At 40.5% G+C, this 288,358-nt stretch overlaps 4 protein-coding genes and 1 long non-coding RNA gene across 15 annotated transcripts; 1 reads left to right on the top strand and 4 right to left on the bottom strand.

Moving 5' to 3' along the window:
- Positions 1–459: 459 nt before the first annotated feature.
- arhgap12b (Rho GTPase activating protein 12b) lies at positions 460–72,215 on the bottom strand. Of its 5 annotated transcripts, XM_084938786.1 has the most exons (19): positions 72,027–72,215; positions 65,721–66,470; positions 15,476–15,748; positions 13,193–13,333; positions 12,990–13,070; positions 12,369–12,491; positions 10,891–10,965; positions 10,459–10,520; positions 9,245–9,326; positions 8,942–9,064; positions 6,473–6,577; positions 6,257–6,355; positions 5,938–6,040; positions 5,729–5,848; positions 5,527–5,625; positions 3,412–3,489; positions 3,177–3,311; positions 2,952–3,057; positions 460–1,856 (listed from the first exon to the last, which is right to left on the bottom strand). In XM_084938786.1, exons 2-19 carry the CDS (start codon positions 66,393–66,395, stop codon positions 1,682–1,684), a joined length of 2,655 nt encoding a protein of 884 aa, XP_084794912.1. In that variant the 5' UTR covers positions 66,396–66,470; positions 72,027–72,215; the 3' UTR covers positions 460–1,681. The 5 variants fall into 5 exon arrangements, with proteins under 5 accessions (XP_084794912.1, XP_084794915.1, XP_084794913.1 ...); XM_084938789.1 differs by lacking the exon at positions 8,942–9,064 and having other exon boundaries at positions 6,473–6,574; XM_084938787.1 differs by lacking the exon at positions 10,891–10,965.
- A 4,549-nt stretch (positions 72,216–76,764) lies between these two features.
- On the bottom strand, positions 76,765–92,964 carry LOC146379903 (kinesin-1 heavy chain-like). Its single transcript, XM_084940405.1, has 26 exons — positions 92,678–92,964; positions 91,637–91,724; positions 91,487–91,560; positions 91,269–91,373; positions 91,145–91,193; positions 91,011–91,066; positions 90,490–90,577; positions 88,516–88,640; positions 87,923–88,027; positions 85,863–86,008; positions 85,418–85,566; positions 84,766–84,965; positions 83,706–83,774; positions 83,180–83,386; positions 82,941–83,084; positions 82,008–82,196; positions 81,703–81,820; positions 80,295–80,350; positions 80,102–80,211; positions 79,917–80,018; positions 79,763–79,823; positions 78,878–78,949; positions 78,137–78,241; positions 77,822–78,035; positions 77,177–77,294; positions 76,765–76,771 (listed from the first exon to the last, which is right to left on the bottom strand). Exons 1-26 carry the CDS (start codon positions 92,801–92,803, stop codon positions 76,765–76,767), a joined length of 2,883 nt encoding a protein of 960 aa, XP_084796531.1. The 5' UTR covers positions 92,804–92,964.
- A 25,701-nt stretch (positions 92,965–118,665) lies between these two features.
- Positions 118,666–153,558, bottom strand: gfod1 (glucose-fructose oxidoreductase domain containing 1). The gene is made up of 3 exons (XM_084938784.1): positions 152,836–153,558; positions 126,183–126,376; positions 118,666–125,905 (listed from the first exon to the last, which is right to left on the bottom strand). Exons 1-3 carry the CDS (start codon positions 153,086–153,088, stop codon positions 125,165–125,167), a joined length of 1,188 nt encoding a protein of 395 aa, XP_084794910.1. The 5' UTR covers positions 153,089–153,558; the 3' UTR covers positions 118,666–125,164.
- Positions 153,505–158,393, top strand: LOC146379901 (uncharacterized). The gene is made up of 2 exons (XR_014801252.1): positions 153,505–153,590; positions 156,252–158,393. It is a non-coding gene; the product is annotated as an uncharacterized LOC146379901 (long non-coding RNA).
- Positions 158,394–158,471: 78 nt separating this feature from the next.
- Positions 158,472–225,709, bottom strand: slc12a7b (solute carrier family 12 member 7b). Of its 7 annotated transcripts, none has more exons than XM_084938777.1 (26): positions 225,367–225,709; positions 182,859–182,950; positions 181,678–181,809; positions 180,439–180,585; positions 174,910–174,964; positions 174,639–174,769; positions 174,005–174,246; positions 173,711–173,922; positions 171,773–171,940; positions 171,536–171,634; positions 171,181–171,238; positions 169,996–170,170; positions 169,784–169,902; positions 169,517–169,615; positions 168,997–169,116; positions 168,651–168,755; positions 167,966–168,134; positions 167,184–167,379; positions 166,812–166,981; positions 166,483–166,614; positions 166,165–166,272; positions 165,684–165,800; positions 162,662–162,837; positions 161,862–161,876; positions 161,025–161,158; positions 158,472–160,259 (listed from the first exon to the last, which is right to left on the bottom strand). In XM_084938777.1, exons 1-26 carry the CDS (start codon positions 225,596–225,598, stop codon positions 160,168–160,170), a joined length of 3,495 nt encoding a protein of 1,164 aa, XP_084794903.1. In that variant the 5' UTR covers positions 225,599–225,709; the 3' UTR covers positions 158,472–160,167. The 7 variants fall into 7 exon arrangements, with proteins under 7 accessions (XP_084794903.1, XP_084794906.1, XP_084794908.1 ...); XM_084938780.1 differs by lacking the exon at positions 225,367–225,709 and adding an exon at positions 206,118–206,524; XM_084938782.1 differs by lacking the exon at positions 225,367–225,709 and adding an exon at positions 190,506–192,990.
- Positions 225,710–288,358: the final 62,649 nt, after the last annotated feature.

The following is a 288,358-nucleotide window of genomic DNA, read 5'->3' as shown; positions in this document are numbered from 1 at the left end:
TACACACAGGCTCTGTGTGGCTTTCAGCAAAGCAGAGTTTGCTCCACTTCGTGCTTCTTAATCAGAACTGACACTGTGGCAATTACCTAATTAGACATCAATTAATCCACACCCTTCAGGTCTGCAGCCACGTTTGACCTGAGACGTAACGACAAAAACGGCGTTTGAAGAACGGAGAAATCAGATTAATGGAAGTGGAGCGGCAGAGGTTGGGCCGCGTTCAAGAAATCTCCAGAAATACACCGACGTTTCATTTCATAATTAACAGGTAGGAAAATAATTGATTGAGACATGAAAGCTTAATCACTCAATTCAATAAGCAGGATATCAGTGCTGAGTAGATTAATTCAATTATGTAATTAAAGACGAGGGAAAGGGGGGAAGCTTTAGAGCTGATTGAAGGTTAAACAGCCTGCTAACCTTTTCTTCACTTCACAGCCACCACAGCACACACCGACGTGGGTTTGTCTTGTTTTTTTATTAGACATAGCAATTTCACAAACAGCAGTTAGCCTGAAAAGTACATTCAAATGTATGCCTGACCATGCGCAAACACTCCAGATACACCTGCAAACAAAAGTAACAGTCGGTCACGTTTTTTTTTCTTTTTCACAATCTGTCTATTTTTCACGTTTTTGATTCAAACTTCAACAAAGTCAGACTCTTTCACTGGTTCGCCATCAAAAGCACACATACCTCAGTCACTACGACAGTTTAACAGCTACTTTCTTCCCCTGTACATACGCTCCGAAAGGGTTTAAAGGCTCTTCTTTGCGTTCGAACAGCCGGGCGCCATGTTCCCCTGTCTGAACACTTTGTAATATTAGCTTACGTGAGAAGGGTCAGCAAATTCACGTGAAATGGTAACACTGAAGTTCCCAGAAGTCTGCTTTGTTGGTTTCCAGTAACACCAGGACTGAGGTTGGCGACCTTTCTCGCCACTGAAGTTTTAATGAAGTTCACGAAGGATCGCGGCCGGCTTAACGCAAATGTTACCAAAGCACGTTAGACTACACGACACACAGTTTGTTACAAAGTGGCAACACAGGGATGCTTCTGCTCCGATTTGATGCCATTTACCTCACTCGGCACACTCGTGTGTCAAAGGGTTAATGGCCAACACTGGTTGAAAGTGGGGGCGGGGGTGTCACTAATAAGTGGGATAAGTGTAATTCCAGTTCATCCAAGAGCCAAAAGACAGTCTGTTAGCTTAACACTGATTATTTTTCCACCTCATCCAAATACTCAAAGGGCTCACACGTCACAAACGAAGCTTCACGACACAGAAACCAGAACCACTGCCTGGTCGGATTCCACCAAGAGGTGCGAGCAGCTCCACTTTCATTTACTGGCCACAGGGAATCCAGTGTATGTGAAAAACACCTGAATACTCAAATCCACCACATCGTCCACACGTCATCGCAGCACCACTCTGAAAAAAACTCATCTGGCCCCACTACTCGCAGCAGGAATGGCAACTGAACAAGTGGGTGAGATTTATACACTTTGTTTTTTTCTTTTAAATCATCTCCAAAACTTCTTTAAGTGCAACACTTTAGGAATTTTTTTATGCTTGGTCCACAGCAATGTTCAGTTCAGTCCAGAAACAAAAGAGAGGAGGGGAAATGGAAAACAAGTCCATGTTTGAAAAGTGTGGCATCCTCTTCCTAAGTAGGAACCTCTACCTACCAAAAATACTTTCGTACTCGAGCAGTATAAGCTCTACTATCTGGTTCTGGTAAACCATGTGGACCGCGATGTTGCCCGTCTCGGTCTCGGGCCTCAGCAGCGTGGGTCCGAACACGATGGCCACGCTCTGCGTGGTCATGCGGTTGGCCTCTCCGTGGTCCACCACCCTGGACAGAAGAGGAGAATGGGGAGAAGAGGAGATTTAGAGATTGCACGTTTTATAAACAGCTTCAGATGTTTGCCGGCGTTCCGGTTTCATCTGGAGAAAAGTGCATTACATACATCTTTAAGACTCGAGCCGGAGCGCAGAAGCAAACTCGGTAACACGACAGAACGCTCCAGGCAAGAGCATAATAGCTTTTTTAAATAGAATCTACATCCTTGCATGCAGATGCACAAAACAATAACATATTCATGGAGCAAAGGAAAAAAGAAGGCAGATTAAATCCCCCTGCTGATATATGTAGACCTCCATATACAGAATGTCACGCTATAAATTTCCTCATGAAACACCACTTCACAGGTACTGAATTACAGCAAACACGGCACCATATAAATGCAAATTGGAAAGCTAGGCAAATGTCATTGTGAACATATGATATTGCCACTGGCTGCAGTGAGCCAAGAATACACAGCTGGCTCAAGTTTGTGTTTGCATATAGGCTGATCGGAACGAGGGAGAGTAAACAGCTGAACGGGTCCGTTTGAGCCACGCGTGTGAAACTCGTTCAAGTAAAACGTGACCAAATAAATCAAAGAGGACGGGCATTAGAGAATACACACTTGAAGGCGTTTACTTTCTCCGTGTCGGATGTTCCTCATAAATGTTTATCACCAGTTATATTTTTCAAAGTGACTGCTGATGAGTTGGCCAACTAGTTATTATCCTGGGCTTCACACTGGGATGGGCTGGTTACAGTTGTCAGGCTGTACTTTTCCCATGTGTTGATACAGACACAGGTCCGAATATTTGTTTTTATTTGATGGATCTTCAGGGTAAAATGATTTATATCTGGGCTGAAACAATGTTTTGTCATTATACCTTAGTGTATAACAAAATACACAGTAATAAATAACTAACATACAACACAGTGGCTTTAATTCAGAGAATATCCGACTTTAATTGGGAAACCTAGAAGTGAACAAGTCTGACTGATGACTTTCTTACTTCTGAAGACAGTGATGAAATTTCACAGGTTTCAGGATCTGAAGAAGTTATTTATTAAATGGATGAATGGAAAGTGTCCCAGCGCACTGCTTACCTCCTCAGGTGTTTGAAGAGGATTTGCATTGTGTCATGGTTGGGCTTTGGCAACTTCTTGATTAAATCTTTGATTGAATTCACTCGCTGCTTGTAGTCGGAGCACTCTGAAGAGGAGAAGCAGAATCAGTGAAAACACATGGATGCAGTGCCACCTTGTGGTCACACCAGGCAAAGGATTTAACCTAAAGATTGAGAGCGGCACTATTTTAACCGTATAACTCACTGATGGCATTCACAAAGTCATTGAAGGATCCGTATGAGAACAGAGGCTCTGGAAGCTCCCTGAAAAACATCTTGAGAGCTCCGGTGGTGACGTGGATGTCCTCCCACTTGCTATCATTGAGATCCACCTTCTCATCTGACAGATGACGAGGAGGTAAGGCAGAACACAACTATTACCAGAAAACTGACCCTTTACATCACATCACATATAGAGATACAGTGTAACTAGATCTTACCATGATTCACAGCAAAGCGAAGCTTCTGGATCACTGCCAGGTTCCCGCTCACTCGATATAAGCCGTCAATATTAAGACCTGTGGGTGTAGTTGAGAGGAAGGGAACACAGACAGGAGCAGGGAGTGTAAACGACAAGGCCGCGTTTATGTTTCCTGACTTTAAAGCAGCAGCACCAACAAAGAGAGACTGATCAAATGCTTTTCTCTTCACTGCCTCACTTTGTGTTGCTCTGGAACAAACTGCAGGTAGTCTGAATGAAAACAGTTGAGTTGATGCTTGAAAGAGACTAAAATTATGCCTGATACAGAAAGTCGCAGCATCAGAAGCAAAAACAATTTAAAAACAATTGAAATTCCACACAGATGTTTAATATTCTGAACTGGCTGAAGTGGCAGAAAACCTGAGTTTACTTCTGAAAGACTCTGCCTCTCTCCGCCATGACCTGGACACAGGTCATGTTACTGGCCTGTGTCTATGTAACCTCATCGGCTGGAAGATCTATTTATTTTTGTATTTACTGATTTTCAAACATTTTTTCATTTAAATACTTTTACACAGCCTCTTCCAGTTTACAACTCAGGTAATTGGCTCGTGTACTTTTAACCTCTGGAACTCTATGGGCTCAAAATGTGGTCATAAATATTTTGTACTTGTAAAAAAGATTTGTATGTGTAAAAAAGATTTGTATGTGTAAGAAGAATTTGTGTGTGGACTTAGAAAAAAAACCCTGCAAGTTACAAGTACGAATTTTGACCCTATTTTTCTTCCTTTCATCTGATTGGTCAATGTCATGTCAATCACAAATGTAACAATCCAATCAGAGAACAGATGGGTTTGGCTGTCGGAGGGGCGCTTTTTTGAACTGCAGGTCCTTGAAGGGTGATACAGTTTAAAGCTGGAGGATCTCTATATAAATATCCGATAGCAGCTAGGTCCCCTAACTTTCAGTAGCTGTTGAAAGGAAAAAGTTGTGGTATATCAGTGGTTAGAAATACCATTATTACTTTAGGATTAGTTTAACACAAAGTCAGGGCTGACCCAGGACCATTGCTGTGAGTCACAGTGCGCAGCATAAAAGTCCTTTCACATCAGACGCAGGATGTGCTAAAAGCAAAGGATCCAGAATTTGTTGCGCTGCCTGCTGGGCTCTGTGGGTTTTTGCAGCAGCTCTACCTGTACTAGATGCACCTGCTCCTTGTCTTTTCTATCTCTGACTTTATGTCCTCTGCAAGAGTTTCTGTTTTTTTTGCTGGTTCTTCAAATGTTCAATAAAAACATGTATGCTAATTCATAACGAAGAAAGCTTTGTAATGAAGACTGTCATTTCCAAAACACTGCCCGCCCCCGCCCCGCGGTCCGCAGCGCTGTTGAAAAGGCTGTGGAAGTCCCTGTATTAAACACGTAGACCTGTGACACAAAAATCACCAAACTCGGACGACCACAGACTGTTTTCCTTCGTGGTGATGAAGGAAAACGCTGGGTTGGCATGTAAAAGGGCATTTATTCCCTTCAAAGACCTGCAGTTCAAAAAAAGCGCCCCTCCGACAGCCAAACCCATCTGTTCTCTGATTGGATTGTTACATTTGTGATTGACATGACATTGACCAATCAGATGAAAAGAAGAAAAATAGGGTCAAAATTCGTACTTGTAACTTGCAGGGTTTTTTTTTTCTAAGTCCACACACAAATCTTTTTTACGCACACACAAATCCTTTTTACACATACAAATCTTTTTTACGCACACACAAATCCTTTTTACACATACAAATCTTTTTTACGCACACACAAATTCTTTTTACACATACAAATCTTTTTTACGCACACACAAATCTTTTTTACAAGTACAAAATATTTATGACCACATTTTGAGCCCATAGAACTCTGTTGTTTAATGTGTGTGAAAAAATAATGCAACTGTAACAAACGACTGGCTGAACATGAAATAAAACTGAGCCGAAACCATCGCCAAGGTGATGGATGATTTATAGCAACATATTCTGGATTCTTTAGATTAGAATGGGAGAGCTTAATGTCTGCATTTGTGAAGTTGTATAAAAAAAATCTATAAAAATAATAAGCAGTGTGACATATGCGTATGTATGGAGGGCTCGTACCTGTGTTCTCCACATGGTCGATGCACATTTTGACAAAGTTGGGCACTGATGTGTTCTCCCGCTGACACAGACTGGTCAGACTGCAGCCGAACACCTGATCTGTGAGCACACACAAACATTTATTTCCATCTTTCACCCGTCTGGTGGAACATCACAGAGGACTCTCGCTGGAGTCACGTGCATAGAGCTGCTGTCCGCTTACCTTTAATGTATCCTTTGTCTCGGACAGCCTGGTATGTGGGTCGACGAGTCAGGAACTTCTTGAGCTTCATCCTGGTTTTCTTCTGGTCTGATGAATCCATGCTCACAGAGTTCTTCATTGCTGTAGGAAGACAGGCTCCATGTGAGTGCATCTCTTTTGCAAACACACTGAATGTCCATTCTGTAGCGCAGGGACACTCGCAGACTTACCTCGGCTCTTCTTAGAGTCCCGGTGCTCCTTCTCCTTGTCCTGTTTCTCAGCTCCCGGAGACTCTGGCAAGTCCTCCTCAATGGCTTCATCCGACTCCCACGCCTGGACGGGGAAGACACATACGTGCTGTTAGCTTAAGCTGGCTCAGAATGAATTTGCTCTCAGTTTCTATTTATTCTGTCCACTCCTGAATATTTAACCTTTCACTGCAGTTTGTTTAAACAGGTGTAAACTGGGATTTCAGCTCTGGCTGGGCTTGCACTGAATTGTGGGAAAAGTATCTAAATTAAAGGTAAAGCTTCTGTGTCCTCCACTCACATGTGTGTTGATGGTCTCTGTAAGGGCGCGGTACCAGTCACTGATGACACTGTCGATCTCAGACTGTATCAGGAGCTCTGTTCCCTGACGGGTCTTCAGCTAGAGGAGGAAAGGATAAAAAGCCAAAACAGCTCAGCTCGTTCTGACATGTTTGAACCAAAAATGACTGAAAAAACAAGAGCTGAGAGTTGGGAGCAGGTCCAATGGGTCCAGCACCTCGATGACGTGCTTCTTGCTTGATTTGTCCTTGGAGGCCCACTCCACTGTCCCCCCGCGCAGATCCACAGTGAACTCAGGCTTAGACTGATTGCTGCCAAACTTCTGGAACAGTGAGACGAGACACAGTATGAGAGACAAAGTCTGACACACACATAATATAACAGGGATGTCATGCTGTGTCTGTACAAGGATGAAACCAGATATGCAACAAAGGGGTAAAGACTTAACACTGGACTCAGTAAATAACACAACAGTTAATAAAATAGTCGTTAAATCATCTAAGAACCTCAGTTATGTTCATTAATATTGCATTGATGTCAGAGGAATCACTGGTGGAGCAGGAGGTACATATTGGATATCTTCACACACAAAGATCTTTAGTTTTGTGTTACGAAAAAGCAAAAAGGCTATTAGTTATTTATATTAATGTCATGCATATTAATAAACACCATGTTTGGAGGTTTTAAATCTAACAGCGTTGTAATTCAGTCAGAGCTATTCCTGGAAATATCACCGGAAAGTGATGAACACCGTGAGCCTCCTAAATCTCTCTTCTTGTCAGACATGCGGTCCATATGTCAAATGCCTGAAACTGTGCGAACGGACTCCTGACATCAACGCCTGGTCAGACACCCCAGCAGAAAGCTGCACGTTGGAGCAGTTCATCAACTCCAGCACTGTCCCCAAAGTCTGGCTCTTCATGTGTGGATAACTTTCTGGAAGGGGATGCCAGGACACGACCCAGCACTATTATTAATCACTGGAGCTGTGGTGTGACCCATCATAAAACAAGGTCAATTATAAGTATCTCCACTTGTTGTAAATGACCAAGACAAGATTTTAAATTTGGCACTGGATTGTAGAGTGACTTGCTTTATTTTATTGTGCCTCACTCTGGACAATGAAATATATTTTTGGAATAAGACCAGGGAACCCCTCTGACTCCTTGGGTCCCGGACCTATGCTTGGTAGGCCCTGTTAGCATTCTGTATTTACTCCCTGTGTCTTTATATGCTGCCATGATATCAACTCTTGCCTCCTCTCTCTCCCAGTATGCACTTTGTGCTTGTCTCTCCGTGCTCTCCTTCTTTTCTCTTACTCTTTACTCCACACACAACTACCAGCCAGAGGTTTCTTCCAGCTAAACGAAATATCAGTACTGCTTAAAAAAATCACATCACAGAGAAACTGTATGAAACACACTGATGCAGCTGTTGGGTGTGAACTTTTCATGAAGGTTTGATTACACTTTGTTCTTCCTCTCTTTAAATCACTTTTCTATAGTTACTGGAATGCTGATTTTCTTTAAACTCTTTGCATTTTTTCTTTCTTTTCTGCATATTTTTACTCACTTAATATTTAAAGAGCATTCCATTTATCAATAAAGTATTAAACACACTTGCCCTAAGTAAAATATAAGTGCATGTCCTCTGAGGAGAGACACACTGCATACACTTTTATCCAACAGAATAATTTAAGTCCTCTTTATTAACTATTTTCTGTTTGTATGAGTGACTTGCATGGGCTCCACTGCTGCTCATTAGTGTATCTATGGCTACGTCCACACTAGCCCGGATAGATTTGAAAACGGCGTTTTCGTCTGAAAACACTCCGCATCCACACACTATCGTTTTCAGTCATTTTCACAGAGTTGCGCGTCCACATTGAAACGGGCGAAAACGATTACGTTCCAGTACTGTGCATGCATGAAACGCAAGACGATTCGACCTGCCTCATTTCTGCCTGCCGTTTATTTACTTTCCGACTCTTTGAAACGTCGTGGCAAAATGTTGAGAAAAAGCACCGAGTTTTTTTAAGTGGACTAACAATGAGGTGGAGTTGTTGGAATTTGAAGAAAAGCTATCTGGGGGATGTACAAACTGATATTAATCTTTAATAGGGCTGTCAAAATTGAGAGCAAACAAAACAACTGCTGTGTAATGCCCACCGCTGTTTAATTGGCCACTTGATTGCATCACATGACTAAAATGTGTCATTGTTTTCAAAAAGTCTCAGTTTTCGCTGTCAACACTGCGACGCAAAAGCACCATTTTCAAGTGTATGCGTTTTCCTTCACAGAAAACGCTGTCTGAGTGTGGACGGGAGGCCAAAATGGAGAGAAAACTATGCGTTTTCAAACGAAAACGCATTAGTGTGGACGTAGCCTAAATCCTGGCTGCTCTCCAAGCACCAGGTAAAATGTGCAAGTTTAATGCCACAAAGTGCAACAAAGATCAAAAATGTACGGTAGCTGCTTTCTTGTAAATTTAAGATAAAAGTATAAATATCACACAACCTTTAAAAGAATCCTTTGATCTCTCTCTAAACCGCTGTTTCTCTAAAGTGAAGTTAAGGTGAGTCATGCTTGACAAACACACGTCAGTCAGTCTCCTGGTCAGTCACAGCAGGGGTGAATGAACAAATGGGAGAGAGGTGGGAGCGCATGCAGAGAGAGAGGGAACATACAGCGGCAGCCTGACCGGGCCTACAGTTCACATAGGAGACAGCGGGACGGGGCTTGACTGAGTGCTTCCAGCTGCTAAGAAGAGTGAGGAGCAGCTCTGGGATAGAGTCGCTGCGGTAGTAAGACTTCAGAGAGAAGAGGAGAAAACTAATGAACAGAAGTTGACAGACGTCACAACACAGATGGCATGAAGGCCGGTGAATACGCAGGAATATGGAAAAGGAAAATATCAGAGAAACAAATGGAATGATTTAAAAAAAAAAAAAAAAAGCAAAAGAAGAAGTCAGAGGTCACAGGATACATACCCAGCTGGTGCTGCCCCCCTGACCCTTTGCAAAGAGCAGGGATGAGCCCTGCAGCACAGTCCATGAGGAGGTCCAGTTCTTCCTGTTAGTCAGAACAAATGTGTTAATGAGATTCTGTGGATGCAGAGAACACTTTTAGAGAGTACCGTATTTCCCGGACTACAAAGCGCACCTGAATATTAGCCGCACAAGCTAAAATCAGGGGAAAATCCTGTTTTGTACATACATTAGCCGCACCTGACTAAAAGCCGCAGGTGTTTCAATGTTGACTTATCATATGTAAGAGAATATGCACAAAGGGAATTGTCAGGAAAGAGATGGCTGTTTGGACACACACCCCTTTTATTAATATTTTGAAAAACAAGTTATGGGTACATATTTGCATAACTTTTTAGGTATATGTACAAGTAGCGGTAATTACAAGTACGAAACATGTACTGTGCTTCATAAACGAGTAACAAATGTAGTACATAACAATAACCTACAGCACACCAGAAAAATAGATTCGGACTACCTTTTAGGCTCAGGTGCAGTGACACGGCTTTAACAAGAAGAAAAGTCAGTCATTCACCACTATCTTTCTCTTCTTCCTGCGCACTAATACCACCAAAGTCCTCTTCTCCAGTGTCGGAAACGAACAGGCTCAGGATGGCTATGTCATCCACTCTCAGCTCCTTTCCTTCGTTGTCACTTTCAAAACCAAACAAATCCTCGTTGTCAGAGTCAAACACCCTCAGAAGGGCCGTGGCGGTGTCCTCCTCTCCATCATGCAGCAGTCCAGCCCTTCGAAATCCGTTGGTGATCATGGATGTTTTCACACTTTTCCACGCTGTCAGAATCCACCGGTCTAGTTGAGCATAACTTGCTTTTCACAAGTTTATCGCCCTTCGTCATCCACGCCTCCCGCTGAACGCGTAGCGCTACTTTGAAGTTTGTTTTTCGTGCTACTTGTACGGCACTATGTTTCCTGGCGGATGGACATGTGACCAACATACCACTCTTGAACCCCGATACTGTGTGTCTGATCACATGCCCTTCCGCCAGGCAACGTAGTGCCGTACAACAGCGGAACAAACAAAACAAATGGTCTTACGATATGGCAAAAATCATGGACAATCCATAGAAAAGCCGCACCTGACTAAAAGCCGCAGGGTTCAAAGCTTGTGCAAAAAGTAGCGGCTCATAGCCCGACAATTACGGTAATCACTTCTTACCTGACTTTCTTTCCATTCTCTGTGATTTTGGTGACATTGAGAACTCCACACTTCTCTGAAGGCTGAAGAGAGAGACACACAGTGGCAGATAAAAACCTGCTGGAACACATGAATGAAAATACACGCACACACACACACACACACACACCGATCCTCAACAAGCAAATGGAGCGGAGCAAACTGAGTCTTAAAGCTGCTGTGTTGCCTTGTGTCATAGCTAAACACCACCAGCAGATGGCACCCTAATGCTGCAGTGTTGAAATAGTAGTTTAGTAGGTAGGTGATAGGTTTGATGCAGGTAAATATGGCATGCAGCAGACGATTGTAAACCAACTGGGTTGTTGAAAAGATTAAAGATGAGAAGTGTTGTCTTTACATGCAGAGACAGCAGGATGATGATATGCAGTGTGCAGTGCAAGCTGGGATACTAACGGTCAAGGGGTGCTTAGGAGATGAGGGGCAGGAGTCAGAGTCTGGAGAGCTCTGCTTGGGCACCGAAGCACACTCCTACCAACAAGAGGCACAGTGTGAGAAGTCACTAATAACTATACATGACTATACATAAAGACAGTAGGTCTGAGGTTAGTGAGTGATGGAGAAGAAACCTGGGATGGAATCACAAGAATGAGTTATTGTTAATAGAAGTCATTAAAAGAGAAAGATGAAAAAGACAAGTTAGGGTTTAAACTGCAAACATCTTGGATTTCGGCTTCAGAGATGTTCAATAAATAGTCCAATAAGCTTCTTCTTTTCCTGATCTGCATCAACAACAATGTACACTGAAGAAACTAACAAAACACCAACATATAGGGTGTTGTTTTTAAATCTAGCCACTCTTTAGTCAGTTCTTTTAACTCATGTATATTGTTAGATCCCATATTAGAACCATTTCTTTAATGTGACTTGCTAAACTCTGCATCAGGGAGGGTTAAAAAAAAAGAAAAGAAAAAAATAAGTGCCTAGTTGCATAATAAAAAGTGCAGGGACTAGTTTTTGGAGCTTTGCCCAAACTGAAGGCTAAAGTTGAGGATGTCTAAATCTCTGCAGCGTCTCCTTTCTTTTATCAGTTTGTATTCTGTGAGCTTTCCTTTCAGAAGCCCTGAGCGGAAAGTGAGAAAAGCTTGTGGTGATTCATTTTCCAATCTCTAACACGTTTATTTTCCTCCTGACTTAAAAAGGTAAAAATCAATTTCAGACCATTTTACAATGTTTTACTTTTTCTACCTGTGAAATGAGAAGAAAAAAGTTCTCCAGTTGAAACAGGTGAAAAGAAAATTAGCCAAGTTTGTAAAAAAGTTTCTTAGGTAAAAAAACAAAACAAAAATGTATTTTCAACCTGTGAAAAAAAGTTCTTCAGAGAAGCTTAGACAGGGGGGAAAAGCCCCCCACCCAAAAAACCATTACAGAAACAAACATTTTTGTTCTCACAAGAGACAAAAACAAAAAAGCACTCTCACAAACAAAGACACAAGCGAGACTGATAACTGACCCAGATGGTAACAGATGTTGCATTGTTAAAAGGAATTCAGGGACATTCAAGTGTCAGCGTGTGGGTTTGTGAGCTGTACTTTGTGGCTCTGGCCCGTTTTACATGTCACAAGATTGTATCACACACAACATGACGAGCAGGTGTCCACTGTCCTCACAGAGATATGCTGGCTACACACACCATGAAGTCTTCCCCAGAAAAAGCAAACTTGTTAATCCATTTTTTTGGCCATCATTAATTTTCACAACAACCTGCTCTCTTCTTTTCACACACAGAATAATTCACCACCTTTCCATATGCTGAACTCAAACTGTCATTAGTGTTAAAGTGCACACAAAACACAGCATGAACAACACAGGAGAGCCTTTTTCCATCAGCCTAACACTGTTTAACTCCACATTAGTGGTGGTCTCTGTCCTACCTTGTCATTGAGGTCTAAGACATAAGTGCTGTGCCTCCACTTAGTGAGGACAATGGGCTCCGGCTGCTTTCTCTCCAGGCTGCGACTCTTAGGAACCTCGCCGGGCTGAGGGGAGATGTTGTACTGCAACGACAGAGACAAGTGGTGATGTTTACAGTCCAGATGTTTTTCTAACAGACTTCAGATTCCCTTTCCCTACCTCTCCTTTTACTGTCCAAAGGATCATTGGACAGAGGAACTTTCCTTACACAGCAGGCATTGTTTACAGTAAAGTCCACTGACTGTACCTGCGTGTGCACTGGACCACTGTTTACTCACTCTGCAAACGAAGCAGTCTATTCTGATCGCCTCTAAAGCCTCCAGATTAGGTGGTAAAGTGCCACTAATAGCCAGTCACTTAGAGTTCAACGTAAACTTGGCTCTTCCGTGAGCTCTCAGAACTTCATCCACTTACAACAACAGGACTGGTCTCAACACTGCTAGGATGAGGCAAAGTGTGTTACAGTGCAGTGGTGCCAGGTGATGTAATACGATAAGACTTGTCATTGTCACAGGAAGGAACCTGCATTAAGTGGTGGATGACAAAGCACATGGACAGCCAAGTTCATCATGTAATCTTACCTTAGGCAATTCCCACTCTGACCTGGAGCCATCAGCGCTGTAGTAGTAGGGTCGGCCTTGTTCGTCCACATGTTTTATCCACTGTAAACATAAACACTGGTCAGCTGCAAATAAAGAAAAAGCATCTGATGGAAGTGCAGTCGCTAAGGGTGACAGGTGAGGTCACCCAAACTCTTTTAAGCACAATCAAAATCAGATTCCACCTTCTCCTGTGTGTATTCAGACACATAGAGGGTGTGTCCATGTTCATCCAGCTCTTCAGACCAGCCTCTAGGGGGTGACCCATACTGGCTGTCAGACTGACTGGAGTGGGTGCTGTGGCAGTTTTCCTCTGAGGACAGTGGCTGTGGAGAAAGAAGGACAGCAATGAAGACCTTAAAGCAAAGAATTGGCTGAACCAAGGGTCACACGTATGACCACATGGCAAGTTTGTTCTAACAGGACACAAAGTTATAGTCAACCAAAGTAAAAACTGGCTGCTGAGTATAAAATTCCAACATGTGAGTTACAGTGGATGTTATGCACTTCAGCAGCATCTCCATGGCTTCATTTTGATATCACTGTAAGGTACAACACCAACATTTAAAAGGTTCTCAAGTAGTTTTCAGCATCAATCATCTTGCCCAACTGTAGGCAAGAATGTGAACACAAAAATATATATTTAAAAAAAAAAAAAAGAGTAAAACTGTAAACATCATGTAAACATTTTGATGCAAAATGCTGCAGCTACACTACTTATGAGGACTACAAAGAAAGAGCATATTTCGCCAGTATCAGCTTCTCTTCATTAGGTTCCTGTTGAATCCCCCTCCTCACATATAAGGTCTTAAAAAAAATCAGGCCCCCTCATAGTACTGTATCACCCCGATACAACCACTTTGACTGCAGGCTTACTTTTGGTTTCTAAAATATTTAAAAGTAGAATGGGAGGCGGAGCCGTCAGTTTTCAGGCCCCTCTTCTCTGGAACCAGCTTCCAGTTTGGATTCAAGAGACAGACACTATCTCTGCTTTTAAGATTAGAAGTAAAACTTTCCTTTTTGATAAAGCATATAGACAGGGCTGGATCAGGTGACCCTGAACCCTCGCTTAGTTACATTTCAATAGGCCTGACATACTGGGGGCTTCCCACAATGCACTGACTGTCTCTTTTTCACTCACCTTTTTTCCACTCTTTGTGTTTAATTCAATTCAATTCAATTTTATTTATACATCGCCAAATCACAACAACGGTCTCCTTAAGGCGCTTTATATTGTAAGGTAGACCCTACAATAATACATACAGAGAAAAACACAACAATCATATGATCCCCTATGAGCAACCACTTTGGCGACAGTGGGATGGAAAAACTCCCTTTTTAAAGAGGAAGAAACCTCCGGCAGAACCAGGCTCAGGGAGGGGCGGGGCCATCTGCTGTGACGGTTGGGGAGAGAGAAGGAAGACATTTAATCATTAGTTATTAATCTCTGTCTTTTGTCCTGTCTTCCTCTCCTCACCCCCAACCGATCGCAGCAGATGGCAGCCCCTCCCTGAGCCTGGTTCTGCTGCAGGTTTCTTCCTGTTTAAAGAGGGAGTTTTTCCTTCCCACTGTCACCAAAGTGGTTGCTCATACAGGGGTCACCTGATTGTTGGGTTCTCTCTGTATGTATTTACCTTAAAATATAAAAGGCCTTGAGGCTGCTGGTGCCAGAAGAGAAAAAAGAGTAGAGAAGCGTTCAACCAACTATATTTAGTGAATATAAAAGCTGAACAACCCAAGCATCAAATAACATTTGACGTGTTTCTTTTACTTTATTTATTTATTGTTCTTACTTTATAGCTGACTAATGCTTTTATTTGTGTAAAAATAGTTAACAGTCACAGCTGGAAAATAACATATTGAACAACTTCACACTAGTAGCTGATGGTATTTGCAAATGTCAGTGGCAGATTTATCTGTCGTGTATCGCCACGTTTTTCCTCAGGCTGGTTTGAATTTCATGTTTTAAGTCTTTCAGCCAAGCAGCACAATCAACAACAATAAAACAAAGGTCCTGTGACAAGCTGGAATCAACATGTTTGTTTTTTAGGCAATAATAAGCCACTCCAGTGCTCTATCAGTTATACATCAGTACATTAATGCTTCACAAGGGGGCAGTGTTGGATAGTTAGGATGAAATGACAACCTACTAAGAAACCGAAAACATGGTTTCTCTATATCAAAGGCGCACTTGTCTTCCCACCTTCGTCTAACCACAACATCTTTTAAAAGTGAGGTTGACCACAACTTCAACAGAGCCTGTTTATTTAACGTGAACTGCCAGAGACGCCATTTACAGACCATCATGACCCGATTCCTGTTTCCACATCCACTCACACCTAACTAAACCCTTTGGCCCAAACAAAGGATTATTTGTTTGAATGCTTGTTCATGTTTCACATTTATGACTACTTACAGAAACAGATCATTTTTAGCATCTCTCTCCAAATACTTCAGGCACCCCTCACCTCACTCTCCGCTGTGCACTGACTGTCTCCTCGGGTACTGCTGGTGCTGCTGCTAGTATCCCTGGTGCGTGGTGGCTTCCAGGTCCGCTCCCCAGTGGCCCGGTTGTAGTAGAAGTGCCTGCCACTCAGATCTTTGTGGGTCTCCCAGTCACCCAGGATGTGGATTGGGGAGCCTGAGGGCACAGGAGGCAGGCTGGACTGAGAGATCTTCAGCTCCTGGAGGTTGGTATAGACAGGCGAGTCGGACCGGCCCTGACCTGTCGGTGACGTTGTCTGGAGGACACAGATGGAGGAAAAGAAGGGGAAAGATCAGGATTTGTGGTGCATTCATTCACAGGTGGCTGATCATCTTTTTTTCATTTATATTCACTGAGTTGTCCTGGGAATTTACGACTGTCCTCACTTTATTCTGAAAATTCAATGAGATTCCAGGAATTCCATGACCACAAGACGCCAGTGTCTGCTGACATCCAAGTATGTGTTGGAAACGCTCGGCCCAGCTACAAACAGCAGCAGCTGTCACAGCGTGGACCCAACGGTGGAACGTGATCAGCTGAGCTGTTTGCTGCAGCACAGTTAGCATTACAAACATAAACATGGAATTTAGCTGCAAAGAAATATAACTGTTGCACAATAATCGAATTTCTCCATTTAGAAGAAGGAAAGTGAGTGAGTGAGGAGGCAGACAAAGGCTTTGAGCAAGTCTGGCAGTCTGCACGGCAGGATGGAGGCGGCACATGTGGCTTGCAGTCACAGAGGTTGAAATCGCACCATATCAGTGAGATTTGAACCACATGCACTCAACAGAGTTATGTAATCATTTATCTGTCAAATCAGAGGCAAATGCTCTGAGGACAAATGGCTGCTGGTATTTTAATGCAAGAAATACCCATGTAGGATAAAAGATATGAAATGCAAAAGAAATTAAATGGTGAATTTCAGAGATTTTACTTCACAGTTTATGCATGAGGCTGTTTAATAGTTATATTAAACAATATGTAGATTGTTTTGGTATGAGCTGCCCAGTTTTTCAGACAACTTCTGCAGCAAGGCTCCTTGAATGTATTGGAACTGTTTCTACTCCTGTTCACAAAGTTATCTATTATCATACAAGCCTAAATCTTAACCTAAAACTAATGATACCATGCTGTCACACTGGCATTAGCACTGCCAGAGGTGCAGGTGTAGTTTCAACTGTTCACTAAAAGGATTGCAGATTTTTCTGAGTAACTGGGTCTTAATTCCTGGAAAGAAATATGGATTTTTGATGCTTTGAGCACAATTTACTTCATCAAGAGAAGACAGACATACAGCAAATTTCCCCCTAGCACACAAAAAGAACACTACAGGTCAGAGGAAAATACAGAATTTTAAACAGAAAGTTTTCACAGGACTCTGTGCAGGCTTGTGAAGAGCTGTCACTTTAAATGTGGCTTTTTGCCATAACAGACAGCACTGTCACGGCACGGGGACCTAACAGCTAAACATCTCCTTAGCAACCATAAATATTGCTTCAAATTGTGCAACAGCAGGTTATAAAGATTGAAACATTTGGGGAAACAAGTGTTAGAGAGAAAAAAAGCACGTTGCACAGCAAAGGCAAGAGGAAGTAGAAGAGATAAGTTACGTGTCTTTTGTGCAAATGGCTGGTATAAAGTGCCGATGCGGTAGAGAGATAAAAAGGTTTCTATTAACTAAACAGTTTGTCTTCCATTTAGATCTTTACTTTTACATAATCTAAGAGATACCGTCTGAATATATTTTCCTGGATTTGGACCTGGCCCTGCAGTGTCAGAGCAGATAAACATCAAAGACAGTTTTTGAGATGGTCTTTTAAAACTTGGCAGCATCCGAAGGTCACTCCACAAAAGGGAAAAAGCTAAGTTACCATGGCTACGGCTCAGAGCGTTTCTGTACGCTCTGAAAAAAAAAAATTGGGGCTTTTGGAGCTGAGCTGAGTCTGACCGGTGCCAGCTTTGGGTGTCTCTAGCGAGCAGGAAAGCATTAGATACAGAACGCTGTGCCAGCACTGCCTCTGTTTGTTACAGGTGAGGAATGTAGGGGTGGAAACACACTTCAGTTACAAGCTTTTGGGCATCTTTCAGGATGCAGATGGAACTTCCTGCCGGTTTTGGAATAACAGGAATATTTTTCACATGAATTATTATTTAATATCCTGCACACGTGCTGGACTGGAGCAAAGGCCTCGTGGCACCCTGCTGGCTTCAGTTAGTTTTACCCGCTGCTTCTCAGTTTCAAGTCCAACACAGAGCGAGCAGCTGAACGAGGCAAAGCGAAGAGACATGACAGTTTGGCTGAACTCGAGTTCAGACTCGTCCGTCACCACCAGAATGGATCCAGTGTGCTGCAACTTTAACTGCTCATTTTTTTAAAGGAAGTAATACAGCAATGATGGAGTCTCACGGCTGTGGAGAGCACGGCTGGGGTCAAATCCATTTAGATTCCACTCAGCCCAAACAAACCTGAATGCATCTGGTGGAGAAGTAATTTATATGCTTTAATGTCTGTTTTGACAGAAGGGAAACCAAAACATTTTTTTGGTTTCTGCATTCAGAGTCACTGAGTGGAGTGTGCACACGCTTTATTACTGGGTAAAGGAACACAGTTCAACTGCTGACCACACATATCAAAATCATTTTATATCATATTCTGCTGCCTGCATAGAGAGTGTTTGTCTTCTTTAGCTGCACTGGTCATTTTGCACCACCCTAACATGTAAGGTTTAAAAGGACGCTCAGCTCTTCGTTGTTGTTATTAGTGTTATTACCAAAGACTGGAGGAAGCTCCCTCTGTGTGTCCACAGGCTCAGTAGTGCTCCCCTCAGCCTGATTAAGTGCTGTTAATGTGGAACATAATGAGTAACAAGAAGAGCACAACCAACAGAGTTTATTACCAAACACCCGACTAATGACTACTGCACACTCAAACTTAAGGCAGTGAGCAAATGCAGATCACAGTCACTGCGTGTTAGCATGACAACGTAACCACAAAGCTATAGTGATAAACTCACTATAACCTTCACCAAATTCTGTGTCGTAATTCCCAATGACATGTAGATGTTTTGTCACATGAACGCTCACTTTCTGTGTGAAATCAAGCGCACACCTTAAGGTTTCCAGTACATCAAACTTTATATATTATTTGCTTCCAGAGAAGGTACCATGATGGTGCACACACATGCACAGAGACTAAATCACAGGATGAAAACAAAACTAGCTTTGCTGGTTAAAAACAAAACAGACAACAAAAAATACAGCCTCTAACACCATGATTCACAGCTCTTTCATCCTCATCAAGCCATTCAGTGAAAGCTCATTACAAATGATGATCCACTGCTTTCCAGGAAGAGACCACTACCATCAAGATAGATATGTTTCATCGCAGCATACAGGTGACGACTCAGGACCATTTCTAGTGTACACACAGAACTGAGATATCACCATCAGATTCCCTCCTTACTACAAATGGTAAATGGACTGGTTCTAACACTTAAAGCACTTTAGCACTTTGCCTCATTTAACAGCTGCACTGCAAGCTGGATGCATCAGAAAGCATGGGGTTAGCATCTTGCCCAAGGATATTTGGCTGCAGACTGGAGCAGCCAGGGTTCAAACTACCAACCTTTTGATTAGTGCTCTGACTTCTGACTTGCTCTACCTCCTGAGCTACAGCGACCCCATGCAGGGGTTCAAAGTCTAGCTTTTCCCTTTTTTTTTTAAGTTTGTTGCTAATCTGTATGACATCTAAACTTGAAAGAGGGAAAAAAGTGGCAACTCCCTCGAAACTAGACAGAAATGAAAATAGCAACATGAAGAGAGGCTGTTCTGTATGAGAAAGAAAAGCTTCATGCAATGTTCACCATACGCTAAAACACAACACATATCTGGTATTGCGGGAGACAACAGAGGAACTTTTTTTTTACTTCAAAATTAAACTTGACATGAAGAGAAACATCACTGGCAGTCACCATCTGTTCCCTAAATCCAGACTGGCAAACTTTCACTATGCTGTTATTAATAATACCTGGAATCCAATGCAACAGTTTCAGGAGAACAAAGCTGCTGCTTGCTGCCAGTGCTGATGGAAAGGTCTCAAACTATAAATGAACAGTTTGAGGAAGAGCACAGAGGAACTAATTGTTATGGGACATCAAAATCCATCTGTGCTGGCAACGCAGAGGCACTGTGCTATATTAATGCAGAGGGCAGAGATCTAAGCAAGCTGACATGGTGAAAATATCTAGCAGTCTCATTTGTGTCACCTTGTGTCCAGAGCTGCACACAAAGACGTCGTCGTCATCCTCCCCGGCTCTCCTGTAGCCTCTGAACACACTGAATGCTCGTCGCATGGTGATGCACGGCGGCCATCAAGTGCAACGGGGCACGCGCTGTGGTTTCAAAGCACCCCTCACCAACACAGACACAAAGAAATACACCGCTTTCTCTCAGTCCTTCTGACTTGTAATGTTCCAGCTGAAGGTAAGAGGAAATCTGAGACCTCACTTTGTGTGTGTGTGTGTGTGTGAGTGAGAGGTGGAAGGATTCTGTTCCCCTTTGCACTTGTCAAACACACACACAGTGCGGCAGTGTACACAAACGCAACTGACACAACAGGAAACTGCTGAAATAGTGTGAGCTTCCCCTACGAAGAATGACTTTCTGTGGGTTTTGCTCAGACCAGCCGCCGACAAAACTGCTTCACCAAAGGCCAGACTCTATTTTTACCACAGGACAAATGAGTGCCATATGACAGATTAGGCAAAGTATATTTAAAGGAGGTTTGACAGGCAATAAAAGTGATTAGGAGAAGAGGAAGGTGTTATTTAAGTTTTATCATCAACGGCAACAATTCTCTAAAGATTTTTGCAATTCCATGTGGCAACATGCTGAAGCTCTTTCACCATTACAACACTTCGTTTTGATCACCGATTTCACTTTGTATTGTTTCTAGATGATACCTGGCACACGACAGGGTGTTAAAAATTATGATAAGATATGAGAATTTTGTCTTTTCATGACTTTAGTTCAGCGGTCCCCAACCCCCGGGCCTCGGACCGGTACCGGTCCGTGAGTCGTTTGGTACCGGGCCGCGAGAGTAGAGGCTCAGGTGTGAAATGTATAGTTTTCAGGGTTTTTATTGGTTTTCAGCGTTATTTTGTTATCGTTTTGATCGTTAACTCTGTTTTCCTGGGTCTTTTCACATGTGTTATGAATAAATCTTCTTTTTTTCGGTACCGGTACTAGTTTTATTTTGTTGTATTTATCCGCGACACCTTAAAGGCCGGTCCGTGAAAATATTGTCGGGCATAAACCGGTCCGTGGCGCAAAAAAGGTTGGGGACCGCTGCTTTAGTTGACCGCTACCTGCAAATAAATTCTTTCAATGAATTTGTATAAACACAAAATAAAGGTTTACGCTGGTAATCTTTTAACATGTTTTAGGTGCCGTATTTAATGTACTTGAGAAACAGTTGAAAAATACATCTGAGAACGTTACACTACAGCAGGAAAAGCCATAGTTAATCTTCAGGTATGACAAGCTGCAGCCGACTAAATTTAAAGCACACAAACATGGCATCAATTACATATGTGTATCATGTGAAAGGGGTCACATGTCATGATGCATGTGCAGGAAATTATTCCCAGTACTGTCATATCTCACAAGAGCTGCAGGGACCAAATCACAAGAGTGGATGTAATGACTGCACCCCCTCTGATAGCAATTACCCAAGGTAGGCTATTAATGCTATATTAAATATGACTTGAACCTATCAATGAACGCCAAAAAGTAATCAGTAAAATGGTAAATTAGGTCATAAATCAAGTGAGAAGTGGGGCAATTTCCTCATTAACTTCAAAAGCACAAGCTTTAGTTGACAGTCACCTCTTTTTGCAAACACTTTATTTCAACTCACTATATTTATTTAATGCTAAATCACAAGGTAAAGACCTAATCGGACGAACCTCTGTGTACAAGCACTTGGTGACAGTAGGAAGGAAAAACTATCTTTGATTAAGGAGAAAACTTCAGCAGAACCAGTTCAGGGATGGGCATCTATCTGAGGGTGAGGGGAGGGAAACTTGACAAAACACAACGATCAATAACAACCGGGAGGCTTCCCCTGCTGGTCAACAGGAAGACTGCAAGTATAAGGCACTTCCTTACCTGTAAGGCAGGGGTGGGCAGCTCCAGGCCTCGAGGGCCGGTGTCCCTGCAGGTTTTAGATGTGTCCTTGAACCAACACAGCTGATTTAAATGGCTAAATTAGCTCCTGCAGTTCTCCAGAGGCCTGGTAACGAACTAATCATGTGATTCAGGTGTGTTGACCCAAGGTGAGATCTAAAACCTGCAGGACACCGGCCCTCGGGGCCTGGAATTGCCCACCCCTGCTGTAAGGTAAGTAAGATACGATTGTGTCAACGACATGACAACCTTAATCTTATGGTCTATGACAGCTACTGCTTTAAGAGAATGCGTGCTTATGATGATGATGATTATTTTGATGATAATGTGCCAATTTTAAAGATAATAAGCACTATTTAACCAAAACGTATGACACATTAATTTAAATAATTCACTCAATTAAATAACACACTTTTTAAAACACTCTTTTCCAACAGTACCAGAAAATACAGGCACACCTGCTAAAATCTTCCCCGTGGTATTACACAGTAAAATATAGCAGGCAGCAAGTAAGAAGAACTTCAGCATGACGTCCTCCCACAGTATACTCCCAGTACCCTCACAGTAAATCGCTGCCCAGTGTTTATACTGTATTCTCAACAGGCAGATTCCTGGCTGAAGTGAATGAGATGTGGCAGAGAGCGGGGAAGGAGGGATCAGGACCCAGGGTCTCTGACAGGTAATTAAAAATAGAGAGGACCTAGGGGATGGGTGGAGGGAGCGAGAGAAAGAGAGCAGGTGATGAGGAGAGAGGGAGAGAGGTGCTGTTGAATACAGAACAGTCTTCTTCACAGCAGAGCAGCAGCAGCCTGTCTGTTGGCAGAGCCGTGATAAATGAGTTTCAGACTACAGGCCAGTACAGTATAGGATCTCCACAAACTGCATTAAGAATGCATTACGCAGGCTGAGTGTGTAGGCCCGTGTGGTTTCGTGTCGTTAATTCAACTCAGAGGTCTAATGGAGAAATTGAAGGAAGCTGGGAACGGACGTGCACAGCAGAAAACAAAACAACTGATTAGAGAGAGGTCTGCTAATAGATCCCGATGAGCTTAGGCTCTGTTGCAGTTTGCTATCGCCCTTGTATTTATTGCCATATTGAGAAAAGCACACTATAAATCGCCTCCCTTCAGTCAGCCTCCTGTCCCACAGAGCTTGTACGATCGTTGGAGAAGGACTGCACCCAGCAGTGCGCTGTAAATTAAACCATAAATAATTCTCTGTGTAAAGAAGTACAGGTCAGGGTGAGGGCAGCAGGGACGCACAGGCTGCAGTTAAACTGCAGGTCCAGTAGGTGTCTCCCTTGGGTTACGACAGTAGGCACAGGGGTGGGAGGGGGGGAGAGTTTCCATCACAAATATCTGGCCATGAGGAGAGTACCGTGAGGGGGAGGGGTTTCTAGCACATGGCAACCCACTCTGCAGCATCTCCATCAATGGTAGCTGTGCAGCAGTTTGCAGTCCAAACAGCACACAAAGGCAGATCAAACACTGCATTTTCTCATTTCAATCACCGATTCACGATGATGCTGCTACTGCTGTCAGGATCCTGACAGACTAAAAAAGCCAAACACATTACATAATGTTTACAGATCTCACTTCCCTCCTTTGTGATACAGAATCTACGTTTCTGAATAGACACAGATATTTAAAAATGAACAGAAACAAAATGTCTTTTATGTCTTTTAAATGTCTTTAAATTGTGGGTCTGAAATGACACAGCCCCTTAAAGACATCCATGCTGTTGCACTTGGTTTTGCAAATGAAAAGAAAGGGAAGTAGTTCCGTCAAGATGAAAGCACACGGCATGAAACAGAAGTTCAAACTTCCTTAACACGGCTCCACCTGTACTGCAGGCCAGAGACTGGATAATACAGACCTACTGTGCAGTGTTTTGGGTCTGATCACTAATAGTGAACACCAGCACATAACTCCTTACTGGTAAATGTGATGTTATTTATTTGCTGGTAGGCAAATATTCTTTCCCACAGAGTCAATCTTAGGAGGTCTGCATTGAAAATTAAAGGCAGTAGAGAGATTCAACAACAAGCTCCACTCTCTGTAATAACTGTTGTTAAAATAATAATTCTGTATTCCTCCCTCTCATCACCGACAGCACACGGGTCAATCTCACCTCTGAGCGTGGCTCTATTCCCCCGGTAACCGCCTTACATAATGCGACTGAGTAATTGAATTAGATGAAAGCAGGTTAAAGGAAGTGCGGTGTGGTGGTGAGAATAGACGGCATGGTGACTGAGAGAGCTGCGTCTGTGGCCATGGAGACATCCAGTCAATAAGGTGGTCACCACGAGAACCGTTTGAAGCTAGGTCATGAGGGTTGGAGAGAGGGAGGGCAGGGGAGAGCATGCAGCATCGCTGAAACGCTGCCTCAATCTGCTCCCATTCCCTCTGTTCTTTTGTCCTCAGCTCTCTCATCTTTCTCTGCTGACCTCTTCCCACCACCGCCTTCCTCTCTCGCTTCTGTTTCCCCTCTCAAGCCACGGTTCTCTGCAGACACACACACACCAAACAACCCTTTCATCTGCTGCATCTTTTGATAATCATGCACCAAAACCTCTTTGGCCATTCTTTCCTTCTTTATCCTGTGCCACCTTTCAGTCAGCCAACGCCCTGCTGCTACCCCTCCTGACATTCATCATACTTTCTCTCCCTTTGCTCCAGGAGATATGATGCTGATGACGATGGCCACATCCATATGATCAGATTAACCTACATTTCCGCATTGCTAGTCATCGCTCCGAACACATTCGCCCTCCCTGTCTATTTTCCATGAACATGAGAAAAGACGCATGCACACACGCGCACCACTCCTCACCTCCCTTAGCAACCAGTTTAAGAAAAAGAGAAAAAAAAACATCTGAATAGTTTGTGCAGGAAAAAAAAAGTTTAAGAAACATATATATGCAACCTGCACAGGTAGACAGGTCAGCACTTGACAACCAGGGTTAGGCACAAAAAAACAAACAAAAAGAAGGAAAAAAAAAAGCAAAAACCAAAAGATTAAAATTGAGTCAGCATCTTTTCAGCGTTCGGCATGACGACAGCTCCTTTCATTTCACGGATCAGAAGGTTCGGTGAGGCTCATGCGCTGATAGAGATGCGAACAATTAACCTTTCGGTGTGGAGCTGATAAGGCTCAGCTAAAATGTCAGTTTGTTGTGATAAACCTCCAGATAGCTTGTTGGAGAATAACAAGTCTAACAGACACAAACTGTTGCTGCCTGGATACTGCAGACAAAAGAAGGCTCCAAGGCTCCAAGTGCTAAAACAAGCTGCAGTGGACAAATGAATTTTTTGAGTTTTTGTTCCAAAATCATCTGTTTTACATGATTTAAGGCTTCTTCTTTTTTTTTTTTTTGTTCAAACAACATCTCTGCAAAGAACAGAGGGAGTTTCACTGCCACACACTGCCTCTCCAATCAGGTTTCCTTCTTGAAATATTAATTGAGTGAGGGGTGGATTTTGAGGACAGGGGAAGCCTGCAGCCATGTTCAGTCTCCTGTGCATAAAGGGGAGACTGTCGTAGAGCCAAGAATGAGTGTGCGGCACTGTGTTCTGCCTATCTGCAACAGCGCAACTGAGAATAACTAGAACGAGCCAATCAAAAGCTTCATTTGTAAAGGACCCAAGGACCTGGTTACTTTACAGGTAAACATCAGATCACAGGGGTTGGATTCTATTTGGGCCTCAACACGAATCAAAGTGTGAATGTGAACACAGACGCAGAGAGAAACTCTTTTTTTAGTTTTGATCTTTTCTTTAAAGCACATGGAGACATTCCCAGACTATTTAAGAATGTGTGTGTATGTGTATGTGTGCCTCTCAAATATCACCAGGTCAGTGCATGCAGCTGCTCACACTAGCAGGAGAGACGGATCAGAAACATGTTTGTTGCATGTGCTGCTACTGTCAGTGTATGATGTGATTTGTGTAACAAGCCGTTTCAGGTGGGTACCACATGTACCTTTGCTTCACATGGCTGTGCTCAGTCTCAGTGGTCAGTGCCTCACTGCAAACTGTGTAGTTCTTCTAGAACAGGGGTGTCAAACTCCAGGCCTCGAGGGCGGGTGTCCTGCAGGTCTTAGATCTCACCCTGGGTCAACACACCTTAATCAAATGATTAGTTCATTACCAGCCCTCTGGAGAACTTCAAGACATGTTGAGGGGGCAGTTTAGCCATTGGAATCAGCTGTGTTGGATCAAGGACACATCTAAAACCTGCAGGACACCCGCCCTCGAGGCCTGGAGTTCGACACCCCTTTTCTAGAAGCTCCATGCAGTCTCTATACTCACAAGCGTAAATGATTAAGTGCATACTTGACAGATCTGTGGACCTATTACACTCCAGTCTTACGTCTTGACTCCAACAGACTTCCATTGAATAGATTATTCATATTTCATTAACCAATTACGACAGAGAAACATATCTGCCTGTAGCAATCAATTCCACAGCAGTGCATGCAACATAATGATTTTTGCTGGAATTTTTTCTAGAGTGGAGCAAAGTTGCTACTGTTATCATGCACAGTGCTATACAAATGAGCTGATGCAACAGAGTGGATGAATTCGAAGATCTGGACCTAGGCATATTAACTGCTCCTGTAGCTGAAAGCCAACCATAATGTTGGACTAGTCACAGCATACATCAGCACTTCAGTTTTCTCTCCACTCCATCTTTACTTGAGCATTAGTACCTACTAAATGCAGCATCAGTTCAATCAGCATGTATGTAACCACCTAACATGTACTCACTGGTTCTTTTGGATGCCCAGAGGTTAGTTTATGGTAGTTATGGACACCCCTGGCGCTCCATTGGCTAATAAAGTTAGAGTCATTTAATGTTGTTTTAAATTAACAAACTTCTGTGGGTTTAATTCACTGCAAAGTTTCACTGTTTAAAGTGCTGGTATAACTATGCCTTTTCTCTAAGAAATACTCAGTGCAAAGGATTGTCTAACAGAGTAACAGATTGCAACAAAGAATCTGAACACGCATGCTGGGGGAAGTTAAAGGCCACCGATCTGCACAGGAGGACAGACTCCCAGACCCCCAGCAATGTGTCCAGTCTGGGTCATACCCCCCCTACTGTTCAACTCCTTTTGCTTTTCATTTTCTGCCAAACTTGGAGTCAAACTTTCACTAAAAGCTGCGAGCCAGCGTGTGTGCTCTCCGATTAAAGTGTGAGACACACAGCCAGACTTGTGGGAAAGGATGACAGAGCCGTGCTGCAATCTGTTACCCACACAGCCGTCCAATAAAAAAGGAAGAACAGGATGTGATGGATTTTGCGTACGCTCCTGAGAGAGAACCGGAAGGGGTCTGATAAATGAATTCAGGCTGCACAAGTCAAACGACCTGCCAGCACCCTGACAGCATCAATTTGTTCTGTTTAGTTGCAGTGGGGTTATGGGGGTGGGGGGGGGGGGGGGGGTATCGATGACGCGCTGAAGGAAAATTCAATTTCTTTAATGGAACTGGCGTTGCCAAATCTCACTCTTATTTCTCATTTCAAGTGGCCCTCACAGTACAAAGAGTCTCTGTGTTCAAACTCGCTGCCATCAGGTTTTCTCTGACTGCAGAGCCAAAGCTAACAGAGGGGCTGTTCTGTGGTGACACCACTAAACATTACACATTACATTCTGACACTTCAGACTATGAAAACTTGCTTAATTAACACAGACAGTGTGCCTGTTTTCAGGTCCTCCTGTATCCAGGCTCACAGACTGCATTACTGCACCAACATCTGTTGGACATTAAAAGAGCAGCACCGGGCTACATATGCAACGGAGATATTTACAGCTGGTGTCTGATCCATCCACCCGTGGCTATGGCTATTAACAGAGCAGAGCGGCAGACAGCGCCACTGTATTTTAAGAACTATTTCGCAGGCGTAATTTTTGTTTTCTTGCCATGTCTTGGTGGCACGGGGCTGAAGCAGAGGCTTAGCAGCATTCCACTGTGGCTGACAGCTGACAGCTAAGCCCCCAGTTAATGACTAATCCTGCCCTAATGCCTTCAGTGTGATTGGTTCAAGCTAATTACACCGACTCCCTTCCCTGGGTGCGGAATGGCTGGTCGGGTGGGATGGAGAAGAGGTCAAAAGGTGTGTGGACTTGTGCAGCAGAGATTTTGGTGAAAGATGAACAGTCAGAAAACTAACAAGGACTGATTCTAATCAGCTGATTAAGTTGATTGATTTAAGCAAAGCTTTAAAGCAGATTTGTCAAAGTTTTGATAGTTCTAGCTTTTCAAATCTCAAAGCAGCTTCTTTTCACTTGTTGCAACTAAAAGCAGCCACTCCAAAAGTCAAGAGTGCTGAGGCCCACGTAGAAAGCAGAAAACCCCACAGGTCTCCCTCAGTTTTAATCTTCACTCTAATCAAAATACAAGACAAGGTATTGTATTTCTTTGAAATATTTGATTTAAAAAACATAAACAACACAGCCTGTTATGTAAAAACTGCTACTGCTTGTTGCAGTTAAGGGCGATATGTGACAAGCCTTCCACTAGGACACAAACTCCAATGCAGAGCAGTATCTATCTATCTATCTATATATCTATATATCTATATATCTATATATCTATATATATATATATATATATATATATATATATATATATATATATATATATATATATATATATAGCTATATAGCTATATAGCTATATAGCTATATATATATAGCTATATAGCTATATATATATAGCTATATATATATATCTATCTATATATATCTATCTATATATATATATATAGATATCTATATATATCTATCTATATATATATATATAGATATCTATATATATCTATCTATATATATATATATAGATATCTATATATATCTATCTATATATATATATAGATATCTATATATATCTATCTATATATATATATAGATATCTATATATATCTATCTATATATATCTATCTATATATATCTATCTATATATATATATCTATATATATATCTATATATATATCTATATATATATATATATATCTATATATATATCTATATATATATCTATATATCTATATATCTATATATCTATATATATATCTATATATATATATATATATATATATATATATAGATATATATATATATATATCTATATATCTATATATATCTATATATATCTATCTATCTATCTATCTATCTATCTATCTATCTATCTATCTATATATATATATATATATATATATATATATATATATATATATATATATATAAACACCCAGCTCGCCATTGAGTTCCTGATGAAGGCTCTTAGGGTCCTGTTGATCTTGTACAATTCTAGGCATTCCAGTATCCAGCTGTGGGGCATTGATTCATAAGCCTTCTTGTCATCAGTCCAGGCAGTGCACAGGTTGGTCAGTCTGGTCCTGCAGTCTCGGCTGACTGTTCTGTCTACCAGTAGCTGGTGTTTTATGCCTCAGGTATTCTTGCCAATCCCTTTCTGTGCCCCGCTCATGTATTGACCCATGTGCCTGTTCATCTTAGCCAATATGATGCCTGACAGGAGCTTCCATGTAGTACTGAGGCAGGTTATTGGTCGGTAGTTGGATGGGACCGGTCCCTTCTTGGGGTCCTTGGGGATCAGGACCGTCCGACCTTCGGTTAGCCATACCGGGTGTCTCTCGTCAACTAGCAGCTGGTTCATTTGTGCTGCCAGACGCTTGTGGAGTGCAGTCAGCTTCTTTAGCCAGTAGGCGTGAACCATGTCGGGCCCTGGTGGTCCAACTCTTCATACTGGAGACCTTTGCTTGGATGTCTGCCACCGTGATGGTTACTGGTCCCTGTTCAGGGAGGTTGCTATGGTCTGCCCTCAGATCCACTAGCCACTGAGCATTGCCGTTATGGGTTGCATCCTTCTCCCATATGCTCTTCCAGTATTGTGCCGTCTCCAGCCTTGGTGGTGCTGTTCTCTTATTGTTCCCTTGCCACAGAGTACACCTTTGCTGGTTCTGTGGAGAACAGCTGGTTTATTCTCCTGCCTTCTATCTCTCTGGTGTACCTCCTCAAGCAGCTGGCCAAGGCTGTGAGTCTTTGCTTGGCAGTTTCCAAGGCCTCAGTTATGGACAGCTTGCTGTATTTTTTATGCACCTTCTTTGTCGCACCTTTCTGCAACTCCATTAGTTGGCTAACCTCCCTCCGTGCTACTTTGATCTTGCCCTCTAGCCTCCTTCTCCATGGAGGGTACTGCTCCTTGTGGCTGTTCAACTTATAGCCAAGCATCTCACTGATCACTGCTGCCGTATTGTAGATCAGCTTGTTAGTCTCGGTAAGCGTGGCTGTAGGTATCGTCCGTAGTGCTGCATTAACATCATCTAGCAGACCTTCTGAGGGTACTTCACGTAATATTTTTTATGTTGTACCTCGTCAATCTCTAGCTGTGAGAGCAGTCCCTTCTTTCAAATGTTGGAACACTGAGCTACTAGTTGTTTCGCCGTCATTGTGGATGTTGGGTATTGAAGAATCCATAGGTCCCTCATCCTATTCATGTAGCCCCTTCCGCCAGGGTTGCTTGCGTAGTAGCATTCCAACAACGCCCTGTTTTTGTGTCTTGCCCACCGATGCCTGTCTCGCTCATGTCTGCGGTAACATCATGACCCACCAGGGGGCCCCACTCCCATTTTGGCCATTTTGGATTTAGCTTTAAAGGTTTCCTTGGCCCCGCCTCTCGCCATGTGGTAGCTGGGATAGCCTGATAGTTTTCAGCGTTGCTTCTAACCTGCTTAAATCACCACAAACACTTCTGCAGAACACACTACCTGCTAGAAAGATGGTTATGATCAGCTTCGAATGGATGAAAATGAGTTTTGAATATGCAATCTGTTGAGCCGTACATTGGTAAGACCACTGTTACCATGGGAACCTGCAAGCATTCAGATAATCCAGAAGAGGCATGAGTGTGTTTTTTGACGTTATTACTATTTTTTTATGCCCGGACTTTATCTGCCGACAAACACTGCAGCACTGCTGATGCTGCAGCTAACAGAACACAGAAAAGAGAACTGATTGGTTTGTTGTACTAATTATGTTCATGTACATAATAATTTTTTTTTTTTTTTAAGTCTTAATTTTGGTAAACAAAGCTTTTATCAATTAGACCTCAATTACACTCTTATACTTCTTGGAAGTCCACCACCTGGGACACACACATAGTTGGTGCTTTATAATTAAAATTCTCAGCAGACGAGTCTGTTACGTCACAAAAACCATTCAGATACACGTCCACACAGACCTGTGTCACATTGATCCGGGAGGACCCCAAATAGTTGCCTTTCCTTTCTGTTATTTATTGACCGGGCTAACTCAAAGAAAACTTGACTTGATCCACTATCTTTGTAGTGCATTCCTCCGCAAATGCAGCAGCATTGGATCTGTGTTAACCTAGCTACTTAAACAAAGCCATTATCCTTCCACTTGATGGTCTCATACTGAGCATAGCAGGCAGGAAAACCTCGGCTTTCATCACACACAGAGCAGAGCTGTTATTGGAGAAGTCTATCCAAATGCGGCATTCTGACCGACCCGTGTTTGTTTCTGGTGAAATACAGATCTATTTTTATTGTACAACATTGCTTTACAGTAGATACAACACACTTTACTAAAGCACAAACTACATCATAAAAACACATATTCAATCTGTAACAGCTCATTAGACAGAAAAACAAGGTCAGTGGAGAGCTGAAGGATTTCATTACAGAAACCAGGCTGTTATAGCATTAATCTACTGCCACACCAGCCTTTACTTTTATGATTTTAGGATTTTTAAGAAATGCTGGAACCAGGCTGCAGGGATCTGCTCCCATTTAGCCCCAGGCATATTTGTGAGTTCGGCCACTGATGCTACCTGATAAGGCCAGGCTTCTACCACAACACTGATTGATTACAATGTTTTAAAATTTGTGTCTGAAAAAAGGTAACTGCATTACCCACGGTGCACCTTGTTAGCTGACAGTTGTGTTCAGGTGGTAGTTGAATAACAGGTACATACTGGTACTGGTAAGTATAAAATCCAATCTTGACTTAAAAAGCTGGAACGGGTATCATGACAGTTTATGGGGTTTGATTTATTCAGCTCAGCTCTGTGTAGTTTGATTTTCAAAGTTTTCCCATGGTCACATCACCCGACTTCATACAAGGTTTTAGACGGAGCTAATGTCTCTGGGGTTTGTTCTTCAGGAGCAAGCGGGGGAAAATATTTTCCTCATGAACATCAAACGTCAAGGCGTTTCCTTGGTTGGCACAAAAGCTCTATCCCAAATCATAACAACCCCCAGTCCCATTATGACAGCATGTGATGGTACTGTGCCCACTAAATCAGCCAATACAACATGGCAACCAACACAAGCAGAATGTATCATTAACATGCACGTTTCAGACTGCATTTCATTTTGCCAATAAGAGTATGTTTAACTGCGCAGGTCTTCATGTGCGTCAGCACCTGGTTTTTATTTTAATGAATCTGACTGGAGCCTGAACCAGAGGTCACTTCCACTCTGCAGCAGAACAAAGCTGGAACATTGGCTCCACACATCAGAAAGATGGAACGAGGCTTTGTTGTTGTGAGAGACGAGGAGAATGTGTGCACGTGCACATATCCTTTTAATACACGTGCAAGGGCTCATACGCGCGCACACACACACACACACACACACACACACAGAGGACGTTTCAACTGTTTATAAAAGAAGCGTTTTACACACAAAGGCTTCAACATATAAAGAAAAATGTGTCAGTCTGCAGAAAGCACTCCCTCAGTGCTTCCTGTTTTAGTAGATTAGGTTTCAGAAATCACAAACTGTATGCAGCAGTGGAGGTACATAATGACCTCATTGATGAGTTCTGGAAACATGTTGCTGTATATTAACATCTGTTTCCTTGGTTTGTCAGCATTTGCAGGCACTTGGCTCAAATTAATCAAATCCTGATGAGTCCTGAGCAGGTGAGAAGAAAACAGCAGGATGTGTCATGCAGCGAAGGCGTGATTAGACCGTTTCTCAGCTGAACTAAAACCAGTGATTCATTTCACGCCGATAACACCGAAACAGTTACATAAATAATGATGAAATAAATCCTAGCCGACTCCTGGAAGAGAAGGAATGGTGCACTCCCGTCCTTCACTGTCATCTCAGCATCCAAAAAATGTTCCTGCTGCAGACAGATGAGCACTTGAAGCAGGGACTGGGACAAAAACAGATCGAGTTATTGTCTTCATGGTACAGACGCCAAATATATTGCGAGTCAGCTGCCATCAGAGCTGAGATATCAACCTGTTAGATAATTGGGACTTTTTTAGTGATGACAGCTTTTACAGATTACTAAAATCTACACATTTGCTGATAACACGCTGATGACGTGTTCATTTTGCAAACTTAAACAAACAGTAGAGGATTAGGATAATCTTATTGATCTATGCTGCAGAAAAATTTCTTGTCACCCTCTTCAGGGATTCCAGAGGTCAGGGGTGGCTACTAAATGCTGGAACAAGCTAGCATGCTTTAGTTAAAGCCTTTCATACAAAGAACTGCTTCTCCCAAGTCAATCATCAGCTGTTTTCACACATCAGGATGTTCATTAGAGTTAGGTCACTTGTCATAGCTTAATTCAGATATTCCCACACTGGTGGAACAAGTCACAGCACCCAGATATTATTACTATTAAACTGTATGAACAGAAGTGAAGTATTATTTTTACGCTAGCTGACAAACTGCCTCATTGTCTGGAATAATTTATCTTAAGACATTAATAAAGTAATGATTGCAGCTGATCGGTGTAGCTACTGTAAGTTGGCATAAGCACAGAATGACACAGTTTTTGCTATTTTGGTTCTGAAAGCCAAAGAAAATAGTGCAGGTTTTTTTTTGTTTGTTTTTTTGTGGAGCCTTCCAAGGATCATCATCAAAATAACAGGATTTTAGTTCAAGTGCATGTCGGTGCTAGTCCATCCAATCCTCACCGAACTTGGAAAAAAAACGACTCAACTGCTTCAACCTTTTACACAACTGGAAAAAGAATTTTGTGTCCACTTGCGTCCTTTGTGTTACTTTTAACTGTGTATCTTTTACTATTAGTATAATTTTAAATACTCTACATCATTGTCAACAACAGCTAGCCTTCAATAACATGTAATATGTTTGACATTATAGGTGACCCAGTGCTGTTCTGGGATATTTAGACTTTTGTCTTATATTAATTTTTTAACATCTGTGATTTCCCACAAGGTAGTGTAGATTATTCCCGTGCATGAAGAACAAACTGGTCAGATGCCAACAGATTAGTCAAAACGAGTGCATGTCTAAAAAAAGTTATACTGCTGCAAGAAAAACTGACAACCTTAGGTTCAAGATGTCACATTTTATAAACACCAGCCCTGTGTTTGCATCCTGTGAAGCTGATTATGTAATACCTACAGTAGCCTGCTAAAAAAGGTCAGCCTCGATTTAAGTCACTGGACTGTAGTAAGTCCTGCTACAGAGGCAGCAGTGGAAGAACACTAGTTTTAGACACAGAGGGGTGTGTGTGTGTGTGTGTGTGTGTGTGTGTACAAGTTTAGAAATCTTTGTCTAAACAAATTGGCATTAGGTCAATTAGATTTGTCCTCACTAAGATATGAAAACGAATGTGTGTCTGTTTTTATTGAAGAAGATTCACCTGCAATAACAGAAATATGTCAGAATAAGTCTCCCTGCTTTATGTTTTGTATGTGACAAAAACATTTTTTAAGGTCTTTTACCTAAAATTATATTTAAAACAGCCCTCTTATCTAGACAACTCACTGGGGCTGCTGCTAACTGAGGTCTAATTAATTCACCGTAATTACAAACATTAACTTCAGTGATTGATTGTTGTCAATATGCACAAGCCCTAAGGGGCAAATGAAAACCGAAGAGAACGGGGGTGCGTTACGGCTGCAAGCCTTCCAAGCAGACCGCAGGTTTGAAGGTGTCTGACACCTTTTCATGGCAGCAAATAAACCCGAGTGCAACCAATGACATTTCCAACATAAAGGCTCTATTATAGTTATGTGTTCCAGTTCCAGGTGCTATAATCCTATATCTAATTAACATCCCATGCATGAAAAAGGTTTATGGTTAAAGCAGACATTTGGAATTGTCACAATACAAAGAGCACTAATAACATTAATTACAGCGTTGCTCCATCCAGGTAACTGCAACAACGTCGTTGTTATATGAGCCGACACAATGAAAAGAACTGCAGGAATTAGTGATTCACCGTTATGCAACAGTCAGACAGGGTACGGGTCTTTCTGATCGATACTGGCCTACGGACTGAGATGAGAACTTTATGCATGGCTGTGGCCGTTTATCTATTATGTCACATCAGTTTTGTGAGCCATTTGAAAGCTAATCATTTTAAAATATTTGTGGTGCACATACAAAGGTGTCAATGAATAATAAAAAAAGCATAAATTAAACACAAAAAAGTACAGATATTGGAGAATTTGTTGATTGAAAAACTGATTGCTGAAACTTGAAATAGTTCTTTAAGGAAAAACACCTTATGAAAAAGTGCTTGCCCTACTGTATCAAGTCAACATGCTTCATGATAACTAATGCTAGAAGAAACAGTCATCACTGCTTTATACCAGCGTTCACTGAACAGTCAACCAATGCTGCAGTATTAAATGATTATGTATCATATGAGAGGGCTGGATTAAATGTGACAACTCTTCGTTGTCCAAGCTTACATCTGCATGCTCCTTGTTTACTGGCTGCCGTCTTCCATAAAACAGTTAACGGTTTCACAGTTCACATAAGAAGAATTTTTAAATTGTTCTGGGACATGTGAGGTATTCCGCTATCCTCCTCTTCACTGTCCTGTACATTGTGAGGAGGGCTGATGGAAAATACAGGCCCTGAGAGCCTGGTAGCAGTAGGTCTGAGGTCTATTGATGCTGTGAGCGATGAAGTGCAGAGACGGCACACAATACAAGGGTTCTTGGTACAGAGGATAACAATGACCAGTCAGCCTTCAGTCACTACAGCTGAGCAGCTGACTACGACGGGGGCTGAAGGTGGAGGGGAATTGGAAGAAATGGGGGTGGGGGGTTGTGAAGTGTCACAAGGGTTACTTGGCAGACACTAACAATAGAAAACAACAGAGCCACAGTAGGTACTACTGTGGTTGCTGTGGAGAGGTGGTGGGTGGAAGGGGTTAAGCCAACCTGCCAGTTATTATTAGAGAATAAAAGAACTGTCTGTACATCGTGTATTTCAGTCTTTTCTTCCTTCACACTGGAAGGCAGGTGTGTGGGTAACAGAGAGGAGGCGGGGGGGTGCTTCAACTCATCAACCCATGTTGAGGAAAAACTTCAATCACCTCAGAGCACGCAGGCGAGGCACTGTCACATCTCACAATATCAGCTCTGTTCACTGACACAGTCTGTTCTCGTTACAGGCCCATTCAGGCTGAACTGCATTTGCCCCGTGGTTAAGTGAAGGTCAGATCCTCTTCATACTCACTCGCTCCGACTCCCTTTTGATGCTGGAGGAAGAATGTGAAAACAAGCATCAACCTCTTCTCTCTCATGTAACCCGAAACAGACAGACAGCCAAGGTTTAGAAATACTCCTGAGGATGCTTTAGTCTTACCAGGGCTGCCCCCTTCAAAGTCGCTGTTTCAAAGCAACAGTTAAGGATCCCCGATTCGACTCAAAAGATTAATTTATCAAGATGATAACATGCGTTGTGCTCGTGGCTATCAGAAGAGAGAAGGCGAAACCTTAGGTAAAGTAATTCCCTGCTAGCTGAGCCCCTCTCTAAAAAACGCGGTCATGTGGGTGACCTCCTGTGGGTGATGCAGGCCCGGTGTTGATCTCTCTCTGTTGGTGTTTTTCCTGGATCATCATAATTGATGTTGGTCCAAGTACCACATCGCAAGTCAACAATCACATTACTGTGACGTCATGGTTTCCTGCAATCCTACACACATAACCTTAGCCACTGTAACTTTATCACTAATCACGATAACGCTCCCAGCCCTGACCCTAGCTTCCCATTTTGTGAGTTTTTTTGTCCTGAGTGGACATCAGCAGGTTTTTTTTTCTGCATTGTAAAACTATGACATCATAACAATGTGATTGGTTACTTGTAGTGCTAAACCTTAACCAATATTCATTATGAAGATCCAGGAACAACACCAATGCAGAGATATCAGTACACACTGAGATGTAACCCTTAACAACACATAGCTGCTGTAGTTATTCAACCAACCAAGAAATGCCTTTGAGTTGAAATAGTGTTTTCCGCCTCCAATAGCATGTTATTATGTCAAAATAAAGGAATTGGTATTTGAATCACTGTAGTGAACTGCAGAGTCAGAGTCAACTGAACGGGGAGGTCCTAATTCTCAACCTTCTATAAGTAAGGCCCAGTTGAACTTGCCATTCGTGTGTTAAATGTTACTTTGACACATAACGCCCAGCTAAAGGTTGTTGAAGATGCATGTTCCCCATGGCAACCGGTTGCCTAATTCAGCAGGATAATGCACTCCACCGAACTTGTCGTCCAAATTTCCCAGATCCCAATCCCAGACTGAACATTTATGGGACATTTCAGTAAATCCCCATGAGACAACACACAAGACCCACAGGAGCAGCTACCAATGACATGCCTCGTCTTTTCTGTTTTTATGTCACGGGGTTGAACAGTGTTAACCAGGTGGTTTTAATGATTGCGTATATCCTTTGGATGTTAGGTCTAACGTTTCCACAGAAGTGGATCTTGAGTGCTCATTTTGTAGAAACCTACCGATCAACAGTTAAACCACCCTAAAGAACGCCTTGCTAAACTATATGGACAAAGGTATTGGGCCAGACCTCCTAATGTGATTTCAGCCCCATTGTCACCAGTGTATAAAATAAAATACATTGTTGAAAAAATAGGTCATTCTAAAGAGCTCACTGAATTTAACATGGTGATGTAAGAATTCAGTCAGTTCGTGAATTTTCTCCTCTCCTCGATATTTTACAGTCGACTGCTGGAGTGTGTGTATAAGGCATTTCTGCATTGGCTTCCATTGTTTAAACTTATGAGCTGTGGAATGTTTTACTGTTATGGCCTGGCATGGTAAATGGCCTGTATTTGTATAGCGCTTTTCTAGTCCCTAAGTACCCCAAAGCGCTTTACACACTGAGTCATCCACCCATTCACACACACATTCACACACTGGTGATGGCAAGCTACGTTGTAGCCACAGCTGCCCTGGGGCGCACTGACAGAGGCGAGGCTGCCGGACACTGGCGCCACCGGGCCCTCTGACCACCACCACAGGTGAAGTGTCTTGCCCAAGGACACAACGACAGAGACTGTCCAAGCCGGGGCTCGAACTGGCAACCTTCCGATTACAAGGCGAACTCCCAACTCGTGAGCCACTGTTTTGGTGACTGTCTGGTAAACAGACATAGCTCCAGTTCTATGATGGATGCTTTGATTATATATAGATTATATAGATTGCTACATTGCTATTTACCAGTGTAGTTTGGATTACTGTCATCTTTTTTAGTTTTAATTCTCTGGAACTTCACTCGTCATGGTGACTACCGGGAGCCAACAGGTACAGCATGAGGTACAAAAGCAGTTTTACTACGAAGCTGCTCTGCTGCTATTCTAATTAAATGATCAACTCGCACATTCAATTTTTAACGAGAAATGTAAAGTAGCACCTCTAGCTCTATATTTAGTATGCACTTAGGTGAAACAAGTATGCTATAGCATAGAGGTACTTGTTTATTCCTATTATTTTAAAACTAAATATACAGAAGTCGGATATCTAATAGATTAATTCCATACAAAAGACTAATACTATCAATAACACATGCTTTTTACACAAGGAAATTACAACAGCAGCAGGGCTTGCAAAATCGCTAGCCCGCCGTCCCGGGGCTAGCGATTTTTCTGGTCGGGCTACCAAAATCCATCTCAGCCCTGCCCGTCAGGCTGTCATAGGAAGAAAAAATATGTCAATGCTTTTGCATTCTTTGGCAAATGTAGCTGTCAGTATGTGACATATTGAAATCGCGTTTGAATTTCCGCTTGTTTTTTGCTTCACTTTCACTTTGCGATTGCGCAAACTGTGAATAGAGAGCGGCAGCTACTGACTGGTGAGTGACAGATTAATTGCGCACCAATTCCTCTGACATCGTCTTATCACTCATTAGCTTTCTATTCAAACGTGACAAGTGAAATCTCCCGCAGCAAACTTAAATATGTGATACAGGTTGATTGCGCAGAGAATCGCTGATCATTATGCAAGTGCCTGTGTCACGGCGAGTGAAAAGAGCCGTGTGGAAAAGGAAAAGGAGGATCCAAACGCAGGCAGTCGTGAAGGTGTAAGGGTGATTTATTGAACACAAAATAAATATGGACAAACAGCAAATGGAGCACGAACTAAACTAGACTGGAAACAACTAAACTACAGAGCACAAACCTGGACAAGAAGGAGAACGAGCAGAGGAGATTGACGATGGACAGCAGGGAGAACACACGGGTGACACATGATGGATACACAGACGGACCAGCAACTACAATGACAGAGGACACGACTTAAATACACAGAGAAACACAGGGGAATTACACACAGGTGGTGGACACAGCTGGGAATAATCAACAAGACGAGACAGAGGTAAAACTGAACACACCCACATGAGACGCAGACCTTCACAATAAAACAGGAAACGAGAACGCTACACCAAGACGCAGACCTGACACTGAGACAGACAGAATGACACATGGAACCTGAACTAAACCTGCAAAAACATGACAACTCAAAATACTGGGTCAACCTGACCCAGAACCGTGACAGCCTATGTAAAAGCAGATGGATTTACGCAGGTATTTTAGTTCTGCAGAGCCAAATAAGACAGGTCAGGGTGAAGAAGGGACAGCCAAAGAAAAGCCGATCACAAAACGGAAAAGATATGACAAATCAGGCTATGAGGCAAAAACAAAAGCGCAGCTTTTTTTGGTTTCATGGAAAAAAGAATTTCTGTGGCTGGAATATGACGAGCAAAATAACATAATGTTCTGCCGGGTGTGTCTTGAGTTTCCCTCGATTTCTGAGTCGACAAGCACCTTTGTTACTGGGACCAGTAATTTTAAGAAAGACCCCATTAGAACCCATGAGAAATGCAAGAAATGCATTATTGCTCAGTCTGCAGTATCTTTCCCAGAACAAACACCAATTGCAAAAAAACTACTAAAAATAAACCAAGCACAACAAGAAGTCCAGAAGAAACGCAGAAGAAAAAGCTGTTTAGAACAGCGTGATGTTGCAAAGAGTGAACTACCTTTGGCAAAATTTAGTAGTCTTTGCAAACAAAGCAAATGGCCTAGATCTTGATTCCACTTACCTCTTACCCGTGACTTCAGTGGAACTGTCAGATTCAGGATCTGACACAGACTGATCCATGTCCTACACAGTTCTTACAAGTTCATAGAAATTTCTGTTCAATTAGAACCAAATATTTGAGTTGATGATTGTATTTTTTTTTTTACAGTTGTTGTAATTTGTGTTTTAACAATTTTTTAAGTCAATCAAAAAATTGTCCTCTTTTTTTTTTTTTTCAGGCTACTTAAATTTATTTTGGGCTACCAAAAACTGAAGAGTGTCTGCCCGAAGGGCTACCAGAGATTTTGAAATTTTGCGAGCCCTGAGCAGTCTGCTGGTACAGCATGGTAGTGATTATCAGAGAACATGACAAGATCCCAGACTCACCAACACCTGCTCCACTTTTCCCCTCAGCCAAGTAGCCTAAGCCTTGACACATCCAGTCCCATTCACTAAGCCTTCTCTTACACAGTGCACAATGGCAGCTACTCACAATGTAATGAGGGGTCCTCAGGTATGAAAACATGGTCCGAAAGAAGAGACACGAATCCGGTCAGGGCTGGGGTGGGGTGGTCCTGAGCAGGTATGTCGATGTGGCAAGTAGTAGCTACTGTAACAACCTGACTACATCCACACAGTCGTCACGGAGAACAGAAGAGGCCTCAGCGGCCGATTAAAGGATCTTAAGAGATCTATTTAGGGCTCTGGTGCTAGCCTTAAATAGGAGGACTCATTAGCTGAATGACCTGATCCTCTCAGAGACGCAGGAAGGGAGAGAGGGAGATGGATGTAAGGAGGGAGAGAGAAAGAAAATACAGAGCAAGATGAAGGCAATGGCAGAAAGAATCAAAAGGGACTGCTTGACAAGTGGCCGTACCATGGACAAAGGCTATAAAAAGGTCAGAGTTCACAACCTTAGGGTCATAAAATCTGGTTCACACGCTCCATTTAGAGTGACAGACGCTCCAGTGAATTCTGCACTGAAAACTGTTGTGAATCTACTCGCGACAAAAGCCAAAAACTAATCTCAGCACTTTCTGAGACACAACAAGAGCTCAACAAAAGCCATCGGAAAGCCAATCGCAAACAGGAAATAACATCCAACAAGCCGCAATCATCAAATTGCCAAAACCCACCGCCATCGAGATTAGATTTTTGGCATTGTTGTAAGTCTGCCACCAGCTGTGTGTGAAAACAAAACAAAGTGATCACAGCTGATCCCAGTGCCACCCTTTTTGTGTGTGGTTTCAGTCTGTGAATGGAAAGGTCAGCCAAAACAGACGAGGATGATGACAGATTAGAGTCACTACCTCATTAGCCGGGCAGCAGATCGGTGGGAGGAGTATGTCGAGCGCACATCACGGTTTTGTTTTGACGAGCCAGGTGACTGAAGGCATCAGTGCAAGTGTTTGGTGTGGGTGGAAATCCGAGAAAGGTGTCAAACTCATACCCTGCCTCTGCTGCAGTGCACAGGTGCGCGCACACACGTTCATAGACTCACCAAACACACAAATCTTTGTACTATAAAGGAGAAGATATCGTTTACAAACTGGCCTGAAATGTACCTGAAATACAACACGATAATACTTTCTTCCTTATTTGATGTCACCTATTTATGTGAAGTAAACATCAAGTACTGATGCAGTTAAATGGCTTTTTTCCTCTGTAATGGACGGGCTTAGTGCTACAGAAGCAGAGCATGTAGCAGAGGAACTTCATAGGCCACGGACGACGTTTGGGTCCCAGTTTACTTTGGCTGACAGCATTAATGCTCATTAAACAGTAATACAGTCAGCATAAACAAGCAGCACATCAAAACATCCAAGGTTTCCCAACCAGCTCCTTCTCAGTGACATCTTTTCCGCTTCACACACCCATGTGAAGAGTTCTGCTTGTAGCAGAGTGCAATGAACAAGTTAAAAACAAACAAACTAGAGGGGCACTTGGAGAAAGCAATGTGTGTGTGTGTGTGTGTGTCTTTATAGCAAAGCCAGGTTTACTTGAATACATACACTACTAAATACTTGAACAGCATTGTTTCTCAACTTGACTCCCGCTATATTAATGGTCACCCAAGTAACTCATTTCACCATTTAATATTTTCCATCCTCAGATAATCCCCACGCTCTTATTTTGAAACTTCAGGTGCTTCTTACCAGCCAAGCTTTTGACTTTACATGTCACATTCTCTACACGGCAGTTTGATTCTGTGCTGACCCTTCATGTCACACAGCTGCTTCTTCACACAGTCTCTCGTGGACTCCAGCTCCAAAGCCGTGGATCACGGCTAACAACAGTACTTATTACCCAGAGCACTGCTCTGCCTTATTTCATCCTGCAGTTCAGGTGGAACTGACAGGAAAGGTAGTCTGTTACAGATGTGGTATTTATTGTTCAAAAGTAATTATTTTGTCATTTTTTGGGATTCAGTAAAGTGCACGTGCTGGTCTTTTTGCATGTGTGGGCCCGCTCATGAACTCATTACCTGCAGCTGTACAGGAAAACTTATTTCTGTCCTTTCACACGTTGAAAACTCCAAAAGTGCTTTACTTCCAATCGAGACTGCTCTGATTAAACTTTTCACCATGTTGTTTATATTTCTTCGCTAGCCTGATATATCATACTTGAGTTTTTATTCTGACCAAAGATTAACCTGGAAGCACAGCTTACCAAATACAGAGTTCAACTTGAGCTGTTATTTTTATGTTTCTATGTTAGTTCTTGCTTTATTTCTCTTTTAGAGAAGGCTCATGGCAGAGACAAAGGGAAGCTTGTCTATCTGTGCTCAGACACAAGATGACTCATTAGTGGAAAGAACAGAGTGGGAGCGCCTTGGAGCCGCCGAGCACACAGGTTGCGGTGCATCAGGGTACTAACCCCAGTGAATCAGGTTAATTGAAAATCAAACGTACAGCGAGGAGTGCTTTTATCTCACAACAGCATTACAGGCAAAATATGAAATGGGATGGCAAGCTGCGTGAGTTGTGAGTCAGTGTGTATCTCCATCTCAGTGTGGGGGATTGTGTTTGCACCATGCATATGCATTAGTGTTTTCATGTAGCTGATTTCTAATGCTCCAGATTTAATGATCCTCCTCTCCAGAATGTGACCCAGATAAACGCCACCCTGCCACCCTCGAGGTTCAAATAGAATAATTCCACACATCTCCCTCTCTCTCTCCTTCTGTGTATCACCCTGTAGCCGTCTTTGGAGTGCTATAGGGTGTGAGGGGTGCGAGAATGTGCGTGCGTGCATTTCATCATGTGAACTGAATTATTAAGGCCCCTGGTTGCGATCACACTCTGCAGAAAGCTGACACAAACCGTGGTGAAGCTGAGTGCCAAGTGGTACCACTTCACCAGGCAACAGCCGACCGCAAGGGAAATGGAAACTTCCTCCACGAAAACAACCTCAAACCAGCAATCTGTAGTAAATCCAACTCACGCACAAACACAGGCAGGCAAACAGGAAGTGCAGGTTGTGCTTCGACAGCTTTCCTTAAATTTAGGCTGAAGGTTCTGAATATTTAATGAGAGTTTGAACAAGCTACACCACACAGGCTCTGATATATATCAACATAATGAAAATGTCTTGTTGCCATGTTGGGTTTTGTTGTAGCTGCTGAGTAAAAAAACCTGAAAGGCAACCCAGGATGTGCAGGATATTCAGGTGTACCTGATGCTCTCATGGGACAAGCAATGCAAATTATCATGGCATGACAGATACAGCAGCAGCAACATGTATAACATGCAGTGAGGGCGAGCGCTAAAAGAGGAGGGACAAAAGGTGAAAAAAAAGAGCTAGGATGGAGGAATGAGGTGGTTCAGGACCGGCAGACAGTAACAGCACATCTGGGCTGGGAGAGGCTGGCGGCAGGGACCCCCCACAGAGCTGAGTGCTGCACTCGCAGCTCGTCTACAATAAGGAAATGGAATTACCTTAGCAGAGCAAGAAAAAAGAGCCCAGAGCACAGCAGGTGGTTTGGACAACTCATTCTGCTTAAGGCAGAGAATAGGAGGGGAGAAAAAACAGTTACTACATTTACAACTCTGATTTTTATTCGTTTAGTCCTCATAAACAATCATCTAAAAATATGCAAAGAGTTCACAAATGAATTTTGCTGAATTAAAAAGGGAATACGATAATGATCAATACTATAGAGATACATGCACAAATACTTCTGTGTATTTTCATTACAGAAGTGTTGATTTTCTTCAATCTGAAAATGTCTCCTATAGATATTTTAATCCACTAAAGGGTCACAAAATATCTGAAGTCTGAAAATTATGTCTTCACTTTGCATTGTTTCTTTATGTGATCAAAGGTTTGGGCGACTGGAGAAAGATGTTAGCCATCACTGACTGAGTCAATTAGCGATTAGCTTTTTATTCCTTCATTTTAGTGATTTTGTAACAGTTGTATGAAAATCCTCAAATGTCTCCACAATGTGAACTTATAATGAGCTTCGAAATCTGGCCAATGGGTTATCATTCTTTAAGAAACGATGGTATTCTGGATTATAGTAGCAAATTATTATTTTCAGTAATCCTAATCTAGATTATCAGCACCATAGTTCATCAACTTAAACACCATGCCTTTAAATGTCCTGTCATTATTTCTATGAAACAAATAAAAAACAAAGACTTTGACGTGGTGGACATGGCTAACTGGTGGTTGGGTAGGCCCAGTAAGGCTAGCAGAGGCAGGTGCCGGACGCACGATCTGATATCGTCGTGTTGGTGTTGTTCCCAGATCATCATACTAAATGTTGTTCCAGGATCAACATTGCAAGTGACCAATCTGAATGTTGTGACGTCATACTTTTGCGACTTCGGGAATAACCGCCGTAAAACAAAAAACTGTACTTAAGGTGCGAGAAACCGCCTCTGTCCGCCGATCAACGGACCCTAACCCTAACCCTGACCCTAACCCTGACCCTAACCCTTTAATAAACGGTAAGCAGAACTGATATTGTCCCTGCAACATTGGAATTTCATAAATGCACGAATGGCTTGGCGCGCAAAAGAATAACGTCACAACAATGTGATTGGTCACTTGCAATGTTGAACCTGGAGCAACATTTTCATGATGATCTGGGAACAACACCAACACGAGGATATCAGATCATCCGGTGCCGGACAGCCATCCAATACGAAAGCAGTCCAGCTTTACTGATCCTTGGAGAGCCACAGACTAAGACAGCTACAGGCAACATTTGATGAGCCTATAGTTTGACCTGTGAGGGGCCTTATATAGATCCTCTAATTTATGAGCTTATGAATCAGTTCATGCTGTACAAACGACAGTTCGAACAAATTTGGGGAGAAAAGAAACAATTACTTTATTTATTTACAAATATATTTCTAATATTTACCTTGAGTCATGTGGAAATTCGCATTAAAAAAAAAAAACACTGATGGCTTTCCACTGGACAGAAAACCCATTGATAACTAATCATTTCTGCTGTATAGACGTTATCTACAGATTTGCTGTGTAAATAAATTCCTCAAAATGTTCATTTTCAAAGCCACATTGTTCTTGTCAAACTATCAACGTCACCAGAGATTAATTGTTCAATCTTTGACCTTGGTAGCAGTGAAACAGTGGTTCGATGTATTGATTGGTCATTTGGAAGAAGCTGAGCTGACGATGTTTTATCACACAAGAATGTCACACATTTGGTTACAGCTACTCGAACGTGAGGACAGGGTTGTTTTTGCTCTTCCACCAACATCAGCTGAATCCCACTGGTTTCTTGACATAAGTAGAAGACTTTGCTTTGGGCTCTGGTGAAAGGGCAGCGTCACCGTAGATTAGTTAATAATGATTTACCACAGCCTTTAGTGACAGGGCCAAGGAAAGGGGGCTACTAGGCTATACATACAATTAAAAGGGCACATTTAAATCTCCAGCCTCTCTACCCCACTCTACCCACTGGCCTACATAAAATGACTCAGGGTGTTCAGCAGTGTGTGTGTGTGTGTGTGTGTGTGTGTGTGTGTGTGTGTGTGTGTGTGTGTGTGTGTGTGTGTACAGTGACAGAAAGATGCATTGTGTCACAGGTTATGGGTCAGGCAGCCCACAATCTGGACTCTGCCAAGCAGCCGGCCCTCCCCTCTTTGTGCCCCCGTCCCGGGGTATATCCAGCCAGAGAAAAGTTCCAGCAGGGGAGCAGCCACTGTAAAAGCCATTGTTGCATACAGTCTCTGCCAGAGAGAGGGCTGCCTTGTCATCTATACTGGCTGGTCACATGTTTGGGGTCTTTAGAAAAGTGACTTGCATCATCAGCTAGCCACTGGTCTGCATGTGACACAGAAAACATGACTACACACTGAACTGTGCACTGCTTGCCACCTCCTGAGTTACACGCCAACATATTCTTGGCAGTGGGGTGCTCACATGCTGTTAGACTTGTATTCCTCTCATATTTGACAGAATCCCACTACCCATATTTAGGTTAGAAAATAAGAATTTATTAAATAAACAAAAAAATCTGGTTTAAAATGGTGGATTTTCATTATTCTAGGTAGGAAAAAATTATATAAAATACAGAATATAATCATGCTACACTAAAGCACAAGGGAAAAACAAACTATCACATGTACACGCTTTCATGGGCTCCAATATCTTTTAACAGATAAGCTTGTTCTCCTTTGTCCTCTGGTTGACCCACATAAAGGTCTTGGTTGGGTAATTGACTGTCACAGAGCTGCTTCTGTAGAAAGCAATTCAATTTCCACTGGGAGAGTTTGACCACATTATCGAGAATGCTGCCATTGTTTTTGTCAAGCCAGCAATGGCACGTAAAGGCAGTTCAGACCCGTGGGCCTTGAACAGAACGTGTACCGGGCAGCGCAGAAACTGGGGCAGTCGGTAACCCTGAGCCATGAGGTGGTCCCCTCCTGCTGAGTGGTGCTGACAGCAATCTGGAACGTGGCTGTCACTAGGTTGGATGGCATTTACGATCAGGGTCAGTGGGTTTGCTTCAAAGGAACAAAGGGGCATTGGAAATGGGACCAGATGAACCAATGGGATGGTTCAGAACAGAGAGGCGTTAACACTGCTTGTTAAGAACAAGAATGGATCAGTTGCCCAAAATGTAATCTTGATCCGTCAGCTATTTATTGGGTTTTTTACATGTATTTATAGTCACACTTGGACTATAAACTATGACTGGTGCGTAGAACTGAAAATATTAACCTGTATATTCATTGGTCATTATCCAGACATCTGCTGGTTACATTGGAAGCCCCAGAACATTGGTCTTTGCCCCCATAATGGTATCATCTGATACCTTTGTAGCCCCTTTTAATCAAATGTATTAAGGAGTCCTGACAGTAAAGGTTGTTTGCTCAGCATGACGGTTTGGATCAGTTTTAGCTGAATAAAAAATACCAACAATCTGCAACAACTGCTGTAGCCCTGGTCTGGTTCCTTTTTGTTATCCTCCATCCAAACTATGGGATACATCAGGATTCTGACAATTCCAAAAGGTGAACTGAACATGTAATTAAACTAACATATTTAAAGCAAACTGGTGTTTCTGTGATTGGCTTTCCAACACCCTCATCCTTAAACAGTGTCTCATACACAGCATGCTTAACATATCTAAAGCGCTGCAACCTAGTAACCAGTGGAGTGGGTGCTATCTGCCCAGAATATGTCACCATGGTTGCAAACGCCCACTCATTTTAGATCAATAGATGCTCAAGAGCCTGGGGACTGGCTGGCAGATCAACAACAAACATTTTTACTGACCACCAGGAGGGGGTCCTGGCCCGGGCCACCGAGCACTCACATAAACCCCGACTCTAAGAAAGGCAGATTACTTGCCTTTCAGTTACCACTGAGGGTTTTTTTTGTGACACCCCAAAAATAAGGAGAGTGAATTTGTGAATTAAGCGACAAAAAAGACATGGAAGCAAACAGCAAGCACTCTCGCATCTACCTAGGCCATCAGTATGGCACACTTGGCATTTGGATAAGGTGGGGTTTTGTGATTTGCCACGCCACAGTGAGGGTCAAGATAAGCACATTGTTCAACAACATGTTGGTGTGGGATGAACAGGAGTTTGGAGGGAGGGGTTTAACCCAGGAATGTACCGTGCACAACCCCCTTAATCCAGATATGTAAGAAGATTGCATTCTAGTATGTGTATGTGTGTAGAGCAGTGTGCCTAGGCTGACCAGTAAAGCCCCACTGTCTCACAGTTGCCAGTGCAGGAAGCTTAGCCATTGAAGCCTATAACACTTTTCAGACGATTATGGCACTCCAGCACGGTCCATCTCTAGGTTAATCCACTCAAAACAATGTTCCAGTAGTAGCACTTTTCAGAGAAAACAAAAAATACACTCAGGCTTTAGTGTGCCATATATGTTGAATTATACACAAGCTGATTCCCTGATGCACACAAACATGAGACTGTAATACAGAAAGTACACCAGAGGGAAGTGAATCACTGGACTCAGACAACTGACCTTTGTCATGGGGCTGCTTTCAGGATTTTATTTGTTTACTTAGTCAAGACTTAGTTTTTCAAATTTAATCTAGAAAATGAAAGATGAAACAAATTCAAAAATAAGATATTAGTCCTGATCTGTCTAGACACTTCCAGACCTTCACAACACCTAAAAATCTATCAGAGATAGACATAAAAAAAAGAAGCAAAGAAAATAAATACAGCAAATATATCTAACAACCATCCTGTGCTAAAGTGCCAAGAACTGCCGCTCCTCTAAATGCCAGCATTAAACAACTTAATTACAGCCAAAACACAAAAGTGGTCCTGGCCAGTATGGATAATTTCTTACTAGAGATGGCACGATACCACTTTTTTATGTCCGATACCGATATCATAAATTTGGATATCTGCCGATACCGATATGAATCCGATATAGTGTATTTTTTAATCAATAAAACGTTTTTTTAATATCTTGCTGCATTTTGTATAAGTTTATACTCAAGTTTAAATAAATAACAACACTAAAGCTATTCTGTTATACCTGTATGTAAAAAAAATACACTGCGCCCAAAATATTTCATAGTTCAGCAACACTGATCAATCTAATAAACTTAAACCTGCTCCATCCTCCCTATTCTGGTATTTTAAAGAGTACTTAGCAGAAATATTAAGCAACCTAACTAATAGGGTTGCAAACTCCCAGCAAAAAAAAAATAGGGAACCACCCTCCACCTCATGATGCTTAATCGATGTAATCAAATTTAATTTAATGCAGGGGGAAAAATGCACAGAAATAAATTATTTTTCAAGAATAATTAAATAGATTCAACATCTTTCTTCAACAGAATTGCAGACTGCACAGATGGTACCTTCCCAAAGGAAAAAGTACTATAGCTTACTAGGCTATATTAGACTTAACAGTTACTATATACAGTAATGGACTACTATATATTTTACATCAGATTAAAACTTTGGGTGTAAGATTCAGATAATTATTTATTAAAAGCTCGACATTTTAAATGAGAATAAGAAAGAAAAGTATGTCTGTGTGCCCCCTTTTCCCTGTTCATGCCCTATTGGCCCCCCTGGCTAAACTTTGCTAGATCCGCCCTGTTCTAACAACAGCTTATCAAGCTTAATAGTGCTGCTGTTGTTCAGCCGCTGGTTTCCTCTTTCTGGTGAGAAGTGGGCCAAAAACTAAGAAGAGAGACGGACTCGCGACAGAAAAGCCGATCAGCTGATCATTGATCAGTTTCACGATTGAAGTAGCAGCGGGAGAGAGAGAGAGAGAGGCAGTCGCTCCATATATCGGTTGTTAAGCTTAACGTGGGAATGATTTACAAAGATTCAGAGATGAACTTACACACTTGCTTTACTTCTCTCTGGGATACCTTCCTCGGAGATGAAATGCTGGTTTGGTAGCGAGGCTACAAATACACACAGCCGCTCTATCACGTGATGCATACTGCTGCGATGTGCTAGGTTATGAGCCGAGTTACGCCGTGTAGCAAGTTTTGTGAGGTTCTTTTTTGATATTTAATGGATCGGATTACATTTTTTATTTCTCGCCGATATCCAATCCAGTAATTTGGGTCAGTATCGGACCGATACCGATACATAATATCGGATCGGTCCATCTCTATTTCTTACAATAAAATGATTGCACCTCAGGTAATTTATTTTTAACGCATCTGCTTGAACTATGAGAATATTGCAGTTTAGGGGCTGCTTCGATTAACCGTGTGTTGTAGCAGGCAGCTGCTGATTTGGTTCATTTGAAGCGCTGAACTGGAAAACTTGACTGTGTTTAATGAGATCATTTAGCAAATAATATGGCCTCCTGTATGGTACAGAGCATCCAAGAAGTTTGTGATTCAGGTTTGGTGAGTGGAATTCTAGTGTTTAAGAGCCTGTTATTCTGTACTGATCAGCAGGTATGCGTCTCTGGGCATTACTAGCTCCATAAATGCTTATGCTGAGGTTAATGGGTGACACCCTGTGGCTAATGTTTATATCTTATGATCAGCATATGCCAAAAGGAACTGCTGGCTGACGGCCTTTCACTGTGGAAACAAGAAGAATTTAACCTCTATTAGTGGTTTCAGTCACATCCCACAGCTAGGGATCAGCAATACAGAAAGAGAGAAAAAAATCATGTCATGCCAAAATTTCAGATCAAAATTTAGATCAAATCATCCCTCTATCAAGCTTAAAAGTTTGAAAGTATTGGGAAAGAATCCCACAAAAACAAACAAAAAACCTTCTCTATATATCAAACAAGTTCGAGAAGCTTTGTACACAAAGAAGAACATTAACTGACATATTAACTCAGTTGTGGTACCCTTATGCTCCAAAAAAGGTAAATCAAATACTTTTTTTTTTTTAGAAAGCACATGAAGTGCAATACTGTCTCCGAATGAATCTCATCTATGGATGTACAACCACAAACCTGATATATATGACACATATAGGGCCAAGTACTTACAGATGCTTAAATCCAATATATTCAACTATGCTAACTGGCACCATGTCTTTTACAGTAAAGTTACCTGTTGCATTTGTGATATTACTGTGTCTTTTCATTTGTATGGTATGCTGCAAGAACTGTCGTTACGTTGTGTGTGCATTGGGTTGTGCAGGCCACCCAAAGCAGTGTCTACTTCTCTGTCTGTCCTTCTCTTTTGAGGCTTGGGTTGTTTCCTTTCCCTGTGTCAACCTAATTCTCAACTATTCTCATCGTCACTGGCCTTTAGGATGAGTTCTATCGACTGTATATCGACCGTGTCTCATGTATGCATCGATGAAAAATTTATAATTAATTTTTTTTTTTTCCATTTTATCGTCCGGCCATAACCACAGCCAGTGTGAGAAACAACATTAAAGAAAAACAGCAGGAGAAGGGAAAGAGATGTTTGATCAGATAACTAAATGTGTTGTTACGGAGAAACTGACATAAAGAGGTGCAGAAAAATATCCCTGATTTCTTTGTTCTGTTTTTGTATATTTCTCACACTTAAATGTTTCCGGTCATCAAACTAATTTTAATGCTAGACAAAGATAAACAAAGATAAACCAACTAAATGCAAAATGCAGTTTTTAAAAGATAATTAGTTTTTTTAAGGGGGTAGGAAAAAAAGCAAGGCCCTGTGTGAAAAAGTAATCGCCCTCTAAATCTAATAACTGGTTGTGTCACCCTTGGCACCAAAAACTGCAATCAAGCATTTGAGCAATGAGTGCTTCACATCACTCTGCTTTAGTCTACCCTTCTTTGCTGTATTGCTTTAACTGAGCCACACCGGAGGCTTTTCGAGCATGAGCGTCCAGTATAAAGTCATGTCAAAGCATCTCAATCAGATTTAAGCCCAGACTTTGATTTGGCCGACCCCGGGAAGGTTCAGCACTGTTGCAAGTTTTTCTCCATTTGGGGATAATGGCTGTCAAACCCTTAAAAATGACACTGTAACCTTTTCCAGACTGACAGATGGCATGACTTTGTTTCTCAGCTGTTTCTTTAGATGGTGGCATGATGTGCTGCGTTTCACGTCCTTTTAGCTTGCTTCACTTTGTCAGACAGTTCCTGTTTTAGTGATTTCTTGATTCAGCAGGTCTGATCGTAGCTAACGAAACAAACTGAGCTTTCGAAAAGGTGTGGTTAATCACAGATAATTTATGATTTAACAAGGTGTGTGTGTGTCTTTTCCTTTAACAATTGAAATCACCATTTAAGAATTACACTTTGACAGATTAGTCAAATCTTGAGTAAATACAAACTAATCTTAGACTAATACTATTTTCTGATGCTGTGTATGTTTATAGTTTTTCACAACACTAGCTCTGAGCCCAGTGAGAAAGACTTTGCCTTTAATGCTCCTTCATAAAAGTATTTGCCACAAGCTGTTTTGCATCGTGTAGAGATAATCTGAATTCATGTAAAGAAGTTTTTAAAAAAGTTTTAAAAGGGGTGTGCGAGGCAGGGGTCGCTGGTTCCAACAATCCCCAACACTTGGCTGTTTTGCTCCCATTCAGCTAATGCTTACCTGACCAAGGTCCATCACCAAGGTCATGCTTTAAACAGCAAAGGAGGGGAGCAGAAAATAAGGGAAAGAAGGTGATCATGATTCTAAAGGTTCCACAGACCCTTTTCTTTAAGCTTCTCAGGTGAACTATGAACAGGATTTTGTCTCCACTCCTACACTTTAAACACGAGCCAGTCTATACGTTTATGACGGAAACTCTAATCTCTCCCTGACAGGATAATCAACGAGCTGTCAATCAGTTATAAATAGGGGTGGTAAGTGGTCCAGTGCGCATTCGCTGTCAAAATAAAAGACGCGCACCAGATAAGAAGTTGCAACGAGCGTTTGCGTACATATAAAGGCACTGTTTTTGTCCGCTAGAGTGGGATTTTCACGGCATATTCTGCACCACATCTCTGTGCATTCATCATTTGTTTGAAGCCAGCTCACCTTCTGCAAACACTTTTCCAAGAATACGTGCTTCTTTTGCGGTTTGGACTCCTTCTGACATTTCTTTGGTGGTGGAGGAACACCTGCTTAAAGGAGATTGCTTCTTGACATCTTTAAGAGTTCTAAACAAATGTCTGTCCTCCTCCAGAAAATCTTATGTACGCAAACGTGCGTTGCAACTTCTTATCTGTTGCGCGTCTTTTATTTTGACAGCGAATGCGCACCGGACCACTTTTGTGCACCCCTGTTTATAAAAAGAGCTGATCAACCCAGCCAACAGCACTGCAGAGCCAGCAGAGCATAGAGGGAGCACTGAGACATCCGTTACTGCAGACATATCCATTTCATTAATGGACACCGGGAGTGCCTCTCTGCCAATCAAATGCAAGGGCACTGAAAGGCTCCTGGCCTTGGAAGGTTCTTCCATGTGTTAAAGAGAACTCTGATCACCATCCTAACGCCTATATTTTATCAGTAAGCTATTTCTGGTCAGCTTTGAGGGAACGTACAGACACACATACTGTATCCCCTTAAGGCAGGGTTTGGTTGGAGGATTCCCCACTGAGCTGAAAGCCCATCTGAGAGCAATTATAGGACTTGTGCTGAGGCTGTGTTAAAATTGGATTTGCTGTTTGGTTACAGAGCTGTAAAGCTGGCAGAAGGATCCGGACAGATCCACAGCGGTATAGTGTGTCCACTCCCTGTGTATCCCCTTTGTTTTTCCCTCTGTAGCATCTCTGTTCGGTGACAGCTGCTCGTGGAAAGTTCTGGGGACAAAAACACAGTTTCTGGAAAGTCGGTTCAGGGGTAAACGACTATCTGGGCCACGCATGCTCGACTGCGAGCCTAAAAATGACCTACACGAACTGAAAGGATTACACAACCACTGCAGAGCTGGTTCAACTAATGCCTATAACCTCAGTGCCAAAAAAATCAACACTGTAGCACTTCTTTGTGCTACTGAGTTTTATTTTTTTTTTTAAGTAGGTCAACTAGTGCTAGGCTTTATGCCCAATAATTTGACTAATAATATTCTGGCAGTCTGACAGAATGTGAAACATAAAGAAAATATAATTACACATATAATAGACTATTTTTGATCAATTTGTAAGCTTCTGATGTATCTCTCTTCATCGTTCATATGACATTTAAATGTGACAAATGGTGTTTTCATCCCAATGAAACACCAATAAAAGACATTTAGATTATTTGTTGCATACTTTGTCTCCACAAAATGATTGTGCTTTGTATTTCTAGGTACTCCTGCAGCACTCTGTAGTGTGTTAGGTCAAACAGCAACTGTACCAGCCCACAGCAACAACTCTACACCTTTCCATGCGCCTGTACACTCCACCAGATGATGTGACAGACCAATTCCATTCTCCTTTTAACAGTAAATGACCTCTGGCAAGACAGCCGCCAGCAGAACAATTTCGGCGTTGATCGATTCACAGCTCATACTTTGTCTCTTTGGCAGCTGCATTAAGTAATTAATGATAGCAGCAGCATATGACGAAGACAATACGTGCCCCTCGATGCCTTGAGACTCCTACGCTCTGATGCTTTCACCAGTCCTCCCACTCGCTGGCAACCAGCTCCCAGCTGCAGGTCTCCTGAGGAAAACACTGAGAGCAGAGAGACACAGCAGATGGCTCTCAAATATTGTCTTTGATCTGCAGGAAATTGCTGCAGTGTTGCGCTAAATCGCTGAGAAATACAAGCTGTTACACTCAAAGACAGAGTGCAACAAGTTAAAGAGCAGCCAGAACCCAGGGAAGAGGGCGAGAGCGCCGCAAGAGTTTTTTATAACACACTGATTAGTCCAAACTCTGACTTTACATGCAACGCCATTGCCTGCCAAGTTGTGCATTTTGGATAGAAAAGCTGTTAAAGAAACAGTTTTTGAATTGTAAACATTAGAAGCATGGTGACGTGATTTCAAAATTCAGTCTTTATGCAGGCAAAACTAGCGTGGGCGAAGAAAAACAAACAAAATGCCAAGAACAGTGGGATACTGATGGTGCTTCACTTCAGCGTTGCGCTGACTGTGATCCCTCAAGGTGCAAGTACAAACCTCAAACACAGATGCAAAACACTGCAAATTCTAGCACTCTATTAGTCTGTTACTTAACACTAATTAGCAGATAAATGTGTCTGTGCACTGCTCCGGCACGGTTTATTAATGTAGCCTGCTAACCTTGGGTGATAACAGATGCAGCAGTTTTGAGCACGCTGGTCACTTAACAGCACATGTTATTTATTTAGAGACTGAAATATTCAGTATACTTAACAATGGTTTTATTTAGGTCCTAGTTGATTTGTCCACTTTAAAACAAAAATAACACAAATTAGGTAATTTAGCCTCCTTTTCTGCAACAAGCAAGTGTATGCCGCCAGATACAGTTTTTATCATCAACACAGAAAGTGCAGTATTTGTGAGATTCTTAAGAATAGCTTGACCTGACCACTCATCCACACCAAGAGGCGGCTGGAGGGTGTAAAGGACTAGCAGCTGTTTAAAAGGCTCTGGACACAGCGAGAATCAGTTATGTAACTACGCACTGAGAGCCCAGTGCCCCGAGCATCATCACTTGTGTGCAAACAGACCTCTGTGGAAAACACAGCAGAGGGGGAGCTGGCAAAGTTACTTTCTAAATAAATCCTACACTAGAACACCCACACGTGCCCAGCACCATATCAAACACATAAGTGTACACACAGCAGTTGGTACTGTCGGTCTGAGTGTTTCCAGGTGAAATGCCACAGGCAGAAGGGAATGAGGTTTCCACATTGATTACAAACAATAGTGAAGGGGAGGGAGAAAACATGGACAGGGAACGATCCAGAGGGGGAGAGAAGACCAGAGGAAGGCAGCTCGAGAAAAATAATTTAGCCGAGTTATGAAAAGCAGCCCAGATAGGTGTTCTTCTTACCTTTTCTGGGTACATGCTGTCCCAGTGCATCAAGCTACAGCAGTGAGCCAGGCTCAGAGAGAGAGAGACACGTTGAGCGACAGGCGAGGGACTAGCTAAACCACAGAGAGCTGCGGAGCAAGGACGAGCAGAGCGAGATAGCCGGAGTGAGCAAATTAAACAGGTGATGTACCCCCGTCATCCACTACATGAATAGGCAGCACGCTGCCTCACAGGCTGACAGGCAGAGCAGCTTTAGGGATGCTGGATACGAAGAACTGCAACTAAAAAGGGAGACAGTAGAGAGGCCAAGGCTTCGGCCTCTCCTGTGTCAGCTCTGTTCTTCAGTGACATGCGGCTCACTTACATGTCAAGTTTACACTCATTACCTCATCTTGGAAGAACACAAGGTAATGAAGACAAGTAATAACCGATGGATTTTAAACACTAACCAACCTGTCACTCTCACTTGAAGGAGAAGTTGCCGTCTAACCAATGCAAAACCAATGTTAAATGATTATAAACTACATAACCTGCTTTTCCCCAATAACTGAGCAGTAACTGACCAGATGTAGAATATTATGGTTTTCTAGGAAATCACTACAGGACAGCAACCCTATTAGCTTGTGACACAATAACATGTTCTCTTCCAGAGCACTTCTTTGTTACTGAAATGCCTAAGGTCACATGGAGTATGTATGCATTTCAGTAACAAAGAAGTTGTTACTTCTGGTTGTGCCCGGTTTTGTTTATGCCAACTGCAAATGAGGAAACAAGCATTGACAGAACTTCTGCAAGTTAATATAATGGGATTTGTGCATACACTGCAGCCTTCACCTGTTCTACACCATAACTGATAGATGGGCATCTGAGAGCAAACATGCAATGTAGTCAAAGAAGATATCAAATGATCTCCAACCTAGTACATGGTCTGTGTGTTGTCTGATTGTGCCAGTTTCCCCCTCAATCTTTAGCTGGCTAATAGGAGTGATTATTGGAAGTACGAGCTGAACATCGGGGAAAAAAAGCCTCTAAAAGTATGCACTTCTTTTGGGGACCACCAAGTGAGTAGTTACCCTTAGGGTATCCCCAGAACTGTTTGGGCTGAAAACTCCTGATGTCCTGACATGTCCGTGTCAGTTCTCAGTTATCCAGGTCATAGTTTTAGGAGCTTGGGGAAAAAAAGGCGTCTGGACTTCTTTTTGTGAAGATATTTCAACTCTAATCCAACGGCTTCCTCCATTCGAAAGACAAAAGGTGGAGAGGGCCAGGTATTTAACCCCTAGTGGGGGTTGTCTCTTGGCCTCTTAGACGAGAGGAGGAACCTCTTCACAGGTTCAGCTGCCTTCTTTTTTCAGGCTCTTGAGATTAACGTCTGAACCTGTTTTTTAGGAGCGCATGTGCGAGCAGCTTACGCCCTCAAATGCCATCGTTCCTCTGTTCTGAAGTGAGCGGTTTCCGTCATATTTCTTGCCTGTTTTCAGAACAAAATGACTGGGTGTGCATCAGAAGTTAGTACGGATAATGTCTGCCAACAAACCACATCTTTATCGATATATATGGAGGTGTCAAAACTCGTCATTAAGGGTACTAGGTGAGGTCATCAAATGACGTCTTTATTGGGGAAGAAGAAGAATTAAACTGGTGTGACACTTTATGACAGATTGGTCTCTCTGGCTCCTTTCATGTGAACGCACACTGTGACTTGATATGAAATCTTCTTATATCAAAACATTAATAAAGGAAAAATGGAAAGCAAGCAATCCCCCATAACAGCAAGCCTTAATATCAGCTATTGTGGGTTTCTTAAAGCCTTGTTGCTTGGGGCTTGTGGATATAATCCTCATGCGCATGCGTCACAGAGGCATGCATCGGGATGGATGTGGAGGAAGAAATAAATAGAAACATCAATAGAAAAATCTCATATCCCGATATAAGGCATTTATCGTCCCGACAACGATATATAATAACAAAAATTTTACATTTTCTGTAAATTCTGTTAATCTCGGGCAACTTGACTTGTGTGGAGTATTTTCAGCTGGGCGTTGTGTACCTGGAGTCGAGTGTTACATAAGTTGAAACGGCCTCAATTTTCTTTGTGAGTATTTATTACACAGCGTGCTGCGGGGAAAAGCCTGTTCTAAGCTTTTTCTTTTTTTTTAGCGCCTGACAGCTCTTTTTAGCTTCTCATGCGTAAACACTCTGCATTCTATTTCACTTGATTCAGTTTATTTTGAAAAATCTCAACAGGCTCTTCAGCTTTATTGTGAAAGGTTTATGTGGAAAATAAACATGCGGACGGCGGAGCCACGCGGTGGTTTTACCATCGTTGTTGCTAACGACAATGCATAAAAACAATCACTTGTCCGTCTGTAGTGTGGCTATATTAAATATAAGAGAAAGAGAGAACTTCAGGAAATTATACAGCGACCATCAAAACGATGAAAAAATATTGCCGTAAACAGTTGATTTTGCGACACCACGAAACAAACGATAGCATAATATGAAACGATGGACGTTTTCACATCGTCATCCGATATATATTGTTATATCGAACAGCCCTAGTCACAGGTTGAAAAGTGGACCAAGAGGAGCCATTCACTAAACTCCAGAGACAGGTGTGCAGACTGACTTAGCAGAGGGAGCAGCAGAGAGACAGAGCGAGGCAGAAAAGTAGAAGAGAAACCTCAATGCCCAGACAGAAGAGAGAAAAAGAAGAACTAGGAAGAATGCATGCAGCCAGATGCACGCACTCGCAGAGACAGACATGAGCACAGCAGATGCACTGTTTGCTCAAGTTTATTATTAGATTACAAAAAGGTCTAGTGCTGCACTTCTGAGGGAAAAGCAAGCCTTCATTGATTTTACTCGCTTGTTGCCTCACCATGAGTGAGTGTGCGTTTGTAGGCACGGATGCAGGAATGTCAAGCACGCGCTGGAAAACAAGCAGGGGCCTCCTTTTCAGCCGGACCGGTAGCAAGTCTCGGCACAGGAGATGGTTACAGCACTGCTTGCGCTCATATCTAGTGGAATTTACTGTCTTTGTGTAATAAGAGTGTATGCTTTCTTCAAAAGCTTTCAGCTTATTTGGAAATTGGCTGTAAAGAGTCCCTGCACATAATTTTAGGCTGCACGCACAAAGGGCCCATTTAGCAAAACATGCAATTAGCAGGTTATTGTGGTGCTGTGTGTTTAAGAACAGGTTGTTTCTGTACAGTAAACTCAAGAGCTTCCCAGGACACTCAAGTGGGACAGAAAGGCTTTCTCACTATCCACCTCACTGTCCTTTCTAAGAACAATACACACATTCTGCTTCACGTGGGAGAAAACGCACGTCACTGAACTTTAATGAGCTGATTCAGCACAACCAAAATAACAGCGGTAAATTCATCAAACCTTTCAGCGAGCGACTGCAGTTTCAAAGTGCATTTAGGAGTCTCAAGCAACTGCACATAGCGGTATATTTCATTACACTGCTAAACCCTTGATGCACATTCCCAAACTTTGCTCTGTTGCGCAAGTCAGCAAACATACAATGCAGGAGGACGGGGCCAACGTGTGCACGTGCTTCCCTCTGTGTTTCATACACAGGAAGAAGGAAACAGCAATGAGCAGGCCATCGACATCCCAGCATATGCTCACACATTCACAACACCTGCTTTTAATGCTCTCCTCCATCTTTAATGGTGACCTTGTAGTGTCGCTATTCTGGATCACTCATCTCACCGTGGCAGCTGCTTAGAGGTTCACAGCTCACGTGCTACAACTAATCTCCTCATTAACCAAAAATATGACAATGTACCTGTCTAGGATGCCTTTGCCATCCCATAACCGGGTACGAGCAGCAATGTCAGGGTCCAGGGCCTCCAAGCCTTCCCCCCATCTATCTCTCCTCCTCCAGGCACCACTAGCAAGCAAAAAAGACCACAAAGCAGGCTGAAGGCAGGCAAACGCTGGCCTCAAAACAGCAGCTTACTTTCATTTTTAACCCCTCTGAGAATCCATCTGGATGCATACAAGCTTGTTATGTCACTGTGGCTACACAGCAGCCCTTCAATGAGATTTCTCTGAGAGGAGAAAAAAAATAAAAACAACAACGCAATACTAGAAGACAGCTTATTTAATGGGAGTGACTGATCCATCTTGTAATCTCAGGGAATTACCAGTTTCGTCACAGACACAGAGAGTGCAGCCTGTGAGGATTTACTTAACAGCCAAATGATGTTGGAATTATGAAAGAAAGGGAGGGTCCAGCAGTGTTTAGACACTGATTGTGTCAAATGGTATAAATCCTGGTGTGAGGGTGGGGGCTTCAAGGCCTTTCTACCTGTGAGTGCCTGCAGGGCAGCTGGCCGACTCCATGGCATAAAAACACAGACCCAAACACTTCCAGGGCCACCACATCTGCCCCTGTGTGACACATCCACTGAGAGAGAAAACAACCATCCGACCTCTCCAAAAATCCCACAGAGTGGCATTCATCTGCTCTTTAAGTCACTGTGCTTTGGAACAAAGAAAACTGCTTCCAGTCAAAAAAGAAGAAAAGCTGAGTAAAAAGCACTCCTGAGGAACCTGACTCAAAATAACTTTCTTTGTGGGGATACACACACTGTGTGGTCAGACAAACAGACAAAACAACAGATAAAAGCAGAGTAAGCGTAGAGAAAACCAAGATGTTTATGTGGAAAAAAGGGCTTTAAATCACATGTTTGCTAAATTCAAAAAAGAAAACACACAACAGATCCTACTGCGAGGTCCCCGAGAATTGAGGAAAAGAGGCTTATTTTGCCCGTCCAATAAGAGCGTAGTAGCTGTGCTGTCTAGACGAGAGAGGAGGGGGAGGGTTGGTTAATAAAAGGGAGTTCGTTTGGATGGGGCTGTGTGACCACCGGCCCAAGCAACCTCCAGTGGTGCAGAGGAGGCGTCAGTCTCCGCCAGAGCCGGCGAGATAAGCAAATTACATGAAGAGACACGGAGGCGTTAATCGCCACCCGCACATCAAATCAAATCAATTAAGAGGGGGCCAGCTGGCACTTGAATCCTCCCATCCAGTCTCCATTCATTCAGAGGCTGCTTCTGAGTCGATGTGCTCAGGAGAGGAAATGTGTTTGTGGATGGGTACCGTTTACTGCAGCTTTAGCCTCTTCTAATAACCTGATTTGTGGACAAGGTTTGTCCTCCTTGGGTGGCTTTAAGTTGTAAGTGGGTTAAAATTAGTCTTATTAGATGATACTGCCACTCCAGACAGCAAGTGTATTAGTGCCTGGCAGTCTGCATTTTCACTGCACTGGCATGCTGGGACACTGGACATGCTCGTTGCCATAGAGATACATCATGACATCATGGTTTTGCACCTTCAGTGAGGATCTGAGATGACTGTGACGTTTACTGCAGCTTCAACAGTGTTTGCTACCTCACGTTTAGACCAGCTTCAGCAGCTTAACAGAGAAGCTCCTGTATGTCAATGAGCTACTCAGCCTTCAGTGTTGATTCGCTATATGCTAATATATCGGCCACCGTTTTCCCCTTTCAGAACATGAAACAATCAGATTTCCCTAAAATTTGTTATGTTATGAGGAAGAGAGAGAGAGATGAGGAACATTGAAAGTGCTGCGAGGTTACGCAAATAAACGTTATCATCTTGTTAAAATGGAGTGTTCACAAGCTTGGATTCTAGTATTTATGTGGATGCTAATTTGAAATGCACCACCTACCTAATCTGTTCCAGATTAAGCACACTCTTCATGGCACTTGGCAGCTGACACCTCCCAGCAGGATACTATGCACTGCCACACCACAAAAACTTAAGGTTGTCACACCAGATCGCAATATGCAGAGCGGGGCTGATCCAGCACGTGATTCATGCTGGATCAGCTCCGCTCTGCAACCCAGTGGACACAAAAGCTCTAATGCCTACATGCCATGCTGCACACCACAGCACTGCCATATCTATGCCACAAAGGTCAGAGGTGTCATAGTGGTGCGATGGTGGCCCACCTTGGGTCAATCAGATAATTTTATGTATGTTTTAGCAAGTCTCAATCACAATACAGTGGAACCCTGACTTACGAATACCCCATTTAACGAAAAATTCAAGTTACGAAGGCACTTAACGGCAATATTTCTGCCCGTGTTACGTCAAAATGCCCGCTTAACAAAATCTGCTGGCTCTGATTGGCTGAGCCCAGAATGCCTACAATGCCCACAATTGGCTTTCGTACTTGCGCTTCGCTGTTCCACTTGAACGACGTATTGTTGTTGCAGTTAGCAATTAGCCTATAGCCTATCGTTCACTCAAAAGGCGCGATGGGTGCTTCGACTTACGAAAATTTTCGACTAACGAAAGACCCTCGGGAACGAATTAATTTCGTAAGTCGGGGTTTCACTGTATTAAGTAAACACAAAGGATACAATTAACTATTTTTTTCAAATCGCATAAAAGTGAGTTTTACCACTCTGGCACTAACAAGTGTCTAAAACCAACTTCTAAAATACAATATTGCCTCAGCAGGAACCTCCCTCTGCCTCTCTCTCTTCAGGGGGCAGTTTGCTTGTACCCGTGCAATGGCAGGAAGCAGTGGAAGGAGAGGAGCTGAAAGAATTGGGCTTTCTGCAGGGTCATTCACTTGCCTGGCAACAGGCCAAACAGGACAAGCTAACACAACACCACAAAGGTACAAAGAGAGAGGGAGTGGGTTCCACCTGCCCCGGCGACTACAGACACCGCAGAGCTTGACGGGGAGCTCTGGCTAAATCCTGTCTGCTGTCTGTTACTTATGCGCCCCGCCAGCTCTACTGCAGCCTGACAAAAACCACCCCAAAGAGCTGCCCATGCAAATGTAAATGCCTGAGAGTGAAATGTGTTTATTTTGGCCAAGCATATAATTAATTCCAAAAGTTTAGTGAAGACAGGCAGTAACACAGAAAGCAACCCTTTTCTTTCTTTCTTTTTTTTTTGTTGGGGGGGGGGGGTTATGTCAATAGCGACCCACTAACCCGTTAGCCGTCCAACAGTACATCTGTGTTGGTGTGCTGCCATTCTCACTTTCCTTCACATGGCGCATCACACATGACATTCGCACTCACATATGTTCTCGCTCACACAACGGTCCCCGCAGCGGGGCGATCGGGGGCTACAGACTGATCCACGGCAGATATGACCTAGTTTCTATTCAGGCCCGTCTCTTTGTTCACTCCACAGTGGAGGAGGCTGCTGCAGCCCGTGGAACAAAGAACACAAGCAGCACTTGGAACCTTGGAACCAGCTGACCCTGCCTGGATACGGCCGGCCCAAAAATGGCTGGAGAAGGCAGAGCCACATGGCCTCCCACTGTCTTCAAATCTCCTCCTTTTTCCTACTTTGATCTACCAGCGCTACAGACAAGGGAGGATAAGCCCCAGTTCCTGCAGTCTCCCACAGTCCCCCTGTCTGAGAGTGATGAGACAAATATCTTGTGGCCTGAGTTATCAGTCTGTGCAGGGCTCTAGACTAACTTTTTGCCATGGGCGTACCGGTACGCCTAACTTTAAAAAGTTAGGCGTACCGGCACAAAAGTTAGGCGCACACAAATTTTATAATAATTTATATAATATAATGTGTTTTTCTGGATACACTGTGCTTTTTCAGCATTCAAAGATTGATGACACCGTGTCAGAGCACTGGCTATGAATTTCAGAAGGATCAGGCCTTAACTTAACAGAAAAGTTAGCAATAGTTCTTTTCCTATTACAGCTGCATCCACTTCTGTCGTGCCTAGGCTGCTCACTAGGGCTGGGTATCATCACTGATTTCTATAATCCATTCGATTCCGGTTTTCAAAGTCCCGATTCGATTCAACTTAGCCTCAGACAGTCAGAAATATTATAATTCTGATCATTTATCAGTACTGACTTCATCAGAATTGTGAACATCACAGCAGATGCCTTTGTGTGAAAGTAACTGAGAATAAAACACAGAAAAACATGAAGGAGATTTTCCTGGTCTGGCTTTTTATAGCAGATAACCTTAAAAATATTCTACAATGTTCTGCATATAAAGTTTAAATTTCTTCAGTATTGAATAACAGAAAAAATAGGCTTTCTTGTCCGAGGTCATTTAAGTGAAAAAAAGAAAAAAAAGAAAAAGACAGCAGCCGACAGCGCTGTAAACAACGGTAGACTGGTGGGTAATAAGCGAATGAATAATACAGAAAACAGAGATTGGAGACGGGAAACTGTTCTTGAAGTACAGAGAGAGATAGAGAGAGAGCTAGCTGTGCATGAAGTGTGATTTTAATAGTCGTGGAAGCAAAACAGCAAAATTCATGATGACATTGATCAAATGTGAAGCGCAGTTTGCTGCTTCTTTTGCTGCTGGCTCGGTGAATTTTGGTTGGAGAGAGACAAAACCTGCAGCTCAGAATCAGCGCAAAAAGACGTAATCACAGCGCGGACCGGACGCATCAGAATCGCTGAGCTCCGACAGCGTGTCCGTCTACGGGCCGTCGGGTGAGAAAGCCGAGAAAGACAAAGTTGATTCTGATGCGTCGGTCCGTTCTGTGTTTACGTCTTTGTGTGGAATCCGTGTACCTGCTCTCATCTGCTGTTTGGTTGTTGTTGAAATGGTTTTGTGAGCTTTGATCTGAGAATCTGGCGTTTCTGGCAAAACACAGTTATATTTAAAAGTCGATTCAGGATTTAATGAATTGATATCGCTTTATTCAAGCTACTCACCTCCCACTTCCACCTGCGCTTTCAACTGGACCACGGCCAATCAGAGCGGTCCCGCCCCTTACTATCTCTGATTGGTTTAGTCCACGATAGGGGCAAAATGTGTGTCTGTTGTTGACCACAGGGAAGGTTGCAGATTTTTTTTTTTTTTTTTTTGCTACCCGAACAGTTGGTCGCACAGGTGCAACCAAATATTTTTTTTTTAGTCGCACCTCTGAAAAATTTGGTCGCATTTGCGACCAAATTGGTCGCACTCTAGAGCCCTGCTGTGGGACTGGAAAGACAGGGGGAGGGATGAAATAAATTTTATGATTTCAAAGTGTGTGTGTGTGTGTGTGTGTGTGTGTGTGTGTGTTGGGAAGGGGGGGGGGGGGGGGGTCAGGAAGTCTGGATCTCTGCAGATACCAAAACCTTTGCAGAGATAATCTGTCTCAAAGCATTAGCCTAGCTATAATGATACCTTTACACACCTTCCTGTGGTACAGCAACATAAAAGTGTTTGAAAAGGTAAAGTGACAACAAACCTGCACACCCTTATATTCAATCTACCTGAAGACTCTCAGTTATAGAAGCCTGCATTTAACAAGCAAAACCATGAACATGCCATTTAGTCGTTAATGGCCCAACTACAACACAACCCCCTCACCCCACTCCGTCTGTACAAACCAGACAAATTCTGCTTCAAGGGCAAGAGCAGATTTTAATAAGCACGTGCAACTGTTGATGCTTTTACTCAGAACTGGCAAATGATCCACAGCTGATGAACGATTGCAGCTAAGCAAGATGATGAATGAAGAAGCTGGAACTTCTCTCTACGCAATGACAGAATGTGACTGGGACGAGGGCAGCTATTTGCAGATGGCCCAGAGGAAATGTGAGCAGAGAGTGTGAAATAAACCAGGGAGGAAGACGTGAACAGAAAAGGAAAAAAACCATAGCTGAGAGAACAAAGAAACAGAAAATGAATGGCGATCATAAGAGTGAGTCACTTTTGCTGGGAGAGGAGCAGTTACAGAACCAAAGGTGTCACCCTGTGTGGTATTTGGTGCACCTGCAAAGCAATGCGCAAATGCGCAAAGCAAGGCTTACTAATAGAAATTAAGCAGCAGCTTACCTGCATGTGTTCTGTTGAGCTGCTGCTCAGCTCGTCTCCAGACTCCGAGTCGTTGCGGAGCTTGTTTAGCCCCTCTCCAGGCAACTCGCTCAGAGGGGACGTCTTGCTGCCATCCGGGCTTTTGTGGTTGTTCCCCGATTTTGGCGTTGGTGAATCAGCCCGCGTCCGTGGCAATGTGGAATTGTTGGGGTGGTGGTGGTTGTTGTTATTGTGGAGAAGTACCAACTCAGCCACCAGCTTGCAGTGGTGGGGACTCCCCACGTTCTGGTTAGCATCCTTGGGCAGTGCAGGCGGAGTGACGCGATCAGAGGATGGAGAGGGGGTGGAAGAAGGCGACGGGCGTCCGAAGCTGGACATTTCTGGCTGAGGTCTGTTGAGGTTCTCATTGGAGGCCCGGCAGATGTCCAAAACGGCGGGCTTGGCCCTCAAGGCGGGTTTCTGGGGGGGCATGAGCGCCCTGCGCACCTCCCTGACGTACTGTGCTGGCACATAAAATGCCTTTGCGCCCTCGTCCTTTCTCACCTGCCACCAGTCCTCGTTGGTCTTCTTCACCAGCATATAGCACTCTCCCTGCCGGATAGCCACCATCTTGTCTTTGGCCTTGTACTCGTAGTCATATTCCACCTCAATGTAGACCTGTCCCGGAGCGATGGGCAGCCCCTCTCTGTCAGCCATGTCTGTGGGAACAAGTGCTTGTATTCTGACCTCAGCTGATCAGCAATCTGGGCCTGCAGGGTTCCTCATATCTCACTGAAGAAGATGAGACAGAGGAGAACCATAAGTTGTTAATTTTTATTTTTTTTAAAGACTACAAAACTTTGAGCAAAGTTGAACACACACATCCAGTAAACAACACAAACCCTCTGCTATTTTTATGGCATGGGTATCCACACCCCACTTTATTACTCACCTTATAACCACAACCACAAAGCGCTACTGCTGAAACACGCTCACATTATGACACAATGTTCCCCCAGTCAGATGTGCTCGGATGGTGAGTCAACCACAAGCAGGCAGTCAACACTGACTGGCCCTGATAACGGATACGACCACTAAGGATATCCAGCCTGGTAATCCGATCGTCCTCTGCTGAGCTAAAGGTGATGGCAACATGACCCCACACACTAATCTTAATGACTATAACGACACTGTGGAGGCCACGTTCCTTCAGTGGCTGCACTTAAAAATAAAGTTGGCATCATTTTATTAGCTTCTTGTCATGCACTGTATAAAACCACTACCAGCCCGTGGTAGCCTTTGTGTAGCTCTCAGGCACACAAGCAAGGCTGCACTTCAGTAAATGTGCTTCACTCATTTCATGTTATACTGTAATAGCAGCAGATGGGTTTTTTTTATTTTATTATTTCAACTCTTTTGTTTTTAATCATCATTATAGATGAAGCCAGTGTCGTCAACTAGCATTCCCTGGAATAAAGGATGGATGTAGCTCCCACGTTTAAAAAGTAAAGCCCAAGTGCAAATGTCTTCAACATGGAGTGTTTTTAATGGCCATTAACATGCAGTTTCTCAGGGTGTAAAGAGAAGTCCAACTGGGAGGAAGTCTATGGGAAAATCCACTTCCTTCTTCCTTGATTATGGCCTCAATAAAACCTTTCCTCACGAGTTCAGAGTTTCAGTCGATAATGTGAAATATTACGAAATAGATTGTTATGTTTACTGTGTAAATTTTGGTCCCAATTAGTCTCCAGAAAGACAACAAATAATGTCTAAAATAATTTTAGCTCAATTTCACATGTAAAGAGCCATTCGTTTAGAAAACAGAAGCTATACAGCTTGAGATGTGCAATTTCAACATCCCTAAGTTCTTCCAAACTCATCGAGAGTGTCATTACATGGATATTACAATTTACAGATCACACTGGATCTAGAAAGTCATAAAACCTTCATTTAGAGATTTGTAAGGAAATAACAGTTTTCTGTTTTTCATGATCCAAACCACTGTTTAGATTTTAAAAAATAATAATTTAAATTGACATGCATTTTTAATCCGATGTGTTGTAATGCTGGCATCATCGCACCAGGAATATCTCAGTATTTTATTTAAAAACTGTATCCTCTTGCAGGCTGGTTCTGGACCACATGACTGGGATCCCTGATATAAAGCCTATGAGTCCTGCTCTGCAGCTTTGGCATCATTACTCATTAATGCAGCTACAAGACACTGTGTGAAACCTCTTAAAAGCTTGAGGCGATCTCTTTGCTATATCATGTACACTCAGTGTGTGAGTCAGAAGACAGCTGGGCCCCACGCCATTCCTGTGCAGTTTGTTTTGGGACGAGACCTGTCATTGATCCATCGGATAGTATCCTTTCGTCAGTTAACCTAATATCTCCTCATATTGAATTCTTCTTCTTCTGCCCCTGAACTACCAGCCGCCACGGACTGAAGTCTAGGCGGCAAAAGCAGCTGCTTTTAGTGAGGCGTGAGAACATGCCGCCAAATCTACAAAGGGCCCCATCCTTACGTAAAGAAATAGACAGCTACACCCAGAATAGATTTACAGTGGTAAGAGCCGTCTGGGCCAGAGTGGGAACCCATGAAAGATGTCCATAATGAGCTTTAATAGTGTCTGTTTCATCTGTTTCAACACTATGAAGTGTTACAGTTGCATCAAGCCACAGCTTTCTGAGTGTGTGTCTCTGAAAGCAGCCCGGTCCAGGCTTGTCCCAGCACAACCTCCAACTGTAACGTCAAATTACACATGCATCAGCCTTTATGAATGACCGTCTCTTCAGGAACATGCGAGGGCAAGAATGCACCACTCAGACACAATCTACAGTTGACACCATGAGCAAAGCTGCCAAAGATGTAGTCACGTGCCTGTTAGGGCTTCCACGTGATAACACCATTATCACCATAGTTTGCATGGCAGTCACTGTCCTGACTTCATCACAGGAAGCTAACACAGAGAGCAGTGAGTTTAAGCTCTTCGGTCCCTGATCGCGTACATAGCAGGGCTCGCAAAATCGCTAGCCCGACGTCCCGGGGCTAGCGATTTTTCCAGTCGGGCTACCAAAATCTGTCTCTGCCCTGCCCGTCGGGCTATCATAGGAAAATATATTTCAATGCTTTTGCATTCTTTCGGAAATGTAGCTGGGTAATTATGTCATTGGCATCGGTGAGCCACTGTCAATATGTGACATATTGAAATCGTGTTTGAATTTGCGCTTGTTTTTTGCTTTCACTTTGCAATCGCGCGAACTGTGTATAGAGAGCGACAGTACTGATTGGTGGGTGATGATAATTTGCGCACCAATTCCTCTGACATCGTCTTATCAATCGTTAGCTTACTACGCAAACATGACAAGTGAAATCTCCCGCAGCAAGCTTAAACATGTGAGAGGTTGATCGCGCAGAGAATCGCTGAGCGTTATGTGAGTGCGTGTGTAAAAGCAGCAGGATATATATTTTAGTTCTGCTGAGCCAAATAAGACAGGTCAGGGTGAAGAAGTGACCACAAAACGGAAAAGTTATGACAAATCAGACTATAAGGCAAAAAGAAAGCGCAGCTTTATGGTTTCATGGACAAAAGAATTTCTGTGGCTGCGATATGACGAGCTATATAACCAGGGCTGCACATAAGTGGTCCGCAGGTGCGCATTCGCTGTCAAAATAAAAAACGCGCACAAGATAAGAAGTTGCAACGCGTGTTTGCGTACATAAGATTTTCTGGAGGAGGACAGACATTTGTTTAGAACTCTTAAAGATGTCGAAGAAGCTCCTTTAAGCAATTACTTTGGTTTTCCTCCACATCCAAAGAAATGTCAGAAGGAGTCCGAACCACAAAAGAAGCACGTATTCTCGGAAAAGTGTTTGCAGGAGGTGAGCTGGCTTCAAACAAATGATGAACGCACAGAGATGTGGTGCAGAATGTGCCGTGAAAATCCCACTCTAGCGGACAAAAACAGTGCCTTTTATATGGACGCAAACGCGCGTTGCAACTTCTTATCTGGTGCGCGTCTTTTATTTTGACAGCGAATGCGCACATGCGGACCACTTATGTGCACCCGTGTAAATAACATAATGTTCTGCCGGGTGTGTTGTTGCTTTTCCCTCGATTTCTGGGTCGACAAGCGGCTTTGTTACTGGGACCAGTCATTTTAAGAAAGGCCCCCATTAGAACCCATGAGAAATGCAAGAAATGCATTATTGCTCAGTCTGCAATATCTTTCCCAGAACAAACACCAATTGCAAATAACATACTAAAAATAAACCTGAAAAGCTGTTTAGAACAGCTGCTATGTTGCAAAGAGTGAACTACCACTGGCACAATTTAGCAGTCTTTGCAAACTTCAAAAAGCAAATGGCCTCGATCTTGGTTCCACTTGCCTCTTTCCCGTGACTTCAGTGGAAATTTCAAATTCAGGATCTGACACAGGCTGATTCATGTCCTACACAGTTCTTACAAGTTCATAGAAATTTCTGTTCAATTAGAACCAAGTATTTGAGTTGATGATTGTAATTTTTATACAATGTTGTAATTTGTGTTTAAACAATTTTTTGATTAATGTTTTGTTTCCATTACAATATTATACTTTAATGTATAATATTGTAACGGAAACAAAACATCAATCAAAAAATTGCTCTCTTTTTTATTCGGGCTACTTAAATTTATTTTGGGCTACCAAAAACTGAAGAGTCCCTGCCCGAAGGGCTACCAGGGATTTTGAAATTTTGCGAGCCCTGCATAGTAGTATGCAAGGTTGTAACAGATAACTACTAGCATCTGAAGCTGAGGCACCTATCTGAAAGGCTCCCAAATATACCCAAGGAAAACCATTTCCCACACTGACCACAAATGACCACAAAACCAAATGATTAAATCTGCTCTAATGGGAGCATAAACCGAGAGAAACTGGCTGGAGATCAAGCATGACATCACTAGCCTCGGAAGGGGCCCCCAGCTCCACTAGTCACTACTGTTAATAATTAAAAGCAACTTCTCAGCAAGAATGCAGCTGAAATATGGAGCTCCTTGTCTCTCCTTTCAACTGCTGTGGTTCTGGCAGAGGACTCGAGAGTAAATCTTGTTGGAAATAAATCCCCAGCACTGCACAGCAGGGTGTCACAGCACTGTGCAGCTTTACAGGAGCGCACTGGCCAACTTGTTGCTCAGCAGACTCTTATAAAAAAAAAAAAAAGGGATGTTGTGCAAATACTGCCTGTCCCTGTCGATATGGACCTTGATAACCATAAACTTGCTGTGTTTCTTTTGTGGAGTTTTAAAAGAGGAGCCAGGTGGTTCGAAATCCTCAACCAGTGACAACAATCCGGTGACAGAAATAGGTCTCTGGAAAAACATTTTTAAAGATTCTTAACGAACATGTTTATGACTTGCACTGCTGCACACCGTTAACATGTTAAATCAGTGTCTCTCAGCTGGGTGGGTGCAGATGGAAGAATATCAAGCTAGGCATCAGCAAGGAGATCACGACCAGAGCGTTTACCTGCATACATCTGCAGACAAGCCACTGTAGCAGCGGAAACACCCTGAGACCTGCACTGCCTTTGTCCCTATGCTTCACCCAAAGCAGATGTGTGGATGAGCAGCATCCACTCCAACATGTGCTCCTGCTGCTGCTGCATTGCAATCCCATCTATGCGGGTTATTTGCTGCATATGTGGATGAGCATCAATGGGAAATAAACGCTGCTTCTCCCTGACACAGCACTGGAAAAGCCCCCTCTAAAGGCAAGCAGTCTATAAATTGTAGGGGGGGGGGGGACTCAGAGCATGCCTGAGGGGGCAGGCGATGGTGAGGGGCGGTATAGGTGGGGGGTAGGGTCCCTTCCACACACACACACACACACACACACACACACACACACTGCAGTAACGCAACACAAAGGAGTTTAATCCATGTGAATTCATGACAAAGGGTCTCCGAATCGACATCACCAAGGATTCCCAGGAGCGAGGGGAGAGGAGGGCATGCCTGCCAAAGAAAGCCCCCTCCTCCTCTTTATGTCGCTCCCGGACCGGGACAAATAACCAAAAACACCGAGAGGAAATTAGCCCATCAACACGGAGTGATGCTATCACGTGGAACCTTTAATTACCCTCTCAGTAGAATATCAACAACGTTTCTTTAGTTTATTTTCCCACTAGCAGACATTTTCGGGGTATTTTCGAGAAGCTTCATGCGTGGACAAAAGCACTGCAGGTTCACTCGAGTACGAACCACCGCGCGCTCTGCAACAGCGTGCCATAGCAACAAAGTAATTCCGACAGAAGCCAATAGCCTCGCGCTGACCATCGCGCCCCGCCAGGATAAAATCACTCACCTCGAGAAAAAAGAAACTCCCGCTTCGTCTCTCCGTGCTTCGTGCCGACCGCAGACGTACTCCGAGGGAACTTTTTTCTAACCTATTTCAGTCCCGCCTGCTCCGACTGAGTCCGCAGAAGACGACCTCAAGTCCTTCAGCCAGCTTGTTCGCAATCCGCCGCCTCTCCACAGGCTGTCAAGTTCCGAGCGGAAACAGCGCATATCCGGTCATAATTGCCAAAATAAATCTGCCTCCGTCAAATTCTCGCTATTGGAGACAATCACGATAACGCTATCACCATAAGAGCCATATTTATATAATCATAATAAAAATAATAATATTATTAGTAACAGACAACTTTGCCTTGCACTTTTCTATTTCTTGGAAAATGAATTACGCTGAATTGATGCAGTCACACAGCTGTGGGGCACTGACAGACTCTGTATCCACAAATGTACAAAACAATGGAAAAGAGTTTTATTTAAAAAATATCAAATGTGCATTATTTACACATTTTTGGACGTTATTTAAAAAAAAACCCCAAAAAAACACGGTTATCAAATCAGCAACAGATAATTATATTTCTTGGTTAGTTTATTGTTTTATTCGTCTTATGCTACGGGAACTTTACAGGGAACTTTTGTTTTGAAGTTAATTTGCATCGTAAAGAACACATTTTATTATATCGAATATATATTTGTGCTCACTAAAATTTATATCACGATACTCCGCAATACTAATTTGTCCAAGCATAACAATCTCCTCGCTGAACGGAGTTGTACTTGTCCTTGGACTGTGCTACTATATTATCATATTATACACATTTCATCTCAGAGGAAATCCTCACACATAAACACACATTTGTTTTGTTTTTTTAGGAAGCAAATTTTACTGTGTAAAAAAAAAATCCCTGAAGGCTTGGAGAGTTAATTGAATTGCGTTTATAATCCTACAAGATGTGATAAAGTAATCAGCAAAATTTTCAGTTGAATAGTTTTTAGATTTTTGATGGACTTTTAGTTTCATGAACAAACAAACTTGTTTCCGGTTTGAGTTCGCGTACTTTATTGCAGCCTGTAGCAGTTGGGGCATTTAACACAGCAGTCGTCTGTCACTCCCACTCCGCCCGTCTGTCAACGCTGATAGACGGATTTCAGAGCCTCGAGGTCTCCCTGGCCTCTCCCGGCCGAACACCCTGGGGGTCTTTGACTTTGGTCTGGTAAACTTGGAATAGTTGTAAATTTCCTTAAGGTAAAGGTCATGACAGTAAGATGAAATTATTTCCCTTCAGAACCAGGCTTTTAATTTTCACAGTCTTTAAATCGTGTAACATCACCAAACATACACACTGAGCTGAAATTTCTTTTGGTGATCAAAGAAGAGTGTTTTACCATCCAAGCAGGAACATGAATGATTTAGTGCCAGGAAGCAGGGAGGCTTCAGTGGAGTCACTCACCCAGACTTAGCCTCTGGCAAAAACACTACAACCATAGTATCTTAGAAAAATGTATGAATGTGTGCATAAACAACTCTGTGTTAAAACACAACGTGTTGTTGTAAAGAGGAAATGACATTCCCGAGCACTGATTTCAGTACACATCAGTCTTGTTTAGAGAGGTTTTTTGGCTGTTTTGCTCTTTTTTTAACGTTTTGCTAGTGTGCTAGCAACTTGCTAACTTGCTTTCAGTTTTTTCAGAAAATGTTAATTCAGACTTTTATCACTGAGGGCAACATTGCACTTTTTCCATGCGTATTGCTGTTCCTTTCGCTTTTGCTGTTTCTTAGAAGCCCTATCCTCCTTTTTTCCCAAGAGGTTTTTCCCTTTTTCCATGCTTCCACTGTAAATAATGGTGTGATCCAGATTAAGTCGGAATTTAAATTTTGGAATGCCAACTCAACTTGGATTTCCTACTCAGAGAGTCAGAGCAGCCCCACCAACCACAAGTTAGCAATCCAAGATGGCGGCCTTCAATATAAACAGTAGAAAACGAATCCCGTTTTTTCTCACTTTCCTGACTTTAAAGCTGGAACAGGCTAACTCGGGAGTGTCTGGAAAACAGCATAGGAATGCTTTCAGTGACTTGCCTTGGTTGAGTCAGGACACCATCCTGTGGTACAAGTTGGTATGACGCAAAAGAACAGCTAGGACCTTTTTCAGCTCCCGTTGATGTTGTTACCGCTCAGTGCAAGATTGATTCTGTTGAGTTTTACTTACGCTTATATTATTTGTAAACAGAAATTATTCTTAAATATAAGAATATAAGAATAGATAATAAAAATAAGATAATGCTATAATAATTGTTGTTTTCAGCCTCAGTAACAACATACATAATCGTGTGTATATGATTTTTAAAAGTCATCCCACAACAGAATCTTATCTTGTCAAAGTTTAGATCTCACTCAGATGTTAAACTGTTCAATGGTGCCTGAGTTGTGTCTCCCGCGCTAAACTGAAAGTAAAAAAAAAACTTCCCAAAATACAGGAAACCAAGTTCTGATGCTCAGAATTTTCTGAGGCAGGATTTCCCACCTAATGTGTTAGGTAGGGAATTTGTTTTTCTTGTATTTATTTTCCTACTCGTCTTCTGGCTGCTCTTTTTAAGGATTGCCACAGTGGATCATTTGCCTTCATGTCACCCTATCCCGAGCATGCTTCTCTGTCAAACCTCTGTTTGGCCCATGACATCCATGAATCTTTTCTGTGGTCTTCTTTTCCTCCTGTTTGGTTGTTTATTTTCATACCCTCTCATATTTTCTACATTAATCAGCTCATCAAAGTCCTCCTTTCACCTTTTCAACACTCGTCATATGTTAGCACATTTCCATCTCTATTCTTAGTCACGCTGCACATACTCAATCTCTGTCTGCAGCCAATCACCACAAGTCCCTTTCTCCTTCCTCAGCGTCCAGTCTCACATGCAACTCAGTATAAGCTTTTTCCTTTGCTACCCCTCACTTTAATAGATGCCCCCCCCCCCCCCATATACTCCTGTGTAGTTTCTTCATCTCCTCAACTAACCCCCCCTCCATTGAGTTATCCCAATGGTACAGGAAATAAAGTCACCAAGCAAGCTTTCAAATTAAAGTTTATTAATAATTATTAATATATACATTTGAAAACTGCAGTGGAAGCTGAACCCAGCACTGTAGTAACAGATTCATTTAATAAAATGTTAAATGTTTAAGGGACAAAAAACTGCTGCTTCAGCCCTGTCGTTATTAGCTTATTAAGCTATCACACCAAAATATGACAGCGGTTCCAGATTGATTTTATTGAGGTATCTATACAATAATAACAATTACACATAGGCAGATCATTCTCTGTTCTATAATGCTAGACACGGTCATGCTTTATGCTTATGCCATTTCTGCCCTCTGCTGTCTCCAGCAAAAGGTGCTGCAATGCAGCAGTGCAACTTCAGTGACATAAACTAAGACACAGTCGTGAAAAAGAAAGTTTTCACAGTAGTCTGTGCAGTCCAGTGAAAAACTCAGTACACCCCACAATTCAGTAGCTCGTATAAAGTCCTTTAGCAGCATTAACTTGCAGTAATTGTTTTCTGTATAACTTTACATCATGTGAGAATTTTGGCCAACACAACTTTACATTGCTTCAGTTTGTTGAGTTTTGAACTGAATTTATGCATAAGGACATTTCAATCAGGTTGAGGTCTGGACTGTCACTGAGCCAAAACAACACCTTTTCTTTTTTTCAGCCACCCTGTTGGAAATTTGCTGCTGTGCTTGGGATCATTGTCCTGTTGCATGACCCAATTTCAGCCAAGCTTAAGCTGTTGGACAGATGGTCTCACACTTGGCCTCATCTACCCAGAGAAGTCATGCAGTTCCTTCAGATACAACTTTGCAAACCTAAATCATGCCGCCATCTTCTTTTCCAAAAGATGAGACTTTCTCCTGGCAACCTTTCCAAACAAGTCATACTTGTGCAGTCATTTCCTAATCATCCTGTCATGAACGTTAGCATTTAGCATGCTAAGAGACGTAGCTCTTGGCGGTTTTTTTTGTTTTTCAGATTTTCCAAAAACTCCACAATCTGACCTTGGGGTGAATTTCCAGTGATTTTCCCCTGGGAAAACTGTGGAACATTATTAAAACACATCCGAATGTTCCAGACTAGCAAACTGGCAAAACATCTGTTTCATAGAGGCGCTCACACTCGCTGATGATCTGTTAATCAAGTGCATTTGATTAGCAGCACCTGGCTACTATGTGCCCTCGTAAATCCTATGGGAACAGTAAGAGTGGACTGCACAGAGTCCTGTCAAAACTTCCTTTTTCCCATGAGTACAACTAAAGTGTTTTGGGTTTTTTTGCCTTCAAAAGCTTTTGTGACATCTGTGAACTGCGCATGTCACATTTTAACCAATCAATAAGTCAACAAACAGACGAAAGAATCAAGGCCTTCGTTCAGCCTTGTTTTCATCTCTGCTCTCATGCTGAGGTGGCCATCAAGGTCTGATACTGTATGTACATGCATGTTGGCACAATGTAAAATATTATCTGTGCCTGGGAAAAGGAAACACACCAGCCTGTCATAATAAAAGCGGATTTTGCAGGACACTATTACACGTTATGAGTGCTTACAGAGCTTAAAAGAGCAGCTTTGCAGCTTATGCTGTGCTTATATACAGTAAATACACATTTAGACATTGGAAGAATAGTGCAACGATTCAGCTGATGGATGTCCATGTCAGTCTGCTTCTTTGGTTTTGTATCTGAGTGAGTATTAGTACCATCAGGGACTGTGAGGGGGAGAAATTTTGACAACAATTAATAATGAAGTCCATAAACTTGTGGATAGATGCAAAAGAATGAATGAGAAAAGAAACATGAATCATCTTAGAGTTGATAAGTTGGTCATCACTGGCTTGTCACGTTTTTGTGTCCCCCTTTCTACAAGACTGAATTAATCAATTTTCAATATGATTAATTTATCTCTATCAACAGGATACGTATCAGAGGCTTTTAAGGCAGCTGTAATTGAGCCATTATTCAAAAAGCCTTTACTTGGCCCAGCTGTCTTAGCTAATTATAAACTGGGAGGCCATCTTCAGACAGAGGTTACTCAAAGTATTAGGATTAAGCAAACATGAACGCTAATTCATAAACCTGGGACTGCAGGGAAACAGGGTGCATGTTTTTCTTGCCTGTTATTGCCTCCTCCTCCCTTAATGCCGGTAGGGTGGTTGTTCTGGATGAGGTTGGACCTGTTGACACTGAAGTTTATGGGAGCCCCTGGCAGCTGACCAGGTCTGATAGGCTTGGCTGGATTGGACACAGCGAAACAATAACAATCATTTACAGAGGGAAGGTTAATGGCCCACTGATATTTTTAAAAAACCCAAACACTAATTTCTTTCTGTTTGAGAATCAGATGAGAACATTAATAAAATACTGATGTATATGCATCATTTTAGCGCTAAAGCTAGGCGGCTGTTAGCCTAGGTTAGCATAAAAATAAAAAACACTGATGAATGATTAGCCTGATCCTGTCCAAAACAACAACAAAAAAACTACAAAACGTACAAAACCTACTATAATAATCATAGTGTTATACATATGTTCCCTGGTCCCAAACTCCGCCTAGATTTGTTAGTCAATCTGGATGAAATTTATTATATAATCTGCCCAGGGTACCAGGATTATCAACATCTATATAGCTTTTGAGAATTATTTTTATAATGTGTCATACCTGATCTCAAAACAAACAGCAAGATTACGTCAAGCTTAGCTAACTGCTACCTTTTAGTCTGGTAAAAGACGTCGCTTTTTAAAACAGTGGTGCCACCTACCTATCTGTGCTGACCCTCTCCTGCCCATGTTTTTAGGCTTGGCGGCATCCTTAATGCGCTCCACCTCCTGTTGGTAGCGTTTACGATCATGGGCTGCATTCTCTTTGGCTTCCTTTAGGGCGGTCTCCAGGGCTTTGACCCGTTCAGCGGTGGCCCGCAGGCGCTTCTCCATCTTTGGGATTTCGCTGCGTAGGTCATTGTTGTCCCGTACCAGCTGTGGAATTTAAAACAGAAGAGAAAAAATAGAGCTTTTAACCTTGAGATGCCAGTTTGAGTGGGAGACACTCATCTCACTTTGTTTGCATCTATTTCTACCTGCTTGTGAACTCTGGTTAGCTGCTCCAGGTTGTTCTCCAGGAAGCTGATCTTTTGCTTCAGGGCAGCACTGCTCTCTGTGTCCTCTGAGGCCATCTGAGCATTCTGTCCAAGCACAGCAAACAACTTTGTTATCTATGTAATTTATTTTGTTGCTTTCAGTTTTTCAAATCAGAGTCAAAGTGAAAAATAATTCTGTAACCAAAGAGCCCTGATCCAGATAATCCCATCTGTGCCTAAATGTGGTGATAAGTAGCAGTTTTTGGATGAGTACAGCAGCGTAATATATTCTGTGTGTGCTCCAGGAAAGCCTGCTCTGCCTTTGTCTATCTCATCAAGCTTCCGCTGGAAGGCAGGAGATGAGCAGCACTGAGGGCCCAGGTCCCTAAATTACAGCTGCTACCTTTGAAGAATCAGATGGCCTACTTATTGCAGACACTTTCTGTTGTGTTCCCTGGATTCATTAAAATTTCATTAAGGATGCAGATTTAATGGGAGTGTTGCCGGCGCATGAGCGAAATATGGAGCTGTTTGACTCACTCCAGGTAAACGTCGTGGTCGAGGCAAGAAGAGCTCATGTGATATTGTGTAAGACAGGAGTCTTAACAGATGACAAATCAGATCACAAGATGGCGATTACTGTGATGATCCACCATGGCAACATTCAGGGAATGGGAGGTTACATATCTGCTCTGAGAGCTGAAATGTGTTCCATCACAGAAACACTTTGAGGACTTGTACCTTTTTTAATCTTGTGGATAAGTCTTGGACAAAGAGCCTTCTCAGGTTGTGAAGTGTCTGCAGCTCCCGTGCCTAACACAAGACAAGAAAGACAGGTTTGCAAAGAATAACGGTGACAAGAAATCGCCCTCCAAACTCATGTCACAATGTATCATTTGCTGCTGCTGGCAACAAATCTGGGTTATATCTGGGCTAGTGAGCCATATAAATAATATTGAGGCTGTACTGAGATGTCACATCATGTCAGTTCATACCTAATTATTGCACCCAAAAAGTACATCTTTGAGCACCACTACTCCTTGTGCAAAAATACATGCATACGGCAGGAGGTCACATGATTAAAGCTGATAAAGGAAACTAATTACACCAATTTCACTAGAAAGGCTTTCCATAATCCATCAAATCCATCCATCTATCCATTCATCCACCCACTCATACTCACATTCACACCAGAAGTGACCATATTTGCTAATGCTAGCTGAATGTTAAAAATGTTACTGTTTTTCCTCTTACCTCTGTTGTATTGGTGGAGACCGAAATCTCCATAGCAAATGGCCTGGTAAATGGCCTGTATTTGTATAGCGCTTTACTAGTCCCTAAAGGACCCCAAAGCGCTTTACACATTCAGTCATCCACCCATTCACACACACATTCACACACTGGTGATGGCAGCTCCATTGTAGCCACAGCCACCCTGGGGCGCACTGACAGAGGCGAGGCTGCCGGACGCTGGCGCCACCGGGCCCTCTGACCACCACCAGTAGGCAACGGGTGAAGTGTCTTGCCCAAGGACACAACGACCGAGACTGTCCAAGCCGGGGCTCGAACCGGCAACCTTCCAATTACAAGGTGATACAGATTTCAAAACTTGTGGCAATAACTGACCACAGTTTCCTCCAGTCCCTTCAGGTCCTGTCTGGCCTGCTCCCTCCTGTCCTGCTGCACCCTGCAGCACATGAAACAAGCGTTAATAAGACTGGAAAACAGTTCTGCTAAACAAGTTTGCATTTTCGTGTTAAATAAACGCGAGAGATGTTACGTGAGCTCTTCCAGCTGGCGGCTCTTTTCCTGGTCAGCAGCCTTGAGCTTCTCATGCTCCACTCTGAGCCTCTCCTGCTCCAGCATGATCTGCTGGTTCAGACTGCACAGAGGTCAGGGATAAAATCAGCCGAGTCATGTAAGTTTCGCTCAAAGAGACAAGCGTTAGGTGATGTGGTGTCTTACTCCTGCAGCTCAGTGATAATCTTCTCCTTGGCGTCAAGCTCATCTCTCAGGCTGCTGATCTGCCTTTGATGGGCCTCTCTGTGAGTCTGGATCTGCTTCTCCACAGCTTCCTGAAGACACGGAAAAAAAACAGCTAGTCACTGCATGAGATGAGGTGGGCAATTAAAAGCACACTTTGTACGTGTTACAGTACCTTGACTTCATTTGCAGACTGGATCTCGTTCTCTTTCTCCATGGCATTAACCTTCTCTGGAAGGAGAAGAAATGATCCATGTTATTGGGAACAACTGGGATATAACAATGGATCTTCTTTAGTTTCTTATGGCACAAACAAGTACAAACAGTATTTTTCTTAAGCTTGCCATGTCATGTAAACCCTTTTCATAGTTTACTGGAAACAAGATTTAAAGGAGAAACAGGTATTACTTTAGCATGACTTTCAGGGAAATCCATAAACACAGACACTTCTTTGAACGTTCAATGCTAATAATCAATACTTATGACTTATTCAAGTTTAGTTTTACAAATTCAGGTTTAAAACAATAAAAATGTTATGGTCCCTGGATCTTGGACCCAGGATTTTAAGTTTCTTTATGGTTTTAAGGATACCTTTAAGTTTGCCATTTATTATATTCTCAGTTTGTAGGATTCTAGTTCACCTTCTTGCTTATTAAATCTATATCTTTTGTGATCCCTTTGTTCCCCAGTGACGTTCCCGTGTCTGTCTAGTCTTTCTATGTTCTGTCTCTGTGTTTAATCTTCTATCCCTGTGTTAGTTTGGCATGTCATAGTCTGGGTCTCAGTGTGTATGCTTGTTCCTGTTTTATTGTGATAGTCTTGTGTCAAGTTTAACTTCCCTTGTCTTGTTATTCCTGATTTGTTCCCACTTTGTTTCCCATCTGTTTCCTCTCCCTTCATTACCTGCTGTGTATCAATTGTCTGAGTTTCCCCCTTGTTCTTTGTCACATTGTCCCTCTTGCCGTGGGCCCCTGTGAGTTCCATGTTTCCAAAGAGATTTTCCTAGTTAATAAGTTCTATTATTATTCTGTACCTTGGTTCCTATGAAGCCACCAGTAAAACTACAGTTAAGGTTGAGTTCTGTTCTCTGTGTCCTGTATTTGGGACCTGCCTGCTGCACCGCGATGCACAACAAAAAATGTATCCAAATATTTTTCACATGTGAGTTGTCACAAAGAATTAAGACAGCTCTGAAGGCAAAAGGGGGTCCAACCCAGTACTAGCAAGGTGCACCTAATGAAGTGGCCGGTACATATAATAAATACATTTTTAAAGAAATGTGGATTTTACCCTATCTGACTGGTCAATAGCCCTAAAACACCAGAGAAGATTAAATCCTTTTATTCAGGGTTGTTTCCAAGACTTTTTTTTTTTTTTAAATCAGTGTGTGAGACTTTGTTTTAAGGTCACCATTGCACCACTGTACCCACTTGCTTTAGCTTTTATGTCCTAAAACATTTGAGTCACTATTAGTTAGTTTAAGGACCTCTTACAGCAGTTTCACTGCCTTCTCCACAACACACCTTTAGCCAAACAGGGCTCCTTGTGCAAAAACAGAATGGAGAGCAGAGTGTGTTGCTCACCCTGGGCCCTGGTCCTGACTATTTCCTCACTGAGAGAGTCCACATTCTCTTCCAGCTGTCTTTTCTTCTGCTCCACATTCTGGAGGGACTCCGTCAGGGACTTGATTTTGGCTTCTTGCTAAACAACGACAGGCCAACGAAAGACATGAAAAGGACTCATACAAATTAAATGACAGTTCTTTTAGGCCAGACCCCATTGTTAGGTCCCACTGTTATTGATATAGAACCACATAATCTGACATCTTATCTATATGTCACTATGGCGACAGCATCTGAGATGGCAGCAGTTGTTAAGCAGCTGTTACCTGGGAGACGCGGAGCTGACAGGCAGTCAGCTCGCTCTCAGTCTCGTCCAGCTTCTGGGTGGTCTCGGTCTGTGTGCTCTCCAGCAGCTTGCTGCGCCTCACCATGGTCTTCACCTCTGACTTCATCTTGCTGATGTAGAGACGGGCAACAGTGAACTCTTCGTCAATGAGACCACTGCTCTCTTGTTGCTGAGGACGTGAGAGAACATTACGTAGGTCAAAGACATTCCTCAGACTCAGTCCCACACAGACCATCTACGGAGTTTAAAATAGATTAGGAGTTTATCAAAATTTCTTGAAGAGCATGCAGTTGGAGATACACTGGAAACCAGTGGAAACAAACCAAGATGCTCACAGTTCCTATTAAAACTAGACAACAAGCTGATTGACTGTCGTCTGATCATAAAATATGCAGAACATTTGTCTGCTGAAGCGTTTTCTGTGAGCATCTTTGTGCTTTTACCAGTTTTACATTTGAATCAATCAATTTCACACTGTTGGTTCAACCAAATCTATTTTACCAATTTTTTAAGGACTATTGAAAGTCATTATCTGCAGAAATTCAACACTCATAGTTTAGTTTCTGTTTCTTATTTTTCAAGATTGGGTGCTTTTCTTTTTTTGTGATAATAAAGGTTGATTTCAAGTTCTACTTTGGCTGGAACTTGATCAAGGTTCATGTTCTACATTTTCTGACTGAATCCACTAAATAAATTGAATGAGAGATACGTCCACAGTGGAATTAAGTGCTTGCAACCAGCCTATGCAAAACCATCCTCATTTTCAGCAAGGATCACCTGAATACCTGATGATGTTGATAGTTCTTAGACCACAAGTTGTTAGCTTGTGGTCTAAAGCACTGTTATTTCATAGTTTTAACCCAAATGTCACTTTTCTGAATATGAAACAGTGTATCAGAGCCAAACTGGGAACCTTGATGTCATTGCTTCCCACAGCGATGCCTATCTCAGCCAGGTCTTTGAGTAATGATGACATCATCTCAGTGACCCTCTTTTTCTGGTGGTTGGTCATCTCCTTCAATTTCTGAAGCTCTGAGTCAATGGAGGCCAAGGAGCTCTAGTGGTGGACGATAACACACATCACAAAGCATCTAGGATTAGGATTAGTGTTTTTACTTCCAGCAAATTCCCCCAAAGCTTCAAGCTGCTCACCGATTTCTCGTTCAGCTCCTCACTGAGAGCCTCAAACTCTTTGGTTTTGTTTTCAACTTCCTGACTCTTCTGGTCGTAGTTGACAGCCAGCTCCTCCAGGGCCTGCAGCACTTCCTTCACTTCCTCCTTGGAGGCTTCATTCTCCGCCAGCAGCCGGTTCAGCTCCGTCTGCAACGTGTGGTGGTCACGGCGAGAGGATGCTAATAGCTAGGAGAGGTAAATGATGCTCAGTGATGCTCTCCTATGGTCAGGTTTGAAAGTATGTTAAAAAATGTATCAACAGCAGGCACTACAAAACAGATTTGTGAACAGTGAAGAAAAATGTGCTCAATCTGGTGAGGCTCCTGTGCTTGCTAAGGGTGAGATGGGGTTTGACCTCTCCTGCAGGGCTACTAATGGTCTGCAATCAACTGTCACACCAGGTTTATGCTAACAGGAGTGCCTAGGGGGATTTGGAACAGCGGGAAGGCACAGGGGAAGGAAGGAAGGAAAGAAAGAAAGGAAGGGAAGGCGGATGCAGTGTCACCTCCTCCTGATCCAACATCTGCTGCTTCAGCGTCTCCACCAACTGAGACTGCTGGTTGATCTCATCGTCCTGCAGGAAAGGCAGAGGAAAAGAGAAATCCAGTAATGTTTCATTCACATAATTCTCCTGCCAAAGAGCAATACTGAACTGCAACCAATTGCACCACCTGCTGGTCAAAAGAAATAAGTTCACCACAATTAATTAGAAGACGAATGTTGGTTTTCACATAAATATATTGTCTTTATTCCAATATCAAGAATGAATTGACATTATTAAAACAAAAGAGAAAGATGAAGTGAAGATATTGTGAAATTTCATGTGACAGGAATTGTGAAACCTTTCATAGTTTTCATCCTGCTCTCACAAAGTCAAAGTACTACCAAAATAGATTCAGTGTTCTAGTTTTTACTGTCATCCTGCTGGAGATTAATAGCATGTCTTGCCTGAGGTAATGTCTATTTAAATATATTAAAAAATCTGTCAGTTGCTACTGCATTGCACTTTATCTGCATGTTCTAATATATATATCAAGCAAAACAGGCAGTACTGAGATTACACTGTTTGACAGATTTTCAGAACTGTTCAGCAATGAGCCAGCCTAAATACACAGTCAAGAAGGAGATAAAGACCAATATATATATATATATATATATATATATATATATATATATATATATATATATATATATACTGTTACATACCTACAGTAAAATTAAGAAAAGGCTCTGAAATGATGAAAGGGCTTAATTGTTGGAGGCTTGGATGTTTGCCCACGGGATGCTTTTATTCAAAGCACAAAGCTGAATATCAATCATTAGTGCTCAAACATTTGTGATATAATACATGCACATTCATGTGATCCTGACTTGCATCGTTCAGTTCAGCTTAAATCAGTTCAACACTTAAGGTTTTTGAACTTTTGCATTCACGTTTTTTTTAGCTGGTCTTCATTTCATCAGAGTCCAGGTGTTTCAACGCACTTGCAAGCATGCTTTCAGCGTGAGCAAAAAAGCCACAAGTGCAGCAAATTTAACCAACACCAAAGCTGTTGTTTCGTTACCTTGTCGTCCAGCTCTTTGTAGAGCTTGGCCATTTCCGCCTCATACTTCTCTTTCTCTGCATCTGTGAGTTTGACTCCTGGCAGGGAGCTCAGGGCAGGTTTGGGTGGCGTCTTGTCATTGTGGTGGGTGCTCTCCAGGGCCTGGACTTCTTCTTTGGCCTTTTCTTTGTCAAACTGCTCATCCGCTGGCACACTCTCTCCTGCAGGGAGCAGCAGAAAGATGATATAAGAAGGTCTGTTTCCACCCTAAATAGCTCCCCATCAGAGAAAATATTATGACTGCACACACAGCAATCCTTTTTTTAACAGGTTCTTAATACAAAAAAAAGAAAGGAAAACTAGTTAAAATTAACGAGCCTTCATGTGTAGCATTAGTGCAGGACAGGCATGGTCTTGCATATTTTTCCGGGGGACTGTTTGTCGTTATTAAATATAGAAACAAGGAGCTCTTTCTTTAAAAGCCTCCTGTTAGGATCCATGTGCAGCTCAACTCTAATTGCTAAACACAAGGACACAAGATTTAACCTTGTTATGAACATATCCATACTAACATTAAACACATAAAAACAATGATCATATGTCTGCAAACTCCTCTGCCTCTGCTTTAATGACCCACACATAACCTGCCCATAATACAGCCTGTGGCCCTCACCGCTCCTCCAGCGGTTCAGCTCATTCTCAAGCCAGGTGACTGTGTTTCTCAGTGTCTTGTTCTTCTCCTTCTCTTTCTCCCATTTGCTCTTCCACTGCTCTGCTGTCAGTTCCACGTTCATACTCACTTGGTTCTTGATGGTCTTTGCTCTGGTGAGACACAGAGGTGAGAAAGTGGTAGCGGTCTGTTTTGAATACTAACAGCACACAGTTGAGGCTGGTTTCACCGCAGAGCCAGCTCAGAGGTCGGTGTTTCTGAGCTTAAGTCGGTGCCCTGTCTTTATGGAGTCAGACACCAAACCTATGGATCATTCATATTTATGACTCTAGACCACAGTCTTCTTTGCCTCTAATCTTTTAATATTAAAACGTAGCTATTTGTGGAACACCTTTCAGTTCAGTAACATCATTTGTACAGATGTGATGACAGGTTTGTGTCTACGTACCTCTGTCCAAAAAGCAATGTAGTCCTGGTCTCTGCATCATTGTAAGCCGAAGGAGAGCAGCAAATGACCATAGTTGTCCGACAGTTTCCTCCCAGGGAATCCTGCAGGATTCTGGTCATCTTACTGTCTCTGTATGGTATGTAGGACTAGGCAGATTGAGAGGGACCATATGTCGCATTATATGATAATTCTGCATGTCACAAACAGCATTTACAACAGTGAAGCCTGTTGTGATGAAATGTAACTGAGCAATTAAAATTAAGGACTGCGGTCCACTATGATGTACTTACAAAATATAATATACTCAATTTGTAACATTTAGCAATATAAAAACCCTCTATGGAAGCTCCTGAGCAGTAGGCCAATAGTTCATCTCAGGGTTCCTAGAGCTTTGAAATAGGTGCAACTCCTGGGATATTCAGAGTGGCTTAGATCAGGTCTTATGATAAATCTATGGTATGTAAAATGTATTCAGGTTCTATAATGCCGTCCTACAATAAAAAGAAACAGTAAATATTTAAAAAATGTCTCCAGCTGCAGGCTGATGTTCCTATTTTTGCACACAAGATTGTTCCACAGTATTGCAAGTCCTTTAACCTAAACAGCTACACAGGTGGTTTGCACTCTGATGATTTCACAACTTTTTTTTAAACATACACCTTTGCCTTCACATTTTAGCGTCTGATAGTCCCCCCAGAAATAGTCATAGTAATAACCAAGAAAATGGAGATATGATGTGATCAGTAGATCAACATCTATCTTGCACACATTACATGGTGATGTGCACATTTATCCAGTGTGTTAAGTGTTTAAGGCGCAGACATCAGCAGAAACAGTACAACAAATTCTTCGAATTCAGCGATCTGCCTCCATCTCACCCTGTCCCTGTCATCCTCTTCTGTCACACCAACTCTCTGCATGTCATACAACACTACATCCATGAATCTTCTTTGTTGTCTTTGTTGCCTGCCTGGCAGCTCAATATTCAACATCCTTCATCCAACATATCCACTCTCCCTTCTCCGAACATATCAAAACCACCTCACCCTTGCCTCTATAATTGTCTCCAAACTGCTCATTTTTACTGTCTCTGATGAACTAATTTCTAATCTGGTCCAGTCTGGTCACTGCCAGTGGAAGTCTTTGCATCTTCAGCTCTAACTCTCCTGTTTTTTTTTTTGTTAGCCACCGGCTTTAAACCATACATAATGGCAGGTCTAACTTTCATCTTGTAATTTTTCCCTTTCACTCTTGCTGCCGTCCTTCTGTCAAATCATCCCAACGCTCATCTCCACCCACTCCACCCTGCTTACACTCTCTTCTTCACCTCTCTTGTGCACTGTCTGTTGCTTTGGATGGTGCTCCACCAGCTTCACAGCTATACCTGTCTCCTTCTTATTCACACATATGCATTTTGTCATGCTTTTACTGGATTTCTTTATGCATGCTCAATCATCTAGGTAAGTAAATCCCAAAAGATTGATTCTGTTCATCTGGACGTAGCGAAACGTTTCGTCGCTCATCCAAGTGACTTCCTCAGTCTCAGCTGACTGCAGGTTTCCCCAACCTTATAAAGAGCACATTGCACAATGACTGAAACTAGCACCACTGAATGAACAACGCTACGTCCAGATGAACAGAATCAACCTTTTGGGATTTACTGGATTTCATTCCTCTTCTCTCCAGAGCATACCTCCACCTCTCCAGGCTCTCATCCACCTGCTCTCTATTGTCACCACAGATCCAAATGTCCTGTGTAAACATAATGGTTCACAGAGACACCTGCCTGGCCTCTTCTGTCAGCCTGTCCATGACCACTGCAAACAAGAAGCCGTTGAGAGCTAATGTAATCCCACCCCACTTCACAGCTCTGTCACCACGCTCATGCAAATATAACTTATGGGATCTTTTAAAAGATCTAATGAACGAATCAGCACATTTGTGATAATAAACTCACTTCAGCCTCTCCTTTTTACGAATTTCATCTATAAACTTTGAATCACATTTTGGAGTGGCAGTAATTCTAACGCTTCACCAAGCAGAGTCGAAAACTGTCTCACCGAGCCTTCTGCCAGAGCTGAGATGACAATTCCCAGTGCAGACAGGGACTTGTTAATCATCTTGGCTTCATCCAGCACTGTACCCTCTGCTCCAGTTTTACCCACCTTTGAAACACAAAAACGGCACAATTGTTATAGTGAAGCTGAAAACTGTGTCACATTACAGATGCTCAGAACCTTTTTCTTTTAACAAGATCAGCTTAGTAAAAGAAAGTTGACAAAGCATGTCCCGGAGTTTAGCGCTATGACTGGTCTGTTAACATTTTACACTTTACTGATGGAAGATTGCTCTAGTTTCCCCCCATGAACTGAAGTGGCAGCACGATAGCATCATTAAACTTTTATCATACAGATCCATTTAATACAGACACACTTTGCCACTAGGGAAAAGGTAAATGAGAGTAAAAGAGCTGTTTCCACCCTGAGTTTTAAATCAGGCCTGGTTTCTACTCTATTAATAAACAACTACTTAAAAGCTACTCTTTAGCTGGTTCAAGTCAGAGGCGGGCTCTTGAAATTGGGAAAAAAACACATTTGGAGAGGTTATGAAGATGAGAGAGGTCAGAGAGGAGGAGGAGTACTGAGGATCATACTTTTTCACTCCCAGCCAGATCGACGAGGTACAGCTTGCCGGTTAATTTCTGTTCAGTCTTACTGTTTTCCTGCTTGATGTTGATGAGGAAGATACTGTGACTCCTGGAGCTGTGCTCATTCATGTCTGAATGTACATGTGGGCACACAAACAAAAAAACAGTTATTACTGATTATATTATTCTAGGTTTGTACGCTATAAAAATAATGGCCCATTGAAGTGTTTTTTCTGAGGGATTACCAAGGTAAAAGAATGAGACTTAACCAGACTAGAATACATAAAAACTCCAGCTGCGACTAACACAGGTAGCTGTAGCTGACTGGTATCTAAAAGGCCTCACATCTTCTAATTCTAACACCTCTTGACTGTCCATATGCTGTTCTTGCCTTTTTAATGGAATTATTGAACATAGAATATGTCCTGCTGAGTGGAAAGATAAATGGAAATGGACTGGTATTTATTTTATCTATAACCTGCAGGCACAGGGAGGATATGCAAACTCCAAAGTCCAAAACCAATCCTTGACATATGGAATGGTGGTATAGTGGTGAGCACAGCTGCCTTCCCAGCAGATCAGCATCTCCTTTAATCTTTATGTCACAGCGTTAAATTAGGAGATCACACGGGACCTTCCGACTGTGTTATCCTGCTGATCTCAGGTAGAGCAAAAACGTTTGTTGTGGTGGCTGCAGATCAGGAGGCAGAGCAGGTCATCGACTAATCAGAAGACTGGTGGTTGCTCCAGTCTGCATGTCAAAGTATCATTGAGCAAGATACTGAAGTTGCTCACTGGTGCTTCCATTGGAGTATGAATGTTACATAGAAAGCAGAAACAAGTGCTGGTGTGAACTGTTGTAGAAATGCATTATGTAAGAACCAGTCTGTTACCATCACAGTGGCTCTATGCATGGACCTGCATGCAACCAAAGTCTGACTAGATACAACCAGTCAGCTTCCAGCTTCCAGGACCAAAAATGTTGTCCCATGCTTACAGATTCTGTATGTGTCAAGAATCGCTGTGTGGCAGGCAGGAGTTGGACCCAAAATGCAGGCTCTCAGACACGAGGGGTGAACACAAAATCACAGCTTTATTGCTGGTGTGGTGGGACACAAATAATAATACAAAACTAAACTGGGAAAATATAAGCTAAACTTTACAGAGAGGCACACAAGGGAACACACAGCTTGAGGGACGACGCGACATGGAACAGAGGGACATCCCGACATAAATACACAGAAGGTAATGAGTGAGGTGGGAACACACGGGGAGCACAGCTGAGGACAATTATGCATAACAAGACAGGGAGGGCACGGAGCTGAAAATACTAACCCAAGATGTGGACCTTAAACGTAACACAGGAAGAACACAGAGACACAGACAGGAGGGGAGACAGGAGGGGAGAGAGAGCATGGGGAGAGCACATGAAGAAATACACGAAGGGAAGAGGAAAACACGGAACACAAGGAATGGGAGCAAAGCACAATAACTCACATCACTATATAAGACAGTCACACAGAGGGAGACACAGAAGGCAACAACACAGGGGGAACACACGGGCAGAGAAGACTAAACACAGGGTACAGAGAAACATGAGGGGCAGGGGATCAAAACCTAGGAACCATAGAATAAATCACAAATGAACTTGACATAATACAGAAACACAGGAAAACTAAGAACGCTGGGTCAAATGACCCAGGATCCTGACAGTATGTTCATATGCAGATGTCTGTTTACAGAAATTATAATTTTCCAACAAACTTAACTGATGCCATAATGGGATCCATGTAATTCAGAAAATAAGTGCATAATTAAGTCAGCTCAGCTTCAGTTTAAATCGTGTATCCATGGTTAGAAAGAACCTGACTTTAATGTGTTTTTCACAGATGTCTTCTTGGCTCAGCTTTTGGGAGTGTGGCAACAGTCAGGAGACTCAGTGAGGATGAACCCATGAGAGGCCGCAATGTATGAACTCACTTGTGACAGCCACGCTTCGGTTATTTTTGCCTTCGTCTATGGCTTCCATGACCTCCTCAGGAGTGCAGACAAAACGCTCAGTACAGCCCTGGGGACACATGAACATCACAAGGAAATATTATTCTCAGTAGCCCCACAGCAGGACTGGTTTATAGAGACACATTTATTAGCTGAAGGGACCGTGACACGCTAACAGTCTCCACTGGATATTTATGAAAGGAGACCTAGTGCTTCATGGTCTCAGTAGCTTTTGTATCTGCTTGGATTTCTTCATGCAATCAAGGTCTATGTGACTTATAGCTGAATGCCAAATGAAATACAATGATCTGTAAAGAATTCTTACCCTTTATACATAAAACCCTGTAGGTAAGCTATCACAGTAGCATCATTGTTTTGCTCTGTTGTTCATAACTAATGCATTAGAACCGGCTGGGAGAAGTTTGTGACTGTATGACTGCAGACTTTGAGTTTAATCAGGAACAATGTTGTGCCTTGAAAATGAAGCACTCAGTCTGTCTTACCTTGACATATGGGACCCTGTTCTTGTCCTCATGTACAGGAAGGTTGGTCTTTGACACTGTGGAGGAAAATGAAAGCAAAGAATGAATCATGGTCTCTGTAACAGGGTCTGACTGATGATGAGCCCCGTACATACCATCCAACAAGTCCCTAATTTTGTCCAAATAGATTTCAAAATATGAAACCTGCAAAACAAAAGCGCACAGTGAGACTTTATCAGATTTTTTCACGTGCGCCTGCCTCGTTGCCCAGCTACATACTTTGATGTGGAACTCCAGGTTCTCATCCATGGAATAAATGTAGTTAAAGATGTCTTGCACAATTCGAGGAATGATTCCCATCATTTCAGGGTCATGAAGCTTCCCCTTCAGGACATGATGATAAAAGTAAGACAGCACAGAATCTCAGGCTTTTCCTGGCTATTTTTAATATGTTTGACCAGTAGAAAAAAAAAGCAACAGCTGATACTTCATAGTACCTCCATTGTGTGTGTTTTGCCTGAAGATGTCTGCCCATAAGCAAAGATGGTCCCGTTGTATCCCTCCAAAACATCTGTACAAAGAAGTAACACATTTAGGATTGGGGTTTGGTTTTGTATTTCATGAACAGATTCCAATGCACAGCTTACCTTTGACTATCTTCTGAGCCACAGCATTATAAAACTCCTCCTGAGTTGTCTTGGACTGGAACACACGGTCAAAGTAGTATGGTTTGCCCTTTAAACAAGAGGTAGAAGCAGTGAGAAATAGTAAAGTATACCATCAAGAATTTAGAGTTTGCTGCACCACAGCAGCCCTACTTTTTCATGCTTACTGCACAATCTTTTTTCCCACTGTTTTCTACTTTTAGTTTGTGTTTGTAATATTTTATCCATTGTCCTTAGTGTCTCTCTTTTAGTCTTGTTTTACTTTGAAGGTCAGCTCTTTGGGGGGTATTGCTTTGCTTTGATTTCCTGTCTTTATTTATTTCCCACCCATGCATTTACATAAGCCTGTATTACTGTTTTCTCCTCATGCCATCTTTGAGTCATCTGCTTCTACATCAGTGTCCCCCCTGGGTTTTCTGGTTTGAGATTTTGATTTTTCTTTCTTTGGAATTTTCTTTGTTGAACATGTTTGTTATATTTAGCAAATTAATTATATTTAATATATGCTTTGTTACTTCCTCCTCTGCCTTCAGGGTGTCCTCAGCTGAGGCACTTTAAGAGCATCAGATTAAAAACATAAGATGTGACACAGCTCAAGTGTGTTCGCAAGTTACTAAACAAGTGGGATATGTTTCTAAACTATTTTACTACAGTGAGGAACATTTTGGGGGATTGCTGTGGTTTGGCAGGTTGAGCAGGTCATCTACTAATTGGAAGGTTGGTGGGGTACGAATGTTAAAAAGCACTTAGACATTAAAGAAAGTGAATGTTCATGTTCAACTGCTCCGAAGCAGTCACATCAGCCAATCACACTGCAGCAACTCAGTGCAGGCATGGTGAAGATGACCTGTTCAAGTTGATTTAAGTGGCTTTCATTAGCCTTAATTAGCCACTGTTAGTGCCTCCAAAATCAGCATTTCCAACCCAAAATATAGAACGATGTAAAAAAAAATTCTTTTTTTTTAGGACACAATTTCAGTTAATAAAATGTGAAAAGGTCTGCTTACTGTTTCGCACACTCACCATCAGCACACAGTCGTCCCCCTTAAACTTGGGTATGTACTGGTCTCCGCGGGCCACCTCAGCGCTGTTCAGCGGCCTGAAACGGCACACCACCTTGATGGTGCACTCCGCCGCCGCGTCCCCCATCCTCGCCGCAGTGGATGAATGGATGGATGAAGCGCTCAGAGAACAAAAATGTGGTGCTGCTGAAGTTTTCTGTCGCTCGGCTCAGAGACTTTCCCCGGAAAAAGAAGTCAAAAGTAAAAACTGTAACATTTGTGTTTCTATGCAACACTTTTCAGCGAAAGCTGACAATAAAAGTCGGCTAGAAGAAAACTAACAGCATGCTCCCTTCGGGCGCAGCACTGATGAAAAAGCCTCTTTGCAGGGCTGAACTAAACAACGATTAGAGCACATGACACATGAACAGAAGCGTCACATTGCTGCTCAGGATCTGCGACGCTGTTGACCACCCGACGGTCAGAAGTCACGTTTAAGTACTGAGTAGCTTCAGGTATTTTAAAAGAAACAAGGTACATTTATACTGTAGGGAATTTGAAGTAGGAACTCTGGGTATTTTACAAGAATATATATCTCATAAGAAAGAAGAAACAAGTGACAGTGTGCACTTTTTATATAAGTGCTGTGGATATAAAAAGTAAACACACCCGTGTTACAATGCCAGATTTTTGTGCTGTTAAAAAAAATTAGACCACAATAAAAAGAGAGCAAGATGAGGAAGATGATCCTATTGCTGATGAGGACTGAGATGAATGTATCAGTGAGAATTGTGAGTATGATACCATGAATGAGGACGAATTGGAGAAGTTGTTGAAGATGAGACTGAAGACATCAGACTTCATTCCCCTCTTATACAGCAGTTACCTGTAGAAGACACTCTGAAGGAATATTAACAGGCTTGGTACTTAAACCTCAGAGACAGATGTTACAGGAAGCTGCTCTGTCAAGTTTACCAAAGAGAAGCTTGGAAGTGAGACTGCTCTGAGACTGCTCTGTGCAAAAAAAAAATGAAGAAGCAGAGAGGACGCTGTGAGCAAATTCCAGGGATACTAAATCCTCAGCTTTTTAGCCCTTTAAGAGGCAGTGAAACAGACACAAACTACAGAGAGTGTGCACCGTTAAACTCAGCCCTCAGCTCCTCCTCAAACAATAGATTCTGAGAGAGGCCTTTTAAGTGCCTAATGTGAGTTATTAACAGCTACTCAGTTAAACAGTCTTGTTTGCAGGAATGGAAAACTGTAATACCCTTACATGGTTGGCAGGCTATATTCTTGTGCCAGGGCCTGTTTTTACATATATAAACATGCACTTTAAAATACTGACAGCTGTTCTTTGCTTCTCTACTGGGCTACATTTGCTTTTTCTGCATCTGTCTCAGTAGGTACTGATGTAAATAAGCAGGGTTTTAAAGGCAAGTGTATCATATTTGATACATGAGTTTTTGAGACCATCCAAAAAAGACTAAATTAATAGCACAATATATTTTTAAGGAATAAAATGCAATGTCCCAAATATGATACAAAATGAAACTCATATATGCAAATTAACTCTTTTTTTTTTTTTTTTTAATTGTCAGAATGTTCACAGAATTTTAACAGGCAGTTATTTCATGGTTCAGGCTTTGAAGGGTTAAAAAAAATCAGCAGCTTTATGCTGATGCTACTTTTATATCATTATTCTACTTTGCCTCTCATGCTCAGCACTGCCCTAAACTTTGGTTACAATGTGAGGTTCACTGTGTGGCCCAAGAAGGTCAAAATGTTGACCATGATTATGATCTAGATGATCTAGTATAAAGACAGCACAGTGTACTATCAGTGTAGAGGACAGAAATTAGCCAAGATAGCTTGCGAAACATCTTACACAATACAGTTGTGTAAATCCACAAAGAACAGTAAACCTCAGAGCAACAGCAGCAGCACACATCACAGCCTGTACTCTAAAAACACTATTGACTAGTCTGCATTTGAATCCAGAAACACACACAAAGGCACAAGAAGAAGAAACCAAGAAAGTCAAGGTTGCAGAAAGATGAATCATCAGGTTTAAAATGAGAAGAGGGGAATATGTTCTCTTTACTGCATGCAAACAGAACACGGCTTCCTCGTGTATGAGGTCGTCTGATTAAATGTAAACTCTTCATGGTATTTTTTTTTTTAAAAGCATCCCTGCTTTACTTGTGGTGCCTGAATGTTGGCAAAACATCTTTCCTCTGAAGTAACTAGCAAATCACAAGCATTCTGATTAATTTTGAGCTTCAATATGCCTTCACTGTTTCCTGAGGGATTACCAACTACTAACTTAAGGTGCTTAAATATTTTTGCGCAACTTATTAAAAAAATAATGTTAAAATCTTTTAAATTGAAGTATTTTCATTTTGGAAGTTTGTAAGTATTGCACATCAAGGTTTTTCTTCTGCAAGAGTTGAAGAAAAACCTTGATGGGTTGCAGAGTGTTGATTTGGTTGCTTTTATTGCAAAAATCATACTTGAATGGAAAAAAACCCCCACAGGTCTTCTTGCAGAGCTTACCTTCTTCTTGTCACACTCAGAGTTAATAATGGATAAGAAAACATTTTCTGCACCCCTGTGGTAGGAAAAAGGTCAGGAGGCTGTACAGTATCTTGTTAGGATGCCTGGGTCGTTGACCCAGGGTTTTTGAGTTTATTATATTATTTATAATTTCTAGTCTTTGGGTTTTTGTTAGAGTTCTGTCTTTTGGTTTATGTCTCTGTCTTCTCTAGTCGCTCTGTTTCCCCTGTCAGCTGTATCCCCTTGTCTAGTTCGCGTCTGTTGCTATAATCCCTGTGTCCAGTCAGTGTCTGTGTCTGCCCTGGTCCCACGTCTCTGTTCCCTCTGTAGTGCCTGCATGTGAGTCTGTGTCTTTTGTTTAGTCTGTGTTTTGTGTTTCCTGTTTTACTTTGAAGGTCTCTGTCTCATCTCAGTGTGTTCAGTTTACGCTTCCTTGTCTCGTCAGTTCTGATTTGCCCCAGCTGTGTTTCCCTCCTGTTACCCATTCCCTGATTGCTCCCTCTGTGTATTTAAGCCCTGTGTTTCTTTGTGTCTGGGTCGTGATCTACCGTTTACCTAGCTGTGTGTTCTGTCAGTCCTCCGGTTTAAGTTTATTTTGATTTTTTCCAGTTATGTTATATTTGAGTTTAACATTAAAGCTGTTTTGAGTTCACGTTTGTCTCCGGAGTCTGCACCTTGGGTCCTATTCCTGTCTGCACACAGCCGTCACATAACAATCTTGAGGTGGTTGTGCATTTTAAATGATGATGAATCACTTGTGTACAAAAACCTGCTTGATTTACCAGACTAGTGACGTCACATAATGAAAATGCACCTTATACATTTTACCTTTGTACACATATCATTTTGTATTGTAATTTCTGCCCATGATGTTTTGGATTTGTAGTTATGAAAATGATATTGAGAAACCGGATGGGAACAAGACAGAACTGTGGAGTTGTCTAAAACACATGAAATTTATATCCACCTGCAGCTCAGAGCAACTTTCAAAGCACGTATCTTTTCCAAGACTGTAGTGGAGGGTTTGTTTTTTTTTTAAATGCAGCAGCTCCCTCTGCTGGTCTCCAGGCTTTCCCGATGCCATTCTGGGGGAAATATCTTATTAAATTGAATAATGTCTGCAAAACGTCTTGATTCATTGCCTTCTGCTTATCCTGTTCAGGGTTGCGCGGGGCACTGGAGCCTATCCCGGCTGTCTTAGGTTGAGAGGCAGGGTACACCCTAGACAGGTCGCCAGTCTGCCGCAGGGCTAACACATAGACAAAGACAACCAACTGCATTCACATTCACACCTATGGGCAATTTAGTATTTCAAATTAACCTAACCCCACTAATTAACTAAGTGTGGGAGGAAGCCGGAGCCCCTGGAGAGAATCCTAGCAAACATGGGAAGAACATGCAAACTCCACACAGAAAGACCCTGGCCTGATGTGAGGCAACAATGCTAACCACCGTGCTACCGTGCTCATAGACTGTACAACCAAATCAAGTTTGAATAAAAACGCTGTCAGCTGTTATAGCTAAAGAAATCAATTTTAAAATTCTCTCCCTTCACTCCTCTGTGACCGTATGTCTGAGTGCAAAGATCTCATACTTTCAAAAGCCACCCACAAAGCTTATAAGGAGGGTACTTGTCACACAAATGTCACACAAATCACTGTAATGATCTCACTGATGGAGAATAGCTGGAAAAAAAGACCCCGAAAAGTAAACAGCTAATGTTGCTAGGCAAAAGACTTCAGAAGAAAGAAACACAACTGCCCTGGCTGGCTACCATACATTCATCTCTTGGTGAAAAGGTCAATATGAACAAGGAGACTTCAACATTGGGACTTCATCTTCTCTTCAGGGGCGGATCTACAGGGGTGGTATGGGGTGGCATGTGCCACCCTAAAATAATCTCTTGCCACCCCTAGTACCACCCTTGCTTTTTGCATATGACAATGTTGTTTATTAAAATAAGCTAGCATTAACCCTTTGAGCCAAGCTACAATTAATGTTGAATATAAATTCTAAAACTGGATATATTGCATAGTGTTACCCTCCCTCCTCACTGCTAAAAAATGGTTCAGCCCTGCAGACAGGCTTTATTTCTTGTTGTCAGTAGCAACCAATGCCTATGATTGTGCTGAACACATTTTGAATCTAGAGTTCATCAATGAGGTCGATGCGGGGATGGCCCCACTGCTCATACTGTTAGTTCAGGGTGCTCACGATGGTCTCGGCTTGTCTTACGACAAAAATAAAAAGTAAAAACGGACAAAGTGATAACGTGCTCCGTGAAAAGCAGACTGTGGGTTGGAAGAGAAAGAAACAGAGATCTGTTTAGTTTCACTTTCTGTACCGCGTGGTTGTCTGTTTAATTCAAAAGTACAGGAAGCAGCAACAGATGCAAATACAGTTATTAATTTGTCACACTTCTTCCTTTAATTCAAGGGCTTTCACAAAGTTATTGCATTAACTGTTTAGAAATGACAGCCATTTTTATTCACTGTCCCCCATTTTCAGAGGCTCAAAGGTAACTGGACACCCTGATATGATTTTAAATAAAATTGTTTTTAAAACGTTGATGAAAATCCTTGCCAGTCAGTGACTGACTGAGGTCTAGATGCTCTGCTGGACCTTTACTGCAGCCCCTTCCTGTTTGTTTGTGGGTCTGTCTGCTGTCAGTTTTGTCTTTAGTAACTGAAGAGCGTGCTACGTTCACTCAAACAAGTTTTTTGAAAAGCATCTCCAAGCTTGATAGCTGGGCAGGCACAACTCCATTTATTGGTAATGCTCACATAGTACTAAGTAAAATGCCATCACCATTAAATGTTTAGAAGTAGTCATCTTCAAGATCATAATGGAGGGTCAGAATGTATCTTAACACTTTCCGTGAGAATATTTAAAGTAATAAGTAATATATGATATGGTTTCTTTTTGTTTCCATTTCAGTGCCACAGTGAACTGAGGACTCAAACGCGGGACTCCGATGGTTGGAAAGAACACAGTTTTATTTGACACTCCACCAGGTGTATGTACAATAGTGCAGGAAAAGTTCCTATATACAATAGTGCCAGGGGTAAGGGCTCCGGGAGATCAAGTTAATATAGATATATACAAGTTAACACGAAGGCACAGAATCAACAAAAGCTATGAACTAATCTTAAAGATGGGGCTACACTGGTGCGAGTCATACAATGATCCAGCGATGAGTAGCTTCCTTTCCTCAGCTTAAGTAGTGCCAGGTGCGTTGGGCGAGGGCAGGAACCCACAATGTTAAACCATGGCCACCTTTGCTGCAGAAACGCTTATCCATGCACATATTTAAATTGTCTGTGCACTCCGAAGTCACCTATGTAGATCACATGTTGATCAGACATTGCAGAGATCAGTAGATTGCTGGTGAGGTGATTGAAGCAGGCTTTTCATTGATGATTTCAAAAGAGGGTGACCAGCTCTCTTGAGGTCAGCTAATATTATTGTTATTATTATTATGAAATATTTGTTCCACAAAACTAAAGTGTTGTAATTTGAATTTACTTATGTACACTGTGTGGAAATTGTTGACATATCCTGGTTTAGTAAATCAACTTAAAACCTCTACGGTTATACCAGTTAAAACAAGTTAAGTGAAATAAAATCCAGGTATTGCCACACACACTAATTTAAGTCAGTTAAATTGGAGCTGCAAAGTATTTTTTTTATTGGTTTTACTAAATACAGTTAACCTACTTATGTATATAGAACTTAATTCAGTATAATGACATATTTTCATGTCTGCATTAATCAACAAATTTAAGCATTTTTTGGGGTCACTTTAATTAGGTGAACACAGACCTAATTAACCTACTTAAATCAAAGCTGACCAGATGAGTTTGGAATTACCTGATTTGCTTATGTTAGTTACACATAAGTATCTTTATAATCATTTAGAATTATGCAGAACAAAAATCAGCTAGGAAATTGTTGACATAACTGTACAGGGAGTGCAGAATTATTAGGCAAGTTGTATTTTTGAGGAATAATTTTATTATTGAACAACAACCATGTTCTCAATGAACCCAAAAAACTCATTAATATCAAAGCTGAATGTTTTTGGAAGTAGTTTTTAGTTTTAGCTATTTTAGGGGGATATCTGTGTGTGCAGGTGACTATTACTGTGCACAATTATTAGGCAACTAACAAAAAACAAATATATACCCATTTCAATTATTTCTTTTTACCAGTGAAACCAATATAACATCTCCACATTCACAAATATACATTTCTGACATTCAAAAACAAAACAAAAACAAATCAGCGACCAATATAGCCACCTTTCTTTGCAAGGACACTCAAAAGCCTGCCATCCATGGATTCTGTCAGTGTTTTGATCTGTTCACCATCAACATTGCGTGCAGCAGCAACCACAGCCTCCCAGACACTGTTCAGAGAGGTGTACTGTTTTCCCTCCTTGTAAATCTCACATTTGATGATGGACCACAGGTTCTCAATGGGGTTCAGATCAGGTGAACAAGGAGGCCATGTCATTAGTTTTTCTTCTTTTATACCCTTTCTTGCCAGCCACGCTGTGGAGTACTTGGATGCGTGTGATGGAGCATTGTCCTGCATGAAAATCATGTTTTTCTTGAAGGATGCAGACTTCTTCCTGTACCACTGCTTGAAGAAGGTGTCTTCCAGAAACTGGCAGTAGGACTGGGAGTTGAGCTTGACTCCATCCTCAACCCCAAAAGGCCCCACAAGCTCATCTTTGATGATACCAGCCCAAACCAGTACTCCACCTCCACCTTGCTGGCGTCTGAGTCGGACTGGAGCTCTCTGCCCTTTACCAATCCAGCCACGGGCCCATCCATCTGGCCCATCAAGACTCACTCTCATTTCATCAGTCCATAAAACCTTAGAAAAATCAGTCTTGAGATATTTCTTGGCCCAGTCTTGACGTTTCAGCTTGTGTGTCTTGTTCAGTGGTGGTCGTCTTTCAGCCTTTCTTACCTTGGCCATGTCTCTGAGTATTGCACACCTTGTGCTTTTGGGCACTCCAGTGATGTTGCAGCTCTGAAATATGGCCAAACTGGTGGCAAGTGGCATCTTGGCAGCTGCACGCTTGACTTTTCTCAGTTCATGGGCAGTTATTTTGCGCCTTGGTTTTTCCACACGCTTCTTGCGACCCTGTTGACTATTTTGAATGAAACGCTTGATTGTTCGATGATCACGCTTCAGAAGCTTTGCAATTTTGAGACTGCTGCATCCCTCTGCAAGATATCGCACTATTTTTGACTTTTCTGAGCCTGTCAAGTCCTTCTTTTGACCCATTTTGCTAAAGGAAAGGACGTTGCCTAATAATTATGCACACCTGATATAGGGTGTTGATGTCATTAGACCACACCCCTTCTCATTACAGAGATGCACATCACCTAATATGCTTAATTGGTAGTAGGCTTTCGAGCCTATACAGCTTGGAGTAAGACAACATGCATGAAGAGGATGGTGTGGACAAAATACTCATTTGCCTAATAATTCTGCACTCCCTGTATTAAGTAAATTGAACACATTATTTTTTTGAGTAGATCTTGTGATTGGTTTGAACATTCAAGAATATCCCATTTCTTTGCTTTGGGATATTTTGGGCTTTCTTGCAGTACATTTTGGGTCCTTATGGAGTTGCACTGTTAAACCAACCAACCAAACTGAATCTCTGAATTTGAGAAGAGATTGCAGTACTGCACTGCACACTTCTGAATTCATTCTGCTGCTCCTATCAGCAGTCACATCATCTGAGGGGAACCAGTGACCTGATTCCACTGCAGGCAGTCCTACGCTATAACGATGCTTCCATCACGTTTGACAGATAATGTGGAATATGCTTTGGCTTGTGAGCCGTTTCTATCCTTCTCTATACTATTCCCATTATTCTGGCACATCTTGGTCTTTTTAATGTCACAGCTGTCTGATTAGTTTTGTATTGTATTTGTTTTGTTTGTTCATATATTCATTTTTTAATTTGTTCATTTATTTGTTTTTTTCCACATGAAGATTTTTTTTTTTCTAAACTGAGGGACTAACAGTCAGTTATTTTTAACAAAAGAAATAAGCAGATTAACGTGATGAACTTTCGTTATGAATCACAGTTATTTATACTTATTGTTTATAAAGTTATCAATTAATCATTAAAAATATAAGGGCAGTCTGGTAATGATATTAAAAATATTTATGAATCGAAAATGTGAAACTAATTGAGAATTTTTTTTTTTTTAGAAATATGATAATTATGGGAAACTCATTCTGAATAAATAAAGCACAAATGCTTATGCCGCATCGCTTGATGACACTGGGAGTGAAGGTGATGAGGATGACGTGTTGAGCGGCAGGTATAAAAGCAGAAGCCAACAATCGAATTTTGTTTTCACATGAGAGTGCTAAGAGGAGCTTTTCTAACTAGTGCTGTGAAAACTCTGCATTTTACCAGCGACCTTCAAAGTTTTCAAAACTTGAAGAATAAGACAATTGAACCACCCAAAAATGGCCGCCCGTGGATTACGGCGTGAGCAATACTTGCTGTCCCTTGGTATCAACCGCATACTTGACGACCGCTATGGTAAAGCTTAGTAAGCTAATAAGTATAGCCTAATTGAATATTTAAGCAAACAAATACACCGTAGACGGGCCTTTTATTGCTTTAAAGCGAGTAAGATTTCATGAGTGTGAAAGTCCAGGATAAACATGGCGACTGGGACAGAGACACTGGTTGAGTTTACAAAGCTAGGAAAATTAATAAAAAATAAAATAAAATGAAAATGATAAAGCCTAATTTTGGGAGGTTAGGGAGTGACCAAATTTGATCTTGTAGGCATTATGTGCAAAATCACTTATGGCTACTGTGAGATGCTGATCTAATTAAATATATCATATTTATGTTAGTGCATTACAGGGGTCCAGATGTATGTTAATATCTCGGTGAGAAATTGAAACAGTGTGTGCATGCAATAAGCAGGTTCGAAGTTTCTCACCTGCCTTTAGCGGTTTTATTTTCAACAGATTGATGCTTAACTAAAATAACAATATGACAACCTAAGTGCTGAACATGAATTCAGTATCAAACATCACTGAAACTCTTTGCAACCTTACCGACAATATGTCCATAATTCACAAATTTTATGGGTTACATTCATTTATCACAAATTTTGATATACTCCATTAAACTTTGTTCACAGTCACCAAGAAAGTTATTCTTTACTGTGAGCTACATTTTTAAGTTAGATGCAGCTGACATAATAATTTTGCAAATGATTTCTATCAGCAGGACTTATTTAGTGTTTGCAACATGCTAACACGCTTAGTTTTTGATTTGAATTTGAAATTGTTGGCGTGATCTTTAGTTTAAAACAAGCCATTTAGCCATTTACAGTGCAAAATCATTTTTCTCTCTCTACCAATCTTAAGGCTTTCATAAAAATAAGTTCTGCTGTGGTTCCTGACTGCCTGTGTGTGGAATATAATGCTATAGATATAGTGCTTCAAATTAGTCATAGGTGTGAATATGAGTGTGAGTGGTAGTTTCTTTCTCTGTTTTAGCCCTCTCTGTGTCTGATGGCAACCTGTCCGGTACCCCCGCCTCTGGCCCTATAACAACTCCAGTTGAACCATTTACAATGCAACATAATTTTTCTCACCTTCTACCACATGAAAAATGTTAAGGCTTTTATAAACAATACAGATGGCTGCTGTTTAAAGGACGGTTCCTCAAGTTTGGGACGACCATCTGACACACACTGACTGAGACTCACCAGCTCAGCTACGAGAAAACAGAACGGTCATCTATGTTAATCATAACATAATCAGACAAATTAAGGTTTTAAATGTCAGGACATGGCTTTATATCATCATATACTATTTCCACACACAGGCAATAAGAGACCCACAGCAGAACTCAGACACAGAAGACACAAACTGCTGGAAAGTCAGGGACTACAGCTCAGAGGGCAGAGTTATAATATCGGTGCTCTGCCAGGTTCTAAAGAGGTTTGCACAGGGTGAGAAGAGAAAGGCAACAGAGGAAGAGAGCAGCAGGAGCTCCACTCCACCAAAGACACACTTCAGACTGTGAAGCCTTTCTCAGAGAAGGACACCTTTTAGCTGCAGAGTCAAAGGGAGAACACCATTCCATCTCTTCCTACAGACTCACCAGCTTGTATGATGGTGCTGCTTGCAGAGTCCTGCTTGCATGCTCAGATCCTGACTCCAGTACTTCCAGAGAACAAAAACGTGGTGTTGGAGTGAGGCTCAACAAACAGCGTTTGACAGCATTAAGTCAGAACTGAGTAAACCACCAAACTTGGCACTCTACAGTCCCAAAGCACAAACTGGGTCTGCTATACTATGACTCCTGTACTATCAATGATCTGTCCAAGGAACTTCATTGAGGTTTTTGCAAACTCACATTTCTCACTTTTCAATGTCACACCTGCTTTTGTGAGCCGCTCAAGGACTGCGACTAGTCTCTTGTTGTGCTGGGCCTGTGTGTCAGCGTAAACCAAAATGTCATCCATTTGGCAGACAACTCCGTCCAGCCCCTCCAAAAGCTGAGACATTCGTTTTTGAAAATGCTCACGGGCTGAGGATATGCCGAAACAGAGTCTATTGAAACAATACCTTCCAAATGGCGTGATGAAGGTTGTGAGAAGAGCTGACTGCTTGGACAAAGGTATTTGTCAAAATCCTGAGTTAGCATCAAGTTTTGAGAACAACTTTGCGCCCTCTAGCTGTCCTAGGGTGTGCTCAACTGATGGCAACATGTGTCTTTCTCTTTTCACAGAATTGTTCAGTTTGGTCAAGTCAACGCACACACATGCACTTCATCTCTGTTTGGTTTGGGTACTGGAATCATTCCTGCGCACCAGTCAGTAGGCTGCTCTACTCTGGAGATTACCCCTAACTCTTCCATACGAGCTAGCTCTCTTTTGACGTTGGGTAACAGGGGAAGCGGGACCCTTCTTGGGGTTGACTGGGCAAATGGCTTAGCGTCTGCTTTAAGCTCAATTTTGTATTCCCCCTCCATTTGGCCTAGCCCGTTGAATTGTTTTGGAAACTGCTGCTTTACTGCCTCTACCAAAGTGAGCGACACTGCTTCTACTCTGGCCACTAACCCAAGTGCTACACTTGCTGGGGTAACCCTTGCATCAGGTCTGCTCCCTTTCTTCACTGTCACCACCTACTGGACGTATCTCTCCCACTGCCCCAGACCTGCACACTCTTGCATAGTGACCTTTCTTTTTACATTTGATTGATTGCGGAATACCTCTTTGGCTGGGCACAGGTTCCTGCTGTGAAAGGGTGTCTTTCCACATCGGTTGCATTGACTTTTCACATTCCTCTCTGTGGTTTGTGGCACAGTCTTTCTTGGTTTGAAGTGTTTTATTTTTTGCTTTAATGATGTCCATGTTACAAGGATTTTCCTGCTTGAAGTTGTTTTTAAGGATATCCTGCTGCTTCTTAACAAGCTCACTTTGGTAAATCCGTATCACTGCTTTTTCTAACGTGAGCATTTGTAGTTGCTCCGAGAACCTCTTGTCTCTTATTCCGACAATGAGTCTGTCTCTTATCATTTCACTGTGCAGCGCCCCATAGCCACAATGTCAGCCAAGGCATATAGGGATGTAATAAACCCATCTGCTGTCTCTCCCATTTCTTGCTGCCTTTGGTTGAACTTTGCACATTCAAAGATAACATTTCTTCTGACTACAAAGTGTGCCTCAAGTTTGTCTTTGAGTGTGGTACTCACTCGCCTCCTCTTCGGTCAGGTTCAACGAAGTGATCACGTCTTCAGCTTCATTGCCCATTGTATATATCAGAGTGTTAACCTGGTTTTCGTCCCATTGTAGCTTGAGTCCGGATGCTATCCTGAACCTCTCAAAGCGTCAAATTCATTTCGGCCACTCTTCTGGCTTTGAAAAGTCGAACTTCGGCGGAGGTGATACTTGGAAGGCTAATTTATTAGCTTAGCTCTTATTGTAGCTTTTAATTCAAACTTGCATGGCGAGTTCTTACGGAGCCCCGCAGGGGACATGGGAGAAAAAAAAAATTAAGACGGACTTTTGCGAGATCTCGCAAAAGTTTTGCGAGATCTTGCAAAACAAACTCGGGATCTCGCAAAACTTTTGCGAGCTCTCGCAAAACAAACTCGGGATCTCGCAAAACTTTTGCGAGCTCTCGCAAAACAAACTCGGGATCTCGCAAAACTTTTGCGAGATCTCGCAAAAGTTTTAGCCGCATTCTTCGGACGCCGGCTCGAAGCCGACCGGGAGGTCGAGGCACGATGTGCCGGGAAAGCGGTGTTCCTCCCGGCTGTAGTAGGTCTCGAGCTAACGGGAAGAATGCGGCTAAAACTTTTGCGAGATCTCGCAAAAGTTTTGCGAGATCCCGAGTTTGTTTTGCGAGAGCTCGCAAAAGTTTTGCGAGATCCCGAGTTTGTTTTGCGAGATCTCGCAAAACTTTTGCGAGATCCCGAGTTAGTTTTGCGAGTTCTCGCAAAACTCCGTCTTAATTTTTTTTTCTCCCATGTCCCCTGCGGGGCTCCGTAAGTTCTCTCTGGTGAGAAAGCTTTCATTTTCTTGACGTTCCCTGCAGAGTACTTCTGACACCATGTTTTGGTAGATCTCGGGTTTATAATAGGAGCAACATTAACGAGACTGGGAGAGCTCTGGCTTAACATGGTGACTCTGTTTATTGCCAAGCTGCAACAACAAACACACACGGCGCAACCACCAGAGGGTGCTGCATGAACCATTGAATTAGTCTTTACCATAACAGTCACTGAATTGGGAAGGCCCAATGTAACAGCGCAAACACGAGGACATCTGCATCCACCTGGAAAAAAGAAATGACCAAATAATTATACAAAATGTTTTTATAATAAAAGTGACAATACACATAACCATAGATGACCTTTTTGTCTTCTCTAAGATGAGCTGGTGAGTCCAGTCAGTGTGCATCAGATGGTCGTGATAAAATTGACAGTTGAACAATGTAAATTTGTGTTTAATGTTTATTGCATATTTACAGAACGTGGGGTTCTTTAGTCCACAAGAATAAGATACCATAACTTAAAAGATATATTTTTAGAATGAGTGTGAGCCTCTTTTACAGCTTTACTTACATCCTTCAAATGTAAAGAGCTGCTGGCACATCTGTGCCCACACCTCATTTAAACCACAGAGCTTTATTCTCTCTCATACTTGGTTGAGTATTGAGATCAGCCACACCAATGTTTGCAACGTAATGGCACTAATACACAGGGAGGAAATAATAGGCAGGCCACAACTGGATCACATAGTTCCATCATCTTCTCTTCATCTGCATTTTTAATCTGAAAGCAGAAATAACTATAACATGGAAAAATGGAATTTTTGAATTTCTGAACGAGGACTGTGCAGAGGAGAGAGGAGTCAGGTGACAGGCTGTTCACCTGACCGACAAGCTGGAGTCAGAAGCTCTGATTTTTCCTCCTCTGAGTAATGTTATATGCTGATGTTATTTTCTTGTTTTGAGCCAAACCAGATTTCTCTATAGGAACTCTGTGTTAAAGGGTCATTGCACCTAACAGTTTATTTCACATGCAAGGAAAGACAGAAACTGCTCAGAGGGATTAGTATTGGCACAAGTTAAATGAGCTCATATCACTACATTGGCTTTATCAGCCCTGCACAGAACAGAACAGTCTTAGATTCTGAGATTCTCTTAAATAAGTAGAATCTGAAACGGAAGGTTTTAGAGCAAATCTGATTCCTAAATCAAGAACTAAAGCTTAAAGAATAACCTTGGCGTGTAATTTAGAACAAAGTTGGATTAACTAAAACTGTCTTGAACTATGGAAGGTTAGATGCAAATGATTTAGTTTAGTTTATTTATTTTTGGTTTATTAAAGATGCCGGCTTTTCATTTAAAGGTTTCCGGTTCTGGTCTCTTCACTGTGGTTTTCTCCAACACTCCTGTGAACCTAGAAATGGTAGCTTTTATATCCGTCTTATAGTGACATAAGTGCTACAAAGGGGTTTTAGCTCTCTATCTCTATCTCTCAATCGCTCTTTCTAAAATATTCATTTTACAGTATTTTTACTATATATGATGTACAGAGAACTGACCCAAGGCTTTGTCGACTGGTGCCAGCAGAACTACCTCCAGATCAACGCCAGAAAAACCGAAGAGCTGGTGGTAGACTTCCGCAGACTCAAACATCCTCCACTGCAACCACTAAACATTCAAGGTATGGACATTGAGGCTGTGGACAATTACAGGTACCTTGGTGTTTATCTGAACAATAAACTGGACTGGACTCATAATTCAATTCAATTCAATTTCAATTCAATTTTATTTATATAGTGCCAAATCACAACAGCAGTCGCCTCAATGTGCTTTATATTGTAAGGTAGACCCTACAATAATACATACAGAGAAAAACCCAACAATCATATGACCCCCTATGAGTAAGCACTTTTAACTGGAGGAAATCTCCGGCAGAACCAGGCTCAGGGAGGGGCGGGGCCATCTGCTGCGACCAGTTGGGGTGAGAGAAGAAAAACAGGATAAAGACATGCTGTGGAAGAGAGACAGAGATTAATAACAGATATGATTCAATGCAGAGAGGTCTATTAACACATAGTGAGTGAGAAAGGTGACTGGAAAGGAAAAACTCAATGCATCATGGGAATCCCCCAGCAGTCTACACCTGTTGCAGCATAACTAAGGGAGGATTCAGGGTCACCTGGTCCAGCCCTAACTATATGCTTTACCAAAAAGGAACGTTTTAAGCCTAATCTTAAAAGTAGAGATAGTGTCTGTCTCCCGAATCCAAACTGGAAGCTGGTTCCATAGAAGAGGGGCCGGAAAACTGAAGGCTCTGCCTCCCGTTCTACTTTTAAATGCTCTAGGACAGGGGTGCCCAATCCCAGTCCTCGAGAGCTACCGTCCTGCAGCTCTTAGATGCATCCCTACTCCAACACAGCTGAATCAAATAGTTTGATTACCTCTTCAGCATGCCATCAAGTTTGGCAAAGGCCTGATAACAAGCCATTCATTTGATTCAGGTTTGTTGGAACAAGGATGCATCTAAAAGCTGCAGGACGGTAGCTCTCGAGGACTGGGATTGGGCACCCCTGCTCTAGGAAGAAGAAGTAAGCCTGCAGTGTGAGAGGGAAGTGTTCTAATTCAGGACTGCAAACCGAGCAGCATTACTGACTTTCAGCTTGTTGTGTTTGTGGATATATGACTGACTTTAATTATCCATAAAATCATCACATTCTCTGTAAGATTAAGGTCGACTATTGAACGGCGTATATTTCAAAGTAAAGGCTTTAAAACTAAGTAAAAGCTGAACGTACAAACACCACTAATGGCAAATAACTTTGCCGACATGTGGCCAACAGTAATGTTTTAATGTTCCTCATTATTAAACATTTGCACATAAATAAGTAACATATTATTCAGTACCTACTTTTAACAGTTTACTCTTCGGCCGCTACGCTTCCGCCGTCTGTGGCAAAATTATCCACACCGACTGTCGCGCTATGAATTGTGGGATATGTTGGGCCATGAAGTCTACACCGCCACAGCTTTAAAATTCAGGGAAATGAAGGACGCATTTGAGGGCCGCATTTCGAGCAGCCTTTGAATTGGGACAGCCTTCGGTGCGCCGCTGTGAGGTAATCGGCCTTAAAATGCAGCCTTTAAGGCTGCAGACCCTGAGTTGGGATACAGTCGTTAAGTGATGACGTGACGAATCCTACTTCCGGGCCTAAAGTAGTCTGCGTTTAATATGGCTTTTGTGTTGTTAACATGTTTAATATTATGTATTTTCTTCTATTTAATCTCAAAAAGCTCCTAAAACAGTCAGTGATCACTGTTGACCTCCCTCGGCTTTTATTACCGCTAATCATTTATTTAAGCTCAGTTTTTAAAACCTTAGGATGTAACTACAGCCCAGCCCATGCAGCAGTATATGAATGACTAACCTCGTATTGTGGATTGATTATCTCAGTTGTTCTCCTGGCTGAAGTTTGGTCCTTTTACAGCATCCTGCCATGCGATTACATTTTTTCCTGACCACCGACAACACTCACGTTAACTTTTATCGAGTGGAAAAAAAGTTAGCTTGTTTATATTATGCTAACATAGCTGTGTCGCTAGCGGTCACGTAGCACATCATTATATACCAGCTAACCAAACTTCAGTAACCCTACAAACGTCACTGCTGTTTAGTTTTCTGTCTTCATTTATGTTGGAAGTGATAACAGAGCTGTACGTTTAATTTGTTTCCAAAACCCCGCAGTCAGGACATGCTATATTGTATTTAGATAGAAGCTAGCGAGCTAACTTCCTGCTAACTTCTAACTCCGTTAAATGTCATAAATTCCGTTTTCATGGATGCCTGGATGTTAAACTCAATTGTTACACCTGGTAGAGCAGAACGCTGATCATTTTATTAAAGATGAAAGACTTTAGACAGTTTTTCAACTCTCAGTAATGCCATAGTGATCGTTTGATATATGGACCTGCAGCGGAGTTTAGGCCCAGACACGGCTAGTGACGTCAGACTTAACGACCGGATAGGGCTTTGGAGTTGACGTCATGCCGCAGTGCATTGTGGGATCGCAGCGCCATGTCAGTAGGCCAAAAAGCAAAAGAAGCGCACAGTGTTGGAGTGTTGGATTTGGGACTGCCAGAACCATGCTCAAAATCAGCGCAAAAGACAAAGGGCTGTATTGCGACCGATTGCGCCCAGACGCCAAGAGACGGTACTTTGAAAAAATTGCGTGCATCGGTAATGTGGACCCGTATGCCGCCGTTGTCCTATCCCGATATCTTCGCATACCTTGTCTGTGGAGTCAGCGCATACACAGCGAACCAGTTTAAGAATTATAAATCCCTGGAGGCCCACATCCAATTCACAAACGGCTGGGTGCAAGATTTGTCCATCTTTAAGCCTCTACGCTGCGAGTACGTTGTCGTTAAGACAAAGGTAAGTCGGTTTGAACTTGATAACCCTCTAAACAACTTCCTTGTTACACTTTTTGCTTTGCACGTACAGCCAACCCATCTATATCAACCTTGGTTAATTACAGACCTTTTATTAAAAGTGGCTTTTGTGTGTTTCAGGTACTGCACTCACAACGACTGAATGAAACTGCATTACAGCCATGGGTCATTGTGAGCACCAATGGGAGGGTTGAGGCTGCTCACTGCACATGCATGGCTGGAGTTGCAGAGACCTGCACCCATGTCGCTGCTCTTTTGTTTAAAGTCGAGGCTACAGTGCGTATCAGAGGCACCAGAACTGTAACAGACGAGCCTGCATATTGGGTATTGCCCGGAAATATGACCAAGATACAGCCTAATGTTGCACATAACATTGACTTCTCCTCAGCAGCTGCCCAAAAACTTGGTCTTGATGAAATCATAAACACACCCTCTGCATCGAGAGGCAAAAGGAGGCGATCGCAAAAAAGGCAGATTCCTATTGCAACACTGGAGGATTTGTCACCATTACTGGATACACTGCAGGACCACAGCAAAGCAGTGAGTTTGTGTGGAATAGAAAACTATTACACCAACTACACTACAAAGTCACCCACATTACCCCAATCCCTGGCGTGTTTACACAACAGAGACGCTGAGTCCCTTGGCCTTCCTGATCTTCAGGTGCACTTTCTAAAGTTTCTTACGGCAGCAACTGTTACAGAGGCGCAGGTGGAAGAAATTGAAGCACAGACTAGATCGCAGCACATGACCCCTGCATGGTTTCGCTGGCGTGCAGGGAGAATCACAGCTTCGGCTATGCATGCTGTTTGGCTACAAGTTTGGACACTCCAGCCCATAGTGTTGTGAATCGTGTGTGTTACCCAGAAAGGACCTTTTCTACTGTGCAAACAAGGTGGGGTGTCGAGCATGAAGAGGACCCAAGAAAGGCCTACAACGAGATAATGGCATTGCATCACCGCAATCTGCAGGTTCGTTTATGTGGTTTCTGTGTGAACACCAATTTTCCGGAAGTCGGAGCATCTCCAGACGGACTCACAATATGTGACTGTTGTGGTAAGGGGTGTCTGGAGATAAAGTGTCCTTTTAAACAACGAACGGCCAGCATTAAGGAGGCATTGGCTGCACAGGACAAAGACTTTTGCTTGGAGGTAGCTGCTAATGGTCTTCAGTTGAAGCGGGCGCAGCCATACTAGGGCTGCACGATATTAGGAAAACCTGCGATGTGCGATAACTGTGATCAATATTGCGATAACGATATGACTTGCGATAAAATAAATAGCAAAAAAAACCCCAAACGAATACATAATTTCCGTTTTACTGCAACAGTTTTATTTAAAGAAAGCTGCTGTATTAGCAGTGTAACAACAAAGTGCACTTTAACATTGAAACATTGCCCCCATAAAAAAAAATTTCTGAGGTTTGAATTCTGAAAGACATCCTTCCTGGTCTCTATAATTAGTTTTAAGTAAACATAACTTAAATTATACTGCAAATTATCTCAATGCAGTTGTTCATCACTTTACCACTCACCTAGTAGTTATGATGTAAGTCAAAACTGGAGAGGAAACTTTACTGTAGTGCTTGCGTAGTTTTCAGCTTGGCTCAGTTCAAACATGACGGTCTTGCGGCATGTTTCGTACATTTGTGGAATGGCGACATGGGAAAAGTAGTTTCGTGAGGGGATGCGGTATCTCCAGTCCACTTTATGTATCAGACTGGGGAAGCCCTCTCTGCTAACTGTATTTATAGGCATCATGTCTTTAGCCAAAAAATGTGTGATGTCCTCTGTTATTTCTTTGTACCACTTCGACGTTTTCTCATAAGGAGTTCCACTGGAAAAACTCGGATGCAGAGACGGCTGTTGGACTGCGGTGCTCTTTGTCTTAACATTAGCAACCTTTGTTTGGCTAGCCCTATCTTTCTGGAACTCTTCAAACAGTTATCTGTGGTTGTATTGAAGATGATGGTGGAGATTAGTCGTGTTTCCTCTGGTGGTTGCCACGAGTGTTTGGCAAGTTTTGCAGAGTACCTGTGTTTGGAGAACGTCGTCTTTATCAAATCCAAAGTACCTCCAAATAAGTGAGGTACCTTTTTTTTTTTTTTTTTTTATAAGCCACGAGTTCATAGTTAGTAGCGTTCACGTCATGCGTCTCGCTCTCAGCCATTACAACTCTGACTCGTTGCTGCAGCGTTGTTCGCTCCCCACCTACGTAGGAGGCGGGCCTCTAATCCATTTGATTGGTTAATGCCGTGAAGGGCTCTATTCAACTGGTCAAATGTGTAAAGGGGTTTCTTTGATTGGTAAATTCTTTAACGCACGTGTGTAAACATTTTAAGGTACCCAATTATCGCAGTTTACGCCGTCTTTTGCGATGGGCCCATCACACAGGCTGATATCGCGATGACAATAAATTTTCGATTTGTTGTGCAGGCCTAACCCATACTACTGTCAGGTACAAACACAAATCTTTGTTACCGGCGCCAGCCACTGTGACCTCGTTGTGTGGACACACAGAGACCTTGCTGTGATACGCATCCTCCCTGATGTGGATTTCTGGGAACCGTGCTTAAAGCAAGCACAAGATTTCTTTCTTAAAGTGTGCCTTCCTGAACTTGTTGGGAAATACTTCTCCAAACAACGTGCTGCTCTAAATAGCCTGTAATGTTTCATTTTGTAGTTCAAGATTGATGCCAGCTGTGTGTTGCCATGTAAATAGTTTGCATTTCATTTTTATGTACTTGCTAAGTACATGTGAACAGATCAAGAATAAAAAACAAACAAACAAATATACTATTATTTTCTGTTTTATTGAAACTACTTCACACAAAGTACAATTATTTACAATGACCTACACATGCAACACAACAGCTTTATGAATACTCAACAAGAGCAAGTTTCATTTGGCCCTGGTTTGACAACCACACTGGGGCACATATTCACCAAAACACAGCAAACCTTAACAATCTTATCAAGCAGTGTTGTGTTTATTTCTGCTCTGTCCTGTTCATTGCACACACAATACTTCGTCTGCCCTTTAGCTTCCGTGACGCTGTCTGTCCGATGACCACTGTCCACATTTGCAGCTGGTACCTCAACCTCCACTTGTCCAACACAACTTAGAACTAATTTTGTTGGACGCAAGAAAAACTCGAGCATCTTTTTAGGGAGCCGAACTAGGGCTTACAAGTTTTGCAGTGACTTTGCAGTGACTTTGCTATCTGCACAGAGCGTTTCTGGTGTGGTTTATGCAAAAGAGAATTGCAACAATACAGCGTGTTTCTCTGCTCCCTTTCACACAGTAAGTATGTCTATTGTAGACTGCGCTTTATAAATGTCTCTTTGATTATTCAAACAGTGTTTGAAAACGTTATTGTCATCGCCAGCATGCTTTGTACCTCATCAGAGACAATCGTATCCAGGTAAAATAATTTTCTTTAATCTACACACTTTTAGGAATTACTTAGCTAATTTCGTGGATAATTTCAGTGACTGAATTATTGCTGGTCATTCGTACATTTACTTTATTATATAAAATATATAAATTAAATCTCTTTGAAACTTATAGAATCTAATCTTTTGGTTTCTTTTTTTTCATAGCATTTTATCAAACTGTTAAAAGTTAAAAGTATTGTACTAGTAGTAATATAGCATCCACCATCTCCTGCTTGCATATTTCTGAAAACATCTTAGTGGTGTGGCAGCCATGGGTTGAGCCAGCCCTGCAAACCCTGTGGATGGACGATGCAGTGGACAGTGGGAGGAAGCATCCTAAAGCTCTCTTTGCAGACCAGCCTGTGTGATTCTCCACTCGCCGACCAGAAAAGACAAACGGCAGGTCTCAGTTGCAGCACCTCATCCATCCATGTCTGATCTTGCATCGGCAGATTCAGCAACACAGCCAGAGACTTCCTGTAATCTATTACAGTTGTTAAAAAAACAGTCCAGGAACAGGTCACTCAGGTTAATCCTGTATAAACAACTGCGCCTGCGCTACTGTGCATGTATGAAGTGGACCGACTTGTGATCGGCACACATGAGGCCGACCGGCTGAGAATACTGAAATAAAAGGAAATCAAACTCTTCTATCTGGTGAAATGTTATACTTACCAAATCATGCTCCCTGGCCTTATATCCTTTGCAGGTGGAACTGGACCCAGTTGAGAAAACCAATGATTTCCGTTCCTGATTTTGTCTCGCCAACAAAGAGTCCAGGCTGGTGATGATATATTTAAGAACAGAAACACACACTTCTTACCAAAGAAATGAATATTATTTTACAGTGTTGCTGAATCACATGGATGAATTTAACACCTGGACACAGTTATAGCGTGATGACTGGCAGGAGGAGATCTCACCCTGTGTTTCTCTGCCTGTGGTAGAGGTGGAACCAGATCAAGTGGAGCTGATTCTTGAACAGCCTCAAGTCAGAGCTGGATTGACCTTCTGTCACCAGGTACTGATGAGCCTGCTGTGGAGAAACATCACTGATGATGTTCATGAATCCCCAGCTGACTCTGGTAACCTTAATACAGCACAGAAAAAATGTCACAATAATCATTTTATGTTGCGATTATTGTGATAATAACAGAAACAGATGCATCTATGTCATGAGTATAAAAGGTGTTAAAACTCTATGCCATCTTGGAATACTGCACTTTGTTCATGTCAACATTTCTCTCTTTCTAATCATACATCTAGATGTTATGTCAACACACATTTAATCTACATTATAAGAGTGCCTTTGTGATAAATGTGTCTTTCATTCTTGAATTAACTGGTTAAATATTTAAGATGGAGTCAGATGGAGTCAGAAGACAACAGTCACCTGAAGGGGCTGAAAATTGTAAAGACCCTACAGAACAATTAGTAAATGTGAGTAAATCTGTGATTCTGCGAGTAACACACTGGGTTCAGTTTGGAGGTTGAACTCTCACTCACCAGGATTGACAGCCGTCTGTGCCACAGTTAAACTTATGCAGTGCTAATTTAAAAACTCTCAAATATTTTGGACAATTTATATTTTTCTATCACAAAAAATACACGTCTTCATTGACGTAAGCACACAGAGCAGTAGTGGATTTTTTTTTAAATATAATTTTTCTTTATTTTAATTAGCAAATTACAAATAAAAAAAAAACAACCCAGCTAACGAGCCCTGGTCAACCCCTCATTTGAATTTTTGATTTTCAGTTTAAGGCAATTAAATTCAATCCAAAAATTCAACCCCAACAATCAAGTGATTCCCTATGAGCAACGGTGGACAGGAAAAACTCCCTTTTAACAGGAAGAAACCTGTGACAGAACCAGGCTCAGTGTGGGGCAGTCTTCTGTCATGACTGGTTGGGAGGTGAGGGCAAAATAAAACTCAACATAAATGAGAGCACAGTATAGTTATGACCGTGGCTGGAAAACATTATTACTATTACTAGAAGAATTACCGGAAGAAAACGATTCTTTATATGTTGGAAGAAGTGCTTAAAGTACCACTTAATAAACCAACCAGCCATGCCGTATGATTTCCAATATCTGTAGGTGGTCAGGTAAACTGCACCAAAAATAGCGCCCGTTATGGCAAGACCTAGACCTGCGTTACTTGCGAAGTTGGCAAAAGCACTCTGTGGTACTTCCTCTTGGATTTCACGCCTCATTTTCTCAGTCTCTTCCTTTAGTTCATTCAACTCCCTTTCAATGTTGTCCATCCTAGTATTAATCATTCTGTTTTGCTCCATGAGAAACTCTAAATGCTGAGCTATTCTCTCCATTGACTCACTTTGGAACTGCTGCAGGGACAAGTGTCAAAAGAAAAAAAATGTTCCCTGAATTATTTAAATGTAAAGGTATTACCTTTGTCAAAGATTCCTGCTTTGCAAAATCAAATCGCTGTTACTGAAGACGCACCAAGGTAAACTGTGTTAAAGCACCTCTATTTAAGGGCTCATGTGGCAGAGATGGTGACGGTCGACCGCCACGTCACAGTCTCTCCTTCTCAAAGGAGAGACTGGATACTATCACGGCCGACCTCCAGTTACATCATCCATGGTGATGACGTATTCCTTGCCAGCAAAGACGAGGAAGAGACCCAAACGACGACTCAACTCGACGAATATGGTATGGGGCTCAATATGAAAAAGACCAAATACCTGGAAGGAGGCCCCCAAACTGATGGCACCATCATAATTGACAACGAAGACTTTAAGAAGACAGAAGACTTCTGCTACCTGGGCTCAGTCATCAGCCTACAATGGAAATATCACCTCCGATGTCCGAGCACAAATAAATGCAGCCTGGTTAAAATGGCGACAGGTCACTGGTTTCCTTTGTGACAGAAGAATGCCAGATCGACTCAAGGGAAAAATCTACAAAACAGTGGTCCGCCCAGTAGCCCTGTATGTATGGCTCCGCATGTTGGCCTGCATTGACCACACATGAAGAGGCCCTAAACACCATGGAGATGTGCATGCTCCGATGGAGCCTGGGAATTACAAGATGGGACGAACAAAGACATACGGAAGCGACTAGGTGTAGCCCCAATTAACATTTTTTTTTCTGTCAAATATTGCAATTTCACAAAATAATTTACTGTAGAAAATACACTAGATCTAGAAATTGCAATATTACTATTATGAAATGGAGTGAAAAAATTACTACATCACTAGATGGATACTGCAGAAATTACAGTACTGGACCAGACTGAATGTTCCAGTATGGATACATCACAGATCCATATACCTGTATACTGCTTGATCATTCCAGATACAGGCCCTTAGAATCTGTACTCACTCACATTTATCTTCACATCTACACAACTCAAAGGTTGTTCTTTTGTTTCTCACTTTATTTTTGGTATGTTAAGTATGTCTCAATCATATTGCAGTTACCTTGAACACATTTATGATCTGAGATAATGATGAAGTTGTTCCTTACTTGCAGTGAAGCAAACATGTCTCAGGTTGGGTCCTTGTTACCCTGACTCCTTCCTAATCATGCCTCTCACCTCTATTCACATTTCTGGTGGAGGGACTAAGTTGTGAGGAGAGGAAGCTAGGAAAGGAATCGCAGAATGCCCAATCAGAGAAATGAGAAACTTCAAATACACTTCCCTTATAGATGTAAACTGTTCATGACATTATTTTTAAAAGCAGTGCCTGAAACATTAGCGGCTCTTGAGTTTTTCTGTGCATTTGTGTGCACATTGTGAGGTTACTATGCATTAAACTGAAAGCTTGTGAACTATGACTGCACCGATTTGCATCATGTAGAAACAAAGGTTCATGTTTCTTTTCAAAAACTTTTTTAAAGACGTGTTTATTTGGGCGTCTTCCCTTTTGTTTCTTGTAGGTAAAGCTGCAGCTTTCTCCTACCTGCTCTGTCACACTAGGCTGTTATTGCATTTTATTATGGAAATGATACAGGGTTACAGTAAGATTCATATGATACAATATACTGTGAAGGTTTTGAGCAACCCTTCATTTCTTTACATTTAGCTGGTAAAAATAGGAGTGATGTAAACATACACAGTAATACAGTATAAAAGGTAAAAGTCAGTATTTGGTACGACCACCTTTATTCAACACAGCCTGAACTCTCTCTGTCTGCTTTCTTGGCATGTGTTGAAGCACTTTTCAGGACTCGTTCTCTATTTTTCTTGAATCATGTGGCAGCTCCAGCCGAGACTTTTCAGTGTTAAGATTTAGTTTAGCTGATCATCTTTCATACAGACAAAATTAAAATAACACGACACACAGTTTTGATTTGATATTTCCTTCATTTAAGACAGCTGTTTTCTAATACGTGTGCACGCAGTTAGTAATGAGTCTTCTGTTATTTAAAAAAAGCAGGAAATGGAAGAATGGTTTAAAGCAGGAAGAGTGGTATTGGAAAACTTGTAAAAGAACCTATTTTAGAAACGTGATTATATACAAGTTTAATCTTGGTTTTTGGCAGCAAAGTAGTTGGTATTGTTTCCTTTGAGCAAGAAGGTCTTGGGTTCCTGTGTCTGAGCAACACCATGTGCAGCAGCCACTATAGCCAGCAGAGGTCAGCAAAGACTTTCAAAAAATGCTTAGTAACACAAGCTGGATTTATCATAATACACATTTTCTAACCTTTCTTCATATTAAACACATAAGAGTGACAAATGAAAGCAAAAACATGAACTCCTTACATGTACAGTGTGGGATCTGCTGGCCATCTTATGCTATGGGGTTAATTGCAGGTATAGTTTGAGTGGAACACGTACCTATCAGTGAAATGTTAAAGAGCAATAGTGGTGGTGGTGATAGATGGTGCATTCCACAACTGTCATAAAAACACTAAATAACGGAAGAAATGGGTGCCTGGTTCCAGTAGAGTATCAGAGACTTGGAGAATCAGTGTGCTGAAGCAGTCCTGCCAGCATGTGGTGGCCCAGTATCTGAGGAAAAATGAAATGAGAGCCATCGTGTATGTATATATTGTTTATTCCATAGAAACTGCAGCATTAGACAAGTGCTGAAGCTGTAAACCATGTCGCAAACACAAGATCACACTTTATTTTCCCCCACTTTCACACATTCCCTTAGTCACACACATTCAATCAATGCCGAGCACTGGTGCAGGGAGATTTGCCAGTAAACACTGAAACAGAAGTTACACAGTCACCCAGAACAAAAAAAACTAAACAAAAAAACTAAACAAAACATTACAGCAGGGTGTTTATTTGTGACACCAACTGACCTCCTTAACGGATAGAAAATATAAATTATTCCTACAGCAAGTACATTCTCTCTAGTAAGACCCATAAATATGCGTTTGAGAGTTCAAATTACAGTATCTACAGAGGTCCATGCATCCACGATATACATACAGAACAATAAATATCAGATATAGTCACAATACAGCATCAAAATGGATATCTGTGGAGCGGGAAGCAAGCAAGACACGGCCAGAGTCAGCATTCATAAACCAGCTGTGGAAAGGCATTCACAACCTGTGATCGAACGGAGCGGCCTTTGTGTGGCTGTGAAAACAACAAATAAGAGGAGAGGGAGGTCTGCAGAAGCACCAGTGAGCTTTTCCTCCAGGCTTCAACCTGGCTCACGATAGAAAGGGGAAAGGGGGGAAAAGGGGACAAGTGAAAGGAGAGATTGATGCAAAGTAAAGCAAATCAACTTTCTCAGCAGTGGCTGAAAAAAGTAACCTCAGAGGGAGGGGGAGACCTACAGAGGAGCGAGTGTGAAAGAATGAGATGAGAGGGGTCAAATCAAGACTTAGTTTTGGCAATGTGGGATCCGGCTGCGAATTAACGGTCTCCGAGTGTATGAGAAGCATCTCTTTGAGGTTTTCACCTTCACCTCCACCTCCTTTCTTGCTCTCTCTCCCTCTCAGTGAGCAAAGGCCTTTCCTGAGCAATGAGTCAGTGAACGCTGTCGACGCAGAGACAGAGCGGTTCATAGTCAGACTGTCAGCAAACGAGGCAAAGTGCTGGAACCGGAGCACCTCTTGTTTTGTGTTTAGGTTTTCTGCAGCGTCTTTCTCAATGCACAATCGGGCCATCCTGACAGGCGGAGGAAAAACCAACAAAATTTGTCATCAGCATGAAAAGCAAAAACACTCAGTGGTTCAACTTAGAAAAAAAAAAAGATAAAATCAGTCAACAGATAAAATGCATGACATCCTCACACTGTGCTGTTCACTGCTCATTCACATTCCTCATTAAATATTCAGCGCTTCAGAAGCCACATATTGCCTCGTGTGTTTCAGACTGCTGCTCACTGCCTCTCCGTTCACAGATGAAAGCTGGTGGAGACGCTTTGCTAATGACCACTAAAACCTTGTGATGTAACAACACTCATAATGACTTCTTCTCTGATTCACTGTTTTTTCCCCTATCCAGCATCTACACTGGCTGAAATAAAAAGTTTTTGTTGCATCCACTAACTGAGTCTCTGTGAAGGGCCGTGGCTCTGTGTGGACATGAATGAAACCTGCACTCACCCCTACACAGATAAGCTTCAAACACACGAAGAGCTCAAGAAGGTCTACTTAAGTTTATGGGTCTTCTGACCACGGAACACTAAATATAGCGGATTTATTTCTAGATGAGGCCCAGGCTGATCTAAAAGCACACTGAATCTATTTGTGCAGAGGCACTAAAACCTGCTGAAACAATGTGAGCTTGTGTGAGCAGGCAACATACACTAATCAGCCACAACATTAAAATAGGTGCAGTAAAACACGATGAGTATTTTAGTGTAACACCTCTAGGAGACTTTGGCTCATGGCACGTGTACCTTTGACATCACCATCAACACTGTTACCTAGCATAGAGTATAAAAGATGGATATGGCAGATGTCATTCACTGATTTACGAAGCCTCGAGCTGAGCGTTATCAATATTTTTATGACACCGCAAACTTAAATATTAATGACTTGTCAATCACAAGGCAGCCCCGCCCTAAAGGATTCCCTGCGTTCTCGTTTTGTTTTTTAAACTCTACTAAGGATCGTAATATTTGTATTCAGTAAGACTCGACAGCTCTAAGGCACTTTTCAACTGGCTTCAGGTTTAGGACCTGGAAGCCACATCCATCCTTTATGTACAGTCTATGATGCAGATCAAGCTCCCTTCCATGGTTGTTCCAAAAGACATCGACTTCCTTACAACTATCACAAATCCTGCCTGGAGCGTGATCCCAAGAACTGAACCCAACCCCAAAACTGCTACCCCTAATCCATTCATCAGGGCCCCACCCTGGGGGCATGGTGGCAGCACTGGTAAAAATAATAGATACGTGTCACAAATTCTTAATAATTAATTAGCACTTTAGAGATTCAAAATGTTCTAATAATGCTTGGGAGGTTTACTGGAAAGAGTCACAATACTAATTAACAGCCAACTGCTAACATCTACGTAATTTTAGCTTTAATCAGTCGTAGTCAGGCCCTCGTGTAGAATACGAAGGCTCATAGCTCTGCCTTTATGCAAATTCCAAATCCTATGACTTAAGGTGTTGCCTCCTTTGAGATGTGTCCTCAAGAAAGTCTGAACTGATCTGAAAAATGCATTTTCCATCGGAAGAGATAAGCACATAAAGTATTTACTTGTGCAGAAACAGGGAGGACTCTCAAGAGAATCCAACTGGAAATTAACCAGAAATCACACTCTCAGATCTTTGACTGCACCAAAGTGCACAGTCACAGAGGACTTTACGAGAGTGCATAAGGGCCAAACAGACCTGCAAATAAAATGCTACCAATTAAAGCAAAAACGTCAGATTTTACTGCAATAAAAGTTAACCTAAGTCATAAGCTGCCTTTAATATGCTGTAGGTGTTATATTTAGCCTCCAACCTTTCCCTCCCTGTGTGCGTCTATCTATATTTAACCAGCGAGAAAGGCAAATCATTCACCTCCAGCTGAACTCAACAGGGACAAATAAACAACCAGTTCTACTCCAGCAGAGAGCTATAAATCAAACAGCAGTATAATGAGTTAAAGGCCATATCAGGCCATATCCTAAAGACCTCTCCTTTTTCCTATTAAGTGCCTGCTTATCTAGTGTCTTCTTCACAGTCGACCAACCCTTAGGTTTATTTCCCCAAATCTGTGTTGATGGTAATAAACAGACAAATTCAACTCTGAAGAAACAAGTCTAACTTCTGTGCATGTTCTGGTTTTTCTTTACATAGCTATATCTTGTGAGCTTATCTGACAAAGGGGGGAAAGTCTATATGCAGATTTGATAAGGCGTTTGGTACACATGGGGCAAAATTTTCCCTGAAGTACTGAGAGGCAGCTTATCAGTGTCGGACTCTGCGCTTTTCATGCAAACTATTTAGGCAAAAGTGTTTTCTGGTTCTTCAATTTCTGTTCTGTGACATGAGGGGTTTTAAAGAGGGCCTGGCCTCAGCAAAGCACTAAACAGTAAACAATAAAAGAGCGTGCACTGACACTCTATGATCTATGAGTTCATGGGTGACAGTGTAGTTGTGCTGCTTTCTGATATAGTGCATTTAAAGAGAAAACATAAAGCTTTTCACAAGAGACTCTTTTGGTCAATAACTGATAAATGGAAATAAGAAGCTGAATGCTCCGAAGGCCTCAGTCTGCTGTTAAGCTCCCACAATAGCACTGCAGGTCAGTCAGTGGAAACTTCAACATAGAATAAATACCCTAACACTCATCCAGACATGTTCCAGTTCCTTGGTTTGTACAAAAAAACAAAAACAAAAAACCCCATACAGTACTGATTTAATTCTTTAGACAAAAGCGTATTGTTGCTTCATATTATTTTTATGTACATTTTCAGTAGTCGTTACATATTTAGTATTTCAGCACAGCTTATGGATAGAGAATGCATATTTAAAAAAAAAATCAATCTTTTGGCTTGTGGGTTGGTGTTATTCCTTCACCTGCGTCGACTGATGTTAAACTTTAAGTTCAGCTGTATTTGCTTTCATCACTTTCTGATGGTTTGTTTCTGTTTTCCGGGAAGCTGGACTGTGAGTCAGACACCTGCTTGTTATGTTTTCTGATTGGTGGGTTAAACTGTTACGTGCATTAGTCGACAGCTGATGAAACTTACAGCATACATTTCTGCTTACATAACAAGTCCAAAGCTGCATTTGCCTTTGTCCAGATAATAGAAAGCTGTTGGGAGGACTGGGGTTTGAATTAAGTTCCGGTTAAAATATTAACCAGTGTGGGGGCTTGTAGTACTTAATAATATCGATTGTTCTGAACTGCAAAAGATCAAAAATGTGATTGCTTTTGGGCATTTTGAAACTGCTTCACTGCCACTGCTCATCTCTTTTCCAGCATTGTTGCTATTTACAAAGCAGCAAACCGACATGGACAGCTTTGAAGCGCAGCTGACAACGTCGCTGTGGTTCCTGCCACGCTTACAACTGTTTTAAAACTACAGTGTAGCTAGAGCATAGACTGATGTGCACCTTCAGAGAAAACAACTGTGGTTGGTCTGTTTGGTGTTGATGGTCTGTGTAAGCATAGTTTACTGATTAGCTTCCTCACTATTCTAATGCAAGAGATATTAATCTTCCAATGTAGGCGGATGCCGTTTTCATGTTTTCATTCCTCTTGACAATCCGCGCATAAACTAAATAAATAAGTTAGATTCAATCTTGACAGCAGACCAGTGCAGACAGCGCTGTCACCTACTACGGCACTGGCTCTATAGGGGTTCAAAGCAGGACTGCAAGTTAAGCTTTAATTGCTTTAATTGTGTAGTGTTTGGTATGGCTTTATTGTTGTAGTCTTCTACAGTACCATAACCCTTTTCTTAAAGTTGCATATTAAAACAGCCTTTGAGTTTCCATGTCAATGGACCAATTTCCTTAATACTCTTTAGTCTTTAGAGCACACTGGTGACATAGATATCAGTGGACTGAAGGAACCTTGTAGTTCCTTTAAAAATATGTATGGCAGCATACAGTGTGTTTGCTGCTGCTGGAAATAAGGTCAGTGAGAGCGGTGAGAGTGACGCAAAACCAAAACGCTGGAACATGAGCTAAAAGAGGCCAAAATGCTGGACGCATATCTGAACTGTTCTTTTTAAAAACACTTAATGTAAAAATTTGATGTAATAATTGAAAGCAGGGATCAGTGGGTGTGGGGCCAAGGGCCACAGACACTGTACTGTAGTTAGGAATTATTGACAGATGGATTAATGCTACTGGGTTTGATCTTTAGGCCTATATGAAATTTTTCCAACAATAAGAAAAAAAACCCACAAAATAACACCAACCTTAACACTTCGAATAAAAACTTTTTTTTTTTTTTTTTTTTAAATGTAGTCGCCCACACTTTGCTACACTGTTTTATTTACTGCAAGTTCTCAGTCTTACTTAAGCTCTGGGCAGACCACACAGGCTTGCAATTAGTTTGCAGCACTGATTGCACAGAAGTGTGCGAATGAAATCTGCACATAGCTTGCAAACTTACATGCAAGACTGTCTGCACTTCAGTGTAGATATGTGCCACATGAGATTAAGTCGCTACAATGATAGCATAAAACGAGTCAGAGTACCGCTACACTGACCAACCACGCAGGTGATGCACAGCCGACTGGAACTGCATAAAGGCATACCATAGTTTAATCTAACCCTTTATTTCAGGCTCAGAGAGAAACTAGTGCCCCTTCTGCCTGTTTATATTGCATACGAAAACCAGAGTCCTCTGGGACCCCCCCCCCCCCAGAAAAAACAAACCACCAGCCAAATGATTGATTCTTTTTTTCTCTTGTTTCACACACATAGGAGAAACATACGGAGCAGACAGAGCATGACTAAGAAGCACACTGACTTGTTTTTTTTTAACATTCACTTGGTAAAACTAGTACTAAAAGTACTTCAGATTACAGCAACAACAGACTGGCACAATTAAAAAAAAGACTATCGTTCTTCCTTGGCAGTCCTTGTTCAGACCCACAGTGTAGGGCGTGTGTCTTTCCAGACCAGTTATATAGAAGAGAAGGAGAAACAGGAGGCACAAATAACTGTTTGATCAAGCAGCCAGCAGGGGTGATGAAAAGCATATGAAATTGCAAGTATCTGTTGGTGAAATGGGAACATTAGAAGGCGATCCCCACAAGGACGCCTCCTACTGATTGACCAACTAACCAGCAGGTAGTTTCACTCCCTGATATGCCGCCACTGTAGGTCCTTCTGTTGCATGAATTAGCTTGATTTAAAAGTGCATCTCCCCGAAGGGCTTAAACCTGCTGCCAAAATGAAAAAAAAAGCTTCTTTATAAATAAAGTTCTGATTATTTATCACATTGCTTTTCCTACCGCTGAGGACGGGAAACCACAACTCTGCACGTCGTCGTGTAAAGCCTCTGTAACAGTGACAACACAAATTTCAACACAAAACTGGAATCCGGCAGCTCTGTGAAAAAACTTCCAACAATGCCGCTTGAGCGCCACCATGAGTTTTAAAAATGCTAACAGTAGAGGGACATCCTACTCCGCCGCATGGCCTCGCTGATCAGATAAGCTGGGCTGACCTCTGGTTCTTCTGTCATGACCACAATGTTCTGCCACTCTCCGCACTGGTTGGACTTCTTAATTGTATCCACCACACACAGAGCATATAGGCAATCCTCAAAAGTGGCAGCCATTGTCAGGGGCCTCCCGTCCCACGTCCGCCGGTCATCTTGGTCCTGGAAGGCCTGCCGCACAGCCTGGATCATGCGGATCGTCCCGGTGAGGTAAGGGGACGGAATGTCACTGAAGGCCTTCTCCGGCAGGGAGGCCTTCTCGAGAGGCGTGGTGTCTTTGAGCAGGAGCTCAGGGCCGCCACCACTTTCTCCACCGCCACTGTTCTTCTGTCCATACAAGTCTGTCCCTGTGACCGTTAGCCTCCCGTCAGTCCCTACAACTATCACCTCCTGCCTGAACTCTCCGGGGACATTGAAGTTGAGCGTGACGGTGCAGCAGGCGCCTCCCTCCAGTACCATCTGGAACGTGCAGAAGTCGTCACTGGTGATCTGGCGGATGCCCCGAATGTGGTCGGTCTGTTTAACGAAAGTCTTGAGGAAGCCGTGGACTTTGGCCGCACGCTGGCCTGTCAGAAACGTAAGCAGGTCAATAATGTAGCTGCCAACCGAATGCAGGCCACCGCCTCCCATCAGATCATCGCAGCTCCAGTTGTATTTTTTCCCAAGGAGGCTACCACTGTGGACCTTTAAGACAAAGAGGATAACAGGGGAGGGAGCACAAGTTTTTTAGATTTTATTATGGCTCACTTGACTGTGATCAGGAAAAGCAAGAATGAAAAGGAGATAGTTGGGTAGCATCTGGGATCAAATCACCAGGGTACCACCAGTGTCTTGTAGCAACATTGATTCTTTGCTATGCGGGTGCTGCTATAACTCAATCTAACATCGAGATAAAAGCATAAGAAACAATTTGTATAAAATGTCTTCACACAGCAATAAACAGAAGTAGTTCTGGTCATACCTGGGCCTCACAGACCAGAAGTTCTCCGACGTAACCTTCCTCCAGCAGCTCCTTCATTCGAACAAAAGCTGGCAAGAAACGCAGAACATTTCCCATAATGCTCAGCAGCTTGGGGTAGTACTGGGCAGCTGACATCATTCGGAAGGCATCCAGAGGCGTGGCGGTCCTGTCGCAGATTACATTTTTGCCAATACCTTATAAAATAAAGGAGAGACAACGGGGAATCAGACATGCAACCTTGCAACTTATTGTACTAAAAAAGCCTGACAGCTTACTTGGAATGTTCAGATGAAGGAAGAAGGTGGAAGAGAAGAGACGGAAAGAGAGAGAGTGAGAGAGTCATAATATCCTCTTGAGCATAAAAACATCCCTTCCCCTGAAGAAACAATGCAAAGCTGCTAAATGTGGTAACTCCCACGACAACTGGCTCAAGATTTCATGAACTTTCAAGTAGTTCCTATCTGGGTCGTGAGAACTGTTAGTGTAAACTGCGCACCAATGGTGAATCCATGCAAAAAGGCAGTTTTGCAGTCTATATTATTGGCTCCACCAGCCAAACCTAATGAAGATCTTCTAAAGTCACTAAAAGCCATTTCGATGGGCTGCTGGGGGATTCCCATGATGTATTGAGTGGTAAATGGTAAATGGCCTGTATTTGTATAGCGCTTTACTAGTCCCTAAGGACCCCAAAGCGCTTTACACATCCAGTCATCCACCCATTCACACACTGGTGATGGCAAGCTACACTGTAGCCACAGCAGTGAGGCCGCCGAACAATGGTGCCACCGGGCCCTCTGACCACCACCAGTAGGCAATGGGTGAAGTGTCTTGCCCAAGGACACAATGACCAAGCCTGTCCGAGCTGGGGCTTGAACCAGCAACATTCCGATTACAAGGCGAACGCCCAACTCTTGAGCCACGATTGCCCGCATCGAGTGCATCTTCTACAGTCACCTTTTTCACTCACTATGTGTTAATACACCTCTTTACATTTAATTATTAGTTATTATTAATCTCTAGATCTCTTCCAAAGTGTGTCTTTGTCCTGTCTTTATCCACCTACCCCTAACCGCCCCTCCCAGTGGGTTTTCTCTGTATTATTGGCTTTACCTTAGAATATAAAGTGCCTTGAAGCAACTGTTGTTGTGATTTATTAAATAAAAAGTCAATTAATTTGATAAGTTGAATTATTGTTGGCAGGCATGCATGATATTGCAGACATAACCATGGTGTACAGTAAGACCACACAGCTCACAGAGGTTTAGACAGGGTTCATTTGCATTACTGGATGCCTTATGGAAGGCTGATAAAAGGAAGTGCAGAAGAGATGAAGAAGAGAGGAGAAAGACCGTGTACGAAACCCAATAAAAATCACTTCCAGCACATCAAAAGGCCCACTGGTGGCAGAAACACCCAAACACAACCAAGATGTGAGGCTATATGTCTGTCCTCACATCACATCACAAGAAAACTATGACAGAAAAAAAAACCCCTCCCATCACATATAGTAATGGGAGGGTTTTAGCATCTGGGATCAAATCTCAAGTAAAAGCACCAGGGTACCACCAGTGTCTTACACATATAGTGATGGGAGGGGTTTTTTTTTCTGTCATAGTTTTCTTTTCTGTTATGGTTACAAAGAGAAAAACGGGACCAGCCAAATGGCTGCCCTGCAAAATATGCTGTTGAGGAGTAAGTTGCTTTTCATTGATTTGTTGTTCAGTTTCTAGGCAGAAGAAACAGAATTAGGCCAAGCACCAATTTTGCCTCGAGCCAACAGTTCAAAGAAAATCAATTCTGAGTGACAGACAAGAGACACCCCCCCCCCCCCCCCCCCGCAAAACCCTGAAATCTGTCTGCCAATTGCAACTGGCTCTGAATGACAAAAACATTGAAACAGCTGTGCTGTTCTTTACTACATCTTTGCAAAGAACATCAATGTTAATCAATAACACTCAATACTGTACAAAAACTAAAACTATCCATCATGAGGACGCCTTGAATGCATAAAACCAATGTAAAGCAGAAGTAAACAGTCTCTGTGGCCACAATAGTAAATGATGAAACATACTGTAGAACAAAGTCAACATAGTGACACAGTATAGTTCATAGTATACAGAAATCTATATAAACTTCAACAGAAGCCCATCTTTGTTTGCGGTGTGGCCAGTGCCACAAGGTTCTTGTCAAAAAAAAGCCAGTTAACTTATATCTTTTTTGTCAATGAAGATAATGTGTTACATTCAATTTCAATTTTTTACGTGTATGTTTTTTTCATGTGTAAAGACAGGTAATGTGAATAGTAATCTACATTAACTAGCTTAAATGTTCTAGCTTTTCACAAAAGATGCATACAACCACTGACAGGCACAGGAGCAGAAACGCTGCTTCCTCTAAACCGCGCAGTTGGAACCTTTTCTCTTGTAAGACCGGTAAATACAAAACAACGGCTGGCCTGTTCCATATTAGAAAAACTCTGACTGACCACACGTGGTATCTGTTGTACTGTTTTAGTTTGATAAGAATAAAGAACTCAAAGAGCATAACTACAGACCACTGTACTGTATAAAGGTGCATTTTTAAATCCATTTGTATTTGTAAGTGAAAGAATGTGGTATTTTCTCTGCACAATCATGCTTGTGTCTTAAAACCTTTGACTGACTGGGGGGGGTCTAAGCCTCCCACTAGTGTCGGGCTGTTGCTAAGGATTTATTTTGACTGATACGCTGACACTGAGCTGTTCTTGTGGCCACTTCTGCCACTGTTAGCTTAATGCACTGTAAATGCTCTAGATTCACACTGTCAACAGGGAGTCAAATAATAAAGGATATGTACACACAATCTAAAAGCATTGCTTCACATACTGTACACATTCCTTGAGCCCTCAGAGTGTGAAAAGCTTCATAGTGGAGTCCCGGCTGAGGCTGCCTGTGGGTGAACTAGCAGTTTTGGAAGTGAACTTCAGCTCCAATTAGCCAGGTCAGGATATTAATCCCTCTGACCCAGTTCTGAGGATCGCTAAGGGAGCCCCCACCCCCCCACCCACCCATTACCCAGCCACTGTGCACACACACACAAAGCAAAAAATATTTACCCACGTCCCCTTCGTCTTGGCAGCAACACACAGAAACAGATACAGGAAAAGACACACTGCCTCGGGTGAGACTCTTCAGGCTAAATGCTAAATGTTCTTGACGGGGTTTTTTGGTTTTCATATGAAGCACTAGCTTGCCTAGTTACAACACAATACAGAACAATAGAATACAAACAATACAAAAAGGACAAAGAATACTGGAACTTTTTATACTGTGTTATTTTTATGGTTGTGCTGTCATGCCAGACTAAAGTGTGACCTTTATGGAGATGAAAAGCGGCTTCTCTTCAGATCAGCAACGACCTTTCGTTCCTTGTCTACAAAGCTCTGAAAGGTCGAGCCTGGCTTAGGCAGGTCAGACTGATGAGTCAGGGGAGCTACTCTGCTGAAGTGTGACTCAGACAGTGAGAGGACACATCGTGTGTTTGCGCAACAGATTATGGATGCACCTGAGCACAAGGTGCTATCATAGCAACCACTGCAGTAAACCAACAGCTGGGAGATGAAATGATACAGCACTAATGCTGTATTTGGTAGACCAGAATTAAAAGTGAATAGAGGAGCGTGAGAAGAAATACGAGTGCAGAGCACAGAGCAAAGAGTAAAAAAAAAAAGAAGAGGAGGACGATGGGAAATGGAGCGAAAGCAATCGTAAATTTAAGAAATCACATGGGAATCCCTTGAAAGATGGGATGCCAAAGAAAGATACAGTGTCATCAGTACAACTAGGATTATAGGCAGGACTTCCAAGAGTAAACAAATGGCACTCGAATGGATAAGGATTGAGGGTAAAATACAATACTGCATTTGTGTACTTACAGCAGTATTGTGGGCCATATACAGCTCCCCGTAAGGGACCTGAAGAGCTCAATTTAGTGGGCGATCTATGCTCCAACACTCACTTCTGAGCATTGGGAAGTGAGAAACGTTGAGTTGATGTTAATCTCTAGACATATCATCTCTAGACAGATGTGCTAGCAAAATTGTTGAACAAGTGTCTGAACACCTCTCTTCCTTTCTGCATCTGAAATTTTTGTTAGTTACAGAAACAACAGCACCAAGTAATACCTAGTCTAAGGGGAAACCCTGAGATTAGGTAGACTGGTGCAGCATATGGGAAGGAATTAATGAGGAATTAATTAGAAATAAGAAACATAATAACTTTTTTGTCAGACAGACTTCCAACTGAATTTATCAAGACGCTTGATGTAACCTAACATTGACCGTTAACAGCCTGCTTTGCTCTCAATTTGTTTAACAAACAGCTCATGTATAAATTCAATATCTGATTTTAAATTGCTAAGTTGATTGAGGACATTACATGTAAGCTTTTATTTCCAGTTTATCTATTAGTACATACCAAGTAGTCCTGATCGGCATCTGCACCTTATATCTAGCAGACACAAACAGCGGAGTGTTATGTTGAGGTGCTCAAAAAATTCATTTGAAATAAACTGTCACTTAAAAAACCCTTACTCCGTTTATGCTTGCTCCTCTTCTGTGCTACTAATTAGATGTTCAAGCACTGTAACCCACTTTACATCTGCACCATGAACACATCACAGATGTACCTTAAATGGAAGCGACACCAGGCTGCCAGACATGAAAAATGAACTCATTCGACAGTAATACGCACTGACCTGCCTATCAGATTTAAGTGGTCATTAAATTAAGGTGTTCTGGATTATTGGAGCCCTACCTAGGATGTAACAACTGGGATAAGTGCAAATTCTGACCTGCTTGGTTGCCACGAGGCTGGTAGGAATCAGCCTATAACCTGCCTCTGTTCCTGATGCCATTCTGTTAAGGCTGCTTCTCTCCTGGCCAACCTCGCTTTATTGAAATACTGTATATTGCAATTTAGCTGGTCTTTGAGCCTTCAGTGTGTTAATAGTGGTGGTTGATAATCTACTGGATTTACAGCTAGTAAGCTTCTTCTTTTTCTTAATGTGTGCCACATGTGAGATCAACAGTGGAAAATATCCTTAGATATACGGTAGGTTTAGTGTAAAGGCCTGACGCTGGGGGTTAGGGTTGGTCGAATAGCTACACTTCCTCAGGATTGGTAGGGTAAATTGAAGCTCAAATCGCAGGTAAAGTTCCTGACCCAGTGGGAGAGCAGTAATGGAGCAGAAAAAACCCTTGAGCACAGAGGCTCAGTCCCTGAGCATCAATAATTCACATATAAGACTTATCTAACCAACAGATTTAAAGGCAAAGAGAGAGGGAGGCCCTGCATTAGAGGGAAAAAGGACAATCACACTCCTATAGATATGACAAGAGTATTAATAGATTATAAAGGGGCCAGTAATGGGGATGTATCATTCTTTACTGTGTAAATCCAGACAATGTACCATGGAAGCAGGTATGCAGCAGGAGCAGCAGCATTGCATAAGAGTCACTGACATTTTGCAAAGCAGGTTGTACAAGACTGCCATTTTTTAGCTTTCTAGGATTAGAAGCTTCCCTCAGTGAACAGTGGTAGCACGCTTCCCTCCAGGTGCCTTCAGGTACACGCTCCTGACAACTTGCCTAACAAATCAGCCGACCTCACAGACTGAAATCACACCCCATCGCCTCACAGACCTGACGTCCAAAAAAGAAGTAAATTGCAGAAACGTGTTCCTGCTACAAGCTGGAAAGGCAGAAACACCACCCAGCAGGTGACTAGTTTTAATTTATTTGCTCGCACATATTCTGATCATGACCCTCTAGTGAAAAACAAAAGTTAATTCCTTAATCTCATTGCAGGGAGAGGAGAATGAGGCACACAGGGGCTTTGTAATTAATTGCATGGAACAGATGAGTCACTGAATCTTGAATGGATGAGCCATGTGCAGCATGTTAACATCATTACAGCAATAAGTATGAGATCGTGTGCAATCAATTTTAACAGTGCAACCACTGCAGCAGTTAGCAGCAATTTCTACTAAGTTAACATATGCAGAGAAAAAGAAAAAGCATTCAAAACATGTAGTTCTTATCAGTCATACATAGGGATGGGTATCGAAAACCACTGTTTCAATTCCTTGGAATTGTTTGCCATTTTTGCGGCAGGTAAATAATCAACTAACAGTGCATATTATGTTAGCGCAATCTGCCTTATTACAAAACCTGCCATTACTGTGCATTTAGGTGACCATGATGAGAGAGACAGACAGAGTCTGGCTGGCTCAGATGCTGGCAGTTCTCGCTGCAGTCTACCGGTAGCGTCTCCTTTCAGGCCAGGATAGACGAATGTCACCGAGCAGTGACTCAGTTTGTGGTAAAAGGCTGCCACAGCAGATGCCCCTGATTTTCGGTAAGTGAATGTGTTTAATTGTAGGCAGGGACATTACTGGATATTCTTGTGTAATTGCTACAGAATAATTTATGTTATACTTTGTTATTGCTACAGAAGAATATTTATTTTATTATTTTACATTTACAATTTTTTTTCCTGGGGACCCTGTGACACCCCATTGAAGAGCCGTAGGCTGGGTCTCTTAAGATCTCACTGTTGGGTTTGTAAGGCCATGTTACTCCTAAATTTCTACCTTGTTCAAAGAGAAGATATAAAACAAAGTTCTAAGCTAATCGACCTTAGTGTTCTCCTTTTTAAAAAAAAGAATCGATAAAGAATCGAATCGTTAAACAGAATCGAAAATGGAATCGGAATCGTGAAAATCTTATCAATACCCATCCCTAGTCATACACATAAAAGTTGCTGAATTTAAAACCCACTGTCCTCTGCATACACACAAAGCATGCGTGACTTCCTGCAAGTTCTATTTATTAAAAACAGGATGTGCAATAAAGATGGTGACATGACAATTTTACAAACTCCTGTAAAAATCCATATACCTGCATGTTTACGCTTTACTGTCCACGCAGTATTGATCAAGTGCCAGCTGTTATTAGAAAACTTTACTGGTGCCAAAACAAACAAAGTGCATTAGGTGGAGATCCAATTAAGTGTTTATTTAGTCAAACTAGGCCATGTTTATCAGTGTTGGCTTCATTTTTCAGCCCCAAGAGGGTCCCACTTGATCTGGCCCCTGAGTTCATATATGGCTGATATGGAAACTGTTCACTGCTAACTGTTCATGTTACTTGTTCTATGACATTTACACATCAAAATATCAAAAATTACAGTGACAGTCTTTAATTCAGCCAAATTACCGCAATGAACAAGCGAAATTCTAAGTCTTGAAGGCTGTGATTGCTTCAGGTCCCGTAAATATGATTATTTTTGATATTCTTCCATTTTGCTAAGTCAACACCTCACTGGACAGAGACACTGACAGAGGAATGCCAGGATAGAGAAAGAGAGAGCAGCTGCATCATTACAAATGAAGGCCAACTTTCTCCAGTCCAGTGCTCCTCTCGGCTCACTGCCACACACTGCCACACACATCATCTGGGCCTCTCTGCACGACTCGTGGCGTATCCTACAGGGCACCAAATATTCACTTCAGCAGACACACAAACACAGGGCACAGCCTTGAAACACGAGAGGGAGGGTATGAGGCTGTGTGTGGTAGAGGGAATGCTTTCATTGCATGAGATCTCACACCTCCACTGTACAGGAGTGGCACTGCTGAGGAAGGAAAGGCTGGAAGTGTTGGCTGTGCAGGAAGGTCAGGCTGGGTTTAAGTGAGGGCGAGGATCACTGACTTGTTTTTGATGGCAGAGCAAATACTGATCAGCAACACTGATACAATAAACTTGACTCACCAGCTGAAGAAATGGGGACAAAACCAGACTACAAGACCAGAGTTCACATTTAAATCCACCTCTAATGCGGCCCTGTGGAAACAGCTGGAAAGGAAAACCAGGTGGCTCGAGAAGGATGCTGAAGGCATCATTGCAACAGCCAACACAATAGGCCCTCCGCCCGAGGAAGCCAGAAATAGGAAATCTAGGGGAACCAGTCAGGAGAAATAGCCATCTGCCACGCTGTGGCACGCACGTGCTCCTGCAGGGCGAGGGTCACAATGAGACGTGTCAGGGAGGAGCTTTCTACATTCCTATCCACTGATGAAATCGATATGTAGTAAAGCAGAGTTCACACGCAGGATTAGCTGGTATCATGATGTATTTGAGTAAACAACACAACACAGATTCTCTAAAGCCAGTATTACTATTCTCAGCATCTTTGAAGCAGTTTGTGCCTCACTGAATGGTTCTTCAGCACCAAACAGGAGCAGACACTAGGCAAGGCAGGCCAGGCTCATCTTTCTGCTCATTATTCCAAATTAAATTTAAGTTAAAGCAATTACACAGCAGAGAGGGGGTGGCAACAGAGCCCAGAAACAAATGGAGAATTAGACATTCTTATCAGTGTACACTGTATGTTTCTGGCTGGACATAAAGAAAACAAAAGCCAGCTGTCTGCTCACTAATTTGCTGTTTTTTGTGTATTCACACTGTGAAATTAGCATGTCAATAGTGACCTTGATAGCAGTGATGGATGAATGCAGCACTGTTTGCTCTACTGCTTTAGCTGAAGCAAAGGCAGAGGCAAACCCAGCCCTGCAACGAGTTGTGTCATCTACCTCCAGGTAGCAATTTGAAATTGGATTTCAAATCAATCTGCTTCGAGTCCAGAGGAGCGCAGTCACTGTTTAATGGAAACAAAATTTGGTAATATTTGGTGTCTGGTTCAAAAATGTTTAAAAGATCAATTTTTTTCCTAACTGATTAAGAGATATACACACGTTTGATTTAGCATTTTTTTATACTAACCCCAGAGTCTGTGTGTTCCCTCCCGTACACCACTACACAAAAGAACCACTATCTGTCTACTGACCAGCGTTATCACCTTCCTCCTTAAACAGCTAGTGGATAATCTGAATGACATTTCAGTAGGAAAACTTCCTTAAAAGGGTGTGTGCAAACAATGTCAACTGTTATACAAGATAAGTGTTAATGAGTTGATGTTTGGTGCAGTTTTTTGTTAACATGTGTACACAAGCTGCTATTTACTGAGAGCTTTGTATTCTCCAAGTGGACGTTTATTGCTACAAATGATCGGTTATGGTTTTTAAATCTATTTTCTGTATGCCAAAGATGTCAAGTGACATTCATGCATTTTACCGCTGATGTCAACTGATGCCAAAATGTTCATTTCTTGCGTATTATAAAGTATATAATGTTATTTAATGCATTTTTTTACAGTAATAGGCAATAAGTTTGGTGTCACCTTCTTGTCAACTGCTTTTGCTTGGAACCTTCCAGCTAATGCAAAGGCAGGGGGCATGTGTGGATGCCATATAACTTCTTTAACAAATCCTGGAGAAGCCCCAAACACTAAACTGCCTTATTTAAGATAATATTCACGCAAACAGGAGTAAGAATTTGGTGGTGTTCATAGTGTTACGAGTCATGGAAAAAGCACACCCGGGGGGAGTACAGCCAGCAGATGGATAGGAATGATAAAACACTAGGTATTGCAACACTAAGTCCATTAGGACACAGTACAGCTATGAATGATAGGAAGCATTAGCCTCATTCAACCAGCTTTGGCCTCAGCTAATGCCCTTGAATCTCAAGGAGTTTAGCATCCCTAAATGTGCTTAAGTGCAGCTATTAACCCCAGCACCAGCGTGGCCCTCTGGCAACTGGCACTCCTTTGACTCGTAATCAAAGGAGTGGCTTCCACTAAAAGCACAAGCACTATGGGCATGCATTAAGGTTGCTGCTGCCCATTGATAATGCAGGTATATGCAAACAGAAATGGCCATCCATACAATATGTCACAGTTAGCTAAATATTCCTACTGTGCAGTGATAAAAATGTCTTTAGCACAAACAAAAAAAAAGTAATGGCAAAATTAGTCACAGGCTGGACCTTTATGTTTACCTGGCTGTAGCTCAGGTGGCAGAGCAGGTCAGCCACTAATCAGAAGGTCGGTGGTTCGATCCCAGGCTGCCTCCTGACTGCATGCCAAATATCCTTGGGCAAGATACTAACCCCATGTTTGCCTACTGGTGGTGGTCAGAGGGCCCGGTGGCGCCTGTGTCCGGCAGCCTCGCCTCTGTCAGTGCGCCCCAGGGCAGCTGTGGCTACAATGTAGCTTGCTATCGCCAGTGTGTGAATGTGTGTGTGTGAATGGGTGAATGACTGAATGTAGTGTAAAGCGCTTTGGGGTCCTTAAGGACTAGAAAAGCGCTATACAAATACAGGCCATTTACCATTTTACCTCGGATCACAAAGAGTTTGCACGTGTCTGTAGTTGAAGAGCCCCCCCCCCCCAATGTTCCTCCAGGGTCTAATTAACTGCTGAGCTGAACGGCTACTTTTCCTCTCTCACCACTGACACACAAACACAGCATCCTAATCAGCACACTTCCCATCATGGCTCATGGTAACATGCACAGCTGAGACAGATAAAACAAGCCTGACAGTGATAGAGCTGTCTCCCAAAGAAGCACCTCTCTGTGCCATTTACATTTTGCTTTCAGAGCTGCCTTTATTTACTATGTAGGTCAGGCAGAAGACTACCCAGACGCACATGTTTTTCCTCATGTAATTGCCACTTTAAGCTGGTTGGGCTCATTTACATATAAACAACTGCTTGCGGTCAGGCAAATATCACTTTAGATGCTTAGTCATGCGTACGTGTCAGCTCATTAGGTACAGAAAGAAGTAAAGTCAGACGACTTGATTTAGAAAAAAGCAAATAGAGGACTACAAGGACCGCAGTGAGCAAACCTGCTGTCATCAATAATAAATACGTAACTGACTCTTTGTCCCAGAGAAGCTGCTCTTAGGTGGCCAAAGTAACTGGCATTTAAAGCAGCCTGGGACAATGTGACAGAATAATGCACTAAAAATGTAAACGTGGTATATGTTAGGGTGAAGGACAGATGCCACACATGAGGTAAAAGACACATGTAACTCTCCTGTTACTGTGTACAGTGTCTGAGAAAATATTGTTTGAGCTTTTCAGTTCACAATAATAAAAAACAAACTGCATCTTCCAAAGGGATCGCACTAACAGGTGAGCATGCTAGAGTGGCCATTTGGAAGAAGTCAGGCTTTGTCAAAACAAGAGGTGAGCTCCAGCCCTCCTTTCAGTTGGCTTCATTCAGAGCTATGAAGGGCGTCTTTGTGCCAGACTGAGCTGCTGTGAAGTGAAAGAAGAAGGCGACAGGAGGAAGGTCAGAATTGTAATGAGCAGCAGTGAGCTAACAGTTATCGTAAGGGACCCTGTATGGAGCACATGACAGCATGTGATTGTTAATGAGATGACTTCTAAGCTTATTACTTCTATATTGTGGGCTGGCAGAGAGGGAAAAAAAGGGAGCGGGGAAGGATAAAGTCATTCCATAGTGAACTTACACGTCGCTGAAGACACGTGAGTAAAGGGCAGTGAGCAATCATTAATAATCATTAATGTCCTGAGATGCATGGGCGGGCAAGTGACTTAAGGCGCACGCTAATTAATTGACACGTTTTGATGCGATTGCGTTCACAAGAAAGACGTTCCACTATAACCATTATCACTGGAGAGGGATGGAGGAAGGAAAACACTTGGGCCAAGCAGGACTGTCGTCATGGTGATAACGCACCCCTCGTATCTGCCTGTCATCTGAAAAAATAAGGCTCTATTAGTTCCTGTCTCTTTCAGGTACCCGTCTCCTAAAGGGCACTTTCTTCTGATTGGCTGATTTGTGGAAGCCTGCCAAGGAGCAGGCGCTGCCTCGTTCTTTTGCCAAAGTGTTGGCACAGTGTTGTAAAACTACTAAAAAACAGTGACTGTGGCAATCTCTCAAATCCAGCCAAGCATGCTGGAGACTGAATCCAAACCAGAATTAGAAAATACTTAAAACAGCTAAAATAATACTTAAGTAGTCCATCGTCTTGCAGCGATAACAGTCCTTGTGATGCAGCTTGTGTTAATTTCTACTCAGTAAGGGCTCAATTTAACTAGTAACATATGAACATGTGAACAAAGTGCTGTCTGAAGAGGCCCCTGATCAATGTGACAACTTCCCCACACATAATTCTGCCAAACATATCACTTTAAGTGTCAAACATTATTATTATTCGTGGGTCACTAATATCAAGGGGAAGTCGTGTTTCCCGTCTCCATAAACAACAATTGCTTGAAACATAGCCCAATTACAAAGTAACTGCTGAGACGTGACACATAACGGTCTTAGAACCTGCAGTCAAAGACTCTAAATCGACAATGACGTTACATAAACAGAGATGACCTCCATCAGCTGAGACAGACACACTGCCTTTTGAAAGATCTCTTTTTTTTGACCCAGTTGAATTTGGCTGGCAGTCTCCTGGCTGCTTTGGAGGTCATAACTCACTATGGCTGGGTTAACAGCAGACAGGGCACCGACACAATGCTTCATTCATGCGCCTTCTGGAGTCGTGAGATAAACGAGGTCAAAAAATGCAAAGCGCTTCTACGATGACTGTGCAGAGAACAGACATCGCAATGCGCCGCAGAAGAACATCAATGGTCAATAGGCAGGTCTGTGGTACTGGCTGAAAGAATGATTGAGCAAGATTGTGAAACATCGTGAACTCATCGAATTCTCCCCAGAGATCCAGATGTGCAGTGGTATGCAACTGCACAATGACACATCTGTAATTCTAAGAAATCCAAAAGGGTTGTAGCAGTCAGTGTAATTTAAATAACAGTGCTCTACTGTATGCAAAATCACCTACAGTATTTGCATCTTTCAGTCTGATCACATGGATCATTTGCATACTGTGACAGAGAACAGTGGCTCTCAGCTTCTAGGCTTCTCACTATACTGGGGTAATGTGTGAACATATCATTGAAGCACCTTCAGCCCTTCTCCTGCAAACCTGAAGCCACACCTCTGTTTGAGGTGCCTTCCACCATATGCACATGAATACATACATTATCAAAATGCTATAGATTGTATAAAAAAGATGCATTCAGCCACCACCGTCGCATCCATTTTGATCTCAAGTGTTTTAGTCATGTACATAATGAGTTTTGATGAAAGGGATGGATCTGATTATGCAACACATAACACTGCATGCCCATACAGTACTGACTTGGCATTTATTTTCATACAAATGATCCAAACAGTAAGTAAATAACACATTGTATTGAATATGACATAGTAACTGGGTCCATATACTCATTAGAGAAGTATTTACTGAGGTCAAAAAATAAGTAAGGCTCAGGATAAATTCTCATAGACCTCTATGCAAACCGACTTCTTTTTGCAACCGAGTAGTCGCCCCCTGCTGGGAAAATGCAGGTTTTAAGGAACTTTCATGTTGGCTTCACATTCAGAACCAGGGACAGTTTTTATTTTAACTGCAGCCTACAATCAACACTCATTTCTGGCATAATACCGGACTTAAACCCTCTCTCCCAGGAGAAAGGCCTCTGCTTAACACATAACACCACTTCTTAATTTCCAAGCAGGCTTTTTCTAGTCTTCATACTACCGACCTGATTTGGTTTGAAAAGATGTGTGACTGGCCGAGGTCTTCCGTCAGGGGCTAGAATTTCTAAGTCAGAGCCCAGAGGAAGTGCAGCAATTTGGCTCCTTCTCAGATGACTTAAATTACAATATACTAAAAGGTTTCCATGAATTTCCTATGTCCAGTGACGTCAAACAGACCACCTAATCTTATAAACCTAATGCGACATACCTGGGGAGCACTGAAAATCAGACAAAGTTAGCAATTATCTGGACCGCACAAACAGAGCTGTTAGGGGCTTAAAAATCAGATATTTCCCTCAAGGAGGAGGCTGAATATATAACGTATGGCTAGAATCATGACTTCAAACAATGCTGAGAATGCTCAACTATTTCTGCTATATATAGTAAAAAAAATTGGGACACTGATAACATGGGACCCATAGCACCTTTAAAAACTGATGATTTTAGACAATTCCTTTAAATGGTGGAGATTTAAATGAAGCTGGTTGGATGAAATCGCTCCATAGTGGTATCTGACTTCCTTTCATGCACCTGGCTGACTGGGATTGTGTGATAATAGCAAGTCAGTGGGAGACTGCAGGGACACAGTCATGCATGAGGGCAAGCTGGAAAGAATTTGTCTGAAAAATAAGAAGGATGGAAAGAGACATGAGTCAGAGAGATATATGACCAACAAAGATATTATTGATATGGAAAGAAGAAGAGAAAAACCTGATCTGTTTTCTATTTTTCTGAATCGTTCCATCTCTCCATTGGTTTATTGGGCAGCTGGATATATTTCATATGTTACACACATGCACAGAGAAAGAAAAGAACACAAAGGGTCACCTGTCGTTAGCAGGAAAACACTGAAAGAAATCCTCAATGTCACCCAAGCGCACACTTCCCACACACAACAGGAAGTGAGACACACTTTACTACAGAGTACTCAAGTATCACTTCCTGTTGACCGCATTGCTGCGTCGCGCGTTACTCCGCAGTGTCAGTTTGTCAGTTTATGCTTTTTATTGCTCAAGCGTGATCTAAAAATAGGCCCACCAAGGTTAAAAAGGAAAAAAGTGCAGGACCTGGTGTGGTTACAATAGTCTTAGCGGAAAAACCGGACCAAAAACTTGGGGGCTTTAACTCATATCCGCACATGCCTCTTGTCCCTGTTCCCTGATGGCCAATTAAGACACACAGACGGACCTATTCCTGAACACAGCGCATAAAAGGACATCTGAGCAGACGTGTAAAATAACAGCATCACCTTCGGAATACAGAGGACAAGACGGGGAATAAAGAGCCACATAAGCTGATGACAGTGCATCAGCCGGCAGCATGCTAGAGAAGATGATGAGAGGTGTAGGAGGGGATGACGGGGCCACTGGTTAAGTTTGTGCACGTTGAAAATATTACTCAAGTGGTTTCCCAACACCGCAGCTGATTGCACAGGTATCTTTGTTTTGACATGCTGCAGTTAGCTACACACAGACACTCAGTAAGTGGGAGTGTTTTAACAGGCTGATCAGCGAGGTGTTTTCAGGCCGGGAAGGAATTAAGTAGCGACGGGTCATAACAGGATAAGATATGAGTTAGCGTTTAGCCACATCGTCTGGCTCTTGTTTTTCACTGAATCATGTCCCGTACATGTGGAAAACAGTACAGCTTTATTTATTGTTATTTTTTTAAAACTCGATTGCCCCTCTAAATATGTCTAATTTAGTCTTTCGACTAAAAAAACTATGACAAGTGTTTTACGTATTCCTACGACTGTGACTATGTGTTATTCTCACATTGCTCAGTCAGGCAACATGTAAATGTTCAGGGCATCAGTGTATGTGTGAAGATGGCTTGAGTGTCACCAACACCTTATTCATTTAACATGTCACCCATGTGAACTGGTGATACAGCTATAATGATTTCAACAATTATTTACCAGTAATAACTGTTGCCAATCCACCCCAGTGCGTTAGAGAGGATTTTCTTATATAATTCAGAAGCTAAGGATGGATGGATGGAATGAGAAGTACTGAAGTAATGCCGGCTTCTCATTTCTCCTCATGTGGATAATAAAAATAAAGACAGAAACCTTTTCCACACACGGCAGATTTACTGACTGACACTAAACGAGAAATCTCTGAAAGCTTCTCTTCCATTCCTCTGTTCAAATATAATAATAGAGGAAAATATCCTCATTAAGACTCTAGTCTAATAATGCAGAATTATTCAACGCTAAAAGCCTGCCTCAAATCCCATTCTATATAAAAATCTGGCCTCCCTAATGCCTCCCTTGGATTTAAAAACACACACACACACACACACACACACACACAATGTGATTCCTGTTCCAAAGCCTGGACCCCAAGTTCAGTGCCACACAACAGTCCCTAATGGGTCCATGCAGAAGAAAGCGGGCATGTCGAAGGGGCAGGGACGGGGAGGTTTCTACTTTCCTTTTCTCCAGGAATGCTCACTTGTCCGCACAGCGTGGCGGTGAGCCGAAAGAGCTTCCCCCGTCCGGCCATTCATCCAACACACAAAGGCAATTTCACAGGATGACAAGCTTTCTCTCTGCTATTCTTCCTCACTGCTCCTCATCGTCTCTCAGTTCATTCCTCTGTCTCTAAAACACACTTTTTCACACTTGCGCTCCCAGGCTGTCATTAACATGTTAATGGACATCCAGTAGAACATGAACGCAAACCAGTGGGAAACTTGTGGTGAAAAACACAAGCGGAGAAAGCAAAAAAAGAAGGCCTGGGAATGTCGGCATACCACTCTATCTCCTGGCTGACTCCGTCTGCGAGGGTGGTTAATTTGTCTGGAGCTAAACCACTCAGAAGCACCGCTCAGCCAAAGGGCCCTTCATCCATCAGGCTGATGAATGCAAGCAAAGTCACCCTGAAGAAAACGGAGCCCTTCTGTAGACTACATCAGAGGTGCTTTCTTCTCGTGTACCTTTTTATCATTTAAGAATGTGATAAATACAGAAAAAGGTTATTTTTCCATAATGAGTGACCTGCTCTGGTTATAGCAACTCAAACAGAAAACACTAACACTGGTTGGACTCCCTCATTTATACAATGTGGATTAACCACAATGGTGTGTGTGGTAGCTGGAAATAAGTCATCAGATGACAAGATTAATTAGAAATGTTAGCTAGTTAATATACACTTTATTAACCCCTAAGTTGCTTTTCTGCAGCCAATATTTAGCTGTTCCAAACAGCTTGATTTTTTTTTATATCATACTCTGTAATGTTTATCTAAAACAACATGCCATGATGTGGTAATAGTTGGAAATTTGGAAAATTATGCATCAACTGTCCTGACATACAGGCATACATTTGGTGGTGTGGCCTTCCTAATGCATTCACACATTTGTAGCTATGACTGGCCCAGTAGAAGCTAGCTAGTGTTAGCGTAGCTGTCACTTTAACAATAGAGAACAAACTCCACACACAAAGCATTTTCACACATGCTCTTATGCATTATGATAAAGAAATAGTTTTTTTTTTTTTAAATTTCCACATCTGGCAAACACACTGAAGCGGGTAGACATAGGAAAAACAACTTCATGGTTTTCAGGCTATTGCTAACAAAGGAAATGCAAGCTAAGCTAAGATGCATTTTTAATAACACATGTACAATTAACATTTCTTTTAAGCTTGTTAACAATATGAATGTTAAACCAATTTAATGAGACTCATTTTACATTTTCTTTTTTCTTCAGTGATGACAAATTTGTGTCAAAAAGCCTGACTATTCTCTTGTAATTTGTACATTTGGGCATTGTTTGCACTTTAAACATGTTCAGTGGGCTGCCAGAGAGCTCATCACCAGTCAAAAGTGCTGTTAGGTAAGCGTACCAGAGGTGGAAACATGTATTTATGATGACATCCTTAGTATTCAAGTTATAAATAAACCCGTGCCTTTGGGTGGCCCTGCAGAGCAGGTGTCTGAGAGCTCGTGTAGTGCTGATGAACCATGGGCATGATTTAGATTTCAAACTACTGCAGATATCATCTACTGTTAACTGTAGCAGTCCTCTATTATGATGACAGCTCAATAACACACTGCATGTTTAGCGTCACTCAAACCCCCTTGACCTGATTACTGCTGGCTTTTAGTCTGCATAATGCTTCATAGTTACCTGTTATCTACACACTGTTCATATTGATCATGCAGGAACAACACAAACACAGGGATACCTAAAGAAAATGTTTGGATTTGTTTATGTGCTGGACTGGACCAAGACAGAAAAGTTGAATGCGGTAAAACCTAAACAGTGAACTGAAAGATGCTAAAGATGCTACAGCTATATTTTTCTGCGGGCTTTCATTATAGCCAACATCCTTCACATTACACACAGTCACATTATGGAGACGAGCGATTGCCCAAACTGTCCATCTACTGAGCTTTACATGCTATAATTAGCAGGTACAGTCTGGTCCAGCCAGCAGGATGAACGAGCGTCTGGCTGTGCAGCTTAGTGCACACCAACCAGATGCATGATATCTTCTATCAGTGAGACGAGCGAAACCAGATTCACATTTGATAATTCAATTACAGTTTTTTTTAATTTCAAGGGGCAGTCACTTCAAGGGGCCTTATATTCTAAGGTAAAAGATGTTACAATAACATAGAGAAAAACCCAACAATCAGATGACTCCCTATGAGCAAACATTTGGTGACACTGGGAAGGAAAAACTCCCTTTTAACAGGAAGAAACCTTCAGCAGAACAGCACTCAGGGAGGGAGACAGGACAAATACACTTTAAAAAGGACTGAGGAAGCTTTTCAACAGGTGTTCTGATTTCAGTGTGTCCAAGTAGGACTTTATCACCTTCATACTCATGTAGCCATTCAGAGATGTCACCTGGCCCATGGAAGGAGCATTAGACCACTCTTGACAGGACAGAATTGTTAAAGGACTAAAGTGATCACCCAGTACAACTCTGCATTTATTTAGAGGGAATTCTCTCAAAGGTAGGGATCCATCAAATCCATTCAAATCCATCTTGTGGTCCAAATTAGAGTCCTTATCAGGTCAATTCTTGCTCAAGGGTTCAAGTTTTTCTGTTGATTTGTCATTATCACGTATGTATTACTAATCAACCTGAATAATGACTGATGCAGAAAACACACCCCAGTGCTGTCAGTTTCATGCTCAGTAGTCATGCTGTGCGGCTGCTTGACCTTTTCAACTTCCTTGTGATCTATGTTGCATTTTTCTCAGAATTACAACAGAAATCAATTTTGGAATTTCACAATGACACAAGTGATGAAGTGAATAATTGAAAGGGATTTTACACAAACGTCACAAGGTGCCAACAGTCGCTTTAAAAAGACACAGCATGCTGTGCTGTGTCTGTTGCTCATCACTGTAAAAGTGCACCGCAGAGCTGAGCTGTAGAGCTGCACTTCCTTCGCCTTCAACAAAACAGAACCACACGAGGGGACAGAAAGCGCACCTGAAACTCGTGCTCGTCTTACATTTCAGTTCAACTCTCAGATTCCCCATTAGCGTGTGACCCACAGCCATTCAACCTTCTGTGAAAACGAGAACATTTATCAGAATAAAAGCACAATCTTAACAAGGTGATTAGTGACCCAGTATGCTCATTTTCACCTATATACTTTTATCCTTGGCCTCCACTAAAGTAGTTTTGTGTAATACACATTTCAGATACACACACACGTGTTTGAATATGAGTGTCCACCACTTTAACATTATATATGTGACAGAAGACAAAGAAAAACCTCAACACTTTAAGTAGTGTGAGACTATAGTCCAACTCTCAGGCACTTCCTGGACCGTCAACAGTCTGAAGTATTTTTGTTCATGCAGGGACACCTGAGAAACCTTTCCCCAGCCTTCTGAATGATCCCCAAAACAGGACCGGGCACTTACAGGATGACAAACTGGGGCATCGTCCTTCTTCTTTTTCTTGCATTTTCACAAAGCATCTACCCAGGAGGAAGTTAAAGAACAGAAATGATTGTACTGCAAAGCTATACAGGACACCTAAAACCAACGGGACTGAAATGTATTGTACATATGTCTCAACAACCTGAGGGCATTACTCTGGATGCAGCAAACTGGAAACGCTAATACAAGCTTCACACCTCAGGAGTGCTAGATTAATAAGAAAGAGAAACCAGAGGAAGAACTGCAAAAGAAATCCCAATGGAAGCCAAGAAGCTGCTCAACAAGACCGACAGGTTCACTGTAATGTAGACCAAGTATGCTTATCTGCTCATGTAAAACCTGAAGAACATATGTGGTGCTGTTCGCTTCCACCAGTGAGTTTCCATTTTCCTAAAATCCTCGTGGTTATTATTAAGTTCTTAATTCTGTACTCAGTCATTCAAGCAGGGATAAAGGGAGGACACACAATACAGAGACAGCTGGCTGGATGATGTAACTGTTAATATTAACAGTCAGACTTTAATTTCACTGAGTGAACAAGTAGAAGTACCCAACTTGGATTTAAAAACAAGTAAATATTGAATATTTCTTTAAATTTGATTTGGTGAGATCAATTAAAACAATCATTGTTTTGTCTGTTGGAAATTCAGTTTATGTAGACAGCAGCTGATATGTGATTTTCAATGATTTATCACAGTTATTTGATGTATTATCAAAGAAGATTGCATGTAATTGCCAACTAAACTCCAGTCAGTCTCAGACTGATATCAGACACAAAGCAGACTGACTTTATCTGAGGGCAACAGTGATCGTATTCTATACCTATTTAAATAAAAATAAATATAGTGAGATAACTTTATTTAATGAATAAAACAGATATATAGACAAAGTTTAACTGTCATTTGATTTGACAAAAGATGATAAATTGCAGTACATTTTACTGCAACACTTAGTGTACTGCTAAATACTAAAAATTATATAATATTATTATATCATGAATGACTTATTCTCACCTTCAGCATAGAACATCCTAATATGAAATAATATATGACTGTAAGCTTTTGTTACCCCAAATATTCAACTATTATGGACGGATTATAAGACGACAAAGACATAAACCAAACATTTTTAGTTTTATGTCTAATTTTACATTCAAAGTATGTTGAATTCAATTGTTGAATTAAATGTTTGCGAAGTATAATCAGTATTAGACGGTGTGTTCATGCATCACAAAAGTCAAATGAAGAGAGGGTAAAAACAAACTGGTCAATGTGGTCAAAGGCAAAGTTCACATTCTTCTGTTGAAGAAGCCTGATCACATTTATCATGTCAGCTCATGAGGTAAGCAATAAGCAATAAGCAATGAGCAATAAGCAGGCCACAGGCAGATTACTATCAGCTCACACGCCCTGATAGAAGAGGAAGTTTTAGTGCTTCAGTCCCTCGGGTCAGCCAATCAGTGACTGCGTAAGACTTTCACAGAGCTGTCGTGAAAACAGTGATGCAAGAAAGGGCAGGCGTGTGGGCCGTGTCTGCTGATGAAATTTCAGTGGTCAGCTGATATTGCGATTCACTGTAATTTTATTTTCAACTTTACCACCAAGTCTGCCGTCTGTAAAATTTACCACTGCTTTCTACGAGCATCTACTTGGAGTTCAAGTCAAGTCACGGTGTGAGTGCGTATATCTGATAAACATTACACAATTTTATAACAATTATTAACCACAAAAAGTGATCCCAGAATGTGGCTGTTACATCTGCTCAGTGTGCATGTATAACACCTGAGATAGTTATCTCTCTATCTTGATCTTAGCTTCTATTTTGGTTTATTTTCTTGTGTTACAAACTAAACTTTCTACACTAACAAGCCAAAATGCTGTTTTAATTCAAAGCTTTGACCAAACACACTGGAGTTCACCTCTCATCTGAAACCACTTTAAAGTTCCACTTTCACTTGCTGCTCACTATTGTTTTCACTGGCAAAAGATGGCAGTACTCCACAATATTAGCACATGTTAGAGAGACGCTTGTTCTTGGCTGCTAGGCGTCCAAGTTCTGCACCATGCGAAGGTGAGGACACAAGCATGCGTGCTAACACGGCTGCTGGAAGACACTGAGCTGATAATTAAAGCTCGCGCAAAGGGGGTGATTCTCTTGGAAAGGACAGTCCTGCATTAGTGTGATCAAATTCTGAATTTCGCAACAGTTGCCAGCACAGATAAAAAGGTCAGACAGATGCAATTTCTTATTCGTGTTGACAGTCCCATGTCTTTGTCATTTAATGGGGTTTAATGAATACTGGAAGAACTCGAACACTTTGTCTGATAAGAACCAATCGAGCGGCAGTCCGAATTTTCCAACTAAAGGTGGAATGATTGCAAACGTTTGACTCTTTTCAAAGTGAGAAATTCCCATGTGAACCTAATGGTGACATTGTTACCTAGCAATAGGTCATCTACCTTTGAGAGGAATTAACTGAGCTGTTGTGAATCAGTGTTCCATAAATATGATTTAACTGAAAGGAGAGAAAAATATCTGGACCAGTTATTTCCCACACTTCTTAACACATTACCATGTAGCTGCTGATAAAACACTAAGAATTAGCATCAAGCTACATGTATTATTATTTTGTGTGTGTGTTCATTATATCTACCAATAAACATTTACATTTTTGAAAAATCTGAATTTCTAACCTTTAAATTAAAACTGCTCCAGTCATGTTAGCGTGACAAAGCTAGCTCCTAACTCAGAGCGAGTTAATGGCTCAGTCACATGAGTGAATTTCTGTTTATTTAGACAAATATTTAATTATTGCAGTTAACCGGCGTATAATCACAATCACAGTCTGATATCAGACTGATAACCAATATCTGACTGCTCCGTCTTAGGGCAATATTTATGGCGGCTTTTAGTGATGCCATTGTTGTGCAATCTTATTTTGTAGTTTTGCTTTAGTAAAGTTTTCCTTTAAGGACAGACTTTGCAGTTAAATTACATTTTATTGCAATATCACAATGTTAAGAAATTGTGATAACATTGTATCGTGAATGAATCGCGGGTTCATGGGTTGTCTGCTGATTCCCACCTTTAATTGAAAGGGCCTCAACTTTCCGGTGCCAGCTTCAACTCCAGACAAACTCATCTGATCTCTTTTGAAGAACAAGGACTGATTGATTTAAAAATAGATAAAGAAATAAAAGGTTTATCTATATGGAAAATAATTAACAGCTGCAGTAGCAAAGTTTTGTGTGTCTATAAAGCAGTAAAGGAACCTAAAAAATGTACAGTAACATGTTTATAATATTCTGACTTGGTGTAATTATGGAGGCCGAGTTCAACAGAATTTGCAAACACTGTTTCATGTTTGCCCAACAGAACGCCAACAGGATCGGGCCCAGACACAGACCGGCTGAAGAGAGGTGGGTGGAAAGGACACAGTGAAGCTATGAGGAAATGAGCTGAGAGGAAAGAGAGGAGGAAGAAGGGCTAGTGACAGAGCTGATGTAGTTGGCATGCGGGTCCAGTTGAGTTCACTGGGACAGACTCACTTCGTTTGAGCAACCTTTAACACTGAAAAGATAGTTTTCGCTCCCTTGTTGTCACGTGCCTGTGCTGGTGTGACTTCTGATTTAGGGTATGCATAAGTACATACTGAGAAGAGTGCAGTCATGGCATGAGCAAACATCCACTGTACATCAGTCACATCCCTTTTGTTAGCTCACGTTACAGAATCAGGTGAAGCCAGGGAGCAAACAAGGCAGCAGTGTGGGAATGAATGGAGCCGCAGAGGCCTTATCTCCATACAGGAGACTGACTATTACACAAGTATTACACTAAGAATCAGCAGCGGTTCCAGTATGAGGAAGACCGACTGTACATGGGGTTATACAGCCTGTCTAACCTGGCATCCTGCTCATGAGCAAACATTTCTAACCTTCAGCTGCAATCCCCTGAGGAGGCCTGCTCCATGGCAGTCGCACTACACTTGGACCTAACAGACACCTTGACACAATGTTCAACAGAGACCTGACACTATAGAAGAATCTATGGAAGAATCCCATAATGGTAAAAATGGCAGCTGTTCCACCACTGCACCCAACGAGCTTGTTACAGTCAAACAGCAGCAGTGCACGGGCTCAGCAGAGGTTCAGCGGCGCAGTGGCAAAAATACAGCATGTCTCATTATCATGTAAATATGAAGGTACATGTACTTGTTGTTTTCTTGACTTATGATGATGTGATTTAGCGTGTCGTCTCTTCTGCTCTTTGCTAGCAGGGACAGAGACAATGATTGTGTCAGCACTTTGGAAATAAGCTGTATAACATGAGTATAACACATTGGGAATAAAGCATGCCAATTCAAGCTCGTTTAAATAAGGGCTCTCAGACCCAAAGAGGTGCCCAGGGTCATTGTCAAGCTGGCTAGCAAGCAGCAAGACTTGCTTCTGGAAGAGTTTTGGAACAGCCTCTCCTATAGGTCAGGGTAACTGTGCTCCCCAGGAGCATGACGACCGATGTGGAGGTGGCTGACATGTGGAGTTATCGTACTACAATAACTCAAAGTTTACTCGCTTGGCTTTGAGTTACTGTAGTACAATAACATAAGACAGGGCAAGTGGGAAGGAGCAGGTCGAGTGTGTTAAGTGAAAGTGACAGTTACTGATAAGGGGGAAGCTTGTTCATGCATATCTTTTCTTTAGAATTTGCTGCAGCTTTTTTTTTCTTTTTTGTGTTATAAACCATCTGAGAACAAACCAAGAACCCACTCTGAGTGCTACGTGTGGTTCTGCTGCGATGTGAGCACCCCCCTAATAGGCCTACTAAGGCCTACTAGGCCGATCGTGGCTCAAGAGTTGGGAGTTCGCCTTGTAATCGGAAGGTTGCCGGTTTGAGCCCCGGCTCGGACAGTCTCGGTCGTTATGTCCTTGGGCAAGACACTTCACCCGTTGCCTACTGGTGGTGGTCAGAGGGCCCGGTGACGCCAGTGTCCAGCACCCTCGTCTCTGTCAGTGCGCCCCAGGGTGGCTGTGGCTACAATGTAGCTTGCCATCACCAGTGTGTGAATGTGTGTGTGAATGGGTGGATGACTGGATGTGTAAAGCGCTTTGGGGTCCTTAGGGACTAGTAAAGCGCTATACAAATACAGGCCATTTACTAAATAGCTTATAGGAGCTCTTGACATCAGATCACGTGACCTGCACAGAGAATGCCACGTTGTCATGGAACTGTAGATGTTCAAGTGTTTTTTGTGCCAATGAGGATCACGTGATTTTATGAAAAGCTTCACTCCAGCCACTAAAAACGAGAAAGAAATTGTTTAGGCCTCCTTGGCTCTTATGGCGCCAACTACAGCCTTTATTTATTCATTCAGTTACTGGGTGTTGCTGAAGTTTTAACCATTTTTACCAAGGTGGTGATCACATTCTTCAACTCATCACTTACTTCTTTAGATGACATCCTGAACAATGCTAATATTTTATTTAAGTCTAATATAGGAGACCTGGTCTGGACCCTGGACTGCAAAATGTTCACTTCTGACCCACCTTCTGTCCTTCCTGTCATTATTACAGTGATGACGCAAAAATGCAACAAATGTAGTAGTAAGCTGGGGTGGGTTAAGCTGGTTCTGCTACCACACTGGTCGGACCTGAAGTGTCGATAAAATGCGCATGAATGTGATGTAGCGTATTTACATTCTGTGCCAACGCATTCCAAAGCATTGGCTCACCTTATTTTAATGAAAATGTGGCAAAATGAAAGACAATGAAGGGCTTTTTAAATAAGCAGTGTAGCGAGTTTTACTGCTTTAGTAAAGCAGCATCTGCTAAACTAGTTATGCAACTGTTTGCACCTCAAGTTGACGTAGCGTTAAAGTTAAGGTAATGTTTACTCTTATGGTCTGTCATTAGCACTTCCTTTAATGTTCGTAATGACTTATCGCTGTCTGAGATCACGGGCTCCCTCTCTAAATGAGTTTAAACAGACTCCCTGACAGCCAGGGATTAATTAACCATGATAAATATAAAGTTAATCATCTTAACTTTCTATTAATCATGGTTAATACTGGGGATATTTATAACTGTAGGGAAATGACTACAACTAGTGACACCACAGCTATATAGAGCAGGTCACTTGTTTCAGCATCTTAACTTATGTCATCATGACTGGAATATCTTTGAGGTTAAAGGAGCTTGCAAAGAAAAGCGTCTGGACTTCTTTAAGTTACTTGAAGACGTTTCACCTCTCATCCGAGAAGCTTCTTCAGTTCTAAGGTCAAATGGTGGAGAGTCCCAGATATAAACCTAGTGGGAGTATCCCCCCACAGAGGGACAAAAGGACCCCCTGATGATCCTCTAATCGCCTGAGCCAAGGTGTGAAACTCTGGCTGATTGGGACCCACACCCAGTTTCACACCTTGGCTCAGGCGATTAGAAGAAGAAGCCGTTTGTTTTCGGTATTCAGCAGACCTGACCTATTAAAGCTCACTGCCAGCTGAGCTCTGCTGCCAGGCTGTGGGGCAAATAAAGCCTGTGTGATGTAGAGCTCGGCAGTTCTTACCACCATTCTCTCACAGCAGGGTCACCGCTCCTGGATGTGATCTCCAAAATAAGCTGCACTGCTCCACATTCAAACTAGAACAACCTCTGTGTGTGTGTGTGCGCCTGTCTTGTCCTGCATGCAGGCCTGGTCTCTGGGGGTTTCTAGTTTTCTGTGTGTGACAGTTTCACTAATATGGGTTAAATCTGCTGTTTGACTGAAGACCTTGCCTCGCAGGGAGACCCCATATACTCACATCTAAACTGCATGTCTTCACTAATGCATCATTTTATGAATGCAAAACATTATAACATCCTGTCAGAGACGTTTGCAACTTGCAAACGTTTGTGCACAGATTTTGCAAAGGGGGAGGAAAAGCAGTGTTTTGCTCAGGAGCACAGCAGCTGCAGAGCTCCGTGTTAAGGACACAAACAGCTTGCTGTAAGTCATCCAAGAGGACACTTTCAACGCTCACCGCTGGTGAGATAAAGCTCGGGGCATCTATCATTAACAACCACACCTGCTAACTAAGCTCCCACTTCTAGGTCTCATCCACTGCAGCACTGTGAGCATACTAAGGCGGTATGTGGTGTTAAAGAGTGGCCCGGTGCAGCCTGCACGCTAGGCCCGCAACATCCATCCTAACAGCAGCAGCAGGAGGAGCAGCCAGACTCACCCAGTGTCTTGACTGCGATCTGCCGCGTCAGAGGCGGCGGCAGGTTGATGCAGACCAGATCCACATCCTGATGCAGCAGCACGTCGTCGATCCTGTTGGTGTAAAAGGGCACGTTCATCTCCTTGGCCAGCTCCTCCGCCTCCTCCTGTGTCCGGCCCCACAGCGCTTTAACGGCGAAGCCCTCGTTCTTCAGCAGCGGGATGATCACCCGTGCGGTGAGGCTGGTGCCGAACACGCCGACCCCAGGAAGCATAGCTCCAGGTTATTAGTTGGATTTGGTTCTGTGTGGATTCGCTTGGTGTTCGCAGCTCCGGACGACAGCAGAGCTGTGAAGGGAAGCGGCGGCGGGGACCGTCAGGTTGGCCATCCACCTGCACTCACACAATCTCTGTGCGGCATTTCCTCTCTGCGAACGGACACGTACTGTCGTTATCACCCGCCGAAAAATAACCCGAGAAAGGCGGAAATCCGCTTGAGCGAAGAAATCTATAAATGAACCATTCCGCTCTTCACCTCGTCCGCGTCTGACAGCTATCACCGCACTGACTGCGCCAAGCAGGCGGAGAGCGTGTCCCCTCCTCCGCGGTTTGCTTACTCCTCCCCCTGCAGGACCCTCCCTGAAGATAACGGGGGCTGGAAGAAACGTGAGCCGGGAAAGCGCTTGGTCTGACGGCAGGTTGCCGGAAACACCGCCGTCACCCTGTGCCCGCTCCCCGTAGGATCCCAGTGCTACGGTGCTGGAGACGTTACTGATGGTGCAGCACACACACACACACACACACACACACACACACACACACACACACACACACACACACACACACACACACACAGGAAGCGCTACTAGCAGCACCATTTCAAAATAAAAGCTTCACGTTGCATGGTTGTCCGTGTGTATGTGTGATTCATATGAGTTACAATCAACCAATCGAATAAAACTTTAATTCTGCAGCACTTTTCATAGAAACTAGTAGAAAAAGGTGCACATTCAGAGCAGAAAATAAACAAAACCTGCACTACACTAACACACCTCTTTATTGTGGTAACATGAGACTCTCCCTCTTTGTGTTAACAATCAAGCCAAACATCAACATCATCAAATATACAGTTGAAACCAGATATTTACATACTCTTCAAATAAAAACACAATCACTTTTTTAATTGTAAAACATTAAATCAGACTAAATGTTTATTCTTTTTAGATTGATAAATATAAAACACATATTTGTTAAATTTAAGAGTAAAGAGAGAAATTGTATGTATTTCTTAATTACAAATGGCACCCAAATTGTATTCAAAATTGAGCCACACTTATGGAGGTCCACAATTCTTTTCCTGGTGTTTTGGTTGATATGTCTTCCCATGTCAAAGAAACAGGCTCTGTATTTTGGGGGTGCCTTATATGCATCCACAGGTGTGCCACCAATTTACTCAAATGGACTCTACTAACCTATCAGAAGCTTCTTAAGCTCAGAATGGAATGTCTGGAGTTTTCTTATTAATTAAAGATACAATAAACGTAGTGTATATATACTCCTAAATTTGATGAAAGTGATAAAAAAAAATAGACAGCTCTGGCTGCGTGGTTCCTCCACATATCTGCTTTTTCTGGTGTTAATAGCGCGGAAACCACACACACCAACAACACTGTAGCTACATTCACTGCAGCTGCAGAAGCTGCAGAGGACCACATCACAGCCACGACTAAATTGTGTCTGCTTACTGTTACGTCTTTTTGATTTACTGTCTTATTATTAACTAATAATAATTTCAGTTTTTAGCAGTGCTAAGGCAGAAATATTACAAGATTTTCACGGTAGTAAATGGTTCCCCGAAGATGTTCCCTAACACTGGTCATTCTGTACCGTTTCATGTTTTAGCAACCTGAATGTTGACCTGTGCATCAGAGTAATTGGACCCATAAAGTGTCATATTTGAAATTGTGTTGATCCCTGTACTGTCATTGTTCATTCTATGACCAGATACCTGCAAAAGGTGTCATCACCAGTCACACCAGTTCACTTGACCTAAGTGCATCTAGTGTGATTGCTAGCCAACAATATGAAAATGGTATTTTAACCACAGACTGTATAGAAAGATGTAGGCCTGCGTCCTCACGCATCAGTCAGTCACAAGCTGTATGTTTTTGCCACTGCCATCTTAGTTTTTGAAACCAGACATCACATCACACAGCAGATCTGAGAATCTCATTACAAACACCTTGCCTTCTGCCTTTTAATCAAAATTTAAGAACATCATGTTTTGTGGAATAAGGCTTGAAGACTAGCAATTGAGGCCATATACCCATCAGGCAACTAACAAAGGTATAGATCAATGAAGCTGAGGGCCCTTTTTTCACTCCTACAAGACTATAAATCTTTTGGCCATCATCGTCTATGATTCATTAACCCTTTCACGCATAGTGGTCGCTACAGCGGACCGCTATTCAAAGGCCGTTTTCTTGTATTTGTGTCAGTGTTGATGTTATACTTGCACATAAACCACTACATTGGACACTGATGTGCCACTCCATACCCTGCCACCCACTGGTTGTTTAATGTTACTATAGATGTACGACCTGTTTCATTGTAATTATTGTTATTTAACTCTGTCATGCATGACTTATGACAACCCCAATCAGGATTTCATGAGTATTTTTATTCATCTTTTCAAGCCTAAAGATGAATAAAAATACGTTAAAAAAATCCTGATTGAGGTTGTCACAAGTCATGCATGACAGGGTTAACTTCCTAATCACACAGACTGAACAAACAATAAGCTTAAGTTAATCTTTTGCCTTGTTTTATTTACATATATTTGTGTGTGTGTAAATCATTGAAAGAAAACATCCTAATGACCCAGCAGGACCTCGTTCAATGAATGGAAAAAGCTGAATGTCACAAATCAATACAGACATGAGCGCACAATATTGCATTACTGGACTGTTATTTTGGTTCATTGGGGGTCTGAAACACCAGTGAGACTTCTTTGTGTCTGCCAGTAACACATTTGTGCAGATGGATAGAAACATCTCCCTCTCCAGATCATTTGCTCAAGGATGTACAGAGCGAACAGGAGAGAGAGATAGACTCTGAACTTGCTAGGTGCAGACTGCACACAGAAAGCAGCTGCTGGCTGTCAAAGGTCAAAGCTGAGAGTTCTTTACTGTTTCTGACACAGCGTGTGCCTGCTCAGAAACACCATATAAAGAAAAAAGGTTTAAGGTTTTTGTAGCACACACAGAAACTTCCTCCTGAAGTTATAGCATCAGAAACCTGTCATCCATGTGCCTTTGTTGAAAACATGGTAGTAACTGTTCTGACTTAGGGAAAAATGTAAATGTTGCAAACATCACAGTAGCACTGTAATTGAATCATGTTTTTTTTTTTTTTTTTTAATTTGTTTATGTGAGACAGGGACCATGTGGCCAGTTGGGGTAAAACCCGTCAGCGCTGTCCATGAGGGAGGAGCAGGTGGAGTAGGAGGAAGACGAAACCTCCCACAGCAGAGGCACTGGACTACCTGACATCCTGCTGCTGCTGGAGATGATGTGGATGGACAGGAACAGGCTAGTAAAAACAAATCACACTGTTGACTTGTGTTTAGAGCTCTGGCTGTTGACATCGTATAAAGATGCTCCCACGCTCTGGGGTTTTGAATTTGGTTCTGATATCACTCATACACAGCATCTGTCGCATGGAGCCAGTTTGAAGAGAAGGCAAGGCTGCCCTCTTGTGGAGGATTGTGAGCACATCAATGCGACCACTGTCCTGCACATTAACTGCACAGTTTGCTGAACCATGTTTAGGTTTGCAAATCAACCAACTCTTGCTTACTGCTCCTAACAAGCTGCACACAGTGTCAACATTTCTGAGTCAAACAATAAGTTTACCATCCACCACAAGTGAGTTCACTGCTACTGAGACCTTAGCCTATCATTTTTTTAATGTCAGGTAAATTCAGAGTTGTTAAAACAGCTCAACAGCTATTCCTTACTAGTGCCTGCAAGTAAAAGGTTCATTTATGATAACTTACTCCATGCACCAAATCGAACCTTTATACTAGGTGGGGGGTGGAAAGGTATCTCATGCAGTATGCATTTTGCTCATACGCTTGAGAAGGCTGGATCACAGCCTGTCCACACAGAAACTCGACTGGAGCTCAATGGCAGATCGATGTGGGAGGTTACTTATTTTTACTGTTTAGGGTTCCCTGATCTGCCAGCTCCCACTTCAACCCCTGAAAATGGGCAGTACACACCACAGCAGTGTGATAGCATAAGCAGAACACTTTCAGATGAGTGTGGGGTTTGAATCCTGTGTGAAACCAGAGGCTGTGATTTCAACATTTTTAGTGTATTTTCTAATTTTCATCTGGTGAAAAGGAAAAAAGCAAAGGTTGGAACACAATTTATACCTCCTGCACCTTTAATTGTAGGGAAAATGAACATGCTTGTTGAATAAGAGGATCAGAATAAATAACCAGGCAACTTTAGTTCTGGTTTGTTTTAGCACTTTTAATTATTATTTAGAGAGGCACAAATACAATTTATAGGGCTACCTTCCTCTATACGTGCACCCACATGCAACTTCCTGTTCCAGTCTGTGAGGCCTGCCAGCGGAGCCGGAAAACAGCAGAAACACACACAGCTCCATATCAGGAAAATACACACATTAGTAGCTTTGCGAGGACAATAAGTTAAATGTGTCACTCCCTGGTTCTACATAATAAATATCACTGCTCTGTGCCTAATCCCAAGTCTTAACCTTCAAACAGCCCTTTAAAGAGGGGTGAAAGGTGTTCTCACTCTGGTAAGTCTAAAGACTGGTCCACAGAAACACAGCTGTACAGTACAAACACGCTCACACGTGCCTATTCTGCTCATCCTCTCACACAGCCAGAGGTCTTTTACTCTTTCTCAAATTTTCGCCTAATATTTCTCAAACAGTTTCGTTTGGACTGGACTTCCTTTAGTCAGCCGAGCCTCAGCGACAGCTTGAGGTAGAAAACATTCTGCAGTCACCTCAAAACAGAGCTGTGTAACACGCACACACACACGCACACACACACACACACACACACACACACACACACACACACACACACACACACCGCTGATGGAAACTTTCTTTGTAGCATCTTTTGTTTAAGGGTTGACTGTTTTCTTTATGCTAAGTTACTGCTACTCAGCTCAGTAACCAGATTAAACAAGAACAACAAAAAAAAGAATGTCTTCAATAATTTATCTTTACAATTTTCAGCCATTCAGACTTCCTAAAACTTGACAGTTGGCGCTCACTCGTCTTGTCATTCATCCTTGGCTCCTAAAACTGAAAACTAAAGTGAAACAGTGACATTACTTCATGTAGCATGCAGCAGAAGTCATTTGCTCCTGTCACCCCCGTGGCTTCACCCCTTCTTCTTAACGCTTTCCGTCCAGGGTGCTACCACACACACTGCCCTGTGTGATGAGCATAAAGTGTTTCTGATGGGTTAAAACAAAATGCAAACAATAAAAAAAAAAAAAACTAAAACAAATAACTTCCTCCCCTCTGCCTCGTGTCATAAAACTCGTCTCGAATTAACAGTTAAAAGTAACAGAAGATCAGCGATAATGTAACAAACACTACAAAGACCATATTTGACTGTATTTATAGAGTAACACAGGCATTAACAACTGAACAGAACACAACAAAAACACACAGGTAGCATAAGCAACAATCAAAAGTTCCAGTTTTTCCCTGCAGGGCAGTGTGAGGAAAAGGGAACTTTTTGCTTTACAGAATACTGCGGCGGCTAATTTTGAAAAGAAACTGTGGAGGTACACATGAGGAAGGAGCGGGATCCTTTTTTCCTTCTTCCTCTTGAAATGCCCTTGATAGTGCACCATTAGTTTCATCATATTCATTTCTTTATTCCTGGCAGAAATGAGGGACCTGCATTATAAAAAAAAAAACAAACCTTCATGCTTGTTTCTAAAGATTAAAGATGGCCAGAAACATCAGCTACAGTAGGCCATGTCTTAGCTGCAGTCAAAATACTTCCACAGTTTCTTTTAAAGTCATTTTGGCACTTTTTACAGCCCCCCCCCCCCCCCCCCCCCCCCCCAATCTACTCAGTCTGAAACTCAAAGCCGTTAAAATTTTAAATCGGTAAAATGTTCTACGACCAACATTGAAACATGGGTATTAAACAGTATGAAGCAGTCTGCATCCTTGTATCTCCTGTTAGGAACATATTAGAGCTACCAAATGGAAAGTACACAATGAATGAAGACTGAAAACTGGTAGTGCAAAGTCAGCAGTGCTGGAACTGTCAGTACGGGGGTACAATTACACTAATTTAAATGTGTCAATTTGTGCTTTTACATCTTAAATGTATACATTGCTAAAATCAAACAATTGAGAGGCTAAAATATAGATTAACTGTGCAAAAACCTACAAACCACTCTAATTATTTACTAAGCTATCGTCATACAGCTCTTAAAAAAAAGAATATATTTCTTGTTCCCAACCAGTTGTTTCTCTAGACACCATTCATGCTTCTAGCTATGGCTTTTTCCCTATTAAGATAAAAGCTACAGTTTGAGGGTGGGAAATCAAAAATGCAGAACCCGAGATCTGAAAGGCTTCCACTCACTAAACTGGGATAAGATGCTTGTTCAGCATCCTCCCAACTGGTCCTTCCATCAACTCATTCAGCTGCAGACATGACTCCACCCTTCAACAACATCAAAGCTCTCCAGTCTAAAACAGAACATTTCAGCAGCTTCTCAACAGACTGACAACATTTCAATGAAAACATCACCCCACATGGAGCTTTGAAAACAGCAAAAGGGTCATTGTTGCACTTTGTGCATCTTAACTTAAATCCATTAATCTGTGTGCATGTTTTTCTCAGGTCCAGCAAAACAAAACAAAGACTATAAAGCTCATATCAACACATTCACTTCTTCTCCGCTCATCTTTACACAGTGAGTGCCATAAACTTGACAACATCGACACAAAGAGGACAGAGTGTGAAAATGTAACAGAACATAACAAGGTTGTCAGATGTAAATGAAAGATATAAAGTGTCTCTATGCTCTATCTTCTGTGCGCAAGGGTTCTCTGGTCCAGCTGGACGCACGCTGTGCTCGGCTTATTCGGCGCCAACGATTTCCTTCATCCTGACGTATTTTAGGTCAACTGTCAGTCATAAGGTGGTCCCGCCTGCCAACAACCCCTGCCCTTCATTAAAAACCAAAATTAGGCTTCTTCCTCACTGCGCGGTTTCCATGGCGATGTGCCAGTGTTGGGTGCAGGTTAGGCCATGAAAGTTTTGGGGGGATTTTTAGGAGTAGATGGTGATGACTTCACGGCCACCACCTCGAACCAGGAGGACCCGATTCAGACCCTCGAGGAGAACCTCCAGGAACTCCATGTCTGAGAAAACAGCAGTCAAGGTAAAGCACACACACAGGCACACCAGGTGTCACACCCCACCTCCCAATGAATGTGCAATGAATGCGTGATCATTGGCCAGTGTGATGCTTTTAGCCACGTGAGAGGAGGGTGGGTCGGGATTATTAGCATAGACATGGCACGTTTTATGCCCAGCTGTTTGGACCCTGCACTGACACAAACCTTGGCACACACTAAGCCACTTTATTGCTCTGCAGTGACTAATGTATATTTACGTTATTCTACTTTGACTCTATTAGGATATTGAGTTGCATACGATTCAACTGTTTTGAGCTATTTGCATGTGTGTTGTGTTTAATTTAATTTTTAACTGTTATAACAAATGAATTGCCCTGCTTTGGCATAAATAAAATATATGTTAGCTTAAATATCCACCTCCTCAGCAGTTTGTGTTCTCTGCCTGTGTCTGTCAGCTGTTCGCTCCACAGCAGGGTGTGTGGCAGGCGGCAACTCCGTATATTACATAACACTAATTAGCACTTACGTGGGTCCATATATAGCCATTTCTGGTTCAAAAAACCCAACATTGTGGCTACAAACATGCTACTGTTGTGTTTAGACCAAACTATTCTGCAACGTACAATACTCTGCAGTAATTTAAAAAAGAGAGAACCACTTCTTTCTAAAGTACAATCAGCAGATGGATTAAATAACAGAAACACTTCCTTGCGATCACAACCTTTTCCTAATACAGTCGTAACATAAAAACAACCATTTGAAGGATACAGTTTTCATCTCCGCCTCTGTTTCTCGGTGGTCCAGGCATGTTAAGCAGAACCAGATGAGCTCCCTGTGACTTGTTGACCACCACCTCATTCAGCTTGACAGCAGTGTGCATGCGACGGACATTCGTCTGGTTCCTAGTTTGACAAGAGCATCCACAGTGAGAGAAGCCACAATGAAGAAAACATTAATGACCACGATGTCACGTCAGCAACGTTTTACGCAGTAACTCATGCACATTTGACATTAGCTTCAAACACACATGAGAAATGATGCTCAGCACAAACATTAAGAATTTCACATAACGTGTAGAGGCAGCATTTTGAGAAAGACAGATGAATCTGAATCATGTCAACACTTTATTTAAGATTAGGCTGAAATATAACGTCTTTATTGTGTAAAGAATCAGCTGTCTCCTTAAATGCTGCCTCTTCATCTTCACCTTTGTGAGATGATATACAGCACGCAATGTCAACTGCCAAAAGCCAAATTACAAGGCGATGTCACAGGATTTCCAATCCATGCTTTCCATTCAACTATAAATACACACTTTTAGTTTAATGCCGTTCTGAATGAATGTTTTTTCTGTTTGACTATTTTTTGAAAACAGTCAATGGAAAGCACAAATTCTCATGTTATAAGCTGTAAATGCAACATAACCCAGCAGAGGCTTTAGCCACCAACATGCTGTTTGAAGCAGGAAGATGAAGTCGGTGCACATTAGGGCATGCAAACAAGGACAACACAAATATACATGGAGGTACGAGCACACGAGCTGGAGCACATAGTCACCACAGTAGCAGAACACACAGGGCCTAGGGCAAAGAGAATGCGACTTACAGACTCTCCCACTCTCTAGAAGGAGGAAAAATGGGACAAAACAACAGAAACCAGCTTAGATGCTTCTACATCTGCTCGGCAGCTCTCCCCACCACACTGCATGCTTCCAAATGTCCCAAATGACTCGCAGTGACACCCGAAGGTGACTCGAGTAAACCCCAGAAAGTGACATGGAGCTCTTTGATGTGTAGGGTGAGGGAATCTGAAAAGTTCTTCCGGTCCGGCAAGACTTGGGATTTTGGGGTTTTAACTTAATGAGCCAATGGAGGTGAACTGGGGCATTTCTGATGGAGTCCACTGACAGTGTGGAAAGTATGGGAAGAGAAGGTGTTAGTTTATTAAGTGTGCACGCAGATTGGCCATACATTAAAGCTGAAATGGCTGAAAGTGCACACACGCGCACGCACACCAAATGCAGCCTGAATGCACACGCCATGCACAGTTGTCCCATTTCACCCTCTTGGGGTCAGTACTAACACTACTCCTACTCATGCTCCTTCTCTGAGGTTTGGCACCATCCTGAACTAATATCAGTACTGGGTGAGCTTCCGGTCCCTCTGAAATGAACTTTTATGAGATATTACGTTTGAGAAAAATGATTCAAAATGGTGCAAACGTCCCTCACAAGGCACATGCAGTAACACCATGTCACTTTAGTGTATTTTACTAATATAAACTCTTTTTATCTTAAAATTTCAAACCTACAGATCAACATGTTCTCCTTTTTTAAATCTAGCAACAAATACACAGAAGTTTTGTTATTTTTTAATTAAATATTGTTCAGGCAAGCGAGTACTTACGGCTTCATGTTAAACAGGTCACGTACAGCAACGTTGGCATTGCACTCGCGGTTACGGTTACGCTCTGTGAGGAGCTTGTCCTTGGTCCAGGTCATGTGAACCTGCTCGGGTTCAGCATCAACCTTATCGTTTATTGTGGCGTGAGATGCCGTGTTTCTGTCGTGGATGAGCTGGGCCTGGAGGCGATGCAGAGAGTAGGATGAGGACAAGAGCAGAAGATTAGTGGATATGATTATTACCAAGAGAAGTTTCAGGGCACAGGAGAAAGGAAACAAAAGAGAAAAGGAAATGGGAACTCATCCAACATACCCCCTAAGGCCTGTCAGATAGACTTTTCTCATCAACAACACCTCTCATGTGAACTCACTTTATAATAGAGCTGAACTACTTTCAGCGCTTACAGTCACAGCTACTTTTTCCATTATATATTCAGTGACCAGTTTTAGATAATTGTACTTAGCAAACAGTTGTGGTGTAACCATACGACGGTGTGGGGGAACTCCAGGCCACAATGCAAGTTTTAGATATCATCCTGTGTCAACACAGCTGATTTAAATGGCTAAATTACTTCCCCAACATGTATTGGAGTCCTCCACAGGGGTGCTAATGAACTAATCAGTTGATAAAACATCTAATCACTTGTTTTACTGGGTTTGATACTACATGTAAAAATTCTTTAAATAAAGAGGAAAAATGTTTTTTTTTTGTAGCTGGCTAGCCATTTATCCAAAATATTAAGCTAACAGTTTATTACTTTTTCCACACGCCTAACAATTTAACAATTAACCTAAGATTTTATACTCTTAGCAATCATTTTACACCTAGCTATTTCAACAGTTTTCTTTTGCCATTTAGTTCAATCAATGATACATTTATTTTACTGTTAATTTTCCCTGTTGTTCAGGTGTGCTTAAGTTTTCAAATACAGTAATTTGCAATTTCAGTTTTTTTCATACGAGTTGGACTAATCTTTCAGGATGCTGAACCTTCTGCTTGTGCACAAGTATCCCTTTTGGAACTTGCAGCCCTGTCTGGGAATTGCTGATATAATATCAATGGTATGACAGGACTGAAGGGAATGATGACATTTAAGAAAGAAGAGTGAATAGCGACAGAAATACAAACCTTTACAACACCACACGTGGTGGATGTGATGGCCCCAACAACTGAAACATTTATGTGTGCAGGTAGCGGTTATAGTAAAGTATTGTGCAAACTCAAAGGTGATAAGAGGTGTTTAAATGTTAACACATGCTTTGTAAACTTTTGGTGTGTGGATAGCACAGAATTAGTGCACAGCACGATATGTCCCACGGAGTGGAGCACATCATATGTGATTATTACATTAAATACCATTGAGTTTTGTTGGATTTGACAACAATAGTGGTCACTACTGTTCAATATCAGCAGTTACATCTGAACTAATGCCACTGACAGAGAAGAAGAATACATTATCTGCTGTAAAGCTGTGAACAGAGCTGTCTTTCTTCACTAGTACCGTGTTTACATTTGACTGATGCTTAGTTTATCTTAAAAAACAAAAAAAAACAGTGTTCTCTGGTACTCCAGCAGGCTAATAACACAGAAGATTTATTAAAGGTAGATTTGTTTTATTCACTGAAGGTGCTGCAAATAAATCAGTGTAATACAAATATTTTGTTTTCTGCAGTATAGTATTTTTAACCTTAACTACCCACTGTGGTAAAACCAGACAGATACAGTGGGAAGAATGAATGGTAGGAGGGTGGAGGGAGGGATGATGTGTAGGTTCTGACTATGGTTAGAATGGAGCAGAAAGAGGACAGTATTGTCATTTTCAAAGATAGTAGATAAACAGCACCCTCCCCTCCCTCCCCTAAATGTGAGAATCAAACTGTTCAGCTGTAAACACATGAGTCTGATGGTATTAGTAACGTGAAATGTTATTTACACTCTTCAGTTTTCTTAGACAATACTGCCCACTCTTGCCAGGGGGTGAGGAATAGGTGGGGTGATGGAGGTAATGGGCAAGGCAGCAGTTTCAGGATGCAATGGGCTGGTATTCACAAAGCAGCTCTTGCTGACTACACAGTAGCAGGTAGCACTACTGTTGGGCTAATCTGGACTGGTGGCTTTAATGATCAGATGTTCTGGTATAATAAAGCATCTACTTTTGCTGGACAGTCGTAAATTTAAACAAAGGTTATAAGCAATTTTTAGCCTGAACAACATCAAACACACAAAAGATCCAATTGGGAGGAGACACAAATCCCATGGGGGTTGCATCACAGAGGTTATCCGGCATTTAAAGGAAAAAAGAAAATGATAAATAAAAATCTGCCAGGTTAAGTATACGGTGTTGCCATGGTTACCCCTTGTGGATAAAAAAGGGGGGGGGGCACTGAAAGAAGCTACTCAAACATGAATTGGCTTATTACCAGTAACAGTAGGTTTGTAGTTGTGGGCAAAGCAGAAGATTGCATTTGTGCGTCTTACTGCTGGCTTTGGCCAGACAGAACTGGTGAACTGGCAGCAAAGACTGTGATATATCATGGTTATTTATCACTCTAGTACCCTAGAATAAGACCAGTACACCAGCCATGTGGTGATACTAAGGATAAACCCGAGACTAGAAGGTTAAAATAACAAAGGGTTACCCAGAGAACCCTGCTCACCAATTTTGTGTAGAGCTTTGATCATGACACTAAAGATGTGTATTAGACATCTGCGTTAAGGCAAGCTTGTTAAGTAGAACAAAACTGCATTTCCAACAAGAAGTCAACATTAGAGTGTTAAATGCTCAACTTGGAACTATGTCTTCATCATAAAGATGGAAATTGTGGGATTTTATTTCCTTCCTTACTACATTTTCTCCAAACTTCCCTCTTTCTATCTTTATTTATTACAGTATGCATTACGTCCAATGTCCATGATGATAATGCAGCCAAATGATGAGCAACACCTGTAGCCAAAGATGGAGCTTTGTGAAGACGGGCCTGTGTCGTTACCAGTAAGGGAACAATGGGTTGACAAGATCAGCTACCTCATCCTCCTGAGCATCCTCCGTCGTTGAGGACTGCCGGCTGAGGCTCGCGTTCTCGGCAGGGCCCTGGTTCTTCCTCCGGATTGAGCTACGCGATTCGTCAGTGATACTCTGAATCTGAATGGTGCGGCGAGGCCCAGAAAGGCAGTGGCAGATGAACAGGAAAAGGGGCCAGCAGGCATTTAGCTTGATGTTGGGCCATGAGTGACTTCAGTGTCATAGACGTAGACTGTTATTCATGTGAATGACCTCTTAGTTGTTTTTTAAATACTATCTGGATGAGTGAGTAAATTGATTGCTGTGCTGTGTGTGCTATTAATCATTTTGCATGTACACATATACATGCAATGTATTAAAAATGCATACAGTAGGAATAAATGCATTTAACTGAGCTCTTATTCCGTGTGTAAAAAAATTCATCCACATTTGTTGAACAGCAGCAAACAGACCAAGTGAAGGTTTGTTTTCAACGTTTCTTTACCTCTCTCTCCCTCTCAGTCCTGGAAAGGTGCATCTGTTTCAGCATCTGCGACCTCTGCTCCATCATCAGTGTCTTCTCATAGGTGAAGGCTGAGATGTCATTGTCATGCTGCAAAGGGGATAAACACGGGCGTTACAGCAGCCACATTATTTTTCAGGGACGATGCCAACATGGGTCCTCTGACAAACTCCTCACAACATTCATCGTATCAAGACACAAAAGTAGGCACTGAATTGTTGAAAAACTTCAATAACCATCCTGCTTCCCATTGCACTTAGACATGAATACCATTCAGGGCTATTCTTGGCTGATGCTCACCATCTCTACAACTTCCACCTCTGCATCCAGTCGCAGGTGATAAAGGAACATCTGGAGATCTTTCTTCATTTGGATGCTGTTGTCGTCCATCTGAGCTACAGTAAAGATGCGCATCTTACACTTCCTCCACACCTGGAGGGGAGAAAGGCACCATTATTATGGAAGATATGGAGTAACAGCACGGTAAACAGGATGGATAAGGGAGAGAAGAATGTCAGGCGGGACAGATGGGTGTGAAAGAAAGGCTCTGGGTGGAATAAGAAATAGAAGAAAATGCTGAGCTTAAGATGGTTTCAGGAATAAACACAATCCAAACTAGTCCAACCAACCTTGTGCTGTCGAAGCAGGAAGGGCAGCAGCATCAGCAAGCCCCCATCGTGAACCACCCACCACACATCAATAGTGCCCTCTCCTAGGCGGTCCTGGTTGGTGGGGAAACTGTCCACATTCTTAGCCACAAGTAAGGCCTGATGGGCTGCTGTGGTTTCCCGGATTGTCTCTGGATGAACAGAAGGACAGACAGAGGGTCTATGAGAGATAAATCACTGTGCTGCATTAAGTCACTGCCATCTTGACAGAGTAATGACAGACAGCAAATGTCACATACGATGTCTTATCTTTATCTACACTGTATTTTAAAATAAATTACAACATATATTCTGTTATTGTGTCCCTATTTTTGCAATTTTACTGCACGGTACCTATGAAATTCCTCCATGACTGTGGGTCATTGGACTGTTTCCAGGCTCCAGGCCAGGCCATCAGGACTGTGTTGTGCTTCATGCCTCCCAAGCCTGCAGACTGGATGAGGTGTGAGACACCATCTCTAAGGTTGGAAGACACTACAACATGACAGAATCCTTTGGTACGCTCTGCAGACATTACAGCCTTAATGTTCTGTAGAGAGAGAGAAAAAGAGGACAGGGATTTCATCGTTAATCATAAACGAGACTAAAACTGATTCACTATTAAAGCTGCACCAACTGAAAAAACAAAATGTGTTTTTTCCAGAGAAGATATGGCTACACTACAGCAAAGTTTCCCTGCTTAGCTAAGCTAACACTTCAAATAACTTATTTGTTAGTTACTCACATCCATTCAGGATAACTTGTACTGATGGATCTGAACAATAAATAATTTTGTACATCTGTAAAGTTGCTTCTGGGCATGACTGCTTCAACAGAAACTGTTTTTAAGGAGGATAAAAGTTAAAACCAGCCTGAAAGAATCACATGAATTGCTTATTATGGCCAGTAGGTGGCAGAGTTTATCTGCAGTTAGAGTCTATAAAATGCTCTAAATGCAGCTTGATAGTACAGATTTGCCTTTGGGTCCAGTGATGAATCTGAAGCCCTTGAAGCACAGATAAGATAGCAAGCATTACAACTGATATTAAATTATTAGCAACTGCAGATCAATATTAATGACAGTATCGCCACCTGCCTTTTATTTGCATACTTGTGCGCGTGCTTCCCCACCATACCTGCTCAGCCTTCTTAGACTCCGACTCCTTAGTGAGGTAGGTTCCCTGCAAAACATTCCCCACTATTGTCAGGCCTTTCCCTGCCTTCAGCTGGGTGGTGAAGGAGACCAGGCGAGGGTGTTTGACTGCTTGATCTGAGTCCACGTTCAGAAGCACCAAAAGCTGAGGCCTATGCAGATCGAGAGGGGAAAACAGTCTGGCTTAATTTTACTTCATTCTTTTAAACTTCAGGATTAAAAACAACACCAACAAATATTTTGGATTTAAATTTTTTGCACAATTATCAGGTGCACAAATTCAAATTACAGTGCAAGGCCTGTAATCATGTGACATAACAGCTGTTTGTAAAGAAAAATACTGTTGAAATGTTGGTGCGGCAGTATTATTGTCACACTATTGGTTCTCACTCAGCTTTGCAGGGACATATGTTGAAGGTAGACAGTGAAAAAGAACAGTTGGTAACTGGAAACAGCAAACCCTTAAGAAGAGTACCCACTGGTTTGGAAAGAAGGACTTCAAGGTCAGTGTGAGCCTCACAGTATGAAGGCTTATCAGCTGCTCATGACAGATTAGGAAGGGAACCAAAAGATTAATGAAATTCATCCTCTGTGTCTATTCTTGTCTTGTTATTGTCCATCCCAACACAATATCAACTGTAAACACACACACCCACAAACACCCATACCTCCAGTTCTTGGTGTGAGGTGGAGCATCCTCAAGTCGATTGAGGGCATAGCGGGCAGCATTAAGAGAGAGGCCTCTGATACCATCACCCCATTCCTTCTCTGCCCTGTTAAAGCAAACAAATGAATGAAAAGCACTCAGTGATAAGAGAAAAGTAGCAATCCATTTAGGGCAGTAAGAACTCCTTTAGGGATCATATGCAGTTTATTGCGGCAACATGAGCTACTTTTAACACGGTGCAAGCAAAAATAAAACAAGAACCTCAAGAGCTTCTCTCCAGATAAATTATTTCCTCTCTTTACAGTGTACTGAGTTTCTCGGTCACATCCATTATCTCGCAATCTTACCCTCGGTATTCAATGTATTTGTAGATGCAGCCAGCGATGACCATAGCAACAATAGCGTAATACCAGGAGGAGATGAACATAATAGCAAGACATAAGCTCATTCCAAGGAAGGACAGAGCCCTGAAAGCAAGAAAAGAAAAGATTAAAAAACAATTTACATGCTCATTTAGTTTTCTGTGCATTCATGGAAATGTCTTTATAAAGTGAAAACAGCTCAGGCTAGAGAGATGAGAGGCTTAGGATTCAATAGAGTAATCAAAATCCACAGCTAACAATAGTGCTGTTTGCCATTGTCCTTAACCTGTGTTGTGGAATTAATCTTCAGTAAAGGCTAAATGGATGTGCCTGTGGCTGTGAAGGTGTCTGTGTATGAGGGATTCCTGCCACGTGTCCAAAAATCAAAAATCTAATTTGATGGCTTCAAATTAACGAGGACCTTTAACAGTCTGTGGACACCAGTTCGACATATAATACAAGATATATGATGTAAACATGCAAGGATGTTCACCACATCACCCACCAGTGGTAGTACTTAAAGCGTGGTCTCCAGTTAGGCGTTCGCAGCAGGGTCTGAACAGCACAGGCAAGATTCACAAAAAGGTAGCACATGAGGAAAAACCTGTTGAGGGGGGAAAACAGCAATCCAAAAGTTCTGGTCACTTTTCAAATAATAAATCTCCACTTTATGATCTACTGTAAGTAGCTGTATACTTGGGGGATCACAGACTTGATCTGCTGAGCTACTTTTATGGAATGAGATTGCATAATATTTCTTTCAGATACTGACATTGACAGGATGGGCGCCACAGCGTCCAGGGAAGCGATGAGGATGCCGATCTCACAGATCCCAGCAGTCAGCAGGAGAGCCCAGGTTGGTTCCCCATTGGCTTTCCCGTGACCAAACACCTACGAGCAGATGCAGCCAAGCGTGAACGTTGAGGCACGTAAGATTAGAAACTGAAAGTATTAGTGTCTGCTGTTTGAGTCAAACCGTCAAACCTGTAGAAAGGGTACAATGCCATCTCGTGCAATAGCCTGCAGCAGGCGAGGGGCACCGGTCAAACTCTGCAAACCAGCCCCACAGCAGGAGAAGAACGAGCCAATCACAATAACCCAGGGAGAGGGCCATGACAGGGTGCCGATAACAAGGTTCCCCTTTACAGAATCACCATATCTGCAACGCAAAAACAATTATGTGAATGACAAACGCTGTTATTCACAAATATTGGAAGATTTAACAAAAACTGACAGGACAGTGTGGTGATGTTTTTATTCCTGTTTAAACCAGCAGGAATATGATCCCTGTAACAAGTGTCACACTTACTTCAACATCATATACTCTGATAATAACAACAGAACTGAACAGAACCCATAAGCTTTTTTATCTGTTATATTTACAGTTACAGCGATGAACTATAATTTACTCAAAGGAGAAGCTAATCACAAGAGTCAGGGCCTAAAATGGCACCAAAATCCACCAAATCACTAAAAGAATATTCTAAACTGCATACAATGAAACTCCAGAACAGAACCAGAACTCATAGATCCATAGTTGCTATGTAGCATTAGTTGTGACATGCAAGGATTAGGCGCACAAATGTTTATTTCCATTTATTGAAGCTGCTAGAAGGGCTGAGCCATAATCACATTGTTATGGTAACATCAGTTTAATTCTTTATGTGATAGAAACGTGCAATGTCACAATTCTGATCATATAGCGACGTCATGCACACAACAATAAGACCAGCCTTAACATCTGAGTAGAGCTAGTACTGTGCAATACTGGACATTTTGGTATTCTTTGATATCAAGTAAATACAGGGCCAATATTACAGATACCAATAGTTTTAACCTATATAGGCAGCTACATAGGGGAAAACATTGGGCCATGATTTATGAGATGAATCATCTTCAACTTGCAAATTGTGAACACATTTTAATGATCGCTTTTATTTTCCACAATAATTAGTTAACAAAACACATCTTTTTAATTTTTCGTGTTTTTTCAAACTGGGTAAATGTGCCTGTCTGTAAAACACTTTGGCCTTTGTTGTATAACTGTGTTGGATGCTATAAATGAAGTAGACGTGCATGTTTGAGGCATATTTTCTCTCCATTTCCATTATTAAAACACATTCTTTCAGCACACTGTCCATAGTAACGTTGAATATGTTAAGCTCGTACTTATCTCGAAGCAAAACTCCTTCAATACAGGCGCCAAACAGAACCACGGAGGTGATATCTGGGAAGCAGAGTTAAGGAGAACGAACTGATTTCACAGCAAAGCCGTACACACTGAAATCAACCACATCCTGGCTGGTGGTTAATATTAGTCTTTAATTCTTGAATTTAAGTTCCTCAAAGATGAAAAAATCTGGTGACTGTTAGATAATCTTCCACTGGCAAGTTTAATAATAAACTGTGGTCGAATCAGTTTTTCACTTTTCTGGATCAGAGGTGTAATAAGATTTTTTTTAATTTATCAGTGTTCTGTGTGACTTGTTATCATATCTGGTAACAGTGCGAGGTTGAAGGATACAGATGATGGAAGTGGTAGTGATAGCGAGGATGGTCCCAATGGGAATGGACTTCTGGGCATCTCTCAAGTCACCTGAGCGGTTTGAACCAGCCATGATACCTGAGAGGTGAGAGGGTCGCAGTCAAAAATCAAACAGGTCATCTTCAGAGACTCCGCTCTCTCTCAGCCATAACGGATGTTAAAAACTGTCATGCACGTGTACAAAGAATGAGTCTGTTGCTTATGGCACCAGCTTACCGGTGACAGAGGGAAAGTAGATGCCGACCAGCAGTGTGAAGAAGGTGGTGATGTCGTTGACTACATAGGGCATGTAGATGTCCTGGGTTGGGTCGCCACCCTCAACCGATGGCAAGTTGCTCTTTTCCACCAACATACCCAGAGGGCCGTATGTCGACCACATATTTTCTACAAGAGAGACAGAAATATTCTAATTCATACTGCAAACAGCATAATGTGTTGTGAAACGCATGTACTCCCAGGACACAAGTTATCGAGAAGAGATGATGAGCAGCGAGCGAGGAGTATGTGTTTTCAAGTTGTGGGAAAATCCTTTGCCTGCTACCCTGAGAAATCCACCAACACGAAGCAGATAAAATGACTTTATTTATCTGTTTAAATTACATTAGTGCTGGGAAAAAATGAGATTGTAGTTTACTGCACACAAATGCAACCAGAGGGCAGTCTCTACAGGTGGAACATTTGTTTGAGCTCAGTGAACTGTGCAACATATTGCAGCAAGTACTAAACAGGGTAATGAGTCAATTGTGTGGCATTTATTTAGTGTTGCTGATAAAATTGGGACAGCACGAGTGAAGATGTGCAGACTGCTTGTAGAAATGTGTGGCTATTCTTGGCACTAGATCACTATTCAAACAACTAATCAGCAGTTAGTCCTCCAGCAAAAATTTGTGATAGAAGGCAAGGTGTGAATGAAATGAAAATTTCAATTTAGGTAGGCAATTAAATTAATTTAAATAAAGCACTGCTAACGTTAGTGTGGCTAACGTTAGCAGTGCGAGCCTCAGCATGTCTACATGCCTATACTAATGTGCATATATGTCACTTTACTCAAATATATAATTGTTCCTTTTCTAGCTCAAAATAGTACTGGACAAAGCGAACCTTTTTAGATTTCTGACTTTCCACGTAGCTTGTTTACAACATCCGTTACATCCATTAGTGCAGGGTGAAGGGAATCTAAATATTAATAGACAATAAAATGGTTTCATTGGTACACCGATGAAACTGATAAATCATTTAATGAAATAATATTATTAGTGCGGTTAGATAGTGAGGATGGCAAAGTTAAATTCTTAATTTAAAAACACTTTGAATGTTCAATTAGAGTAGAAAAGTGCTATATAAGTACCAGCACCAAAGCAGAAATGAATCATTAATCAAGAGAAAATTAAATATATTTCACAGAAATTATGAAAGGATGAGAGGTCAGTAAAATAACTGTCTGTTTTTAAGGAGACAGTAAAACAGTTGTGCATGGAATCACTCAGCACCTGCACAGGCTTGTCCCAGTTGCAGAAATATGACAAGAATGCATCTGCACTGGATGTTGGGAGGAAAAGCAGTGTGTCCCTGCCAGCAGTTACATAACATGAGGTATGCTCAGATTTTGCAATGCATTCAAAAACTACTGACCGTGTACATTCCTGCTGAGATTAAGCATTCTTCAATCATTTTCATTTATAGTTTGTAGCAAGTATTCAGTGTGCCTGAAAAAACCTATTTGTTTAATCTCGCCTTTCCTGCTTGTTAATGCTCGCACCTGACTCTTAGACTTACTCTATTTTTCCTTATACATATTTTTTATGGCTTGTGCTTTTATTATGTTTTTATTTGATATGCATTTTATATTACCCCTGTGTATTAGTGGCATTGACCTGTGAGTATATTTGACACTTTGCTAAGGCCTTATAATACTCGTGTTATTTCTCTGTCTCTTATGTTAAGCACTTTGGTATACCGCTGGTTTTTAAATGTGCTCTATAAATAAAGATTGTTGTTGTTGTTGTTGCCTGATCGATGAGGATAGGTGAACAGCTATTAAAATCTGTATGATTCAAACAAGTATACACATAGCTTGGTAACTTTTTAAAAAATTCTTCCACATGTGCACACGGCTCCAGAGAAAAAAAACAAACAAAAACGGTGTGCTCCCACCTGAAATGACTCCGCTGATCAGTCCAGGGATGCCCTGCAACTCGGTCACATTGTTGTTGACAAAATACTCGTTGCATGTGGCATTGAGCTGAGATCCATCGCAGAAGAGGTTCCACAGCTGGGTAGTGACCGTTATGTTGTCTATAACCTCAATCTTATTACACTTGTCAAACTGGTGGTTCTTTAGGGTACGATTCCCCAACATGCAGACACTGTGTGAAGGAAGAGAGAAATTTTAACATGAAGCACTAATTAAACTGAAATAAATCTTAATAAATGTTAGCACTGACTCACGGAAAGTATGGCGGATCAAAGATGGTCTTGATGACTCCCGCATAGATGGCCAGGATGGAGAGAATAACACAAGCCAGGAAGACCAGTGCCAGCTTGTTGACATATTTGACCCCAACGAACACGACTACTGACATTATTGCTAGGCAACAAGTGCCATAAACACGCATGTTGTTCAGCAGGGCATCCAATTCATCCTCCTTTTTATCTGCCACAAAGATGGCTGCTTTAGGCACCATGTAGGTCTGGATGGACAAAGACAATGCAGGAAGAAATACAAAGTGTCACATTAAACGACTTCTCGTTTCATTGTACTAATAAGATGTGAAGAAAACTTTTATATTGTGGCAGTTTGTGTGTTAAATAAACTGTGGTTATGGCTCAACTGCGTTCTGCAGAAGGAAGGAAGACAAGATAAAAGACAGCAGAACAGAGTATGCATAAATAATCACATCACTAGCAGAAGCTGGCCTGGAGACGGAGCAGCAAATGTGGTGCTGCTGGCTGAAGCAGCTTAAAAGGTGCACCCTATATGAGATGACCAACTGGATTTGTAGAAGGTATCAGAGAATCCATAAACTGATGGATATTGGGATCACTCGATCTACCAGCTGCAAATCTAAAATAATCTACTTACCAGTAGAATCTCAATGGTACCCAGGATGTACATGGAGCCAGCAAATGTGGTCCCCAGGTAAAAACAGAGACCCACAGCTCCACCAAACTCTGGACCCAAAGACCTGGAAATCATGTAGTACGAGCCTCCAGCTGGAAAAAAGGGAATGAGGGAGGAGGATATTAATATCTTTTAGGTCATCATTTCAGCTATATACTGCTATACAACCCATAAGCCTGAAGAAGACAAGTGTGTACTGTTATTCAAATAACCCCAAGAAAAAGGATCCTACCTGGAACAACACCATTAGTAGCAATTGCACTCATGGATATGGCTGTCAGCATGGTCTGTGGAGAGACGAGATTAATGAACAAAAGCTGAACTGAATTAAAATGCTTCATGTTGAAGACCTTACAAAGATGGTGCAATGGTGTCATGTAAAAACCCCCCAAAACAAAACACCGTCCTTGCCCACCCTCTAGTTCTTTATTTCCCTGAATTTTGTAGATTTTTCAAACAATGGTACCCTCTGTGGATTAAATTAATATTGAGTCTGTTAAAATACTTCTTATGGGCTTATGCTCTAAATCTTTTGGATTGGTAACAGATACAAGCTTTTCCATGAAATCAGTCATTGTGGAAGAGGATATTTACATCAGCCTGTTACCTAACAGACTTTCCGGATGACAGAAAGGACAGAGCGGAGAGAAGGGCAGATAAGATGCACAAAGAAAAAAGAAAATAGAGTTAAAACTTAAAAGGGTGAAGTAAAGACTGAAGGAGGACAGCGTGAAGGTGACACAAAAGCAGGCAAATGAATGAGAGGAAAGCAAGAGGAGGTGTAGAGAAAGGGCAAGGGCATGACCAAAATACACCCTGTGCTCTTTGTTGGCGTCCTATTTAAGGTGTCAGACAGGCTGGAGTAAAGCCAATTAGCTGACAGTTTTACCTCCTGCTTCCACTGAAGCACTAAGAAGCTATACACAAAGTTGGACTTGACAACGAATGATGCGAGAACTTGAAGTACAGAACTGGAAGGCATTTGTTTACTGATGACATCATTCCCACTGTTCCTGCATCACATGGACCAATTTGTAACTCTAAAGCTACCTGCCACATGTCGGGAATTTATCAGCAGCCGTACTTGGATTTATAAAATACTCTCAACTACAGCTGAACATTGAGCTCTTTGAGGTATCACAGTTTTAACCTCCTAGGACCTGGTGTCCACATATGTGGACATCACATTTTGGGTTATTAGACCAAAATACTCAATTTTGCTCTACAAGGGCCTGATATCCACTTACAAGGACTTTATACTGCTACTGTTCTATCGAAATTTTAAACAAATATCCTCATATGTGGCTCTTATTTTTCTTAGAAACAAAAATTAGGTTAAAAAAAAATCGGGTAATTCTTTGTTTTTACATTCATCAGGTCCCAATCAGCCCAAATATCAAAGAGAAATTAAAAATGCATGCCGTGGAAGAGTTTGGGTCTTAGGAGGTTAACTGAACATTAGGGGTGCAGCGATACTCGTATCGATATTGAACCGTTCGATACAGTGCTTTCGGTTCGGTACACATATGTATCGAACAATACAAAATTTATTTTATCAACTTTCCTTCTGACGATGCTGTCTGTGTTGAGCGCTCAGTGGATCTGCACTCGACAGTGCAGCCTAGGCGGAGTAGTCGAACGCAGATTCACTGAGCGCAGGGCCAGCTAGCGAGACAGAAGTTAAGCTCTCCTTGCAACATGGCAAATTGAACCTCCCCCACCCTCATTCAGATGTGGCGTTTGGAACTATTTTGGTTTTCATGTGATGTATGACCCTGAAGGTAAGCGCGTCATGGACTAAAGTAAAACAGTATGTTGGATGTGCCACGCAATGCTCAATTACATGGGTGGAAACTAGTGTGTTAGCGCAGTTAGCTCGTTAACGTGTTGGCCGTCCAGCCCCATGCACGGGGCGATCCGCGGTAGCTCGTTAACGGAGATTTGCCATGTTGTGGCGTTAACGTCATTTCAACGAGATTAACGCTGACAGCACTAGTGGGAACACAACGAATATGACTGCTCATTTACTCCGACATCATCCTAGTGCAAAGACAAGTGGAAGCAGACAAAAACAACAAGCGCGCATGCTACAAACTTGACCTGAGTCATTTAGACAGCCGTTAGCACATGATTCTCCTTATGGGGACCTGATATGTTTAATATGCTGCTGAGAATATAGCCCAGAAGAAGCGTATAGTATAGCTTTTATTTTGGAAAGAGCCATTTCTCTGTAACAAACTCTCTTTTCCAAAGATGAGTGATTCCTCAATCAGATACAGGGCTCGCAAAATCGCTAGCCCGACGTCCCGGGGCTAGCGATTTTTCCAGTCGGGCTACCAAAATCTATCTCAGCCCTGCCCGTCGGGCTATCGTAGGAAGGAAAAATATATGTCAATGCTTTTGCATTCTTTCGAAATGTAGCTGGGTAATTATGTCATTGGCATCGGTGAGCCACTGTCAATATGTGACATATTGAAATCGCGTTTGAATTTGCGCTTGTTTTTTGCTTTCACTTTGCAATCGCGCAAACTGTTTTATAGAGAGCGACAGCACTGATTGGTGAGTGACGATAATTTGCGCACCAATTCCTCTGACATCGTCTTATCAATCGTTAGCTTACTATGCAAACATGACAAGTGAAATCTCCCGCAGCAAGCTTAAACATGTGAGAGGTTGATCGCGCAGAGAATCGCTGAGCGTTATGTGAGTGCCTGTGTAAAAGCAGCAGGATATATATTTTAGTTCTGCTGAGCCAAATAAGACAGGTCAGGATGAAGAAGTGACAGCCAAAGAAAAGCTTACCACAAAACGGAAAAGTTATGACAAATCAGACTATAAGGCAAAAAGAAAGTGCAGCTTTATGGTTTCATGGACAAAAGAATTTCTGTGGCTGCAATATGACGAGCTATATAACCAGGGGTGCACATAAGTGGTCCGCAGGTGCGCATTCGCTGTCAAAATAAAAAACGCGCACAAGATAAGAAGTTGCAACGCGTGTTTGCGTACATACGATTTTCTGGAGGAGGACAGACATTTGTTTAGAACTCTTAAAGATGTCGAAGAAGCTCCTTTAAGCAATTACTTTGGTGTTCCTCCACCTCCAAAGAAATGTCAGAAGGAGTCCGAACCACAAAAGAAGCACGTATTCTCGGAAAAGTGTTTGCAGGAGGTGAGCTGGCTTCAAACAAATGATGAATGCACAGAGATGTGGTGCGGAATGTGCCGTGAAAATCCCACTCTAGCGGACAAAAACAGTGCCTTTTATATGGACGCAAACACGCGTTGCAACTTCTTATCTGGTGCGCGTCTTTTATTTTGACAGCGAATGCGCACATGCAGACCACTTATGTGCACCCGTGTAAATAACATAATGTTCTGCCGGGTGTGTTGTTGCTTTTCCCTCGATTTCTGAGTCGACAAGCGGCTTTGTTACTGGGACCAGTCATTTTAAGAAAGGCCCCCATTAGAACCCATGAGAAATGCAAGAAATGCATTATTGCTCAGTCTGCAATATCTTTCCCAGAACAAACACCAATTGCAAATAACATACTAAAAATAAACCTGAAAAATCTGTTTAGAACAGCGTACTATGTTGCAAAGAGTGAACTACCACTGGCAAAATTTAGCAGTCTTTGGAAACTTCAAAAAGCAAATGGCCTCGATCTTGGTTCCACTTGCCTCTTACCCGTGACTTCAGTGGAAATTTCAAATTCAGGATCTGACACAGACTGATTCATGTCCTACACAGTTCTTACAAGTTCATAGAAATTTCTGTTCAATTAGAACCAAGTATTTGAGTTGATGATTGTAATTTTTATACAATGTTGTAATTTGTTTTTCAACAATTTTTTGATTAATGTTTTGTTTCCTTTACAATATTATACTTTAATGTATAATATTGTAAAGGAAACAAAACAGGAAACAAAACATCAATCAAAAAATTGCTCTCTTTTTTATTCAGGCTACTTAAATTTATTTTGGGCTACCAAAAACTGAAGAGTCCCTGCCCGAAGGGCTACCAGGGATTTTGAAATTTTGCGAGCCCTGAGATATATTTAGTTTTTTTTATTACTTTTTTGTTTCAGCAACATTACATTTAAAAACTGTACTTTTGAGTTAAAATATATATTTATAATTTTAATAAATGACAAATTAAAAAGGCATGAACATTTTTTTTTGTATCGAAAAAATATCAAACCGTGACACCAAAGTATCGAACCGAACCGAACCGTGAATTTTGTGTATCGTTGCACCCCTACTGAACATATGTGTTGTCACCTAAGAGGATTCTTTATTATTCTTTATTCTTATTTATCTCATACTTGAACTTCACATGGACATCTTTCTAATCCAACTTTCTTTTGCTGGCTGTGCTTAGCAAACAGAAGCTTTGATTATCAGGTGTGTGTGTTGGATTTTAAATAATCGTGTTTATTTAACTGTGGGAAGCCAAAATCATGTGCGGCCCTACTTGCACATATAAAGCAAGTAGGGCCGCACAGGTGGGAAAAGCCTTCAGTTGATCCAAAATGCTGACAGGGACTAAAAAGAGAGAGCAGGAGTTTTTCCCTTCCCGATGTTGCCAATTGCTTACTCACAGTGGGTGATCTCACTGTTGGGGGTCCCAGTATAATATTATGAATTGCAGGGTCCAAAATATCTAATATAAAACACCTAATAAGATCATTAATAACATGATTCAAATTTGATAATCTGTGGATATTAAAAATGTAAAGTTTTGATAAGAATGGGTTTATTAATGGAAATGCACTTCACGGTTGATTCTTTGTTTAGGCAGTGTTACTCTTCAAACAGACGATGGTATGCCATTAGAAGATTTAATTATGAGACAAAAAGCATTTAGGGTCTGGGGTTTTCCTCCTTTCTACTTTGCCTGATTAAACTGAAATAATCCATTGCCTGCCATGGGATTGGCGAATATAGCTACTGTGTGGGTGTGGACGGCGTCATGTTTCTGACAGTTTGCAGATGGACGGATTACACGTCAAGTCAGGTACCATTAGAAGCTGGACGAGCAGGAGAAATGGAGAGTCACAGTGGCTAAATATAGGAGGGATCAGTGGCCACTAAGCCATCTTGCTGGCCATTCATTATGGCTGTCAACCAACCGAAGCAGCTTCTGGACCCAAAATCAGCAAAAACACTCAGCCGTGCACACACACACATGCACACACTCTTACATAATCCTGTTCTAATGAGTTAAAAGCTAAAGCCCTTGATAAAGAACAAATAATATTCAGCTCCTTCCGGTTCCTCTTATTCTATCATTTATCAATACATTGAAATGGTTTCCATCATAAAAAATAATCAGGAAGTAAATTCAAGGACAAAGGGTTGGTGTGAGATGTAGAAGGGAACACAAAACACCCATCAACGTTTACTTTGCACATAACCAGTCATACTTCCTTTACTGTAATGCAACATGGACCTAGAGTATGTTTAGCACAATGATCATGGTAACATGGCCTAATTTCAAATAATAAGGTCAGCATACTGAGCATATGTGTAACTAATCCATGTGAGCCTAAAGTTTCCACAGTTGTTTTCTACTTTGGATTGTCACAGATCACATCAGCCATGCAGCTGTGGCTGTTTAAAACTTGCATTTTTATAATCTTCTAATTCACAAACTCTTTAGGCCTTGAGACAAGCATTAATGTCTGGCCACATTTTAGGGGGAAAAAGCAAAAAGAGAGAGACTCAGAAACAAACACATAGACTGTGATGATGAAGTACTCACACATGAGCAGCATAAGCCGACAATAGCCAAGGACTCCAAGATGCCGGCAGTGCCAACAATCCAGGTAAGGCGCAGAAACAGGATGACCCCCAGAATATTCTGGAGGCATGGGAGGTAGACACCCATGAACGTCCCCATCTGAGGGCTCTGTAGAAGCAGGAAGGGCAGGGGGAGGATTTGGGAGAGAAGCGACAAAGCAGAAGATGAGAAAACATTAAAAATATTTGTGTTTGATGGAAGGAGTGATTAAGGATATGACAACAGAGGAAAGAAGTGAAAACTGCTGTGCAAACTGAAAACTGCTGAAACCCTTACAGCCATAAATAAAACAATTAAAAAACATCACCAGAGACAAAGAAGCAGAAGCAAAGAGGGAAATAAAGACAGAGTGTAAACGAAAGTACACATTGTTAAACACTGTATAAGTCAAAACCACTACCCCAAAAGTACAACTGACTTCCATCTTATTCCTTGCAAGGAACGGTATTTTCACAACAACAAGCAGAAAGACCGCAGGGAGAATGACAGGCCTACCCACCATCTAACTCCAAATGTAAGATACTCGTCCCACTTTTTCAGGAAAAGAGGTGCAAGAATGCCAAGAATGGCATCCACTTCTTTCTTTAGTAAGATGCTCCTAAAAGCCAGTGGGAGGTGCTCAAGGCCCATTTCTACACATTGGGACGAGATGGGGCAACTGGGATGTGACCCAGGCTGTGGTTACAAAAGCATGGCAGCACTGTGGAAACTACTCTTTTCAAAGAATGACAAAACAAAAGCATCAAAGGAGAGGCTGAAGGAAAGGCTTGTGCTGGACTGGTGATGGTGTTTATCAGAATTTTATCTTTGAAATGAGCCTGACCCTGCCTCTTCTTCTTGTTTACTTGGCAAAATCTGTTTTTCACTGTAGCTGTTTCACAAAACGAAATGTTGACTCAGTGACTAAACAGACTTCCTCTAAGCAGTAATACACACACGCATATATTTATTAATAATAAATAATAAATTAATTTTCTGAGGAACAAAAAAGTTTTAAGAGATGTATTAAAGATGGAAAAGCACAGAGAAGTTGAGAGAACAAAAACAAACAGCGGTGGCTTCATCGGTCAAAGACCTGGTTATATAATGACAGGTCAGCAGATTTAAAAGAACAACTGTTAATATGCAACTGTACATTACCATGTATGTAATGCATGCAAACACAAACTAAAAGCTCCACTATAGTGTGTGCTTCTTTACCTTAACAGCCTTCTTCTTTGGCCCCTCATCGTCATCAGCCTCCTCGTGCTCTTGTGCACCCTGTGAGAGATTGGTGTAGTTTGCGAGTTTACTGAGGAAGGATGACACCATGGGGTTGCTGTCCATTTCCTCCTGCAATAAAGAAACTCATCTTTAACAGCTAAACAGCAGCAGTCTTGTACAAATGACCTTTTCAAAATTACATTCAGTGGGAGCTTTTATGCTCATTTCAGGCTCAAAACTGTTATAGCTGAACTTTACTAGCAGCCTTGTATGATTTGTTTTTCAAAATCATTCCTTTAGATCTTATACTGGGCTTTGGTGCAGCCAGTGCATCTACTGTCTTCATTTTAAGCCATCTACCTTCTGACTGGCTGAATACTAAAAGAAAAGAATAGGCTGGTGGGGCTTTCATGCTCACAGACAGAGCTGTGTACCTGAGAAGCATATTCAGGAAATCTGCTCTCATTAAGTTCATACAGAGCCAAGAGTAGAAACAGAAAGTATGTTTCAGAGCAGCCTGATGCTTGAACTTTTGGCTTGCAGGAATTATATGTTCATATATATCACATCAAGGAAAAACTTCAAAGTTTAATTTGGCCTTTTGATGGTCAGTTATCGCATGAAGTCTTCCATTTGCAAAACAAACTGTGCAAAATTTTGTATTTTCATCCATTCAAAGCATATTTGAAAAGCATTCCTGGATCAACTTCAGAACCAAAAGCCGCAGCTGTCTTATTGATTCTACACAAGCGCCTGTGACCACAGAGCAACAAGGTCCGCCAGATGGCAGAGGCAAGCAGCAGGCAAAGGTTCAGCTGAATGGAGTTAAATGAATGTACCAGTTTTTATGGCAAATAAACTTCTTGACTGACACATTGTTGAGCTAAGGGTAAATTGGTGCTTTTACCTCTGCGAGTTTCTATTTATTTAGTTCACCACAACTTAGACTGTTGTTCCAGCATACTTGGCATTAATGAATGGTTTGAGCTTCACAGACTAGCTCCAACTTAGGCTGCAGATAAGGTTCAGGCAGGGTTCTGGTGAATTTATAGTTTCTACTGTGGAGTTTGGGCTTTCTCCTTCCCAGCCTAAGCACAGTCACATTTCCTTGTGTAGTGGAACACACTCCTTGGCTTGTGTATGATAGCGACATCCACATGATGATGTTGGGCAGTTACCTCAAAAAGTGCCATGTTGGTGCCATCGTAGCTGTTGCCTTTGTCGTCTGTGTTGTTGATAAAAGGACTGTTTTCCTTTGGGACTCCATCACCTGTAGAAACACAGTTTTCTCGTTATATGAAATGCAGAGGAGGTTTAACACATCGTGTAACCAAAACTCAATATAACCAGTGACTGGAAAACAATTGCTGTAAGAACCACAGTACATAATAATGCTGTTCATGGATCTTCATCCTGACAATGTTCGGTGGAAGTAAAGAAAACTTCAGCTGGTGCTTATGCAAATCATTATCACATATTTCCATTTGTAAGGCGTTCCTCTTCTTATATCCAAGAACTTCCTGACAGTTTGGTTGACTCAGTGAATTCAAAATAAAGGGGACTGCCACAAATGTCATGTCACCACGCTGGTAGCAGAAAAACATTGAATGGGAGAAGCCAGAAAGATCTTTGAAGAAGACAATGAAACTATTCTCCACTAGTAAAGCTATAGCAGATGGTGTTATCTCTGAAAAAATATGATAAATTACCTTGGACAAGTACTTATACCAAGTAGGGCTGGGCCATATCATACCGTTCACGGTAATACCGGTATAATGTTGGGCAATGATAAGAAAATGAAATATCAGGATAGAATATGGATAAAACACGCATGCGCAGTGCCTTTGTTTTCATACGCACATGGCGGAAAAAGCATGGCGGCGAGGGAGAATGAGAAGGGCAAAAGCGGATCGTTGAATGAAACAGATGAACCAGAATTGGTTTGTAAAAATGCTGCAACTTCAGTGGTGGAACTGGTTTAGCTTTCGTCCGTCAGATACACAACAAAGCACTATTTTTGGTAGAGCATGCTAGTGGGGCGTCGTTATTAGCGAGTGTTTTGGAAAATACGGCGCACTTAAAATCAATCCTTTGATTTTTCTGAAAATCAACAGTGCCCCTTATAATCCCGTGTGCCTTATGTATGAATTCTGGTTGTGTTTACTGACCTCAAAACTATTTTATGTGGTACACGGCGCTGGAAAATCTGTCAAATGTTTCAGTACAACTTTGCTAATCTACGAACCCGCACAGCTTGATGGATTGTCGGAGCATTACGGCTATCGTAGGCAGGAGCCTCGCAGAGTGATACGTACTGTGCTTCAACATAATATTACCGTATTGTGTGTGTATAACCTCTTTTTAAGTTTTGTGGATATTATACATGGTTATGCTGAGGATATGTCGGCCAGTTTCCACTGGAAACGCCTTTTGGTTAAACTGTCAGCAAGGAATTTGCATTTGCAGTGTTAATTTTTTTATATAACTTTAATGCACATAAAAAAGCTGCTTGTTTAAGTGAAAATACATTGATGTGTTTTTTTTTTGCACTAATAAAGTTGTGGAGTTGTAAAGTGTTTTGTCTAGTGTTAATTATATCATCAGCTATATCATTATCTCAAATTTTCAAATGTATATCGTGATAAATATTTTTGGTCATATCGCCCTGCTCTAATTCCAAGACATCTCGTCCATGTAACATCTAAAGTTGTTAAACGGAGGTCATTATTCAGTTCATTATTCAAAAAGTTCATTATTTGCTGAGGTGATCCCTGAAGATGTCTCAAGGAGGTTTTTTTTTTTTTTTGGAACAGGTTCAAAAATAAGACTCGAATTTTGTTTGACAGTACAGTCTATTAGAACACGCCTGTAACCATCCATCCTGAGGACGGGGCAAGGTTTGTATTTTCATCCTACTGAAAAAAAAACAATCCAACAGGTGGACGTGATTCCATCTAAAATTAATACATTACTTGTTATATTCAGTGGCTCCTGCTAACAATTGTTACCTGATGTAATCAGTCTTATTTCTTTTTTGGACATACACTAAACCCACTTTGGCGTCATGCATCTGACTCTCACATCATTGCATTTTAATAACCCACATCATGGTGATGAGATATCCATAAATAATTTATACCTAAACTAGAAATTAAGTCTTACTCTGTAAGTGCAAGTTAGCAAAGGACAGTGAGAATATAGATAGAAAGACTAATATCAAAGACATTACTACAAATCACACAAAACATATTTCGTATTCTTAAAAATACATAACAGTGCAACCAAGAGTTGTGTTGGATATTTTCTCATTGAAAATACAACACAAGTATTGGTTCCCATGTTTTTCCTCATCAAGATTAATAACACTGGTTATTTTATGGTCTGTAGCAGAGGTTTTTGAAACACGCTGTCTTTCCTCTGTGTCTACTTTGTCAACTGCATGATGAATCTTATAGTTGTTCTGTATTACCCACAGCGACCCAGCCGTCTTCAGAAGGGACATTCTAGCACCAAGCTGAGAACCACGTCTTTGCTGCTTGGGCTGACAAACTACACAGCAATGCACGGAACCAAACTTTTTTGAATGAACGGACACCTTAGAGCGCAGGGTGTGATGGTGTGTGAAATCCAGATAAATGTGATAAATAAAGATCATCTCAGAGAGAGAGATTGTGTGAGTGTGTGTGCGTGCCATTCCATTAGTTTAATTTGCAGGTAATTACATTATAGTGTCAGAAATATTAAAGTGAGGAGGAGTGAACAGACGTTTAAGCAGTTGAAGCCTGCTGTGCAGAGACTAAAACAGTCAAAAATAGGTTGTGTGTTTATGACCAATAAAACGCTATAAATAAAGTCCAATGAGGCAAAAAATGAAGCAATAAATATGAGCTTCAAATGGAACTCAAGAAAAATAAACAGAGGTGGCGTGTGTAGAGTTCATACCAACGCACCCACGCTGAACAAACCCACGACAGAAAACAGAAAAATTAAGTGGACAACTCCTTTATATCCCGACACAAAAAATGCAGCAAACTATGTTTTTCACAAAAAGCCACACCACTTCAAATGCTGCTTTCATGCATGCACACATAAACTGAGGTCAATTCTATCTGGGCGAAGACTATGCAAGTGACAGCTGGAGTCTTTTTAAGCACTCCAGCTCATTAGTTTTAACTTCAAAGAAGTTAAAGGGTCACAAATTGATCACTTTTAAAAAAGAAGATGCTTATATTTTAATACAGAGGTAAAAGATGAATTGATGTTATTAAATTATGCAGGAAAGCAGAAGATCTGCTTATATTTGGCATTTTTTAACTGAAACATGCAAAGGTCAGTATTAATACTGAGTGGTTCAAATGTAAATATGTGTAAATAAAGTTGCTGTTTGAAGCTCCACAGTATAAAATGAGTCTATTCTACTTAAAAATAACACAACTATCTGTGATGAGCCTATCCAGAGCAAAACAGCTGAAGTTTAAACACTGGCCCAAAAATAAGTGCACTGCATCTCTCCACCTGTTTAGATTGATAGTTCGCAACCAGTCAGTGCTGGGCCTCTTCCATTCATCAGCAGCCAGAGCTGCCTACTGCAGAGGGGATTTCACGAGTAACTTTTGCTGCTTGATCCAGCTGCTGGGGGAATAAGAGGCTTGTAGAGTGGCTTAGCCCGTTGGTAATCACAGAGAAAGTCATTACGTCCTTGTACTGTGACACTCTGTAAAAGAGCGTTCTATGTGGGACAGCACGTAGAGAACATCAGGGAGGGACACAATATTTCACAGAGTGTGGAATGAATGAATTTAAGGCAAAGCATGAAGCAAGTGCAGGTAAAGGTGAGTCAACCTTAGCCAGTCATCACTTAGCTATTCTTTTCAGTGCTACACGCCACCGGTAATCATTGTCTTAAATGACTCTGGCTAAATCCTCTTTGAGACCAGGCAGCAGGCTAAAACTGTCAATGTTTCCAAATCAGGTGAGGTTTCTGTTTTAAGTCCATATGTAATGTGGTTAAGACGTCAGTCAGGAAGTGAAGAGAACCGTTCACCTGTCCTCAAGTGAAGGAGGGATCTTTGGTAATACAATCCCACGCTGCACTTAAGACACCCTAATGGACTTTTCAAAGGCATCTAATTTCTCTAATATACAGGTATCAAGCCAAGATTGTTTTATGAAGTACTTTCAACGTCAAGAATGTTCAGGATTTTTTGTGATCTGAAAAGTATAAAATAGCTATGAATGTTTGAATACACAATAAAGACGGTGAGTTGATTTATCAGTTTAACTGCATGGTTGTAGCTTTCCGAACGATGTTATCTGCAGCGTGTGAAGTGATGTCTTTAAGGTTATTTAATAAAAACAATATACATAAAAACTATCAAGGGGCTTTACCCCTTCTTTACTACAAGCCAACAGAAACCAGAGAGACTTTCTGCATTATTATAAAAACTTTTGTTCATTTATGCATCCATTTTTCTTTGCTTCTTTATCTGGATCACATTGTTGTGTCCGACATGAATACTGATGTCATCTGTTAATTAAATCTGCAATCTCATGCTCCTTTGTTCTAAAAATATCTCAACTAGTCTGTGTGGGGCGACAAATTTGTCTCACCCTGAGGTGATCGAATCCTCCGGTGACCTTAAGACGCACTTCAACATCCTAAACGAAGAAAAAGTGCCAGGTGCCACAATCCCCCCATACTGCAATTGCTGCAGTGATTGTTGCAGTGGATTATTTAGTGGAGGAAGGGGGGGATCACAGGGACAAATACGGGGGATTCAACTGAAGATGAAGATTATCTGCACATGTCCCTCTGTCTTAAGTATAATCTGGAATGGTTTAGCGCAAATGTCACTGTATGTGTGTGAGTGTGCTTGCATGGAGGGGTCCACAGGCACATGGTTCACATATCGCCATGGTGTGAACAGATGTTGGCCTCTGTTCACATTGCAGAAGTTGCCATCTACCTTGGACTAATTCACCCTGCTTTCAGTGATCTTATGTTTTTGTTTAAATATGATCAGATCCCATTTGATTGCAGTCTAATCCTAAATTTCGTGTGAATCATATCATCAACCATATCATAAAGAAACAAATAAGCAAAAGTCTTGTTCTGGTTCTTTCCTCTTTATTTTTGCTTGAAACTAAAGCATCATGATGACTGTAGCGTTTCAAATGAGCTTTATAAATAAACCTGCCTTGCCCCAAACTACCCCTTTGTTTGGGTAATCATTCCACCAAGATGGCAGCATTACTTACATTATTACCCATCCTGCTTTGCTGATGCAAAGTCCTTACATCATCTGTTCTCAAGTCAGCTCAAGATTGCTGATGGTGCACTGCAATCTAGTTCAAAAGGAGCAAAGGATGTAAATGTTTGCAAATATGCACCTGTGAGGAAAAAGCCAGCCAGTGCTACATGTAAAAAAAAAAAAAAGAAGAAGGAATGTGGACACATGAATAACCAGATCAGCAGTTTACAGTGAAGTGTCAAAGCAAAGGTTATAGCATGTCAAACAAAGGACACACACGGTTATGCTCAGCTGATATTCCCCGTCTGGATGCTCCTCTTATGATTATCCATTTATGTAACCATAGTAGCCCCTAAACACACATTCATCTCGCCCAGCATTAGAGGATTAAACCAAACAAAACCAACATCAGTGTCCAACCTTCACTATATTTAAATAATCACAGCAAAGAAAGCAAGAGTCTCCTGCCAACCATAGCCTAAAAACTGCTCCTGCCTGATCTTTTCACTGTGTAACCCTGCCTTCATCACACAGGTCATCATTTCCAAATCTTCTGTAATGTTTACTCTCACACACTCATTAATCCCCCCTCATTTCCATCCAGAACAAGCAGATGTTTTCATCCAAACAGGCAGTGTCTGAACCAAACATACTACGAGGCAGCAAAAAAAAGCAGATACAGCAGACAGAACATGTAAGGTACGTCCCGGTGAATGGAGCAGACCAGCTTGCAGTTAAAGAGCCGCATATTCAATCACAGCTGGTACAGACTAAGTAAGAGCAACCAGGTACAAGAACGTGTCCCTAACCCTGCATTAGCTCATGTTACAGCAAGACACTAAAGCTACAAATACTGCAAATGTTCAATTTGCAGTATTGAGCAGCACACTTTAAAAAGTGAGCTTTAAGTAGCAGAATTATTTGTGATGATTAGTGCAGTTTTCCCTCATACACTGATGGCAAAATGATTCAAATGTAAGAAAGAAAGTTTGGGATTTGAGCAATAAAAAAACATAAGGAACGAGCAGGCTGAAGCCTCTTGTGTAATGTGTGATGAATGAATGCAGGTGGGTTTGACGGTTAAAGCTGTGTGTGTTTGTGTACATGATCCACTTTTGCAGGTGCCGAGGACAGACTGCTGGTGCTATAGCGCATTACGTGACCTCAACAAATGCGACATTGCTGAAGGGCATATATAATTGGGGCTAACTAAATGGAAATATAGAAAGGTTAAAATTAACCGCCTAAGTAGCAAAAACCATCATGCCCCTTATCTCCAATGCTTTCAAGGTGGACAGAAACCTTTGGCATGAGCTAAAGCTTGCTAACAACACACACTAACTGCCAAGAAAAATTTGAATCAGCTCAGGAAAAAATTATGTTTGGCTTTGTTTTGTGTTTCAGCAGTGAGATAAAATTGTATTTAAGACATTAACACTTAGTGAGAAATACATTTGAGTGCATTAGAGCTCATAAATTAATTTGAAGTGGCACACACCTACGCATGCAAGAGCAAACCTTGTGGCCACCATTACTTTTTGGATGATACTCATGAAAGCTGCAGGACACAGGAGGTTAAGAGCAGGATAAACAGAGTCCAGATGGTTACATGCTAGACTGCCCCCAACATCTGCAATTCCAAACTCATTGTTTTACATCACAGTCAGCGTTGTTACATAACAGAGTGGGATTCCCTGATTGTGCCACCGTGCTCTGCACAGTTGAAGATGGTTAGAGGCAGCTCGATGTTTCTCTCAAACAGTCAGTCGTCTTTCAGCTCGCCTCTGTTCAGAAGCCACGGCTAAAGTTAGACTCCATCAGCACTCTGCTACTTACTCCAAATATATGTGCAGGTACACTGACGATGTGCTAATGGCTAGGCTCAGCCTCTATATTCACTGTGGTAATAAATGACCATGTATCCTATTTATAACCACTAAGCCGTCCGCTGTGATGACGCTGTAAGCTGCCTAACACTGTCGGTGTTAGCCCGTGGCTCAATGTACTATGGTGGGCAGAAAAAGACACAAAGGTTTTAAAAAAGTCAATACTGAGAGAGAATATCAGATATTCAAAAATTACAAGTCAAAAATCTATTTTTTTAGCCTGTGGTTAATGCATAAAAAAGATTCCATTACTGACCCCAAGATTAGGAAAGAGCAGAAACAAGAAGGAATTTATATTTTTATGCACTTTGCCCTTTGCTGGATGTCAGTGCATTTATTTTTAGGGCAAATTTCTAAACTCTGCTTGGGAAAGTTTGTGCCATGCTCCGCCCATCGATTCCCACACTTTACAGGAATTTATTTAAAATATTGAGATTTTTGATTTTGTGAGTCTCAAAACAAAAAAAACCCAACAACAATAAAGGAGTAAAGCATCTTGATCCCTTAAATTCACACTGAATACAGAGAAAGCGAGACACTACGACCTGTTGAACCCAAATTTACACCTCTGAAGATATATATGCACGTTACACACTGAACCAATTCTTCACAATATAATCACAATTTATCAGTGCAGCGACCATGGAGGTAGAAAACGGCTTTTAAGAAGGAGTGAAGATAAACTTACCCTTCTGTCGAGACCCTCCCCTGTGCTCCATCCTGAGGAGCGGGGCTAAAAAGAAGGGCAGGAAGGGGGCTGGGTTCCTAGCAGTGGTCCCTGTGAAACTCCAGTAGTACAGGGCTCAAAGTAGAAAGATATTGCCAGTGAGGTGCTGAAGTCAGGAATGCTGCCCGGAGCTGTGTGGATAACGTGAGGATCAGCTATTTCTGTGACAGTGTGTGGGTGCTTGTGTGTGTGAAAAGTGGCCTGTGACGACGACGATCAGCGACATCAGCCATGCATCACAAAGCACCCTCACACTCCTGCTGACAGACCGGCAATCACACATGTCCAAGTGTGCACACGCACACACACCCAAGTTCTCTCACTCAACCTTGCTAAGCTACTGATCACTGTGTGTGCATGTATGAACACACACACAAAATGGGGAGGAGCAAAGAAAGCAAGCAGAGTATGCAGAAGCTTACAGTCTGGAGTAAAACAGAGAGATTGGTTTAGGTTAGTGGAGCTGGAGGAAGAAGGAAGGATGAGTCAATGTGCTCTCAGCCTCCCTCTCTCGCACACACACAGCAAAGAGGAAAGATACAAAAATCCCTTTCCCCCGTTAATAAAAAGCACATTTGTGGTGCTGACAGAGCAGAATTACCACATGCCCTCTGAAATGAGAGCTGTGCAGTACATCGTTCTGAATCGATTCGTGTTTACCGATTTAAACTACAGGTACAGGGCTGACCTCCTGCCTGACCTTCAGGGTGTCACAAACATTGCATTGATCAGCACAGTATGAGACACATTTTCATATCTTATTCAGGACATCTAATTGATGTAATGCTTTCCCTAGCCACTTACCCTAACCATGAAAAGGTTCATACCTAACCCTTAGTCTAAACATAACCATAACCTAATTGTAACCCTGACACTAAAACCATATTTTGAGCCTCAAAAATACCTTCGAACTCATGGGGACAGGCACTTTGTCCCCATAAGTGTCTGTTGTACCCCACAGGTATATAATTTTCTGTCCTCACAAAGATGTCTAAACATGTAGCAATAAAATCACCTTAATCTGTAAATTGGCTTTGGGGACCTGGGTGGGGTCACCTTCCTTTTAACCCTTATGTTGTGCTCCTGTACCCCTAGACTATGACGTAACACACACACACACATACACACTAAGAAATTATTTACCATAAAAACAGATGCCATTAAAATTTTTATTCCCCCCTGTATTTAATTTCTGAATTAGCAAATAACTTGTTCAGTTTTTCAGAAAGAAAAATGATCTGAAAATGATCATGCATCAATGAATATATGTAACATACTAGGGGTGCAACAATACTCGTATCGATATTGAACCGTTCGATACAGTGCTTTCGGTTCAGTACGGATATGTATCGAACAATACAAAATTTTTAATTTATTTTATCAACTTTCCTTCTGACGAGGCTGTCTGTGTTGAGCGCTCAGTGGATCTGCGCTCGACAGTGCAGCCTAGGCGGAGTAGTCGAACGCAGATTCACTGAGAGCAGGGCAAGCTAGCAGACAGAAGTTAAGCTCTCCTTGCAACATGGCGAACTGAACCTCCTCCACCCTCATTCAGATCTGGCGTTTGGAACTATTTTGGTTTTCATGTGACGTATGACCTTGAAGGTAAGCGCGTCATGGACAAAAGTAAAACAGTATGTTGGATGTGCCACGCAATGCTCAATTACATTGGTGGGAACTAGTGCGTTAGCGCAGTTAGCTCGTTAACGTGTTGGCCGTCCAGCCCCACGCACAGGGCGATCCGCGGTAGCTCGTTAACGGAGATTTGCCGTGTTGTGGCGTTAACGTGAGATTTAACGAGATTAACGCTGACAGCACTAGTGGGAACACAACGAATATGACTGCACATTTACGCCGACATCATCCTAGTGCAAAGACAAGTGGAAGCAGACAAAAACAACAAGCGCGCATGCTACAAACTTTACCGGAGTCATTTAGACAGCCGTTAGCACATGATTCTCCTTATGGGGACCTGATATGTTTAATATGCTGCTGAGAATATAGCCCAGAAGAAGCGTATAGTATAGCTTTTATTTTGGAAAGCGTAATAAACTCTCTTTTCCAAAGATGAGTGATTTCTCGATCAGATAGATTTATTATTTTATCCCTTTGTTGTTTCAGCAACATTAAATTTAAAAACTGTACTTTTGAGTTAAAATATATATTTATAATTTTAATAAATGACAAATTAAAAAGGCATGAACATTTTTTGTATCGAAAAAATATCTAACCGTGACACCAAAGTATCGAACCGAACCGTGAATTTTGTGTATCGTTGCACCCCTAATACATACATATATAAATATCTCTTTTTAACATCGGCCAACCAGAGGTGAGTGCTTTCAAAGCACCACGCTTTAGTGTCATGCATACCAAGGTTATTATCGTTAACGAAAACTAACGAAATGACGAAAACTAGAAGTGAAAAAACATTTTCGTTAACGGAAATAAAAATAAAAACAAAAAACGCAAAACTAACTAAAACTGTAATGAGTGTTCACAAAACTAACTAAAATTAACTGAATTTATAGCAAAAATGTGTTTAGTTTTCGTTGATGTGTGTGTGTCATACAATAGTCAAGGGTGAAAATGAAGTTTAGTTTCCAGATTTATTTCTTGCTGTGTCTCATTATGCCAGCAGGTGGCAAGTACGTTAGTCGAGTCGTCTGTGTTGCTGCTCCGTCTACGCGCAGAATCATGTCAGGAAAAGTCGGGAGAAAGCGCCAGAGTCCAATTTGGGATTACTTTGAATATGACTGTGTTTTGGATGAAGCAAGTGTCTTGTAGTGGAAAGAGACAAATTATGAGGGACATTTCTCAAGGGAAAAAAATTCCACAAACCTTAAAGTGCACTTGAAAAGCTCACACAAGAAGGCTAATCTAGCTTTCCTTGAGAAAGTAAGGGAGCACACTCAACCCTCATCCCCAGAAAACAGAAGCTAACCCCAGGCAAGGCAGCGTGATGCATCCCGAGACAACAGGACTGGGATATCTACACAACTGTGTGAGTCAATTGCCTTCAAAAAGTATCAATTCACTTGAACCAAAATTACGAACACCCGGTGCTGCAAGAGTTAATAGTCTCATTGGGGCCAAGATATACATTTTATAGTTGCCTGGTATCAATGGTTGTTCATCTGCCTTTATTTATTTATTTAAAGAACCCATAGGTGGGAATGTGAGTTGTCTGTCTCTGCGTGTTAGCCCTGCGACAGATAGGCGACCTGTCCAGGGTGCAGGGTATGGTAGCTGGAATAGCAACATACCCAAGGATAAGCAGAAGAGAATGACTGATATGATGAAACTGGGATTTTGTTACACTTAATTATTGCAAACAAAACTAAAACTATAACTGAAACTAATCAAAACTAAACTGAAACTAAGGATTTTCAAAAAAATAAAAACTAAACTAAACTAGCAAACAGTTGGTAAAAACTAATTAAAACTGATATAAAATTGAAAATCTGAAGTCAAAACTAAATAAAAATAAAAACTAATGAAAATTGCAAAACTATTAAAACCCTGATGCATACTTAATCTAAGATCAGGTTAAGCTAGACATCAGCTGGAAAGAGTCAAAGGTGTGCTACAGCCCCACAAACCGGACAGACAATGGCAGAAACAGCTCTGCCCCAGCTATTACCTTGAAGCCCGGTCAACCTAGAACCCTGCTGTCTTCCTTTGTACGACTGCCCATTAATCTCTTTGTACAAGAGCATGTGAAATGGGCACTAATCACTTAACCAGATTAGGCTAATCCTGAACTTTTTATAAAACAGAAGTCAGTTGAGGCCCCAGAGTTGAGGAAGATATGGCTTTAAAGTCAGCAGGCAAAGTGAAGGTCTACTTGTGCTGTCTAGCCACATTCAGATGAATCAGTAAGAATCAGATCAGTGTTGCTTGCCAGCCTCGTATACGTTAACTGCTGGTCAGATTACCTGCAGAGGGTCAATGTAGAGTCATCAGCCAGGGACAACTACAATACACCAGTTTAAGGAGCAGTTTGTGAATAACAACTTAAAAGGACAGAAAAAAAACACGTAGACTTCCTCGCTGTTACAAGCAGAGTTCAGTCATCTTTCAGCAGACAAAACTGAACATCTGCTGTCAGCATCATTAAACTGGCAAAGCAGAGCTTAAAGAGAGGCTATCAAATCACACAGTAAGAAGATTTTGGTCGTATCAAGCTCCACTTGGTTTGATATCAGATGGATTCTGTTACTTTGTGTGCGTGCGTGCGTGCGTTTAAGTGTCTCCGTGTTATATTTAATGATATTCTAAGCCTCTAAACCTGTCAGGTAAACAAACTGCTCTGCTGGGCAACACAAAGCATGGACACGAAGGACAGAATGTGTGAACGTGTCGCATTATACACAGAGAAGACTATAGAGCGCTGTCCAAACTTAAAGCTTTAAGCTAAAAAAGCCTAAATGACCGTCTGTGATGTGAAGTCAGCAGATCCCGAATTAAACTTTTCTCAACTGTCAAGCAACGACCAATGACAGCAGACGATCCTGTTGACAAATGACAGGGTGTTAAATACTTCACAGGGTTACAAAAGCAAACAGAGCTGGGAACATCAATTAGTAACCAACCAACAGCTACACAAATGATGTGCAAACCTTTCTGTGAGGGCTCTCCTTAACGCTAAAGACTTCAACCGTGTAGCTGCATGTTTCTAAAAGCCAAGCGTTTACATTTGTTTTCATCCTTGATCTGCAAAATTTTTCATAACTATTGTTCTTTTATGGACAAGAACAAAATCAAAATATAGTACTACTGTAGGAGGGCTGACGTAATCATGTCCATGTTGGTTATTTTTTTTAATTTTTAAGTTCTGTTAATACTCTCCAGTATGTAGTAGTAATACCTTTTTTTAGTCACTTTTCAAAACACTGAAGGACACCTTAGAAGCCATTAAATAACAAAATCACACTATGGATAAAAACAGTTGGAATAAACAGTAGACTTAAAAGTCAACACTGACCATAATGGGCAAGCTTAAAAGATGTTTCAATCACATATTCCCCAAATACAGGTATTCTGTTTTAGCGTTAGAAGCACTTAGACACAACCTGTCACTTCAAACAGTTACTGGAATAGATAACTGTTCACGTGTTGGCTGGTTTACATGCACACTGTATTTCACACATAGCTTACAGAAAAATCAGATGCTACTGTCACAGTCAGTCACATAGTCCGTGCCAACCATCCTCTCCTGATGAAAGGTACAAATGATCAAGTCCAATCTTCTCCAGATGGTGTCACTGTCTCACAATATGAAGCAAACAGCATGTGCTTGAAGGTGGACGTGTACATGCTGCCTTTCTACATGAGAAACTGTAAATGCAATTGGTAAGACATTCTGGGATTTCATCTAGAGCCACAAAATCCTCTCTAATATCCTCCTAAGGCCACTTTAAATGTAACCAAGGTGATTTACAAGAATATTAAATGGTTGTTCTACTGCCAGCATCTGGTTCCTAGAATATGAGAATGTTCAATATGGGGGATAATGGTAGATATTTAAACTGATATTACAACAAAAGGCTGTTAATATGAAAGGATATTTTATGTATTATGTCAAAATGTGTTTGGTGAGCATCCATTACTTGCAAGGAAGGTGATGCTACATCATCAACACAGAGAAACGGTATCTTTAAAAGTACACAAATAGGCACCTTTCACGTAATGTCAAACACACACACATCTTTTATGAGGTTACCAAATGTTTTTAGGCTTTGCAATATTTTAAATAAAAAATGGAAGCCCACTTTTATGACTTCAATTTGCCACTTCAGATAATTCTTGGTTTGTTTCCACCATGTATCTGGTAAACAGTTAGTAATGAAACAATTAGTCAGCAGAGATTTACTCCACGCTGATAGTAACAGAAAAGCAGGCAGTTTGCAGCTGCCTAACGCATTTGATAATGGAAACAATGTCAAATCAATAGCGACCCAAAATTACTTAATAGTTATTGTGAGAAACCCACACGCCCAAGAGGGAGCACTCTGGGAGCTGTTCAAATGTGGCTGGACTCTAACCAGACCTTTACCAAAGCATTCCTTTCATGTTTATTGGTCTGTTTGAGCTAGGAACATGAAAGTCATAGTGGTGCACACCCATAATCTGCAGAATGTAAGCACATGAAAAATGGTTTGCCAGTAAAAATGTGCCAAAGCGTAACGCAGCTCACAAGATTGGTTGGAAAAATAAACCAAAAAAAGTCGGTAAATACTGGATTTAAACATCATGTAAAGTTGACTTTTTGGTTGGATGTCACTGTAAGAGCAGTGTAACGGTTGTAAACATGACACACTGATACGTAGCTGGAGGAATTCATTAAGGGTGTTTATTTATTTCATTAAATAAATTAAAATACCATGGGAATATGAACAGAAGAGGTCATAGTAGCTGAATAAACTTACATTAAATCATCTCAACCAAAAATAAATAAAACCCAACACTATGCTTGATAAATCTACCTCCTAACTGAAAACAAGCTGGAAAAAAATTAGTGCAACCGTTCTGCAAACAGTTGCAGTCCGACTTGCACCAACTGCCGTCGCTCTCAAAGACATTAAAGATTTGCAAATAAATGTTATAAATGCAGACAGATACACTCATGTGGTGTGATGACATTGTTAATGAGCACAACTCAACTGGCTGTACTCTGGTTATATTCCAGCAAAACTGTTTATGTAGACAACAACAGATATGTGCTTTTCTTACAGTTAATTGCTGTATTATCAGAAACGGATTGCATGCAATTGCCAACCTGACCCTATTCAATCCCAACCTGACAGGAGACTGACTCTGTCTTATGGCAACATTGATGACAGGCTTTAGTGACAGTATTGGTGTGCTTGACAATCTCATAACTGACATAACTGAAGTGAGATAGCTTTATCTTTCTGGATAAAACAGATACTGATTAAGTTAAACTTTGAGGACATAATTTATTATGAGTTAAGTACTGTGATAATATCCTATTGTAGGGTGTCTGGTGATTCCATTCTCTAAAATGTACCATGTTTGTGAAGGCTAAGCGCTTATGCCAGGGATGGGGAACTCAAGGCATCAAGGGCCGGTGTCCTGAAGATTTTAGATGTGTCCTTGATCCAACACAGCTGATTTATAAGGCTAAATTACATCCTCAACATATCTTGAAGTTCTCCAGAAGCCTGGTAATGAACTAATCGTTTGAATCAGGTGTATTGATCCAGGGTGATATCTAAAAACTGGAGGACACTGGCCCTTGTGGCCTGGAGTTCCCCTACCCAGGCTTATGCAAAGAAAAGCTACTATAGCTGATAGCAACAGTAGATAGAGGAGAAAATAGGCATTTAACTTGTGCGTGCTTATTAGTTAAGGACTTATCTGAGGTACCATATTTAGAGTAGAGAACTGGTGAGGAAAAGATATCTGAGACGGAAATGGAGGGCAGTAGTCGGAGAGTAGGACTGTCTGGATAATCAGCAGAATGAAATTTTCCATTTGGCTCGAGTGCTCAACATACATAGAAGAATGAACATATATTAGTGGTTCACTCTTTCATACACCCAAAAGAGCTATGGAAGCTCTCCTATTACAGACAATGTGATCCTCTGGTCATAATATTGCATGTGTGTTTTATGTAGGATATTTTTCTTCATATATATATGGCCCAAATGGATTCTTTTAAGTTGTTATGTTTGATAATCTCAACATTGTCTTTAGTATACGCACAGAAAACATGCTATTGTTTCCTTCACTTCCACACATTTGTACAAAAATCAGTAAACTTTATATAGTTTTTACATTTTCATCTATAAATGTCAATTCTTCCATTTTTCCTCTAATTCATCACACGCCCATTACAATATCACACCACAGAGTTCAGCACACAACACAGTCCATTCTGACAAAAAAAAGACTGTATCCAGGAATTAAAGTGGAATTTGAGGATAAAGTTGTTTATATTAAACAGCTGCTCGTGAGTGATCGTCTATGGATGCTCCAGAAAGTATTCCCAAACCACCTTTAAGGTGGAGATAATTCCAAGAAAACAATCATAAGAGTTTCTATTGTCAAGAGATTTGTTTTTACGATTTTTTTTCATCATCCAAATTTAGGGTGGAAATGCATACAGTGTGTAAACAGTGACTGGTTGTTTTGATGGGAACATCAGGACAAAGTCATGGGGCTAAGACAAACATACTGCTGGAGTTGAGCAACATTGTGTAGTTTAGCTGTACACATACTTTGCACTATAGTAATGTACAGTTTCCAAAAATGAGAGCAGAACCAGGTGTGTTCATGCCACATAAGAGAAGAAAGAAGAAAAGAAAAATCACCTCCTCTGTCTTTTTTCTAACCACTTTTCCTCCTAAAATATCATGAGGTCAAAGAAAGGTGTGAAGCAGAACTGAAAAGGCCTTATGCTGGGCTTATGCTGGGCTTACACTGTGCGATTTTTGGCCCATTTTGAGCCAATTTTTGAGTTGTGCGACCGTTTTGGCGATCGGCCCGATTTTGGCCTTCATCGTGCGTCGTGCATCGTGTAGTATACGTGGGGTAACGAGACGCGATTAACACCTCACGACCAGCTCCCGATCATCAATCGCTTGGTCGTGAGGATTTCAAACCTGTTTGAAATCCTCGCGACAGTCGTGAGGGTGTCACCGCAGTTTGTCACACTGTGCACGCGCAAACACAAATGTCAGTGAAAAAGACGGCGCAGCACGGCAGTGCAGCGTGTGATCTGGACACAAGCGATGGAGGCACAACTTGTAGAACTTTGGAAAGCTCATCCGAGCCTTTTCGATGTGGCCTCACAAAATTATCACGACCACAACAACCGTGAAAATAGTTGGATCTACACTGCTGCTCAATCACAGCTGCCTGATCAATGTTTTTCATTAGCAATTTAGCAAAGTTGATGGTGGTGGCGTGTCTGTGTGAGTGAAAGACAGAGAGGGAGAGCGAGCGACAGAATTTCTGTTATAACCTTCATTTTATGTACGCACAGTGTGAGCACTCAGGTCGCATCAGAGCATCGGGCCGTATAGTGTGAGACCCTGCATCGTCACCTATGAACTTCTAACCCCTGCGAGTCAACCGTACAGTTTGAACAGGAGCTGAATCGCGCGACTGAAAAAAATCGCACAGTGTCTGCCCAGCATTAGGGAAAGTAAAATGCAGTGTGCTCACAATCTGACCGCATTACACTAGACTCCTTAAAACATCATGCTGGTTGTCTGCCATGTTTAAACTACAATTTACAGAAGACAGACTACACATCGAGCTTCTTACGTCACACCGGCGTCCTCTTACCGTGTTGTTTCATGCAGGTCATGCAAACAAGAACAACTGGGGAAACATACCTCAAAGTCAACTTTTTAGGAGAAAAAGGAACATATTGAGTCAGTGCTCAACAACAGTGTTTAGAGCAAAGCCTGAATTAACTCTGTTATTAACACTGTCATTTTTGATGAAAGGAAGCAGAACGTACCGGAAGTGACTTGTCACTTTTCGGTTCAATTCAGTTTATATAGCACAAACTTACTGCAACAGTCGCCTCAAGATGCTTTATACTGTAAAGACCCTACAATAACAGAGAAAAAAACCCCAACAATCAGCAAGCATGTGGCAACAGTGGAAAGACAAAAGTCCCTTTTAATAGGAAAAAACATCCAAGAGAACCAGGCTTGTGGATGAGCAGCAATAGGCCACGATGGAGTCAGGTATTTGCAGCAGTATAGCCTATAGTTCATTTACTCTGGTTCAAATCAGTTGATGAGTTTGTAAACTTTTAACTTTTCCCTGTTGTTTGGTTTGTTTTCACACAGAGAACAATTCCAGCTCCAACAAACCCAAAACATGTCACCACAAACCACGTGAGAACACTGAGTCCGATCATTGGATTGGAGAACACGGGAGAATTTATGTTCATTTAATGACTAGCTGTTAGCCCATTTAGACTTTCATACATCCATAGTACCTTGCAGCATCCCAGAATACAAAGCATACAAGGCTACAGGGAAGTTTTTTTAGCTCAAACTTACAACATACACATGGTAGTTGGTTCGGATCGAGGTCAGATCACATGACACTACAAGCGAATCGCAGTGGAATTCATTTGGAACCATTATTGTAGGATCTACTGTACAATATAAAGCACCTTGAGGCGACTGTTGTTGTGATTTCGCGCTATATAAATAAAACTGAATTGAATTTGGAACCGCACCAAGACCGCCTCTTCCAAAGCATCTCAGTGTGGATGTTTTGGTGTGTACCAGAGTCCAATTACTGTGTTCACATCTGCACAAATGAACCACACCACGCAGGAAGAAGTTTGATTTAAACGGACTAAAAACTACAGGTGTGAAATAATCCGGAGTCTCAGTCCTGTAGATCTCAAATCAAAGTTCCCCTGATTGTCCTTCAGCCTCAATGGAAGTCGAGTTTAACCAGAACTGCCTTACTTCTAAATCGGGATTATACTTTACGCATTCGCAAGTCTGCTAGAGTTTGCTCAGGTCCAAGTAACATAGATTTCCCCATCCATTAGAGCAGCGGTCCCCAACCTTTTTTGCGCCACGGACCGGTTTATGCCCGACAATATTTTCACGGACCGGCCTTTAAGGTGTCGCGGATAAATACAACAAAATAAAACTAGTACCGGTACCGAAAAAAACAGAAGATTTATTCATAACACACGTGAAAAGACCCAGGAAAACCGAGTTAACGATAAAAACGATAACAAAATAACGCTGAAAACCGATAAAAACCCTGAAAACCATACATTTCACACCTGAGCCTCAACTCTCGCGGCCCGGTACCAAACGACTCACGGACCGGTACCGGTCCGAGGCCCGGGGGTTGGGGACCGCTGCATTAGAGTATAATCTAGGCCTTAAACATACTTAAGACATGTGCTTACACTGTAATATTTTGTTTAGTGCTCCTTTATCGTGTTTGCTGGTTTTGAGCCGCTAATCTGTGCTGCTCCTGGTAGAATGCAGATTATTGTTGAAATGAACTGGTTGCATCCTGCTGTATAAATTAGAGCACTTATCACACTGTGATTGCAGCATCACGCTAACTTGCCCCATAGCCAATAAAATGAAAAAATCTTACCATCTTTATACAGTACGTGCACCGCTTATCCAATTCATTATTTAGGATTTCTATGACCAAAATAAAATTCCCTCCATCAATCATTTATCTCAATTATTCTCAAATTAATTTATGAAAAGTCTAAAGGCTGGCAATACGACAACAGACATCTTTAAACATACCTCAATCATATTCTTGATTTATCAAACTTGTATTAATCTAGAACAACTTGACAAGAAGCAGATTTTACTACAGCCCTGTAATATTCAGAGATCAACTTTGCATTTAACAGGCTGTGATGAAAAATTCAGAACACATCAACAGATTAGACTGTTAGTAAAATCTGACTATTTTGCTTGTGCTGTGCCAAAATCACTGCAAATGGACATTACATGCACTGGACATTTTGTCCTCATATATTGTGTCACATAATATCTAAAAGATTTTACGGCTATGGTGCATGTCTTAGCAGCTTAAGATACAACTATTCCAACCGCATCACTCAGTCATTACAATGTACTTGTTTGAGAGTCTCTTTAAAGCATATTATATGTGCTGCTTCCAGTGCGGCTAGCAATATAGGTAGTATGCAAGTATGGCAAATTAAAGAGTTAACAATATAATTAGAGACAAAAATACAGACTGCCACATACAGCTTTAAAAAGAACCAGACCTGCTTGGAAATAAACAGGAAACACATGTCTGGGACAGATGGGCAAGCAGACCAACGGACAGAGGCAGTAACCCCAGGCATTTGGTATAATCACCTGTTTAGCTTGAACAAAACAGAAGTAAGGCTGGATTTTACCATAGCAGCTTTGAAAGCAAGTGATTTAAGACTGGGTCCAAACACCCAGCACTTGCACTTCTACTACTATTACTACTGAAGCCATGAGCTACACCCCACATCCACCCTGTTATTTAATTACAAGGTGGGGCTTTGTCCCAAATCTGATAACCCAACTTAGCATAACGAAAACTGAGGTTTGCATTTCACTACAAAGCCACACCACTCAACACGCACAGAATACTTGACTATTACATACACTCACTCAGTCCCACTCCACCCACTCCCACAGAGCCTGAGCTCATTCCCTTCTGGAACGCTGTGTTCTGTTCAATACTGTATAACCTGTTCAGCAGGGAAAGTTACATACATGTACCTGTGATTTATTCATCTAAGTTAAAAGACCTTTTCAGCATGATACAAGGTAAACTGAAGCTCATAACAGATCCTAAAATCTACCTAATTTGCTTGTTCCAGATGACATTTTAATTAAAAAAATATCATCACTGAAAAATAAAGACTACGGTAAGACAGATGTTTTCGAAAACTATGACAAACTGGCTACATGACTCAGTATATAGCCACAATCACATCACCAATTATTTTTGGAGTCTGCGATCTGAATAAGGGCATTTACACACCAAACAAAAAACAATTGGAAAATTCAGTCATTTAACTTGTATATACACACCGAACATGCTACATTTTTGCGAAAAATCGTCTTCAAACAGACCTTAGGTTTCCCATATGGAAAAGATGTATATAAATCTTATAAAGTTTGTATCTGTCTTGTGTGAAACTTGTATGAAAAGCATATAAGAGTGAAAACAGATATAAGATCCCTTGAAAAATTATATAATGAAACTTGTATGTTTTGGATACTTACTAAAACAATATATGAAAGTAATGAGAAAGTGGCCACTTTCATGAGTAAATCATGTAAGCCTTATATGATTTACTCATGAAAGTGGCCACTTTCATGAGTAATCACATATAAGTTTTTACTATTTCTTTTCCATATGGGTTATCTGATGGACTTCAGGTTTATCATACTGTCGTGAGAGGGCAGCAGCACGGAGAATTTCATGGTTTGATTCTGGAGCTGAAGCAGCCAAGCCCTCAACTTTAATCATTACCTGTATCCAAAAGCACGACTTACAAAAAAAGTTCATCCCCCGTACAGCTGTTGTGGAGGGGCAAACTTTCCCCCACAGACATTTTAACACGGGAATCTGGGGAGGCTAACTGGCCACAAGGGTGAATGCACTTTTTGGCACCTCCACAGTGGCTTCATTATTCAGGTCCAGGGGTTGGTGCTTGGGCCAAACACAGACTTTAGTTAAACCCAATCACACATGCTGACATCTCCTGCGCAAAAACAATTAAATGAACGGAAGAATGTTATAAGGGCAAGACTCAATTGCCCTTATAACAATTGTGCTTCAACACGTGGAAGCACATGAGAGACTCCGTTAATACGGAATAGGTCAGAATATTATTGTAGTACAGCTACGTCAAGTCGTGTCATTACTTTTTTTTAATAACACTGCTCTGTTCTGGAAAAAAAAAGACAACAAGACAGTTTTACTCCACATCAACACCAGACCTACTAAAGCTGTTTTAAAAATAAATAAATCTTGTGTCTTCTAAGGAAAGCTTAATTGCAAATACAAGATGGAAAGGATGTACCACCTTACTAAGGCCTAAGGGGCTGAGCTGGTTCACTTTGGCTACATTAGTTAGCTTTACCTGGGAGGAATGAAACGTTTCCATTTCACTCTGACACAAGACTAAACCCACGTCTGTGAAGTATTTCCTTTACGTTTTCAGTGCCCAGTGCGTGTATAAGAAGCACGCCTCTAAATTGTTTGTTTATGAGTAAAGCTTTAATTCCAGGAGGGAACAGGAGATTCGAACATCAAGAAACAGAGAGGGAGAGTAGAACAAAGAGAGAATTCAGAGTGAATGAGAAAAACTTGAGCCCAGGACATTGCAGCATGGGGGTGGGGTCTCATCTCCCCTGACTAAGTCAACGGAAAGCGGGCCAGCAACATAATCAATAACAGTGACTGCTATTTCACTCTGTCCTCCTTACACACTATATGTTTATGAGCTGACATGAGCTACACTATCGAGACCCATCCCTAACAAATCACGGAAAGGAAACACCTCCAATATGTCTCGCTTTTAAAGTCTGGAGCCTGCTGCTGTTATTTAACCATACCGTCACCATCATGTTCTCAACAAATCTCACGGCTAAGAATGTGTCTACAGTTCGACTCATGGAATGATTCAGCCTATTTTAAAAGGACCTGTGGCTTTGAGCAGGCTGGACTTCAAAACAATGCAAACAAAGGAACATGCGTGGCCTCGATGCTTCCACGAGTCAAGTTATAATTTTGTGGTTTTAGATCAAGCGTGAGATCTCTCTGACTTGCTATGCCCTGCTCACCGAGCGACTCTGTCACTCTGCAGCCATTGTCAGTAACAGCTGATCTGCATACACATAGACCAGCACAGGAGAAACTAAAGTGATACAAGAGCCTGTATAAGCATCACAATGAAACACCATTCTCTCCCACAGTCTGTAAAATCTCACCCGGCATGCAGCCGTAATTGTAGCTCCACAACAGAAATTAAACACCGGGAACAGATTTGCTCAGCACCATGTGAAGCGCTGTAAAAGCAACAACTTAACCGGCAATGAGAGCCTGGGAAAAAAAAACTCCCAAAAACAAAACCATGGAGTGTCAGAGAGGAGTTTGTTAAATATGCACTTCATGACCTCTACATATTGTTCTGAGGTGTTGCACACAGGCAGGTTGTGTTGTTCTGACACCAGATCTATAATATTACAGTATGTTCCTGTTTTGTTTATGTGCAACTGTAAATGGCACATATTTGTTGGCTTTCACTAAATATTTATTATAAAGTGTTATTTAAGTTCATGACTATTCTGTCTTGGTCCTGCAGGCCCCACAAGGAAATGTGTGTCATGCCTGGGCGTCAGGACATTGTGTAAAAGTTCTTTTATCCTGTTGTTTCTAACACCAAGGAGTTCACTGTGAGGTCTTCAGTCATGACTCATGCAGGAGTTTGCACATCAATGGTAACCAACAGAGAAGTCAGCAGATGCTGAAGTCACTGAAGCTCTGCTATCCCTGCATTTGTTACCAACACTAGGATTACATGGCATAACGCAGAAAAATTAAAGTTAAACTAAATCAAAGAACATTTAACTCATTGTGTTTAGGGCTTCTGCTTAAAAGCCATCAGCTGAGGAGTGAAACAAAATGAAAAAACAAAGAAAAAAGGAGGGACTCTGACAGAAGGAAAAACCACATTCATGTCGAACTCCCATGAGTGGCAGTATCGTGTGAGGGAAGTTGGCGTCTCACACAGCTACAAGCAAGCCTTTGCTCAAAACCCAATCATCCCTTCACATTATCTGCCCACACACAGCTGTAAACAGGTTTTCAGAAAAAAAACCTTGCAATAAAGCAAAATTATCAGCTTCCACTGGACACTGTGAACAAAGTCTGGAATTTTCCAGAGCTGCTTCCTCTGTACCGTCTCGACAGAAGGATAAAGATGTATTCCGACGCCTGAGCCTCGCTCGTAAATTTGATCTCATTTGCACCAGTTGCCCACCTGGCACAGAGAAATAAAACATGTGATCTCACCTGTGGCGGCGTCCTCCTCCTCCTCTTTCAGCACATCATTTTGGTCATTCCCCTCTTCTGCCTTTCTGGTGCCGTCCTTCACCGGCACCACGGTGAAGTTGGTGGGCATTTTATACCCTGTGCTTCCTCTCAGTGTCTCCTGTTTGTCACACTCTTATCTCCCGCAGCCCTCCTCCGCCCCCTCTGTTCTGCTGAATCTTTTCCTTTCTCTGTCCAGCAACTGTCACTCTTCTTCTCTTTCTTCCTACTGTTCTCCGTTGTTTGCTTTCTGTTGTTCAGACCAACTTCCCTGGTGTACTTTACCCTCATGGGCAGGACGCTGTGTCTTGCTTCTGAGTTTTTGTTCCTATCGCTAGGATTCTGCTGTCCACCCATGTGACCCCGACCCCCACCGCACCAAGTACCCAAATAAGGAAGAGCGCTGCTGCCCCGCCCAATGGGGGGCAGTGCACATGAACGCACACACACACACACACACACACACACACTGTGGTTGAAAAACTACATGCATTAGTGCTCATCTGTGAGTGAGAGCACATATAGCAGCTCTTTCTATGCCTGAGGGCAGATCCCCTGACCAGGAATGCAGCCTTTTTCTCACACACAGGCACAACAACCACCAGAAACAATCACCTTTGTTCAAAGAGGAAGTGCAAAGCTGCCACACACACACACACACACACACACGGACACACATGTATTTCCTCACTTGCTATGCAATAATTTAAACCCCATGTGCAGCAAGTGTGCAGCAATGCTGTTCTGAAGATGTATATAGACTGTGTGAACATATAACCCTAAAGAGCGTTAGCACATATGCTTATGTGTGGAAACACACAGATTTCTGAAAGATGCTCATATCTGTATAGAGTGAGCTGTACATCATCCAAGGTTTAACCAAAACTGAATGGTCACTGAGACATAATAGAGAAACTTCTTTCAGGGATTAAGAAACAGGAGAACATCGAGCCTTTGTGCAGTCTCCACAGTTAATCCTAACCTGTCCAACTTTTGCTGAGTACTTTAAAACTATCTTTACACAGACCGTCATCTTGGTCATAGGTTCATACTACAGGCCTTTTTTAAGAAAAGAATCAGCACAGAAGTCTCTAGATGTAAAACCCCATCCAGCTGGTTTGGGATCAAGTGGTCAGACGAGTGAATGGAAAAACAAAGCAGCGCATTTGTGTGCACTTGTACAGGATTGGAGAGTTAAAGTTTCTGCACATTGCTTCATTTGTATAGAGTCACAGCGGCTAGACTCTATCCAAGCTAACACAAGTCAAGGGGCAGGAAAGACGTGCTCACATCACAATTACAGACAGTAATTGTAGCTGTGATTGTGGCAATCAAAGATTTTTGGAGGTACAAAAAAAACCAAAAAACTGTCGAACCTGTTAAACCAGCAGGTGTGAAGCAACAGACGTCTTGCTGTCAAGCACCAGCGCTAATAAGGAACCATTCTACCCATTTAAAATACCATTGTTCTCTTAATTTTTCCCCTAATCTGTTCCATTTGTGCTATTGGGTTGACGAGAATATAAAAGATGGATAGGATCTAAAACTTTCGACTGGTACTCTAAGACTAATAAAGTATCGTAGCGTTTCTGAAAAATAGTAAAAGGGAGGAGAAAATGGCTTTAGGTGCCTCATGTTCAAATCCATTTGACCTTAATTCTAATGATTCATTTCCTCTGAATATATACTACACTGAAAATGACACTAGCTATCAGGTCTCAAACACCTTATGTGATTGGAAATGTGATAGAAACAGTGAAGTCCACAGAATTGAGTGCAGATGGCCAGAGTTTTTATAACACTAGCTGAGTGTGACTGTGAACACATGGAAACCAGAATGAGATCCCGCCCCCTCCGGTAACTTCCCCAGTGTGACGACACATGAGATCAATAGAGTCAAGGGAAGGGTGTGGTGTGCAAAAGCAGGAAGGGGGAGGCGGAGCGTGCACGGTGCGAGAGAATCAAAGAGAAAGAGAGATGCCCAGTTAGCAATGCGACTCGCTCACAGCTCATTTCTCAATACTGAACCAGAGGACGGACGTAGCACCATCTAGGACTTTCTACAGCATTCTTAAAGCTTGGGAAACCTTCACTCCTCAAACATCTTCAGTGAAATATTTGTTAGTCACATTAAAAAAAACCCCACAACATCCTTATTATCAAACATTTATTACTCTAGTCTTCAGAAACTAGACCTCTTTCAATTAAATAACTCCTGTCAGGGGGTGTGGTTGCAAATATGATGCTGGACCCATGCTACATGCAAATCACTCCGAGCTGCAGCTACAGCCTAAACTAAAGCAGCCAGCATTCCTACTACTGTTTCCCTGCATCAAGAAAGGAAAGCTTGGATCAATAACTGATTCCTAAATGCGCAGTAAGTATTACGGTGCTTCTAAGGTAACAAAGGCAGCTCTTACTTGCTGCTCAGTGGATGAGCAATGATCTGCTGATTAAGTGGCCAGACACTCAGACTGCTTTCTCAGGGACAGTCCATGCATCCAGGCCTGGGGGACAATGTCCCTTTTTGTGAGAGCATTTACACCAATAAATAAGGGAGGTTGGAAAGTAGGCTAAAATGCTGTGACATAAGCAGTTCTCAGGCTGTCTCACGGTTGATTTGACACACAATATGAAGGAGGAAATGTCTTACATAACTTCTCCAGCAAAAGGGCTAAAAAATTCCCATAGGAGGGAAATGATCAATTGTGGTGAAAAAAAAAACAAGAGCAGACATTAGCTGTTTACTGGTCATCACAACTTTCCAGTACTTATTTGTCTTACACTTACAGGAATTATTACTGAATTTGTTTTACTGTAATTCCCGCATAGGTATACAGTGAGTGCCACAAACTCATGATTCATTCCCTCAATTAACACATACAAAGGCACGAATATCTATCACCTTACTGGAATGTGTTGATAAGAAACTGGGAGTCTGAACCTAAATTTGACCTCCACAATATACTAATAAAGTAGTATGAGGATAGTCACTTCAGTGTGTACAAAATAACTGGATTTAATCTACCCATTTATATGCATTAACTCCTTTTTTAAGTGCCTTTTATACTCAACTGCACAAAATATTCGAAACCAAGGGTTGTGTGTGTGTGTAAAATCGGGTTGATTTTAATGTTTTGAACATGTTTTTTCGAAAGGTTTGATTTTTAGTGGAAATACAGACCAACTTCAGAACGTGTTTTAAAACAAGACGAGGTTGTGGGTGTGTGCAAAGTCAGATACCTGTCACACATGACTGGTTTGAGTATGTAAGTTTCTGAGGAGGCTAGTGGCTAAACAGTTACACAGACGTTTGAGAAATAAACACCCCTAATCCCAGTGGCATTATTTAAACGATCAAAGTATTAAATTCCACGTGTTATATCTTGATTATTAACTTTTTAATTGGGTGTGGCCTTCCCAGGCCAACATGTGGGTTTGCCTATTCAGTCACTTCTCCAGCTGTTTTTGTACAAGCCCTGAACTTTAAACATCGCCTAGTAAAGGTGTCCCTGACAACACAAATGCAGTCAGATGGTACACTAACTGGTCTCTACCCTGTCAGCACCCCAGTACAAAGTCTGTGTGATGTCAGATTTTGTTGCTTCTGTGGATCAGAGGGTACAGTGGTGAGGCCCCCTGAACCACCCGACCCAAAAAACAAAAAACAAACAAAAAAACCCAAAACAAAACCCAAACATGACAGGAGAAACCATTTACGATTTACTGTTACATTGAAAAGTGTGGTAATCCACATTTTACATGAGCATACACACAGCCTAGGCTCCTGGTTTTGCAGACAGTGGGGAATTTTTCTGCCCCGAGAACAACAGCACTTAAACTGAGTTCAGAACTCTCTCTGGCGGCTCGCATTTCCACTCCCAAAATAGATGTATTGATTGAACCTGCAGGGGAAGATGGGAAGACGCTGGATTTGCAACACATACACCAAGTGCAGGCCAATGACACAAGGACAAACTTCTCAGCAGTGTAGATCATTCCTGCTGTTGTGCAGCCTTGAGACTCCCTGGTTTTTATCTTTTTCATGGCTATCATATCTAACAGTTCACTCTTTCTTTGTCAAGTTTTAAGCCTCTGTTTTATATTACAATCTAGAGATGTTTGGTAGCCTGAAGATGTAAAATCATTATATAAAGGAAAATACAGAGAAATGTATTTAATAGATTTGATACAAAAGCAACAAAGAACAAATCTGAACTATTATTTACTTTGCTAAAACTTGGTTAAGCTCAGGTTCTGAAATTTCATTAAAATTGCATTTAATTTTACTGCAATTAAATTCAAATAGAGTATTTTGAAATGAATAAATGTTATTATTTCAGCTACAATGAAAAATAACACTAACACACCTCACATTATCTCACGTTTACCACATAGCCTGTCTGCCTAACCAATATATTACACTGCCCTCTGGTGGGCAAAGGAGAAAAGTGAACTCAGTGTAAAACTGTGTATTTGTGTATTGTATCTTTATTTTGAACATGTATAAGTGTATAGTATAAGAACAACAACCGAGAATAAAGAGACACGAACAAACAAATCAAAACAACAGGAAAACAAAACAATAATAAAAATCATAATTAACTTACATGTTGAAAAAAGAGTAGGAAGAAGCATAAGCTATATACATAATCCCACCCCTTACACTATTTGGTAACTAACAGTCAACACTTTTTCTTCCTGTTTATGCCCTATCACTTCAGAAATTTGTTACATGTATTTGCTTTAATAACCCTAGTACTGTAACACATCAAAAGACATACAAATTTACAGATATATAAACATAAACAAACTTGTGCACCCAAACACATATACACATCCCTGGTGTGAAAATAGTGTGTGACAAGACCCGGTCAAAGCCCTACCTCCTCCCTGTACATATTTTTGTACCTCTTTTTAAACCAAGTCATGCTGAGATATTGCTGCAGTTCTTCACTTAATCTGTTCAACAGCTTCTCTCCATACACAGAGATGCAAAAACTTTGTAGTGTACGGATACAGGGATGTTCAATAAAGTCAATAAAGGAAACTGTGGTGTCTTGCAGGCTCAGATGGAATCTCTTTATCATATCATGTGAGTTCAGATCACATGCTTTTTCACACGTCATCTCCCCTTCCATTACTTCCTTCTCTCAAACGTGCATCACTTTTGACCTACAGAGTCCAGAGGTTACAGACAAAACCTGCTAATGTACGTAAATTCATACTAATAAAACAAAATCCTGACAAAATGGCAGAGAGCCAAATGGAATTTACTTTTTAACCTCCAGTTAAGCGGAAAACCAGTTTTTTAGTTCCTTCTGTTTTTACTAGTTCATTTTCACTAGTTTCCCCAGATGATTACTGATGAAAACATCGCCTCCAACAGACACAAAAAAGGAAAAGAATATGTGTTCATGTCCAAAAACCCAAGAAGCAGTATTAGTTGCACAATCAGGTCCACACTGGCAAGTGGAGAAAAGAAATGTGAGAATTCCAAACATACAAAGTCTTACGTTCCTAAATGTAATTATGAAAGTGCGAGTGTACCACTTGGGTTCCCTTCTGAAACATTTTAATGACATTTGTCTGGTACTGTATGTGAACTTACATCTGTGGCAAGGAAACAATACTGAAAAATCTACTTCACTTCAGTCTACTTGCATAAAATGATAATACAAGAAGTTAAAGACACATAATATCTGCCTTACAGGAAAAATAAAAGACCACTCTGCATTATTTAACTTCATCAAAAACTGTTGAAGGTTATGGTACCAATTCTAGTCTTTCCAGTTTTTAAGTATTTATTTTGGCCAAAGGGCAAACTTCCAAGCCCAGGAAATGTTCTGAAAAACTGTGAAAATCAGTGATCTTTAGGAGTGCTGGTAGGTGGATTTTGTTATGTGCGTACAGAGAGTACTATTAAAATCGCTATCTAAATCGCTACGAGAAAAAAAATCCATTAATTAATTATATAACATTGAATACAATTCATTTGTAAACAATAGTACAAAAATGCTATAATCTTACAGTTGCAAGAGTAAATTTCTGCATTAAATATCAACAACATTTTAATTCAAGTTACAATTACAGACAAACACAATCTGAATGAACTGAGAACACACAATCAGTCGTTTTGTTTTACTGTCTTTATTGAACCTTGAGCAATCACTCAAAGTCCAGGCTGTACAGGATGTGAACCTGTAGGCCTCTCCAAAAGTTACTTGGAGTCAAGAGTTCCACTTAAATGACACTAAAGCATGTGTTGGGAATCGGACCTTTCCTCTAAATGACAGTCTCCTCTACATCTCTACTAGTAGACATGAACTGATCCAGTAGCCAGGGAACAGAACAGCCAATTTCCAGCGTTTTCAGCCAGGACCAGTGACTGGTCATTCTCCCAAATATCTGATTACAGGCCGGTCTGTTTCATGTGCACACAACATACGCACAGAGATGCAGGCAAATACTGACTCGCACACTCATAGCCACATGCAAACATGTCATTAGTGTGAAATTTCTCACTGTTATTGAAGACACAAAGTTCCCCAAAGTAAAGCATGGAGGGACCACCACGCAACAAAGCTAATGTTCATCTTCATCCAGCTGAACATATGAGATTTGAAAGAAGCTAACAAAAAGAACAGGGCTAAAGCTAATAGTAACCATAAGTCAGCATCATCAGTATGAGATTTGGAACAGCAAAAATGATCAAAGCAGTTACAAGGAAGATTATGGAAACGGGTAAAAAAAAAAAAAGTGAAAATGATTAAGATCCTGTTATCTGGTGATATTATAACACAATGAACACTTGAATTGAAAAAGAAATTGCAAAGAAATCCTGAAATGTACTTCAAATTTGGGGGAAATTAATAATTTCTTTTAATTATTAAACTAATATTTAGCATTTTTTTAAAAACAGTTGATATTTGTTTGTATGTGCTTGTATGGGCCAAATATTGCACAAGAAAATTGCAGTCAGTGAATCTCTAAATGTACATTACACTTGAAAGAGTCAAAATCTCATCCCAATTGTGAAGCACAGTGGAGGGAGCATCGTGGTTCGGGGCTGCTTTGCTACTTCAGGACAGGAATGCCTTACAATAGTTGAGAAAACACTGAATTTAAAACTGCAGCTAGGAGAATGACAGTGCAGCAGTCAGTATCTGGCCTTCACCCAATTCAATAACAGTCCATTCATTTGACTGCTTTGGGGAATGATCGTCAACACTAACGCTGGACAGGACTGCAACTGAAATGGTGTCATGACCTCAAAATGAATACTCAATCAAGACATCCCAGATGTATAATGATCCGCACTTTCTCATAAACACACTGTAGTGCAGCCTTTTATTAAAAAGCCTAACCTCACTCCTTTAAAGTTCACTGCTTTAAACCCAGACTGATTTCTAAAAAGCAAAGGTGCAGGGGAAAAAAGCTCCAGACCAAAAGTGTTTAAATCTTATTTCAAGGGACAGAATAGCAAACAATTTACACTTGTAAAAGTTTTGAATGAACTTATTAATTCAAGGGATACTATTATATTCAGGGCTGCACATAAGTGTTCTGGAGGAGTACAGACATTTGTTCAAAACTCTTAAAGATGTCGAAGAAGCAAGAAGCAAGCTCCGTAAGCAATTACGCGCAAAAGAAGCGTGTTCTCAGAATTTCCAGGAACATCTTATGTACACAAACGTGAGTTCCAACTTCTTATCCCGTGCGCGTCTTTTATTTTGACAGCGAATGCGCACCTGCTGACCACTTATGTGCAGCCCTGGTTATATTATTGTATGTGTATGTATCGTTTCAAACTGTGAAGGACTTTGTAACTGTGTGATCTGAAAACTGTTTTTATTTTGAGAAATTTTGCTTAATTTTATCCAATTCTGTACTTTACATGTTTACAACAAAAGCATCTCCATACAAGTGTGTTAATAATCAGATTGTATGTGTCTGCATTTGTGAGTCTGACAAAAATTCAAACAACATGGACAGGTTTTTATATAGCGCTTTTCTACTCTGTCTGAGCACTTAAAATACTTTATATATCTAATTCATTCACCCAATCACACCCATTCACACAAGCACTTATTCTAAGCGCTCTATCTAAAATTCATACACATTCACACTTCGATGGGTGCATCGGAGAGCAATATGGGGTTAATATCTTGCCCAAGGATATTTTGCATGCAGACTGGAGCAGCCAAACCACCAATCTTCTGGTTAGTAGCTGACCTGCTCTGCCACCTGAGCTACAGCCACCCCAGCATAACATAATAAGAATAGAAAACATAACCCAAAAAAAAAGAAGAAAGAAAAAAAACCTGTCTTGGGGCAGTGAGTAAGATCAGCAAAAACAGAAGTTGACTCAAGTTTTTTGCTATCTCAGTTCCTTTTTTCAGCAGACAGCTCAGCCCATGTCATGAGAGAGTTTGGAAGGATTGAAGCTTGCACTGCATCAGTCTCATCCCTGGAGTTTTACAGGACTGTAGTCATTTAGGCTGGGGTGGGGTTAAGGAGGTTGTCTGTGAAGGTTCTCAGTCATCCAGGTCATCGTAGTCAAAGGAGCTTGCAAAGAAAAGCGTCTGGACTTCTTTAAGTTGCTTGAAGACGTTTCACCTCTCATCCGAGAAGCTTCTTCAGTTCTAAGGTCAAATGGCGGAGAGTCCCAGATTTAAACCCAGTGGGAATATCCCCCCAAAGAGGGACAAAAGGACCCCCTGATGATCTTCTAATCGCCTGAGCCAAGGTGTGAAAACGGGTGTGGGTCCTAATCAGCCAGGGTTTCGGGTGAGCTCATTGTGAAACCTGGCCCCACTTTATCATGCGATTTCCTGAGGTCAGATGGCCCAGGATGTGAGTGGCCGTTAAGGCGTCTGGGGAGGGAACTCAAAACTGGATTATAGATGGCAGACAGTTGGTGTCTTAAACCCCCGCCTCTGTTCAAAGATGGTCGCTCACAGTGGACATAGATGGCTTCTTTCACTCCTCTTTCAAACCATCTGTCCTCTCTGTCCAAAATGTGAACATTGGCATCCTCGAAAGAGTGTCCTTTATCCTTTAGATGCAGATGGACTGCTCACAATGAGCTCACCCCACCATTTGACCTTAGAACTGAAGAAGCTTCTCGGATGAGAGGTGAAACGTCTTCAAGCAACTTAAAGAAGTCCAGACGCTTTTCTTTGCAAGCTCCTTTGACGGTTAAGGACGTTATAATAGGACTCCTAATTCAGAGACAGGCGGAACATGATACTCACGCAATGTCTCTCTCTACACATTTCTGACATCTGATATCCACTGATGCCATAACCAAGTAACTGTACTGACAGTGCCCAGCTGCATTTTCTCCTTACATATACCCAAGGTAGACACAATAGCACAAACAGAAATTTAACACAGCTTTTTATGGAAACAAAGCTCTTCTGTTTTGAAGTTTTATCAACTGCTCTATTCAGTAAATAAAGCAGTATTTGTATTGGGTTTGTTTTAATATTATTGTTGAATAAACATATTTGGTCATTTTAAAAGTTGTTATTTTCTTTATTTTGGATGATTTCACTGGATGGGATAATGCTAATATGTTTAAGTGTCATCATCTTATGTCTTCACTCTCTCTGGACATAATTTTAAATATGTATTTTGCTTTCTAGGGGCCTCATTTGGCTTTATGTTGCTCTACAACAATATTTACCGTGATAGGAAAGGCAAAAAGGCCAAAATGACTCACAGTAAATGCCTTACTTAGTTTTACACATACAAGAGGTGGAAAAACCCCTGACTATCAACCCCAAATGTAGAGAATGTCTAGGGGAAAACACATGATGTAGTTTTTCCCATCACATCTGTTCAGCAGCAGTGGTTTTCTGGTGCTGAAAGACTGTTAGCATTATTAACCAGACCACTTTCATCGTGTGTTAAAATAAAACAAACTGCACTGGTATGAGCAGTGCTTTGGAGGTGACTGGTAAAGTTTCACTTGCTTACTTCCATTTTCAGTTTGGTGCATTGCCTAAGAGATACTATGCACATTTAGTGACTTCTTAATCTAGATTTTGGTGTAAGTCACAAAATATGAGGAGCTATCTTTCCTCTAGTATCTCATATTTATGCAGTGTTAGTGCTGGCCCCAAGCCCCCCCTCCAAAAAATAAATTTAAAAAATTAAAACAAGGAGGATTGCTTGATGAAGAGCATCCAGCATGAAACATGTACCACATCACACATAATGCTCATGAGTCAGAATTCCATACTACAGTGATTGGGACTCTGGTTAGGACCCCACATTGGTCATTTTTGCTCCGTACCATTTCTGCCAGTGTCTAGGCCTTGGATAGCCCCTGCAATATTCTCCTGAATGATAGGTGTCCCCACTCAGACAGAACCTCCACACCAGCACTGGTACAGGAGGAGAAGGAGTCTAAACTGGAAGCAAAGAAATTGCTGAGTTTCTTACTTTCTTTTTCACAATAGTTAACTTGTGTCTTAGACTCGGCTACGCTATGTGCTGGCTTACAAAAATCAAGAAATCACAAGTTGAAGGGACACTGCAACATGTAACGTCACTCATTGTCCTATGGCGTGGGTTTGCCAGGGCAAGGGTAATGACCCCACTACCGCCCCCTCTGGCACTGCTGCTTAACAGGGTTCTTTTAAAAAGGGACAGGGTGGACTTTTTTTATGTGGTTATGTGTGTCTACATACAAGTACAGTAAATACTTTGTCTATCAAAACTCTGAAATAACAGGTGAAAATATACTGAACCTGTAGATATACACTGTTTTTTTCATGCCTGTGATGACTGTATGTAAATTTTTAACCACAGCTGTGCATGTAAAAAAGTATGATAGTATATCATACCATCCCATGCTAAAACAACTATTGCTACAACCTACTGACATAGAAAAGAAACACCTGTGTCAAGTTATCTTTAACTTCAATTTTGTAACAGATGAAAAACAAAAACAAAAGAGAAACCCTAGTTAGTAAAAACGGTCAAACTTGCAGTGATGTCAAAGCAGGAATTTATAGTATTTTTTTAAGTTTGTCACATTTTTTTTGTTTCTATAAGACCCTTTGTGCCTTGTAGTTTGGAATAGATTTGCACCTGAAACTGACACCGATAGACCCCATTGACCACTCATCCAAATTTACTAACTGCACAAGTAAGATTCCATTATTGCTTTGGTGGTAACTGCACTGTAAAGTGTTATGATAATGTAGATAATGACCTGAGGACAAATGCCCAATTCAAAATAAAATTACCTGATAAAAATGTAAAGATTGAGCTAAACTGTGACCCAAAGGAGAGAGTCTTCTGAAACACCCTCTGTCTGACCGATGTAACCCCCACCCCCACCTCAGACACATACATCGCCCTGTGAGTGTTGCGTGTAAACAGCAGTGTAAATAGGGAGCAAGTGGAACAAATATGTGAGACTGAACAAGGCCACACAAGAGCAGGAGCAGATATAGTGGATGCCAGGGCCCAGTTGGTGCTGACTGCTGGGTTCCAAATAAAGATGAGGGCAGCACATGACACCAAAGGTGCATGCCTTCTTGAACATGAACACACACACACACACACACAGAGAGAGAGAGCAAGTGAGCCTCTGGAATGACATTCTGAGGACGTTCATTTACCAGTTCTGTCCCACTCATTCTCTACACACAATGTAATTATTAGCTGTAGCTGTAATATACAAACCCTCCACCTAAAAAATACATAAATGTTTTTCCCAAAAAGTTAAATCATCTGGAAGTAGCATTTTCAGCGGGAGAAATGTTTTGTCACTAATCTGCAAGTGACTTCTTCAGTCTTAGCTGACTGCAGGTTTCCAGCCTTATGAACAGTACATTTGCATAATGACTGAAACTAGCACCACTGGTGAAAAATTTTCTGGATCATTAATAAGCAAATTGTCTTGACCACTAATAAGGGACCATTGATCAATGGTCATGAGTACCATTCACAGAGAATTGGGGAATGGCTGCAATCACAGCACTGTAAGATGGTGAAAGATGTAGCCTGAGGCCCCCTCCTCGATTTCACGTAAATGGCCTCCTTGACTCCGCGCTCAAACCAGCATTCCTCCCCGTCCTGGATGTGTACATCATCATCATTGAAAGAGTGTCGACTGGCCTGTAGGTGTAAACAGACTGTGGAGTCCTGCCCTGACGAGGTAGCTCTTCTGTGTAGTGCCATCTGCTTAGGTAGAGGTTGTTTGGTTTCCTCGATTTATAAATCACGCCAATCCTCCTGGCACTTAACAGCGTAATCGAAGAAGTTCCTTATCTTGACGATAATGCATGTTGCCTGTCATTGAAAAGCTGTCCAAGTCAGCAAAATACTCTCAAATTGTACTTTGAAATGAACCGAAAGCCAGTGTAGCTGCATTAAGATATGAGTCACATTTTGGGGGATTTTGTCAGAAGCCTGGCAGTAGCATTTTGAAGAACTTGGAACTGTTCTGGGATGTTTTTCCAAGACAAATTTATAGTGCATTGCAGTAATCCAATCATGAAGAAACAAAAGCATGAATAATCATTTCCAGTTCAGCACGTGACACAACGGAGCTTAGTTTGGCAGTACTTCTCAAATGATGAACCAGAAACTTGACATGTGCATCCAAAGTAAAACCAGAATCAAAGGTTATGCCAGAGTTCCTAACAGAGGATTTTGCCAAAGAACCAAGATGTCCAAGCGTCTCCTTTCTGGTGCAAACACAATTATTTCCATTTATTCTTGATTTAATTAAAGAAAAATGTCTGCCATCCACTGTTTAATAGTGTCTAGGAACTTGGGTGAAACGAGGTGTACAGCTGAATATCATCTGCATAGCAGGGATAATAGATGTCCTTAAAGGTACAAGGTACAAAAATGTCCAGAGAGCACAAACAGGCTTTCATCGTACCAATAAGCTTCGCCAGCTCAGGTAAAGTTACTGGTGCAAAGCTGTCTATTGTAAGATAACAGGCCGAGCTGGTGTGGGAACAACAACAACAACAACACAGATGCTGAAGAAGAGATATTATTTCTTACATTTCTGACCTTATTAACAAAAAAAGGAAAGAAAACGCTGACAGTCCTCATTTCAGGACATAGTAGGTGGAGCAGGAGTAATGATGCCACTAACAATGTTGAATAACAACTGCTATTTAACACCAGGTTAGAAAAATATGCACCCCTCGCTTACTTAACTGAGTTATTAAGGGAACTAAAAGATCCTTTAGGTGTAATAAGTGTCTTTTTAAATGGGTTTTCCTCCACAGATGTTCAATTTTTCTGCAGGAACGTTTTATCATGCAGAAAAATGGCATATATCATAATTTATCTATGGTGATGACTGTAAAACTGGCACCCATCTCTATTTAAAACAACAGATATAGTCTAATATAGAAAGGTAATGTTAATTAAAATGATCTGTTAAGATATCTACATCATTTTAAGGGGAGAAAAACAAATTAAAAGCCTCAGAAAGCATGCCTGCAGAGGAGGCAGACCTCATAGGGGGCTGAAAACTGTGTCACAGTTACAGATCAATGAAAAATAACACAGTGGTGGTTAGAAATAAAAATGTCCTCAGAACAAACAGAATCAACATTCAGACCCAAAGTAAAACCGAGGTCCAAAGTGTGCCCTTTGGCGTGAGTAGGGCCAGACACATGCTGGATAAATTTAAAATGTCTATGACACTCATAAAGCTCCTAGCAAAGAGCTCAGAGTCATCATCAATATGCACGTTAAAATCCCCAAATACGACCAGTCTAGACAGTTTCAGGGTGTATGATAAACAGTTACTAAATTCCTTTAAGAATGTGCTGTTTGGACCAGGTGGACGGTACACTACAGCACAATAAAAAGGATCCTTTCCCCCGCAGCTCAAGCGATAAAAACTATCCAATTTTAAACAAACGACATGAAAACCGATTTGAAAACACAACAGCAAGACCTCCTCTACAACCCAGCATCCGAGGCTGGCTGATAAAAGAGTACCCCCTCGGACAAAGTTCAATAAGGGATGTGTGGTATGCGGACTGCTGCCAAGTCTCAGTCAGGAATAAAAAAAAAATCCAGATTTCTGGATTGTATAAAGTCATGCTTAGTGAGGTGGAGAACAGAGCAGCCACAGACGCAGCCCATTTCAGGGGATGGAGAAACTGTGGGTTTGATCCATGAAAGTCATGTAGTCCACTCACTGACGGGATAAAAGGCAACATGAGCGAAGAGTCTGGATAAACACTGTGGAGATAGCTGTGTCGCAGAGATCCAAACAGCATGTAAAATGAGTAAGACTGAAACTGTCAAAAATGAAATAAATAACTGAGTAGTAAATATTTTCACATTCTTTTAAATACACCACAAAAGATTTAAAAACAAATGTAAAGTGTGTCTAGAGTGGTATTTCATTTCTATCTCACATCTAGATATTTTTTATTTTTTAAACGTCATTCGTTTTAAATTTAATAATTTGTTTCCCTTTAAATGCTTTCACTGTTTATTTTTCCCCAACTTTGATATTGTGTCATGTAACTTGGCTCAAAGTAAAGTGCAGAGTGGGTAAATGTTACAAAGGTGAATAAATATAAAAGCAAATCACAACAGGAATATTATTAATGTTATTTTTTCAATTTAACATTTGGTGCACTTAATGAGACATTAACTTACTTACTTATATCTGATATTATAGGGGTAGCTTCTGAGATTGGACCTTAAAAAAAATCATAACCAGCTAACAAATTCATGCAGATTACTTTTGCTGATTCTCCATAAAGAATCTCAGGCAGCAGAAACAATCACAGAGATGAGAGCTTAACAGTCTCTCAGCCTGATGTGAATCTGACACCTTCTGAAGACTCTAGAACCTCATTTATATTTCAATGCCTGGTTAATCTCTCATAAATCCAAACACAACCTTAATCATCCTCAGCATCTGAGGCAAGCCGTGAGGTCACACCCACAAACTGCTTAATGTCATTAGCAGTCACTATGGCCTTTTCCCACTCTTCGCACGGCCTAAAATCTGAACAAGGACCAAGTCACAAGAGCATTTTTAGACTAAAGTGTTTTAAGAGGAGCCCAAGGCAGTGTAACACATAGACACTATCATTCACACAACAAAACGTTTTTTGCCATCATTTATATTTCTTCATAACCGCTGCTTCCCCTTTACAAGAGACTTTACTTAACATTGTTTTGCAACCTCGAGTCGTGGAAAACACAGTGCTCCAGTTCCACTAAACTGTCAAATGTATTCAAATTGCGTTTGACCTTTGGAAAAGTACATTCCACCGTCAAATAAAGCCTCCTTTATTAGCAAATTAAAAGTCACAACTTGTAGTATGCAGTCAGCTTTATTCAGAGCCTGCATCTGGTCTCTGTTTGACTGTGTGGTATGTAACTAAAAGAGGAACCTTCCCATTGAACATGCTGATACATACAAGTTTATCTGTGCAGTGCTGCCTCTGTAGTGAAAAATGGCTAACCATTGATCGTGTAAACATAATTAAATCTATTATCTGCTACCGCTAACTTCATCATAGGGAATTCAATTAAACAGAGGCCCCTATAGATCTGTAAACAGATTATACCAAAACAAACAACTTTCCACTGATTGCAGTAAACCGAGTGTCACAGATGAATGAAGTGCGGAAATTGAAATCGAACTGAAGTCAGTACCTAATAAGATGCTTCAGTGATAAATAACTCCTGAAGTAGAGACTTCATTATACAGAGGGTCGTTAATATCTATAATCCATCTCAGCAAGTTTCTGGCGTAGGTTTGTCCACTTTTTCTCTTTTTAAAACCATCACTGGGCCCATTGTGCAAGCACTCTTCACATGGCTGCAACCCCGTAAGTATTTGTGATAGAGACAAAACAAGCAAAAAGAATTTACAGGGCCTAGATTTTTCCATGTGCGCTTCACATTAGCATAACTCCTCAACTATATTTGGCTGGAGAGAATTTCGCAGCCAAAATTACAAAATAAATCTGTTCGGCCAGTGTGGATCTTTTGCAACGAAGGGTTAAAGGCGTTCAAATCAATTAAAATGCAAGTACAAGACTTTTTCATTACTATTCCCGTCACAATTTCCAGCCAGTGATATTAATGAAGTAGGTATTTTTACAACCCCCACCGCAAAAAAAGAAAAAACAAACAAAAAACATCCTCAGATTTTACAGCAGCATATTCATTGGAGCGACATGTAACATATGACATCATTTGACAGCCACAGTCTTTGCCCGCCCAGTTGCATGTGCCCACAGAGGCGGCAAATGCTCTTTGGTTGTTCTCTGGAGTCATGTTACAAATTTTTGGGAGATTAAAATTTTTGCCGTTGAAAACTTGCTCCCAATCTACCATCATCACTGTTTGGCTGAGAGAACACACAAAGCGCAACAAGCCCCAATAATGCACCCTCGCATGATATCTCACATGCACAAACACACCCATCATCTTCTACTTAGCAAAACAATCTGAATTTGAATGAAATACCATCTATGCATTAAAGCAGAATAGCCAAGTCCCAACTTGTCATCGTATTATAGAAGAGGTAATCGGGTTGAACACATTTTCATGGCTTTGCAGCTCAGTGCTGGCTATCAGTTAAAAACACCTACTGCTCCAGTGAGGTGAGGTTTTTTCCTACAAAACTACAACCTGTTTGATTTAAAAAATATTTCTATGCTCAAAATCAAGCTACAAATGAGTATTTTAGTGTTTCTACCAACATTGCTAAAGACTCAGCAGGTTCTGTGACTGCAGGCGTGAGAAAAAAAACACAAAAAACATGCGCACACTCACAGCCGTGCACAAACATGTCATTAACATGTAGGCTCCTCATTGTGAGTGAAGACAAAGTTCCACCCCTAAATGGCTTACGAAAATAAATTAATATAAAGGTTTTGGAGTGGGCTAGTCAGAGTTCTGACTCAGTTTGATTGAGATTCTTTGGCATGACCTTAAAGAATCAACCTATGACATAGTTGAATTCAAACAATTCTGCAAAGACGAGTGGGCCAAAATTCCTCCACAGTGATGTGAAAGACTCATCGTCAGCTATTACGAATGCTTTTCTGCAGCTCTTGATGCCAAGAGTGGCACACAAAGTTATTAAGTTCATGGGTTAATTTCTTTTTTACACAGGAGCACATAGGCTTGGGACGTTTTTCCCCTCGATAAATGAAATCATCATTTAAAATCTGCATTTTGTATTTACTTGCGTTATCTTTGTCTAATATTAAAATTAGCTTGATGATCTGAAACATTTAAGTGTGACAGTAGGAAGAGGGAAAATACTTCTTATCAGTACTGCATGTCAGGTAAACGTACGTTTTAAGACCCCTGTTGGATCCTGGGAAGGAGATCCCTTTGAGGCTATGTCGGGAAGGACCAAATCAAACACGGTGGTGAACCCTTGGTAATAAGGGAGCAGACAAAAGAAGCCTTAAAGTGAGGTGTACGCCAACTCAGATTCAATTATTAGTTATACCTCCCTAGCAGAGCACTTTATTTTGAGTTGTTTAAGCAAAAGCAGTCTAAGGAGCTTGGAAAGAAAAGCGTCCGGACTTCTTTAGGTTGCTTGAAGATGTTTCACCTCTCATCTGAGAAGCTTCTTTCACCGGATGAGAGGTAAAACGTAAGGAAAAGCAGCTCCTCTAACTTCCTACAGTTTGGAGGAAATTGTAAAATTGTAATTAATAACTGTAATTAATAATTTATAAATTGATTTTATTACAAAACTAGTATAGTGCATTGAAGAAGCACTGGTTTTTGCTGGTATACATTGTCAGTTATAGGTCTTAGAAATAAATCTGGAATCAGCAAAAACTGATACTAATGAAAACTGCTTGTTTAGTTTCAAAATTTATGCATCTTTTTCTACAAGATTAGATTTTCCTTTCAAAACATATGAACGCTACTGCTTTTTGCTGCACAGCAGGTTGCTCTGTGTGTTTGATTTGGCAGTTTTATGTCAGATGCTCCTTCTGACACTACCCTAAAGCGAATTTGTGTCTCCGGTTGGAATCAAGACAAGCAACTTTTTGCTTGTAAAATCTGTTTTGTTTTATAGGTTATTTTTTTCACACAAGTTGAACCCATCTTTCCACAAGCAACTTTTTGCTTGTAAAATCTGTTTTGTTTTATAGGTTATTTTTTTCACACAAGTTGAACCCATCTTTCCACATATCCTACATATCCATTGTATAGTAATACAATGAATCACTTGAGTACTTGTCAATCACTGCTCTAAATCAACAGAGGCTTTAACAGGACCAGAAACTTGTCACCTGTCCAGCATCTTATACTGGCTCTGAGCCTGTGGGATACTTTTGTTGGACCTAACACAACTTAAACTTATTTCGTCAATAGTAAAAGTCTCCTCTGTCACCATGATTCATCATGAGTACACACCCAGTAACCACCACTAGCACTGTGAGATTTATCTTATTTTTTCATCCATATTTAATTAATAAGACTAACATTTACCTTTCCTTCGTGGTGTCTAAACATTGTTTACAGTTACATATGAAATAGCCATAAGCAGGATGACCCTTATGGACACAAATAAACTCAGAGTACATTAAGTGCCAGGCAATTCTTCTAGCACCTTCTAAGCACCCACCTGTTGCTATAGATGCACCTTGTTTGCATGAACAAAGCTTGAGAATAAAGCCTGCAGCCAAATTGTGGTTCAGCTCAGAGACACATACTGTGAACCAAGAACATTTGGGAAATCGCTGGCACTATGTGAAATTAAAACTATATTTGGACCATTGTCCATGGACCATTTATTTTCTGCCCTTTATTTTCAAAAAAAAAAATGGCGCCAAAACCTTGTATATTATTATTATTATTATTTTATTATTATTTTACTTTACATTTATTAACAAAAACTCAATTCCAGATAAAAGACTGAGAGGAAATTCGCATGGACCTAAACAAATACAGTCTGCTTCATGTGCGCTTCAATTAGGTGAGCAGAGATGTCGTTTTAATCTTCCAAACTGTCTGACGGAACTTTTAATGCCGGTAAAATCTCTATATGAGGCACCAGGATACAAACCAATAACGTTTTGATTGTTGTGGTTAATATGAACAGGTTCCGCAGGTCTGCTTCGATTTTATTAGATCACTGCCCAGGAGAAACACGACAGCTAATCCTCTAAAAGGTGGATAGGTGAGATAAGAAGTGGGACACGGAGTCTGCGCCTGTCTGTAGCACACTTACCGTACTTGTTAGGCTCCCTGTTGTACTCCAGGATAGGCACCGCAGCGCCGGGGTCCAGGGGTTCGAACACGGAGTCTTCAAGCGGCTCTTTTTCCTGCCCCGTGTCGGCGCTGCTGCTGCTGCCGCCGCCGGTGTCGAGTCCCGGGTCAGCGGCAACCGCGTCCAAGTGAGCCCCCTGTACGGGGACCGTCCCTCCACCGCCAACAGGGACTACCACAAATCTGTCCCCCATGTCCTTTTTCTTCACCTGTGGAACTTTTCAGTGGAGGACAGCACAACGGTTAGTTTGTGCTCCTCACTCTGCGCGTGCAAGCACACAGTACAGCCAGCAGTTCCCGCTCACGCCTTCGATCAGAGGATTGATTACAGTATGGCTGTGCCCGCCCTCTCTGTTCGCTCATTGGTTTAGAATGCCAAGGAGCGCTGTCAATCGTTCCCAGAAGCAAATCAGAGTTGTCGAAATCTGTTAATTGTGAACAGCGTTAGTTACTAATATTTCTATCAAATTAACGATATTCTCCTCAAAAATTCGAAGTTCTGTAGTTATTACATTATGATTTAGTTGCTCAAAGCCCCCAAATAAAATCAAAATGACAATAGTGAATACATTTTCAATCTTCAAAAGTTCTTATATTTAATTTTAAATATATTCTAAAAAGATATTCGTTTTTATTTAAAACTGAGGGACCATTAGGCAGCAAAAAATATAATTTAAAAACGCAGGCGCAAACAGGATCCTTAAAATAGTGCATGTTAGAACCCTGCTGTCACAGTGGGCCACATGTACTGGCATCACACTGGACTCATTACAGGCTTTTTTAGTGAGCTCAAAGTGATGGGGTAATTAACACCCACTCTTTACATCCTCCCCATCAATAGCCTTTCACAGAGACTCAATAGATCATTCTAATTTAAAAAGTAAGGATGGGTTAGTCATTTGTCAACACCTTGCCATAATAACTTTGGTATGTTCCAGCTTAGAATAAATGGTTCCTTAATACTGCAGGAGAAAATGAACTCTCATATTTCCCAGCAGTTTTGATACATAATCAGAATGGAAACAACACACCCTTGGACTCAGCTTTGGTATTCTCAATTCCACAGGCTTAAGCATAGCTCACACCTAGCATCCTTAACATTTCTAGTATGTTTGGCTTTTGAGACAAAAACACAAAATCTGCAGCAAATTCTTAAAAAAAATTAAAGATGCCAAGCAAATTGATGACCCCCCCCCCCCCCCCCCCCCCACACACACACACACACACACACACACACACACACACACACACACACAGAATTATAAGTTGATAACGAAGTGAGGCAAAATGACCAAAAAGCCATGTATCCTACAATGGATGGGCATGAAAATAGGTGAAGACTAAAAAAATCCTAATCAGAATACTTTATTAATCCCAGAGGAAATAATGTGGTCAGTTATTTCAGCACCGTAAGAACAGCAACTAACTAAACTAAATTAAATGATAACATTTATTACAAAGTTACCAAATATAATAAAATAGCTCTAATAAATACAAGTAATAAAATGACTGCAACTGAATACAAAACAAAAGAAAAAATGAAGAAGAGGAAAGAAACAAGATGCAGGAAAACTATAAATGGGCACAAAACAACAAAGAGGGTCACAATAGAAAAGATGCAATAGAATTGATTTTTTTTTTCTGCAAAAGTAGATGCAAGTCAGCTATAAAAACACAAAAACTGAAAGTGTTTAAAAAGAACAACAAAAAAGAACAACAACACACACTGTAACGAAACAAATAATGACCAAAGGGATGCATAAAAATAAAATAAAAATAAAATAAAACAAACTGAAAAAAGAAGCTGAGAAAGACAGAAAAACCAGAGGAGAGGTATAACAAAAATACAAAGGGACACCAAATGGCCAAAAAGGGATGCAAAGTCTGTGATAATGTAAAATGACCCGAGTCCAAACAACATGACATTGTCATTTTATATCTCTTTCTGTGGGTGTCTTCCTCTTTTGTAGCAGGGTTGAGGGCTTTTTATATGTCTGAGTCTACTGGTCTATTATTATGTCTCCATAGGTATTATTTAAAGCAGTTATTTTGACTTCACTAAGAGTATAACTACAGATCAAGTCAATTTTATTAAAGCAGAAAACTTGAATCTTATTAGTCGCCTGACTAATGTACTAACTTCATTACAAAAGGCTTCTGAACTTGCAAACCTGATTGTTTCCTTTTCTAATGGCCTCTTCAAGCTTCTCGTATGCCTCGTAGTCTGTCATATACTTTTTGGTTATCCACAGATTCTCAGGAGAGAATATTCTGGATGAACTCCAGGAGACCACTCAGACAGTAATTGCTTGAAGGGTGTTACGTGGACTAAAATAGACAGCTGGCAGAACAGTTGGATGACTGGGTTGGGGGTGGGGGTGTGTTGAGTTTACAGAAGTACGTCGGGCCACTGTGTGCTTGAAACGAAAGGAAGGAACCACACCAATGATGTGCAATGTATAGTTCATGCTTGTTTGTAAAGACGCTGACTGTATGAATGCATGAAGCCTTGATACAGCACATGCACACGCACAGACACACACTGGGTGTGAGACTAAAATACAGGGCTGACAAAGAAACTTGTAATCCTCCATGTCTGTGTTGTTTGAGTCATCCGCAGCTAAACTCATCGGCTCAGTTCAGAATGATTTACAGGCAGAACCAAATGAAATGCAGATTACTTTTTAAAGCTGGGTGATAACAGATGTGGCTTTTAGAGCACAATCACAGCTGCAAGTGTTCATGGTGATACATGTCCCCCGTTGTCTATGGGAAGTCACACATCTGATGTTTGCTCTTTCATCAATGTGCAAAAAACACGGCACAACAAACACACTTAAATTATGCAGGAAATGAAAAACTTTGTCTGTTTTGATCAATTAACTAAAAAATAATGTAAATTAATGGATAATAATGTTAATATATAGTATAGTTAATATATAGCACAGTAACTATATACAATATAGTTAAAAAGATAATAATGATAATAATGTGGAAATCAACTTTGAAGATTATTTTAATGAGTCATACACAAGCTGATAGTTTTATTTGTAAAACTGTTCGTCAAAGTCTTTCTTGGGGAAAACAAGATAAAATCTTTTTTTTGTGCCTGAGCAAAGATATTTTACTCCTAGAGTACATTTCATTTTTTTTTTTAAAGTATTTAATTTTGGTTTGACATTTGAATTTGTCTCTAGATAACTGAGTGAAAAGAGCAGGTCTGAGCTGCTGAGTGTAATACACATGAATAGTCTCATTAGAAATATGGATCAGCAGTCCACAAACATGTTGTCATAGAGATTATCCTCAGGGAAGGAGCTGAGCAAACTGGCTGCTGAGGTGAAGCTGCTGTTGTCAGGGTGCCTCATACATTCAGCCCTCTTGACCTGGGTTTCAGGTCATGACACAGAAGTGTATTTCTGCTCGCCGTCACTGCCATGTAATCCCAAACTAGAAAAAAATTAACAAAGCATACAAAAAATACTCAAAAATGTCAAATTCGTCTCCTTTTTGTGTCTTTCATAACTCTAAGTCAGTATTTGGAACCAATGCTATTTAGATTTAATGTGTCAAACTCTTAACTTTCAGTGTAAGTAAATAATATTTCAGCTATTTGCTGTAGTTTTCTCAGTGCCCAGTTTTATACCGAGTCCTCTTTCATTCATCACAGTGACAATTACAGTCATTAAGTGTTAGGTAGTATGGCTCGGTAGTTCTCTAAAGAAACCTCTAGCAATGATGGAGCCAACAGTGCGTATGTGGGTCAGTGCCATAGCATGAAAAGAAGTTTTATTCTGAAATGGGTCGACCATCACAACAGACAGGGGTCGGTGGGTTATATAGATGTGGCATCATCGGCTGTGTAGGCTGAACAGATCTCACCGGGGGACGTGATGTAAGAGTGCAGAGAGATGCTGTGAGGAGCAGAGGCCCAGCTGCCACGCCTAGGCACGTTTCAAAGAGTGTTTCGTCATCCAGGAATGAAACAGCCCCTCCTGAAATTACAGTTTCAATCAGCAGTGTTTTTTTGTTGTGATAAGATACCAGTAAATTGATTTTTTAAATTTTATGTTTACTGTGCTAAAGTGTAGACACTGACACAGAAAAAAATCACAAAATGAATACAAAAATAGCAATCCAAAAATGGCCTAAAAGATGTGCTTAAAGTTTAAAAGAATAAAATTTAGTGTCAAATTGCTTTGTTTTTTTAAAATTCTAAATTAACTTTATTATACTTTATTTACCACTCCCTTCACACATGCATTAAATCTGGCTCTTAATGAAGCTTTTAGTTGGCTCTGTGAAGTGTCTGTTTCTGTTTGTCCTCTCACTCAGATCCTATTCCCTCCACTTCTCTTGCTGTTCAGGTTTGTGCTGTTTGGAGCAAAAATACTCTGACAAATTTCTCCCCAAAAAACTTCTCTTCTTAGGAACCAACCCCACAGGGACTGATGCGGAATATGTCCAGAGAGCCAAATGGCTCAGATCTTCATCCCTGGTTACCTTGTACAGACTTGTTGTTGTTGTACAACACTGTTTCACCTGCAAAAATACTCTAGAAAGAGGGATATAGCTTGCTAATGGATGATTTTTTGAAGGCGTCTTTGAGGAATTATCAGTTTCTGAATGTGAATAAGATCAGAGAGATAATAACTGAATCCAGAAGGAGGAGAACAGCTTCTGTCAGTGTATCCTGAGACACGAATGTTGATGTGGTGAAGAAATCACCATATTAACACTGGGGTGGCTGTGGCTCAGGTGGTAGAGCAGATCAGCTACAGGATTGGAAGGTTGGTGATTCGATCCTTGGCTTCCCCAGTCTACATGCCAAATATCCTTGGGCACGATACTAACCTCAAGTTGCTCTCTGATGTGTTCATCGGAGTGTGAATCTGTGTGAATGTTTATTAGTTTGCACTTGAGTTTAGAAGTGCTTATGTGAATTGGTGAATGAGGCATGTTGTATACAGCGCTTTGAGTACTCCGGGAGAGTAGAAAAACACTATATAAGAATCAGTCCATTTACCATAACATAAAACTTTCCTTTCTTCTAAAGCATATAGTTAGGACTGGACCAGGTGACCCTGAATTCTCCCTTAGTTGTGCTGCAATAGACGTAGGCTGCCGGGGGATTCCCATGATGCATTGAGTTTTTCCTTTCCAGTCACCTTTCTCACTCACTATGTATTAATAGACCTCTCTGCATTGAATCATATCTGTTATTAACCTCTGTCTCTCTTCCACAGCATGTCTTTATCCTGTCTTCTTTCTCTCACCTCAACCGGTTGCAGCAGATGGCCGCCCCGCCCCTTTCTGTTAAAAGGGAGTTTTTCTTTCCCACTGTCACCAAAGTGCTTGTTCATAGGGGTCATATGATTGTTGGGTTTTTCTCTATATCTATTATTGTAGGATCTACTGTACAATATAAAGAGCTTTGAGGAGACTGTTGTTGTGATTTGGCGCTATACAAATAAAATTGAATTGAAATTGAATTGAAGAGTGCAAGTACTTGGGCATCACTATCAACAAGAGGTTGAACTAGAAGACCACCACTGAGGCTGAATATACAAAAAGGGACGAACGAGTGCTGTTTCCTAAAAAAAACTGACATACTGGCATGTAAAGCAAAATGATGGAGGTTTTCTATAGCTCAGTTGTTAAAATAAATGAAATTCAATAAATTGCATGCTCAAAAAAATGCTTTGTGTCACTCCCATTTCTTCATGTTGAAGCTCTACTTGGAACCTTGTTTTCAACTGGTCTTAAACTTTTGATCGTGACTGCATCTCCTGCGCTGGCACTCCCAGATAGCCAGCCTCCAGCAGGACAGTGGGTACCACAGTCCCAACTTTTAGGGTATGGCTCAAGGAAGGCAACAGGGCTCCCAAGACAATGATTTTAAGGAGAGATAGGAAACATTAACAGTGCTTGTTTTTGTGTATGTGCATATGGCACACTGTTTGTAATGAGATCCCATGGGCTGCATGTAAAGGGACACATGTGTGCATGTATGTGTGCCTGCATCTGAGCGAGACAGAGAGAGCATCAGTACAGATCACATCTATACTTGTGGAAAATACCACAGTGTGCATGTGAATGTGAAGCACAGCTGGCAGCCAGACAGATGTCAGATCCTCCGTATGTATCAGGACAGCACTGAGACAAAGCCTGGCTTCATCAGTGATCAGTGGTTAAGTTGAGACCTTCGGGACTTTTAAATACATTCTTTAACTTTGTGATTGACAGTGCTGGAAAATATTCCTATTGGGAATGTTTCAAAACCAGCCTCTGTTGGAATTGTGTTGCCTTAGTTTCACAGTTTGGTGTCAAGGTTTTTCACACAAAACCTTGACACCGAAGTAAGTAGGTAAGTAAGAAAAATTCTGCTTTTTATAACTGAAGTGTTTATTGAACCTTCTGACAAATAAAAATAAATTTTGTGGCAATTTATTGCTTTACACAAGCTAAAGATTGACTGTGGTAATTGCTGTCTTGTGTTGTTTTTTTGTCTACTCACTCACCAGTGCATTTGTTAAGCTCCCCAGTATATGTCACTGATCTTCACCACTGGCTTCAGATTTAGCATGCCATATTTCATGCAAATCACATGAAAGCTGGAGTGAACGCCAGTGATCATCTGTGGTATCATATCTCCCTCTTGTGGACTTATCTGTGCCTGCAGCACAGCACAGAGCATAATATTCACCAGGGGCAGATTGAGGGAAATTTTCTTAGGGTGGTATGAGGGCAGCATGGCAATCAAATGGGGTGGCAAAATCAAAGCCCATTTTTTACACATATGCAGGTGTTACATTCTGTAATATGCATTATGTACCAGCCCTTGGCATCAAGAATGACAGAAGAGTTTCTAACAGATGCTGCCTTTTATTTCCTCACCTGCTCATTCTCTGGACATTGTTGAGCAACTATAAAACAGGAAAAACTGATAACTGTACAGTCTCTTGGAACAGTAGCAATAAGCAATAAAAACTAATGAGCTAAAATTAAATCAGGTAAACTAAAAAAAATTATAAATTTTGAGATTTAATTTGAATGTATTTATTTAAAAGGGACAGTGCAGTTTAACATAGTCCAAATACAAAACATGAAACTGATGTAGCGCACATAAGTTTATAGCTATTGCTAATTTTCAACAATTGTCCCCTTTACAATAAAACATACATTTTCATAAAACCCAAAATACATCATAAATACAATTACAATTAATAGAAAATAAATTTAAATAAAATTAAAAATCATCAGTTAAAATGACTACATCTCTGATTTCCCTTTAACCAAACATTAACCTTCAATGTAAAGGATCTGATGTCTGTAATCAATTTGATTTCGGTTGGAAGTGTGTTCCACAGATAGCAAGCCTTTATATGGAAAAAGCTGACTGACCAAATGTAGATCTGCGATATGATATCTTGCAGTTGCCGTTCACCATGCTCCTAGTAATATGATTACTATCTTATCTCTGGATGTATCTATTAAGACACTCTGGGGCCATCCTATTTATACATTCAAAGTCAAATTTAAGAAATCACAAATGATTAAAACTCTTAAAACTAAGTAGATTATATTTCTTTAATTCAAGAAGGCCCTGAGTAAATGTGGTTATCCCAGCTGGACCTTTGTAAAGCTGGGAAGGCGCCAGAAGAAAGCTCCAGCCGATCCAGGAGAGAAGGACAACTGCTGCCACAAATAGAGTAACATAGTGTTCGCTGTTAAGCGCCAGGAGGGTTTCCGGGATTTATACATCGGGCCACCAAACAAACTCTGGCGAAGCGGATGGCACAACACAGAAGAGCCACCTCTTCAGGCTACGACTCTGCAGTCTATGCCGGCTTGTACACATACACGAGAGACATGAGAGTTGTTCTTTACTGATGTTTACTGTGCTTCTCTTAACGTACACAGGTACACCGTAGAACTGGTGAATACAAATGTACAAGAAAATTATATTTCAGCATTAAAACATATTGCAATATAAAATCCACAAAATATAAACAGACATACCATTTTGTTCTGCAAGTAGACAAACCGGTGTATTTGGAACTTAGGACTTATTTCTTCTTTGACATTCACACGGCTAGACCATCACCACGAGCAGCTTCTCTGACCTTACTTCCAAAAACAGGAAGTGACCTCTGCCCTTACCTTACACTTACAAAATTAACTGGTTATTTTCCATGTGTCAAATTAACTTTACACCAATCCAGTATGCAAAAAAGGAAAATGCACAGTCTATTTACACCTACAGGCCAGGGGACGCTCTTTCAATGACGAGGATGTACACATTAAGGACAGGAAGGAATGCTGGTTTGAGCGTGTAGTCAAGGAGGCCATTTATGTGAAAAGGGAAATACCATCTCTGAATCAGGGAGGGGGCCTAAGAGTACATCTTTCACCATCTTACAATGCTGTGATTGCAGCCATTCCCCAACTCTCTCTGAATGGTACTCATGGCCATTGATCAGTGATATTTGATCAGTGGTTGTTGATCAGTGGTTGTTGATTAGTGGTTGTTGATCAGTGGTCATGAGAATTGGCATAATTATGATGAAGGAACTGACCTCCATCCCACTGTTCCTTTACTTGGCTGGTTTCAGTGATTATACAAATGTACTGTTTATAAGATTGGGGAAACCTGATGTCAGCTGAGACTGAAGAACAGAAGCAACTTTTGGAGATTTACTGATCTGGATGATTAAGCATGCACCAAGACGTCTTTTTTGAATAGTTACAGCTATCTTGTTGCACAAAGTTGTACAAAAACGCTTTATTTCGCCAAGACAGTGCGTTTCTCACTTTTACATGCATTTAAGTGGAGTTCTCGCCCGACACAAAGTATAGGTTTCCATTTTGTGAATAACTTGAAAATCTTAGCTCAAACAGCTGCAAAAACCTGTTTGCTCAACAGGGTATGTTGAATTCTATAAGATAAAGCCATAAATATGTGTGTCTGAGTCTTCTATCAAAGGTTACAGCAAGCTCTATGAAGTTGATGAAAAACGCTTTATTTCACCACGTTAGTGCATTTCTCGCTATGACATGCATTTGAATGGAGTTCTCGCCCGACACAAAGTATAGGTTTTCATGTTGTGAAAAACTTGAAAATCTTAACTCAAACAGCTTTAAAACCTGTTTGCTCAACACGGGGATATAGAATTCTATAAGATAAAGCCATAAATATGTATATCTGAGCCTTCTATCAAAAGTTACATGTAACTTCATGAAGTTGTACAAAAACACTTTATTTCGCCGAGACAGTGCGTTTCTGACTGTTACATGCATTTGAATTTACTTCTGCCCAACACGAAGTATAGGTTTTAATTTTGTGAATAACTTGAAAGTCTTAGCTCAAACAGCTTTACAACCTGTTTGCTCAATACGGGGATATAGAATTCTATAAGATAAAGCCATAAATACGTGTATCTGAGTCTTCTATCAAACGTTACAGCTAACTTCATGAAGTTGTACAAAAAGGCTTTATTTCGCCAAGACAATGCGTTTCTGACTATTACATGCATTTGAATGGAGTTCTCGCACGAAACAAAGTATAGGTTTTCATCTTTGAATAACTTGAAAATCTTAGCTCAAACAGCTGCAAAACCTATTTCCCCGGCACAGAGATGCTGAATTATATAAGGCATAAAGCCATAAATATGTGTGTCTGAGTCTTCTATCAAAGGTTACAGCAAGCTCTATGAAGTTGATAAAAAACGCTTTATTTCGCCAAGACAGTGCGTTTCTCGCTATTACATGCATTTGAATGGAGTTCTCGCACGAAATAAAGTATAGGTTTTCATTTTGTGAATAACTTGAAAGTCTTAACTCAAACAGCTTTAAAACCTTTTTGCTCAACACGGGGATATTGAATTCTATAAGATAAAGCCATAAATACATATATCTGAGTCTTCTATCAAAAGTTAAAGGTATGTTTTAGAAGTTGTACAAAAACGCTTTATTTCACCACGTTAGTGCGTATCTCGCTATGACATGCATTTGAATGGAGTTCTCGCCCGACACAAAGTATAGGTTTTCATTTTGTGAATAATTTGAAAATCTTAGCTGAAACAGCTTTAAAACCTATTTCCCCAGCACGGAGATGCTGAATTCTATAAGGCAAAGCCATAAATATGTGTGTCTGAGTCTTCTATCAAAATTTACAGTTGTCTTTTTGAAGTTGATGAGAAACGCTTTATTTCACCACGTTAGTGCGTTTCTGACTATTACATGCATTTGAATGGAGTTCTCGCACGAAACAAAGTATAGGTTTTCATCTTGTGAATAACTCGAAAATCTTAGCTCAAACAGCTTTAAAACCTGTTTGCTCAACACGGGGATATAGAATTATATGAGATAAAGCCATAAATATGTGTGTCTGAGCCTTCTATCAAAAGTTACAGCTAACTTCATGAAGTTGTACAAAAAGGCTTTATTTCGCCGAGACAGTGCGTTTCTGACTATTACATGCATTTGAATGGAGTTCTCGCACGAAACAAAGTATAAGTTTTCATCTTGTGAATAATTCGAAAATCTTAGCTCAAACAGCTTTAAAACCTGTTTGCTCAACACGGGGATATTGAATTCTATAAGATAAAGCCATAAATACGCATATCTGAGCCTTCTACCAAAAGTTACATGTAACTTCATGAAGTTGTACAAAAAGGCTTTATTTCGCCGAGACAGTGCGTTTCTGACTATTACATGCATTTGAATGGAGTTCTCGCCAGAAAACAAAGTATAGGTTTTCATCTTGTGAATAACTCGAAAATCTTAGCTCAAACAGCTTTAAATCCTGTTTGCTCAACACGGGGATATAGAATTCTATAAGATAAAGCCATAAATACGTATATCTGAGCCTTCTATCAAAAGTTACAGCTAACTTCATGAAGTTGTACAAAAAGGCTTTATTTCGCCGAGACAGTGCGTTTCTGACTATTACATGCATTTGAATGGAGTTCTCGCACGAAACAAAGTATAAGTTTTCATCTTGTGAATAACTCGAAAATCTTAGCTCAAAAAGCTTTAAATCCTGTTTGCTCAACACGGGGATATAGAATTCTATAAGATAAAGCCATAAATACGTATATCTGAGCCTTCTATCAAAAGTTAAAGCTAACTTCATGAAGTTGTACAAAAACACTTTATTTCGCCGAGACAGTGCGTTTCTGACTATTACATGCATTTGAATGGAGTTCTCGCACGAAACAAAGTATAAGTTTTCATCTTGTGAATAACTCGAAAATCTTAGCTCAAAAAGCTTTAAATCCTGTTTGCTCAACACGGGGATATAGAATTCTATAAGATAAAGCCATAAATACGTATATCTGAGCCTTCTATCAAAAGTTAAAGCTAACTTCATGAAGTTGTACAAAAACACTTTATTTCGCCGAGACAGTGCGTTTCTGACTGTTACATGCATTTGAATGGAGTTCTCGCCAGAAAACAAAGTATAGGTTTTCATCTTGTGAATAACTCGAAAATCTTAGCTCAAACAGCTTTAAAACCTGTTTGCTCAACACGGGGATATAGAATTCTATAAGATAAAGCCATAAATACGTATATCTGAGCCTTCTATCAAAAGTTACATGTAACTTCATGAAGTTGTACAAAAACACTTTATTTCGCCGAGACAGTGCGTTTCTGACTATTACATGCATTTGAATGGAGTTCTCGCCAGAAAACAAAGTATAGGTTTTCATCTTGTGAATAACTCGAAAATCTTAGCTCAAACAGCTTTAAAACCTGTTTGCTCAACACGGGGATATAGAATTCTATAAGATAAAGCCATAAATACGTATATCTGAGCCTTCTATCAAAAGTTACAGCTAACTTCATGAAGTTGTACAAAAAGGCTTTATTTCAACAAGACAGTGCGTTTCTCACTGTTACATGCATTTGAATGGAGTTCTCGCCCGACACGAAGTATAGGTTTTCATTTTGTGAATAATTTGAAAATCTTAGCTCAAACAGCTGCAAAACCTGTTTGCTCAACACGGGGATATAGAATTCTATAAGATAAAGCCATAAATATGTGTATCTGAGTCTTCTATCAAAAGTTAAAGCTAACTTCATGAAGTTGTACAAAAACACTTTATTTAGCCAAGACAGTGCGTTTCTCGCTATTACATGCATTTGAATGGAGTTCTCGCACGAAACAAAGTATAGGTTTTCATCTTGTGAATAACTCGAAAATCTTAGCTCAAACAGCTTTAAAACCTGTTTGCTCAACACGGGGATATTGAATTCTTTGAGATAAAGCCATAAATACATATATCTGAGCCTTCTATCAAAAGTTAAAGCTAACTTCATGAAGTTGTACAAAAACACTTTATTTCGCCGAGACAGTGCGTTTCTGACTATTACATGCATTTGAATGGAGTTCTTGCACGAAACAAAGTATAGGTTTTCATCTTGTGAATAACTCGAAAATCTTAGCTCAAACAGCTTTACCTGTTTGCTCAACACGGGGATATAGAATTCTATAAGATAAAGCCATAAATACGTATATCTGAGCCTTCTATCAAAAGTTACATGTAACTTCATGAAGTTGTACAAAAAGGCTTTATTTCGCCGAGACAGTGCGTTTCTGACTATTACATGCATTTGAATGGAGTTCTCGCACGAAACAAAGTATCGGTTTTCATCTTGTGAATAACTCGAAAATCTTAGCTCAAACAGCTTTAAAACCTGTTTGCTCAACACGGGGATATTGAATTCTTTGAGATAAAGCCATAAATACGTATATCTGAGCCTTCTATAAAAAGTTAAAGCTAACTTCATGAAGTTGTACAAAAACACTTTATTTCGCCGAGACAGTGCGTTTCTGACTATTACATGCATTTGAATGGAGTTCTCGCCAGAAAACAAAGTATAGGTTTTCATCTTGTGAATAACTCGAAAATCTTAGCTCAAACAGCTTTAAATCCTGTTTGCTCAACACGGGGATATAGAATTGTATAAGATAAAGCCATAAATATGTGTGTCTGAGCCTTCTATCAAAAGTTACAGCTAACTTCATGAAGTTGTACAAAAAGGCTTTATTTCGCCGAGACAGTGCGTTTCTGACTATTACATGCATTTGAATGGAGTTCTCGCACGAAACAAAGTATAAGTTTTCATCTTGTGAATAACTCGAAAATCTTAGCTCAAACAGCTTTAAATCCTGTTTGCTCAACACGGGGATATAGAATTCTATAAGATAAAGCCATAAATACGTATATCTGAGCCTTCTATCAAAAGTTACATGTAACTTCATGAAGTTGTACAAAAACACTTTATTTCGCCGAGACAGTGAGTTTCTGACTATTACATGCATTTGAATGGAGTTCTCGCCAGAAAACAAAGTATAGGTTTTCATCTTGTGAATAACTCGAAAATCTTAGCTCAAACAGCTTTAAAACCTGTTTGCTCAACACGGGGATATAGAATTCTATGAGATAAAGCCATAAATAGGTATATCTGAGCCTTCTATGAAAAGTTACATGTAACTTCATGAAGTTGTAGAAAAACACTTTATTTCGCCGAGACAGTGCGTTTCTGACTATTACATGCATTTGAATGGAGTTCTCGCCAGAAAACAAAGTATAGGTTTTCATCTTGTGAATAACTCGAAAATCTTAGCTCAAACAGCTTTAAAACCTGTTTGCTCAACACGGGGATATAGAATTCTATAAGATAAAGCCATAAATACGTATATCTGAGCCTTCCATCAAAAGTTACATGTAACTTCATGAAGTTGTACAAAAAGGCTTTATTTCGCCGAGACAGTGCGTTTCTGACTATTACATGCATTTGAATGGAGTTCTCGCACGAAACAAAGTATAGGTTTTCATCTTGTGAATAACTCGAAAATCTTAGCTCAAACAGCTTTAAAACCTGTTTGCTCAAAACGGGGATATAGAATTCTATAAGATAAAGCCATAAATATGTGTGTCTGAGCCTTCTATCAAAAGTTACAGCTAACTTCATGAAGTTGTACAAAAACACTTTATTTCGCCGAGACAGTGCGTTTCTGACTATTACATGCATTTGAATGGAGTTCTCGCACGAAACAAAGTATAAGTTTTCATCTTGTGAATAACTCGAAAATCTTAGCTCAAACAGCTTTAAAACCTGTTTGCTCAACACGGGGATATTGAATTCTTTGAGATAAAGCCATAAATACGTATATCTGAGCCTTCTATCAAAAGTTAAAGCTAACTTCATGAAGTTGTACAAAAACACTTTATTTCGCCGAGACAGTGCGTTTCTGACTATTACATGCATTTGAATGGAGTTCTCGCCAGAAAACAAAGTATAGGTTTTCATCTTGTGAATAACTTGAAAATCTTAGCTCAAACAGCTTTAAAACCTGTTTGCTCAACACGGGGATATTGAATTCTATAAGATAAAGCCATAAATATGTGTTTCTGAGCCTTCTATCAAAAGTTACAGCTAACTTCATGAAGTTGTACAAAAAGGCTTTATTTCGCCGAGACAGTGCGTTTCTGACTATTACATGCATTTGAATGGAGTTCTCGCACGAAACAAAGTATAAGTTTTCATCTTGTGAATAACTCGAAAATCTTAGCTCAAACAGCTTTAAAACCTGCTTGCTCAACACGGGGATATTGAATTCTATGAGATAAAACCATAAATATGTGTGTCTGAGCCTTCTATCAAAAGTTACAGCTAACTTCATGAATTTGTACAAAAAGGCTTTATTTCGCCGAGACAGTGCGTTTCTAACTATTACATGCATTTGAATGGAGTTCTCGCACGAAACAAAGTATCGGTTTTCATCTTGTGAATAACTCGAAAATCTTAGCTCAAACAGCTTTAAAACCTGTTTGCTCAACACGGGGATATTGAATTCTTTGAGATAAAGCCATAAATACGTATATCTGAGCCTTCTATCAAAAGTTACATGTAACTTCATGAAGTTGTACAAAAACACTTTATTTCGCCGAGACAGTGCGTTTCTGACTATTACATGCATTTGAATGGAGTTCTCGCCAGAAAACAAAGTATAGGTTTTCATCTTGTGAATAACTCGAAAATCTTAGCTCAAACAGCTTTACCTGTTTGCTCAACACGGGGATATAGAATTCTATAAGATAAAGCCATAAATACGTATATCTGAGCCTTCTATCAAAAGTTACAGCTAACTTCATGAAGTTGTACAAAAAGGCTTTATTTCAACAAGACAGTGCGTTTCTGACTATTACATGCATTTGAATGCATGTAACGTGCGGCTCAGATATACGTATTTATGGTTTTATCTCATAGAATTCTATATCCCCGTGTTGAGCAAACAGGTTTTAAAGCTGTGTGAGCTAAGATTTTCACGTTATTCACAAGATGAAAACCTATACTTTGTTTCGTGCGAGAACTCCATTCAAATGCATGTAATAGTAAGAAACGCACTGTCTCGGCGAAATAAAGCCTTTTTGTACAACTTCATGAAGTTACATGTAACTTTTGATAGAAGGCTCAGATATACGTATTTATGGCTTTATCTTATAGAATTCTATATCCCCGTGTTGAGCAAACAGGATTTAAAGCTGTGTGAGCTAAGATTTTCGAGTTATTCACAAGATGAAAACCTATACTTTGTTTCGTGCGAGAACTCCATTCAAATGCATGTAATAGTAAGAAACGCACTGTCTCGGCGAAATAAAGTGTTTTTGTACAACTTCATGAAGTTACATGTAACTTTTGATAGAAGGCTCAGATATACGTATTTATGGCTTTATCTTATAGAATTCTATATCCCCGTGTTGAGCAAACAGGATTTAAAGCTGTGTGAGCTAAGATTTTCGAGTTATTCACAAGATGAAAACCTATACTTTGTTTCGTGCGAGAACTCCATTCAAATGCATGTAATAGTAAGAAACGCACTGTCTCGGCGAAATAAAGTGTTTTTGTACAACTTCATGAAGTTACATGTAACTTTTGATAGAAGGCTCAGATATACGTATTTATGGCTTTATCTTATAGAATTCTATATCCCCGTGTTGAGCAAACAGGTAAAGCTGTTTGAGCTAAGATTTTCGAGTTATTCACAAGATGAAAACCGATACTTTGTTTCGTGCGAGAACTCCATTCAAATGCATGTAATAGTCAGAAACGCACTGTCTCAGCGAAATAAAGCCTTTTTGTACAACTTCATGAAGTTAGCTGTAACTTTTGATAGAAGGCTCACACACACTCATTTATGGTTTTATCTCATAGAATTCTATATCCCCGTGTTGAGCAAACAGGTTTTAAAGCTGTTTGTAAGTAAGTTGTACAAAAAGGCTTTATTTCGCCGAGACAGTGCGTTTCTGACTATTACATGCATTTGAATGGAGTTCTCGCACGAAACAAAGTATCGGTTTTCATCTTGTGAATAACTCGAAAATCTTAGCTCAAACAGCTTTAAAACCTGTTTGCTCAACACGGGGATATTGAATTCTTTGAGATAAAGCCATAAATACGTATATCTGAGCCTTCTATCAAAAGTTACATGTAACTTCATGAAGTTGTACAAAAACACTTTATTTCGCCGAGACAGTGCGTTTCTGACTATTACATGCATTTGAATGGAGTTCTCGCCAGAAAACAAAGTATAGGTTTTCATCTTGTGAATAACTCGAAAATCTTAGCTCAAACAGCTTTACCTGTTTGCTCAACACGGGGATATAGAATTCTATAAGATAAAGCCATAAATACGTATATCTGAGCCTTCTATCAAAAGTTACAGCTAACTTCATGAAGTTGTACAAAAACACTTTATTTCGCCGAGACAGTGCGTTTCTGACTATTACATGCATTTGAATGGAGTTCTCGCCAGAAAACAAAGTATAGGTTTTCATCTTGTGAATAACTCGAAAATCTTAGCTCAAACAGCTTTAAAACCTGTTTGCTCAACACGGGGATATAGAATTCTATAAGATAAAGCCATAAATACGTATATCTGAGCCTTCTATCAAAAGTTACAGCTAACTTCATGAAGTTGTACAAAAAGGCTTTATTTCAACAAGACAGTGCGTTTCTCACTGTTACATGCATTTGAATGGAGTTCTCGCCCGACACGAAGTATAGGTTTTCATTTTGTGAATAATTTGAAAATCTTAGCTCACACAGCTTTAAATCCTGTTTGCTCAACACGGGGATATAGAATTCTATAAGATAAAACCATAAATACGTATATCTGAGCCTTCTATCAAAAGTTAAAGCTAACTTCATGAAGTTGTACAAAAAGGCTTTATTTCGCCAAGACAGTGCGTTTCTGACTATTACATGCATTTGAATGGAGTTCTCGCACGAAACAAAGTATAAGTTTTCATCTTGTGAATAACTCGAAAATCTTAGCTCAAACAGCTTTAAAACCTGCTTGCTCAACACGGGGATATTGAATTCTATGAGATAAAACCATAAATATGTGTGTCTGAGCCTTCTATCAAAAGTTACAGCTAACTTCATGAAGTTGTACAAAAACACTTTATTCCGCCGAGACAGTGAGTTTCTGACTATTACATGCATTTGAATGGAGTTCTCGCACGAAACAAAGTATAGGTTTTCATCTTGTGAATAACGTGAAAATCTTAGCTCACACAGCTTTAAAACCTGTTTGCTCAACACGGGGATATAGAATTCTATGAGATAAAACCATAAATAAGTGTGTGTGAGCCTTCTATCAAAAGTTACAGCTAACTTCATGAAGTTGTACAAAAAGGCTTTATTTCGCCGAGACAGTGCGTTTCTGACTATTACATGCATTTGAATGGAGTTTTCGCACGAAACAAAGTATAGGTTTTCATCTTGTGAATAACGTGAAAATCTTAGCCCAAACAGCTTTAAAACCTGTTTGCTCAACACGGGGATATAGAATTCTATGAGATAAAACCATAAATAAGTGTGTGTGAGCCTTCTATCAAAAGTTACAGCTAACTTCATGAAGTTGTACAAAAAGGCTTTATTTCGCTGAGACAGTGCGTTTCTGACTATTACATGCATTTGAATGGAGTTCTCGCACGAAACAAAGTATCGGTTTTCATCTTGTGAATAACTCGAAAATCTTAGCTCACACAGCTTTAAATCCTGTTTGCTCAACACGGGGATATAGAATTGTATAAGATAAAGCCATAAATATGTGTGTCTGAGCCTTCTATCAAAAGTTACATGTAACTTCATGAAGTTGTACAAAAAGGCTTTATTTCGCCGAGACAGTGCGTTTCTGACTATTACATGCATTTGAATGGAGTTCTCGCACGAAACAAAGTATCGGTTTTCATCTTGTGAATAACTCGAAAATCTTAGCTCAAACAATTTTAAAACCTGTTTGCTCAACACGGGGATATTGAATTCTTTGAGATAAAGCCATAAATACGTATATCTGAGCCTTCTATAAAAAGTTAAAGCTAACTTCATGAAGTTGTACAAAAACACTTTATTTCGCCGAGACAGTGCGTTTCTGACTATTACATGCATTTGAATGGAGTTCTCGCCAGAAAACAAAGTATAGGTTTTCATCTTGTGAATAACTCGAAAATCTTAGCTCAAACAGCTTTAAAACCTGTTTGCTCAACACGGGGATATTGAATTCTATAAGATAAAGCCATAAATATGTGTTTCTGAGCCTTCTATCAAAAGTTACAGCTAACTTCATGAAGTTGTACAAAAAGGCTTTATTTCGCCGAGACAGTGCGTTTCTGACTATTACATGCATTTGAATGGAGTTCTCGCACGAAACAAAGTATAAGTTTTCATCTTGTGAATAACTCGAAAATCTTAGCTCAAACAGCTTTAAAACCTGTTTGCTCAACACGGGGATATTGAATTCTTTGAGCTAAAGCCATAAATACGTATATCTGAGCCTTCTATCAAAAGTTACATGTAACTTCATGAAGTTGTACAAAAACACTTTATTTCGCCGAGACAGTGCGTTTCTGACTATTACATGCATTTGAATGGAGTTCTTGCACGAAACAAAGTATAGGTTTTCATTATGTGAATAACGTGAAAATCTTAGCTCAAACAGATTTAAAACCTGCTTGCTCAACACGGGGATATAGAATTCTATGAGATAAAACCATAAATATGTGTGTCTGAGCCTTCTATCAAAAGTTACAGCTAACTTCATGAAGTTGTACAAAAAGGCTTTATTTCGCCGAGACAGTGCGTTTCTAACTATTACATGCATTTGAATGGAGTTCTCGCACGAAACAAAGTATCGGTTTTCATCTTGTGAATAACTCGAAAATCTTAGCTCAAACAGCTTTACCTGTTTGCTCAACACGGGGATATAGAATTGTATAAGATAAAGCCATAAATACGTATATCTGAGCCTTCTATCAAAAGTTACATGTAACTTCATGAAGTTGTACAAAAACACTTTATTTCGCCGAGACAGTGCGTTTCTGACTATTACATGCATTTGAATGGAGTTCTCGCCAGAAAACAAAGTATAGGTTTTCATCTTGTGAATAACTCGAAAATCTTAGCTCAAACAGCTTTACCTGTTTGCTCAACACGGGGATATAGAATTCTATAAGATAAAGCCATAAATACGTATATCTGAGCCTTCTATCAAAAGTTACATGTAACTTCATGAAGTTGTACAAAAACACTTTATTTCGCCAAGACAGTGCGTTTCTCGCTATTACATGCATTTGAATGGAGTTCTCGCACGAAACAAAGTATAGGTTTTCATCTTGTGAATAACTCGAAAATCTTAGCTCAAACAGCTTTAAAACCTGTTTGCTCAACACGGGGATATTGAATTCTTTGAGATAAAGCCATAAATACATATATCTGAGCCTTCTATCAAAAGTTAAAGCTAACTTCATGAAGTTGTACAAAAACACTTTATTTCGCCGAGACAGTGCGTTTCTGACTATTACATGCATTTGAATGGAGTTCTTGCACGAAACAAAGTATAGGTTTTCATCTTGTGAATAACTCGAAAATCTTAGCTCAAACAGCTTTACCTGTTTGCTCAACACGGGGATATAGAATTCTATAAGATAAAGCCATAAATACGTATATCTGAGCCTTCTATCAAAAGTTACATGTAACTTCATGAAGTTGTACAAAAAGGCTTTATTTCGCCGAGACAGTGCGTTTCTGACTATTACATGCATTTGAATGGAGTTCTCGCACGAAACAAAGTATCGGTTTTCATCTTGTGAATAACTCGAAAATCTTAGCTCAAACAGCTTTAAAACCTGTTTGCTCAACACGGGGATATTGAATTCTTTGAGATAAAGCCATAAATACGTATATCTGAGCCTTCTATAAAAAGTTAAAGCTAACTTCATGAAGTTGTACAAAAACACTTTATTTCGCCGAGACAGTGCGTTTCTGACTATTACATGCATTTGAATGGAGTTCTCGCCAGAAAACAAAGTATAGGTTTTCATCTTGTGAATAACTCGAAAATCTTAGCTCAAACAGCTTTAAAACCTGTTTGCTCAACACGGGGATATTGAATTCTATAAGATAAAGCCATAAATATGTGTTTCTGAGCCTTCTATCAAAAGTTACAGCTAACTTCATGAAGTTGTACAAAAAGGCTTTATTTCGCCGAGACAGTGCGTTTCTGACTATTACATGCATTTGAATGGAGTTCTCGCACGAAACAAAGTATAAGTTTTCATCTTGTGAATAACTCGAAAATCTTAGCTCAAACAGCTTTAAAACCTGTTTGCTCAACACGGGGATATTGAATTCTTTGAGCTAAAGCCATAAATACGTATATCTGAGCCTTCTATCAAAAGTTACATGTAACTTCATGAAGTTGTACAAAAACACTTTATTTCGCCGAGACAGTGCGTTTCTGACTATTACATGCATTTGAATGGAGTTCTTGCACGAAACAAAGTATAGGTTTTCATTATGTGAATAACGTGAAAATCTTAGCTCAAACAGATTTAAAACCTGCTTGCTCAACACGGGGATATAGAATTCTATGAGATAAAACCATAAATATGTGTGTCTGAGCCTTCTATCAAAAGTTACAGCTAACTTCATGAAGTTGTACAAAAAGGCTTTATTTCGCCGAGACAGTGCGTTTCTAACTATTACATGCATTTGAATGGAGTTCTCGCACGAAACAAAGTATCGGTTTTCATCTTGTGAATAACTCGAAAATCTTAGCTCAAACAGCTTTACCTGTTTGCTCAACACGGGGATATAGAATTCTTTGAGATAAAGCCATAAATACGTATATCTGAGCCTTCTATAAAAAGTTAAAGCTAACTTCATGAAGTTGTACAAAAACACTTTATTTCGCCGAGACAGTGCGTTTCTGACTATTACATGCATTTGAATGGAGTTCTCGCCAGAAAACAAAGTATAGGTTTTCATCTTGTGAATAACTCGAAAATCTTAGCTCAAACAGCTTTAAAACCTGTTTGCTCAACACGGGGATATAGAATTCTATAAGATAAAGCCATAAATACGTATATCTGAGCCTTCTATCAAAAGTTACAGCTAACTTCATGAAGTTGTACAAAAACACTTTATTTCGCCAAGACAGTGCGTTTCTCGCTATTACATGCATTTGAATGGAGTTCTCGCACGAAACAAAGTATAGGTTTTCATCTTGTGAATAACTCGAAAATCTTAGCTCAAACAGCTTTAAAACCTGTTTGCTCAACACGGGGATATAGAATTCTATAAGATAAAGCCATAAATACATATATCTGAGCCTTCTATCAAAAGTTAAAGCTAACTTCATGAAGTTGTACAAAAACACTTTATTTCGCCGAGACAGTGCGTTTCTGACTATTACATGCATTTGAATGGAGTTCTTGCACGAAACAAAGTATAGGTTTTCATCTTGTGAATAACTCGAAAATCTTAGCTCAAACAGCTTTACCTGTTTGCTCAACACGGGGATATAGAATTCTATAAGATAAAGCCATAAATACGTATATCTGAGCCTTCTATCAAAAGTTACATGTAACTTCATGAAGTTGTACAAAAAGGCTTTATTTCGCCGAGACAGTGCGTTTCTGACTATTACATGCATTTGAATGGAGTTCTCGCACGAAACAAAGTATCGGTTTTCATCTTGTGAATAACTCGAAAATCTTAGCTCAAACAGCTTTAAAACCTGTTTGCTCAACACGGGGATATTGAATTCTTTGAGATAAAGCCATAAATACGTATATCTGAGCCTTCTATAAAAAGTTAAAGCTAACTTCATGAAGTTGTACAAAAACACTTTATTTCGCCGAGACAGTGCGTTTCTGACTATTACATGCATTTGAATGGAGTTCTCGCCAAAAAACAAAGTATAGGTTTTCATCTTGTGAATAACTCGAAAATCTTAGCTCAAAAAGCTTTAAATCCTGTTTGCTCAACACGGGGATATAGAATTTTATAAGATAAAGCCATAAATATGTGTGTCTGAGCCTTCTATCAAAAGTTACAGCTAACTTCATGAAGTTGTACAAAAAGGCTTTATTTCGCCGAGACAGTGCGTTTCTGACTATTACATGCATTTGAATGGAGTTCTCGCACGAAACAAAGTATAAGTTTTCATCTTGTGAATAACTCGAAAATCTTAGCTCAAAAAGCTTTAAATCCTGTTTGCTCAACACGGGGATATAGAATTCTATAAGATAAAGCCATGAATACGTATATCTGAGCCTTCTATCAAAAGTTAAAGCTAACTTCATGAAGTTGTACAAAAACACTTTATTTCGCCGAGACAGTGAGTTTCTGACTATTACATGCATTTGAATGGAGTTCTCGCCAGAAAACAAAGTATAGGTTTTCATCTTGTGAATAACTCGAAAATCTTAGCTCAAACAGCTTTAAAACCTGTTTGCTCAACACGGGGATATAGAATTCTATGAGATAAAGCCATAAATAGGTATATCTGAGCCTTCTATGAAAAGTTACATGTAACTTCATGAAGTTGTAGAAAAACACTTTATTTCGCCGAGACAGTGCGTTTCTGACTATTACATGCATTTGAATGGAGTTCTCGCACGAAACAAAGTATAGGTTTTCATCTTGTGAATAACTCGAAAATCTCAGCTCAAACAGCTTTACCTGTTTGCTCAACACGGGGATATAGAATTCTATAAGATAAAGCCATAAATGTGTGTGTCTGAGCCTTCTATCAAAAGTTACAGCTAACTTCATGAAGTTGTACAAAAAGGCTTTATTTCGCCGAAACAGTGCGTTTCTGACTATTACATGAATTTGAATGTTCTCGCACGAAACAAAGTATCGGTTTTCATCTTGTGAATAACTCGAAAATCTTAGCTCAAACAGCTTTAAAACCTGTTTGCTCAACACGGGGATATAGAATTCTATAAGATAAAGCCATAAATACGTATATCTGAGCCTTCTATCAAAAGTTACATGTAACTTCATGAAGTTGTACAAAAAGGCTTTATTTCGCCGAGACAGTGCGTTTCTGACTATTACATGCATTTGAATGGAGTTCTCGCCAGAAAACAAAGTATAGGTTTTCATCTTGTGAATAACTCGAAAATCTTAGCTCAAACAGCTTTAAAACCTGTTTGCTCAACACGGGGATATAGAATTCTATGAGATAAAGCCATAAATAGGTATATCTGAGCCTTCTATGAAAAGTTACATGTAACTTCATGAAGTTGTAGAAAAACACTTTATTTCGCTGAGACAGTGCGTTTCTGACTATTACATGCATTTGAATGGAGTTCTCGCACGAAACAAAGTATAAGTTTTCATCTTGTGAATAACTCGAAAATCTTAGCTCAAACAGCTTTAAAACCTGTTTGCTCAACACGGGGATATAGAATTCTTTGAGATAAAGCCATAAATACGTATATCTGAGCCTTCTATCAAAAGTTAAAGCTAACTTCATGAAGTTGTACAAAAACACTTTATTTCGCCGAGACAGTGCGTTTCTGACTATTACATGCATTTGAATGGAGTTCTCGCCAGAAAACAAAGTATAGGTTTTCATCTTGTGAATAACTCGAAAATCTTAGCTCAAACAGCTTTACCTGTTTGCTCAACACGGGGATATAGAATTCTATAAGATAAAGCCATAAATATGTGTGTCTGAGCCTTCTATCGAAAGTTACAGCTAACTTCATGAAGTTGTACAAAAAGGCTTTATTTCGCCGAGACAGTGCGTTTCTGACTATTACATGCATTTGAATGGAGTTCTCGCACGAAACAAAGTATCGGTTTTCATCTTGTGAATAACTCGAAAATCTTAGCTCACACAGCTTTAAATCCTGTTTGCTCAACACGGGGATATAGAATTCTTTGAGATAAAGCCATAAATACGTATATCTGAGCCTTCTATCAAAAGTTAAAGCTAACTTCATGAAGTTGTACAAAAAGGCTTTATTTCGCCGAGACAGTGCGTTTCTGACTATTACATGCATTTGAATGGAGTTCTCGCACGAAACAAAGTATCGGTTTTCATCTTGTGAATAACTCGAAAATCTTAGCTCAAACAGCTTTAAAACCTGTTTGCTCAACACGGGGATATTGAATTCTATGAGATAAAACCATAAATATGTGTGTCTGAGCCTTCTATCAAAAGTTACAGCTAACTTCATGAAGTTGTACAAAAAGGCTTTATTTCGCTGAGACAGTGCGTTTCTGACTATTACATGCATTTGAATGGAGTTCTCGCACGAAACAAAGTATCGGTTTTCATCTTGTGAATAACTCGAAAATCTTAGCTCACACAGCTTTAAATCCTGTTTGCTCAACACGGGGATATAGAATTGTATAAGATAAAGCCATAAATACGTATATCTGAGCCTTCTATCAAAAGTTACATGTAACTTCATGAAGTTGTACAAAAAGGCTTTATTTCGCCGAGACAGTGCGTTTCTGACTATTACATGCATTTGAATGGAGTTCTCGCACGAAACAAAGTATCGGTTTTCATCTTGTGAATAACTCGAAAATCTTAGCTCACACAGCTTTAAATCCTGTTTGCTCAACACGGGGATATAGAATTGTATAAGATAAAGCCATAAATACGTATATCTGAGCCTTCTATCAAAAGTTACATGTAACTTCATGAAGTTGTACAAAAAGGCTTTATTTCGCCGAGACAGTGCGTTTCTGACTATTACATGCATTTGAATGGAGTTCTCGCACAAAACAAAGTATAGGTTTTCATCTTGTGAATAACGTGAAAATCTTAGCTCAAACAGCTTTAAAACCTGTTTGCTCAACACGGGGATATAGAATTCTATAAGATAAAGCCATAAATACGTATATCTGAGCCTTCTATCAAAAGTTACATGTAACTTCATGAAGTTGTACAAAAAGGCTTTATTTCGCCGAGACAGTGCGTTTCTGACTATTACATGCATTTGAATGGAGTTCTCGCACGAAACAAAGTATAGGTTTTCATTATGTGAATAACGTGAAAATCTTAGCTCAAACAGCTTTAAAACCTGTTTGCTCAACACGGGGATATAGAATTCTATGAGATAAAACCATAAATATGTGTGTCTGAGCCTTCTATCAAAAGTTACAGCTAACTTCATGAAGTTGTACAAAAAGGCTTTATTTCGCCGAGACAGTGCGTTTCTCACTATTACATGCATTTGAATGGAGTTCTCGCACGAAACAAAGTATAGGTTTTCATTATGTGAATAACGTGAAAATCTTAGCTCAAACAGCTTTAAAACCTGTTTGCTCAACACGGGGATATTGAATTCTATGAGATAAAACCATAAATATGTGTGTCTGAGCCTTCTATCAAAAGTTACAGCTAACTTCATGAAGTTGTACAAAAAGGCTTTATTTCGCCGAGACAGTGCGTTTCTGACTATTACATGCATTTGAATGGAGTTCTCGCACGAAACAAAGTATAAGTTTTCATCTTGTGAATAACTCGAAAATCTTAGCTCAAACAGCTTTAAATCCTGTTTGCTCAACACGGGGATATAGAATTGTATAAGATAAAGCCATAAATATGTGTGTCTGAGCCTTCTATCAAAAGTTACAGCTAACTTCATGAAGTTGTACAAAAAGGCTTTATTTCGCCGAGACAGTGCGTTTCTGACTATTACATGCATTTGAATGGAGTTCTCGCACGAAACAAAGTATAAGTTTTCATCTTGTGAATAACTCGAAAATCTTAGCTCAAAAAGCTTTAAATCCTGTTTGCTCAACACGGGGATATAGAATTCTATAAGATAAAGCCATAAATACGTATATCTGAGCCTTCTATCAAAAGTTAAAGCTAACTTCATGAAGTTGTACAAAAACACTTTATTTCGCCGAGACAGTGAGTTTCTGACTATTACATGCATTTGAATGGAGTTCTCGCCAGAAAACAAAGTATAGGTTTTCATCTTGTGAATAACTCGAAAATCTTAGCTCAAACAGCTTTAAAACCTGTTTGCTCAACACGGGGATATAGAATTCTATGAGATAAAGCCATAAATAGGTATATCTGAGCCTTCTATGAAAAGTTACATGTAACTTCATGAAGTTGTAGAAAAACACTTTATTTCGCCGAGACAGTGCGTTTCTGACTATTACATGCATTTGAATGGAGTTCTCGCACGAAACAAAGTATAGGTTTTCATCTTGTGAATAACTCGAAAATCTCAGCTCAAACAGCTTTACCTGTTTGCTCAACACGGGGATATAGAATTCTATAAGATAAAGCCATAAATGTGTGTGTCTGAGCCTTCTATCAAAAGTTACAGCTAACTTCATGAAGTTGTACAAAAAGGCTTTATTTCGCCGAAACAGTGCGTTTCTGACTATTACATGAATTTGAATGTTCTCGCACGAAACAAAGTATCGGTTTTCATCTTGTGAATAACTCGAAAATCTTAGCTCAAACAGCTTTAAAACCTGTTTGCTCAACACGGGGATATAGAATTCTATAAGATAAAGCCATAAATACGTATATCTGAGCCTTCTATCAAAAGTTACATGTAACTTCATGAAGTTGTACAAAAAGGCTTTATTTCGCCGAGACAGTGCGTTTCTGACTATTACATGCATTTGAATGGAGTTCTCGCCAGAAAACAAAGTATAGGTTTTCATCTTGTGAATAACTCGAAAATCTTAGCTCAAACAGCTTTAAAACCTGTTTGCTCAACACGGGGATATAGAATTCTTTGAGATAAAGCCATAAATACGTATATCTGAGCCTTCTATCAAAAGTTAAAGCTAACTTCATGAAGTTGTACAAAAACACTTTATTTCGCCGAGACAGTGCGTTTCTGACTATTACATGCATTTGAATGGAGTTCTCGCCAGAAAACAAAGTATAGGTTTTCATCTTGTGAATAACTCGAAAATCTTAGCTCAAACAGCTTTAAAACCTGTTTGCTCAACACGGGGATATAGAATTCTATAAGATAAAGCCATAAATATGTGTGTCTGAGCCTTCTATAAAAAGTTAAAGCTAACTTCATGAAGTTGTACAAAAACACTTTATTTCGCCGAGACAGTGCGTTTCTGACTATTACATGCATTTGAATGGAGTTCTCGCCAGAAAACAAAGTATAGGTTTTCATCTTGTGAATAACTCGAAAATCTTAGCTCAAACAGCTTTACCTGTTTGCTCAACACGGGGATATAGAATTCTATAAGATAAAGCCATAAATATGTGTGTCTGAGCCTTCTATCGAAAGTTACAGCTAACTTCATGAAGTTGTACAAAAAGGCTTTATTTCGCCGAGACAGTGCGTTTCTGACTATTACATGCATTTGAATGGAGTTCTCGCACGAAACAAAGTATCGGTTTTCATCTTGTGAATAACTCGAAAATCTTAGCTCACACAGCTTTAAATCCTGTTTGCTCAACACGGGGATATAGAATTCTATAAGATAAAACCATAAATACGTATATCTGAGCCTTCTATCAAAAGTTAAAGCTAACTTCATGAAGTTGTACAAAAAGGCTTTATTTCGCCAAGACAGTGCGTTTCTGACTATTACATGCATTTGAATGGAGTTCTCGCACGAAACAAAGTATAAGTTTTCATCTTGTGAATAACTCGAAAATCTTAGCTCAAACAGCTTTAAAACCTGCTTGCTCAACACGGGGATATTGAATTCTATGAGATAAAACCATAAATATGTGTGTCTGAGCCTTCTATCAAAAGTTACAGCTAACTTCATGAAGTTGTACAAAAACACTTTATTCCGCCGAGACAGTGAGTTTCTGACTATTACATGCATTTGAATGGAGTTCTCGCACGAAACAAAGTATAGGTTTTCATCTTGTGAATAACGTGAAAATCTTAGCTCACACAGCTTTAAAACCTGTTTGCTCAACACGGGGATATAGAATTCTATGAGATAAAACCATAAATAAGTGTGTGTGAGCCTTCTATCAAAAGTTACAGCTAACTTCATGAAGTTGTACAAAAAGGCTTTATTTCGCCGAGACAGTGCGTTTCTGACTATTACATGCATTTGAATGGAGTTTTCGCACGAAACAAAGTATAGGTTTTCATCTTGTGAATAACGTGAAAATCTTAGCCCAAACAGCTTTAAAACCTGTTTGCTCAACACGGGGATATAGAATTCTATGAGATAAAACCATAAATAAGTGTGTGTGAGCCTTCTATCAAAAGTTACAGCTAACTTCATGAAGTTGTACAAAAAGGCTTTATTTCGCTGAGACAGTGCGTTTCTGACTATTACATGCATTTTTGAATGGAGTTCTCGCACGAAACAAAGTATCGGTTTTCATCTTGTGAATAACTCGAAAATCTTAGCTCACACAGCTTTAAATCCTGTTTGCTCAACACGGGGATATAGAATTGTATAAGATAAAGCCATAAATATGTGTGTCTGAGCCTTCTATCAAAAGTTACATGTAACTTCATGAAGTTGTACAAAAAGGCTTTATTTCGCCGAGACAGTGCGTTTCTGACTATTACATGCATTTGAATGGAGTTCTCGCACGAAACAAAGTATCGGTTTTCATCTTGTGAATAACTCGAAAATCTTAGCTCAAACAATTTTAAAACCTGTTTGCTCAACACGGGGATATTGAATTCTTTGAGATAAAGCCATAAATACGTATATCTGAGCCTTCTATAAAAAGTTAAAGCTAACTTCATGAAGTTGTACAAAAACACTTTATTTCGCCGAGACAGTGCGTTTCTGACTATTACATGCATTTGAATGGAGTTCTCGCCAGAAAACAAAGTATAGGTTTTCATCTTGTGAATAACTCGAAAATCTTAGCTCAAACAGCTTTAAAACCTGTTTGCTCAACACGGGGATATTGAATTCTATAAGATAAAGCCATAAATATGTGTTTCTGAGCCTTCTATCAAAAGTTACAGCTAACTTCATGAAGTTGTACAAAAAGGCTTTATTTCGCCGAGACAGTGCGTTTCTGACTATTACATGCATTTGAATGGAGTTCTCGCACGAAACAAAGTATAAGTTTTCATCTTGTGAATAACTCGAAAATCTTAGCTCAAACAGCTTTACCTGTTTGCTCAACACGGGGATATAGAATTCTATGAGATAAAACCATAAATACGTATATCTGAGCCTTCTATCAAAAGTTACATGTAACTTCATGAAGTTGTACAAAAACACTTTATTTCGCCGAGACAGTGCGTTTCTGACTATTACATGCATTTGAATGGAGTTCTTGCACGAAACAAAGTATAGGTTTTCATTATGTGAATAACGTGAAAATCTTAGCTCAAACAGATTTAAAACCTGCTTGCTCAACACGGGGATATAGAATTCTATGAGATAAAACCATAAATATGTGTGTCTGAGCCTTCTATCAAAAGTTACAGCTAACTTCATGAAGTTGTACAAAAAGGCTTTATTTCGCCGAGACAGTGCGTTTCTAACTATTACATGCATTTGAATGGAGTTCTCGCACGAAACAAAGTATCGGTTTTCATCTTGTGAATAACTCGAAAATCTTAGCTCAAACAGCTTTACCTGTTTGCTCAACACGGGGATATAGAATTGTATAAGATAAAGCCATAAATACGTATATCTGAGCCTTCTATCAAAAGTTACATGTAACTTCATGAAGTTGTACAAAAACACTTTATTTCGCCGAGACAGTGCGTTTCTGACTATTACATGCATTTGAATGGAGTTCTCGCCAGAAAACAAAGTATAGGTTTTCATCTTGTGAATAACTCGAAAATCTTAGCTCAAACAGCTTTACCTGTTTGCTCAACACGGGGATATAGAATTCTATAAGATAAAGCCATAAATACGTATATCTGAGCCTTCTATCAAAAGTTACATGTAACTTCATGAAGTTGTACAAAAACACTTTATTTCGCCAAGACAGTGCGTTTCTCGCTATTACATGCATTTGAATGGAGTTCTCGCACGAAACAAAGTATAGGTTTTCATCTTGTGAATAACTCGAAAATCTTAGCTCAAACAGCTTTAAAACCTGTTTGCTCAACACGGGGATATTGAATTCTTTGAGATAAAGCCATAAATACATATATCTGAGCCTTCTATCAAAAGTTAAAGCTAACTTCATGAAGTTGTACAAAAACACTTTATTTCGCCGAGACAGTGCGTTTCTGACTATTACATGCATTTGAATGGAGTTCTTGCACGAAACAAAGTATAGGTTTTCATCTTGTGAATAACTCGAAAATCTTAGCTCAAACAGCTTTACCTGTTTGCTCAACACGGGGATATAGAATTCTATAAGATAAAGCCATAAATACGTATATCTGAGCCTTCTATCAAAAGTTACATGTAACTTCATGAAGTTGTACAAAAAGGCTTTATTTCGCCGAGACAGTGCGTTTCTGACTATTACATGCATTTGAATGGAGTTCTCGCACGAAACAAAGTATCGGTTTTCATCTTGTGAATAACTCGAAAATCTTAGCTCAAACAGCTTTAAAACCTGTTTGCTCAACACGGGGATATTGAATTCTTTGAGATAAAGCCATAAATACGTATATCTGAGCCTTCTATAAAAAGTTAAAGCTAACTTCATGAAGTTGTACAAAAACACTTTATTTCGCCGAGACAGTGCGTTTCTGACTATTACATGCATTTGAATGGAGTTCTCGCCAAAAAACAAAGTATAGGTTTTCATCTTGTGAATAACTCGAAAATCTTAGCTCAAAAAGCTTTAAATCCTGTTTGCTCAACACGGGGATATAGAATTCTATAAGATAAAGCCATAAATATGTGTGTCTGAGCCTTCTATCAAAAGTTACAGCTAACTTCATGAAGTTGTACAAAAAGGCTTTATTTCGCCGAGACAGTGAGTTTCTGACTATTACATGCATTTGAATGGAGTTCTCGCCAGAAAACAAAGTATAGGTTTTCATCTTGTGAATAACTCGAAAATCTTAGCTCAAACAGCTTTAAAACCTGTTTGCTCAACACGGGGATATAGAATTCTATGAGATAAAGCCATAAATAGGTATATCTGAGCCTTCTATGAAAAGTTACATGTAACTTCATGAAGTTGTAGAAAAACACTTTATTTCGCCGAGACAGTGCGTTTCTGACTATTACATGCATTTGAATGGAGTTCTCGCACGAAACAAAGTATAGGTTTTCATCTTGTGAATAACTCGAAAATCTCAGCTCAAACAGCTTTACCTGTTTGCTCAACACGGGGATATAGAATTCTATAAGATAAAGCCATAAATACGTATATCTGAGCCTTCTATCAAAAGTTAAAGCTAACTTCATGAAGTTGTACAAAAACACTTTATTTCGCCGAGACAGTGAGTTTCTGACTATTACATGCATTTGAATGGAGTTCTCGCCAGAAAACAAAGTATAGGTTTTCATCTTGTGAATAACTCGAAAATCTTAGCTCAAACAGCTTTAAAACCTGTTTGCTCAACACGGGGATATAGAATTCTATGAGATAAAGCCATAAATAGGTATATCTGAGCCTTCTATGAAAAGTTACATGTAACTTCATGAAGTTGTAGAAAAACACTTTATTTCGCCGAGACAGTGCGTTTCTGACTATTACATGCATTTGAATGGAGTTCTCGCACGAAACAAAGTATAGGTTTTCATCTTGTGAATAACTCGAAAATCTCAGCTCAAACAGCTTTAAAACCTGTTTGCTCAACACGGGGATATAGAATTCTATAAGATAAAGCCATAAATATGTGTGTCTGAGCCTTCTATCAAAAGTTACAGCTAACTTCATGAAGTTGTACAAAAAGGCTTTATTTCGCCGAAACAGTGCGTTTCTGACTATTACATGAATTTGAATGTTCTCGCACGAAACAAAGTATCGGTTTTCATCTTGTGAATAACTCGAAAATCTTAGCTCAAACAGCTTTAAAACCTGTTTGCTCAACACGGGGATATAGAATTCTATAAGATAAAGCCATAAATACGTATATCTGAGCCTTCTATCAAAAGTTACATGTAACTTCATGAAGTTGTACAAAAAGGCTTTATTTCGCCGAGACAGTGCGTTTCTGACTATTACATGCATTTGAATGGAGTTCTCGCCAGAAAACAAAGTATAGGTTTTCATCTTGTGAATAACTCGAAAATCTTAGCTCAAACAGCTTTAAAACCTGTTTGCTCAACACGGGGATATAGAATTCTATGAGATAAAGCCATAAATAGGTATATCTGAGCCTTCTATGAAAAGTTACATGTAACTTCATGAAGTTGTAGAAAAACACTTTATTTCGCCGAGACAGTGCGTTTCTGACTATTACATGCATTTGAATGGAGTTCTCGCACGAAACAAAGTATAAGTTTTCATCTTGTGAATAACTCGAAAATCTTAGCTCAAACAGCTTTAAAACCTGTTTGCTCAACACGGGGATATAGAATTCTTTGAGATAAAGCCATAAATACGTATATCTGAGCCTTCTATCAAAAGTTAAAGCTAACTTCATGAAGTTGTACAAAAACACTTTATTTCGCCGAGACAGTGAGTTTCTGACTATTACATGCATTTGAATGGAGTTCTCGCCAGAAAACAAAGTATAGGTTTTCATCTTGTGAATAACTCGAAAATCTTAGCTCAAACAGCTTTAAAACCTGTTTGCTCAACACGGGGATATAGAATTCTATGAGATAAAGCCATAAATAGGTATATCTGAGCCTTCTATGAAAAGTTACATGTAACTTCATGAAGTTGTAGAAAAACACTTTATTTCGCCGAGACAGTGCGTTTCTGACTATTACATGCATTTGAATGGAGTTCTCGCACGAAACAAAGTATAGGTTTTCATCTTGTGAATAACTCGAAAATCTCAGCTCAAACAGCTTTAAAACCTGTTTGCTCAACACGGGGATATAGAATTCTATAAGATAAAGCCATAAATGTGTGTGTCTGAGCCTTCTATCAAAAGTTACAGCTAACTTCATGAAGTTGTACAAAAAGGCTTTATTTCGCCGAAACAGTGCGTTTCTGACTATTACATGAATTTGAATGTTCTCGCACGAAACAAAGTATCGGTTTTCATCTTGTGAATAACTCGAAAATCTTAGCTCAAACAGCTTTAAAACCTGTTTGCTCAACACGGGGATATAGAATTCTATAAGATAAAGCCATAAATACGTATATCTGAGCCTTCTATCAAAAGTTACATGTAACTTCATGAAGTTGTACAAAAAGGCTTTATTTCGCCGAGACAGTGCGTTTCTGACTATTACATGCATTTGAATGGAGTTCTCGCCAGAAAACAAAGTATAGGTTTTCATCTTGTGAATAACTCGAAAATCTTAGCTCAAACAGCTTTAAAACCTGTTTGCTCAACACGGGGATATAGAATTCTATAAGATAAAGCCATAAATGTGTGTGTCTGAGCCTTCTATCAAAAGTTACAGCTAACTTCATGAAGTTGTACAAAAACACTTTATTTCGCCGAAACAGTGCGTTTCTGACTATTACATGAATTTGAATGTTCTCGCACGAAACAAAGTATCGGTTTTCATCTTGTGAATAACTCGAAAATCTTAGCTCAAACAGCTTTAAAACCTGTTTGCTCAACACGGGGATATAGAATTCTATAAGATAAAGCCATAAATACGTATATCTGAGCCTTCTATCAAAAGTTACATGTAACTTCATGAAGTTGTACAAAAAGGCTTTATTTCGCCGAGACAGTGCGTTTCTGACTATTACATGCATTTGAATGGAGTTCTCGCCAGAAAACAAAGTATAGGTTTTCATCTTGTGAATAACTCGAAAATCTTAGCTCAAACAGCTTTAAAACCTGTTTGCTCAACACGGGGATATAGAATTCTTTGAGATAAAGCCATAAATACGTATATCTGAGCCTTCTATCAAAAGTTAAAGCTAACTTCATGAAGTTGTACAAAAACACTTTATTTCGCCGAGACAGTGCGTTTCTGACTATTACATGCATTTGAATGGAGTTCTCGCCAGAAAACAAAGTATAGGTTTTCATCTTGTGAATAACTCGAAAATCTTAGCTCAAACAGCTTTACCTGTTTGCTCAACACGGGGATATAGAATTCTATAAGATAAAGCCATAAATATGTGTGTCTGAGCCTTCTATCAAAAGTTACAGCTAACTTCATGAAGTTGTACAAAAAGGCTTTATTTCGCCGAGACAGTGCGTTTCTGACTATTACATGCATTTGAATGGAGTTCTCGCACGAAACAAAGTATCGGTTTTCATCTTGTGAATAACTCGAAAATCTTAGCTCACACAGCTTTAAATCCTGTTTGCTCAACACGGGGATATAGAATTCTTTGAGATAAAGCCATAAATACGTATATCTGAGCCTTCTATCAAAAGTTAAAGCTAACTTCATGAAGTTGTACAAAAAGGCTTTATTTCGCCGAGACAGTGCGTTTCTGACTATTACATGCATTTGAATGGAGTTCTCGCACGAAACAAAGTATAAGTTTTCATCTTGTGAATAACTCGAAAATCTTAGCTCAAACAGCTTTAAAACCTGCTTGCTCAACACGGGGATATTGAATTCTATGAGATAAAACCATAAATATGTGTGTCTGAGCCTTCTATCAAAAGTTACAGCTAACTTCATGAAGTTGTACAAAAAGGCTTTATTTCGCCGAGACAGTGCGTTTCTGACTATTACATGCATTTGAATGGAGTTCTCGCACGAAACAAAGTATAGGTTTTCATCTTGTGAATAACTCGAAAATCTTAGCTCAAACAGCTTTAAAACCTGTTTGCTCAACACGGGGATATAGAATTCTATAAGATAAAGCCATAAATACGTATATCTGAGCCTTCTATCAAAAGTTACATGTAACTTCATGAAGTTGTACAAAAAGGCTTTATTTCGCCGAGACAGTGCGTTTCTGACTATTACATGCATTTGAATGGAGTTCTCGCACGAAACAAAGTATCGGTTTTCATCTTGTGAATAACTCGAAAATCTTAGCTCACACAGCTTTAAATCCTGTTTGCTCAACACGGGGATATAGAATTGTATAAGATAAAGCCATAAATACGTATATCTGAGCCTTCTATCAAAAGTTACATGTAACTTCATGAAGTTGTACAAAAAGGCTTTATTTCGCCGAGACAGTGCGTTTCTGACTATTACATGCATTTGAATGGAGTTCTCGCACAAAACAAAGTATAGGTTTTCATCTTGTGAATAACTCGAAAATCTTAGCTCAAACAGCTTTAAAACCTGTTTGCTCAACACGGGGATATAGAATTCTATAAGATAAAGCCATAAATACGTATATCTGAGCCTTCTATCAAAAGTTACATGTAACTTCATGAAGTTGTACAAAAAGGCTTTATTTCGCCGAGACAGTGCGTTTCTGACTATTACATGCATTTGAATGGAGTTCTCGCACGAAACAAAGTATAGGTTTTCATTATGTGAATAACGTGAAAATCTTAGCTCAAACAGCTTTAAAACCTGTTTGCTCAACACGGGGATATTGAATTCTATGAGATAAAACCATAAATATGTGTGTCTGAGCCTTCTATCAAAAGTTACAGCTAACTTCATGAAGTTGTACAAAAAGGCTTTATTTCGCCGAGACAGTGCGTTTCTCACTATTACATGCATTTGAATGGAGTTCTCGCACGAAACAAAGTATAGGTTTTCATTATGTGAATAACGTGAAAATCTTACCTCAAACAGCTTTAAAACCTGTTTGCTCAACACGGGGATATAGAATTCTATAAGATAAAGCCATAAATATGTGTGTCTGAGCCTTCTATCAAAAGTTACAGCTAACTTCATGAAGTTGTACAAAAAGGCTTTATTTCGCCGAGACAGTGCGTTTCTGACTATTACATGCATTTGAATGGAGTTCTCGCACGAAACAAAGTATAAGTTTTCATCTTGTGAATAACTCGAAAATCTTAGCTCAAACAGCTTTAAATCCTGTTTGCTCAACACGGGGATATAGAATTGTATAAGATAAAGCCATAAATATGTGTGTCTGAGCCTTCTATCAAAAGTTACAGCTAACTTCATGAAGTTGTACAAAAAGGCTTTATTTCGCCGAGACAGTGCGTTTCTGACTATTACATGCATTTGAATGGAGTTCTCGCCAGAAAACAAAGTATAGGTTTTCATCTTGTGAATAACTCGAAAATCTTAGCTCAAACAGCTTTACCTGTTTGCTCAACACGGGGATATAGAATTCTATAAGATAAAGCCATAAATATGTGTGTCTGAGCCTTCTATCGAAAGTTACAGCTAACTTCATGAAGTTGTACAAAAAGGCTTTATTTCGCCGAGACAGTGCGTTTCTGACTATTACATGCATTTGAATGGAGTTCTCGCACGAAACAAAGTATCGGTTTTCATCTTGTGAATAACTCGAAAATCTTAGCTCACACAGCTTTAAATCCTGTTTGCTCAACACGGGGATATAGAATTCTATAAGATAAAACCATAAATACGTATATCTGAGCCTTCTATCAAAAGTTACATGTAACTTCATGAAGTTGTAGAAAAACACTTTATTTCGCCGAGACAGTGCGTTTCTGACTATTACATGCATTTGAATGGAGTTCTCGCCAGAAAACAAAGTATAGGTTTTCATCTTGTGAATAACTCGAAAATCTTAGCTCAAACAGCTTTAAAACCTGTTTGCTCAACACGGGGATATAGAATTCTATAAGATAAAGCCATAAATGTGTGTGTCTGAGCCTTCTATCAAAAGTTACAGCTAACTTCATGAAGTTGTACAAAAACACTTTATTTCGCCGAAACAGTGCGTTTCTGACTATTACATGAATTTGAATGTTCTCGCACGAAACAAAGTATCGGTTTTCATCTTGTGAATAACTCGAAAATCTTAGCTCAAACAGCTTTAAAACCTGTTTGCTCAACACGGGGATATAGAATTCTATAAGATAAAGCCATAAATACGTATATCTGAGCCTTCTATCAAAAGTTACATGTAACTTCATGAAGTTGTACAAAAAGGCTTTATTTCGCCGAGACAGTGCGTTTCTGACTATTACATGCATTTGAATGGAGTTCTCGCCAGAAAACAAAGTATAGGTTTTCATCTTGTGAATAACTCGAAAATCTTAGCTCAAACAGCTTTAAAACCTGTTTGCTCAACACGGGGATATAGAATTCTATGAGATAAAGCCATAAATAGGTATATCTGAGCCTTCTATGAAAAGTTACATGTAACTTCATGAAGTTGTAGAAAAACACTTTATTTCGCCGAGACAGTGCGTTTCTGACTATTACATGCATTTGAATGGAGTTCTCGCACGAAACAAAGTATAAGTTTTCATCTTGTGAATAACTCGAAAATCTTAGCTCAAACAGCTTTAAAACCTGTTTGCTCAACACGGGGATATAGAATTCTTTGAGATAAAGCCATAAATACGTATATCTGAGCCTTCTATCAAAAGTTAAAGCTAACTTCATGAAGTTGTACAAAAACACTTTATTTCGCCGAGACAGTGCGTTTCTGACTATTACATGCATTTGAATGGAGTTCTCGCCAGAAAACAAAGTATAGGTTTTCATCTTGTGAATAACTCGAAAATCTTAGCTCAAACAGCTTTACCTGTTTGCTCAACACGGGGATATAGAATTCTATAAGATAAAGCCATAAATATGTGTGTCTGAGCCTTCTATCAAAAGTTACAGCTAACTTCATGAAGTTGTACAAAAAGGCTTTATTTCGCCGAGACAGTGCGTTTCTGACTATTACATGCATTTGAATGGAGTTCTCGCACGAAACAAAGTATCGGTTTTCATCTTGTGAATAACTCGAAAATCTTAGCTCACACAGCTTTAAATCCTGTTTGCTCAACACGGGGATATAGAATTCTTTGAGATAAAGCCATAAATACGTATATCTGAGCCTTCTATCAAAAGTTAAAGCTAACTTCATGAAGTTGTACAAAAAGGCTTTATTTCGCCGAGACAGTGCGTTTCTGACTATTACATGCATTTGAATGGAGTTCTCGCACGAAACAAAGTATAAGTTTTCATCTTGTGAATAACTCGAAAATCTTAGCTCAAACAGCTTTAAAACCTGCTTGCTCAACACGGGGATATTGAATTCTATGAGATAAAACCATAAATATGTGTGTCTGAGCCTTCTATCAAAAGTTACAGCTAACTTCATGAAGTTGTACAAAAAGGCTTTATTTCGCCGAGACAGTGCGTTTCTGACTATTACATGCATTTGAATGGAGTTCTCGCACGAAACAAAGTATAGGTTTTCATCTTGTGAATAACTCGAAAATCTTAGCTCAAACAGCTTTAAAACCTGTTTGCTCAACACGGGGATATAGAATTCTATGAGATAAAACCATAAATATGTGTGTCTGAGCCTTCTATCAAAAGTTACAGCTAACTTCATGAAGTTGTACAAAAAGGCTTTATTTCGCCGAGACAGTGCGTTTCTGACTATTACATGCATTTGAATGGAGTTCTCGCACGAAACAAAGTATAGGTTTTCATCTTGTGAATAACTCGAAAATCTTAGCTCAAACAGCTTTAAAACCTGTTTGCTCAACACGGGGATATAGAATTCTATAAGATAAAGCCATAAATACGTATATCTGAGCCTTCTATCAAAAGTTACATGTAACTTCATGAAGTTGTACAAAAAGGCTTTATTTCGCCGAGACAGTGCGTTTCTGACTATTACATGCATTTGAATGGAGTTCTCGCACGAAACAAAGTATCGGTTTTCATCTTGTGAATAACTCGAAAATCTTAGCTCACACAGCTTTAAATCCTGTTTGCTCAACACGGGGATATAGAATTGTATAAGATAAAGCCATAAATACGTATATCTGAGCCTTCTATCAAAAGTTACATGTAACTTCATGAAGTTGTACAAAAAGGCTTTATTTCGCCGAGACAGTGCGTTTCTGACTATTACATGCATTTGAATGGAGTTCTCGCACAAAACAAAGTATAGGTTTTCATCTTGTGAATAACTCGAAAATCTTAGCTCAAACAGCTTTAAAACCTGTTTGCTCAACACGGGGATATAGAATTCTATAAGATAAAGCCATAAATACGTATATCTGAGCCTTCTATCAAAAGTTACATGTAACTTCATGAAGTTGTACAAAAAGGCTTTATTTCGCCGAGACAGTGCGTTTCTGACTATTACATGCATTTGAATGGAGTTCTCGCACGAAACAAAGTATAGGTTTTCATTATGTGAATAACGTGAAAATCTTAGCTCAAACAGCTTTAAAACCTGTTTGCTCAACACGGGGATATTGAATTCTATGAGATAAAACCATAAATATGTGTGTCTGAGCCTTCTATCAAAAGTTACAGCTAACTTCATGAAGTTGTACAAAAAGGCTTTATTTCGCCGAGACAGTGCGTTTCTCACTATTACATGCATTTGAATGGAGTTCTCGCACGAAACAAAGTATAGGTTTTCATTATGTGAATAACGTGAAAATCTTAGCTCAAACAGCTTTAAAACCTGTTTGCTCAACACGGGGATATAGAATTCTATAAGATAAAGCCATAAATATGTGTGTCTGAGCCTTCTATCAAAAGTTACAGCTAACTTCATGAAGTTGTACAAAAAGGCTTTATTTCGCCGAGACAGTGCGTTTCTGACTATTACATGCATTTGAATGGAGTTCTCGCACGAAACAAAGTATAAGTTTTCATCTTGTGAATAACTCGAAAATCTTAGCTCAAACAGCTTTAAATCCTGTTTGCTCAACACGGGGATATAGAATTGTATAAGATAAAGCCATAAATATGTGTGTCTGAGCCTTCTATCAAAAGTTACAGCTAACTTCATGAAGTTGTACAAAAAGGCTTTATTTCGCCGAGACAGTGCGTTTCTGACTATTACATGCATTTGAATGGAGTTCTCGCACGAAACAAAGTATAAGTTTTCATCTTGTGAATAACTCGAAAATCTTAGCTCAAAAAGCTTTAAATCCTGTTTGCTCAACACGGGGATATAGAATTCTATAAGATAAAGCCATAAATACGTATATCTGAGCCTTCTATCAAAAGTTAAAGCTAACTTCATGAAGTTGTACAAAAACACTTTATTTCGCCGAGACAGTGAGTTTCTGACTATTACATGCATTTGAATGGAGTTCTCGCCAGAAAACAAAGTATAGGTTTTCATCTTGTGAATAACTCGAAAATCTTAGCTCAAACAGCTTTAAAACCTGTTTGCTCAACACGGGGATATAGAATTCTATGAGATAAAACCATAAATACGTATATCTGAGCCTTCTATGAAAAGTTACATGTAACTTCATGAAGTTGTAGAAAAACACTTTATTTCGCCGAGACAGTGCGTTTCTGACTATTACATGCATTTGAATGGAGTTCTCGCACGAAACAAAGTATAGGTTTTCATCTTGTGAATAACTCGAAAATCTCAGCTCAAACAGCTTTACCTGTTTGCTCAACACGGGGATATAGAATTCTATAAGATAAAGCCATAAATGTGTGTGTCTGAGCCTTCTATCAAAAGTTACAGCTAACTTCATGAAGTTGTACAAAAAGGCTTTATTTCGCCGAAACAGTGCGTTTCTGACTATTACATGAATTTGAATGTTCTCGCACGAAACAAAGTATCGGTTTTCATCTTGTGAATAACTCGAAAATCTTAGCTCAAACAGCTTTAAAACCTGTTTGCTCAACACGGGGATATAGAATTCTTTGAGATAAAGCCATAAATACGTATATCTGAGCCTTCTATCAAAAGTTAAAGCTAACTTCATGAAGTTGTACAAAAACACTTTATTTCGCCGAGACAGTGCGTTTCTGACTATTACATGCATTTGAATGGAGTTCTCGCCAGAAAACAAAGTATAGGTTTTCATCTTGTGAATAACTCGAAAATCTTAGCTCAAACAGCTTTAAAACCTGTTTGCTCAACACGGGGATATAGAATTCTATAAGATAAAGCCATAAATATGTGTGTCTGAGCCTTCTATCGAAAGTTACATGTAACTTCATGAAGTTGTACAAAAACACTTTATTTCGCCGAGACAGTGCGTTTCTGACTATTACATGCATTTGAATGGAGTTCTCGCCAGAAAACAAAGTATAGGTTTTCATCTTGTGAATAACTCGAAAATCTTAGCTCAAACAGCTTTACCTGTTTGCTCAACACGGGGATATAGAATTCTATAAGATAAAGCCATAAATATGTGTGTCTGAGCCTTCTATCGAAAGTTACAGCTAACTTCATGAAGTTGTACAAAAAGGCTTTATTTCGCCGAGACAGTGCGTTTCTGACTATTACATGCATTTGAATGGAGTTCTCGCACGAAACAAAGTATCGGTTTTCATCTTGTGAATAACTCGAAAATCTTAGCTCACACAGCTTTAAATCCTGTTTGCTCAACACGGGGATATAGAATTCTATAAGATAAAACCATAAATACGTATATCTGAGCCTTCTATCAAAAGTTAAAGCTAACTTCATGAAGTTGTACAAAAAGGCTTTATTTCGCCAAGACAGTGCGTTTCTGACTATTACATGCATTTGAATGGAGTTCTCGCACGAAACAAAGTATAAGTTTTCATCTTGTGAATAACTCGAAAATCTTAGCTCAAACAGCTTTAAAACCTGCTTGCTCAACACGGGGATATTGAATTCTATGAGATAAAACCATAAATATGTGTGTCTGAGCCTTCTATCAAAAGTTACAGCTAACTTCATGAAGTTGTACAAAAACACTTTATTCCGCCGAGACAGTGAGTTTCTGACTATTACATGCATTTGAATGGAGTTCTCGCACGAAACAAAGTATAGGTTTTCATCTTGTGAATAACGTGAAAATCTTAGCTCACACAGCTTTAAAACCTGTTTGCTCAACACGGGGATATAGAATTCTATGAGATAAAACCATAAATAAGTGTGTGTGAGCCTTCTATCAAAAGTTACAGCTAACTTCATGAAGTTGTACAAAAAGGCTTTATTTCGCTGAGACAGTGCGTTTCTGACTATTACATGCATTTGAATGGAGTTCTCGCACGAAACAAAGTATCGGTTTTCATCTTGTGAATAACTCGAAAATCTTAGCTCACACAGCTTTAAATCCTGTTTGCTCAACACGGGGATATAGAATTGTATAAGATAAAGCCATAAATATGTGTGTCTGAGCCTTCTATCAAAAGTTACATGTAACTTCATGAAGTTGTACAAAAACACTTTATTTCGCCGAGACAGTGCGTTTCTGACTATTACATGCATTTGAATGGAGTTCTCGCACGAAACAAAGTATAGGTTTTCATTATGTGAATAACGTGAAAATCTTAGCTCAAACAGCTTTAAAACCTGCTTGCTCAACACGGGGATATTGAATTCTATGAGATAAAACCATAAATATGTGTGTCTGAGCCTTCTATCAAAAGTTACAGCTAACTTCATGAAGTTGTACAAAAAGGCTTTATTTCGCCGAGACAGTGCGTTTCTGACTATTACATGCATTTGAATGGAGTTCTCGCCAAAAAACAAAGTATAGGTTTTCATCTTGTGAATAACTCGAAAATCTTAGCTCAAACAGCTTTAAAACCTGTTTGCTCAACACGGGGATATTGAATTCTATGAGATAAAACCATAAATATGTGTGTCTGAGCCTTCTATCAAAAGTTACAGCTAACTTCATGAAGTTGTACAAAAAGGCTTTATTTCGCCGAGACAGTGCGTTTCTGACTATTACATGCATTTGAATGGAGTTCTCGCCAGAAAACAAATTATAGGTTTTCATCTTGTGAATAACTCGAAAATCTTAGCTCAAACAGCTTTAAAACCTGTTTGCTCAACACGGGGATATTGAATTCTTTGAGATAAAGCCATAAATACGTATATCTGAGCCTTCTATCAAAAGTTACAGGTAACTTCATGAAGTTGTACAAAAAGGCTTTATTTCGCCGAGACAGTGCGTTTCTGACTATTACATGCATTTGAATGGAGTTCTCGCACGAAACAAAGTATAGGTTTTCATTATGTGAATAACGTGAAAATCTTAGCTCAAACAGCTTTAAAACCTGCTTGCTCAACACGGGGATATTGAATTCTATGAGATAAAACCATAAATATGTGTGTCTGAGCCTTCTATCAAAAGTTACAGCTAACTTCATGAAGTTGTACAAAAAGGCTTTATTTCGCCGAGACAGTGCGTTTCTGACTATTACATGCATTTGAATGGAGTTCTCGCCAGAAAACAAATTATAGGTTTTCATCTTGTGAATAACTCGAAAATCTTAGCTCAAACAGCTTTAAAACCTGTTTGCTCAACACGGGGATATAGAATTCTATAAGATAAAGCCATAAATACGTATATCTGAGCCTTCTATCAAAAGTTACATGTAACTTCATGAAGTTGTACAAAAAGGCTTTATTTCGCCGAGACAGTGCGTTTCTGACTATTACATGCATTTGAATGGAGTTCTCGCCCGAAAACAAAGTATAGGTTTTCATCTTGTGAATAACGTGAAAATCTTAGCCCAAACAGCTTTAAAACCTGCTTGCTCAATACGGGGATATTGAATTCTATGAGATAAAACCATAAATATGTGTGTCTGAGCCTTCTATCAAAAGTTACAGCTAACTTCATGAAGTTGTACAAAAAGGCTTTATTTCGCCGAGACAGTGCGTTTCTGACTATTACATGCATTTGAATGGAGTTCTCGCCAGAAAACAAAGTATAGGTTTTCATCTTGTGAATAACTCGAAAATCTTAGCCCAAACAGCTTTAAAACCTGTTTGCTCAACACGGGGATATAGAATTCTTTGAGATAAAGCCATAAATATGTGTGTCTGAGCCTTCTATCAAAAGTTACAGCTAACTTCATGAAGTTGTACAAAAAGGCTTTATTTCGCCGAGACAGTGCGTTTCTGACTATTACATGCATTTGAATGGAGTTCTCGCCAGAAAACAAAGTATAGGTTTTCATCTTGTGAATAACTCGAAAATCTTAGCCCAAACAGCTTTAAAACCTGTTTGCTCAACACGGGGATATAGAATTCTTTGAGATAAAGCCATAAATACGTATATCTGAGCCTTCTATCAAAAGTTACAGCTAACTTCATGAAGTTGTACAAAAAGGCTTTATTTCGCCGAGACAGTGCGTTTCTGACTATTACATGCATTTGAATGGAGTTCTCGCACGAAACAAAGTATCGGTTTTCATCTTGTGAATAACTCGAAAATCTTAGCTCAAACAGCTTTAAAACCTGTTTGCTCAACACGGGGATATTGAATTCTTTGAGATAAAACCATAAATATGTGTGTCTGAGCCTTCTATCAAAAGTTACAGCTAACTTCATGAAGTTGTACAAAAACACTTTATGTCGCCGAGACAGTGCGTTTCTGACTATTACATGCATTTGAATGGAGTTCTCGCACGAAACAAAGTATAAGTTTTCATCTTGTGAATAACTCGAAAATCTTAGCTCACACAGCTTTAAAACCTGTTTGCTCAACACGGGGATATAGAATTCTATGAGATAAAACCATAAATATGTGTGTCTGAGCCTTCTATCAAAAGTTACATGTAACTTCATGAAGTTGTACAAAAAGGCTTTATTTCGCCGAGACAGTGCGTTTCTGACTATTACATGCATTTGAATGGAGTTCTCGCACGAAACAAAGTATAGGTTTTCATCTTGTGAATAACGTGACAATCCTAGCTCAAACAGCTTTACCTGTTTGCTCAACACGGGGATATAGAATTCTATAAGATAAAGCCATAAATACGTATATCTGAGCCTTCTATCAAAAGTTAAAGCTAACTTCATGAAGTTGTACAAAAACACTTTATTTCGCCGAGACAGTGCGTTTCTGACTATTACATGCATTTGAATGGAGTTCTTGCACGAAACAAAGTATAGGTTTTCATCTTGTGAATAACTCGAAAATCTTAGCTCAAACAGCTTTAAAACCTGTTTGCTCAACACGGGGATATAGAATTCTATAAGATAAAGCCATAAATACGTATATCTGAGCCTTCTATCAAAAGTTAAAGCTAACTTCATGAAGTTGTACAAAAACACTTTATGTCGCCGAGACAGTGCGTTTCTGACTATTACATGCATTTGAATGGAGTTCTCGCCCGAAAACAAAGTATAGGTTTTCATCTTGTGAATAACTCGAAAATCTTAGCTCAAACAGCTTTACCTGTTTGCTCAACACGGGGATATAGAATTCTATGAGATAAAACCATAAATATGTGTGTCTGAGCCTTCTATCAAAAGTTACATGTAACTTCATGAAGTTGTACAAAAAGGCTTTATTTCGCCGAGACAGTGCGTTTCTGACTATTACATGCATTTGAATGGAGTTCTCGCCAGAAAACAAAGTATAGGTTTTCATCTTGTGAATAACGTGAAAATCTTAGCTCAAACAGCTTTAAAACCTGTTTGCTCAACACGGGGATATAGAATTCTATAAGATAAAGCCATAAATATGTGTGTCTGAGCCTTCTATCAAAAGTTACAGCTAACTTCATGAAGTTGTACAAAAAGGCTTTATTTCGCCAAGACAGTGCGTTTCTGACTATTACATGCATTTGAATGGAGTTCTCGCACGAAACAAAGTATCGGTTTTCATCTTGTGAATAACTCGAAAATCTTAGCTCACACAGCTTTAAATCCTGTTTGCTCAACACGGGGATATAGATTTCTATAAGATAAAGCCATAAATACGTATATCTGAGCCTTCTATCAAAAGTTACATGTAACTTCATGAAGTTGTACAAAAAGGCTTTATTTCGCCGAGACAGTGCGTTTCTGACTATTACATGCATTTGAATGGAGTTCTCGCACGAAACAAAGTATCGGTTTTCATCTTGTGAATAACTCGAAAATCTTAGCTCACACAGCTTTAAATCCTGTTTGCTCAACACGGGGATATAGAATTCTATAAGATAAAGCCATAAATACGTATATCTGAGCCTTCTATCAAAAGTTACAGCTAACCTCATGAAGTTGTACAAAAACACTTTATTTCGCTGAGACAGTGCGTTTCTGACTATTACATGCATTTGAATGGAGTTCTCGCCAGAAAACAAAGTATAGGTTTTCATCTTGTGAATAACTCGAAAATCTTAGCTCAAACAGCTTTACCTGTTTGCTCAACACGGGGATATAGAATTCTATAAGATAAAGCCATAAATATGTGTGTCTGAGCCTTCTATCAAAAGTTACAGCTAACTTCATGAAGTTGTACAAAAAGGCTTTATTTCGCCGAGACAGTGCGTTTCTGACTATTACATGCATTTGAATGGAGTTCTCGCACGAAACAAAGTATAGGTTTTCATCTTGTGAATAACTCGAAAATCTTAGCTCACACAGCTTTAAAACCTGCTTGCTCAACACGGGGATATTGAATTCTATGAGATAAAACCATAAATATGTGTGTCTGAGCCTTCTATCAAAAGTTACATGTAACTTCATGAAGTTGTACAAAAACACTTTATTTCGCCGAGACAGTGCGTTTCTGACTATTACATGCATTTGAATGGAGTTCTCGCCAGAAAACAAAGTATAGGTTTTCATCTTGTGAATAACGTGAAAATCTTAGCTCAAACAGCTTTAAAACCTGTTTGCTCAACACGGGGATATAGAATTCTATAAGATAAAGCCATAAATATGTGTGTCTGAGCCTTCTATCAAAAGTTACAGCTAACTTCATGAAGTTGTACAAAAAGGCTTTATTTCGCCGAGACAGTGCGTTTCTGACTATTACATGCATTTGAATGGAGTTCTCGCCAGAAAACAAAGTATAGGTTTTCATCTTGTGAATAACTCGAAAATCTTAGCTCAAACAGCTTTAAAACCTGTTTGCTCAACACGGGGATATAGAAGTCTATAAGATGAAGCCATAAATATGTGTGTCTGAGCCTTCTATCAAAAGTTACAGCTAACTTCATGAAGTTGTACAAAAAGGCTTTATTTCGCCGAGACAGTGCGTTTCTGACTATTACATGCATTTGAATGGAGTTCTCGCACGAAACAAAGTATAGGTTTTCATCTTGTGAATAACTCGAAAATCTTAGCTCAAACAGCTTTAAAACCTGCTTGCTCAACACGGGGATATTGAATTCTATGAGAGAAAACCATAAATACGTATATCTGAGCCTTCTATCAAAAGTTAAAGCTAACTTCATGAAGTTGTACAAAAACACTTTATTTCGCCGAGACAGTGCGTTTCTGACTGTTACATGCATTTGAATGGAGTTCTCGCCAGAAAACAAAGTATAGGTTTTCATCTTGTGAATAACTCGAAAATCTTAGCTCAAACAGCTTTAAAACCTGTTTGCTCAACACGGGGATATAGAATTCTACAAGATAAAGCCATAAATACGTATATCTGAGCCTTCTATCAAAAGTTACATGTAACTTCATGAAGTTGTACAAAAACACTTTATTTCGCCAAGACAGTGCGTTTCTGACTATAACATGCATTTGAATGGAGTTCTCGCTAGAAAACAAAGTATAGGTTTTCATCTTGTGAATAACTCGAAAATCTTAGCTCAAACAGCTTTAAAACCTTTTTGCTCAACACGGGGATATAGAATTCTATGAGATAAAACAATAAATATGTGTGTGTGAGCCTTCTATCAAAAGTTACAGCTAACTTCATGAAGTTGTACAAAAAGGCTTTATTTCGCCGAGACAGTGCGTTTCTGACTATTACATGCATTTGAATGGAGTTCTCGCACGAAACAAAGTATAAGTTTTCATCTTGTGAATAACTCGAAAATCTTAGCTCAAACAGCTTTAAAACCTGTTTGCTCAACACGGGGATATTGAATTCTTTGAGATAAAGCCATAAATACGTATATCTGAGCCTTCTATCAAAAGTTACATGTAACTTCATGAAGTTGTACAAAAACACTTTATTTCGCCGAGACAGTGCGTTTCTGACTATTACATGCATTTGAATGGAGTTCTCGCACGAAACAAAGTATAGGTTTTCATTATGTGAATAACGTGAAAATCTTAGCTCAAACAGCTTTAAAACCTGCTTGCTCAACACGGGGATATAGAATTCTATAAGATAAAGCCATAAATACGTATATCTGAGCCTTCTACCAAAAGTTACATGTAACTTCATGAAGTTGTACAAAAACACTTTATTTCGCCAAGACAGTGCGTTTCTGACTATTACATGCATTTGAATGGAGTTCTCGCCAGAAAACAAAGTATAGGTTTTCATCTTGTGAATAACTCGAAAATCTTAGCTCAAACAACTTTAAAACCTTTTTGCTCAACACGCGGATATTGAATTCTATGAGATAAAACAATAAATATGTGTGTGTGAGCCTTCTATCAAAAGTTACATGTAACTTCATGAAGTTGTACAAAAAGGCTCTATTTCGCCGAGACAGTGCGTTTCTGACTATTACATGCATTTGAATGGAGTTCTCGCACGAAACAAAGTATAGGTTTTCATCTTGTGAATAACTCGAAAATCTTAGCTCAAACAGCTTTAAAACCTGCTTGCTCAACACGGGGATATTGAATTCTATGAGATAAAGCCATAAATATGTGTGTCTGAGCCTTCTATCAAAAGTTACAGCTAACTTCATGAAGTTGTACAAAAAGGCTCTATTTCGCCGAGACAGTGCGTTTCTGACTATTACATGCATTTGAATGGAGTTCTCGCACGAAACAAAGTATAAGTTTTCATCTTGTGAATAACTCGAAAATCTTAGCTCAAACAGCTTTAAAACCTGTTTGCTCAACACGGGGATATTGAATTCTTTGAGATAAAGCCATAAATACGTATATCTGAGCCTTCTATCAAAAGTTAAAGCTAACTTCATGAAGTTGTACAAAAACACTTTATTTCGCCGAGACAGTGCGTTTCTGACTATTACATGCATTTGAATGGAGTTCTCGCCAGAAAACAAAGTATAGGTTTTCATCTTGTGAATAACTCGAAAATCTTAGCTCAAACAGCTTTAAAACCTGTTTGCTCAACACGGGGATATAGAATTCTATAAGATAAAGCCATAAATGTGTGTGTCTGAGCCTTCTATCAAAAGTTACAGCTAACTTCATGAAGTTGTACAAAAAGGCTTTATTTCGCCGAGACAGTGCGTTTCTGACTATTACATGAATTTGAATGTTCTCGCACGAAACAAAGTATCGGTTTTCATCTTGTGAATAACTCGAAAATCTTAGCTCACACAGCTTTAAAACCTGTTGGCTCAACACGGGGATATAGAATTCTATAAGATAAAGCCATAAATATGTGTGTCTGAGCCTTCTATCAAAAGTTACAGCTAACTTCATGAAGTTGTACAAAAACACTTTATTTCGCCGAGACAGTGCGTTTCTGACTATTACATGCATTTGAATGGAGTTCTCGCACGAAACAAAGTATAAGTTTTCATCTTGTGAATAACTCGAAAATCTTAGCTCAAACAGCTTTAAAACCTGTTTGCTCAACACGGGGATATAGAATTCTATAAGATAAAGCCATAAATACGTATATCTGAGCCTTCTATCAAAAGTTACATGTAACTTCATGAAGTTGTACAAAAACACTTTATTTCGCCGAGACAGTGCGTTTCTGACTATTACATGCATTTGAATGGAGTTCTCGCCAGAAAACAAAGTATAGGTTTTCATCTTGTGAATAACTCGAAAATCTTAGCTCACACAGCTTTAAAACCTGTTTGCTCAACACGGGGATATAGAATTCTATGAGATAAAACCATAAATATGTGTGTGTGAGCCTTCTATCAAAAGTTACATGTAACTTCATGAAGTTGTACAAAAACACTTTATGTCGCCGAGACAGTGCGTTTCTGACTATTACATGCATTTGAATGGAGTTCTCGCCAGAAAACAAAGTATAGGTTTTCATCTTGTGAATAACTCGAAAATCTTAGCTCAAACAGCTTTACCTGTTTGCTCAACACGGGGATATAGAATTCTATAAGATAAAGCCATAAATACGTATATCTGAGCCTTCTATCAAAAGTTATAGCTATGTTTTAGAAGTTGTACAAAAACGCTTTATTTCTCCACGTTAGTGCGTTTCTCGCTATGACATGCATCTAAATGGATTTCTCGGCCGACAATAAGTATAGGTTTTCATTTTGTGAATAACTTGAAAATCTTAGCTCACACAGCTGCAAAACCTATTTCCCCAGCACGGAGATGCTGAATTTTATAAGGCAAAGCCATATTTATGTGTGTCTGAGTCTTCTATCAAAATTTACAGCTGTCTTTATGAAATGGCGTTATTAGGACAAATCAGTCCCATAGATATGGACCATCTCCTGCTAGATTGTTCAGAAGGTTGTTATCATCCATCCAGATGGAGGATCACTAACAGGAGCGTGGAAGACTCCAGAATCCACTCTGGCTGGAATCCGGTGAATACAGCAGTGTTTACAGGTAAGACCATTTAAACGGACAGCATTTATAGAATGACTATTAAAAGTCAGCGAGTGTCAATAATGTTAATGTGGTTATGTTAGTAATACACCGAGTGCTAATATAACAGCTTTAAGATGCATTTGTAGATATTATTACGTGTTTTACCGTCTTTATGGTGCTAGCTTAAAGTTACAGTGTAAACGTTAGCTTATATTAGAGTAAAGCTGTTACTGTTTAAACGATGTTAGCACAGAAATATTAGCTTCTGTCATGACTGATGAAGGTACTAGTTAATAAAGTTTCCAGTAAAGTGTTTAATCGCAGCCACAGATTGACAGCAAATATCTCGATTAGCTTCAGTGCATCTGTAATAAATATGTGCAAGTTTCAGTGCTTCGTTTAAACTGTATGATACTTATACTGACCCAGGGTCAGTGTAAAATACAATCCTAGCTGTGTGAACAAAGCCTGGCTCCTTTAACCCTGCATGAAAAACCTCAGGATGCAGGTTATTATTACTCTTTCCTGCTGGCACACCTGTCACACCTGAGAGTCAGCTAGAAACGTACAGTGACGTGGACATCATGCAAAGACTGCCAGACTCTGTAATACTGTAAGTGATCAGTGACTCAAGTTAACACTAAACTTTAAACGGTACCTCTGTGTCTCTGTGTGCTGAACATTTAGGATTGAGTCAGGCTGCATTGACTTTATTTATTGGGACTTTAATGTGTTAAAAGCAGGTTGAAGACGGCTCAGAAACATTTGAAGATTAAAATTTAGCATTATGGCTGCTGGTGGTTTGTAAAGCCTATACTCAGCTGTATTTTTGTTACTAATTTATGTTTGTTGTTGTTTAACACAGATTTCAGAAGAGCAAATATGCTTAATAGTTTAACTAGATTTCATTTGTCAGTGTGGGACTGCTGAGTCACCTGAAGAACTCATTTCATTCATTCTCCACATGATGTTCATTTACAGAAATGTTTCACAGGAACTGATTCCTCCCAAAGGGTGAACTAGTGTGTTTCAATAGATTATCTCTGTATGAATGTACTTCTTAAATGAAGGCAAGTGTTTGTTCTTTTTTGTTCCTCAATTACAGTACGTGATATTAAGGGCAGGCGGTCAACACTGGGGGAAGACAAGAAGCAGACGTACTTCCAAGAGGGAGCTGCAGTGAGGACACAGCCAGGTCACTGAGGTCAGAGGTCAGAATCTGAAACAGCTCAGGTTTGTATTTTAGGGGTTATAAAAAATCAAAATGTATTTATGAAGAAACCTTTAAATAATAGTCATAATTATGATTATTATAACAAATATCAAACATTTAAGTGGATTTTCTGTTACACATATTGTGTTAGCCCTGCAATAAACTGGCAGCCTGTCCTGTCTCTGTCCTGTATCAGCTGGGATAGGCTTCATCCTCCCGCAACCTTGAATTGGATACATTGTATTCCAATTATGTAATCTGATCATTTACAAACTCAAGGTATCTAATCAAAATGTAAGTAATAATTATAAAATGGGAAAGCAGAAATAAATGTGACATAAATGTAAATGTGCTAGCTGACATAGAGGACAGCTACATGCAGTCTGAAAAACCTTTGTTGTCAAGTTTGCAGGTATATCAGCACAAGACATTCTTACACTGTAACTCAGTGAAGCATTATTGGTCCAGTCTGTTTGGATAAATATAGTAAGTTGATGTATGTCCATTTATTGACACATTTTCTTAAGTGCTTATCCAGTTCAGGATCACAGTGGAGCTGCAGCTGGATATATTCACTAAATAAACCTTACAAAAGTTAACAATAAACCTGCATCCCTGTATGTTGTTGTCCACAGGATGAGAAAATCAAACTGGAACACTGTGGAACATGTTAATAAATGTTTGTGTTTATCCCTGTGTCTTTCACAGGAGGCGCTGGAAGGTTTCCCTAATAGTTCCCTAATAGCAGAACCATAAAGGTTGCTGGATTGCATGATGGCCTTACCCCTGAGCAGTCATCCTGTTAAAGGAGGAACCAGTTAGAAGCTGTTTTCAAAGTAGCTGAGCAGATTTCATCTCAAGTAAGCGATTAACTGTTTGTTAGTCTGTTCTGCCACTTAAAGCATTTAAGGACATCTTTTGAGTGTCCAGTTGAATTAATTCTACTGGCTCTCATGGTCATTTGTTATTATAGACATATTTTTCATGTTCATCCAGCTATTTAGTAAATTCTATCTATTTAGTAATATCCGTCAGCTATAAAATGTAATATAAATATAAAAAATATCTAAATATCTCCTGCCCTTTATATTTTAATGATGTAAGTCTGTTATCGTGTTACATTAGCATTCCTCACATATCAATGAGATGCTGTACAGTACAATCCTACTGACGCAGCAGAGGGATAACGACGGCTATTCAACATCGTTACACGACACATTCGAGCTGCATGACGCAGACAAAGTGACTAAATCATCTTTTTTGTGGTTTATTGTCTTCAAACCAGCAGACAAAGCTGATGGCAGAAGATGTCGGAGAAGAACTTCAGGCCGTGTACTGAAAAGGTATTTTTTTCTTGTTATCAAAAGACATTTGGAGTGACGGCTTCTACAACTGGTTGTGTTAAAGTAAAGCTTACAGTCTAAGAAATCACAGTGTTGATATTCAGCACAAAGAGAAAAGCTCACTTGTTTGAATTTATTTACAATCATAGTTTTATAAATTCTGACTGTAAACATCTTTTACAGCTTTGATATTGTTTGACACTAGATATCAGGTTTAATTTAAAGGTTTCTGTGTCCCAATGAGCCATTTACACTGACCAGTGTTTCACTTTAACTGTAACACATTCATTATTTAGTTCCAACATTTCTAAGAGAAATAACTGAATGTAAAAAATGGCAGCCCTCAGGCCAGGTTTAATTGATAGAGATATATGCATGCATTATGAAATTTATGTATCCCAGATAATTGTTATTCATCTAGTCATGGCATACCCACCCCTTCCTCCCAAGTTAACTGCAACCCAAAATAACTAGTGGGGCTATTTACACACTCACAACCAGTGTGGGGTAAAAAGAGCGACCAAAAAGCTGTCAGCCACAGATGTGCTATAAGAGTTAGAAACTCTACTTATGGAGAAACTTTCTAAGTCTAACAGAGGACAGGTACTCCTGCCCAAATAACATGATATAACCCCACATACAGCCCAGCCATAAAATGAACCAAGTCATTTAGTTAAAGACAGCATGGGACCAAATGCATGTAACCAGCCTGCACCAACCTGGCATTTCTTCCTCCTGAATTAAATGAATGAATGGATGAAAGTTAAATGGCTACAAACGTAAAGCCACTAGTTCCCACACTGGAATTCCCTGACACTGTGTGTTAACCGTATTTAGCTTGTATCAACAGTTGTAACAGGCTAAGCCACCTGAGACACTGCATTGAATGATTGTTCCTGTCTTAATGATTTCAGCTGACTGGTTTCAGCTCAGATGTTCTGCTTTTTCCTTTCAGTAGATCAAAGCAGCTCGTGCTCCTTCTGCTTCCAATTTAATGGCAAGAAGAAGAAGAAGAAGAATGCTTCAGCGAAGTGGCGTTCATGGTCTCAGTGAACAGTCATGGTCACACACTGCATGTGGTTTTAAAAGCAACATGTCTGTTCACTACAACGATCGAGATGTGTAATATTAGTGCAGCTACGGTTTGTTCTTGAACATCAGTTCTGTTTTCTACTTTGATCACTTAGACCAAAAAAGTGTTGTTTTCAGATTCTTTCTTTTAAATCTATAAAGCACCTGCTCATTTTTTATTACAATTAGTTTCACATAAATGTTAGTGTTTCCTTTATAATCTTTTAATGCTTACACTACACTGTACATGTCTACATTAGAGACATTTCTGTTACCTGTTTCTGTTGACTCAGAGTTGTGAAATGTTCTTTTATTTGATGCACAATATGAAGTTCATAATTTTCTTACAAATAAAACTATAATGACAAACATGAACAGCTGTGCTTATTTCTGAGACATGAGTTTTTGAATGTGTTCATATTTAGACAGTGTGCATCTGTAGGCTGAAACTGTAATGGTGAACCTGAGGTGATGGTCAACAGAAGGCAAATATATATCAATATAAAACAATATTGAAGTAATGTCTTTACCCTCTGCAGCGTGTGGACGCTGTGCACACAATCACCTTATTTACTGTAGTAAACGTGCACCGCTAGCTCACGTGACTGACTGTCTCCATAGTTACATCGTATATTATTAGCTATGTAAACAGCTTCCATAGATACCGCCATAGCTCTCTGCAGCTGTAACACTTTCACACTTTGCAAATCATTTCACGTTTTTGATAGTTATGAAGACAGAATATGTTTTTAAGGTCATGCTAGGCGGTTGCTATGGTGGTTGCTGTGGACTTGGGTGGACCGCGTCCGATTCCTGTTTTTAGCTGTGCGCCGTAGGAAGGCTGCGTTCCATTTACAAGTAGTGACAGTCTGCCGTAACTCGAACTCAAACCCCGCTTTGTTCTTTAATTATAGGCCTTTTATAGCCGTTCATGACACGCACACACACACATAAAGCACTTTGCCTCACCATGAGAATGCAACTTTACCTAACCTAACCTTAAAGTATCTGATATAGGATAGAAAAATGAAGCAACCAGAGATTTAATGATGAAGACTCTGGGTTCTGTAGTGACCTGAATGACTCTTTGCATACAATTTATTGAAGAGGACTTTAGAATGTACTTTACATTTAGACTGTTGCTGTTTAATTTTTTACATTGTTGCCGTGTTATGTCATGAATAAGGTTCACCTGCTGGGGGTTTGATGGATCAGCTGGACAATACAGTCAAAGACAGACTTCATTCATCATATGCAAGAATCCTAGTTGGATTTTTGTTGTCACTCATGTTTTTGAACCAAATATTGAAAACAATTCTGACAGACTGGATACCTGGCCAGGTGTACATTACCTTGTACTCAAGCATCCCAGGACAGAGCCCTGCCCCACCATGAGCCTGGGTGGATACGTGGTTATAATATAAAAGGACCGATACTGAATATGAATATTTCATGAAAATTGAATTATAATACAAATTAGTAATAAGGGTTTCTCTGCGCCCTTATCTACCCCATACTCAAAGAGCTGCGGGCAGAGAGGGTGACAGGAGAGGATGGCACTGAAGAGAAGATGCTCGGTTTCTGGAGTCTCCTGGTCCTGTCAGTATTAGTAGGATGCATCTGCTGTCTTCTCGTGGATGCTCACCTTGACTCGTTCCAGCCTGGTATGGATTTCCCAACACTGCGGACAGTGGCCCACGTCAGAGATGTTTAATATTGATTACATATGTCTGAATTGCTAACCCTAACCCTAACCCTAGCTCAACAGACCACAATGCTCTGGACTGTCAGTATTATTACATGCTGTGAACATAAGTAGCTTTGATCACAGTTTATGTTGTAAAGAGAAGGAATATTGAAAAAAAGATCAACATTGTGATATTATTTGTTCCAAACTGACCAGAAACATGCTTGTCAGACTCTCACAGCAAAGGATCAGACTCACTGTGCATGACGGCTCAGGCCAATGATGTCTGTTAGATTGTCAGTTGTTTAGTGTGCTTCTGTACAGTTAGGGTCACCATCTCTATTTCAGAATAATTAATATGCGGAAAACACTAAAAGTTGATTGTCTTCCAATATTCTAACATAATTAAAAAACTTTAAGTTTGTAAGTACATATTGTTACAGTCCTAATGCCAATATGATTCTTCATAACTCCTGCTTTGAAATACTGAACTTTAAAATTTACCTGATGAAAGATAATTTACAGTGGCACTCTGTCAGGATAATTCTGACTATAAGATCACTGTATTAATCTGAATCCTTCTGAAGTGTGCTGTGAATGAATGCTGATGCAACTCACTGTGGGAAAGCTGTTAATAAAATGAATCTGTGACACATGCAACACATTCACAGAGGAAGAGAACAGAAAGGGAGGACACGCAGAGGCTGTGTTAAAGTCAGAAATCCAAATCTTTAGTCAAAAACAGGCGGCGGTTACAAACAGGAAGACAAGCAGTCCATCAAACAGTCTACAGGGTCAAACATTCAGAGAATTCAAACAGCAGTAAAAACTAACTGGACACTGAAAAACTTAAAGCAATAAAAGGAAGCAGCGCAGTATATTCACTGAATCATCATCAATTACAAAAGAGAAAAAGAGAAAAGGAGAAAAACTATGATTTCTAAGAAAATAAACCTTGATGGAAACATACAGAATGTAAACTATGTGAGTTTGGTGAACTTTGTTAGTAACAAATGAGGTAAAAACCCAAAACAGACAAAACACAGAAAGAGGCTCTCAGTATTCATTAATAATTAGAAAGCATCTAAACATTCTGGTCGTGGATTTTTACAGTCTTAGTTCCGCTCGCTGTCATCATTATAATCATCATAATCAATGGGTCCTGAGGTGGGCGGGACTGTCTCTGGTGATGTCACCATGAAGGAACAGCATCTGGCACGTGTTACTGAAACGTCCCAGTACACTGGTGTAGTTTCCTCTCCAGTTGTTTGACATTTGACACTTCAACATTAAGGGGAAGAAGAAGAAACAGTGTTAGGTCAGGTGACCACATGGTTTCTAAAGTAACTGACAGGAAGTAACCAGGCCGTTAGAAATGGATGGCATGTGTTTAGAGTTACTGGAGTTGGGTAACTCTACTTACCAAAAGCAGAAGCACACAGATGACAGATCAGATGCTGAATGTTGCAGGAACATGCTCATGTGTGGTGATCATTCAATGCTGCTCCGGCAGGTTAGACAGTCCAAGACTGATATACTGCCCATCTGAGAGTTTGAAAACACACATGCAAAGATTTATTTTGTATTACAGTCAAAGTTGGATGTTCATTTTTGTCCTTTAAAAATGTTTGTGTATTTGAAAGCACTAACATTTAAGAATGACTTGGATCGTCTCCTTTAAAGGGGAGACAAGTGTATCCACTGATCTACGTCACTTTACCTGGATGATGACTCCTCTCCCCCTCACTCAGAAACACTCCTAATATAACCAAGCAAATAAATAATATTGAAGATTTACTTACATCATTACAAAAACATCAAAAACATCTTCCTTTGATTCTATTTCTCCATTCCTGCTGAACATCAGGCAACAAATATCTCAATAAATCACAGTAAAATGTAAAGCACATATTTTCTCTGCTTTGTCAAACCTCTGCAGAGCCTCTGTCAAGAAAAACATATCTGTAAGCATAAAACAAATACACATTTCATAACACGTCACTGGACAAACCTCGGTCAGTTGATTTCCTCTGTGCAGTGCAGACGAGCATCAGTCAGCAAGTCAAGGTGGTGAGATGGACTGGTGTCCTTTGTGACACTCTTCTGAGGAAACAGCACCGTCTTTCCACACCGTCACCATCTGTGAGCACAAACTGCTGCTCTGCCAGCATGTAGGACATCACATATCACACACAAAGGGGTGAAGAAACATTAGAGCTCAACTTTGGATACTTTAGATCTAAACAGATCAAACTAGCTCTTAGCTTCAACAATCAGTGAACAGACAAACAATGATACCATACTGATTCTGTATGAATACAATATGGTATTTTCAATACAGGTGTCAAATTAATTTATTAAAACTAATACAGATATATGTATATATTTTTTTTGATAAATTAGTTTGCTAAATTATAAGAATATATATATTTTTTTCATTTAACAATTGCAACTGAAAGAAATTAAATATTGAACAAAAATATATTGTCACATTCTGAGCATGCTCAGCATGCTGACAGACTTGAAGTTGCTACAGATTTTAAGAAGTGATAATTATATTATATTATATTATAATTTCATCCGTTTAATCAAACATTTGATGCCTTAGATGTCTCAGTCTATAGCGTTCTGCAACTACAACTAACCTGAGGCTTGGATTTGGCTGCAGGTGCCCCTGTACATCCTTCTCAGCAGCACACATGTGGGTACCATTTAATCACACTTCTTCCTGAGCTTTGCTTCATCACAAGACCAAAGGTGGCATCCCGTGTCACAGTCTTATCATCATCCAGAAGAAACATTTGAAGAAACATCATGGAGAAGAAACATTTACGCGCCTCCTGGTTTTGTTTTCTGATCCTGCAAAAAGACTGAGGACAACAAAGCCCAGAGAACACGAGATATACAATATCCAACATTCAGACTCAATGAAGAGCACCAGGTTGGTTCAGTTATAGTAGATATAAGCATACTTCACATTACTGGGTATGAATAATAATGAGGATCTGCATCTTTGAAGATGCAGAGCATGATGTCCCATCATCAGACTGTAAACAAACATCCACCAGGCTTCTTTGTTGGCAAAATTGATGATTCTCCTATCAGGGATCAGTAGAGTGTATTAACCTGTGGTATAAGCAGCAGTCACTGAAATATTACTGTTTCAGATAAGAAATCTAGCACATAAAAGCCAGGGTGGGAGGGATCTCTGCAAACTGACTTACCTCTGCAAGTGTGAAGCTCAATAAAAATCTGACTCTCCAGTCACAGACAAACAAAAAACTCCAGCTGGGAGATAGAAGACGCTGTCTGGGTCTTGCTGGATGTTGCTGGTCAGAGTCCACACATTAGCAGAGTGCTTCTTGGTCCCACTGACCCATATGGACAGTGACTGTGGAGAACTGTTCTGGAAAACAGAAAAGAGAATTAAAATAACAAAAAGCCAAAGAGGATTTCCACAAAGACTCTCTTGGAATCAGCAATCAAAAAATCACTGGTTCATATTTCAATTAAATATGAACAGGTTCCTTAAATGTACGCAGTTCAGATCTGATTTAATTTAATTTCCTTCACACAGCACATTCGTCCAGGCTGACAGGTAAACATAGAATTAATCTCAGGTAAGATGACTCATAGTAGAGATTCAGTAAGAAAGATTGCAGGCGCTAATATTATTACCACACAATCCAAGGACACACCAACAGCTCAGATTTCTAGAACTATTTAAACAAATGTCTTCTGAATATTCAGATAGTCTATAACAGTGTCACAACTAAGCATATGAATAAGCACTTAAATACTTTAAATGAAAATATCAGAAAAATTCTATTACAGAGGCTAGAGCCTGTCCCAGTAGTCATAGGTAGAGCACACCTGGACAGGTCACCAGTCTGTCAGAGGACAAACACAGAGACAGACATCAGAGTAACAAATCTATTTAAAATTAATGTAAGTTTGCTGCAGCTGTATGTATGAACATGTGTTTCTGTGCTCACAGTCCACCTCTCAGGAACCTGCAGTTCATTTTTAGTCTACTTTAAACAGACCTCACAAAAGGCTGATGTGGCTGGATCAGTAGTCTGATTTAAGTACGATACCTTTGGCCAGGGATTAATCTGGTACATCGCTTCACTGCAGTCTTACGTATTTTCCCCACACCTGAATTAAAAAAAATACTGATATATACAAATAACAGCTTCAGCTGATGCAGCCCGACTCAATCCTAAATGTTCAGAGACACACAGAGACACAGAGGTACCGTTTAAAGTTTAGTGTTAACTTGAGTCACTGATCATTTGCAGTATTACAGAGTCTGGCAGTCTTTGCATGATGTCCACGTCACTGTACGTTTCTAGCTGACTCTCAGGTGTGACAGGTGTGCCAGCAGGAAAGAGTAATAATAACCTGCATCCTGAGGTTTTTCATGCAGGATTAAAGGAGCCAGGCTTTGTTCACACAGCTAGGATTGTATTTTACACTGACCCTGGGTCAGTATACGTATCATACAGTTTAAACGAAGCACTGAAACTTGCACATATTTATTACAGATGCACTGAAGCTAATCGAGATATTTGCTGTCAATCTGTGGCTGCGATTAAACACTTTACTGGAAACTTTATTAACCAGTAACTTCATCAGTCATGACAGAAGCTAATATTTCTGTGCTAACATCGTTTAAACAGTAACAGCTTTCCTCCAATATAAGCTAACGTTTACACTGTAACTTTAAGCTAGCACCATAAAGACGGTAAAACACGTAATAATATCTACAAATGCATCTTAAAGCTGTTATATTAGCATTCGGTGTATTACTAACATAACCACATTAACATTATTGACACTCGCTGACTTTTAATAGTCATTCTATAAATGCTGTCCGTTTAAACGGTCTTACCTGTAAACACTGCTGTATTCACCGGATTCCAGCCAGAGTGGATTCTGGAGTCTTCCCACGCTCCTGTTAGTGATCCACCATCTGGATGGATGATAACAACCTTCTGAACAATCTAGCAGGAGATGGTCCATATCTATGGGACTGATTTGTGCTAATAACGCCCATTGTATGGACTGATAACAGCCGAAGCGGGTGAATAAAGTCACCCAGTCGCTAGCTGTGCCATTACCCAGCATACACCAGCACAATATTAGGCACAGCACCACCATAGACATTTTCAGTGGTTTTGAATGCAGGACATGGTTATCTTACCTTGTAAAACGCATGACAATAAAACAGCTAACCACCATAAAATGGTATTGTGTGTGTGTGTGTGTGTGTGTGTGTGTGTGTGTGTGTGTGTGAGAGAGAGAGAGAGAGAGAGAGAGGGAGAGAGATCAAAGGCGTGCGTTTATGTTTTTTCTTGATCAAGAGTGAGCCTCCTCTCTCTTATTGGCTGTATGGTATAGCATGTTTATTCAGGTGCACCTTTGAAGTCTATGAGAATACTTTGCAGCCTGGTCTGAGTGGTCATTTCTGCACAGACACAATGAAGCGTGCACTCAGTTTAGAGGAGGCTGTTGCTGCAGTTTTGCACTCTTCAGAAAGTGAAAACGATACCACAAGCAGTGGAGATACTTCTGACAGCGAAGAAGAATTTTTGCCAGGCACCGAAGAGCTTTGCAGCTCGTGTGAGGAGGAGGAGAAGGAGGAAGAAGAGCAGGAGGAAGAGACAAGACTGGAGGATGGCCAGTGGAGATCTAAAAATGGAGAAATCATGTGGCAACCCACACATGAAGAGGTCCTGCCATTTTTTCCTCCTCCCATTTTAACCCCAGGACCAACCCATTATGCAATTCGTAGGATCAGCAGACCTGTGAGCACTTTCCATCTTTTTTTTTGCAGAGGACATTATGCAGCTAATCCTGCATTTCACCAACCTGCAGGGCAACAGGTCAGTAAAAGACTGGAAGGACATAGATGAGGAGGAGTTGCAGGCTTACATGGGGCTTGTGATGCTGGCTGGCCTGTACAGGTCTCAACATGAAACGACAACAAGCCTGTGGGATGGGGAGACAGGGCTCTTCTGTTTCCTGCTACCATGTCAAAAAAAAAGATTTGAGCAAATTAATCGGGCAGTAAGATTCGATGATCGTCTCTCCCGTACAGGTCGCTACAGGGGGACAAGGCTGTGGTTTCCTACATCCCCAAGCAGAGAAAAAATGTTGTCTTATTGAGCACCAGGCACCGTGAGCTACAAGTCCAGGACTCTGGGAAGAGAAAGCCCCACATCATCCTGGATTATAACAAATGCAAAGGGGCTGTGGATCATCTGGACCAGGTAAGCACAATTATAAGTCATTTATTTGCCAAATTGTTTACCGTTTCTCATTGTTATAACTGATAAAGTCAGATAATGTGATTATGATAGTTTTGATATGAGATGATAGTTTTAGACTATGATAGTTTTGATAGTTACAGAAAGGAGGGGGGGGGGGTATAGTTTGACGCCCACAGGCAGGAAGAAACTATGAAGTTTATGAAAAAACGCTTTATTTCACCACATAAATATGTGTGTCTGAGCCTTCTATCAAAAGTTACATGTAACTTCATGAAGTTGTACAAAAACACTTTATTTCGCCAAGACAGTGCGTTTCTGACTATTACATGCATTTGAATGGAGTTCTCGCACGAAACAAAGTATAGGTTTTCATCTTGTGAATAACTCGAAAATCTTAGCTCACACAGCTTTAAAACCTGTTTGCTCAACACGGGGATATAGAATTCTATAAGATAAATCCATAAATACGTATATCTGAGCCTTCTATCAAATGTTAAAGCTAACTTCATGAAGTTGTACAAAAACACTTTATTTCGCCGAGACAGTGCGTTTCTGACTATTACATGCATTTGAATGGAGTTCTCGCACGAAACAAAGTATAGGTTTTCATATCGTGAATAAC

This window comes from Perissodus microlepis, chromosome 9, assembly GCF_051167445.1.
Source record: "Perissodus microlepis isolate ML-2025 ecotype Zambia chromosome 9, ASM5116744v1, whole genome shotgun sequence".
Classification (NCBI taxonomy): domain Eukaryota; kingdom Metazoa; phylum Chordata; class Actinopteri; order Cichliformes; family Cichlidae; genus Perissodus; species Perissodus microlepis.
Note: the sequence above shows the minus strand (reverse complement) of the source record. Positions and strands in the feature narration are given on the sequence as shown.

What these genes read in the sequence shown, in the direction of transcription:
- arhgap12b (XM_084938786.1), bottom strand. Translation starts at nt 66,395, where the DNA reads ATGGCTGACAGAGAGGGGCTGCCCATCGCTCCGGGACAGGTCTACATT. An exon ending in AGACAAAGGATACATTAAAG is followed by an intron (nt 5,626 to 5,728) that starts GTAAGCGGACAG and finishes GTGTGCTCACAG; the next exon opens with ATCAGGTGTTCGGCTGCAGT. An exon ending in TCGCTTTGCTGTGAATCATG is followed by an intron (nt 3,312 to 3,411) that starts GTAAGATCTAGT and finishes GTCATCTGTCAG; the next exon opens with ATGAGAAGGTGGATCTCAAT.
- LOC146379903 (XM_084940405.1), bottom strand. Translation starts at nt 92,803, where the DNA reads ATGGGGGACGCGGCGGCGGAGTGCACCATCAAGGTGGTGTGCCGTTTC. An exon ending in AGGAGCTGAACGAGAAATCG is followed by an intron (nt 83,085 to 83,179) that starts GTGAGCAGCTTG and finishes GTCCACCACTAG; the next exon opens with AGCTCCTTGGCCTCCATTGA. An exon ending in TATCCACAAGATTAAAAAAG is followed by an intron (nt 78,242 to 78,877) that starts GTACAAGTCCTC and finishes GTGCTTGGACAG; the next exon opens with AATGCTCAGATGGCCTCAGA.
- gfod1 (XM_084938784.1), bottom strand. Translation starts at nt 153,088, where the DNA reads ATGCTTCCTGGGGTCGGCGTGTTCGGCACCAGCCTCACCGCACGGGTG. An exon ending in GATCGCAGTCAAGACACTGG is followed by an intron (nt 126,377 to 152,835) that starts GTGAGTCTGGCT and finishes TTATTTTATAAG; the next exon opens with GTATTGGCAAAAATGTAATC. An exon ending in TTCTGGTCTGTGAGGCCCAG is followed by an intron (nt 125,906 to 126,182) that starts GTATGACCAGAA and finishes TTTGTCTTAAAG; the next exon opens with GTCCACAGTGGTAGCCTCCT.
- slc12a7b (XM_084938777.1), bottom strand. Translation starts at nt 225,598, where the DNA reads ATGGGGGACAGATTTGTGGTAGTCCCTGTTGGCGGTGGAGGGACGGTC. An exon ending in GTGGCGCCCATCCTGTCAAT is followed by an intron (nt 169,616 to 169,783) that starts GTCAGTATCTGA and finishes CCCCCTCAACAG; the next exon opens with GTTTTTCCTCATGTGCTACC. An exon ending in TCCTGCTTCGACAGCACAAG is followed by an intron (nt 166,615 to 166,811) that starts GTTGGTTGGACT and finishes TCTCCCCTCCAG; the next exon opens with GTGTGGAGGAAGTGTAAGAT.